The sequence below is a fragment of the Neolamprologus multifasciatus genome, chromosome 5 (assembly GCF_963576455.1).
Source record: "Neolamprologus multifasciatus chromosome 5, fNeoMul1.2, whole genome shotgun sequence".
Taxonomy (NCBI): domain Eukaryota; kingdom Metazoa; phylum Chordata; class Actinopteri; order Cichliformes; family Cichlidae; genus Neolamprologus; species Neolamprologus multifasciatus.
In genome coordinates this window covers 7,773,970-8,062,327 of record NC_140443.1, presented here as the reverse complement: position 1 = coordinate 8,062,327, position 288,358 = coordinate 7,773,970, and the positions used below count along the sequence as shown (strand labels likewise).

Sequence of the window (288,358 nt, the reverse complement as noted above, 5' to 3'; positions counted from 1 at the left end):
GATGAAAAAATATTGCCGTAAAGAGTTTATTTTGCGACACCACAAAACAAACGATAGCGTAAAATGAAACATAGATGTTTTTATATCCAATAAGTCAGGTGGTAAATAAGTCAAGTGAAACAAAATCTGGAGAAATTGGTGCGCTAATGCTCTATAAAGACTCGGGCAATAAGGAGAAAATATGGAGAAAGTAAGGGAAATACACATATCCGAATATCACAGAAATAAAGGTTAAAATGACAAAAATTTAAATTAATAAAAATTGCACGGTAACACAAAATGTGAAAGCCACAGCAGGCAGCACTCTGCAGCCTGACTGGCAGCTGATAGGTTCAGCAAAATTGTTACTCACAACAATGTGAACAGTTCATGTGAAATGCTTAATTGCCTGAATAATATTAGATATCAAGTCAAGTCAAAAAGACTATCTATCCCCATGGGGCAATTAAGATAGATGATACCTTGCCAACCATACATACAATACACAAACATGACAGGTCAGGCTAGGTAGCACTGGCCGGTCGACCACACAAGCAGTGACCACCGAAACCATAGAAAATGCACAACATGAGGAAAGACAAGGAGAAAAAAAATAACTCCTCCCAGGCTGAGCTTCAACATGGAGATCAGTTTGTGAACAGAAAAAAAACCCACCTCAGCACATAGCACATGAATCATCACATCTCACAACATAGAAGACTAAGCTTCAAAGGCGTTTGGAAGGGGTGAGGGGTGAGCGTAGGTCTGTGTCAGTGTACATGCGTATGTGTGTGTGTTCCGTGTTCAGCCAAGAGAAGGTGTCCCATCACCCAGTTAGGCAAAAGTCAACAATCTTCGGTCGACGCGGGTGGCCATGAATGAGGGGGGAGAGAGTCACAACAAACAGTCTTATTATCTAAGGAGAATTTGTGATTCCCGTCAGCTTTTGCCTTGAGCTGGCGCCAGGGGGGCCACATGAGATGAAGATGGTAGTTGTTTTGGTTAGTCCGAACAAACTGCTTCCAGTTTTACAATAGGTCTAATGTCCGTCACTGGTCATCTCAATTCCCGTTGTTCTTCTACAAGATCTTATCCATATAACAGAGCCATGAGCTTCTCCAAGATCGCATCCATATTGCGTTAAAAAAAAACACAGTGTGAGTATTCACAGCCATGCCTATCGTCTATCATGTTGGCCAGCCTTGTGGGGTTTTGAACAGCTGTAGCCGCTCGTTGTTATCCAATAAGCCAGGTCCGAGCCAGCTCCATTCAGCCAGAACTCTGTTGGCTGTTGAATTGGTAGATGTCGTTCAATGTCCTCCATCAAGAGTGTTGCCAGACACATGACGCAACCGACCATTGAGTATCCGGCAGCAAACGTCTCCGCAGGACAATTGGGCTCTCCCAAGCCCAGGAGGATGTCATTTCCGTTAAGGGACCAGTTGATCAAATCCATAATTCTTCTTTAGGTTTTTAGAGAACAAGTCTGGGAGACTCTCTTAGGATTAGAGAATAAGCGAGACTATACAAGACATGAGAAGCCAAGCAGGAAAGATAAGGGAGAGGGAGAAAGTGCGACCGCCTCCTTCAAGAGCCGAGAGAATGATAAAATGTGCAAATCTTATATTGGAGCTGTGTATTAATTTTTTTTCTATGTTGTAGATACACATTCTTTTTTGTTCTGCGCTATCATCCATCTGTAGGCAAAAGACAAATTTATATTATAGGGCAAAACACATGGTTAAAAGCTGACCATTGTAGTTAAATCTGTTAACTGTCATAGGCAGCTCCATATTCAATATTCTCTGTCTATTATATTCACTATCGCTACTCTGTACATGTCCAGTCCATCTCAGTCCTTCTTCAGCTTCCTCTCCAAATTGTTTAACCTGAACTGTCCCTCTGATGTACTAATTTTGAATCCTATCCATTGTGGTCACTTCCAATGGGAATATGAGCTACCTTTCATTCCTCTTCTCTCCAAAGCACGCCTGCATTTCTTCGGGCTCTATTCCACCTGCGCCCACTCTCACTAAAGATCGCAGTGTCATACAATGGCTTCATACTTTCTCAGTATGAAACTGTAGCAACCCCCCCCCCCCCCCCCCCAATGAAGGATGACACTTTACTGATGATGTTTTGAAGGTTAAATGGCAGTAAACCATCAATCTCACCGTAAGAGCTGGGGATGTATACATAGAAACAGCGTGTAAGCAAAAAAAATCCACACTCTTACAATCGTAAACCTTATAACACAAAGTACGTTTCAACTAGGGGTGGGTTTTTATAATCGATTTATCGATTAAAATCGATTCTGGCTTGGATTACGTAAAATCGATTCATTAAAATCCTGAATCGATTTTTTAATACAAATTTATTTTGCCCGAAATGCCAGAATCTCTGGTGAAATCTCACAAAATTTCAACAACCACCAAACAGCTAAAACAGTAAATGAGAGCAGGAACACAGATTCTGCACAAAGACTTAAACACACAGCGCAGCCCGCGGATCAGAATCAGTTAGATGTCGAATTTCTCACAGTCGGGGCTGAAAGCCGACAGCCCGCTGATTCTGATCTGTCGGCGGGTCAGCGCTTTGTGTTCACGCCCTTTATGCGCTGATTGTAAAGCTGTTAGTTTGATGTCTCTCCAAACAATATTGACCGAACCAGCAGCAAAAGAAGATCCAAACTACGCTTCACATAAACATCGTCATGTATTCACTCTTACTTTTACTGTTTTGCTTCTACCATGAGGCACAGCTCTCTCTCTCTCTCTCTCTGTACTGTTTTCTGCATTATTCGCTTGCTTGTTACGCACAAGTCTACCTTTGTTTACAGCGCTATCGGCCGACTTTTTTTTTCTTTCCGTTTTATATACTTCCGAAAAGAAAACCTAATTTCTGCCGTTCAATGCTGAACAAATTTAAACTTTTTAAAATTATGCAAAATGCAAAACGCTAAGCCGTGTCTCTAATAAAACCGCTGTAACTTCAGAGGTAATGTTCATATGTTGATTAATGGTTTTCTTTCGTTTTTGATGTACTGCAGAATATTTTTATAAAATCCCAGGCCAGGAAAAATCACCTTCATGTGTTTCTGTGTTTTATCTTCAGCTACTTTGACACAAATGCATCTGCTGTGATGCTCACACCTTTGATAAAGTCTTGCATGTGTCAGCTTCCTTTTTATAGATACAAAAATATGTAAATGTACTAATCTGAATTATAATATTTCTGACTGTCAAAATTTCCCATATTCAAATCGAAGTGAATCGAATCGAATCGAATTAAATCGAATCGTGGATCGAATCGATTCTGGACCTTGTGAATCGGAATTGAATCGATTCTAGAAATCAGTGACGATACCCAGCCCTAGTTTCAACGTAACATTTAACAAATATAGCCTCTGTCACAAAAACATCTAAACATGTCCATATTTATGTCATAACAACACCTTGTGCCTCTATCAAGGGGGCTGCTAATGACAAAAGAAATCTCCATAGGTTCCGTTAAACCATCACATTTCAAACTCCCGTGACTGCCGCTGAAAACTGAAAAGGCATTTAGGGTTATTTACAGAAGCTGCTTGCTGTCAACTCTTTTCTTAACATAGCTTCAACAACTCTGTGCTTATGTTACAGAGTTCCTTGTAGTATTTCTCACCAGCTTTATCTCTCTGCAGATACTACAGTTCTGCATATCACCCTCTGATCTTGAAAGTCAGTACCAGAACACTACTTCTCCATTCATTGGGCCTTCTCTCACTCAGTTTGTGTTAAACATCCATCCATCCATCCATCCATCCATCCATCCATCCATCCATCCATCCATCCATCCATCCATCCATCTTCATCCACTTTATCCGGGGCTGGGTCGCAGGGGCAGCAGCCTAAGCAGAGAAGCCCAGACCTCCCTCTCCCCAGCCACCTCCTCCAGTTTATCGATGTGGAGGAGCAGCGGCTCTACTCTGAGCCCCTCCCGGATGGCTGAACTTCTCACCCTATCTCTAAGGGAGAGGCCAGCCACACTTCGGAGGAAGCTCATTTCCGCCGCTTGTATCTGCGATCTCGTTCTTTCGGTCACACAGCTCGTGGCCATAGGTGAGGGTAGGGACGTAGATCGACCAGTAAATTGAGAGCTTCGCTTTTACACTCAACTCCCTCTTCACCACGACGAACCGGTCCAGCGTCCGCATCACTGCAGCCACAGCACCCACAGCACCAATCCATCTGTTGATCTCCGGCTCCCTTCTCCCATCACTCGCGAACAGGACCCCGAGATACTTGAACTCCTCCACTTGGGGCAGGAACTCTTCCCCGACCTGGAGTGGGCACTCCACCCTTTCCCGGCTGAGAACCATGGCATCAGATTTGGAGGTGCCGATCCTCATTCCTGCTGCTTCACACTCGGCTGCGAACCATTTTAGTGCGTGTGTTAAACAATCTGGTTAAAAAGTCCACTGCTCTCTCTCATAGACATCTCCTCCTCCACATAGGTCATCTGGACTAACCATCTTTTTGGCTTCAATTCTCTTCATAGCAGCCTTCACTTCCTCCTTACTTACCCTTAGCAATCCCTGATTTCATAACTGTCCACCATCTACCATCATCTCTCATTTTCTTCATTTATTAGTTCCTTAAAGTACTCCTTCCCTCTTTGCAGCAAACTCTTTTCACTCATTAGCACATTTCCATGTCTATCTTCAATTACCTTGACCTACTGCACATCATTTCCAGCTAGATCTCTCTGTTTAACCTGTCATTAGTCCTTTTCTCCTTCCTTAGTATCCAGTCTCACATACAACACACTGTAAGGCTTTTCTTTTGTTCTCCAGCTAGCCTTCAGTACTCCTATTGTCTTCATGTCTGACTATACGGAGAGAGGAGAACCTTCCAGATAGACAACCATTTCTACAGCACTCTACCAATCAGACCTGCATGGTAGAGTGGCCAGACAAAAGCCACACCTCAATAAAAGGCACATAACAGCTGGTCTTTGCCAAAAGGTACCTACCTGAAAGACTCTCAGGCCATGGGAAACAAATGAGACAAAAATTGAACTCTGAATAACAAGCGTCATGCCTGGAGGAAACCAGACACTACTCGTCACCTGGCCAATATCGTCCCTACTAGTTATGTATCAAACAATACCGAAGCGCTGTTGTGTGTATCCAGAACAAAGACCTGAAGCCCTGTAGCCATGTATTGGTATCGGTGCATGTATCACGTAAAATCACCAATACAGCTGCTGTGTCGTACAGCGGTGAGGCACCAAATTATGTTTATTGGAAAGTGAAAATTTTGACTCATCTGCATTCACGTTGAGAAGAGAGAAGATTGTCTTTAGTGCAGTTTGTGTGTTTCTTTTTGCCACATTTATTATCCAGTGAGAAAAGGAACATTTTCTCCAGACTGAGATCATTTTGATCTCCTAGCACCAAATTAGGTAAATGTTTTTCCCTTTCATTTTTCTACTTTTGCTCAATTGTCATCAGAGTTATTTGTGTTCCAGTTTTTTTTCCTGAAGGACTCATTTAAATTTGTTATTAATTATTTTGACCAATTTAACTTTCTCATGCTTAATAGACATATGTAAACCCTGCCTTCACATACAAGTATACAAGCACTCACACTATCACAAGCACTTAGATTTTCTAAACTTCTCTTTCATTTCATGGTTCTCATTTATAATTCCTTGCAAAAAAACCAACAACAGCATTTGATATAGTGTATTAGTCAATCAATCATATTTGTTTGCTATAATCAATCAATAATAATTGAAATATAAATACTTTTTTCACACTTTTTGCACAGCATTTTATCATGAACTGGTTAAACAGGACCATTCATTATTCATGTGATGTCTAAATGTCAGAATCAATTAACGTAGTTCAGTCTTTCTTTACACGCTTCGTCCAGGTGGTCTGCAATGACTATTTAAATCCTGCAGATGTTGCTATTGAGCGAGACACCAACAGTGTCACACGTGTAGACACAATAAGGGCAATATGCAACACACCCCATGAGGTATCATCTACCCATCACTAACCGCTACAGTGAAGCATGGTGGTGGCAGTATCATGCTGTGGTGATGTTTTGGGTGGGAAGAACTGGGAGCTTTGTCAGGCTCGAGGAAAACAGTAATGCAGCAATGTTCAGAAACATCTTTAATGATAACCTACTCCAGAGTGCTCTGGACCTTGGACTGGGGTGAAGGTTCATCTTCCAACAGGACAATGACCCCAAGCACACAGCCAAGATAACAAAGGAGTGGCTTCAGTACTATTCTGTGAATGTCCTTAAGTGGCCTGGCCAGAGCCCAGACTTGAACTCGATTGAGCATCTCTGGAAAGAGAGATGCTCAATCTCTGGAAACGTCCCCATACAACCTGACAGAGCTTGAGAAGTTCTGAAAATTAAAAGGGAGAAAGTGCTCCAAAATAGGTGTAGCTCAAAAAGCCTGAAGGCTGCAATTGTTACTTCAACAAAGTTTTGAACAAAGGCTGTGAATACCCATGTAGATGTTACATTTTTGTATTTTATTTTTAATACATTTGCAAGAATTTCAAGCTAACTTTTGTTAAGGGTATTGTGTGTAAAAGTAAATAATGAATATAATCAATTTTGTAATAAAAATCTAACATGATAAAATGTGGAATAAGTGAAGCATTGAATAGTCTATGGAAGGTTAAAAGACTGCAAAAAGCAACAAATTATAACACACATAACCTTATTGGAAGGCGACAGCGCTAACCACTGCACCCACTGTAAAATGAATCACTATAGACAAAACAAATTTACAAACAGGTTTAATGACTTTTCTGGGGAGGGGGGGGGGGGATGGCCCCAAAGGCACCATGCGTCATGTATTGTTAGATACATTTGTTGATTACATAGTCCAACTTCTACTCAAAGTATAAAATTGCAATGCACATTGGTAACAAAGACAATAGTAAACCATCTTAAACCAAAAAACAAAGAAGAAAACTGCCCACACCATTCAGAATATGATACATTAGATATCTCATTATTAATTATCAATATCAGCACAATCACACATTTTTTTTCAGTGAAGCATATGGCAAACACTGAAAGTCAAGACAACTGAATCAAAACAAAATATTAATCTTTATAATGGCAAAAATGTCTGTATAAAAGATAGACTGAGATACCTACTAGAGGAGGAGTGTTATTGTATCTAGCTTGTGAAATATGACATTCAAAGCCAGGTGCAAGTATGCCACCATACAATATTTTAAATTTGAACTTGTCCAGTGAACCTCACAGAGTAGACACTCATCTAGCAGGACCCATGAGTTGGCAGTAAATTATATCTCTAATATAAGTCCTACAATACTTTTAACATCTCCATCATGGTGGAAAATGATCATCACCAATACCCCACCCTTCCCTCCTGCTATTTCTTGTTCAGCCCTATAAATAACAATCAATGGTCATACTCCACAGCACAGAGACAATAGCTCTCTTTCAAGACAGTTATTCAGATTGATGTAACAATTATTTCATATGTAATGTCATTAAAAAAAAATGTCTTAAATATCAAAAAGTATTTTAATTAATGAATGCAGCTTCTCCACACATTACAGAGAGGAGTGAAGCAAATGTACCAACTTCACAGCATACAGTCTCTTTTTTAAACAAAAGAAACAGTGGTTAACTTCTCTCTGCTTTAACCATGGTCTCTGTGCTGAGTTTAGCTGATCACAAATATGAAGACCCCCCCCACCCCCAAATACTCCGATGTAACACATATTCCTTTAGTATCCACTTACTCACAGTACAGAAACAATTCATTTTATTCAGTAACGCTACATACCTCAAGGCAGAAAATAAGCACTGTGTTGCTGCACTTCTTAATCTTTTAAGTGCAACTGAGCACACGTCTTCAAACAGAGAGAAATAACAGGGCATCTCATAAGTAAGGCAAAGCCCTGGGTTTATGTCAGGAAATCAAAGGTTCAAGACATCCCTAGTGTCAAAATCAGTTATAGATAGATGCTTGTAAGACCTGATTTTTTTTTTTTTAATTGTGTAATAATATATGTATAAAAAAAAAAGAACCTTAATAACATGGCGACACAATTAACCTTCTCCCTGTACACTTGGACTGTAAAACCTGGGATGTTGTTTTTGTTTTTTTTGTAACATAGACCTCATCAGAATTAGTTATCCCACTCCTCTGCGTGCCTGAATACAAGAACTGCCCCAAAAGATGTTGATCGGAGGTTTCTTTCCACATTTTCTTTTCAAAATACCTGTATGAATATTTTCTTTTCATTTAAAAACAAGAGGTAGTAAAAATAAGGCAATCCGAAGTGGCAGGCAATCATAATCTTTGGAGAAAAAGGCACTTGGTTTCCTAAACACCTAAACACAACTTGACTCCACTTCCATGGTAATTTTCTCTCTACTTTTTCAATGCTATTTACACTTCTCTTGTTGCTCAGAGTGTGTTCCCTTGGATACTTTAAGAGTCTTTTCAACCCTAAACACGTTCTCATCCCCTCCATAAAACATTTCAGGCTCCATCAATTTTTGCAAAAGTGACCCACTTCATCTACATCATGTTTAAACACATGGAAAATAACTTGTCTGCAATTCTTCAAAATTTCTTTTCGTGCTGGCATGTTGAGATTCGCTCTTTTTTTTTTTTCTTCCTTGGATACTTTTTTAAAGTATATAATGTGTCCATGTTAGTTCGGTCTAGCATTGCTTTGAATGTTTTCATAATTTCTCCTGGATCGTTGAGCTGGTTAAAGAGAGACTGTTCCACACTTTATTGTGTGGCTTTTCCAAAACCTCCCTGAAGAGCTGTTAGTCTTTAACAAGTCTGTAGACGTGATACTGAGCCCCGTGTTCACTCGTGGAAACCTCAAAAACAAATGCTATACAGAGCAAGGTTTCCTGTGTGTCGCGATTCGTCACCACCTGAGGAGAAGAACAGTCCATTTAGAAATAAGCCCATAATGATCAGCTGATCTGTGAATAATTAGAAAATAGCAAATATCAACTGATAAACTGGTCTTAATGGGTACATTAAGCATAAATGTAAGGTTAAATGTTGAACTAAGCAGCTATAATTTGCTGTATTTTACCTGTAGGATAGTGAAGTTTTCAAGAACACTGTTCATCATGTATTTTTCAGGTAAGTGTTTCAGTTTGTGGATAAAGTTGATCATGTACTCGCACATAGGAGAGCGGTGGATCCTGTAAACACACTTTCCTCCCTCTAGGCGGGCATACTCTGTCTGCAACACACACACAGGCGAGTCAAGAACAGACAACAATGTGCATATAATATTAAACATACTTCTCAGATAAAGCACCGGCGTACCTCTACTTTTTCGACAACTTGCTTGCCAAATGAGCAGACTTTGGTTGAAACAGTGATCGTCATGTTCTCAATGCTACTGTATTGACTGCTGACGCCATAGAATGAACCTGGACCGTCTGGCATCCCGCTGCTGTTCAGATCAGCCTGCAGAGTGCACACATGTCATCATGACAAAAGGCCCTCACATGACATCAACTTTAAATTGCAAAAATAAATAAATAAATAAAGATGTGGATGCAAGTTATTCAAAAGAACATTTATTAACTAAAGACAAACGCAGTGTAAATGAAGCAACATTCTATGAAATGCATTGCCTCTTATCTACAAATCATGTAATTTATCACCACATGTAGCATGGTATTATAAGAAAAAAAGCAGTTTGCATAATTTCCAATTGTAGAAAACAGAGGCATGATAATATTAAGTGACAGATTATAATAACAACATACCCAGAACTTTACAAGGAAGAAAGCATTCTGGGGCCCTTTCTCATAAAGCTCTTTGAGCCCACCCTTCTTCTCAGGGAACTTGTCGTAGATCTGCCGAATGTCCACAGCCTCAAGGAGCGGATCGCTGTAGGAGGGATTGGTTTGTCCGATGTGGACAAACAGGTGTTTGCTGTACTATATTGGACAGAGACAGAGCAGATGATAAACGTTGGCTATAGGACTTGATTTAGTACAGGGAGCACGAACAAAAAAAACAACTAAAACACAGCCCTCAAACATCAGCATTAGAGAGAGAGTGATGTAAACTATCAGGACAATGCAAATGGGCTTAAATGTATTAATGCCACTACACTTTTAAACAAGTTCTTATTACTCAAATGCTGTTTGGTTGGGATATGGTGCAGACCATATTTAACTCACATTGTCTGGGTCCCTCTGGACCTCCATGAAGGCTGAGTACTCCAGCAGCCTCAGCTTAGAGGAGGCAATGGTCCGATCCTGCCAGACTGGCACTGCAGTAGCGGCCGGAGCAGGAGGTGGCGCCAAGGGCTCATAATCTTCATGTATGCAAACACATACGCATAAGCATTAATATATCACACCCATTTTCCTTTTCTGGTTTCCATTTATTGATTTATTTTGTTCAAACTTACTTGGTATGGGTTGGTTTACAGAACCTGGTAGGCTCGAGTATGGGGGCTGTGCAAATGGTTTGATACTGAAAAGTAATGAATGAAAGTGAGAAAAAGACTCCAATACCAGATTTTTGTGACACATGGGTACCTCAGTTATGCAGAATTGTTAGTGTATCAGTGTAAGCATGTGTTGCTGCACCAGCTAGGCGTAAGTCCACCTGCTTCATTGCTTAATAGTGATGCAAAACAGCATCATTTAATTGTGCTTTTGCTGACAAATTCATGAAAATGCATACAAGTTTTTTGTGTGAACACAAATCATCAAACACTACAAGGATTCATTTACCACATTCCTCTTTTCTTAATAAAATCTGAAGCAGTCTGGTGGTGGTGATGGTGATGGTGGTTTACATCAGTGCAGAAAACATACAATGCAGTGTAGAAGAGTTAGTACTGCTTTGTGCTCAATGTTGAACCTTGGCTAGGGGGAACTTACGCATGGCTGGTGCGGCCAAGCCCAGGAGTCCTTCCCGGGTTGAAATCTAGAACCAGCCTGGTGTACAAAAACGTTATTCATTAAACATTCCCTGCAATACCCACCTGATATTAAACCTAACCTCATCAGTGATTCATTTACTTATTCATGCTTTTACTTATCTCTATCACCAACGTCTTACTTCAGAAAGAATACCATGATACCACAAAGTTCCTGTGCGTTCAGTGCAGGGGTTTACTTACTCCTGAGAAGGTCCAGGCTGTCCTGGGATTTGAGCAGGCCAGAACTACAGAGTAAAGACGAAAATAAAAGTCAGTGCCCATTTGAATCACTTCAAACTGCAATGAAAAACATTAATGCCTTTTAATTGCCAAAAATTGAACAGCAGTCTCACTCTGGCTGGTGGATACGGGGCCGGAGGCAGTGGTGGAAGATGTTTATTTATTATACTCGGAGAGACGATCTGTGCAGATGACAGCGCTGCCATGTTCTGCAGGGCTTTGTCTTTAGATGCCTGATCCTGCAGGTTGACAGAGAGAAACAAGAGGAGTCAGCCACAAGGTGGCAGCCTAACCTCGGCATAATCCAATGCAGTATGCTATCCTAATGATAATACAAAACAATGACACTGTTTGTGTATGTTTCATAAATGATTAATTAGTCTATTCTAAATAAAGTTAACATTAGCTTAGCTCAACATCCAATCTATTGTAAAGTATCAATACAACATTGTTTTGAAGATGTTTGTTTGAAAGAGCAGCTGTCAGAAGGAAGCAAAGAGAAGTACAGAAAAAAAATCAAGGTCAGTGTGTTATAAGGCTCACCACAGGAAAACAGAATAAAGAGATTCAAGTTGCAAGAGTACACATGGACAATTTAGATTAAAATTTACTATGAGAAACTTGAAACGTAGCATAAAAATGATCCAAATGCAGCCAATTGGTGTCTAAATTACTTAGAGTATTTTTTTTGGACACATTGTTTCTCAGGTACAAACATGTCAATTCAGATTTTTGAAATGTACTATTTTCCTCTTTTTCTAATGGCAAAAAGCAATTTAGCCACCAAAATGTGACTTTGCAATTTAAAGAAATACGCCTCAGAGGCGAGAACCCGAATCAAAGAACGACACCGTATGCCAAGCAAGCAGAACTCTGACTTTTGGCGGAGGTTGGAGGATATTAAACTATTGTAGCAGGATGTGGAGCAACACTGTGCTCAAAGCGTGGCTGTTTTCGAAGCATTGCTTCATTGCGGGATTGCAATGGGTTGGGGCGCCATGCCAGCAGAGGGCCATAGCAAAGGGACAGTGCAGTGTTGCTGCCAAACAAAGGGGAGGAGGGAAGCATATTGCACAAGTCAAATTCACTTACCAAATTCATCGCCTGAATCAAAAAAGAGAGAAACCATTAGTACTGTTCAATTCTCAAAACTATATTGAGGTTAATCTTTTTTTTTGTGGTGGGCATACGTATAAATCTGAGCGTTCAAATCCAGGTCCATATTTGATTTTGTATGTATTGTGAAAATAATGAATAACTAACAATTTCAAGTTGTTGTAAATATGTGGGGAAACACGAAGCCAATTCATTGTTTCATTGAGGAAAGAATGAATTCGATTTTTTTTAAAGAGGATATAAAATCTGAGTGCAATTCAAAACAGGATTATTTGTTTTATTTCGATAACTCAGCAGGTATAAAATCTCAAGGAAGTTAAATCCTTATAACTTGTTACTTAATACTTATTGCTGTGCAACATATGAGATGTACAGCAGGTAGATATTTGCAACTGTTACACTTCAGATGTACACTTCACTTAAAGAGTGGCTTGGAAAACTTTTTTTTTTCTTTTTTTGTTTCTAGAACTTTGAGTTGGATAAACTCAGAGTCCGTCATGGCTGCCCTCGACCTCTGGGTGTTAACGTTTCAAAACCAAGGCAAAAAGTAAAAATGACCTCATCAATCCTTGCACCTATCAAAAATGCACTCATGATGCATTATAAATCCAAACAACTGAACTAAATATATAATCAGTAGTTGATTTACAAGTTAAGTGAATGTTTAATGGGCTTGGTGTAAAGTGTATTAAATCGATTATGATTTTTTTTTCTTACATGGACACAGAAGGAATGAGGGTATCAAATGCTTTTGTGTCAAAACAGAAGAAAATAATCTTTATGCTTATAAATTCTAATAAATTATTCCATGTTAACGTTTTCAAACAGAAAATGGGTTCCTTGATCCACTATGTCTTGTGCAAACAAGACAGTAATTTTAAAAGTGTATTATTTTTTCATTAAAATATTCATGTGAGATAATTAGAAGGACTAATAAAGTGACCTCTGTGAGACCTGTACGGTTTGTAGACAAACAAGGGAGGAACAGGGTGAAGATTTCACCATGAAAAGTCTATGTAATCAGAATAACACATCTCATTTTAAATGGGGTCTTTGTATTCAACATAACCTAGGAGTTTGTAGACAGCTCAGAAATAAAGTCAAAATTTATGAAAGGTGATGCTTGATGCATCTACTTCTTTTTAATTTAGAATACTAGCCACCGTTGGGTGCACTGCACTGAATATAGGATGTCACCACTGACAAAATGAGACTACACAGTTTTTTCTTCTGTTTTTTTAAACAAAAAAAATCCCTGCTATGAATGCCATTTCCCCCAGATTAGTCTGTGTTAATTCAAGTTTAGGCTTAGGTTAGGATTCAAAAGATCACATTATCTTTAGTATTAAGTAGTGTCTGGATATAGTTTTTTACTCATATTTGAAAATGCAAAAAACAACAAAAAGCATAAAGAGTTGAAAGAGGATTTACGAAGTTTGAGAAAAGTCAAAAGGAGGCACAAGATTACAATGGAGGATTATTTTTCTATGTTGACTTTTACAAAAGGCATTAATAAGAAGCACACTCTAGGAGCTCAGGATGTCAGAGACAGTTTTAGGGAAAGAAAAGGTCTCAGAAGAGTACAGTGTGATGCAGCAGCATGACTGGCACAAAGGAAAGATACATAGCTGGAGCAACATGCAGCTAAATGATCTTTCATTCAAATTTCATCAGCTTGTGCAGCATTCATTTCAAGTAGAGGCTAGAGGATGAGATAGAATAATTCAGAGGATGAGATTGAATGCATTCCTACAGCTCAAAATCATAGTAAAAACTCTCTCTGTCGGTGCATTGTATGCATGGCACAGATGCAATATTATGATGATTTCTAAAGCTTAACTGTTAAACAATAATGTGCATGGCAAGCTTGCATCTACTTATGCAGCCAGAATAAACCTCATCTTAAAGCAAGGACTGATAAATATATTCACAAATTAGCAGGTTAGTGCCAAGCCAAGCATTTACCAGCCCCACAGGCCGCAGTGAAGCGCATACCTTTAGCTTTGACTGGATCTCGCGAGATTTTCTCCGGGCGAGAACCTGCAAGTGGCTAGAAACCTGCACAGAAAAATAGCCAAGAGGAGGAAAGAAGAAAGGAGACAGAGAGAGAAGAGAAGAAAGAGAGAAGCCGTAACCAAAGAGGAAAGAGACGCCCAGTCAGTGTTGCCGGGAGGCAGGCTGGCAGCACCTACCTTTATACCCGCCTGGTATTCACGAACTTTCTTCCGTGCTAACACCTGTATGTGACTAGACACCTAAAGGGGTGTGAAACAGCATTTGAGCATAAAAATAACATGCATGCAGATCCATGCACACAGGCCACTCATACATATACATATATATATATATATATATATATATATATATATATATATATATATATATATATATATATATATATATATATATATATCCCTGCTGACACACACACACACACCTTTTACAGGATCATGACACACACTAAGAAATCTACACATAAAATAAGAAAGTGGATTTAAAGGACAAAGCCGTTATTTTTTCATATTAAAGTCTAGACAGTTAATTGAATGAACTAATTAATAAAATGATAAGTTAAAGGTTTATTTACAAAGACAAAATGCATTTGTTTAATGTTTCAGTTTGATAATTTGTGGTCTATACTATTTTTGTCCAAAATCAAATCAATTGTTAATAATAATGCTAATGCTAATGCTAATAATAATAATAATACAGTAAATTTTAAAACCAGACTTGTCCTCTGAAGTACTCATTATCCACTTTTTTTAAGGAAGCCACCAGACAAAGCTGTTTTGATGATGGATTTTTCCTACGTCACCCAGTCAGTAGCTGGACCAAAACATTAAAGTCGTAAAAAACTCGATTACCTGTTTTCTTGTCCGGGTTTTGCCTGTTCTCAGCTTGATGTACCTCGCTATTAATTCATTGCGACCTGTAAAAGAGAGACAAAAAAATAGTGGGGGCTTATCTTACAGGATGGTAATTGGATTACACTAAGCACAGACAGACAAACAGCAGGTGTCTCCAGAGTCATTTTTAATACGATGACACACAAACTGGCAGACAGATTGAAAATAAAATATCATTCAACATTTGGAGATTACTTGCAATATCACAAATTGGACAGAAGGTGGCACTCTTCTCAAGTCTTGAGCTCATGTCAAAAGAAAAGTAGTGTGGCATTTCTCAAAGCTCAGAACACTTGTCAGGAGCCACAGAAACACCTCTGTTTCCTATAGGGAGATTTATTTTAAGCAAATTAGCAAATAGTACATTTATTTGTTTTATTCCTGGGTTTTCACTAGCTTGTTTCACACCTCCTTAAATTCAGCTGAAGCTTAATTACTAAGAGTACTTAAAAACAGAACCGCGTTTTTTTCCCCCCCGTGCCATAACATCTACACTCGACATTCTGCACAAACAGGTTGTGCAGAGAACAGGATTCTATTTCGGGCTTTCACGGTCCTCTATATCTACAGTGCGGCGCATGTGATTCATCAAGCCATACCTTTTCAACAAACTGCAGCTGTGGTCATGCAAAAATCAACTCTGGAGTATGAGAAGTGCAAAAAGTGTTATTATGTTGTCTCAATGGAAAATCAGTCCATCAGTGCTTTCAGTTATCTTCTCTGCCAAGTCACGCTTATTAGGTTTCTGTGGCTGAAAATCGGGCCAGAGGGAGAGGCTGAACTGCCGTATTATTATGAATAATGGCCTTAACTCTGCTAAAACTTGCTGACATAAATTTACACCAACAAAATTGGTCAAGATGCGCCTTCATGAACACACAAAAGACTATGTGTCTAGATGTTCAACAGCTTTCCAGACACATAATAGCAGCAGAAACAAGTCCTGTTTTTTTCACTTTAGCACTTGGCCTCCAGAAGGCCATGGTTAGTGCAATTACCATAAAAGTACTGCAGGCCATCTCCAGTAGGCTTGCAGTACTCACCGTACAAGCCAACCACTCAGTTCGGCAGTCGGCCAGCAGAGCAGAGCTGAACTGTCTGCCGATACTGAGGTAGCCCCTCCCCTTCTGCCCCGGGCCAAGGATGGACACACCCGCTTCAGCGCCTCCGCATTCCTAGCATTCCTCTAAGCCTGTCACATCTGTGCTAGCCAGTCTGATTGGCCTGGGCCCGTGAACACAGCCAGAACTCGGGTGAACACACATATGTTCATATGCACTCCCAGCCCTGGGAGAAGCAGGGTTTAGAGCTGGAGTGAAGGCCATCAGGATGGGGTAAGGGGCAAAAGGGCAGCTGAGAAGGGCAGTAACTCTTGCAGGAAACACAAAGCCATAACTGTCTCTGCCAGCAACTGCCACCTGGCAGTAAAGTAGCCCATTTCCCAAAACAACAGCACCCTGTGACCCCGCAGTCAGCAGACAGCCGCACCTGCTGCCGACCATCCCAACAGAGTGTGGCAAAGAAAGAACAATGACATCAACCCCCACCCAACTGTCACTCTCAATCGCTTCAGCTGGCGAAAAAGCAATGCAGCAACAACAACCCCACAGTTCTGATATGAATATAACCGATATCTCACTGTACATTACTGTGTACTGAAATTAACTTGGTGCTACAGGCTTGACCAAGAAAGATAAGAACTTGAAAGATGTGGATGAGGTGTAACTCGCACACTTTCCGGACTACAAAGAGGTTGAATAAAACTCAACTTTCTGTTATGGTGATGTCAAGATGTTAAGATTTTTGAAATTTCCCACAGTGATGAGCACAGTAATGGCTCTGAATTGTGTGGTAAATGATAACCTTTCACCTGTTGGACAGTGAAGTTCTTTAGTTGAGGTGCTTCTTCATTTTTTGGACCTTGGAGGTGTAACTTATTTTGTAAAGAGTTTTTCCTTTCTTTTGTTCAGATGCACAGCAGCTGAATCATACTGGTAAAGCTTGCAGGGGAAGTCCTGAACAACTAAATGTAGTACCAGGAATTATGTCAACCATCTGAAATGAAAAGCATGACATCCTTCTGCTCATAAGAAAGTGACTTCGTTTTTTTTTCTTTTTTGTTTGTTTGTTTTTTTCTTTTAATTTTATATTGCCAATCTCCTTAAATGGGTACGAACTGCACAAGCCAACATTATAGCGCAGTTGTAACTAGATTACATCTAGACACAGGTAAGAAAAACTGGAATTAAAATTGTGGATAGTGATTTTAAGCAAAGGTGATCCCGCACCCTTATTTTAAGCAGGAATAAAAAGGTTCCTGACTATAAAATTATATGGAGGCAGTAGGTGTAATATACTCCGAAAATAAATTAACAAAATAATTCATTCATTAATTTCTTAAAAACATCAAAGCAGTAGCAACAGTGTATGCCAGTGGTTGTTTTGTGCTAATTAATACTTCAGCAAGTTCTTCTTTAGAAAGAATACCCAGAAAGACCGGTTAGATCAGTTGATACTTTTTAAGGATACTACTTCCTTAAAACTGTAAGACATTAAAAAAAAAGCAACAGAATTACTGCGTCTTCAATCCGCACCCGTGGTAGCAACATCTGCTCAGATTTGACACGGTCAGGGGGATCAGAGCGGGAGTAGCACGGACTGCAGGGGATCATGACAGGTGCTTACAAAAACACAGACACACTTGTACAGTGGTATGCAAAGTCTCTTTGTCCTGTATTTTCTCTACATTTGGTCGTTCCATCTCTCTTTCCGCCTTTTGAACTGCTTATGACTTTTTTGTTGATTGCTCAACACCCCCTCAGATCGCTGCAGGCTGCCATTCTTAACCTCTTCATTGACAAGACACGCCTATCTTTTTCTTATACTACATTACTGCTGGAATTTTCCACTTACACACCAAGATAGTGAGCAAAAAGGTACTCTCTCTTCACTCCCCATAACCCCCACCACCCAGAACCTTTTATACGCCCTTATTATCTTCTCTCCTCCCTTGTCATAACACTGAGGTAATCCAAAATTGCTAACATACTGCTCAGCCATGACTGAAAACATTCCTTACATCTCAGTGAGTAACTGACAGAGAAGCTACATGGCTGCTCAGTCATCATTACAAATCAAAGCTGCCCGCCCCCTTTTCTTTTTCTTAAATATGTGTTTTGTCACAGTTGTGCACATGCACTGAACCTGCTGGCAACTCAACATCGGTCCACGAAGGTAGGAACAGACATAAACCCCTGTTTAGCACTCAAATCTTTCTCTACTTTTATTACCCAGAGTCCTCTTTAGTAGTGACAGCTGCAGGTCTAAAAGCGAAAAAGGTGTGTGCTCTGGGTTTGACACACCTGTTGAGGCCAGAAAACGTAGGTGAACAACATGTCAGCACAGCCCCAAGGCCAAACAAGACGGGCAACATTTTTTCCATCTTCTAACGACACTTCCTCTAAATTTACTGTGTGCCGTGAGCCAACCATTTCATTTTACCAAGAATAAAGTTCCTGACTCTTGTTTAAATGTTTTATTTTTCGTTAATCTGAAAAGATGCAGACGATAATCTTTACCTGTAACAACTGAGTTCCTTTAATCTGAACAAATGATCTGAAAAAGCAACCAAAAGGTTTGACATTTTGGTAAATATTTACTTACGAATAAGATGAGATGACTGACTCCCCTCACCTGTCTGTTATAAGATTATTAATATAAGCTTATAAGCTTGCATTGTGGCATTATATGCATTATAGCTTGCATTGAATTTTGTAAACAGGTTGCTTGGTCCTATCCCCAAGTTAAAAAAAAAAAATCCACAAACAAGCAGCTCTAAAACTTGTTGAAGACATTAAGTATATTTAAAAAGTTGGAGCATAAAACATTTAAAGTCAAGTATGGGGGTCATAAAACCCATTAAAGTTTGCTTTTATAGGGGCATGAATTAGCTACTTGACTTTGAGACAGTGACCTCTGAGTCTAAAACATAACCAACCTCATTGGTGTTCAATTTTACTGTATTTTAGTGTATTGCATTTTACTTCCTGCATTGAATGCAAGCAGAATCAAGCCAATTAATTAAATAATAGCAACTTAGGGTAATAAAACTTTACTTTACTTTTTAACATTATGAATCTGATTGTCAGCACATGATTTAATAAAACTTATTGTTGGGCTTATTTGAACTTTTTGTCACCCCTGAGCTATGTAAGTGACTGGAAATGGCACTGGGAAGTCTAGACAGGCTTGTGGAGCAGTGAACACATGAGTATAAAGTGGTCTTTTCTTGCTAATGGAAAATTGCAAAGGTTTCCCAGCAAATAAAAATCCTGGAAGAAAAAATGGAATTCCCAATGGGAGGGATGACTTGCCTGCTTTTGGAGGCCATTGGAGTCTGAGACTGCTAGGTAGACAGTCTTACATACAGTGCAATCGTTAACATTCCCCTAACCTCACGTCAGGGCAGCTTTTAGATGTCTGAGGTAATCACCTTGTGAGAAGGCTTCTTCTGGGGGCATTCCTTGGCTCTCCCAGCAGAGCCTCGGATGACTTATTGTAAAAGGAGAGGGTGTTTAATGCACTAGAAAAAAAAGAGCTTCTAAAAGGGGTCTTGACAGTTTGTTGCTGAAGGGGCAGGTTTGAGCCTGCTTCTTTGTTGGTGTTCTCATGACAAATGTTTGGAAGGGAAGACACAGCACTGCACAGCTAAAGTGGAATAAAACATTACTTGGGTAAATTTGAAAATGCTTCAAAAGTTTATGTGTGTGCAAAAGTCAAAGCATGTTCTAAACTAGCTCTGGCACCTAGTAGACATATGTCACAATATTTTTCCCATTATATCATATGTATATGTTTATGCATGATATTCAAATCTGCCAAAATAAAAAATTGATAGATGTTATTTGATTTACCTCATATAAAATTAAATCGCATTGGATAAAACCCAACCAATATTGTTGTCAGCCAGTACTAACCTGTCATAAATGTATCAGCATAGGTGTATCCTGTGCGCTAGACACCTACATAAAAATTTAGATCTTTGGGATAACTTGTGCCATCACATAGTGAGAGCAAACTGAACTACATTATTTACAGTATATGTATATGTCATTTGTTTGTTAAATCCATGCTAAAATGTTCCTTTTTTGGGGCGGATTAATCTGTGACCGTATTTAATGCCATAAAATGCTAAATTAATCAGCAAAACCATAAAATATTCAATTTCAAATTATCCAAAAAAAAAAGCATGTCAGAAATATTTGATAAACAAACTAATTATTAGAAATTCATCTACGCAAACAAAACTTTAAGTAAGTTTTGAGTAATCGTTTAATCCACCACACGTTTCATGACTACTTTGTTCCTTAAGGCAGGTTGAGAGTAACAACAGAAGCTGCAGCAGTGGCTGAGTAATCTCAGGTATGTGCTTGTCCTTGAATATCCAAATCTGCTGAACAAATGAGGATAAGATTCCATCTTGGTTGAATCATGCCAAAAGAATCCCATCTGACGTCAAGCAAATAAAAGCCACACGAGAAACAAACACCGATGCTTCTAAGATACACAGTCCCTCTGACATTTTGATGGCCATGATTGATGGTTTTTATGGTTGCACTGAAGCTACAATAAGTTTAAACTTTTAGAGCCTTGATGGACATTAATTAAAGGGCAGGGAATTCTTACTAAGCACAAGGGGGCTGAGTTACAATGTTGAAAAAAAAATATCACTGCAACTTAGCAAAATCAAAAAGAGGGCACAGCAAGTACAAACGTAAAAAAAACAAACAACCCAGCTTGATTTCTCGCATTCAACATTTATGGCTTTTCAGCTACATTTCCAAGATAAAATAATAAAATCTCATTAAGAAAACAGTCTCGACATTAGGAATGGGAGAGTACGATCAAAATAATCAAAGACAAGTGTGTTAAATTTCCCACACCTGCATGCGAGTGATTCTACGAAAGGCCTTGCCAACATATCCATCTGGAGCGTTTCAGGACATTAGGGGCTCAACACCTGCAATTTAATGGACACGCTGCAGGAAACAGCGCAACTATTCCGAAACCATATGGATGTTTAAACTCTTCGGCAGAACAGCAGGCCGATGTGATGTTTTTGTTCTGAGTCTCGATTCATGCTGGGCTAATTATTGCTAATTTAACTGAGCCATCCTGCATCAAACGCAACAGTTCTCCTGAAAACCGGCTTTAACCGGTTACCTAAAGGCAAAATTCTCCCAGTGATACCAGTGTGTTTAAGAAAAAAAAAAGTATATAAGATGTTGTTCAGAGATAAAAAGAAGATAAAGAGGTTGTGTGTCTAACACAAGGACAGGTTGTGAAATAGTAGGAGGGGGAAAAAAAAACAAAGCAATAAAAACACTCTGAAGAAAAAGACAGGTGTAAATCAATGGGAGAGCAGCCGATTTGCTCTCAGGACAGCAATAACCAGCTCTGAGAGTGCTGGTACGACTGGAAGAACCTGCCCCTGGGTCACAGCGCAACAGGTACAGACTTGTTAAAGAGAGCTCTGAGTGGAAAGAAAACATTCTGTAGCAAAGTTTTGAGCGCAAAAAGAAAAAAAGTATTTTTCTCATTTCTTTTCAGGAAAGTATTGCCAGTGTTTGTTTTCTTTTAGCCACAAGTCTCTGTGGAATGAATGTTTCTCTCATTTTCGTGCATTCATTATGGAGTGGATTTCCATGTAATTGTTGTTCTTTTGTTACTCTGGCAGTTATCCAGTGAACTCACCATACATCTTTCCCTCATCTGACAAGATGATTTTCCTCCTTCCACAGGGAGGGTAGATTGCGAGGGCCTCCTGGAAGCTCTGCTCAATGTCTGGGGACCACACACCCTCGGCATCCCCGTCCATGGTCTTGTCTTCATTGTCCCCGTCCAGCCCATCTTCTGGGCTACCGTTGGCGCTCCACTCGTTGGACGCAATTGTGGCGGCTCCACCTGGGCCCAACCCTGAGCCCCGGTATCAAAGGATCTGTAGGTGATCTGTTGAATACAGTTGCATAAACATTTTTAAAAGTCCCATACTGATCACAATTTTTATGATCATCACCAGAGCACAACCCAACAAACAGTGTTTTTCCACCCAAACAGCAAGTTAAAGGGTCTGAGGAAATGTAGAAACAGTTTATCGTCAGTCCAGCATTATTTGGAAACGCTCATTGAAAAAGTATTGTCTGTTTTGCCAAAGCCATAATTTAACCCTTATTTGTTGCCAAAAAAGAATATAAAACAAATCAATGAAGCACAATGTTTCACTTTAGTTCCTATTACTATTATAATTATTATTATATATTTTTCTCCAGTAAAACCTCACCTAGTAGAATTTACAGATGTTGCCATAGTAGAAGTTTGATCTTTTATCAAGATCAAAGGCATTGTTTACACAATGGCATCCATGCTGGTCCCAGCTTTACACTTAAATGTCCAAATTAAGCCAAGGTACAGGACATGTGACATTATCTGGCAACACACATAACATGTCCAATATAATTCTAATGTCTTATTTTTGTGCGGAGGTCGGCTTGTGGAAGTACTGCTTTAACTGGATGGGGGAGTTTGGGGGGAGCGTGTCCATCATGAATTTGATGGACACGCTGTGATATGTGCTAAGCAGCAGGCAAATGGGTCAGGAGTGAACAAGTGTCTTACATTGTTCTTAGAGTTTATGAAGCAACACTGCTGAGCTTCAAAAAAATTAATTTTGACTTGATGCCTTCTATGAACAGACACCAGATAACCTTGAGGAGATATCTAGTAAAACTCAATCAATTCAGTTAAATCTAAGACAACTCAAATTTGACTCAAATCTCAAATTTGTCTTTTTTCCTTAGAAATCCTCACAACGGGAAACATTTGACTTGAGCAAAGAAGATCTCCTTGAAAAAGGAATGTTGTTCATCTATACAGCCACTACCTTCTTTGACGTTTTTTTTTATTGCAGTCATTAAATTTGCAAGAATAAACAATGCAACCCGTAATCATTATGATAATTTCCTTGATTTTATGTCTCTGAAATGGCCAAATGAATTCAAGATATTCCATAAAACAAAGTTTAAAGACCTCACTAATCAGCGCTGGCCTCAAAGAATTTTTGTGGTCTGGGAACTGTGTTCCAGTGTGGTTGGCTTATGGCTGACTGCAGGCATGGCTCTTAAGTATTTTTCAAGCTGCCTTTTCAGCATTGTATTGTTTCTAAAATGGAAGTCTATGAGGTAACCATTATCCTCCCAGGATGCTTATGTTTCTGCTTCAGCATTTCTGCAGATACTGACAAAAATAAAGTATAATGGATAAATACAGACCCAGCCAGTTCTTTTTTTCCATTACTGACCATTATTTTACGAGGTTTAGAAATGCAGGATATGATAATAGCATAAAAAGCAACCCATAACATTTCTATTCTCAGGTGAAAATATAAATTAGTAACAATAGTGAATAAAACCTCTGTTTGTAATGGCAGTTTTACAGCCAAGACATTTATAACATCCTCTCTATAGTGCAAGGTAAAGAATCTACAACTTCACAAACGGAAACAACGGTACAACACACTACGAGGAACTTGATGAGACAAGAGAGAATAAATTCCCTTTTAACAAGAAGAAACTTAAATATAAATGTAAAAAAAAAAATACTATACATACACTATAATGTATGAAATTCATCATTCATGAGCACAGGAATCTCTCCTAGGCTTTCTTTTTCCATGCTTTTCATCAGTACGTAGAACAACACACACACTTTACAATTACTGTAGCTATAACAAAATGTCTGATGGTGAAAAGCAGAGGCGAAGGATTAGTGATGCTTTCATTCCCTTCTCATCATCATTTAAAAGGAATTACAAAAGATCAAAGGTGAATAGAGTATGGCAATACTGTTCCTACAGTGAAATACTACCACAAGCAACATGCAACATTCATTTTATGGATGACACTGAACCAAAGCGAGAGTTTGAGAAATATCCACAAGTCAAGCTGCTAATTTTAGCTGAGAGGGTCCTGGTTACGGTGGACCCTTTGAGACAGGGTCACGGTGTTAAAACTCAACACTGAAACTGAGCACTCATCAACAGCTCAAATGATCTCAGTCCTCACGAATCACTGGACTGGACTGCTCCCAGTGACTGCTAGAGTTGGGGTTAGTTTAATTATAATCTATCTAGCCAATTTGTGGGGGGGAAAAATTGTGATACTTTACTGATAAATAAGAATCAAAAATGTGTGCAAGTAAACAATTAGAAAGCCCTGCACTGACTTGTGTAAAACCATTTCATACACTATGAATTGCCATTTAATTACTTATGTAGAAAAGAAAAAAATCTGGTTTTAACTTCTTACATTTTGCACTGCTAAAGAAACAAAACAAGAAGTGGAAAACAAACCAACAATAAAACAAAGTTTGGGCCTACAATGTCATGTGGGCAGATAAATTAAGACATTGGGAAATGCTCGTTATGGTTTCCAACAGCAAAATGTGATGATTTCAAGTGCAATGTTTTATTTCACCAACATCTCAAAACCCTAAAATAATCAATCTACTATAATACATGGCATATTCTAGCATCACATCTTTACATTTTAGAAGCTAAAACCATAAAATGTGTGAGCAGACTGAAACAACCACAAGAGTTTCGCCAGTGTGATTTTTACTTTGTTGTCATGCTGTCCGCATTGGAACAAATTAAAAACTAAACCAGCACAAAACGTCTACTTTTATAAACAATAATGTAATCTTCAATGCACGTCTATCTTAATCTCAAGTATAACATATGGTGGTCATATAGCTTGGTGTGAAGATGTCTTTCAAAGTATGTCATTAATGTGTGCGCAGGTGCTGCGGGGTAACGGCCTCAGTAAAGCCGAGACCGTAATCATAGGCTGATGGCACAGTTAGGGAGGCGTGGAGGGAGAGGTGGCTGCTCTGTTGTTTATCTCCAATTATAGCAGAGAAAACACTGCGAACCTCCTCTGCACTGTGAGCAGCGAAGAGCCGCAAACAGCGCTCAATGTAACATCAGATCCGACAACCTCAATGGAGCTCCAAGTGCTCACAAGAGCGTGTTCGAGTGAGGTGCTGCAAAAGAGAGGCTCTTCACTAAGAGAGGGGCCTGAATTCCAGACATGTCCTTATTAAGAAAGGGCTGCGAGTGCTCACTGTTTCTCCTCCTGCCTCCCTTGTGTCAACCCAGCGCCCTCCCCTCCCTCCCCTCCAACGAGCACTCAGAACGTCTTTACCCAAATAAGGACAGGAGACCAGGGGATGCATGTATGGGAGGAGGAGTGGGTGGGTGGTTTGGATGGTAGGTTTGAGAGCAGAGGGGGAAAAGGGGTGTGTATGGGGGGGGGGGGGGGGGGCTAGGGGGGGGGCTTTGGAGGGGGGAAGGGGGGTCCAATTTAGGCGTCCACTTTGGAGTCTGGAAAACAGTGGGATTGTTCCAGCTGGAATGCAACATCAGCAGTGAACACGCTCCCACTTTGTGACGCTCAGAGCTCAGACTAGAGGGAGGGCATTGTCAGTGGAGCAATTTTTCAATACATCTCCGAGTGGAGTCACAGGATTTAAGTCAGGACAATGGCCCCGACATCATGATAAATGTTGGACGGACAGTCTTATGGACTCAAACGCAACAGCTAGTTTCATACTTGTAGAGAGCGCCAATTAAATGAGTCAGGATGAGGAGGTTTGGGATTTAGTTGTCCAACATGATTTGCTCCCAAAATACCAGTAAAGCAGTTGTAATTAACATACTGATTAAATTAGAAGATCTCTCACCAATGCACTGTAATGTCCCTTCGAGCCAGTTTGGGTGAGAAACTCCACAGCATAGTAACAACTTGCAATGATTAAAATACAAACAGTCCTCAGTGTTGATAGAAAAAATAAATCAGTTGACTGATGTTGAGTGGCATTAACTGAATGAGCAATAAGTACTTGTGAAGCAAAGGTGACAGAAAATCCTCAGTTTCTCATTCTCTACTCGAATTTTCCTGTTACATGAGATTTAAAAAGGAATATCCTTAATGTTTTGGGCTTGAAATTAAATACAAATTAAAGTTAATGACATCATTCTGGTTTTGCACACCAAACACAGCCTTAAAGCTTAACTTTGCACTTGTAAGCTATTGGACACATACTGTGCCCTTGTGGTACTTACACTGCTGTCCTAGCTCAGTGGGCTCACATGGCTCTCACGGTGGGATGTTTAGTCTCTGCTAAAATGTATTACTATGATCCATCCTGTCTGGCCTTAAACGTCTTCGAGGTTCGACAGATGTTCTTTTCCCACCGCTGGACTCGAGAGGAGATGTTGCCGTCAGGCCATAAAAATCAGACATGACAGAGAAAGTTTGACTCAAGGTCTTGCCTCACTGTAGTCTTGGAATTCCGCTGCGTAAGTAGAAACCCATCTGGTTGGTCCATTTGAGAGACCCAAGATGATATCATGTTCAGTGGAAGATAAATTTGAGGAATAACAGACAACATATAAAATGTGTCAGCTCTGCCTTTTCTGTTTGACTAAATGTTATCCTACCAACTGCTGAATGCCAAGACACCTATTTCATTTTTACTGAAAGAAACAGAATCTGTTTTCCGGCCTGTAGGTGTTTGTAAGTGATTTCCTCCATTCTGTGTGACTTATGGATTCCCTTTCCTGATTAAGGCTATGTTGACAACTTTCCTCAAGCAAGCCAGCTGAGAGTGACTCAGTAGAATTTCTGGAATTCATTGGTACATTTTACCACACACAGCCCTGTCTCAGAAGAAGGTAAACTCAAAGCAGTGCCAACAAACTCCGGTCAGTTCGTAGATGGAGCCGGAGCAAAGATAAGCCGATTGCTGAAAACAGAATGTAATGTGATCGCTGTGTACAGGACTGGGAAAATGGGTAGAAGGGATTCTGGTGCATGAATGGTGCTGTTTCAGTGACTGTGCGAGCCACATAGCTTTGCAGTGTTATTTACATTCCTGCTGCACATTGGAATTCTGTAGCATGTTGGTCTCAGAGTCCCATGGCCTGACTCCCAGACAGAGGAAGGGGAGGTGTGTCCCTGATTTTTATGTAAAATGTGAGAGCAGTGTGTCATCCAACCAGGACACATTAAAAATAAGTGTTTCCATCTGGCAAAAGATCTAAAAGTCTTACACACAGTTTTGTACATGGGAGCTGCTGGTTATTATCAGTATCAGTTCCATAACAGTTTCTCAATTGTGCTATAAAATGTCAGCAAATGTGTGTCACAATTGTCTAAGCTGAATGGAAAAGAAACAGAAATCACCCTTATAAGATTTATATTTCATACTATGGTTTACTCATGAAAGTGACCACTGTCTCATTTTTGTCTAACACAACACAATTGATTCATTCTTAAGTAAAATGTTAATTAGGCCATGATGTTAAAATGGCAAGCTTGCCACCTAAATAGCTCTGACCTATTATCGATGTAGGACCTTTTGATGATAGTCCTGCAGTTACTGGTACTAGGACAAAAGTAGGTGCAAGTGGTACCTCCATGGATCGGGTTTGTGCAACATGCAGATGCTTGCTGGATTGGGATCTGGGAATTTAGAGGCCTGGTAAAAGGCACTTTATTGCTTTCCTTGAGCTGCTCCTGCCACACTGCAAGGTGCTTTCTCCTGCTAGAGGAGGCTGCTGCTGTTAGGGGGTGCCATTTCAGTTAAGCTTCTGCTGTATAGCAATAAGGGAAACTATTATTTCAACGCCCAGGTTACATGTGTCACAGAAAGGCCTCCCAAAAAACAAAACCACATCTTTTAAGTTGTGGTTTTGTCAGCTTCAGTTCTTCTAACGGCCACTTGAGGCTGGCTCCTAAAGATCATCAGATTCCATAGACCCCTATGCTAACATTCAGTCATGGAAATTACTTGTTTATAGCCATATACAAAAAAATATTTCGGTCTGACTAGCCAACCCTTCTTCACAGCAGTACAGGAGCCAAATCTTTTTTTTTTCTTTGTTTTCTGCTAAAGTTAGGCATGTGACAGAGGGCTATATGCATCATTTCTAAACAGTCTACAGCATTGTGGGTCAGCCTAAGAGTCCTGGGCCCACCGACTTCAACAATGGACCCATCCTGACAGCCCATGATAAGTATTTTACTAGGTTTTATTTTCTATTTTCAAAATAATTATTTCAATAAAAATGAAACTAAATGCCCCCCCGACCAATTACAAGTGCCCATTTCACAATGACAGTACTTGTTAAATCCGAGGGAGCATGTCATGGTTTAGCAGAGCAGGAAGAAATTTTCCCTCAACCTCCTGCTGTCGATGTGACGAGCATAATGTTCGACTCCATTTGAATCCTGCACGGCTTCTCTGTTTATGAGTTATTTGCACACTCCATGAAAAAATTTTTTTTTCATGAGAACTGTTGACAAATTCATCACTATTAAATAATACATTTGTTTTTCTTGCAGTTTCTGGCTGTGTAGAACGCCAGTAACAAGGCTTAGATGGAGGATGAAGTCAATGCAGCAAATACATTTTCTGTTGACAATTGAAAAAAAAAAAAAACGTTATAAAAATTTATTCTTAATTTATTTACTGCTTTTTTTTTAAAGCAGTAAAGACCAGACAGGATGGATCATAGTAATACACTAGAAGCTTTAATAATAAAACCATCAACTACTCTGGTTACTCCTTCTCTGAATTTAAGGTAGAAAACACAACCTTGTAAATGTAACTCACTTAAAATTTTAAAAACACCTGAAGTAAATATAAGATGAATTCTGTGATCTCTAATACGTTGGTACAGAAATCATCCTTTTTTGCCATTGTGGTATTTAAGCCTTTAACAGCAACTATTAAAAAGTTGAACCTGGTCCACAGGACTGAAACAGTAGAAGACACATTGGAGCCAAGGTTATAAACAAGATATCTGACACAGCCATTAGATATATTTGCAATATATCTTTACAGGTGTTTTCCTTTTATTTTTTTAAACAAAAAATTCTACATGCCTTATCAAAATGAAGGTGTATGTAATGCGACACGCACATTTGCTTTAAGATTTTGTTTCAGTGTGTCAGCCATAATTTTTTATAGAATCAAGTTATTTATAAAGCTCACTAGCTGAATACCAGGATGCAAAAACCTATTTTGGCTGTAATGTTAGTACATCTGATTCATTTGGCCACTTTGGGTAGTGCATATCGTTTGTATTATTATTGTTGTTGTTTTTTCAGATAAAGCACAAACAAAGCACCATGAAAGGATCAGCTTCCTTCATCTGTTCACATCTCTGTACACCCCATGAGTCAGTTCTACTGACTCATGTCCCAAAGCAGATTGTTAACAGATTTCCTTCAAATCTGTCTCTTCCACTGTTGATCCATCAAGCCTGTTGTGTTTGCATGTCTCTCTGTCATTGCTCACAGTTGGATTGTATATTCTTCCATCTGTACACTACAAGATTCGTTCCTGTCGTTATAAATGAAGTCTTTGTTTAGTTGCTGTAAGAGTTGGGACACTTGTTGGCAAAGAACAGGCCCCTACTGGCAGACATAAGCCCCCCCGCTTAGCTGGGAGTAAAACACACCTCCACTGAACTTAAAGCCTCGTGTATACACAGTTACAAATCACAGACCCAAACTCCTCCACATTAGAGAAGCACACATCTTGTTAAGGTTGAAGGGTGCTCACAGCTGTAGGGTCAGTGCTCTCGTTCAAAGTGAGACCCCCACCACACACACCAACAGTCTCCCAAACACACACACACATTTAACAGGGGAAACAACAGGTCTTGGCGGCAGAAGGAGCAGCTGCTCTCTAAGGTCAGATTACAGATAAAGAAAACATTTTAGGTTCCGGGCCAGGAAAGCTGCTCTCTGACAAGAGCTAGAAACATGGCCTTATTCCTCCTGACACAGAACACACATATGCACATGTTTAACTGCAGCACTGCGCCTTCATTTAGGAGATAAATCTAAGGTGATGAGCTGGCACAAGTGTCAGGCTGTGTGCTCTCTGCGTTTGCTGAAGGCACCGCTGCCTTTTTAAGACTCATGAAAGCACGAGCCCCAGCTTCCAAAAAAAAAGAAAAAAAAATCAGAGTCACCACCTTCCCCTCTCCCTTCTGCGTCTGTGTTTGGCCCTAATAAATTCTCTCCAGCTCCTCCAATAACTTCCTCCTACTTCCTATCTGGCAAGGCACTCAGGAAACAATCAGAGCTGAGAGTGAGAGGAGGGCTGGACGGCCAACAGCTCACACGGCAAGAGACAGAAAGAAAGGCAGGGGGAAAAGCTAAGACAAACACATGAACACACATGTACCACATGCACACTCTGTCAAGTCAGACATTTGCAGTTTGATACCAGCTGCCTGCCCGAGGAAAAAAAATAAGGCTCAGAATAACATCTTGCACGAAGAAAAGAAAGCGATCTGAGCTGGAAGAGTCTGGCACACATTCCTCGATTATTTACACCATGAAAAAGAAGAGAAATGACTATTTTTTATTGCTTTCTTTTAATCATTTCACATAGCATGGAAACCGACTAACATGCTGCATGGAGGCAAAAAGAGGTGGCTGGTTTCCTATGAGTCACAGAGTCTAAGGCGGATAAATGAGTATCACACGTCAAGGCACAGCATGAACATAAGGCCCGATTCATTCATTTGTTGTTCTATTTTAACACTGGATGCTGCTGGCTATTTGGTCTACCTTGAACTGTGACATGTTCAGAGATTTAAGCCTAATCCAGCTGAAAAGGGAAAGACTGACACAAAGCAGGGCCAGAAAGCTTTTTTTTTTTTTTTTTCTTTACAGCCTGAATCAGCATTTTAATCGGAAATTTTCTGGGGAATGTTGCAGAGAAGCCATTCTAGCCTGAATTGGTCATTTTGTGGTGAGAGGAGCGGTTTAAAGCCATAATCTGTGAAACCTTTAAGACATGCATAACTTTGCAGCAGAATGCACCAGCCAATAATTCATGCAACCGTATAAATCTTGGCGCAAGGCATTTAAAAGCAGCCACGGCTGTGATCAGAGCTGTATACGAGCTGTATCACGAGGAAAAAAAGAACTCCAATCTTACATAAAAAGCACACCCAAAGTTTAAACTTGTTCTTCTGTTGAAGACAAAAGTCTAATCAGCCTAAAAACGACTACACCTGTGATGTTTTATATTAGGAGCAACTAAAATGAACTGTGCTGCAGAGGGAGATCATCCCCCAACCCAAAACACTGAGCAGAGGGATTAAAGGAGTTTCACATGAGTGCCCTTGGGTCACTGGAGCTCCAGTGCGACACAGGCCACACACACACACACACACACACACACACACACACACACAGACAGACACTTTATGAAGCAGTGCAGGAGTAAGCCTCCTGTTATTTATAATGGAGGCTGGAGAGGAGACAGACATTGTCACAAATAACATTTCTTTCTGAGTTCTTCTTCTTTCGAGTAAAGAAATGTGGAACATTGCTAACACTTGGTTGCCAAAGGAAGAACAACTAAAACCTTTAGCAACTTGGGGACAACTGACACAAAGAGTATTCTGTTCTCAGCCACTCCCCAGCTCCTCCCCTCAGTGGTCTGAAGAGGAGGCCAGAAAGCTTATCTGTTCAAACCTCATGGTTTGGAGGATATGTAAACATGTGCAGTGAATTAATGTGAATAAAATGTTGATAAATTGCATTACTGCGGACTTTCAAAGTGAATTCTATTCTGAAAGATTTTTTACACTTTCTTTTTTGGCTCTATGACTCCAACAAATAGCTCAGTCCAGCCGTTACTAGCTGACAGTGTCAAACTGCATATTGTAATCCAGATCATCATTAATGCCTTTCTGCTGAGAGCTGCAGGCTTTTCTCTTTGTGTCCTCACCGCACAGACATAAGTGGTATTTGTTCAGGTCTGGGTTGACAGAGGCAAAAGTGTCCACCATTTGGACGAGAACTTCTGAAACTGGTGCTAAAAAGCGACCAATGTCTGCACAAATGGGCAAAAGCTCATTAGCTGGTCTTCTGTGGGTTTGACACAAACGGGTGAAGCTGCTACTGACAAACGGTCAACAGACCTGCATCCAAAGTAAACTCTCTGCAGCGCAAACACAGGATGCACTTCACCACTGGAATTAGCCCAACACCACAAATAATGTGAAATACCTATAGTAGCTGCAGTTTCTGATTAAGCATATTTAAAAAGAAAAATCAAAAACATAAGGGGATTGATTTGCTACCCTAATGAAGAGAACACATGCTCATTAACTCTTCCCTCTAATAAACAGCCCGAAGGAACACAGCTGGGGATGAAAAAAGGAGAGAAAACAGCCACTTTTAGGGGATACTACCACAAGTAATCTAATTGACCTCCGTGACATGGTGAAGCTATAAAACTTTCCCCTAATTTAACTCCTACACAAGTACAAAGTGTAAATGCTGAATCCGCAAAGGCTAAGAAATATAAAGTATGTTCAAGGAAAAAAAAAAAGACCACATTGTACAGTGGGAGGCCTGATGTATTCAGGCTGCATGAAAACAATGAAAGAGAATCTGACGGAACAGCAGAATGCTTAATCCTCTCCAGATTTACCCATCAGCATCAAAATCTATTATTAGGCATCTTGGCGTGTCTCATTTACCAAGGGCACATTGTTTGGTTGTTCATGTTGGTGTTTCATTTCAGAACATTTCCACATGTAGGTCTTAAGCAGGCCCCAAACTGGAGATCTGGCTTCTCAACCATGACCTAACGTGGCAGCAAGAAAAGAGCCACCCTATTTGATAGCCGATTATCCTTCTGCTTTAAAAGGCTTTAGAGTGGGCTTAAAGGGCTACACCAAATCAATGTCATACTTTAATTTACAACTGTGTTTATGAAAGACAATGATGTGAAAGAAGAAAAAAAAGAGAAAGGCTTTCCTTCTGCCTTGAATTTTAGGAAATGTTGCTGGGGAAACAGTAACAGACGTTAACAGGTTATTCTGCTAATAGCGACCAACCTGACAGACCGCATTCTGCTGTTGACTCAAACGTGTTGACTGTCAGTGATTTAACTGTGCAGTTCATATGACCGCGCAAACTTAGGATAAAGGAGGTGCCAACGTTTGGCTCTGTCAAAACGGACACAAATTATTTTCGCCTAGGTCTCTACTAACCACACACAGTTGTATAGCAGGTGTAGCCTGAGGTGGCACTCATATAATTATACAATTAGCTCGCTACGTATCCATGCATCTCAAATCCTCACCTATGAATTATGTACTTAGAAGGACTTTGCAGTGTATCATCACATGCCATGAAAAAGTCAAGAACAAAGAACTACATAGATAGACAGATAGTTACTTTCTATAACAACTTTTATTCTGTGGTTTACACTGCATACTCTTGTACATCTCAATGTGCATGTACATAAATGAATTTAGATTTTTCTTTAAAGTGTAATTTCAGATGTGAGTGAAAAAAAGCTTTGGTTTTCTAATCTAAAACTTTGATTCAATGCAAACCATTTAAAAATCGTTCATATTAATTTGTGAGTGTTTTGATGAAGAAAATGCTTGATTTAAATTTAGTCTTAAAAATGTATTAATATACTGCAATGTTGTTCACAGTCTGCCCGGCAAGAGCTAAAGCGAAAGCAGACGTAGCTGAGCTGACACACACACACACACACACACACACACTTTTATATGAGATAATCTTGGTTTGTTTAGGCGTTATCAAGAAAACTACTCTGTATTTGTAATTCCATGTAGGAAGCATCAACAAGACCTCCAGAATTTATTTAACCTCGCTTCCTAATCAAGAAGCTGTCTTACCTTAGTGATGCAGAGGTCCAAATCACGCTGATGTTGTGTATTCCTCTAAAACGTTTTCGTCCAAATCGTCTCTCTCCGTGCTTGTCTGTAAAACTGTTGGATACTTCTTGAGGAGCAACGCTGGAAGACTTGGATCCAGGTATGAACTGTCCGAGACAGAAAACAAACATGTTTTTCCCATTTCCTTCTGTCAAACGAGAAAATCTTTTTCTTTTTTTTTCTCTTTTAGGTAAAAGTATGTGCCAATGAGCGGGCTACCGGTGGAAATATGATTGCACATAGGCTGTCAAAGATATCCATGCACACTGGGAAAGTCAAACACAATAGAGTATCAAACTGCAAATGTTTTCTTCCCTCCCAACGCAGGGAGCTCCGCGGAAAAATGTAAAAAATGACAATGATCTGAAAACTTCACCGAGACAAGCGGCATGAAAAAACTCCCCAGAAAAAAGGCTGTGGACAGAAAGAGGAAACATTTGTGGAAGACTTACCTTTTTATTCTTGCAGTCAGCTTATTCTCCTCAGTGGGGGAAACTGGTCAATTCAGTAACTTTGTTATATTTTGGCGCGCTGTTGTTTTCCTTAATATTTCTCAGAGGTTTGACAGTATAAGTGGAATGTTAAGTATGACTTTGGTATGAAATCAACGCACTACACTGGAAAACGAAGGGGGAGGGAAAAAAAAGACTTTCAAGGAGGAGCCATTGGTGCGCGTCAATCAACAAGCTTTTGGAGGGGGGGTAGTGACTTCACCGCAGGCCCCGCCCACAAAATCCCTGAACGCTGATTGGAACCTCTTGTCCGAAAAACCAGTCTGGCAGTACATACACTCGCAGAAATATGTCAAAGGTAGGAAATATATAAAGGCCATTTACATAAAAGACTCCGTGGGTTTATATAAAAACACTGGAACAGTCTTTAAATGGATATTTCTAAAACGTTGTTATTATTATTATGTTTTATTACTGTAGATGACTTTAAAGAAACATGGAATATTTAATGTTTCAAAACCTTAATGCAACTTTTAAAATTTTCTAAATAATAATATATAGGGTTTAAAATGGAAACTTGTGTAGTTAGTTACATGTGGAAATGTTATCCTATCCAAAATATTAGTGATAAAAAGATAAGATAATTTGGTATAGTATATAAATATAAACAGAACAGAGAAGATCACAACAAATTACATCACTACTAATCACTACTGAATAAATGGGATTTATATGTTGGAGCTATTTTCACCTGCTGCCTCATCCCCAAGGGGCGACCACAAGCGATGGGTATGCATATCTGATTTGGCACAGATTTCACATTGGATGCCACTTCTGGTACATAAATGATTACGTGGGCTCGTGACCCCCTGAGGCTGGGTTTATGTCTTCTCTCATTCTAAAAGCAGGAATCTTTTGCATGTAAGGCGAATATGTTCACTACTAAACGATGGAGTCACCTTCATGTTGCCTTGGAACTTAATTTTAGTCTTAATTTTACAGTAAGACAGAGAAAAAGAAAATGTTTAGGTCCCCTACACACTCAATAGAAAAATGATGCCATCTCAATGTCACACAGAACAAACAGCACACATTCAATGGTTTACTCTGTGGTTTAATTTTCCCCTAACAGATGTTGACATTAATGCAGTCAAACCTGCATAACCCACAGAAAGTCATTTAAAACTCCAATTTAAAGTCTAAATGAGGCAATAAGTCAATTTTGAGTCTGAATTATCCTGTAAAATAAGTAAGTAAAACCATTTCATTAGAAAAATGTTCAACCTTGAGGTAAATTAAAGGGTTAAGTCCAGATGTTAAGGGTGTAGATAGCTTCTAGAGTTTACTTACAAAATAAAAGACAGTTTCAATACAAGTGGGGTATTTCCCATAAATGAGAATGAGAATCAGAAGGAGCATTACTACTGCTTTAATGTTATTGACAGAGAGACACAAAAATGAAAGCTGGACCTTTACTAGTAATGGAATATTTGATATTATATTAATATTATATTATATAGTATTTTCTTGGCATTTATTGTGTAATTACCTCGAGTATATAGCCAATTAGTGAGTGTAATCTGTAACAGTCTTTGTTGTAGTTTTACTTTCACATTTTAGTCTAACTATACAAATAATAATACATTTGTCATGCAATTATACAAATATACACTGTAAATGCTCATATTACACTAAATTCCCATAGAAACTATGAATATTAATCTCCCTCGTATTATCGCTTATTTACTGGAAAGAGGGTTTAACTAGTAACCATGTGTGTATCACTGTAAATCTTATAAGCTTACACTCACACCTTTCCATCCAGCAACAGCTCCTTCTGTTGGTCAATAACATGGTTGCAACATTTTTAGATTATGAACGTTTATACACCACACACATATAAGACAGTAGTGTGCAGTCATTTTCACACATTGTGTCTAAGAGTACAAATGTATCAGCATGACTACAATAATGTTGGCAGTTGTTTAACTATTACTCATATTACAGAAAAAAACAATGGGGGTAGGAAGAACTCACCTTACAGCATCTCTCCAGAGGAGCTGCCAGTTTTAGGCTTCATTTAATTTGCGAGTCTGGACAACTGCCTGAGCAGGTTCAGGCAGAATACACACCTCTCACTTACTCTGGAGGCACTCGGTTCAAACAGGTTTTTCCATGCAGAGTGAAGCTCCTCTCAACGTGCAGGCAACTGAAGAAAATCGTGGGTGTTTGTAAAACTGGAAACTGGAATGTGACTGAATATCTGCCAAGCGCTCTCTCGCATGAGAAGATAGAACTATAAAACATATTTTATAAATATCTGTTCTAACAGATTAAAAAAAAACACCCATTAAAACACCATTTGTAGGGTTGGAAGAAGGATTGGGGTAATCTGCACATCCTGTCATTCTGTGGTGGTACTGAGTGGTACTGACCATCTTCAAACAGTCAGTAGCACTCTAAACTTAATATATTACTGTGAATCAGGGCGACAAGAAAAGATAAAAAATGACAACAACAAAAACATAACAAAAACATACATTTATACAAGATGACTTCAAAGCGATTTAGTTAACAAGGAAATTTAATTCATTTGAATTATTCCCATAAGCCTGCAGCAAAGGCAATGTTTATGAATATAAAGAAATTAAAAAAGACAACATAGAAAAACCTACAGGAGTTCACATTAGAGCCAGTTATCTAGAAACATATATATTTGGAGAAACGTAACATACATGCCTAGAAAAAAGATTTTCACACCTATGTGTATATTAATGTATACAGATACACAAAACGGTTTCACAGTCGCTAAATAAAATTGAATAAACTTAAAATAAAAGTGTGTCTTTTGTGCAAATGATTACTGTCACAAAGTATAATTTTCATTTTGCCCTAAAGAGAAATATTTTTATTGTAATTTGGTGTTCCTGTGGTCACATTTGACACAAAAAATTGGCGCTATACAGCAACACAATACGTCAAAGCACAACAAAGCAAAAAAATAAATTCACGGTTTAACATCCTTTAATGATGTTAGTAGTCTTCAAACACCTTCATAAATGAGGTGTATAATTATCTCCCTGAAACATAACTCTCCAGTCACTGGACTCCCAATCGTGTGTCTTTCTGTAGTTCCCAGAAGTTCAGATGATTGCAGTGAAATACTGAGAATGAAAAACAGAGGATTCTTCTGCACCATGTCATGCAAGATCAGACGATAACATGACAACAATTTTGTTTCTTACACCTGGGGGCACTCACACGGATAACAGCAGCACAACAGCAGGTATTGTCACATTTGAGGAACCGTTGCTGTTATCGACACCTATCACAGGAAGTGTAGGCGACTCCAAAGACGCTGGGTTGATCTGATGTGAATGTGGGTTTGTTGTATGCTGGTTCAAGTGTGAGTCCACAACTGAAGACTTGTGTGTTATTCACAAGCGATTTTGCCATCAAAGCTGGAAAGTGCGATGGCAAAGGCCTGCACAGCGCACAGCGGGTAGTTGTAATCCAGTGTAAAAATGTCATCAGCTATTCGTCCAAACTGCATCACAATGTAGTCCACTGGAAAAAGCAAAAGAATTCATTAATGGAGTAATTATCTTAATAAATAAATAGGTAGGTGGTTTGGTAGGTAGGTACGTAAGTAGGCAGGCAGGGAGTTAATAAGATGGATCATGGCAATGTATGTACTTAGAAGTAATAAAATATATAAAATATATAAAATATTCAAGCTGAATTCCCATATTCATTTATTCTGCATAAACTGCTTGGCCAGTCTAAAGACTGTAAAGCAAGTTCAGCATATAAACTTCAAAATTGACTTGGGATTTTAAAACAAACAAACAAACGAACAAACAAACGAACAAACAAACAAACAAACAAACAAACAAACAAACAAACAAACAAAACATTTGGCATAATAAATAAGAAATTTCAAATATGAAAAACTGCAGTTTTAAATTTCAGAAGAAATCTTTTTTTTTAATTGTATCTAAGGGTTGTACAGGCAGAAGTAAAATAATCACTGACCAATGTCTGTCTCTATGAGACATAATTTAACTGGCCACTTTATTAGGTACAGTTTGCTAGTACCAGGTTAGGCCTGCTGTTGGCTTAAAAACTGCCCAATTCCTTGTGGGGCAGCACAGCAATGCAGTGGTTAACAATATTGCCCCCAGTGCACACCTTAACATGTTCTTGCCATGCGTGCATGGGTTCAATCCAGTTCCTCCAGCACCCTCCCACAGTCAAAACACATGCATGGGGTTAGGTTAACTATGATTTTATTTGAGAGATTTTATTTCATATTGACATAACATAATGCAGCCGGCTGCACATCTATGATGCAAATCTCATGTTCCACCACATCCCGAAGGTGCTCTGGTGGATTGAGATCTGGGGACTGTGCAGGCAATTTCAGTACACTGAACTCACTGTATTCTTCAGGGAATAATTTCTCAGATGATTTGAACTTTATGGCATGGCACATTATTCTGTTGGTTGCAGGATATACTGTGGTTATTGGGAGATGGACATTGTCAGCAGTAATACCCAGATACTCATTTAGGTTGTGTAGATCTTTGTGTTGTTTTATGCATTGCCAGTAAACTGCTTTTCATTTCTTTGCCCAACTATTTAACATATAGTAGTTGTGGACAAGCTAAAGCCACTCACGATCTTTGTTGTGGACGATCTGGAAGTTCTTGATGGAGGCTTGGGTGACCCTGCCGTTGAAGTTGAGCACATGCGATGCCGTCTCTTCGTTCCACACAGGCGTCTTGTTGTGAAGCTCAATCAGATTTTCCATCCTTCTGTTTTGGAATCTTATCAGCAAGCCATCACATTCCTGCAAAGAATTAACAAAACACAAGTGGTAAACATCAACATCAAATAGTTCATTCCCACTGGCCTTGTGTTGCTCTTAACGCTATAGACAAGGCTTAACAAGTCATTTGTGAATATTCAAATTTATTGTTTTTGCTTGAAAGCAGAAAATTAGTAAAGCACATTATTATTCTAATGATTAAGACGACAAATTACAGTTATTTATGTGCATTCTTTAGAAACAAAACTAATCTTAGTTGTTGGGTGTTACGCTTGACTGCACAAGAGTGCAGAGTTAGAACACGTAGTAAGCTCTCTCTGTCTCATTCCTCTTCTCTCTGCAGCACACCTCCACCTCTCCAAACTCTCTTCTATCTGCTCCCTCACTACAAATCACAATGCCCTCTGTAAATATCATAGTCCACAGACACCTTGAATCCATCTGCACTACCCTCACATAATTCTCTACCACTTCTGCCTTCCTCATGCAATGTCACAGTTCTTCTCTTGTAGTGGTGTAACGGATCCAAAATCTCACGGTTCGGATCGGATCACGGTTTTAAGTCACAGATCGGATCAATTTTTGGATCAGCAAAAAAAGAAAAAAAGACAAAATTTTAACATTTACTTATTAACTTATTTAAGTATTTTTTGCCTATTAAAAACATTCAACTCAAGACTCATTCCACGGAATTATATAAAAACAAATTAAGGTGCAGTATAGGGCAGTACAGGACTTTGTATCTACCACTCCGCTGTGATATAATGAGCGGTCACGGTAGCTTTCCGTTGACCTGGAGGTCCACCCATTTGTAGTTGGGCAACAGAAGATGCCTGGGACTGTTCAGCCATAACTTTAAACTTTTCCTGCTCATACATGCCTGGGTACAATCTTGTCACTGAAGTGGACGCGCAACGAAATATCATAGCGTGGCTCAAGCACGTTCATCATAGTTTAAACCCCTTGTTTTGCACAAGGGAATATGGCCTCCCGTCTGCAGCTAAACACCCCAGTAGCTTTTGTAATAGCTTTAGCCCGGTCGGATTGGGGAGCAAAGGGCTGCTTAAATGCCACAAACTCCTCTACTCCTCCACTTGGACCACTAGCGCTGGCCATAACTATCACTTGACAGACTTTTTCCTTCTTTTTTTGAATCTTCGGATCACGTGCGTCCCGAACCGTGGAGTGTGATTGGTTCGGATTACGGATCAACCGTGATCCGTTGCACCACTATTCTCTTGGCACCTTATCATATCTAGATCAACAAAAACGCAGTAAAACTCCTGGCCTTCACTTCTCGATCAACACTCTCAAAGCAAATATTGCATCTGTTGTGCTCTTTCATAATATAAAACCATATTTGCTGCTCAGTTATTATCAACTCCCTACTTAATCTAGCTTGAACAACTCTTTCCCACATCCTCGTGGTATGGTTCATCAGCTTTATTCCTTCTGTAGTTACTGCAGCTTTGCACATCACCATAACTCTTAAAACTCAGTACCAGTACACTTCTCCATTCCTCAGGCCTCCACTTACTCTCCAGGACTGTGTGACTTAAGATTGTGTGACTATAATATCAGATTTCAGCAAGGAGTGAATTTACTTTTCATTTCAAAAACAAAACAAAAACTATGACTAGTCAATTCATATTGAATTTTCGTATAGGCCTTTATCTTTTGCCCTCATTGACCTGGTGTTTTATATGATTGTATTTACAATGAATTTACATTTCTTGGTCGGAGGGGTACTCGCTCGTTGTCTTTGCTCATTCCTGGAATGATGACAGTCATCCTTCTGGGTCCTTTTATTCCCAAGACATTGGTTTCCTGTTGTCAGAAATAACCAAAACAAAATCAAATACAGTTCTTATTATTCATACAATGCACTGTAGTTAAACATTCTGCAGTAAAATGACTTACGTAGATGATGCCTGCTAACTCTTGCCGAGCATTAGACATGTCTGGAAGAGCTTTTTCTGGATTCACAGCATTGTCAAACACAGTGAACTTAGTCCCCATTAAATTTGACCTAGGCAATGTATAAAACACATTCAGTTAAAATGCACCTAATTAATACTTTATATGTGGCAGTTTGTTTACCTGCTTTGCAATTTAAACAAAAATTCTTTTACCTCAGCTTTCCCACAAAATTCTCGCCTCCTCTTGATAAATCTGTGGCATCGATGGAGATGAGGTAATTTGAAGTTGTACTTTTCTTTCTCTTCCGTCCAGCCAGTAGAAACGTCTACAAAGAAAGAAAGAAAGAAAGAAAGAAAGAAAGAAAGAAAGAAAGAAAGAAAGAAAGAAAGAAAGAAAGAAAGGACACAGACAAATGACAACTGTCCATGATAGCAGTAATTAAGATTAATAAATGAAAGGAGAACTACTGAACCCGCTGTTGTACTGTGTTTACAATTTTGGTCTGCATTTTGCAACTTTTTAAAACATGATACTGACCTTTTTTTCATTGTCTAGATGAAGGTAATACAAAGGGTAGAGGCTCTTATCCATCCCTCTCTGATCCCGAGTCACTCTGCATTTCACAGTCACACCCTGCGGAGCTGGCTCCATCACAAACTTCTCCAAGTTGTCAAATTCAATTTCAGGTGAGGGAGAGCGCTCCTGATAAAGAAGAATAGATAAGAACATTTCAAAACATGGTCCACTCTGAATGAAAGTTAATTCAGAGTGACATTAAGTGGCTAAAATGTTGTGGTTGATTTGTTTGAAGTCAGATACTTTTTTCTTCTTCCCTTTGCCCTTCTTCTTCTTTGTTTTTTCTTCTTTTTCTGATTCAGAATCATCGCTTTCGTCTGCCTTTGCTGAAAAAAACAACAGAGCTGTTACACGCTTGTCTGTGAATACAACAGAGGAAAGCTTTAGTAATAAACTTGCCTTTTTTCTTTGTCTTCTTGTCTTTGTCCTTATCTGCTGATGTTTGAAACATCGATGCGGAGCCGGAGTTGGATTTTTTCTTTGATCTGGTTGACTTTGTTTCTTCTTCACTGTCATCACTTTCCGATTTGGCCGCTGTTCAGTAAACAAGTGTAAAGTGTTTCAGTTTTTGTCATTTTAACATCAAGCATCAAGATGGATGCTATGCGGCAAAGCATTTGGTAAAGTAAACAAAGACAGAGTTTTACAGTTCGTCAGTTTAAAAAAATGCTATCACCTTTCTTTTTGCTTTTTGAGTTTTTGTCTTCATTTATCTGGAACATTGAAGCTGGTTCCTTCTTCTTGTCCTTTTCCTTTGACTTGGATTTTTTTTCTTTTCCATCAGAATCTTTGTCATCTAAGGAAAAAAAGTATATAGTTTAATGAAAATGTTGTCTATTCTTAAATGTGATAACCTGAAGAATTGGAAGCACACACTGAGAAATGTAACAAAATGTAAATTCCCTTGGAAAGTGTAGAGAGTAATCTTAGTGAGCACTATGGTGTGAGTTCCAAAAAATGCAAACTGTTATCAGTTAAGTCAAGAAAGATTTATGTGTGAGACAGATGTGTAGCAACAGAACTAACTTGGAGCATGCCATCTTGACTCTGTGTGGATTCAGTTTAAAATCTGCTCTCGCTGCTTCTTCCAGCTGTTTTGCCAGATTCGGACAGCATGCGAATGTGAGAGTGACTAGGGCTCAGCTTGGATCCACCCAAATTTAGATGTTAAGTTTCCATTATAGCAGTACCTTTTATTAATTTTCAGAGTTAAGGAAAAGCTGATGAAGCAAACTGGGACGCAGATGACATATTTTAGCCCTCAGTTTGTTTACCTTCATAGGATCCAAGCTGCTAAAACAAGGAGTGTATAACTGGGAGGACATCAAAGTGAAGTGAAGGATTTGAACAAATTCCTTGCGCAAATCTGTGGAGCAAATTTCTCAGAACCTCGATTACACTCGTAACACTCTCAGTGCTTCCTCTTAAAACGTTTTCCACAATGACGAATTTGTCCCAACATGCCCTCTCGTTTAGACTTACTCCCGTTTAGACTGCTAAAAGTTGTTAGTCCTCCCTGAATGTTTTTGGCAGTGTTGAACTTTGGGGATTAAAAATACATAGTTAAACATCCGCTAAGGTATGCACTGCTACACTGGTAAAAACCTTTCTAACTCCCTGCCAAGTAAATTACAGAGTAACATTAGCATTCACTTAAGAGTTAAGTTTACAGTTACCTAATATTTACTCTCTTTTAACTGTCTACTGTATCTTGAGGACAATATCTGGCTGTTTGTTTGTTTTTTTTCTTTTTAAATCTCCACTATTTTCACTATTCCTGTTGTTTGTGACTGAGCAAGAGTGCACAGTGAGTTTTAGAGCTGTCAAGGAAAGCTGACAACAGAACAACCAGAACAAAACTATTAAAGCTGCAAGCAGAAAAAACACAATGAGGTGAAAGGTGACGAAATGCTTTGGAGAGCATTTTGAGATTGATCACATAAGTAATTGTGTGGCCAATCTTCTATTATAAATACTGTATCTCATGCAGAGATTTGAGCCAATAGTTCATTTCTGCAATCAAAGAATGAGTCCTGCTAAAACCAGCTCACTGCAAAATTCTTGACAAACAGGTGAGTTAGAGCGCTTTGGGAATAATTATAGCAACATCATTTCCAAATATCTTATGCTCAGATTCACTGAGCAAATAAATGAAGGGAACAGAAGCAAAGACTGGTGGGAGAAGGTTATAAGCGCCCTGAGTAAAGTATTCATGATTACACCTTAACATGTTCACAGTGTCAACATGCTCAGGGGTTTCATTCTGTATCATGTTTACCATCTTAGTTTAGCACGTTCACTTTTATTAACAGCAAAAAAGACAAAGTACAGGTAGAGTATATTTAAGTATAGTTAGGAGAAATCATGTCAAAAGTCCAGACATTTTATAAAGCACTACAATGAATAGCTAAAGATTTAGTATTGAAACATATAGAGTATGTCTATGTATATTCTCAGTCAACCAGGACATGGTAATCTTGAATGACTGAAAAGACGGAAACTGGACATCTTTTCAGATTGTATGTTTTTCCTCTCACCTTCTGTAAGAGGCTTCTTCAGTTCTAAAATAACTGAGGAAGTAGGGCTGGGCCATATCATATCGTTCACGGTAATACCGGTATAATGTTCGGCAACGACAAGAAAATGAAATATTGCGATAGAATTTGGGTAAAACGCGCATGCGCGGTGCCTTTGTTTTCATACGCACATGGCGGAAAAAGCGTGCCGGTGTTGTGCCAAAGTAGGTATCCCCGACAGAATTAGTTTCCCCTGCGTCGGGAGCACACGCTGGACTGTCCAAATCACGGACAAACAGTATCCCACATTGTTGATTTTTAGTTTACAAACACTTCTTATAATGACTAACTACTCCTGACATTTTTGAGATGTTAGCTCTTTATACAACGAAGTTATAGTGGGATACAAATAATATCAGGCTGATCCTGCCACAATTTGTCTCCCCTGTGTAAATCACGGACAAACAGTATCCCACATTGCTGATTTTTCGTTCACAAACACTTCTTATTATGACGCATTACTCCTGAAACTTTGGAGGATTTAGCTCTTTATATAGTAAAGTTATAGGAGAATAAAAATATAAAAATAGTTATCAGCCAAAACGTTAATGGTTTGTTAAAAATAATCCCATCTGATACCCGTGAGCAATAAATATATAATTTTCTGTTGTAACCCTCAAACTGAATGGTAATGTAACGATACTAATTTTTCACTTTTTCACAAAATGAAAAATCAGTACTTCTTGGTGCTCCCAGCACAGGGGAAACAAATTTTGTCGGGGATACCTACTTTGGCACAACAACGGCACACTTTAAATCAATCCTTTGATTTTTCTGAAAATGGACAGTGCCCCTTATAATCCCGTGTGCCTTATGTATGAATTCTGGTTGTGTTTACTGACCTCGAAACGATTTTATGTCGTACACGGCGCTCGAAAATCTGTCAAATGTTTTAGTACGACTTTGCTAACATCTTTTTAAGTTTTGTGGATATTATACATGGTTATGCTGAGGTTATGTCGGCCAATTTCCACTGGGAATGCCTTTTGGTTAAACTGTCAGCGAGGAATTTGCATTTGCACTGTTACATTTTTATATAACTTTAATGCACATAAAAAAACAGCTGCTTGTTTAAGTGAAAATACACTAATAATAAAAAATACACTTTTGCACTAATAAAGTTGTGGAGTTGTAAAGTATTTTGTCTAGTGTCAATTATATCGTCAGTTATATCGCAAATTTTCAAATGTATATCAAGATAAATATTTTTGGTCATATCGCCCTGCTCTACCTACAAGAACAAAAACCTCACATTCTACCATACAACACCAACTATCAGCTCCAACGTAATCTTGTGATCCCTTCCCAGATGTGTCAAGCCCCACTTACACCTTGCCTCAAGAAACCACAAAAGCTCTCATGATGATGAGGTGAGACAATGTGGTGCAAGGTTTCACACCTTGACCCAGATGATGGCAATGACCCACGCCTTTTTTCACATCTTGGCTCACATCATGATGACTCACATGATTAACAGTGGGTCAGTCACCATTAGGATCACCTCCAAGAGGACAGCCATCACTGGGGGTTAAATACCTGGGAGTTTTTCGAGAACTGAAGCGTCTTGAAGAGCTAAAACATCGCAATGAACTGAAAACATGTCAAGCTGCCTTCTGTTCATGCACTCAATACTATTGCAACAAGTGAAATTTTATATGGTGATGCCACAACATAAAACCACAAAAATGTCAAACTTAAGGTTCACTTGGACACATTATCTGGGAATCCACAGTAGATTAAGTAGTTTGTTCAATCTGGATAAAAGTTGTGGACAGACCTACTGAATGACTCACGCTGCTAAAGCCATGCTGTTAGCAGGACTAAAAATATCCACATTCTAGCAACACCTGAAAGTGATGATGGGATGGAATAAAGAAAATATCTCTTAGAAAACATGGCTTCACATCAAAAATTCAGTTCTGTTTGGATTATTTCACTGATTCATTTTTCCGATTAATTATTCTGTTTATTTATTCAGAATGTTTTATTCACTTACTTCAAAAACATGCTGGTGTGTAACATCATGCTGCAATAATTAATTACATTTTCCACAGTTAATTACTTAGAGGAAAACCACTTACTTCATTATTATGTGACAACACAGCCAAGTAAGTAAGTGTTTCCACTAAATGGCTCACACGCCATTACACAATAACATCATCTAATCCTCTTAATTACAATCTGGTCATATAACTTGTGTTTGAAGCACACCATTAACGCCCTTTAGACAACAGCTTTCTTCTCCTCATCGTCATACCTTTAGTTTTAGTTTTCTTCTCTCGGGTGGAGCTTGCAGATGGAGAACTATCCTTGGTTGTTTTTTTCTTAGTTTTCTTTTTCGGAGTATCTTCACCGTCCTCTTCATCGTCATCATCTGAGTCTGAATCTATAGTAATGGAAATCAGTGCACTCATGGCGTATTTTTGTGGGAGTTACTTAAAGTGTCATTGTATAGGAAACACACCCCAGCTTTAACACAGCCCAGTGAAAACTCAATATTATAGTCATTGTTGACTTACCTTTTTTCTTTTTTGGAGCACTTTTTGCTTTCTTTTTAGTCTGTTTTTCCTTTTCTGGTTCTTCTTTGTCTTTTTCTAGCTTCTTTTTCTTCACTTTCTTCCCATCTATAATGTTGATAAGGAAAAATATATGTAACTGCTTTCGTTAGACTACAATAGAGATGAGATAGTAAAAGTTGTTTTTATCTCCTCACTCTGAATGGCAGAACTGTCCTCTTTGGCTACATCTTCATTCTTCTTTGTCTTAGCTTTTTTGGGCTTGGTCTCAATTCCATTCAGCTTGGCTTCTGTTGTACCATTGGCCTCTTCTTTTTTCTTTTTTGGTTTCTATAGTTTTTCTTTAAGCACACAAAAAAGATTATTGGCAATACTCATAGAGCCCTTACTACAACTGAGCTAAATTAAAATGGTAAGACATAAAATGCAGTGAAAGATTTAGTCAAACTAGCGAGACTGTTATAAGTAACAACTCACCATCACAAATTCAGATGTGAGGAAAGCAGTGGGAAGAAAGACAATAAAAAGATGAACAGAAGTGGCATCATTATTTTTTTCTATTCTAAATGATTCAAATGAAATGAAAGTTTTATGAAAGTTTATTTTGCACGGGTAGCTCCTGTCAAATCTCCCTGATAAGTTTAGCTTTTGATTTGTAAATCAGCATAAAAACTGTTTAAAGGAAGTTAATGGAGAAACAGGGCATCATGTAATAATGATGTGATGCATGTAAGTCTGTCTCGTCTAGAACTGAACAATCTGTTTCTATTCTTGATGAGACCGTTTCATAAGAAACACAAGAAAAGGAGAAACAAACAGGTTTTGCAACAATTTTAAGTAACCTGCCAAGGCCTTCAAGCCCTGGAGAAAACACCCACTGCACTGCTTTGTGATGAAGTCATGCCTGCTACGATTCCCTGATGAAAACGTGACAGCTAAAATGGGATCGTAAATTATGAGAAAGTATTTTATACTCAACTCTGATTCTGAAATATAAAGTACATTTGTTTTGTGCATCTTAAATGCAGTATACAAGTTTAAGCCAAGTCAAAAAGGGGCTCTTCTCCCTGCAAATAGTCCTTTCTTTTTGTTGTCATCAACAATTTTTATTAATTTCATTTTAAACTTCAATAACAGAACTTAAGGATAACTACATAAATAAATAGTTTAAAAAAACAAATAAACAAAACAAAACAAAACAACAACACACACCCCCCCAAAAAATAAAACAAAACACAACAACAAAAAAACCCAAAACAAAAACCAAAACAAAGGGAAGTTATCCTATTCTTTCTTCGCACACCAATCCCCACACCACCACTCTGTCATTACTCCTCTGTTCTTCAAGTTACAGAAAGCCAGCTTGTAAAGGGGGACCAAATACAATCATATTGATGCAATTTGTCTAATAAACCATAAGTCACTTTTTCGTAAGACGCCAACTTAGCCATTGTCTTTAGCCACTCTTCATAGGGAGGGGGGTTCTCTTTCCGCCAATGTCTTAGCAGGACCCGTTTGGCCGTAGTAAGAGCAAAAATAATACATCTTTTTGTATAACTGGAAAAATCTCCATCAGAAAGTTCTGTGGTTATACCAAGTATGGACAGTTTTGGTGAGATACCAAATCTCCTTTTTAAAACACTGAAAATTACCTCCATTATATTTTCCCACCAATCCCGAAGTGCCGAACAGCTCCATAGGATATGTAAAATTGAAGCATTTTGACCATCACATCTCCAACATTCGTCCGTAGAGGCCAGGTTCCATTTATACAATTGTTGCGGTGTTCAATGCCACCTATGGATTATCTTAAGTTGAATAAATCTATTGCCTGTTTCTTTATACATAGTATTAACATTTTGAAAACATGAATTACATTCAACTGAAGATATGTCCAATGCCATAAATAGTCCTTTCTGAAAAATCTATTTATTTAAAAAAAAAAAAATCATCTAAGCAATGAGATTAGCTTTGATATTTTTTCAGTAAAATACACACAGCCTACATCAGTGATATTAAATTAAAAGGATTTTATTTTACCAAACATCTCATACATTTATTGAGTCTCAGGACTAAACTTTTGTGCTAAGTGACAGAAACAATATGTCAACATCTAAAGTCACAGACAACGAGGTCAGTGTGATCGCTACCACCGGAGATGGGAAAAGTAATCCTATTAAATGCAGGCCTATTTGCGTCCACAGGAAATCCGCATCTCAGAGTTATGGCAGCAGATTTGACATTTGCTGCATTGTGATGAATTGTTGCATTTAAGTTATCAAATGTCACTGGACGCTTTAGCCACATTACCACATTTGTTTATTATATTTGTCTATTGGTATAGCACTTATGATTATTGATGCTCATTTTGTAAGTTTAGACTTCACCAACAACAGTCACAAGTGTAATTAATTTTGGTCAGTTGTACAACTACACAATATGCAACTGTATTGTTCTCAAATATAATGTTACTGAGTCAAATTAAACAAATTTTACTGATGGTGCAAGATTTGCCACAAAATCCAGGACAATACATAAATAAATAAATATAGAAATAAAAGTTAAAGTAAAGTAAGAATTAAGAAAATGCTTTTGCAGTTGCATTTGGTTCAGACATGCACCATAGCAGCATTCCAGTTTGCTTGAATGTCTGGATTACTGACTGATTTTAATCCCTGAAGCATGCTTCCAAATATGTGTCCTCTCCACAACAAACAGAAATATGAGAAATTCACCTGTACAACTTTAAACTTTGCAGTATATCGATAAATAACGTCATGTGAAGTGTTAAGTTACTTTTATAAAAGTAACTTGTGTAGTCCACTTCCCAAATATTGGCACATTTCATCCCCGAGGAGCTTAAAGTCCAGGGAAAAGTAATCTTATTTAAAATATTTTTTTAAAGAAAATCTACAAAAACCTAAGTTCAACCTTTTACCTTCTCTGCAGACATGACGTGGCCTCCAAATTCAGCTCTCCCACCGCTTCTTTTTATGGCTTAGAAAATAAAAAAGCAGACCTCTCAGGGGAGATGATGACAGAGAGAGAAAACCCTGTGCTCACTGCATCTCCATCAGCAGAAAGTTGTTAATAGGATTTATGTGTAAAGCCATCTGCTCTGCAGGAACACGTCAACGGGAGAAACCAAGAAAGGCTCGGGAGGAGGGAGAAGAGTTGTTTGTCACGTGTTTCAACCATTCAGAAAACTACATGAAAATTTTCTTTTCATGGTTTTCATGCCAGTGGCAGCTTCATAACAGCTTCAGGGCAAGGTGCCCCCAATGTACTGTGTGTCACATCTACAGTCAGCAGTATCTTGGCTTGCAATGTTGCAATCTGGATCACAAGCTGGAGCGGTCTTCCAACACGGACACTGCCTACAAAGAGGGTCTGAGCTGGCTTTACTTTCTGCAAAGGCTCAGATCCTTCAATGTATGCAGCAGGCTGCTCTATATGTTTTATCAGTCTGTCGTTGCGAGCACCACCTTCTTTGCTGTGGCGTGCTGGGGTGCAGGCATCAAAACAAACAGACTAAACAAACGCATCAGGGAGGCAGAGTCTGTTGTTGGCATAAAGCTCGTCACCCTGGAGGAGATGATTAGTGACAGTATGCTGGCAAGACTGTTGGCAATCACGGACAATGACTCCCACCCCCTCCACAACACACTGGACAATCTGAAGAGCAGTTTTAGCAACAGGCTTCTTCAACCTCGCTATCTGAGGGAACATTACAGTAGGTCGTTCCTTCCCACTCTTTTATTCATCCACTTGGGTCAGATCCACACATGTGGAACACAATTAATCACACATCAATGCACTCTGTCACTTTTGTACACCACTACATATTTGCACACATACTTACCATTTTATATTTATATGTATATTCATATTTATGCCTATATCTCTATATTTATCTGTCTATCTTAATATTTATCTGCCATAACTCGGTTTCTACTGTTTGTTGTATATTTGCTGCTATGACAACTCAATTACCCTCGGAACCAATTACTTCTAAATATGTGAAATGTCAACAAAGCTGACAGTTAGTGATGTTTTTATTTATTTATTTATTTGATTAGTTAATTGTTAATCCCAATAAAAATCCAAAAGTTCAAGACCCAAAGATATTTTGTTTCATTTCAAGGAAGAATAAGGAAGCTTGAGAAGCATTAAGAAGAATCATTCTGTCCATGAAAGTTTTACAAAAACAATTAATAAAGCAGTAAAGAAACAATTTATAAAGCAGTCAAACTCTTACCCTTGCTATAGCCTGCAAATGCAATGGTGGATATATTAGATTAACAGGTCACTGGGCCTAAGTAGGTCCACCCGATAGCAGCACATAAAGCTTTCCCTTCTTATTGGTTCAGCGCTACTTGGCCTGTATCATTGGAAACTGAGTGTGGTAGCGCAGTAATAACCATTCATCATCCATAAAACTGATGGACGGCATGAGGAGAAAAGGAAAAAAAAGAGGAAAAAAGCTTGCATGGTAAGGACTATGAAAAGCTCTAAAGTGCTACATGGAATGTTTACATACTGTACTTGCCATCCGTCCAGGCCTCTTTCATGATGTGTTTGTGGCGAGGCATAAATTGTAAGATATCCAGCAAAAATCGTGTGATTTTAAACCTACTTGTACATATTTATACGTATTACAACCATACCATTACAAACATACAATTCTTTAGTAGGTGTGTGCTTCTCAGGCAACGGTGTCTCAACTACTCACAAGCCTCCATATACACAGTGAAGCCCACAAAGTAGTCACGTGATGCAAGTTGTAAGAGGATTTTCATCGAGCAACAGGTCCCCCCATGAACTTGCAGACAAACATGATGCCATGACTGTTCAACTGGGATTACTACAATCAGCTATTCACCTTCTGTACACATTTTTTTTTAAATTTTTAGCATCAACTCTGTGGAGAAACATGGAAGATGGAAATTCAGAGAGATTCAGAACAAACAAAAATGTGCAGTCTTAATTCAGGTATGTGTAACCGCACAGTCACACTGCATTACAAAAAGACTACTGAATCCAGAGATCTGGTTATAACCACAAGCCCTGCGGTTTCCTTCCTGCTTTCATTTAAAAATAGAGATTAAAAATTTGTGTCACTATCAAAAACAAAGTGTCATTTCCTCAGCTGACCACCAGATGCTGCTGTACCCCAAGAGACAGAAAACAACGCATGAAGCAGCTGGGAGACACCAGAGGGAACATGGAGAAACTGTAATTTGATTCATCTCGACATATTTTAAAAATGACGGCTTGAATCACAAGCTGTCACATTCACAGTTAAAAAGGAGGTTTTCTTCATCATCGTGTCCCATGTGGCTATAGCCTGAGTGCTCACAGAGGGAATGGGAGGAAATAAATCAAAGCAGAAGTGAACAATAACAAGTCATAGGAAACAAAGACGGGAAAGCACTGTGTTGTAGTTTTATATGGGCCAGACTCTTTGTTTTTCTGCATCACTGTGCAGCTCACACTGTCCAGACTGCTGACTGAAAACGCTCTGGACTAATGGCCTTGCTGGCATTTCTGCAAATGCTTGACAGTAACATGGCAGCTGGCAGGCGGCCTAAGGAGGGCGAGTGACCTTAAGGGAGCAGCAGAGAAGCCATCACAATCTTAAAGAGACAGAAACCACGGTGTGTTTCTCAACATACAGTGTGTCTCTCACCATACAGTGTGTCTCCAGCCCATTTTAGTTTCATTTTTATCACCACGAGGAAGATAGCAAACATCGTCAAAGCAATGAGAAGCAGTGTCACAGACTATACCAGAGCGGCTGTAAAAGCAGCTCTTACTATGCCAACAACTGTAACAACAAGCCTGAATGAAATGAAAACACATTAATCTTTGTTATGGTGAAATGGAGGCCATTCAAAGCAGTTGTGCAAACACTAAGCAAAGAAGATATATGTTGAAATACATATAGCTTGACCTTGGACCTGAGGAGGGGGCATGATCGTGGTATTTTAGTTCACCCATGGGTTTAGTGCTGAAACAGCAAGCTGGTAAGGACGTGAAACCGGAGACACTCTAAAACCGAGTGAATCAACTCAGAGAAGGCCCATATTGCAGGAAGCACAAACAATGAAGACGAAACAGGGAAATCTGGTTTACATGAGTATATCCCCAAAGGGAAGACTGTCTGAGGAAGGTGGAAGGATAGCAAAAAGACAATGGCAGGAGGTCTTTTTCCATTCATTATAAATGGAAATATGTTATTCAGGAACAAAAATAGCAGCTAGGATTGTACAAAGATCAAACCTCTCAAGCACACAAGCACAATTCACATACAGACATAACACAATAACTGCATTAATTTTAAGGTCTTTATGGTGTCATATTTATATTCTGATTTACCGAGCTCTTCTTGCTTAGTTCGTCTTCTACTCCTCGCGTGTGGGAAAGTCCTCATCATTTCATCACCTAAAAGTCAAGGAAAGTCTCAACGAAACATTTACACTGCTTCAGTGAATGTATACTTGCTGACATTTACTGTTATAATAGTACCCTAAGCACTAATTTTAAGAACTGAGGCTGGTGAGTTAAATCATTTCAAAATGTTACTTTTCTGTTTAGATTTTTATTTATAATGTTCAGAAATAATTTTTTTAAATGCATGGATTCCGGACAAATAATGAGACATAGACTCATTGTTTTAGCTGTACACCATGATCACCCCACTGAAGGCCCATTTGATGCCAGGAAAAAACCCTGCAAACAGAGTTGTTAGTGGAAATCTTGACATATTGCTAATGCAAGAGAAAAAGCTAAACAATCCCAAACCTCTTTTAGGATTTGTAGTGAGTGTAGAGGACTTCAGATGGCTGGGCACAAATCCATGGATACCGTACTGTGTTCAGCTATAATACAGGCCACTTGAGTCCAGCATGGACAAACAGACACACCTAAATGAACAAACCTCTTCATTTATGCCACTGATATATTGATTTTAGTAAAGGGTGAAACAATAAATTATCTTTCTATTTTCATAATTGAGCTTTTCCAAGGGTTAAATTGATGGGAAGATTAAAAAACATGCTGAAAACCAAAGTATGCTAAGGCACAAACATAAAAAATTGCCAAATCAACGAAGGAACAAATTAGAAACACTGGCTCTCTCAGAAGCCTCGCTAGTAGCTCGTTCTTGTTTATAAAATCCTCTGAGCTGGATAATAGCAGGTCAACTAAAGGCTGTATAACATAGAGTGTATTAACTGAAACTACCTAGCCATAACACTCTTGAAAAAGGTTAAAGGTTGACTTAGATTGTAGGTGACTAGGTGATGACAAATGTAAACAAGGGTAGAGTCCCAGTGAAGAGAGTCCTTACACATTGGCACCAACTAAACCCGTAAAAATATACAATAAACACAAAGATACACATATATGCATAGGTGAGTGTGCTTCTCATATGTGATACTTGTACATAGCTGTGTGAAGGGTCATAGTGTTTCTTGAGTATAGATAGCAAAAGTAATACAATGTTGCAATGTAGCAGGGAAGGATTCAGAATCTAGAAATTTGACACAAACTCAAGGTGTGGTCAAAAAGCAAAAAACAGTCTATTCTTTATTTAGATTTTATAGCACAGTACTGCCCACTACTCAAAAAAGTATTAGAATAACAACTAAAACCCCTTGAGACCCAGAGCTTACTCTTAGACTATGAGCAAATCACTACTCAGGCTAAATTACTGCATCAGTAAAAACATAAACCTAATTTTTTTTGCACTTCCTGTCACTGAGTTCATTATTCTTTAATGCCATTCTGTGTAAAAGTTGCATAAAAAGCACAGTTGGAGTGCTATAAATTCTTAAGAAGGCAGCAACGTGGAGGGTTAGACGAGAATCCCGGGGCCACTCGGAGCAGAAAAGAAAAAAGAAAAAGGCAGAGCAGCCAGGATCTTGTGCGAACTGTAACACAAGGAGTGCTGAGCCTCGTGAGAGCTTGACACACATCTGAAAAGTAGGACAAAGTATCCAGGAAAGAGTGCTGTAGCTTGCCTTTCCTATTCTCTGGGTGTCTGTGATAGAGACCAGGCTTGCTTGAGCGATTCAAACCATCGTGGATCTCTAACAGATGTACTGCTGCCTTAAGGATTGAGCTGGCATGAGCTGACATTACCCTGAGAGCAGAGTAAAAGTCCTGAGAGCGGTCACTGCCCTGAGCCCCCAAGAGAGTGTGGGTGGTGGGAGAGAGTGCAAAAAGACAGCGCTCTCCTCACAGATTTGTCCTCGCTGTTCTTCTGAAACAGGCAGTGCTCTTTTGAAATGGTGCCAGCAGAGGCTGGCCCAAATCTTTGCAGCTGAAACTTTTACAAGCTCGTGAGCAGAACGGGAAAGACACAGAGTAAGATCTGTGCAAGGAGTTTGCAGCTCCTACCTCTTCCTCGGCCTGTCGAGATATAAAAAAAAGCAAAGAGCCACGCTTTCTTTCTTTGACAATGTATATAGTCTTCAAGATTATCAACAGAAATGTTCTGGATCGAAGACTGCATTGGAAGAGAAAGGCTTCAAAGCATGTGTAAGAAATGAATAAAAGAAAAATGAAGACTCAGTGACGTCACTCAGGAAGCTGTCTTGGATGTTGCCTGAGGAAAGATGCATTGTCTGTGGTATTCTTGGCAGGGACACCCTCGAACATTAAACCTGTACGCTCTATTCAAGACTGGAATATGGGATTATCAAAGTGGTTTTCATTTCTGGGTGAAGCTCCGTGTGCAACATTATTTTGAATCTGTTTATGTTCACAGATTGGCCTGCACTGTTGCCTTTGTTTTTGCTTCATAGCTCGATGACACAGTTTGTTACTTCAGGATGTATTGTGGTAAACACCCGAGACCACTCATTTAGTACGCTATGTTGACAGTAAACAGGGCCTTCCACTCTCAGCTACAACAAAACTAAACCAAAGTCTGAAAGGCGAACTCTGCCTTTGCTGCTTTGCTCAAAATCTGAATAAAGACACAGGCAGGTGCAGAACAACTAAAGACGTCCTGAGAGACGATGAAAATGGGAGGCATGTACTACCTGGGAATGATGCCAACTGCTGACAAAAGCCTTTAATGCTCAGCTCCAAGAGAAGCCTTTAACTCATTTGCTCTGAAATGCTACAGGAATACTGAAGTCTTTCCCAACTGTAGATAAATCTGTCAAACCTTTTGGCTTTGTTACAACACAGCATGTAAGTACTCACTTCTGATTTCTTTGCCCAAGCTTACATCTCTGTCTTTTTCTCTGCATTTCTTATCCCCTCCCAGCTGCAAATCCTACAGTAAAGTGAGATGTCTATTTGATGACACATAATCTTTGCTTCATATGGCTTTTCCCATTTAGTGTGGGGAACGTCAATTCTAAGCCACATGACGTTTGTATATATTGTGGAACCATGTAAGTAAAATTGTGATTTGTTTGCCGAGCTCCCTTTCTCCTACTGTCTCTCTCTCTTGGCAGTAAGGCAAAAGTGGGCAGGGAGAGAGGAGGGCATGGCCCAAAAACTGCTCTCAAGCCCCAACCCCTGTTCGAGTGGGGTTGCTTGCTGGTACACTACTGAGCCTTTCCCTCGTCTTGCAAGCAAAAGAGAGGGATGTGGAAATGTATTCTTGACTCTTTTCTAAGCCGCCTTTATTTTTCGTCTGCACCACCGCCTTATTGTTTGTTGGTGAACGCTATCCTGATCTTGACAAAAAAACAAAAACAAACCCTCAGGTATTTCTCATTTTTGATTATCTTTCTGTTTAGGCCTTGATGTTCCTCTTTGTATTTAAGCCTCCCTTTATTCATGTCTGCACTTTTACACTCCCTTTACTGTCACCTTCCACACTGTACACGTGTCTAATTCGCTTGCACCGAACACAAAGCCTAAATCTTAACCGCTACTGAGAAGGGATTTTGTTTCACATACTATTTGTTCTGCTAAATGCATTGCAAGCAAAGCTTTTATATAAACTTACTGATGTGAGAAGTTTACGTAGCAAACACATGCCACCAAGTAAAAAGAAATTTTAATACTGACATTACTGCCTCTTAAAGCACAAACCTGCAGCAGAAATAAAAATTCTGGCATATTTTACAGCAAGTCGTAGCCGAAAGACATTGTAACTGCAGTAGTTTGAACAAACTTTGCCCTTGGAAAAAAAAAGTGATTATTAGCTCCACGTTTCAAACAGGAAATTCTCTGTAATAAAAAGGCAGTTGGTGCTTTTATCTAAGCACTTTGGTGTTTGTGTTGCAGGACTGCTGCATAGGTGCACGAACTCTGCAACATCAAAAAATCCCCCCGCTGCACTGTATCTGCTGTTAAACATCTATTACTGCGAAAATGAAAAAGCATCCTGTGGTTTCAATCATACAGTGAAACTAGATTATTAATGTCGTTTTCTCGAATACTGCTGTTTGACAGGCCTGTTGGAAAACCAGTATGAACCAGATCCATCTGTTGCAAGCACTGTACAATACATGAAGGGGCTTGTATTAAGGATTACAGCACTATGTTTCACATCAAGCCTCTCTGGTTTATTAGTGTTTGTTTTCGATCATAAAAGCTATTGAAAGCAGCGTTAACAGTATAAGTTAGTAAATCTACAGGAAAATTCATTTTTTAGACAAATTACACTCTTGCATGAATTAGACTTACGCGAACTGACTTTGTAAATGTTTTGGCATATGCTGCGCTGCTTTGTTTGCATACAGTCGAGTCAGCTCTTAAGTTTGTGTTGAGTGTGTGCAACACTATTATTGCATACTGTACAGAAAGGCTGAATGAAGAAAAAAAGAAGTGGGAGGAACGCAGGGAGGATAGGCAGAAAGGGAGAGAGAGAGAACGAGAAAGAAAATGAACTTATTCCCTCCTCCCCCCAAGTTCTCCTCAAATGAACTTGCTTTGCTGCTTGATGACATGTTGTTTGGAAAGCCATATCCTCTGCTATTTGTGTTTCTCTCCTCCCCGTAATTGGAGTTACTTTGTAGTTACCAGGATCAAAGTCTCTCTTTTGGTGTTGCTTTTTTATCAAGTCGTGCCACATACACACTTCAGCTCTTCCTGTTGAAGAAAAAAATAATTTTGGGCTATAAACAGCACGTCTCACTCTTTTGACATCAGCCGTTTTACACAGTCTTGAAATCAACAAAGTTACGAGCAAAAGCCATGAGAGATGGTTCACCACTATATTAGCAATTTTGTTAATATCTGTTGAATATTAAGTCAGAAAGAGGACAGATCATATAACAGTAGTTTCCAACTATTGCTACTAAAAACTCTACTTTAAAAACACAGCCATGTGTACAGCCACTGTACTGATACTAAGCAGCCAATGTTGACAAAAATATGACATTAAAGAGTATTTGCTAAGATTTTTTTTTAACCCAGGTCTCATGAGAATGTCACTGTATGTATATATAAAGATTCACATGTGAAGCTGTTCTTAACTGAGAAGTACGTATAGCATGACAGGAACATGGCCTGCAGTTATAGACCGAGGAAAACTTCCCAGCCTGTAACAAAATATGAACCACAGACAGAAGCCTTCGAGCCTCATCGCAGTAGTAAAATACCATGAAATAAACAAACCCACTCTTGCACTTTACTTCACATTAGATGAAAATGAAAATGAAAAAAGTGCAAGTTGTCAGCATTAGCCTTTTAGCAGTAAAATGTTATTTTAGTTTAGTCCATGGTTAATGCACAATTTTCCTCAGTGGAAGTGTTTAGAATTACTAAAATAAAATTGCAGTGCTTAAAGTTTTCAATAGTATCTTAAAATATCTTTACACTGCTTTTCATTGGAAAACAAAACAAAAAACCCCCAATTCAGATACCATCGAGCTGAATGTATTAAAGAGGAAGCCGATATGTAACCACTGATAACAAACAGCAACAGCTCATATGTTAAATAATTTTAAACACAGAATTTACTGCATTTACCGCAAATCAGCACAGCAACTCTGAACTATAGACCAACTGAAGTCCACACCAAATGTCCTTCAGATCTGGGCATATTTTATTTGTTATAGGGTCAGAGATTCAAAAACTAAAACCAGTCTAATGGTATTCTAGCATGCTGTTGGGAGTTAGCCCTGTTCGAATCAGAAGCAGATATTTAATGGTGGTCCAGTGGGTCTACCTTGTCACCACAAGAACAAACACCAGCGTTTCGGATTAGACCCAGAGACACTTGAACATCTCCACCTGGTGCAAAAACTCATTCTCACTCGATCATAGTGCCCTTTTCTGGCTGAGAACCATGGTTTCAAACTTGGACATGCTAATTTCTCATCCCAAGGCAGTGTAAGCTGAACCCTAAAAAACCCACATGATCTGCAAAATGTAGAGATGGGATCCTGACCCCACCAAACCTAACACCCTCCACCTCTTGGCTGTGCCGTGAAATTCTATTACTAAAAAATAACAGAATGCGAGTAAATAACACTGAATCCTCTTTCTAAAAGACTTGCTAAATCCTTTTAGCAAGTACTTCTTGTAAGAAATTGAAAAAAAGTCAGCTATTTGATTTTCAGTTGACATGAAATATGTTTTAATATAAAGACATACTGCCCACAAGATGTATATTCACTCTTTTTTACTTTAGTTTAAACAGGATCAGGATGGACTCAGACAAAAAATAAATACCTGTTCAACATATGGACAAAGCATGCTTATGGAACAATGGACCTTTCTTTAGTAGTATACACCTAGCTCACATAGCTTGCAATGCACTGAGCATCTGGCAGCAGGCTACACCACCATACCTTACTGTGTGGCATCACAACCCTTGTCTGACATGGCATTCTCTGATTGCTTGGCTGCCAACGCTCTCCTCCCCCCTCAGTTATGGGCTCTGCCATGCTGCATCCACGACATCACCCACTTTTGTCTCACTGAGATTTAGCTTGGAAGGCAGACAATGCCCATTTCTTGGCACAAAACATTGGAAGGAGCAGCATAGGAGAACCCAGATCAGTCCCCGACACTCATGCCCTGTATTCCGCAAATCATCACGGACCAGCGCCAGTTTGAAATGGGTATTTTTTATGCATTATTATTGCCTAAATACTCAGTTGTTTGCTATCTGAGCATTTGACAACACAGATTTTGTTAAGAAGTCGTAAGTTTGCTGCTGTGAAATGAGCTTCTCTGGGCATATATACATACCCGAGGCAAAAGAGAATAACCGTGTCAGTGATATACTGATTGGAATGCTAATTGTTCTGAGTATCAGATAAAAGTTATGGGTGAACAACAGAGCAGCCATTTTCCCTTGATCTGCAGCTTGTGAATAAGACTATTTCAAAGCGTCACTTCCGGTTGTAAAAAGCGAAATTCTTCTAAGAAACATATGAGTCTAAACGGTCACATATCATGTTACATTATGCAGGTGGGGTGCTAGTTTATCATGCTGACTGAATGGAAGAAATGGTGCAAGTTATATTATTACTGTAAACAGGTGTTAAACCTAGCTATAAATTATTAGTGAATCGTATAGTGATAGTTGGTCACAACACAAATTTGATTTGTTCTTGCTTTCTCTCCATCCCCTCTGCATTGGCCAGCCAGTTAGAAGAATCTGGTACCATTAAGCATCTGATTAATTCATCATCTCAGTTGATGCCACTCACTCCCTCAAGCCCCAGTGAGCATGCCCTGTCACCACAGCCACACAGACTGCCAAAACATTTCAATCACTGTTGACATTAATTGGGCCAAAGAGGAATTCAGAATGTTAATGAGCAGCCAAGCGGCTTTTCAGTGACCACCGTTCACATGCAAATTTATGCAAAATGTTCCAGCCTTTTCACGGTCTGGTCATCTACCACAACACTGCCTGGGCTGAGCTGTTTCGACCAAAGCATGGTTCTGTCTGGACTTGGACAGCTCCACCCAGCTTGTGTCCCAGACTCCAGCTGGCACAGTAAACAAACTTCTTTCTCAGTGGTTTTAAATTGGCTGTCACACTGAGCAAAAAGGGCAATTTGAGAAGTCAAACCTTCCGTTTCTCTATTAAAGACCCCCCCACAACAACCACCACCACCAAAAAAAAAAGCCCAAGAACAACCAATTTACATTGCTCTTTGTACATTCCCCAACATTGTTTGGAGAGGTCTATGTTTTCAAGAATTGCAAGGAGGAGACAGTCGCTCCACAGATGTTGAGGATGGGTGCCAAACAGCTCCCTAAAATGGCTGAGGTACAGCCATTTTTCTTCCTTCGCTATGCATTACTTTCTGGTTGTAGAGATGGAAGGAAGCAGACTATAAAAAAAGACATGATTATAAAGAACGTTGTTTTTCTAGTTGTCTTGAATTATGGACAAATTATTAGAAACTTTTGTCTTGCTTTATGTGCTATTTTTTTTAATTAACTTTAATTTTACAGGGTAATGTGTCTGTCACATTTCAGTCTTTAACACTTGTCAAATATATTTCATATGTCAAGAGCCAGTAGTCAGATACAGGATATCCGTTACACAAACACAGCAGCTCTATAATGAACTTGATTTTAGAGCTTAGGTTACAGTGGAATGTGGAAATGAAGCTAGAAAGTAATTCTTGGTAAATCTGATACCATACTACATCATTCTGTGGTATCAGTGTATTTAATCGATGTGGTCTATAGTGGTCAGTCGAAAAATGAAGAAAAGACACTAAAATATTTCAGCAACTGTTTTTCCGAGGTGAATACTGACATCTAAAAACGTGTGTTTTTTCTCTTTGTCTCACAGTTTGACTGACACATTTTCTACTGCTACGTGAAAAACTATCTGTCCTTAAGGTTGAGGTAGTAGATTGAATAGTTGTGGGGTTTACGTCCTCCTTTTGAGATAACTATACAATCTACTGTCTTTCCTAAGGAAACAGGTTAATCTGCGGAGATGCCAAATCCTATATGCACGAGAAGCTCCCTGGATAAAGGAACGCATCACTTATGAAAGTACAAATAATCTACCCACACCTGTTTAAAGACAACTGCAGTCCAAAGAAAGACTGTCATTTAATTATGTAATCGAACAGTAGAACCTGTCTACCCTTTCTAATTGGTGTATACTGACCAAAGCCTTGTTATTAAGGCTTTTCATTTGGGTTTGAAGTTGAGCCTAGCAAGGTGAGGTAGTAGGTTGTATAGTTTGTGGGATGGACTCAATCCTATTCAGGTGATAACTATACAGCCTATTACCTTCCTTGAGAGGTACAATAAGTGCTTGGAATGACATTTCCTCACTGAGCTAAGTGATGAAGGAGCCACTCTGATGCCATCTTGTGGCAAAAAGACTATTATAGCTGCACAAATGATCTTAACTTTGGGACCTGTATTGTATTGTAACCTGCATTGTATATATCTGATATAGTAATAACAGATTTACAGAATAAAAAACAGGCATATTTTCACTTGACAAGTTAATTTTAAATGAGCTGCAATATAATTCAATGACAAAACGTATAGCTTAAAGAATGCATTTCAATGAGCAAATGTTAGCCATCTAATTTCCAGTATGACTTCAGATTTGTAAAACAATTTCTTTGACAGAATATGTAAATCCACAAGTATTTAATATCCAGTGTCACATTAGGGAATTTGTATTGCGTTGAAATTAATACTGTCAGAAAGATCACAGTAAACGTTTTACATGAACAGACTACTAAATGATATATTAGGTTTCAAAATTTTGCATTTTGCAACTTAGTGGCAGAACTATGCAACATTAGGTTAGCAGACGGGTAAACTTAAAACGAAATTCTTGATAATATCGCAACTAACCACAAAGTAACAAAAGATACAAGACCTATACATACAAGAAGAACTCGAAGCTCTGTTTCCCACGTTTGCCTTCTAAGCTACAATTTTTTTCAGGTTCTTTAAAATATGTTTGCAAAGATATAAGGAAAGTTTGTATAGAATAGATCTGTACTATAGACTCAAAGAGAAGAATACTGCCAAGAATATTGATACTGCCAATTGAGTCTGATGAGTTTTAATGTACAGTAATTTACACAGTGATACATATAAAATAATCGTACTGATTGTCTGAAGTTGTTTTCATTACATTTATTATCCAAAATCAGTATCCGGGGTCTGCATCTGAGGGCTAAAGGGAAGGTAGTCTGAGTTATGTATGTATGTACCCCTCTTTTTTTCCCCTGTCTTTACTGGCTTGTAATTTTTATAGAAACATGTAGATGTCAATGTAAATGCCGGCTCAAAGGAAACATTTCTAAATAAACATATCTGAAAACATTATCCAAAATCAGTTACTATAATAAAATTTATAATAAAATTAAAAGGTTATAGGTTGAATTTTTTCCTTAAACCTAGCATAATCATTTCTTTATTTAGTTCTGATGGTTGAACTATATGTCATTCTTCAATTCTGAAGTCAGTGACTTTTTAGTTTAATAAAAGTCAGAACTCAGGCATCAGTTACCCCTACACAATTCCATTTTATTTTACTTTAACTACCACTGTAAAGAACAGTGAACATAATTTCCGAACAGAATACACTGTCTGTTGATATTAATGGAGAGTCTTCATATCAACAGAAACAGAAACAGAGAAAGAGTGATATGAAACTTTATCTAAAAACTTAACTTTAAAAACAAGAGGAAGTTGGCCTTTTTTTCTGCAACAGTTTACACAATATGGACAGAAACACATGCTTTACATCAGTACACACTAGGGCTATCTCTAAAACAACTATTTGCAAGCCATACCCTCAGCAGTAAGCTACAGCAAATATTTAAAGCTATGGCTAGATAGTGAAACTGCTATATTAAAAAAAAAATTAGTTGGCCTTAATGAAGTTTAAATGACATGGACTCCAAGGATGTAAGCTGAGATGGATTAGATTTCCACATTTAAAAGAAACTAATATTTAGTGTGCCCAGTGACAGACTGGCAACCTGTCCAGGGGGTACTCCCACCCCTTTCCCTATAACAGCTGGGATCTTGTGACCCTGAATTGGATAAGAGAATAGATGGATGGATGAAAATTTAAAACTGAATACCTAGCAAACTTATGAGTATCTAAATAATATAATATTTGGTTCTAGGCCTGACACACACCAAGGTAATTATCAAGTCACTGGTTTTAATACATACATTTCAAAAACAAATCAAATTTGATCCCCAATAAAATAGAATTAAACAAGGAAGTCAGCCTTCATTCATTTTTGGCCAGACTATCATCGTTACTGCTGGACTTGTCTGTTGTCTGGCTTATATGTGATTCCTGCTTTTCTGTTCCACATGAAATGCACTCTTTCCAGATCTTTAGATATGCTCTTTTGATTTTTTGTATTTTGAATGCATAGACAACTGGGTTGACAGCTGAATTAGCATGAGAGAGCACAACTCCAACACTAAAAGCTTCTTTTGGTACCTCACTATTTCCAAAGTGCTGAATACAGTTCATTATGTGGAGAGGGAGCCAGCACAGGCCAAACAAGGCCAGTACCAGAAACAGAGATCCCGCCAGCTGTTTCTCTTTCCTTAAGTAGTTGTAAGAATTTCGGGCATGGCTCCCTGGTTTGTCTCGAAGGTTTCTTCTGATTGTGCAAAAGACATAGATGTATAAAGCAGTCATTACCAACAGAGGCGTCAATGTGCAGAGAAAAAAGTTGAAATAAACCAGGTATGGCATTGGGATGACATCTGTAAACTGGCAAGTTGTATAATTTAAAGTTTCATTCTTGTGCCATCCAAACATAGGAGTAAAGCTGAGAGGAATTGCAGCAAGCCAACATGCTGCTACCACACAACAAGAGAGTCTGTGTGTTACAGTCCTTTTGTACCTATAAGTAAAAGAAATTACTATTAGTTTCACACTAATTGTAATTATTTTTAATTATATAAAGTTGTCATAAAGTTATTAGTATGGTGAATGCTTATAAATTAAAGATGTGGTTATGCAGGCCATCTTACCTGATAGGGATCCACACACGAAGGAAACGATCTACAGCAATAGCTACAAGGCACAGAACTGAAACAAAAGTCAGCAGGATGATCACGCAGCTGATGAAGAGACAGGTCGTGAATGAAGTCTTCACTTGTCCATACACCACTACAGCCAATGGTATTGCCACACAACCTACCAGAAAATCAGCCACAGCCAGCGAGACAATAAGGCGGAAGGTTGTCTGCTGAATGTTTCTACTGATCCAAAGGGCCAAAATTACCAGCATGTTACCCAGACAGCAAGTAACGGCAATGAGCACTTCCACCACGGTATAAATAGTGTCTTCCTTCTTCATTGTGCGTCCAGTCTGGTTGGTGTGTGCAGGTTAATGGTGCAGCTGCATTGTGTGCAAAAAGACTATTATCACCACATCTCCTTCCGGTGAAACATTTGAGGAAGTTTTTTTTCTTAACTTTTAATGATGCTTGGTTTTTTCTTGATGTTTGACCACACACTAAGGTTTTGCATGATTTTCATGATGCATGTTTTAACGAATGTCTGGTTGCACTTTAATATTTTTCTGGCCTAACAATAAAGAAAAAGAAACCAAACTGTAGGCATGTTGCATTATGTGGTTTAGAAAAACAGTTTTAAAAAAGAACCCTCATAGTCTTTCTGCTGAAAGGAAATGAGTTATATCCTGATAACAACTTGCAACATAAATATTTTGTCACTCTATTAGGGAGTCCTTGTTTTGAAAATATCATTCTAGAGCCTGAATGGGTAAGGTGACCAACCCTTAATCAGACCATAAATAAGGTTTGCCATATATATGTGATTTTACAACAACTCTGCCCTAAGCTGACAGGACAGTTGCTGACTGGTATTGGCCAATATGCTTAAAAATGGCATAATGTGAAGTATCAGTACTAATTTTTAACAGTGAAACAGATCTGTACTAAAAACAATTTATTTAAATTACAAAAATGCAGTATAAGAAACTATGTATACCGTGAGCATGCATGGTGACAGTTATAAAAAAACAAAAAACAACAGGTCCATTCCCAGCTTGTTTTGGGAAGTGAGTGATTCTCTCTCTGCTGCAAGTAGGTGGTTATAATATAACACATAAAGCCACAGCACTGTAAAGTGCAGAAGGGGTTCTTTAGTTTACTTTAAACCGCCATAACCAGTGTACCAGTCATCTAAATGTACCATGTTCATTTCACCAGTTATTAGGGTCATGCAATATCATACTGTCCATGAAAATACCAATATAAATGTTATGTAACATGCAAGTGCCATGTTGCTATAGCAACACCATGCCTTTGTGCTCCCTAGTAAGTGTGCACGACGAGACAAGCCTCGTCGTCAGGGCTTGTCTGAAAGTAACAGCCACAAGGGAGTCTCCAATAATGATAAAAAGTGACAACAACACTTCAACAACCCTCAGTTTTATTATGTGATGATATCATGCACCTCCTGACAAGTGACCAGTTGAATCTATTTGCAAAACTAAAGCATTAAGCAATAATGTTATACTTCTATTTAAAATGTCCAGGGAAAGCACTAGACCTAGGCTACCTTTGACTCATACCATTTCACCTATACTGACCTCTACTGTTGCACTATAATGCTGCTGCTTGCACATTGTTTCAATAAACACTACAGTAGCTAATTAAGAAATAAGGATGGAAAACGTCCTTCATTTACTTGTCTACAAGCTGCGAGCATTGATAAAACATTTTTTAGTTTAACATGAGCATGCCAGAGAGGCTTAGACTAAATAAAAATGATCATGATTTCACCACATTGGAAAGACTAAATAGTTCCACAGTTTAATAATAAACGTTTAATTTTTTTTTAAAGCAAAGATTTTCAGGAGCTTAAAGATTTAATGAATCCAAAAACTCGAAAGGCCTTAGAATCATATTGAATAGCAATCATCGACTTGTGAAGCACTGCATTAGCAACAAAAAGGATCCTGGAGAAATCAATGCATGTGCTCTGAAACAATTCTGAACACATTTCCATTATTGTTCATTTAACATAAATAATAATGCAAGTATTTAATGGCTGAGCACAAAACTGTCAGGATCTGTGTGCAGCAGGCAGGAAAGTAGGCCCCAAATGCAGACTTGTGGAAGTGAAACTTAAGCTAAAAACCCACAGCTTTATCTCTGGCATAGGTCAAAACAAAACCTGAACTGGGGCAGCTAGAAACTGAGTTAGAAACAGAGCACACAAGCCAGGGTGAGGGTGTGAACAGTCAATGCAACAACAAATAGGAACACACGCATACACTTCAAAATACTACTCTACTTAATTTATTAAAATATTTAGATCCAAATTTAATATTTAATATTACAGTTTGCCTTTTCTTAGAAGCTAAAATACTGCTTGACTGTCAATAACATTGTTTGTAATGCAATGAAGAACCAGCATATCAACCCTGAGTGATCAGTTGATCCAGGTTAAACTATACCTCAACTTTAAAAATATAAAAACAAAGCCCGCCCCAAGAAAACAATATTGTACATTCAAGGTAGGGTATAAAGCAGATTCTAGACCCATAGGCTGTCTCTTGTGTTCTGCATTAATTAGTATTTTTCAGAGTATGAAATAAGTACAACTAGCATCTTGCTAATGCTATTAGCATAACATTAGCTATCTTATTTTCAAAACCAGACTTTTCTTGTATTTTCCAAATATCCAAAATACATAAAGTATAAATTGTCATTCTGGTCTAGATATAAATATATAAAATGCCACAATATTTGCGAACAGTTAAGTAGTGTCGCATCGAAACGTCAGGAGACGGATTAAACAAATGATATTGCTAATAGTTGCATGAAAGATTTAGGAGTCAAAACAAACATAACCTACGGACTATCTAATATTTAACAATAAAATGTAAACTCTTAAACTCTTTAATAAATAAAAACTAACTTACCAGTTTGTGTTAGCGTGGAACAACAATCCAGAAAGCAAGCTGAAATTTTCTTGAAATCAGTAACCAGATCAATCCTCCATTAATACTATTGTCATTGGTCTGTACCATTCCTTCAAGCCTCCTATTCAACCCCCCCCCCCCACCACCCCCCCAAAAAAAGAAAAAAATAGTAAGCGTATAAACAGGTTCTGTAGTGTATTCACCCTTTACAGGTTTCACTCTGGTGCTGATGTGTATCTTTGCCTGAGCACAAAGGGGATGAACAGTGCTCTGAGGAGTGAGGAACAGAAGCGACCTATGGCGACCTATGTTTTTGTTTTTTTGGCAGCCTTTACATAGAGCCTAAGGTGTACAGTCAAACTAAGAGGTGAATAAATTATTGTTCCTCTCTTTGAAACAACAGCGGCCACAGTGATAACTGGTAACATAAGTGACTACAGGACTTTTAACCTCTGACCAATTATTTGGAACATTTGTTCATTTTTGTGGCCATTTTTCTAGTTTAGGGTCATGGGGGATTGAAGTCTATCCCAGCTAGCTATAAGGCAGGGTACATACTGGGCAGGTCACCAGTCTGTCAAAGGGCTTAATGGGAACACAGACTATGAGTTGCAAACAGTGTTAGGGAGTAACAGAAGACATGTACCGGCGTTACGTATTTAAAATACAAAATATGAGCAACTCTATTCCGTTACAGTTACCGTTTAAAAAGGTGGTATTCAGAATACAGTTACTTTGCTGAAATAAAAGGATTACACAGCAGTCTTTTCCTGTTTCATATGTTAGGCTATGCCCTCTCTATTTCTGGTAATTCCACGCTGGTGGAAACCCAAACAAAACACGCATTAAGAGGCTCTAATGCCTGGGTCTTAATCTCGCGGCCCATGTCACCTCTACTTGCGGCCCGCATAATGACGTGAAGAAATATTTTTTTTAATTATTGCTATTGTTCAAAAAATTATTTAATATGAAGACAATAGACAGAGTGTTACAGGCATATCCCCAAAGAATGTAGCCTCATGGGCAGTGTAGTCCAGTTGTAAGTAAGCTATGTATATTGTGTTTGTGTTTTTCTCCAAAACAATAAGTTCCGTTGGAGCAGCCTTTCAACGCCTCTCTCTGTCTAGTTTTCGGCTGCAAGCCCAACACAGAACCCGACGTATTAGCCAGAGGTCCCTTTATATGTTTCGGAGCCGCGGACCTGTTTTATATACGTGCGGAATAGTTTTCTATACCAGATCACTGCAAAAAGTGCAGCCTTACCTAATGTCCACCCTACTGTTACTCATTTTATATTAAGATTTAAAAATCTAGGTATTGGTATGGTGAGTAGCCTTCACTAATAGTAATAAATCACACAGCAATAGTACATTCATGTAGTTGTAAAAAGCATGATAATATATTAAGTAATCCAAAGTATTCAGAATACGTTACTCGCTACTCTCTTACATTTTGGGGCATGTATTCTGTAATCTGTAGTGGAATACATTTGAAAAGTAACCTTCCCAACACTGGTTGCAAACTCATAATCTCTGTACTAGTGTTGTGATGGTCGCGAATGAAACGGCTCTTAGAGGCCGGCTCTTTCAGGGAACGAAGGGAGTGTTTTTCTTTCTTTCTCTTACCCTCTCACTTTTTTTTGCTACATGAGCCTTGTGTTTGCTGAGCAGAGGGGGGAGGGGTGGTAGTTAGACTCAGGGTAGCACAGGAACAGAGCAGGAGTTAAGAGAAAGAGAGCCAGGCGCAACAACAAGAGATAACATTGTCACATTAGAAAGGTATAGTAAAGAAAACGAGTGACACTAAGAAAAGAAGAACCATTTAAATTTTATTGACAATACAAAGGCAGAGTGTAGAGTCTGCAAGAAAAGGATATCATATAGAGCCGGCTCCACAAATAACCTGCACTGGCACCTGAAAACTGTCCACCCATCAGTGCAATGAGAAGATAAAACACAGTCTGTTGAGTGTAATATTAATGAAGGTGCCAGTGCATCTACTGCAACTGTTGCTGCTGCTGCTGCATCTACAGCATCATACGGTATTCCACCACAACCACTTAAATCAACCCAGAGCTCTATTACACAGGTTTTGCAGAAGTCTGTGACCCCAGCATGACAGAACTCAATTGATAAGGACCAGCCAAAAGTGATCGCACTTGATTTCCAACTATTTTCAGTTGTGAATGATAAAGAATTCGGAAAGTTTATTCATGCACTGAATCCTATGTATGTAATTCCAAGCAGGAAAACACTCTCCCAAAAAAAATCCCATCCCATCCCAGGCCTATATGAGAGAGAACGGGCATCTTCTTTTTGTTTTGCATATTTGAAATTCATTGTGTTGTGGTTTGCAGTGTTTTGTGTTGTTTCACTTTAAATTTGTTTGAAAGGAAAAAGATGAAAATTTAAATAGTTAAAAGTTGAATTGTAAATAGTTTTTGTATTTTATAATTTTTTTTTTTTACATTTTATGTGGAGTGAATAAATAAATTTATTTATATAATAAATGTATGTAAATAAAAAACATATCGTTTTACATTAGTAATTTATTTTGTGCATAATTTTAGATTATTGTTGATAATAAATTAATTAAAGCAACAAAACAACCTGAAGAGCCGGTTGAGAGCTGAAAGAGCCGGCTCTTTTTAGTGAGCCGAGCCAGAAGAGCTGGTTCTCTAAAAAGAGCCAGAATTCCAATCACTACTCACTACAAAAAAGGCTGGACTGGTAATCTGGCATATATTGTCTATTTTCATTACTGACACTGGATTGCACAATCAAATCTCTTAAGGCAACCGACCGTTGACGTACCTTGCCTGTGCATTCATGCACCCTGTAGAACAGAGTTTAGTGTGGAACAAGTGGTTGGGAAAGATGGGCAAACAAAATTTTTAAAAAGTGGCACTAAAAAGCTAAAAAAAATAAAAATAAAATAAAAACAGATGCAGCAAACTGTATCAAATTAGTAACAATAGTTATCAGGGCTGCTGTCGTAGTAGTAGTATTAGCCACAACTGGTAATGAGCGCTTGCAGTCACAAGAGGCTGCTGTTGCTGGCTTGCTTTGGAGCAGTGTAGGAGGTGGGACAGCAGCTCTAACAACAGAGTGAAGAGATGGAGAAAGGTTGTAAGAAAATAAATGGAAGAACATAATTAGGAAGGGAGAGATTCAAGGATACAAGTAAAATGATAGTAAAATGGCTACTTTCAACCCCCCCCCCCCCCCCCCCCCCACAGCATCTACCAGCTAAATGATTATGTCAGAGTGAAATAAATTCTACATTGCAACGGGATGCTTGGTGGTATGTGGTTTAGAAAAACAGTTTAAAAAAAGAACCCTCATAGTCTTTCTGCTGAAAGGAAATGAGTTATATCCTGATAACAACTTGCAACATAAATATTTTGTCACTCTATTAGGGAGTCCTTGTTTTGAAAATATCATTCTAGAGCCTGAATGGGTAAGGTGACCAATCCTTAATCAGACCATAAATAAGGTTTGCCATATATATGTGATTTTACAACAACTCTGCCCTAAGCTGACAGGACAGTTGCTGACTGGTATTGGCCAATATGCTTAAAAATGGCATAATGTGAAGTATCAGTACTAATTTTTAACAGTGAAACAGATCTGTACTAAAAACAATTTATTTAAATTACAAAAATGCAGTATAAAAAACTATGTATACCGTGAGCATGCATGGTGACAGTTATAAAAAAACAAAAAACAACAGGTCCATTCCCAGCTAACAACAGAGTGAAGAGATGGAGAAAGGTTGTAAAAAATTAATGGAAGAACATAATTAGGAAGGGAGAGATTCAAGGATACAAGTAAAATGATAGTAAAATGGCTACTTTCAACCCCCCCCCCCCCCCCCCCCCCCCCACACACACACACCATCTACCAGCTAAATGATTATGTCAGAGTGAAATAAATTCTACATTGCAACGGGATGCTTGATGAGGATGTTGAGAATAATTTTGTTGATTGATACCGGTAATAGAAGTGTTACTGTCATGTAATCCCTGTGGCACATGTGGGAGCGGATCCCTGCAAGGCCATAATCAAATTTATTTTTTCTGTTTATAGGTAATGATGGTTTGTGCGTAACGCAGGTTGTGGAGCAATCAGGTGGCTGATTTCATTGTACAGCCTATGACAGATTGGGACAAAAATATTTTGTGTAAAGAAATTTAACAAGTCTTCACTATGTTTGATAAATGTATCGCCACTACAGAGAAATTTGTAGTATGTTCAATATGGGTTCTGCACTGTTATGTGTGTGACAGAATAACTGCCTTACTTACTGTGGTGCAATTCACAGATTAAAGGGGTTCTTTTTTATTTTCATAGTACCTCATGTGAGACAGCATAAATAATAGGGCAACATACTAATCAATCTTTTGGTGTGAGGTAGACTTGTAGTCAAGACCGCCTAAACCAAGCACCAAGACAATACCAAGACCAAGACCAGAGATGGGCAGTAACTAGGGATGGGTACCGGTATCCGGTGCCATGATGGCACTGGTTCTGACATAAACGGTAGTAACCAGACCGAAAAGCAGCGCACATTTCAGTGCTTTATTTCGGTGCTTTTTTTTCCTGAGCTGTGGTACACTTTCTTCTTCCTTACATTTATATTGGCGGTTGGCAAACAACTGAAAGGTGCATTACCGCCACCAACTGGTATGGAATGATACACTTTAGATTCTAGCCAATCATTTTACGTTTCCGGATAGTAGGCGGGTCCATGTACGTACGTTCTTTTAGAGCAGTGCTACAGATTAAAAATGCCCAAGGCGAAGCGGTCAAAAGTCTGGCTGTACTTCACAGCAAAATATGCAAACTCAGCAGCCTGCAACAAGTGCTTTAAGCTGATACTGTGATACTGTCAAAGAAGGTAACACCTCAAATCCGATGAAACACCTGGCGACGGATAGCGTTTTTTTAAAAGCCGAAAAATGCGCCGTATTTGATAGCTTGCTGCAAGACCTCACACCAGCGCATCTACAGCGGGTGGGTTGCCTGTTATCGGACCCGGAGTTAGCAACATCCCCCAAAAACCCGAAGAGGAGAGTCCTGGCCCCTAGCCCTGCCAGTGTAGCAGAAATGATGACGGATGATGATGGCAGCAGCAGCCGTTCTTCTCTGCGTGAGTAGCTTAGTAGGCTAACCACGTTATTAAATTAATGCATGTAAGGTGAACTAGCAAACACCGTCATAGTTACATGCAGCTGTCTTCTTGTTTGATGGCAGATACTCCCTTCACCCTGGCCAAAAAGGCTAAAATGACCAAAGAAAAAGTGGAAAACAGCTAAACATGAGAGGTTTTTGGACAAAGTTTGTGTTTTTTCCATTGATTAAGCACTGCTTCCAGCCAAGAGTGATACCATAAATCCCCTATAGCTGCAGAAAAGGCTAACATTGTTATCTTTTTACAAAAAAACAGCTGAACATAAGATGTTTTTGGACCAATTTTGTGTTCTCCATTCTTTAAGCACCGGTTTAAGCACCGGCACCGTTTCAAAAGTACCGGTTTGGCACCGGTATCGGATAAAACCTAAACGATACCCATCCCTAGCAGTAACGCGTAATCCGATTACTTTTTTAAAGTAACGAGTAAAGTAAGGGATTACTATTGCAAAAACGGTAATTAGATTACCGTTACTTTCCCGTAGGAACGCTGCGTTACTGCGTTACTAAAACTGGGATTTTTTTGCGAGAATGTCTCATGACAGTGACGTAAGCAAGTGCGACGTTCGTGACAACAGCTGTGTGCAGATCAACAATGGATAATATATCGAGTGCGGGAGAGAGTATGACCGTGCAGCGTGACCTTACTTTAAGTTTGATTCCATAAAAAGTGACAAAAACATTAGTGTCCATTGTACGTGGGAAGAAAACTTCTTTTTACAGCGAAAAAAAACCCTAAACTTCCAAGCAAGCACGAGTGCGCTACTACTTAATGGGAAATTCACAGAGAAACTCGCAGATTCTTCCACTGACCGCTGTGGCACACCTGCACCAGGGTAAACCTCCTCCACACACAAAAAAAATATTTTATGTGCTGGAATGTGCAGAAAATAGGTTTAAATATTAAACAAATTTCTTCCAGTCAGAGAATGTTGCATATAATTAAATTTTTGCTTGATGCATAAAGTTAAAAGATTAAAACTAATAAAACAAGTTTTAAAAAGGGACTTTTCCATTTGATTACATTTTGTATGATGGATTATGTAGAAAAAGTAGGAAAGTAATTAGTTACTGATTACTTTTTTCAAGTAACTTGACCAACACTGACCGAGACAGACCGAGTCAAGACTAAGACAAAGGCGAGACGAGACCAAGACCGAGACCGAGACAAAAAAGTATTTAAACTGCAGCCAGATGCTGCTTCGTTTACGGGTGTCAGGCATATTTATGTGTTTTTGTGATGCACTCGCACAGCCCTCCTCACCGCTCTCTACTGTCTCACTCACTTACTGAGAGGACAGACGGACGCTCCACTTGACTGTCGCGTTTCTCACCCTCTCTGTTTTTCACATAATGATAATATCCTATATCAGGGGTGTCAAACTCAAATACACAGTGGGCCAAAATTCAAAACTGGAACAAAGTCGCGGGCTAACATTAATATTTATTGAAAAAAAAAATCTTCCTCCAGATATAAGAATGAATCTTTTCTTATGGACTCAAATAAGTTTTGCTGGAAAACTGAACATGGAACAAGCAAAGCTTAATACTAAACAATATATATATATTAGCTGTATAATACCAGTAGGCCAGCTCTAATAGTAATTTGGTATGGCTTCGCGGGCCAAATGTAATTAGGCTGTGGGCCAAATTTGGCCCGCGGGCCAGAGTTTGACACACTTGTCCTATATCCTCGCATGTGATTGGCCACAATACGGAGGGATTTAAGTATAGCTGAGCCACTGTGTGAGAGCTGAGCAGCAAAAGGAAATTAAGTGGGGTTTTGCACATGACACATTATCGAACATTACGTTGTGTGTCATGGATACTGTTGACTCCAAATCTCCCGACCACTATATTGATCTGAGACAGCAAGACCGAGACAGCGAGACCAAGACAAGACCGAGGGATCCGAGACCAAGACCAAGACCAAAGTCCGTCAAGACCAACACAAGACCAAGACCACGTAAAAGTGGTCTTGAGACCAGTCTTGAGACCACTTTTACATGACTTTACAAGACCGGTCTTGAGACATCCAACTCTAGTGTGAGGCGTGACAACTTGATGGGGATAGATAACCATGACTTTGAATAAATAAATAATGGAACCAAATACATGTTTCTTAGGCATGTTACATTAGCTTTTAATAACCACATTGCCACTAAGGAATATTTTAATTTCACTGGACTGTTTCACGAGAAAAAGAGGGAACAAGCAAACTGCCATAAGGATATGGATAAACAACAACAGGGTTCTATGTTACAGTACTCTGTATTCACGGTTATTTCCTCAGTACTGATAATGTGTATAGATTGATTATGGAGTGACAGAGGCCTGTAACTCTGATTCAGTGTTTTCTCACAAATGTCCTAATGCATACACTCAGGCCTGAGATCTTAGGCAACTGGCCAAAACAACATCCAGAGTCATCGCTTTCTTTAAAGTGAAGTGATCTTACTGAATATACTTATGGACAGATATTCAATCTGCTTGCTTAAGCAACTAAAGACCATCTCAGTGATTGCTCGCTCAGTAATGCTGCCAAAGTCTTTGCATCCTTGGATGGACAATTAAATTAAGCTTTATAAGTAAATGAAGTTTTTTCTACTACCTGTGGGTAATTCATGTTATAGAAAAACTGTTCAAAAGAAAGACCTGGGAAACAGTTTGTGTTTTAAACTTCAAACAGTCAAATGTTTATTCGTTTATTTCCACATAAATGTGCATTTTCACATTTAAGCTGCTCTAAACTTAAGAGGTATCTGCAGTAGACTGATTGGAATTATCTCTGTAAGTGAAGCGAGCAATACAAGAGAACTTGACCTGTCAAATTGTCTTTGTTTATATAAATCTCTCTTTTGAAACAAATGATAAGCATTTCAGGTGTTCTCTTTATTAATTTATGCAGTATAATAAATATACTATTAACTTAGTTTTCCTGTTAGCCAAATTCTGGTTACTATTGTTGGCTAGTAATAATTTCTGCATTAGCAAATATTGTGACTAATGCTAACTGAATGCTCAGACAATGTCATTGGTCAGTTGCAATGTTGATCCTGGACCAATGAGGATGTAGGAACAATACAAACACAGGGATATCAGATCATCCGTATGTATTTGTATGCTAGCAATAATTTCCACCTATACAGTCTATGAATGTCATTTGCTAAGCTGGCTAAAATAAGCTGATAATGTAGCACTCCACACCCTGATCCAAAGTGGGTCAAAGGCATGCCAGGTAGGCTTTATGCCAGTGTGCCAACACATGAAAAGCCAGAACTACAGACAAGACATTTCAGGCATTGCAGCAGTAGTATTTTCTGTGAAACTTTCCTACTCTCTTCTCTTTTCAGTTAAAAGGCAAAGGCATATTTTTTTATAGAATAACGTTTCTTGAATTTTGCATTTGGCATTTTGTTTTTGTTTTGTTATTTTCAAACAGTGCTTTTTAGAGGATTTTTTATTACATTCACTTCAACTTTGGTTGTAGGCTGATATATGTAAATCATTTTACAATACCATTGTACCACTTCATTTATAAAGCACTTTTAGAAAATAACAAGAGGGCTGACCAAAAAGCAGAAAGGGTAAGAGATGCAGAAAAACAAAAGAGCTGTAGAAGTTAAACAATAAAATAGTACATAAAAAGTATCTCAGAATAACTGTTAATATCTCTCACTGGGTCAAAGGTCAGGGAGTAAAACTGTTTTTTTTAAACAAAAAAAAAAGAGAGTGACAGAGTGAGAGTGACTTATGGGTACAGCAGTTCGGACAGATAAAATGGAGCACAACTGTTAAGAGACTTTAAACAACTAAATGGATTTTAAAATGGATTTGTAAACAAACCGGATGCCAGTGAAGGTAAGCTAAAATTGGAGTGACGTGCTCTCGCTTGCACCAATAATTTGAGTGGCAGTTTTTTTGCCCTAGCTCTGGGTGAGCAATACAGGGCTGGCTGATTCAGATAAAAATTGCACTGCAGTAATAGAGATGAGACATTATGAAAGCATGCCTTAATGTTTCAAAGTGAGTTTTGACATAAGACCCTTAATTTTTGACAGGAGCTTCAACTGGAAAAAGCAGGATTTTACCACCATACAAGGTAAGATGAGTTCTAATGCAGAGCCATCTTGAGGTTAAAGCTCACTATTATTAAACCCTTATGACAGTATTTCCTGCCAGTTATTACAGACCGCAGTTCCTCTCAAAAACCACAAACACACACACACACACACAGTCACACAGATACACACTTAATGCAAGCGAAACTCTTGCTGCAGGATGCTGCAGGAATCAAAGTCCCTCCCCTTGATTTTATGACTTGTGAGAGAGTGAGTTGGTGAGAGCGAGAGAGTAGAGGACGTAGAAGAGTGGTGATGCAGGGTATCCAGTCCTGTCCAGAGCTTGAATGACATTCTGAGGTTCAGTTCTTCACCATGCCACCATGAGCATAAGCTCCACTCACTGTGAAAATGGCACAAATAGGAAATTCCTCCACTCAGGTAAGGAACATGAATAATGATAAATGGAAAGAAGTCTGAACTGTATTTCTTTACAATATGATTTAAGATAAGTGGGATCTGTGAAGTGTAATAATGACTTCCTGTCCTGTCCAACCTCACGAGCACATGGATATGGTGTACATCTCCATTGAGACCACTATTGCTCTGGCCTCTGTGGTGGGGAATGTACTGGTGGTGCTGGTGGTGTATGAAAACCGGGCTCTCCGCAACGCAACCTTCTGCTTCATTGTGTCTCTGGCCATGGCTGACATCGCTGTGGGACTTTTGGTCATCCCTCTAGCTATCGTTATCAGTGTGGGATATTACACTCAGTTCTACACATGCCTCTTCCTGTCTTGCCTGATTCTGATGATCACCCAGAGCTCCATCTTTTCCCTACTGGCAATAGCCATCGACAGATATCTGCGAGTCAAAATTCCTACCAGGTGAGGAACTGCTTTAAAAGCAGCTGTTTGTGTGTTTGTTTTTTATTGTTATTTGTTTTATCTGAAAAAGTAAAAATAAATTGATTGGAATAAAGTAGTGAAAGTTGAGAATTACAGTATCAATGTAGTAAATCATGATCTGTTTACATTAAGAAGAACTCAATATTCATAGCAGAACACCATAGGAAACTGATGTCAGCATCCTCCTTGACCGATAAAGACTGCCTGATCCAGTCCATTGCAGCTTTCCTGTCCAAAATGAATCATGCAAATTAGTCATCCACTGATCTTGGTTCTGTACAATATTCATCCTACTTATAAGCATAAATGTATTTCACAAACATTTTAATTGATATCACATTATATAGCATGTGTCTTTTGAACTTGAACTAGCAGAACATATGGTGTTAATCTCTTTTTAATTGTCTTTAGAGTCAGAGAGCCTAATATGTGCTCAATCGAGGGAATTAGGTTCTCCATCTTCATGACTGATATACAGCACCATATATCTTTGCAAGGTTTAATGCAAATAAAAAGCTTTTAAGCAAATTAAAATGTTCCTGTCTATGTAAACAACTGACAGAGGTAACATTTTTATGAAAGCTGGCGGTCTACCACACAACATTTTTATATATCAGTTGGATCCTGATGTCAAGTGTCAGTTGTGAAAACTTCTTTGAAAAATCTCAAAGGCTGACATTGGACCAATGAAACACTATAACTATAGTACTCATATGCGCATTTAGGTGAATCGGAAACCTGTCTTTTCTTTTTCATCATACTGCTCAGGTACAGCATCATAGTGACTAATGGGCGAGCGTTCGTGGCAATTTGTCTCTGTTGGATTCTTTCCTTCCTCACTGGATTGGTTCCGATGATTGGCTGGAATAACCGGGATACCGCAAACCGCAGCAACGCCAGTGAAATATGCTGCCAATTCATCGCTGTTATAAGGATGGACTATATGGTGTACTTTAATTTCTTTGTCTGTGTGGCACCACCACTGCTGATAATGATCACTCTGTATGTGGAGATCTTTAGGGTCATACGGAAGCAACTTAACCGCCGTGCTGAGGCCACCTGTGATGGAGACAAGTACTTCCGGAAGGAGCTGAAACTAGCCAAATCGTTGGCCTTGGTGGTGTTTCTCTTTGCTTTGTGCTGGCTCCCAATACATATCATGAACTGCGTCACTTTATTTTGCCCAAATTGTATCAATCCGATAGCCTCAAAGGTAGGGATTTTCATGTCCCATGTAAACTCGGCTCTTAACCCGCTGGTTTATGCATTCAAGATGAAGCATTTCCGTGCCACACTCATCCAAATCATTCGCCGTTGCATGTTATGTAAACCCATAGAAGCGACCGCATACCCTACAAGCACAGTAGTCCTAAATTAGAGAGTGAATTTAAGTGTATAAAAAGGACTGCGATATTTCTGTTCTTGGCTTCCAGTGATGGTGTATCAGCAATACTAATGGGATGACATGATATATGGAACTGATAAGGAAAATAAACCCATTAGCTGGAATAACACAGCACTTCACTGAGTCTTGGGAAACACCCATATCTTAACCATTTACATTTCTGTTAGTTTCATTATAATAAACCAAGGTTGCAGTGAGAGGAAAGAAAATTATATCTTCATCAGTCTGGCATTTGATTTGTTTTGTTTTTGTTATTAAGTTCTTTCCTTACTGATTCATATTGAATTTTTTAATCATTGTAATGTGCTGTAGATAAACACCATAAATGATACATTCAATATTTCATGCTCAGAGTGCTTCAAAGTGGAAACAAGAGATGTCTTTCCCGTTTTAACACAATACATTCTACACAGTGTGATGTTGCAGGTATGTCTTAGATATTGTCAAAGTTATTATATTTCAAGGACATTATCCTTGTTTGTGTGAAAGCCAGTGGCATTCCATAGTGGGCGAAATATTGCAATATGTGCCAAAGTGGTCGACTGACTTATAAATGAGATTAGATTCATTACAAAGATTGAATTTGGAAAACCACAAACTAGATGCTGGATGAGTCACATGAACACAGTCAGAAGAGTGGAGAGATTTACTGGCATAATATCAATACAGAGTACAGTTTGTTCTCTGGGTTTCACATAAACAGTTCAATATATGCTGAGATGAAAAGGCTCTGCCTTGAATGCAAATTAGTCAATTCAGGCACTACACCAAATGAGACAAAAACTCTGCCAATATCAAAGCCTTTCAGCCATAAGTCTTTATCGCAGGATGCAGGGGCTTCCTCAGCGAATTCACATAGTTGAGGCCATATTTCACAAGCTGTGGCAGAATGGTGAAAAGGCTCTGGCGCATTTAAAGAAATTAACAACAGAGCATTATGCTCAAGTGATTTATTCCAACTCCAAGGCTAAAGCTTCTGCTAAAGCCGCATCGGTTCTGCATCGTCATCAGTTTGACCTCAGGACTACATCCACTCAGTACTTAATACATAAAAGCGGTATAATCCTTTTAGAATATTAAATGATTTTCCATTTGATATGCTCAGAACACCAGGCTTTGTGTTAAAACAATGGGGTTCAAAAAGGTATTTAATTATCGCTCTTTCTCTGCCTCTCAATCACAAACACGTCAATATGTACTATATATTACCATCTCTAACCTTCATCCCTCGCCGAGGGATTTGAAACTGCTGAGTGTGGTCTAATCCCCAGCACTCATCTTAGAGAAGCAGGTACCGCATAACCAAGCTGGCATTTACTGCCTTTGCACCACACAGCCCTGTGAGCACGGGCCTAACAATATCTACAGTAGAGAGGTAAAAGCATGGTGTAAGTAGGAAGTGTCTATCGTGACTTCATCACACAGAAACTGAAATCTTCGCAAGGTAAGACTATTCATATGTATATTTGGAGAAACATTTAAGGCTTCTACAAAACGCTATCACTACATCAGTTTGCAAAATCATTTCTTACGTTTGCTTTTTTAACATTTTCAAGCAGCAACATAATTTTGCATGCACAACCAACTATAAGATGGCTGACACTCACAGAGAAGGAGAGGAACAAGGGGAAGAACAAGATCTAGAGGCTCCAGAAGAAGAGATGGATGACGAATATAATTCCTTGCTACACTTAAGCAAATACCGTGAAGCTCAGTTTGCAAAACCGTGGGAGCAGTGGACCTTCAGAGATAAAGCAAACTATTACATGGACCGCATCTTCCTTGGGCTTTTGGTCACTTTTTTGGTCATTTTTATTGGAGAGTGTGGCTATAAAATCTGGTACATGACAAACGTGAATGCGATTGTGGAGTTTGTTTCAGATTTGGTTGTCTTTTTGTTCGACTGGCTCTTCACGCAGGACAGACAGGAGCAGGTGGCTGAACTATAGGCTGCAATGAAAGGATTACTTGATTTTGTCTTTTTTTGTGTGTATTTTCTGCAATGTTTAAAACCCAAAAGATCACTAGAAAATTTGTCTGCATCTTAGCAAGGATTTTTTGTAATATTACCAGTACTTGAGCACTATTTCTGATCCTTTTTGATGGAAGTAAACATATTGAATGAGCTGTCTCACTGTCATGCACTTCAATGATTTGTACCATGTGGTTTTTTCCCCCAAACCAACTATGTAATTAAAAAAACTATTAACTTCAGCTATGATTTATGAATGACAACTGCTATAACTATGTTAGTTTCTGTTACGGGCTAATTAATATGTTAGTATATTTTAAAGTTGGAACATTGAAACACGCGGTGTAAATGCTTCGAAGAGTGCTGTAAAGCTGATTTAAAGGACTAATTTTTTTAGGTGCCAATTCCTGTTTAATTCTCAATTTCCTTTTCTCCTTAACATTTAGATGCATTTTATTAGATATCATTTTACATTTTTATTTATATATATATATATATAGAATTAATTTATATTTACTCATAAATATTAAATGTAGATATGTGACTTAATTGTTACAAGCCAGTTAATTTACTATCCAGTCTGTACATGGAAAGTGAATAATAATAACAACAATAGAATGTTTTTAGTGTATTTTTATGAAAGGTGTCATTCTGCTACAAAAGGTTTCCACTAAATCATGTTATATAAAAAAGTAACTTATAATGGAGCGAATACAAATGTAACTTAGTTTTAGTTAACATGAATTGTTTGACTTCTTCACCAAAAATCAATAATAACATGGTTTCTTACTTGTAAAGTTACATTTATAGGTGTAAAATTTGGCAAATTATAGTAGTAAAATTAGAATAGCAAGGATCCAGTGCACAAAAACGATTTTCTGTGTGCTGTTTTCCTGGAGATAAGCCACCTGAGTTGTTTGCACAATGGAAAAATAATTTCACCAATATTTTCAACAATAAACACAAAAAAGTTTTCCCAGAAATTATTCTCAGTTGGGCACTTCCAGAATAAATGTACAGTGGTCTTTAGATCCGAAACTGCAGTTTAGACCAGCGTGTATTTAATATTGAAATTATAATAATTGTTACCGATTTATTTGGTCAGTGAGACGCTTGACTTCATTCTGTACCACATTACCCACAATCCAAGTCCAACAATTATTCTGACGTATACATCTGTCATCAAGCAGACCAATGAAATCGACGCACTCCATCTCATACAACCTCCGGTACCGCCTCTCTTCCTCTTCCGGATTTTCTAGCGTGACCGACGTTTCGTGTCTATTTAGACTTAAAAGTAAGTCCAAATATCCGTCACATTATAGATGTTAGTTTGTATCTCATTATGAATTTTTAAGGTGACCAGTGTTTGATGGTTGATTTTATTCGGCTACAAATGTGTCGTTGTTGCCTAAATTACTGTCAGTAATGGAGGACTGCTACAGACAAACACTGGGCGCCATGCTGCCTCTGTCAGTCCCAACTGATGTATCCCAGCTTACATGGTTTACACCAGCATAGAGGCTGTTACACCATGTGTTCTTGGAACTGAATACAAAGTCGAACAGCGACCTGCATATTTAGTATGGTGATTTTTGTCCGTGTGTAATGTTTAGTATTTTTATTTGTAAAACATCAGCTACACTATAGCTAAACTGCTAAACCTGGCCAGGTTTAGCAGTTTAGCAGAACCCGGGTTCTCCGAACATATTTAAAGACTCAAAGTATAATCTTAAAAACACTAAAGAATCCAAATATTCTTATAGAACTACTAGTAGTTGAACACTTCAGTTTTTTGCTTTATGAAAGTACTCATCGTTGTCCTTAAATAAAGTTATAAATAAATTCACCGAGGGTGCGTGCCGGCCCCCTAGTGGCAAACCTGGAGTATTTCTGAGTGTCAGACTACTCGATAAAAATACAATTTAGAAATCACCTTTTCCTGCTTTAAAAAAAAGAAAAGTGCTAATCTAACGTATTTTGGCCTTCCATTCAAAGGAATATTGCCAAGACTATGATTTAACATATTTTTAACCAGCTAGTACTGCATAAAATACACGTTTGTCGATCATACGTGCAGCAAAAAACCCGACATTTCTGTTGAGACATGTAGCAAAGACTAGCACTGCTTTAACTATATATGGACTATTCATGTTTTCATGCGTGGTCACCCACTACAGGCCTATTTTGAGAGAAAAGACATACAGCTAAGCTTACCCTTTCTGAAATTGTTATTTTTACCTGTTTATCTTCTATTAAACCATTCTTTAGTAATATAATTAGCAGCACCAATGCTCATTATACTCAAGTTATCTAATCTCATGATTTTCCCCTGTTAATTACTTAATGTAAAAAAATCATCAGGCCATCAAGACTAACTGTAACACAAACTGGAATATTGAGATGCTTTTCGAAATGAAATTTTCCAATTTACATTCGTAACTTGGCACACAGATTCTTCACTTCTGTTTCGTTATCACTACAGAATGCGTTACGTGGCCGCTTACCTCCTGGCTGTTCTCGGTGGAAACGCCAATCCTTCTGCCAAGGACATCAAGTCCATCTTGGACAGCGTGGGAATTGAGGCCGATGATGAACGCTTAAATAAGGTTTGTTGCTAAAACATTGAGCCTTTTTTTTCCTCTGAAAATGTGCCGTGGCTAAGTTGTCTCTTCTCTGCAGGTCATTAGTGAGCTCAATGGTAAAGACATCAATGAAGTTGTGAACTCAGGTAAAGGCCCTTCTTTGAAAATAACTGCAGAGGTCAAGATGATATATACACTGGAGCTGGCTAACAGTTGTATCACTTTTTTCTTCCACAGGCCTCTCTAAGTTAGCCTCCGTACCAGCAGGCGGTGCCGTGGCGGCACCTGCTGCAGCTGCTGCTGGTGGAGGTGCTGGGGCTGCGCCTGCTGCTGGTACGTATATATTTATATATCTGTCATTAAAGAATAAAATTGAAGCTTCTGCAAGTTTGGATGATAAATTTGTACTAGCGTTGAAAAAGTTTAGCTGTCTGGGATCTTAGTGCTGGTAACTGCTCTCTGTACTTATCTTTTCATTAAACAACATCTTCTTGTTTGCAGTGGAAGAGAAAAAGGAAGAGAAGAAGGAAGAATCAGAAGAGTCCGACGAAGATATGGGTTTTGGTCTCTTTGATTAATCTGCCTTCTCTGTGTTTAAAAAGCAATAAAAATGTAAAAGGTTTACACAAAATCACCTTTTCTTACTGTCCTTTAATTGATATTTATTTTAAATAACCCTTACCTAATTGTGACTGGGCAAAAGTAATCATTCACAAAGATATTACAGTTGAAGTGTCTGGGGCTTGACGCTAAAGCTTTTGTTTCATGTTAAAAATAGACAAGACTGGGAAGCCAGTCATCATTAGGCAAACCAGACCTTCCGTGTGGTCTGTCTGTTGTATTGTTGGTAAGATGAGGGACAGTCCATGAACCAGACCAGACAAAGTTGGCCACACAAAATAATAAAAAACAAGACTAAAACTGGTGTGTTTAAGGTTTAGGAAACACACAAATGACCTGTAACAACAATTCAGTCACAAGGAGAAAAAAAGTATAGAAATTTGTAAAACTGGTCTTTTGGAACATGGAAAAAAATTCCAATAAAGTGTTGATAGTATAAATTGTATAATTATCAATGCAGCCATACAGACACAGTGATTCTTAATTTTTAAAATTACTGCAAGACTCACGAGAACAGGATCAACGGGAAGGGGGGAAGAAGTCAATCTGTAGATTGGTAATGTGCTTCAAACAACAGCTAGCATAATGTTCAGTGCTCTCAATAGTTATTTCTCATGGTAAAGACGTTTGATTGCCCAACAAGTTAAATAGTAATGCAGCTGGCATGGATGGACACCTTAGTGACCTGTCATTGATTACCTGTGTGGTTTCCCTGTCACAAGCCAAAATGCTGCAAGGGCATAAATTAGAAGTGAGTCATTAGTCACATCACAATATATCTTTTGCAACTGATTTTTTTAAATTGCATGACAGCATAAATAGTCACTCAGCTGTGACCTGGATTTTTCCACTACCTGCTATCTTCCACAAACTGCTTTTGCCTTACATAAGATACCCGAATTAAGGTCAACGAAGTAAGCAACTTAATCTCTTAACGCTGCCTTTGAAATGACTAACTACTCAAAGAATTAATGCTGATGTGTGGGCTTACTTTGCTTCAAGTTTCACTAAATCAGATCTCAGTGGTTCATGTCATACACAACACTCATAACTGTGTTGTGTTCATCATGCAGTTCCATTTATCTTTTTCTCGTTTTTTGTAGAGCACAGCACAAAATCACACGTGTTCATTATTTTTAGTAGGATACTGAGACATTCATAGCACTTCATAATGATCATATTGACTGTTGATTTCCATTCAATATTTGCTTGTTCCAAATATATTAAACTTTATCAAATGTATACAGATTCTTTATACACTTTGAATTGTCAATGTAAAGCTTTGTTTATTTATTGCAAAGCTGATGAAAACATACTTTATTTATAATTGCAGTAGTTTTAACAAGTCAGTATTGTCAGGGTTGTACAGCTTTTAAAACATGTTGTTATATGTTAGCTGTAAAACACAAAGGTGTGGCTGACCCAAGGTCTTTTTATTGCTTCAGCTTGCATTCATCTGTTAGAACAGAGTTTCTAAGTTTTTGTTACTTTGACATGAGGTCATGTCTAAAGTCAACCTGCAGCTGCATACATTGTATGGACAAAAGTAACGAGCCACTTGCACATTATACCTACACGAGCAACTCCCGTTACAGTACTATGCTGGAATTTGGTGAGCTCTTATTTCCACAGAAGTTTGGAAAGGTCTACCACATGGCTAGGTGCCTGATTTTATATAGCTGTGGCAATGGGATTGAAAACACCTGAATTCAAAGGTTAAGAGGTGTGGCCCATGTATGCCAGAAGCTGATGGCTTTATTTCTCGAAGCCTGCTTCCTAACAGGTATAAACAGAGATCTCTAGCCTCTCCTAAACAGGTTTGAGCAGGTATGTAATAGCCTCAGGCTGATGTTTGATTTGTTCTATTAGCTTCATTCTTCTGTTTCTCAGGTGGTGGAAGGATAAGGAATTTTTTTGAATACTCTTCACAATAATTATTTTTCCAACAAATTAAGGGAGATGCAAGTCTTAATTTTTGCTGTTTTTATTGTCAAGTTGATCTTAAATTAAGCCAGCCTTTAGATATACATCAATTCTCAATGAAAAAAATATAAACATCTTTTTAGTATTTAATATGAATGCCAGCATTCATGAAAAACAAACATCAGTCACATTTTAGAATACCAAAATATTCAAGAACCTTGCACCAAGTTGTTTAGCTTATACATAAAAAATTGCACTGATCTTTCACATTTTTACAAATTCATATACACAATTCAACCTAGCAAAATGTCACAGTTTTTTCGTTTTGTGAAACCAGCTGTGTTTGTTAGTAGTTTACTTATATCTCAGTTGAACTTTAATGTGAAAGACAACACTCATGCACTCAAACAACATCCAAACAGTTTTCTCAGCAGTCGTTCTGTTGCAAATTTATAGTTTAACAAGCACTCAAAAACAATATTAAGAAAACATAACATAGATTACAGCATGTGTCTCTTTGCGGGCTTAAAGCATTTCTTAGCTAGCCCCTTTGTAAAAAGGAACTCAGGTGTGCAATGCATCCTTAACCACATCTGCAGTGCTAAGAGGGGTTGTCAAAATTTAATGTGCAGCTATATTTCTGCTTGGCTGCTTCTCAGTCATCACTGTCAGACCATGGATGATCTGTGCATGCCTGCAAGAGAACATAAGAGTTTAAATAAAACAAACTTTTTCAATGTCATTATTTAAAAAGAAACAATATCGTACGCTATATTTAGCATCTTTTTTAGGGATATACATTCAAATACTGAAGCAAGGGAACATTTGCATTCCCATTTTAATCAATAATTAACTGATAACATGGTTTCATTATTATGAGAACAACACATAAAAGCTGTTTCTTTCTAATGTTTACTCTCTTTGCTTTATCTCTCTCCATTTCATCTGATCCTTACCTGTCTGTATTCAAATCGGTCCTGTAGATAACGGTTTCCCAGACCAGTAATGTGGCCTACATTCTGTTTGGAGAGTCCGGCTATCCTGGCCGTGAAGTCGAGTGTGAAGGCCAGTTTGACCAGCTCAGGTGCTGTTGGTAAGACAGTTGGAGGTTTTCGGGTCGATGAACCTTCTTTCTCAACATATGCATCAGCAAGCTTTTGGAAGGAAGAGTATGTCATCTGCTGAAAGAAGTAGCTCAGGGTGGGGTTATCTTTCATCTGTAAGACATAAGGAGAAGAGGAGGTCTGTTAATACAATCTGCTTTTGATTTACTAAAATAAACATGAAGTCAACAGCTACTGAACATTTATACAAAATGAGATAAAAAGCCAATTACAATTTAATAGAGTGCAAGGCTATCTTATCAGGAAGCCTAAAAAATCATTAGTTGTAGCTGAGAGAACAGAAAGCTTTTAGTCTGATTCATGATGGGTGCAACTGATGATCATTTACATTATTGATTAGCAACCCATTTATTTTCTCTTTGTACTGATTGTTTGGTCTATAAAATGTCAGAAAATTAAAAATGCTCATAGCTCAAATGTGGATAATATCTCTAAAGGCCATATTTACATTTGCAAATGTTTTTGAAATATACCAAAAACAATTTATGATCCAATAATACAAAGAAAAGCAGCAAATCCTCAGACTTATGAAGCTGTAGTCATGAAATCTTTAGTATTTATGCCTGATCACATTTCTAAATAGTTTGTATTGCCAAATGCAGCCATACTTATTTAATGTGTGAACCTGTTGTATGAAAAAACAAAAAAAACAACGGTAGTTTCGAAACGCGCTGACATGCTGCTAAGTAGAACTTTGCATATTTAACTTTACACCTCTTCCTGTTCTCATGTAGGCCTCGTTTACTACTATTCTTATTGCAAAAACAGAAAACATGCAGGAGTAAATGCCCATGACAAATTCACAACAACCCATTAAGTATTGCAGACAAACACAGGAACTTGAATTTGTGAAGGAGTTTGTACTTTTTCACTGGAGTTGGTAATGGTTATCTTTATAATAATTTGAGATTTATTAGTTAGCTTTTAATTACACAGCATTTGATCTGTGTAATTAAAAACAATTTAAATTCAAGGCATTATATACAGGCCGACTATTTCACATAAAGTATTTCAATATTTGTAATTTTCCAAGACTGACAGTTAATACCAACCTTGACATCTATGGCATCACCCTGTTCCTTCATCAGAGCAATGATCCTGTTAATTACTTCCTCTGAGACCAAACAGAAAGAAGAAGTGTAATTAATGCTCCGAGCAGTTCACAACATTGTTCACGCCACAGTCTGCTACATGTAACAATGTGGGTTTAAGTGTATAGTATAGTTACATTTTTAGCACAAGCCTTCCATTTGGTTTAGGAGTTGTTTTACTTTTCTTTCATCAAATTTGTTGCCAATACTGAAGTATTTTCAGACTGACATGTACATGACTTATATTTAGAGAACTAAACAGTTTCTTACCATCTGAAAGTGGTGCAACCTCTTCTTTTTCTTTGACCTCATGGACAATTTTTTCCAGTTCCTCTGACACCTTCTCATAATAAGAGTATGTTGGTGTTACACTGACAACAGCTGCAAAATGAAGATTTGGTTATTTTTAAATGTGTATTTTTTTGTATTCCAGTGATTTGGCTTACTATAAAAATGTAAAAAATAACATTGATTATTAAATAAGATCAGTTCTCCCACAGGCATACCTTCAACTCCAGTGATGTCAGCAGGTTTGTTTGGTTTTGTCAGAGATTGCTGCCTTTTTGAGAATCTTCTTCTTAGGGACTTTTTTCTTGTTGACTTCTTTGGTAAAGTGACTGGTGTAATGGGCAAGCAGTTAGTTACTGTCTCAGAGGACTTGTACATGTCTGGTGGACTGTCCTGCTCGTCGTCTTTATCCTCATTGTCCTTCCGGGTGAAAAAGCCAATTATATTTTTCCAAAATGAGGTTTTCTTGATCTTCTTAGATTTTTTTGTCGGTTTCTCTGGTTCTTCGGGACATTTCTCGGTTTGGTTTGGTGCATGTTCGACCGCAGAGAACGTATCAATTTCTTTGCCATCCACATTCTCAAGTGAAGGGGCCAAGTGAAGGGAGGGGTCGCTGGAATGATGTCTTTGTCTTTTTGGCACCGTCACCCATTTTTCTTTCCTCCTAGCCACTTTAAGCCCATGAGTGCCATCATTTAGGCTGAGGCTACGTTTTACGTATACCTCCAGGAGACGGACTGTATCCTTGGGAGGCACGGAAATTAACTGGCTGTGAGGAGGCCTTTGTTTTTCTTTCTCCGTTTCCATGTTGGACTCTGAAAGGTGAAACACAACACCACATATATAACACATCCTTAACACTTTTGAAGGATACGATTTCAATCAAAATGACCTGACAATGGATGGTACCATCTTCTCAATTGTAACAAACAAAACAAAATTGAACAAAACTGAGAAAAATGTAAACATTTGTAACAATTTTAGACCCTCAAATTAATAAATGTAGCAAGAAAGTAGTCGGCACAATAATCATTAATTGCAACTAAGATGGCAAATGTTTTTTTTTTAGTCTGTTGTTAAATTGGAATAAATAATAGTAGGTAGCTCCATATAACCCGTATGGAGATATTTAACTTCCCTTATCTGATCAACAGCACAACCGAAAGCTAAACAGAAAAACAAATACGAATCTGGGACTTTCTGAAACCAGGTTGCTATCAAGTGTTTGTTAAATGTTTTACTTTAAACTACAAGCGGTAAAATTGTAGAGGCGGTTTATACCGTTAACAAGTTGGAGGAAGAAGAAAGACTGCAAAACAACAAGAAGAAGCGCATTAGTACCATTGGCAGTAGGCCAAAATGTAGACTCACCTTCACACACCGCAAATATCTTAAATCTCTGCAAGGATCTGTGCAAGTCTGGCTACCACCACTCACGGTTCTTTTTAAAAAGTTATATGGCTCCAAAGTCCGGCTGCCTGCTCAAATAGAGCCTCTTCCTAACTCCTTCGCGGAGTGGGCGGGAAGCTGGGAAAACGCCACCTGTCTTCCTGCTTATTCGTGTCCAAAGCCGACGTCAGACTCAACGTGTGTTTACAGTTTCACCCTCGCTCTCGGTTCTGCTGTAAAACAATATATCCACCGGGTGCTTTGGCCGATTTTTACAGGAAGACATTTTGCTTCCTTTCAGAGGCTGCATTTAGAGGAAGCAGTACAAAACGCGACGTTTTTTTAAAATGACGTAATCGTAGCGATTTTTTGGGTTATATTTAGGTCATTCAACCACTCTTGCGCGTATTTTTCTTGATTTGTGATAATATGTGGCTGTCTCTTTATGTATTCTAATACAGATGTCTTGGAAAAGTAATCACGAAACTACTTGTATTATTATAATAATATGATTAGCAATAGTAGTAGTAGTAGTAGTAGAGGAATAACATTGTTCTCATTTATTTGCCATTGTGTCTTTAGTCTTGTGGTGGGATTCGTTTCCAAGGAAACTACTTAACTAACGATCAATAGTACTGTTTACTTTCCACTCACTTTTTAAAGCATATATTACAAATGTTCCAGAATTTATTTTTTGTTGTTATAGTTTAAAACAGAGCACCTCTAACATTTCACTTGGATTGCACCATTTGCTTTCCTTTCCTTTTATTAAAACCTTTATTCCCATAAATTGACTGGATGCTCTTGTGACAACATATGATAACACAGTTCCCAGGATTTTGTAATCACGACTTTTTCCTTGCAGTTTTCCAAGCATAGAGCACTGTTATGCATTGCGGTGAAATATTTCCAGGAAGTGGTTGTGATCAGAAAAACTCTTTTTGTTTAATTGTAAAACATGCCTATCCCTTATTTATGTGCTTACTTATCAACAGTCTTTCTGTCTGCAGCTGACTCTTATCAGTAGTCTGTTATCTGGCTGATTTACTGGAAGTCCATAGAAGGTGCAACGTTAAGGCATGTTAGTGGCAGATACACAACAGGAGACAGTAGTTTAATAATCTTTCAGTGATTAATTGCCTCATAGATTCCTTCATTTGATCTTATAATAGAAGAAAAGGTTTCAAACCACATCATATATTAATTTAATTTGTGCAAGTTTTTGAGTTTCTCTATACTGAAGCATAGTCCATTCTGTGTCCTACAACAATCACATACCTGTGCTTTACTGGTATGGTGGTCTAGGTTATAGAGCTCAGTTTCTGTTGAAAGTAATTTAGAGAGTTGTTATTTAACTTTATGGTAATTTTGCAGGCTGCTGATAACCTTACTGAATTTTCTCTTTGTATAGGCGATTAAAGATTAACAGAATCCCAAACTGGAGCCTCTCATGCCGCTAAGCTACATCATGTTTTATGAGCCTTTAGTTCATCAGTGTGTTATTACATAATCTGAACAACAGGAAACAAATTCACACAAAAGTTATGGATACCATTGTGGTACATAGACTCACCATGTGCATGAATGTCATGGCAATTTTGCAGGTTGTTCTTTGTCCAGGGTGGAATGATTGATACATTTATACTGTTTGTAGTACCAAAGTGAAGCCACTGGGTGTCCCTCTTAAAACATGTTCTGGAGGCTTTCACTGTCAAACAAGCATTTACATTATTTCCCTGCAGGCCATAAGCCATAGAGTAGCTTACTTTTCTTATAAGTATTTAATCTCAATACACATATGTAAGTATGTATTTTTGTATTCATACATTTCATGCTATTCCATGCTGCAGCACAACTTTAGTCACAAATAGTATGCTTGACTATACTATATTTATTTTGTTTTGTTTTCTTTAACGATAAATTTGACTATATTTTTGCATTCAAAAATATGGTAAGCCTACATAATTTGTTGTTACGCAGTATACAAAATAGTTTCACTTTTGGTATCCACATGTTTGCGTGACATTTTCAGTTCCACAGAACTGTGCCTTTATGATTGCATAATTTCCTGTAATTTTTCACAAACAGGCTCAGATCCCTAACCCGACTTTATGAAAAACCCCGGCTGTTGCAGATGTGCAAAGCACCTTGTGGTCTTCAAGGCAATGCATTACTGTCTGGTCCCACATGATACTTCAGGTCACCTTTTTCATTTTTCATGGGTCTTAAGCTGGACAAATGTGAGGCTCACATTTCGTCCCACAAGATCTGGTCATTGACCTCCAGGGCTGACGCAGTGCAGCGGAGCAGCCACAGCGCGTTTACCTGCTGTAAATCTTTATCTGTTTGAATAATTACTCATCCTCTGTCTAGGGACTCTCCAGTCTTAAAATGATAGATGATTATTACCCAGGTAATGCAGAGCTGTGCTAACAAAACACATATAGACAGATACTAGGGCATACAGTGATTACATTAATGTCTCTAGCCAATAATACTGCTGTACAATACACCCTAGAGGCTTTTTGATTAAATGGTATAATAGAGTATACGATGCATTGAAAGCCAGCCACCAGAAAGTGAAACTGAGTTATGTAGGTTCATCATCATGTCATTTAACAACTTAAGAGGTTTCTGAAACAAAGTCCTTATACTTTGAATGCTGAATCAGGAAGGAAATACAAGCAGGTATCTGTTAATGTGTAACATAGTTTCACATTTGTTGTAGATGTTAAAGAGGCAGGAAATCCAGTTCACTTAAGACATAAATCTAAGCAGTACATCCAATTTTACTGTAAAGCTCAGTGATCTTAACAGTTGGAGACTACAGATTTTAGTAAATAAGAATAAAATAGAAATAAATAGTTTATTTGTTTTTATATATGTTATTCAGTAGGTTCATGAAAATGGCCACTTGAGGCTAACTATCAGCCCAAAACTAGCACATCTACAGGATGGCATAACAACAATTTAGTTGCTATTGCTAATTTTCCTCATCCTTGAAATTGTTTTTAAAAACACATCTATTTAAATTAAAGTGGACCTAATCTGCCCATTTCTGCCTCAATATTTTTTTCATTCTTGGACTCCACTAAAGTAGTTTTGCATAACTTAGAGGTCAAGCTAATTCTTATTAATCTGCTTTTTATACTGTAAGATGCTTGAAACAGCTGTTTAAGCTCCTTTGCCTTTAGGACATTTTTCCTTGAAATCAGCTTTCTTCTGATTGGCTAACCCTCACAGACTGACAGTTTAAACACCAGGTGGTTGGGCTTAAGTCTAGGATTATTTTATTTTAAAAAGTGTAAACCGCATGTATGTGTAAACTTCACTCTATTCCTTTTGGAGAATGTAAAACACTCCTTGGTATATAGAGATATCCACAACACCTCGTTGTGTTTTGCCTTGGTTTTTGTTTATAATTTATTGTAGTTACATAATGTAGTTATATTTACATTTTTGAAATAAACTAGTCAATTAATAAAAATTAATAATCAGCAGAGATCTGTGCCTACACGTTAAATCTATACAGTCTAAAGCTAGTTTTATACTTTCCGTGTCCCAGAGTCCACGGGGGTCCACTTGGGTTCCAGTGACGTAAATTTCATCAACGGACGGTGAGTGGAAGGGTCCGTGGATAATTTACCTTACAATGCACCAACTACTGATGCGCTGAACTATCCGTGACTGTGTCCGCAACTAACTATAATCCAGGCTTAACGTCCAATGGGGTATGTTTTGTTTCTGGGTGACTTAAAATTCTCATTTGCAAACATGTCTGTCTCTGATATTGTCTTGTGTCACAGACTTTAGACTTACATTAGTCACATTACAACGCCCCAGCTGGTGGACTTCGAAGAAGTATTGTAGGGATGACTACTTGGTTGCAGTGTTCCTAATTGCTATTTTTTTTACGTTAACATTAAATTTGCTAATGTTAATGTTAATGTTAGCTCCAACTCATCTAAATATGGTCACTTCATAACATGGTGTCATAAAACCCAGATGGTTTTCGCCAAATGCCAAACTTTGAGGATTCAGAAAGTACCAGAAATAACGTCACTTTTATATAAGAGAGTGTTGCTAAGTCTTGCTAAGAAGGAATTGTTTGGGTTATGTTAAATGATATCTGATCTTTACCTTATGATATTAAGTAACATTTACTATAATCCTTTCATTGATTAAAATTTTTAATTACATTTATTGACAATCAGAAACATAAAATATCATCAGCCTTATCCAAATAAGGAGGACTGAGATATGAGGTTCTTTAATTATTACCTAGAAGTTGATTCGTGTGATGATTACATTTTAGATGTAACATAAATGATCTCCAGCATAGGTGAACAAACAAAACAACAAAACGGTTGAAAGGACTTCCCAACAAAACCCCATCTGTGGAGCATCGTGTTATCACACAGTGGCAGGATGCCTGATCCCCTCTCCACTGAAAAGAGGTGTACGTCCACCTGTCTGTTCATCATCCTCGAGTGCTGAGAGAGCAGATGGAGTACCTTGCAAGATTGGTTTGTCCTGTGCCAAAAATCTACTGCTCATTTGTTATAAAGCAGCTTTTCTTTGGTTTTGTTTTTCTAAGGTCATCATATTAGTTCTTTAGTTAATAAAGAAGCTATAAGAGTAATGCAGAAGCCATGTCTAAAAGTCCTAAGTCAGCAAACTCATGGCACAGAATCAATGATTCAAGTAATACCGTAGGTGAACGTGGCAGAACTTTAATCAATATTAAAGCTGTGAGGATTGCATTGCCACTCATTGCAGCGCTGCCTTCACACTTTTATCAAAACTCTATAACAACAAGGTCATCAAGCATTGTTTTTACTGGGCTTGTTCCAGCATCCAAGTCACTGGAAGAAACTGGAGACTTTTTAGAGTTTTATTACAAACACAAGCTGCAGAGGTCCAAGTGACTTTGCCCTCAGGAGGGTGTGAACTACAGTACACAGGCTGCTGTCTGTGCAGCTTTGAAATTGGCTTAACGTGTCTGCTGACAAAACAGTAACCCAATCTACTGATATGAGACTCATTGTCTGAGCTTTCATGTGAGACCAGTCCATTGTTTTCTTTTAAAGCAACGAGACAGAGCTTGTCACTAACTTGGAGAGTAAAAGGATAAACAGAGTCATGCAACAGTGATATTTTTAGATCCATTAAGGGGTGCAGTACAGTGTGCTGTGTCACAGTGACTGGACCATCTGCTTTGAATGGATTTCTTGGGGTGAATCTTTATGTAAGGCAGGATAGATGTGATCTCTTCATTAAACACCCAATGAATTATAAATGATAGCCTCACATTAGCTTTGACCTTGCCAGAGCCACCTGTCTGTTAAATGCTAAAATGCTACCAGACCTTGTCTTTGGGCTATCACCGTACAATCAGTGATCAGTGGGGCAGAATGGTGGCCCGCTGACCTGAGTGTTAACTAGAGACACGAACAGGGCTCCAAACAGACGGTAATAAATCAATCAGTATGTTTCAGCATGAAAACACTGCAACTACTTTTTTGATGGAGGCAAGACTTAGCACAAAAAATGCATTAGATATACAAAGTCTACACTCATAATACCTTGATATCGTTTACACATACCAACTGAAAATGTTTTCTTCCTGTGACTGTATGGGACAGTAAGACAAGTTAAATAGTCAGTGCCTAGCCTTAGGAGCCAAGATAGATAGTCTTATAAATGATTCATAAGGTCTGCATATTTAATTTGGTGCTTTTGCTTCAGAAACGATCCCAGTCAAAGGCATTGTTAGGCACACAGTATTAGAATTTCTCCATCCAGTGACGAGCTTTGCCAATAGAAAGTAAAAGCTAATCACGTTTCTATTTCACATTTTTGACTCAAAATCCCCCCATTTTTAGATTGCTCTATAATTTGATAATCCCTTTTTGATCTTCACACCTATTTCTGACAGAAATTCTATTCTTTATAGGCTTTTTTTTTTTAGAGAACACACAATGACAAACATCTGCTCCTCCAGTCTTGATATACATCAATATTTAAAACAGCCTGACTTTTTCTGTCTCGTGATGTGACACAGTGTTAGGCATGAGTTTTTATAGAAACCTGAAGATAAGGAGAGGGATGCCATCATGATATCAGCAGAGAACCAACAGCGAGTAGGCGTTAATAACAGCTAACACGAGGCGTTAATGAGTATTCATGCCTAAAGCTATACACCGAGACTTACACCTCCATTCATCACCATTATTATTAAACACAGGGGGGGAAAAGATGTTTTAAACATTTAAATTAAAACACAGGTGCATTTCATCCCAGAAAAGAAATTATCTAAGGAAACTTCACACTTTTAGAATACACGTTTAATGAAAGGCACTCTTTGCTGATTAAATAAAACAGCAAATTATGACTTGAACTGTACAATGTTGACACACACAGTAAGAGTCCTTAGATATTAAGTGCTTCATGACATTGTAAAGTGCTGAGTACCCAGGTGACGCTGATGTCACCTTATTGCATTATAATTACAGGTATTGCTCTTTCCATGGGTGAAAAATACTTTTTTTTTCATCCGCACGTCACGTCATTATTGCATATCGTGAGGTTATTAGAAAGGTACCAACTGTTTTTCAACTATATCCATTTACACTTTAGTACAAGCTGTATTTATATGTTTCATAAACTTACATACAGTACATTTTCAAGGTCAAAATGTGGCATGCATATATAGTACCAATTCAAATAAACTGTGCACATTTATCATTTGTTCTCTTCTTTTCCTCAAATCCACTTAAGGTATTGGCTTTTCCCATCACATGAAATACAATGCTCATTACTATTATGGTTAAAATACTACAATGCATTCAGCCACAGTAAATATTCAAACATTCATTTGCTGATAACAAGAAGTAAATCTCATTCCAGCACACTATGCCATGCAGTTAAAAATGAGAGAAAGAAGGCAAATGGAGATATGTTCAAATAAGAGTGCAAATTCTTTTTTTTTTTTTGCCTTTGTCCTTTCTCCAGCTCCCTCAGATACAAACTGAAGACACATGTTCTTTCACATTTTTTTTACACATTTTTTCCCCTGCCAACAGTGGATGGTGCAAAATTCCAAAAGTGCTTAAGAGATATGTGGAAAAAAGCATTAAGTGCATTGGATTGATGTGTTTTTTAAAGGGTAAATTCACATTACACTTTAGAAGGTGATCCATATATCTAATGTGCATAATTTGGAGCAAAATCCCAAATAATAAAAGAAAAGTTGATTTTAAAAGCTGAAACCTTTTCATGCAACTACTGCATGCACTACATTATACTCTATTATATTAGATGTATATTCTTCAGCCATCTAAAAGATTTATGGCGGACATGCTAATGCGCCAACTGTTTATCACACAGATATTGTTATGCTGTGTCATATGGAGAAGTGCTGCTTCTCCACAAGAATAGATTTGCTGATAAGCCACTGCGTGTGCTGATGTCCTCTTGCCTGGATACATTCATCTGCCCTTGAAAATCATGCCAAGTCCTCTCAAGATTCTGCTGATTATGATGAAGTATAGACTGACATGGGACTGTGATGTAATATGAGTACTGAATATACTTCCAGTTCTACTGCCGCTCAAAATAATTTTTGATTTGTTTTCTTCCGTCACTTAGTCTGCTAATACAGCCCAGAGGGACATTATACAACTGCCTATCCCGTCGTTACAGTATTTACTCTAACAATAACATTTTCCAAGATTAACTATTTGCCTCAAGTACATAATTGCTATGACATTTTTCTTCAAAGTGCACTGAATGAAAGATAATATGTTATACCTTTCAGTCATTCTCATAAAGGTAACTGACAGTAGTTGTAGTAATTGCACTTTGACACATTCACATGCAGGCAGACAACTTCTGTGAAAACTGTATCGCCAAACATACATCCATAGATTTATCCATGACCATTTATCTAAGTCAGAGTTGCAGGGTGGCTGGAGCCTGTCCTGGTTGCCACAGGACCACACGGTTCTTATTAATACTGTAATTATCTGCACAAATGCTGCCATGTTTGTTGTATAAAATAGAGAGAAAGATAAACTGATTAGCCAGTGTATCTTATTAATGGATATGTTTGTTTTGTCCATTTGTTTTTCATGCCCTTTATATAAATAAATACTTGAGTTTCTTTATCAGTGCATGCCATTCTTTTCATTCTGCCAGGTGCTGTTACTTTTGTTTAGTGAAAGTGTGCTTCCACATTTATTTGCAGCTGACATTTTCTGGGCAGCCTCTGCTGCTGCATCCATCACCTGTTTCTCCTCCTGCTCAGTCTCACGGTGGTAAAAATAGTTGAAGTTGGACACGATGACAGGGACGGGCAGGGCAATGGTCAGGACACCAGCAATGGCACAGAGAGTGCCGACCATTTTGCCTCCCATGGTGATGGGGCACATGTCGCCGTAACCCACAGTGGTCATCGTCACCACAGCCCACCAGAAGCCATCAGGGATGCTAACAAATTGTGTCTGGGGCTCATCCACTTCTGCAAAGTAGATGGCACTTGAGAATAGGATGACTCCTATAAATAGGAAGAAGATTAGCAGGCCCAGTTCCCTCATGCTGGCTTTCAGGGTCTGCCCCAAAATCTGAAGTCCCTTTGAGTGTCGGGAGAGCTTAAAAATTCTGAAGACTCTCACTAGTCGGATGATTCTTAAGATTGCTAAAGACATGTTCTGACTAGAGTTCATATCGTCATCCGGTGTTGTAGCCAGCTCTGTTCCCAGGGTTACAAAGTAAGGAATAATAGAGACGATGTCGATGATATTCATGATGTTATTGAAGAAATCACTTTTGCTCGGGCACACTACGAAGCGGACACCGGCTTCAAAGCAAAACCAAATTATGCAAACAGTCTCCACTATGAAAAAGGGATCAGTGAAATATGCTAGCAGGTTTTTAGTGGTCTGATGAAGGTTAGCTTCTTCTCGGGTGCCATTGATAATTTGGGTTACACCCGGAATAAAGTCATTGTCCTCCCTGAACTCTGGCAGAGTCTCTAGGCAGAATATGAAGATAGAGATGACAATAACAAGGACAGAAACCAGAGCAACAGATTTGGCCGCACTGGAGCTCTCTGGGTATTCAAACAGTAGCCAAAACTGTCGCTGGAGTTCATTGGTGGGCAAAAGAACTTCTGGCTCTTTGATAAACCCTTCATCTTCACGGAACTGCTCCATTGCTTCATGACCCAATTCATAGAAAACAATTTCATTTGCAAATATATCTAAAGGTACATTGGCTGGTCTGCGGATTCTCCCTCCTGACTGATAGTAGTAGAGAATCCCATCAAAAGATGGACGGTTTCTGTCAAAAAAGTACTCGTTTCTCATCGGGTCAAAATAGCTTATCCTCTTCATAGGGTCTCCGAGCAGTGTCTCTGGAAACTTATTCAGGGTGCTGAGCTGGGTCTCAAACATCAGTCCTGAAATATTGATGACAACTTTCTCATCTTTTTCTTCCATGTAGTGCTTTTCAAACAAATCTTCACTCTCGTAATAATCCCTCGGCATCTTGCTGAAGACACTGTTGGTGGGAGACTCACTGTTGATCAGGAGCTTTAGATTAGAGATCAAACTGCCACTGCTGGAGTTGGCTTTAGTGGTCAGTGTAAGAGGAGTGGAAGGTGAGAGCCCCTCTGCACCAGACTGATGGCTGCGTCGTCTTCTGTGTGGTGACTGTTGAGGAGAAGTCAAACGCTGGGTTAAAAGGTTCTGATCAGCGGCCTCTGATGTGGGTGAGGTTGGGTACCCAGAATCACTTGGGTCTCCCAGGTTGATGCCAACATCATCCATGTTCTCAAAATTAACAAGTGGCACCTCCATTGCCTGTCTTGTCACTAGCCACAGCTCTGTCTATCAACGATTTTTTGTAGACAGAGGAGACACCACAGCCAGTGCCACACGGAAGATCCTGGCTGGGGCTCCCTCCTCCTGGTTATCATTCAGGCAGCTGTACACTACTTTTTGGATTCAGACCTCTGTGTAATCTGTGAAATAGGGGTGGGAAAAAGGAATGTTGTGAAATTGGACAAATGCTGCAATACACCTCTGTCAGCTCCTGTTTAGATAAGCAGAGTGCCAGCCATCTGATACTTTGCTTGTGCAGTTATCCCCCCCACCCACCCCCCAAATTCTCTCCAATAACCTAAACGAAAACACAAACTCGGCAAATTCGGCCCTGAAAATGCTTACATGGAGTATGGTATTTTTGCTGATATGTATGGCAAAGCTGTTTCATTATAGAAAAACATCTGAACTTTCATTTATGACTGAAAACAGAGATTCGTCAAAACCAAAGCACATTTATTTTGTCTCAGTATCTAAATGTTTGTCTTTAAGTACCTAACTAGTGACTTGTTTAAACCTTCCAGACGCTGTTCAGCCTCAGGATACTCTATCAGCATCACATTTACCTTATCTCTAAAAGGCTGTTTATCATTCCGTTTGTCTGGTTCGGACAGGTAACCAAATCCTGACACACGCTCGAAGGCTGCAACCTCTGTGTCCACTAGACACCAAGGGGCCTGACAGACTTGGGACTCAGTTTCCACTTGCAATGTAGCAGATAATGTAACAGTCTGTTCTTATGTAAGAATATTATATAGAGGTTATGCAAACAACTGAAATGGTATATTGATATATGTTTGGAAAGGAGTTACTGAGCCCAATAACAAAAACAGACAAAAAAGTGCTTTTTGGACAACGTTCTTGAATCTCGGTCATTTGAATCAATTATTTTTATTTTATTTTTTGCTGCAGAAACCTTAAAATTGAGTTAACTTAGCATTATCTCACACCAAGATGATACTGAAAGACACAACAAATGATATTATTACCTTAACAAGGTCTGAACATCAAAGCGCTCCCAAATCACATCCAAATTTTCAATTAAAAAGTTAAAAGTTTAAATCCAGCTGTGTGCAGATGCCTGTACCACTCACCCATGTCCCCGCTCTGCAGAAGTTATTGTGTCCTCTCTAATCCTGCCTGGCAGCTCCGCTCTGCTCCCCTTCACTCCCTTCACTCTCCCTTATCCAGACTCACAATCAAGAGTGTCTCAAGCTCTATTAAAGCTCCCACTGGGTAATTTAACACCGAATACGAAACCAGAGATGCCAGAGGTACCCACACATACTCACAAACATACACAGTCGCGCACACGCAAACACAGACAAACTAAAACACACGTAAAGCGAACTCACTGTACTTTAAATGTGGGGGTCACCTGGCTTTGTTCTCCCTCCTCCCTCCTCCACCACTGGAGATAGGTAAGCTCTGTGATAGGACATTTACTCCGCAGGAGCCAATCGCTGTTTGATGAGGCAAAGGGAGTGTGGGACCCCCTCTTTTCCGCCTTTCCTGCAGAGTAAGCACCCACATACAGGATCATCCAACCCACCCTCACCTTGGGATTTAACCATATTTTTCCCCTGTTACAATACTTGCCGTAGCTTTCATTACCCTAAGCAGAAGAACACATCATCCTAGGGGCTTCACCTCCCTTTTATTTACACATGTACACAGATGTGAACTGTTACTTCACCTGCCATTGACAAAACTGTCACAACTGTTTTCTAAATCTTAACAGAAATCTGCTTTTTACAATGGCTCTGCAAACATGTGATGCAAATCTATAACGTGCTAATTCTAGTGTGTGAAAAATAGGAATTACAACACATATTTTAGTGAATTCTATTGATAAATGGTTCAATTTTTCCCAGGGGTTTAGTATATTCTGATTGTGCTCTCCCCTTGGGGTGTGAAGACTTAAATACCTCTGCACCTTCTGCAACTGAGATTTTGTCAGATTAATAAAGCAGCTAAAGTCCAGTTGAAATTGAAATACTTTAATTACAGAGATGCTATACTAGTTAGTATAGTTTAATTGAACATAACCTTGCACTTTCTCAGAATGTCATCCTATTTGGCAACACAGTTTGATTAATATGTTACTGGATATAAAACCAGTTGATGGAAACCAGAAATCCTTCCTTCATCTCACTTTTGCTCTGCTGCAGCCAGGAATCAGCTGTCTCCTGAGCCCCTGTAATACTGAGCAGGACTACTTCAGGCATATGCACATGGCTTCAAGGTCACAGAAAACTTTACAGTCTGTGCTTTCCCATTCATCATCAACACTCACCTCTTGACATGTCATTATGTGTTCTCACATCAACATCATGCTCATGTACATTCATAAATATTAACTTAGGGGAAATTCGTGCACATAGAGCATGGCCACCCAGAGACTTGCATGTGCAAACATCACCCAGCTAGGTCAACATTCTCAACATGTAGGGATCTTTTTCTTGTGTGATCCTGTTATATCCTGGACATGTCATTGAGAGTGCAGTCAGTCGAAGCATGACCTGTCACTTAAACACTTCATAATAGAATTTGCTACAGACAAAGAAGGACAGGAAGATGGACAGCGAGGGGTGTTCATATACTACACGAGTCAGGCTGAGAGGGTAAATAATCGATGTATTCCTCTGCAAAACGATTTGTCACTGAAATGAGGAAAAGGGCGGTAAATGCCTGAGATATGAGCTCCAGGATGACGTGGACTGCAGCTGCTGCAGTGTTACTTGTCTCACGAGTACCGACAAGGTACCAGAGGGATAACGTCCCTCCCTCTGCCCTTTCATGCAGCCCTCAATCCATCATCCATAGCTCCTCCCTCCCAACATTCAGCCCTCTCCCCGATGACACTGTCACCTTACCGATAAACACGGTGTGTTGACAAAGCATTTTCTCCAACGTGAAGGCTTGTGTGAACCATACTGACGCTGCATGGGTACAAATCACCTCCTGCACACCTTTATGGAGCTTGACTTTGAGCCATGGACACCTGCTAGAAATAGTAACAACAGCTTATGAAAGCTTAAAATTTGCAGTATTTGAAAGAAGTGAAAGAAGTATCAAGTTTCTTTAGTAACCGTAGCAATGTCACACCCTGAAAACACTGACATAGGTAAAAATACAGCATTTACTATTTAATCTAATGAAGAAAAGTAGTATTTACTTTAACTAGCACTAGGAAATACATTATTAAAATGCTTGATTAATCTGCCTTTTGCTCTGCAAAAAGTGTACTTTTGCAGAGCAAATATGTATGTGACTACAGTGACTACATGCCAAAAAGATAGTTATACTTCCATAGAGATTAAGAGGTCGTGTAGTTGATTAATATAGTTGATTAACTGATTATCAGCAAATGTGAGCCCCTCTATAAAAGCAGAAAATTTGGCAGTTTGCTGTCTAGAGCATTCAGCTGTGTGTTAACTCATTGCAGAGAAGAAAAGACATTAACAGTGATCTTAGAGAAGCAACTGTTGCTGCACATCAGTTTGCGAAGCAGTTTAAGGCCATTTTCAAGCATTTGCAGTCCATTATTTTACAGTGAGAAAGTTTATTCACGTGTGGAAAATATTCAAGACACTTTCCAAAATCTTCCTCGGAAATTTGGTCAGACTGTGGAATGCTGAAAGAAGCTGAACAAAACCCTAGTGCTTCATCTCACACTTTATTGGCCTCAGTTAAATGTTTGTTAAGTGCGATTTGGTATCTATCAGCATCAGCTGGGCAACTCCTCCGTATGCCAAAGTATTCTATAGTCGATGTGAGACCATCTGTCCGACAGCTAAAGTTTGGCCCAATCTGGGTCATGCAACATGACAATATCTACAACAGAATGCCTGAATAAGGAGAGTCAAGGTATTGTAGTTGTCCAGGTAAAGTCCAGATTTCGACCTGATGGAAATGTTGTGATGGGACCTTAAGAAAGCTGTGAATAAACAAATGCCCACAAACATTACTGAATTAAATTAATATTATATAGAAGGTGCTGTTGAATCATGGGGTGTTTTGTTTCTAACAGACCTGGGAAAACACTTTTTTCCCCCACATGACTATTTGTGAAATCTCACAGGTAAATTTACCCTCTGACTGATAGAATTTTGTGCCCAAACTATATTATAATTTATTGGGTAGTTTAAAAATATTATAAGTGTCATTTCTCAACTCTTTTGTTCAACAGGGACAGCAGATATTTAAAAGGCGAAATGCCAGAAAGGAAGTATAGCTGAACACTGACAGACTGCATGGTCAGTGTCTTAAATCCTCCGTCCACCAGGATGCCCCAAGGGTTTAAAACAATAATGCAGCAAGCTTATAAAGCTGTCAAATAAACATTATGTTCTGGCAGGTTCAATGTTTTTGAAATGTATACTTGCTTTAATTTGAAACCACTGACTTTTTTCCCCCCCAAATGCTCAACAGCAAACATCTTTACAGCGTTATACATAAAATAGTTTTCATCTCTATAGCAACTTCCCCTACTTATGACAGCTTGCTAGCAAAGCTTTATAGCATTTGCTGATAACATTAATTGCTCTAACACCCATAACCTGCCACCAGAAGAATCTCTCAGTCTTTCTCTTTTGGCAGTTGCTCCACTATCTTCAACGACTACTCCTCAACTGCTTGCTGTTTGGAAATGTTTCTCCTTGCCTGCAGCAGCCTTAAAACAACACCACAAAGTAAAGTTGTGGGGGCAGAAGCTAAACAACGAGCTGAAAATTAATTAATGCTGAGCAGGGCCACAGATTCAGTTGACAATCTGCTGTTCTATGGTGAAAGAAATGTGCTTTACACTGTAATTTGAAACTCTGTAAATAAAAAAAAATATTGATTTTAGCTTATTTAACTACTGTTTTCTAGTGAATGTTCTCAGTTGCATTCAACAGCTACACTATTTAGTCACTGCTAAGAGACTAAATACACCGTTTGAAATGACAATGAACATAAGCTGGGAACTACTCATCTTGTGCACATGATCTAGGTAATACTATCTCAGAAGCCCATATGCTCAGAATGCATTGGCTTGCCCATTAAGGGTGACAGGATTTCAATGTGCATGTCAGGTAGCACGGATTAGACACTCCAGCCTCGTAATCTTATAGTGAGGTAACGGCATCTGGTCTAGTAATCCTATATATTGCAGCAGAGGTGTCTTCATTGCAGAGTACTATATATAAAACCCTTACACAAGTCAAAGTATAATGTTAGGGAAGCTAAAGTGACATGCTCATCCAGGAGGATTTAAGACGCAGATCATATGACTGCTGTATCCCCCTATGTTCTATCTTTGTTTAACCATGGAAAAAAAGATTAAAAATCTAATTTTCAAAGATTCATTTTCTCGTGAATATAGGAAAGGATTATTAATCATCTACAAATAGCATAGATTTCAAAATACTGACAATTTGTGAAGTACTGGCCGCCCACACACATTCAGATCAACAGAGGGCCATTTGATGCAAAGACTCCAAAAAGCTCAAAATTTAATCACAGGCTCTGTAGGTAAGATTGAAACTGTTGCTGTCAAACTGCAATCAGAGAGTCTGCACAAATTCGACCTGCATGGGAGGCACACCAGCAACAAGAAAGCTTGGCAGTCAGCAAAATCCCTCAACACAAGGCCTTTTTGCCAGCAAACACATTCGCAAATTCTAACATAGTTACTCTAGAAAGATGAATGAAGACAAGAATTTCTGGCCACATTAAAATTAGATATGTTTGGTGCAGACCAAGGATACCAGCTGTAAAGCCTTAAACTGGAAATATTGTCATTTGGGGTTTCTTCACAGCCTCAAGAATCAGGTAGCTTCAAGTTTTCAAAGTGTTGCAGATGAAGCAATGTACCTTGCAGTATGGGGCACCAAGTCAGTAAAAGACTGATAAAGAAGATCTTGTAAATATATAAACATCTAAAAGAACAGATTCATGCTGGGGTTATAATAGGCCAAAGGTACTCAGTTTTTCCTATAGAAGAATGATAAATCTCTGTAGTTTTTTTATTGAATGAAATGATTAAATAAGCCACTTTCTTTGTGATGCTTTCTTTGTGATGTCATCTACTACATATTCCCTTGTCTGTATGCACTTTAGTAATCTCTTGTCAGATGACTGTTTAACCTATTTTTTCACATACTGAACATACAGGTCTTGAACTGAGGTTTTAGGTGACGAACATGCTAGTAATTAAGTCTTTATTCCACTCTACACACTTCCCTTCAGTAGACTAAGGATTTGGTCTGGATTGGATGATAGAGAGACTCCAGTGTTCATTCTGTGGACTGAGGACTCCACTAAGGAGATTATGTAATATAGAAGATCAGCCTGGAGAATCACCCTCACAGATAAACTGTGATGACTAAATACTACAGACTTAATTGAAATGTCTGGATTGTTCCCAGCCAGCCTCACTAATCAAACGACAAGTGCTAATCTTAACTGACTCTTTGGACCCATCATAGCAGGAAGAGGTTAACACTGAAAACCAACCAGTCATGGTGCAGCCACAACTATTAACACCACAATCCTCTGTGGTGGCTTAAACTCACTGGTTAAATTATAATTTTCCTTTACCAGCACATCTTTCCTCTATTCCTTTTGTTGTTGTTGTTTTCAAGTACAAAAACCATCTTTTTGAATTTTTTGTATAACTAATGCATACTATCATTTCAAAACAAACAAGAAATTCCTTCAAAGCAACATAACACACTGTGGGAAGAATTATTCTGAAATCATACAGCAATGATGAATGCCACACACCACCCACTGTTTTGATATCAGCATTGCTCACTGTTGGACAGGGAGGTTCCATAGCTGCAGGCGCTGTTTGCTCATCCAAAGCCTCCTGAGTTACACCAAGCCTCCTCCTCATGTTCCCATATGGCCTGTTGATGTGTACAAAACATTAGAATGATGAGATTGATGAGCGAGATTCACGAGAGAGAATCCTAGCTGAGATTTTTTAGCATTTAAATATTTTTGTGATACAAAAACAAGTATTTTTATATTCACTAGTGAAATATTTCACAATAAAGACTCATCTGTGTAACTGTAATACTGTTCAGTATTATTCTTAGTAATAAAAAAGTTCACTGCTAAACTGTAAAAATGCAAGCTAGCAAATATTGTTGCTAGGAAAGTTTTCAAATGTATTTTATTTGACGCAAAAATAAAGATTTGCTATTGGCAACAAGCAAAAACATGTCAGTCCAAATATGTTTCCCTATAGTTGCCCTAATACATTTTTCTAAGCCATAAAACAAGAATTACTGAGTTACCCAGGAAACTAAGCTACAAAATAATCTTAGAATTATGTTTGTTTTGCTACTTCGTTCCAAAAATAGTACAAAGTCTTCATATATTAATAACTGTGTAATAGTAACACACTTTTTCAGTGAAATGTAAAGCCTCTATTTAATTTACCTCTTCATCCAGCCGTGAAAGAAGCTTGTCTGCACTCCGTCACGCACAGAGTTTGATTAAATATCTGACCGGGCATTTGCAGAGTCTTAAGGAGCAGTTGTAAATCTCTCCAAAGCGTGAGGTTTCGACAGAAGGGAGGGCAGTTACAGTTAAATATACAAGACAGATGTTTTGAACAACAACAAAATTCGAGTCATTTAGTCTTGTGCAGCATGCAAAAATAAACACAGTAAACGTTATCTCATGTTGATAACGTTCTTTAAGCTTTTTGCACAGGAAATGCACAGTGTGTAGGGAGCTATCAGTGAATGTAACACTGTAGTAATCAGCAATAGCAACAAAATGATTGCACACAGGGACAGTAGATGTCACTGTAAAACGTCTTTGTGATTTCTTAGTGGAAGCTTCTTCTTTTCAGTCGTTTGTCTTGTCCATCTGTCCTCCCGTCGTCAGTATAACAAGCCTGAAAGGAAAGCACACCTGTGTTTATGCAGCATTGGGATCGTTTTTCTCATTGCTCGTAAAGTCCTGAACCTGTCTGTCTGCCTGCCAGGTGCTCTTGTGTGGCTCACTATCAAATTTCACACCCGTGCGTAGGATTCACTGGTCACATGCCAGTGTTTTTTCTCTGCGCGCTCACCTTTTTGCCCTCACTTTGGTCCATTTAATGGTTTTTTTGAAAGTCAGTTGGGGTTGATAGACTTAAGGGAGAAAAAGAAAATAAAACAAATGAAACTGAAATTTTATTTATTTATTGTTTGTTTTATTTTCATGTCTATCTGTGTGGGTTGAGCCACTACACAGACACAGGTTCATTTCGTATCATTTAATCTTGATTTTATATGACTAAAAATTGCTTTTAACTCTTAGCTGTGCTAACCTTTTTGCTCTAGTAATAGTAATTTTGTTTTATTAGTCATTTGCCCAGCCTAGGAACCCCATAGTGTAGTGGGTTACACATTTGCCTAATGAGCACCCTGGTTCAGTTCCACATGGTGACACAAAAGCCCTTGTGATTTGCGTCAGGAAGGGTATCCTGTGCAAAAAATCTGCCAAATTGAATATACAAAGCTGCTTACTGTGCTTACAACAGCATCTCTCTCTCTCTCTCATTTTGGATCAGGTCTGTGTTAACACAACTTTACAATGTTTCCAGGAGAGGATATCCTTGCAAATTTCCCCCATGGTCAAGCTGTGTAATGCTCAGAGACATTGCAATAAAAACCCAAGTGCTTCATCACAGACTTTACAGGCCTCAATTATCATGTTCAGGGCTAAAGTTCATGACAGTACACTTAGAAAAAGACTGAACATGTATGGGCTGTTTGGATGTATTGCCGGCAAGACTGGAATGTACAACACCTTTTGCCAGCTATCAAGCATGGTGATGGAGGAGTGATGATTTTGTAGCCACATGACAGAACAGAGCATGACTTTCTCTGTATTAAGTCAAATGTGAGGCAATTTGTCTGACAGCTAAAGCCAAAACTGGGTCATGCAACTGAACAATGATCTCAAGCACAGCTGCAAATTAATAAGAGAATGGCTGAAAGAGAAAAGTATCAAAGTGTTGCAATGACCCAGTCAAAGTCCAGGCCTCAATCCAACGGAAATTCTGTTTGGCACACCACTGGGACAAAGTTACAATGATTTCATGGCCTGAGATTACATTAATTCATATTCAATATTCTAATAACTTGGGTTCAGTGATGGGGAGCAGTGAACTAGTAATTTAACTATATTTTGTCATAGCTTAGTAATTCAGACAATTGACACCAATGACTGAATTTCTTTCATTTTTTTTTTCATTTTTATATAGTTAAATGCAGAAAAAACATTTTTGTTGGAAAAGGAATGTTTTTTTAATGTTAATCTGGTAAAAATAAGACACAATATCTAATAATATTATCAAAACTGAAGCTTAATAAAATAATTTCACCTAGTCTCAGATACTGTGTTTGGACACTTTAAAACAGCTTAACTTAATGATACAGACAAAACTGTACCATACGACTTTTTTGCTTAGCGATTTATTCTTTCAGAATGTTTTTTTTAATAAATCCAATCTGATCATGCTCTGTTATCCATCACATTTCAGTGTAAACATTGCAATGCAGTAAACTGTTCTATCCCTAATAAACGTGATTAACATTCAGCACCTGTCTTCCACATAATGCAGGTTCTTGTCTCTAAAGCCAACATAGGCCTTATCTCCACAGTACAGCTCTAAAACTCACACAATATGCACGGTGCAATCCTCTGCTTCTAATACACTCTCCTGGAATACCACTTCTGTTTGGCTTATAAAATATTTCTGTACCAAACTCTTGTCTTTAATCCTCGTGAGGTCTCTGGTTGCTTTGTTCAGCCTCCGTGTATTTGTATGTGTAGGAATTAGATACCTCAGCGTGAGTGACAGAGGTGCTGAAAAGCCCTGCTTGCGGCCATGTTGGTGGGGACAGATGGACAGGTATTCAACTCTAAACACTGGGTATCTTCTTATCCAGTGGAAAGCTGTTGGCCATTGTTGCCATGGTGTGGCTGCACGGGCTGTTGCTTCAGGAGAATAGAGCAGCTAGCCTATAAATCTTTCAGCCTGCAGAAGTCTAAGCGGTGGTTTTCACACACCACTGTGGTTCTAATAATGAAAAACTAGCTAATGGCAGTTTATTGAGAAGTGCTGTGTTTACACTTCTATACTTTCCTTTATAGATGACTGAAAAACATCCCAGTTTAACCTCTACGTATCAATGGTATTGAAGTACCATCCATCATAAAACACAATTTCACCCTACTATTATGACTTTGCATTCCTCAGTGGTACTTGATCACTCTCTTTGATCAAACATGAATAATGAATGAAGGCAACCTTCTTACACCTGACATGAATGCTCCACCCTGGAACTCAGCTCCAATTTCTCAAATGATAATACAGCCATTTAGGGTCAGAATGCATAGAAAATACTTCTCTGCCTTATAGTTCACTGCATTAATTGCTTATTTTTCAGCAATCAGCAATCAAATCAGTTGATTGCTGATTGCTTTGGGGTTTTAACATATTTAGTCACTCTTACCTTTTACTACTAATTATTCTGCTGCCTCAAGTGGCAAATAGCTGGTACTGTCTTAAGGGATAATCCAGTTGTTTTGAGTATTTTCAAGTGTCGAACTGGACACCTTGGCAATATTTGACAGTCTATTGGTTATGTGCTCTGAAAGCATTATGCCTAGAAATCAGCAATGAGGTGAATTCATTTTTTATCCAGATTATCTGCACTATTAGATTTGGCACTATATCTGTGGCCTAATTGCACTGGAAGAGTGTACACATATTTCAACATACAATAAAATGGGTTGAAAGATAGTGAAGAAGTTGGTTTATACATAGATAACACTGTGTGTTTACCACAGATAGTTATGTAACTGTTTTACCTTTAAACTTCATTTTCCCTACAATTTGTTTACAATAAGTGTAAATGTAGGCTTCCTTCTTCATTTGTAAGATAAAATGAACTTGATGATTAACATCTTTTACAAGCAGTGTAAAGCAGTAAAGGTTGTTATTAATCTGAGTTATCTTTTATAGAAAACCTATAAGTATTTTTAACTGCCACTGCTGTTAAAACCCCTCACATTTCATTAAACTCCATAAAAACAAGTAGTGTTGTCGGAGTGTTTCTGGGCAAAGAAGCACCACCAGTGCCATCTGTACAATGAAGATGATGCTTTGTTTCAGGCCCCTTCATCAAGTGATCATTGCATACATAATGAATAAGCTCAGTGGATGCAGTGGGACACACTGAACCACACATGGCGCTGCCTTCATTCTGCTGCTCAGCTCATTTTCTGTTTGCAACTCTAAATTAGATTGCCTATTAAGCACATTTGAATGCCCTCTTTTCATCAAGATTTAATTTCCTTCAAACGATTCCTCTCTGTTTGATTCCATGTGATAAAAATCGTATGTGCCGAGATAAGCCAACCAACATTTTCTATAAGGGAAAGGTTTGCATTTGCAAACCCATTAGCAGGAAAATACATTTTTGTTGAAAAATAGAAAGTGCACAAGCTGTGAGAATGTGAAGGGAAGGCAGTGAGAAAAAGCTGGTAGGTTTAACCTCCTAAGATCCAAACTCTTTCATGGCATGCATTTTTTATTTCTCTTTACTATTTGGGTTGATTGGGACTTGATGAATGTAAAAACAAAGAATTACCAGATTTTTTTTTCCACATATGAGGACATTCGTTTTAAATTTTGATAGAACAGTGGCAGTGTAATGTCCTCGTAAGTGGATATCAGGCCCTTGTAGAGCAAAATTTAGTATATTACATATATATATTACATATTTAGTACATATGTGGACGACAGGGCCTAGGAGTTTAAAACAAAAAGTATAGCGTTCCTGCTTTGTGCACAATCTCAGAGTTGGATGTGGGATGTAAAAGGGGGAAGAGGCCTAGGGACTGAGATGTTGATAAAATATTAACTCACACAGGATATTTAAAGCCTCTGACATTCTTTCATTGCTCAACATGTTAGAAATGGCCTCCACAAGATGTGTACACAGCCAGCAGCAGGGATGGACTTTTCCCCTTAGGTTAAGTAATCAAGAAAGATCAGCGATTGATCAGAGTGGACTGGACTGATTAACATGAGGTGACAGCAAGTTTAATGAACCTACAGTTTAAATGGAAACTGCTAATTTAGATCATTGATATCTGCCATTTTAATCACAATTAAGCAATGCTGAGCATACTGTGTTCACTTATTGCATTCAGTGAGTTTTATTTCTCAACTTTGATTAACATTCACTGAATTGTAGTGACTGCATAAATGTTTTATGGACACATTGCGTGGTGTATTTATAGCATTTATTGGTGCTCCATTCTTGATCATGGCTCACTCCAATGGCAACTGTAGTTCAGATACATCACACATATTTGTACACGAATTACTTTCTGTTTTTGCCATTTATATATTGTTAAATACAGAGAAATAATTTTGGTAACTAAACGGAAAATATATATATAAAAATAATATTAATCTAAACTCAGACTTGGTGAAAGTGATTGGACAGGGATTTGTGGCAGTCTGTTTTATACTGTTAAATATTAAGTAATTGCATGGATAGCTTTAAAAAACAAACAAACAAACAAGTAATTAAATTTTTTGAGAAACAAATCTATCACTAGATGTCACCCATTAGTCAGTGAGCTCCTGTTTTAAAGCCTTTGACATTAAACCCCAATGTGATGAGCAATGGGCAACTCCAAGAAACTGCAGGATCCCCATTCAGGTAATCAGTTATAGTAGATCCTAAAACACAATCTTCTTTATTTTTACTATCAATTTGAACCTTATTTGAAAAATAAACATTATTATGGAATAATCATTCGATTATATCTTAAGATAGACTTTAAACTAGCAAATAACACAATAAACTCAGCAAGACTTCACTTTTCAGACTTTGAAGCTACACCCATCCTGTCTGTATAGTTCATGGGGGTAACAACATTCCTAGCTCTGCCCAAAAGTTAGAAATATCCAAAAGAAAAACTGGAGTTTTAAATTTAACTATATGGAAGAAAGCGATTAACCATCTTCTCTTGAAAAGTGACTGATGGATTCCATTTAAAAAAATTATTAGAGTTGCACAAACTCTTGATAAATGATTTTTTTTTATTTAGATTATGTAACTGAAAAAAATATAGATATAGTTAGTGAAAAAGCACACATTAAAGAGCCATTAGTTACAGTTTATAAGCTGTGACATATCTCTGGCACATTTACCTCCCTCTATCTGTTACATTGTGCCTCTGCTCTTTCAATGATAACTTTGGCCTCTTCAGACCGCCTTCGGACAATCTAACATTATGATATAAACAGCTCAGAGCTCCTAAACATCAACTTCCTTTAGCTGTCACTGCCTCAAATGATAGACTGCAAAACCAACTTGTACAAAGATTAAACATACAGTAGTCTACTGTGTTTAACTGTTCTGGTGTATCTCAAGTTTGTGGATTGTTGTCTATGCCCCCAGCACAATACACAACAAACTGAAATTTATCAAGGCCATTAATCACTGGTTTCTATGTGACCTACACCCCCGTTCTTCATTATGTAAAATCTGTTTTTTTTTTTATTGAACACAGGTTTGTTGAGTTTGTTTAAATCAGTTGACTTCAGAGTATCTGGCCATTTGTAGGATGTTTTTAACCCAGCCCATCTGTTATCCCAGATAAGTGGAGTGTGCGGTCTAGTGTATGAATGTATTGATTCTCCATTGACTATGAAGGAGAACGGTCCTACTCCATCTAAACTCCCAGGGCTACATTATGTATCTCATTAGACTCAATTACTGATTAGACAATCAAGAGTGTTTATGCAGAGAACAGCCTAGTATTTTTATTTCAAGCAGCTGTTTAAGCAAACTCAAGTCTAATCTTGAGGTACTTAGATTTTACACTTTTTATTTTTCTATTTACCTTTTTTGTTATCTTTAGTTTCCAGATGTCAGATGTAGGGAAGTAAAAGATTGCACATAAAACAAAACAATGTTTTATATTTTATTTTAATATAGAGTGTATATAAAAGCTTAATCAGGGCCTTCCAACCTTTATCTCTCTTAAAATTTAGAGAAAAGCATTTCCCACTGCTGCTTCAGTTGTTCAAGGGCAAAACTAAATTTGAAAAGTTTGAAATATTTGGTATATGTGAGAAAACAACAATAAATTTAGATTTTTTTTACTGGCTTTGATCATCTCATGACCCTTCAGAGGGAGCTGTGAACCACTAGTCCAATTTCCTTAACCCTGACACACTGTTTGTGCCCAATTTGACACATTTTGAGAATTGACAACAGTACAAATTACTTAAAATGTTACTTTTCAGTCAGAAATTTGATTACTTTTCCTAAAGTGACCCAAAATGTACAAAAAGAAAAACATATTGAACCTGTTACAGATCAAATAGACCTTATATCTATTCAGATGGACTTTAGAGCCACCATTGTGAGTCAAATGAAGGAAAATGGTAGTTTTAGGGAAATCCTGAAACTGTCAAACTATAAAAGGCATGTCTGTGTGTATTCCTATGGAGCAGTGGTGATAGAGTTAATATGGGACCTTCACATTGTCACAAGAGCTGTCTGTCTTTCCACCACATTTGCTCAGGTTCCTGCAGAAACAAGCACTTGCTGGTCTTTGGAACAGTGAAACAGTGAAGTACAGAAATGATCATATATGGGGCACAGAAGGAAGTCAGATTTAGAAGACACGAGATCTGCACCTTGACCTAAGACCTATGATCTATGATAGACATGTGATATTGTTTGATATTACAAATTTTTCCTTAAATGCAAGTATCCTCCCTGCTCGCTGGAACATTTTTTAAGACTTAATCATCCATTTATAAATGTCAGGCTATTTATGCATTTTGAGTTTAAAAATATAGCATAGAATTTAATGCATTCTTGCATTAAATTCTTCTTTGTATATATTATTCATAGAGTTAACTTTGTACAATGTATACAGTTAGGTCCACGTGTTTTTGAACAAAGACACCATTTTTGCACACCACAGTGAGTTTTATATAAAGAAGGAATAAAATATTAAAATGAAAAAAAAAGTGCTTGTAAGAATGGCTTTTGGCTTTAATTCAAGGAGTTTTACAAAAACATTGCTTTAACTGTTTAGGAATTAGATTAAACAGAGCTGCCATTTTCAGAGGCTTAAAATTTTCTATTATGATACAATCATATTTTACATCACTCATTTACTCACTCACTATTCATCTGCTAAATTAATTTTTAACTTTTAAATCTTTGGAATTCAATCTCAGGCTCAATTAAGAATCTCAATACTTCTTCCACAGGTGTTTTTAACAAATTGATTACAATTGCAGACTTTGTGTAGTTTCAGCAATGCCACCCTAGAGGGCAGTAATCATTTCTTCCATCGCTAAATGGTTTTACAACTAAAACTGAATGCAAAAAACCCTTCTTTTTTTTTTAAAAAATGCTAAAATATAATAAAATGAAATAAAATAAGCCTGTGACTTGTACACTGCTCTAAACAGCTAAATTTAACAATTTCAAAACACTATTTCCAGGACTGGATTTAATTAGAATAAAGCTTAACACCTTGTAATAACAGGGTGTGGTCTGATGCTGGGCAGCCCTGTTGGATTAGCTCCAAGTCCCACAGCACTCGTCTCCTAATTACAAGCTGGTAAGCACAGTGCAAGCCTGTATGACTACTCATCCATGCTCCTGTGGGTATGCTACCATCCCTGACAAACAACACACAGCCTCACTCGTTGCTCCCTCACAACAGTTCTGTAGCAGTGGCAGCAACCTGCAGCAGGGCTTTGTTTCTGCTGCCTGTGTCCTTGCTCAGGCTGCTCTGTCCCATCTGCCTGTCGCTGCTTGCCCCGGTTTCAGCAAAGAGGCTGCAGAGAGCTGCACTGCATCGCTGGATCAAAGCAAGACTAATGACTAAAGCAGAGCTGTAGCTACAGCACCAAGGCCCCAAGTGCTCCTGTTCACAATGCATTGGTGTAGTTAAAGCACAAGTGGACTAAAGATAGAAGAGCACAAGGCAGCAGCTTGCAAAACCACTCAGGTGTAGATGTGTCTGGTGAGAAGATAACACAAGATATCATAAGAACTCAAGAATAAAAGAGTACTTCATAGATATATAGGAAATTTCAACGGCACATTTTATGGATCTAAACGAAGAAAAACTCAAATAAATAAATAAAAAAACCTTTATTTAACTGCATACAAAACAAGCTGTTTTTATTAGTGCATTTTTTTCCTAGTATGGATTTTTACATTTGGATATCAAGACCAGAGATCCACAGAAAGTTCACTGAATGATTGGATTTCTTTAAAAATCTTTCTTTCTCTTCACCTTTCTGTGTCTCTGCTCACATTCTCCTCCTTCTCCTATCTCTTCCACCAACAAAAAGCTATTAATAGAACACCCTGCTCTCTCTTTTAAACTGCAGGGAGCATATTCCATGCACTTAAAGGGAGGCAGAAACTGAAGATACCAGGAGGCGTCTGCAAATGTCCTCTACACTGCCCGTGGCTACAAAGATGCCGGCTGTCCTAAGAATAACAACAAAGAAGCCTTTGATCGATTTACAGCATTTTGTATCAGCACAGATGCTCTTCAGCTAAAATTAGCACCTCAAATCATTTTCAGACTAAATACCCTGTGAACATTGTGACATGTGGGAAAAAGGGTGGATAAACAGTTAAAAAACACCTCTGCTTGTACTGTGTTCATGCCAAAGTCAATAAAACACATGATTTTATGACCAAAAAGGGGAAGAAATGACACACAATAAACACACACAACACAATTTCAAATGAGTTATTATTGGCTTCATTATTGATATTACTTTGTCATGGTTATGATCATTTGGAAGGATTATATGCCTTTTTTTTAATTCTGCATGTTTTTCTTGTCCATAGATTGTCCTTTTTGTTGTAAAGTGCAGATAATACTATGTTTTAAATTCAGACTTCACATACAGTATATAGTACATGGTTTTTACTCCATCATCCATTGGTTACTATTTACATTATTCTGTCATAGTTCATTTCATAGAAAGAAAATCCATTATCCACTGTATCAACATTGATGGATGTTTTCAGGCCTCTATGAAATGGGGAGGACAAGGGAAGGGGGGGGGGGGGGGGTGAACAACTGTACAAATTTCAGTGGATGCCACACTATCAGGCTCTGGGGTCAAAAAAAAAAAAAAGTCTTAAACACACACATGCATTAAGATTGCATATCGACTGTATTGTTTCCTGTATGTATGAGCCTTGTCACACAGAGCTGACATCGCGGTTCAAACAAACCCCAAAGATCAGAGAGCTCATATTCACATTCAGCTAACATGTGAGTGTTTGACATACAGCAGCAGAATATTGCAAAAGTGTTTCATTTTTGCTTTGAGGTTTCTTTCAAATGCTCTGTCAGCTCTTGGGATCGACATGGAATTTATGCCCGATAAAACAGAAAAAAAAATGTACTGAACCTTCTTCCCCCCCCCCCCCCCCCCCCAAACTACCAGCTAATAACCAATCTCTGCATAGATTTCTCAGTGTATTCACTGTTGGGCACCCTTCTCATGGAGTGGATTTGCTGGTGGGTCCCTCAGCAGGTGAGAGATGAAATTCTTAGAGGCTGTGGTGCTCCCCATAAAACAACACAACTTCATGTATAATTGACTTTGTTTAGACTGAAGATTTAAAAAAAAAAAAAAAAACATTGTGCAGATTAAATCTGTAGGTTTACAGATGAGCATGATTCTACTTGTCTTTGTGCTTTAAGCAGAAATAATTGCTGATATACAACTACAACATTGTGAACTCCAGTAAATGAGTTGCTACAGTGAAGTTGGCTGAGGTACAATAGCATGCCTACTGTCAAACAAATAGTTAAATGCTAGCGTGTAACATTTATGTTAAATTTCTGTCCAACAAAATGGTAAAAACCAAAAAAATGACAATAGGATTTGACGCATTGGCATGCATAGACATATTTTTTGGTCAGACTGTGAGTGTTTTCTCTTTTCCCCATATACAAAGATATGCAAATGGCTGTTGCATAAATGCAGCTGTACAACCAGGCTAATACACTGACATTCAGCAGTTCTCCTTCTCTCTCCCTCTCAGACTCACAGAGACACACTCACACACACACATGCACACAACTCAAACACCCAAATCAATACTCAACTATTGATCAATAAGCTCTTGGTTAAATTGTGGAGCTCCAAAGAGGTTAATTCTTTCTTTCTTTGCGCTTTTTTAAGAGATAGCGTGTATGCTTTTCACACCACCACCTCTACCATATGATCTTGAGAATGTTGCTAATCAGCTGTTTTTTTTTTCCGGTCCTACTTTGAGTTATGACCTTTTCAGGATCTCAGTTCACCTTCAAGCTACTCTTAAAAAAGCAACACATGCAGTTTACTTACTAAAATCCCCTAAAAATGTTTTGAAGATACAGAAAAATAGATTTGGACAAAGAGAGGATGTCAGAAGCCTCGGGTCAGGCAGTTGGACGAGCACATATTGGCAGCGATGTTGTTAAATCACTTTGCTCCTGCAGTTTGAAACTGCAGTGAGCAGAATGAAACCCTTAGAATAAAGACGTACATCCTGACATGACAGAATTCATCAAGACAGTTCTTGCTACAGACCTCCTCCTAATCCATCACCTTTCTAATTACAGAAGACATCTGTGAAAAGATGTAGAAAGGCAAGAGACTTGAATATGAAGTCCGAGGACCCTTAGGTTAGACAGTATCTGCTACACTACTGCTAATTATCACTTCCCATATTGATGTTACTGCCTTTGACTGTTACCTTGGCAGTGTTGAGCAAACAGTGGAAAATCTTACCTGGAAACAAGAATCAGAACCTAATTCACATTTGATGGTAACTTTTAAAGACAGATTGTGCTTCTGGCATCAGAGTGTTTTCAGCGGACAGCCAGACTCTATTTAGATTCTGGCCAATTTAATGTCAATAAAGGCTTTCTGAGAAAAGATTCTGGTTAGGGATGACACAGTTCAGTACCACACGGCGCCTTTCAACAACTACTTCACAAAAGGCAGTTTTGTATAAAGTGAAGCAAACGTCTAGTGTCTAAATCCAGGACGTGTATCAGGTTTGCTGAGAACTCACCAGCAAAGAAAATGGCTAGTGGAAATGTGTCTTTGGCACTCCAGACAGGCTCCGACACAGGTGAACAACAGTGTTCATAATTATCATTTAAAAAAAAACAAAACATGGCAATGATCTGCACATTGTGGAAAGACTCTTGCTTTCTCTTAAAAGTTTGATATTTTAGATTTTTTTAAATTCTCATATAGTATATGAGCATTATATATATGTGTGTGTTTTGTCTGTATACATTTACTGTTTTATACATAAGAAATAAATATGTCTATTGTAATAATTATACTCTTTTTGTCTTAGAGGCTTCTTCTTTGAGCTTAAACACATGCTAGGAATGTTTCTGAGGTCATGCAACACTAGGAGAGTAGCGTAAACCCAGATACAAGGCAGTTTGGGGGAAGCATTTTTCTATACACTAGTCCTTAAAAGTTAGTATTTTGATCGTGAGGACGTGATCATGTGACAAACCTGTGAGAAAAAACACCACTGCAAGTCTATCACATCTGCAACTGCGATACACGTCCAAAACTAGGGTGTGAGTTAACGCTCAAAATCACAGCTCGTAGCTCAGTTTACAGCGACCTGGCAAAAGTTAATTGGTAATGACTTCTACGTGGAATGTTAATATTGACAAGGATACCATATCCTGTTACATGTAGGATTTTGGCTTTATGATTATTTCTTAAGAAATCCTCCGACATAGAGTTTTAGGTTCTTGTAACAGCTACCTGCAGGCATCCTTTTAAAAGTGTGGATTTGTACAGAAGGCAGTGTGCAAACAAATATACAGTGGTGTGATGAAGCAAGTGGCAGTCGAGAAACAAGTGGAAATTTCTCAGTCAGATAAAAATGTCATGCAATTATCTACTGACTACGTTTACTAATAACAGCACCTACCTACTGGCTATCAGATAAGTCACAGTTAGTCTACCTATCTATATATGAATAAGTACTTTATGTGTGAAACTGTGGAAAACAAACAAAACAAGAAGAAACATTCAAGTTGTCCTCAAAGCTCTGCAATAAGACCAGTTTGGGTGAATGGAGGGAGAAAGCTTGCATTGCAATACGTACAGTACATGTAAGACCAAAGCAGTGAAAATTCAAGGCCATTCTCAGTCATTCATCAGATACTGATGTCTACTGGGAACAAAGGTGTCAAACCATGAGCTTAGTGCTGATGGCCGTCATTCATCCTTGAAATTATGTGGTGTACTTAACCACCAACCTCGTCACAAGTCACCCACAGGCCGTGCCAGCGCTGGACTGGGCTTGCTTTATGCTCGCACGTCCTTTTTATCTCTAAATAGTGTAGCGTAGTTTTGTTTCACTGGCTCCAGGAAGCAGCATATGTAGCGCACAAGTAGGGCTCTTCAGAAGCGCATGGCAGAGCAGTGTGCCTTGGGAAATGAGGGATCAAGGGACAGGGGACTTAAGCGGGACTTGTGTGACTTTTTTTTTTTTTTTTTCATTTTGAAAGCGATTCTTTTCTCACTGTGTTTTCTCCACTTTCTTTTTGTGCACTACTACTGTGAGTGGGAAATTTGTAGGTCTTATCATTTACTTTTCAAAACAGTCACACAGAAAAAAGCCAACTCCATGCAGAAATGCTAAATTTTCAATTTCCACTCATTAATAAGGAGTTTTAAGGACAAGCTGTGACGAGTGAAGACAGGATGGGCGTAGAAGGAGTGAATGGTATTTGCAATATTTTTCAGTCAATCATCAACAGCATGAATTCTATTGCCTTGATATTTTCAGCACACATAAGATGGGAGGATGTATGCCTGTCCCACCCAGATGCTCAGCTCCACATTTCCCACTGTGACAGGGAGGAAAATATAAGATGACTACACATCTGTAAGCATTTTGGTGATGTTTACATAGTTTGTGTTGGCCAGCGTGCAGTTGGCTGTCTTTAGGTTCTCCTCCTGAAAGTCCTCGTTGCTGTTGTTCACAGCCTCCTGGATCTCCATGTAGTCCGATTTACTGATGGTGGAGCCACTCCGACTCTTTTTCAGCTCCTCCGCTGAATCAGCTTTGGTCACGTTGACCTGCAGATACTGCGCCTGTTCTTCACCTTCAGTCTCACGGTGATAGAAGTAGTTAAAATTTGACACAATGACAGGCACGGGCAAGGCAATGGTCAGCACACCTGCAATGGCACAGAGGGAGCCCACAATCTTGCCACCAATCGTAGTTGGGACCATATCACCGTAGCCGACTGTTGTCATCGAGACCACAGCCCACCAAAATGCATCTGGGATGCTTTCAAACTGTGACTCTGGCTCATCTGCTTCAGCAAAGTAGACAGCGCTTGAGAATAGGATGACTCCTATGAAGAGGAAAAAAATGAGGAGGCCAAGCTCTCTCATGCTGGCTTTCAGGGTCTGACCCAAAATCTGAAGCCCCTTAGAGTGACGAGAGAGCTTAAATATTCTGAAGACTCGCACCAAGCGGATGACCCTGAGAATGGCTAAAGACATGGCTTGCTGACCTGCTTGACCATCCTCTGGTCTGTCTGCTAGCTCTGTGCCAAGAGTGATGAAGTAAGGGATGATGGCAACAATATCAATAATGTTCATTATATTACCAAAAAATCCTGCTTTGCTGGGGCAGGCAAAGAAGCGCACTAGAAACTCAAAGGAGAACCATATAATGCAAAGAGTCTCTAGGATAAAGAAGGGGTCAGTGAAGTAAGTGGCTGTGTAGCTGATGATTGTGGTGTTGGTCTCAGGCGAAAAGACTTGTGCTTGAGACTTATGCATTTCCTCTTCATCATTACGGAAAATGGGCAGCGTCTCCAAGCAGAAGCTGACTATAGATATGAGGATGACCATGACAGAGATTATGGCAATAATCCTTGCAGGACCTGAGCTCTCTGGGTACTCAAACAGTAGCCATACTTGTCTCTGAAACTCGTTGTCAGGAAGAGGCCGCTCCTCCTCCTTGATAAAACCCTCGTCTTCTCTGAACATCTCAATTGCCTCCTCACCCAGCTCATAAAAGCGAATCTCCTCTGAGAAAATATCTACGGTGACATTGACTGGCCTTCTTAGTCGGCCTCCTGATTGGTAATAATACAATATGGCATCAAAGCTGGGTCGATTTCTGTCGAAAAAGTATTCGTTCCTTAGTGGGTCAAAGTACCGCATCCTCTTTTTGGGGTCCCCCAGCAGAGTCTCTGGAAATTGGGAGAGCGTTTTAAGTTGTGTCTCAAAGCGCAGCCCTGAGATGTTGATGACCACCCTCTCACAACACTCATGGTCAGCCTCTGGGTCGTAGTCCTGCGGGTGACCCGGGTGCGCCGCCGCCTCGTCAGAGGGGTCGGCTGTGGCGACAGTCATTCTGCGGGGGGAGGAGGCCTGCACTTTTCAGTGAGTCTGGGTCCTGCAGCCTGAAGAACTGCAGGCAGAGGCCAGGAGAGGGAGGGGGCTCAACACTGTAAAGACCTGACGGCCACAGGATGTCACCTAGGATCTGACTGCATATAGAACAGAGAAAGCAAAGACAGACAGCAAGGTCAGGTAAACCTGAGACATGATTCAGCACTCAATACTTCTTACGTTTAGTGCAGAGATGTAAGGAGTTTGCGTAAGCCTGAAGATCAAACAACTCAAAATAGACGAAAATGAAGCCACCCTCTAAAAACTGTCAGAAGATCTGATATGAAATTATGTAAAGTTAGACTGTCATGAGAAAACTGTCAGAGCTAAAATGAACAAGTGGAAACTTGAGGCTGTCACTCCTGCTCTTGACTTTGGAAAATTAATATGTAAATAAGCAACCCGCCTTGCATATAAATTACTTCAATGCAGGTAAATGCAGGGGCTAAGGGGCAAATAACACTTACAGGAGCTCAGAAATTAGGACACTGATCTGCTGCAATGAACAATATGTGTTGAAATGAATGGGAATACCTTTTCTAGTGAAGCCAAGCATGAATATGGCAATGCAGCAGACACCAAATTCATACAAACAGCTTCCTGTCTAGAATATCATCGAAAACCACTGCAGTCTAAACACCAATGTATGTGACATGCTTAAGATTCACTGTTGTGCCAAACAAATGCAATACACAGCTGCAACATAGGCATGACTTCAGTCTAGTTTTGATGGAGCATTTTAGTCTTGAAATGGTGCCTGTTACTGAAATATTCAAAAACATGTATAAATAATTTATCCATAGAAGGAAAAAGGTTCCAAGAGAAAAACGGTGTCTCTCCTCTGCATCATCTCCACTCACAAAGTAGGAGCACAGTTTTATAAAATAAAATAATAACGCTTATGACACACACAGCAAATACATAACTACAGGTTTACATTCTTCTGCTGCAGCGCAAATCATTCCGCCAACTCCAAAATGCTACGACTCATGTTCACATTGAATGGAAATGGAAATGATAGGTAAAGCTGCTTTAATTTCATACATACGTGCAGACATCTTTTTTCCCATCTGGATGTGATTTGATGCTCCTGCTGGACGCTGGTATTAGGCAAGTGAATAACCAGCTGCGCTCACCGGGCGATCTGATTCCAGTGCAGGTATAAAATGAATTTCCAATTTGGGACAGTCGATGATATTCACCTCATGTTGTCTGCGGCATCCTTGCCGTGTACACTGGGTACAGTATGTGCGGGTGTGTCCTCGCTTTCCCCTCCCCGACTCCTTTCCTCCGGGTACGCTGTCGTGGGATGGCGATTGGCAAAAAAAAAGAAAAAGAAAAAAGAAAGGAAGAGAAAAAAAGGGAGGAGGGAACCGATCAAGGAGGTGCTGGTGCTTCCCTTAATAACCAAAGGTGCTGGGATCAGCAGAAAAAAATCTTCCACCACTGTTCTCCTCCACGCATGTATGACTGTGTGACGAGGTGATGGCTGCAGACAGCCTCAAAGGTAAATAGTCCCCATAAGGTGCTCAGAAAGGCAACATCTGCAAAGAGGGGGGACAAGGCGAGGCGCGGGGGAGGAAGGGAGCTTAAAAATATAATCTTATTACCACGCTTTAATAATTTGAAGGCGTGTGAAAATAATTCGGTTGCTCAGAAGAGTTGATCTATACATGCGTCAGGCAGTCAATTTACATTTTTATTTATAATTTAGGCATAAATTAGCATCTCCACCAGATTCCAGACTGAGATGCAGATATGCTCAGGCAGTGCATCCCAGTATCTAACGCAGAGACAGTTCTGAGAATCTCCTAATAGGCTACATGGTGAGCAGAGCAGCCTCCTCAGACACTGACTTGAAACGACATGCGTGAAAGAACCGCCCTACGTAGTGGGCTAGAAGATTATGCAATTTCACTGAGCAGGAGACCCACGCACACACATAAACACACATGTAAAGTGGCCTGTATGGTCCCTGCATGGTGTCAGCACGGTGGGAGGCGAGAGATTTTTACATGAAGAAAAAAAAAAAACTTTCTGTTGTCAGCTTCGGCCGCAGGACTGGTATATAAAGCTTAGTCAAACCTGCAGTCAGGCATTGCTATGCATACCAAGAGACGGGCTGGTGATGGAGAAAGGCAAGGGCGGAAAAACGCGCTCCCCATCTGCACTATAGCTTAGCGCTCACCTTATCTGCAGTATGGGCAATTTAAAGGGGTACACAGCTCCACCACTATTCAGCAGCACTGCTGATGGTTAAAAGATGCGATCTTCTCAAATTGCAATGCCAAAATTAAGAGTTAAAAAAATATTCATTTCTGCATATTGAATTTATCTTCGAGATGTTTTCAGGCATTTGATAAAATTAAAACATTAAAAAACATTAGTGTGATGATATATCAACCTGTGGCTACGGAAATATGTGAGCATGTTCATGCATGACTGTTATTGCAGAAACAACATAAATGCTTGTGGGAGAAGCTTTATTTGATAATCTTTGCTCTCTTGTGCGTTATTAGTATAGTGGAAGTAATAACAGCTTGACTTCTTTTTTAATGCCTGTTCATGGCAGTTACACTCACAGTCTTTCCTGGCAACACAATTCATGAATAATAGATAGAACAGAGGGACTAAAATAGAGCAAATCCTCCATCATTGCCCCTTGCTATATTCAGAATAAAGAACAAACTCTGTCCTTTCAACACTATTGATACCTGAGCTGGGAATCAATACTGGAGCTGGGAATGAAAGCGCCGTGGCCAGAAGTGACCTCCTCAGAAGCCAAAGGTCAGTGGGATTCCCTTGGACGAGCAAGGGAGGGAGGTGATTCAGGAGAAACAGGCAGTGGGGCAGACAGCAGGATGATTTGTGTGAGACCTGACTCTGCCAAGGCTTGTCCTGCCAGACCCCGAGACCATCATGGCTCCCAACCTCTTCCCTGCTGTCTGTCTGCATGCCTTCCTGCTGCCACACAAGCTGATACCTCTCTGTATCTCATAATGGCTTTCCCAGGTTACTTATGACAGCATGGTCATTATTTATGAGCTGGGGGCCTGTTAGAAAGACTGCAAATGCTGTCTTTGAAACTCAGTTTCTTACTATTAGGTGTTTTTCTTAAATTAAAAAGTGAAGGTTGTCTACACTCTAAATGCTCTGTGTGCCTTAATCATATGGGGATGTTCAAATGGCTGGCTGGCTGTATAAGTTGGCAGGCGAGGGTGTCAAGAATGAATTTGTTACCAAGAGGTATTGATTTCAGCATCTCCATCAGATGTTTTTTTTGGCTCACTGACATGCAGAAGAGAAAATAAACCTGGTGAAGCCTTTGCTGATTTCTAAGTGACTGTAAAGACAATGAGTGGGGTGTGTGTGAGATTTGTGATTTCTGAATTCTAATTAAATTCAGAGCTGTCATTTTCATACTTTATTTTAAAAATAAACCATATATTGCACAAATCCCATTCTTTAAAAAAAAAGTAGCCTTTTAATGTTTTTTTTTAGAAAGGTAGGTAGCTTCAGAAATACTGGAACATCACTGGAGGATTAGGTGTATTTAGTGTTTCCAGGTGACACAAAAGTGAGCTTACAGTGTAGCAATTGGTACTGTCATTTAGCTGGTAAAGTCCCTAGAGTGCAGTGGTCTTTTTATTGATGCTGGAGGTCTGTGATGCCGCCTTACTCCTTCATACTGCATTGCAGCAGCCACAGGTTTCCAGCACACACACAGACACACACAGGAACATAGGGTCCACCATGGATCTCTTCAAAACCCTGCCCTGCCTATTACAAGCTCCATAATAACCAACATAATGTGATAAGATAGAAAACAGGAGGCTGCATATCGCATTCATGTTTGGATTTTCTGCTGCATTAATACAGATTTTCTGCTTCCAGATATGATGATGCAACACTCTCCTGTGTAATTCCTCATTAACAAATTCTGTCATGCAAAATCATCAACAAGACTCCTAGAACAAGAACCTTGCACTAAATCTTGTCCTATATATTTTGTGAATATTCTACTGATTCTTTTCCCTCCTTGGGCTATAGAGCAGTCCAACAATTTTGCTGCTAAAGACATTTTTCCAGTGCATCTTCAGTGAGACTCAATTTATTTGACCCTCTGGGAGATGAGTCATTTCAGCATTGCTGCTCAGGAACTGAGTTGCCCTGCAAAAGAGGCAGGTTACACATACAAATATGGGACCAGGAATGTGGACACAATAAATAAGTGGCTATGGTACATGGCTATAAAGCAATATAGCCCCTTTTGTCCTTAGTGTCCCCTGGAGCTAACAGTACATCTGAGGTAGAAATGGAGAAAGGGAGGATAGGGAGGATGGAGGAATCTGTAAAGAGAGGGAGGAGAAGAAAAAGGGAGGGAAGGAGAGAGTCATGCTCGTCAGATTGAGGCCCAGCAGGAAGAGGGCAGATGCTGGAAAAGAGCCAGACAACAGGAGAGAGACAAGGACACTGGCCCACTGCGGTATACTGCCAAGCTCCACCACTCTTAGCCAGATACCATCTCAGAAATATGCACATACGGCCACTACACAAGCTCATTTCTCAAAACTTACAGGCTTGTAGATTACCTGTAGAAGTTTGTAACGTAACAAAGCATGTATACTGCATGAGTTATGTTTCTGTCATGCAAGACAAAAGTTAGTGCATGCATCATTTTGCATACACAAGAACACCTGCAGAAATGACAGCAGTACGGTCCCGCTGCCGTAGGCCCCGGTCTGGATGGGCCTGGGCTCCCTTGCCTTGGTGGGTGCCGAAGGACGGGGGTGCCTACTGGGGTCAGCGGGGGAGCTGGCCCCAGGGAGGGGCATCTTGCTCCTCCCTTCTTTTCCTCCCCATCCCCGGCTGCCTCCCTCTTCCCGCTCCAACACACCCACCCACACAAGTAGGGCCTTGGGGTGCGGGTGTGTCACCAGGGTGCAGGGGAGAGTTTGTTTGGGGAGTGTGATTGTGTGTAGAGTGTCCATGTAGGTCTATCCCTACATTGGGTGAGTGCTGAGTATTTGTATATGTGTGCATGAGGGTGGGAATGCATGTTTGTGTCTGTGTGTGTTTTTCTCTTCTTTCTCTTTTTAAGTGCCCTTTCTCACTGTCCCTCTTCCCTTCTGCTTTTCTTTTCCTTCATCTTTCTTTCTCCCTTTCCTATCCCTCAGTCATGTCTGTCCCGTCTGTAACAACTGAAAATAAAATAAAATAAATAATAACAACAAACGTCGATCAAATGGACCAATATGGCAAGGTTGTGATGATCCATTTGGCAAAGTAAATCCATTGGGTATCCTTGTTGGTCTTCAGACAACAATTCTGACGGCTAAAGAACCAAATGGGACAGGCAAAAAAGAAGAAGAAGAAAAAAAAGAAATGACAGCAGTAAACTAACCAAAACATTTTGACTCCATTCAGTTCTGTAAGCCACTCTGCTGCTGAAAGGAAGGTCTATGAGTCAGTAAATGAGTGAGTCAGTGTCACTGTTGCAGGATACTCTGATGCTGCATTATACAATGCTTCTGTATGACAAAGTGAAATTTAAGTCAAGGTAAGAGCTTGCAGGAGCACTAGGTTATATTACACCAAGGTCAGAGAAGAAATAAGATACTCTGTGTATCGGGGTAAGAGGGTAAAAATAAAACTTTATGTCAGTAAATGTAAGCTTTCTTTTACATGCACAGGAAGGCTCTGTAAATCAAAGTCATTACTTTGTTATCCACCCTTAAAAGTGGGGTTAAAGTGAGGTTTTGCATCCTTTTTGTAAAAGTTGAAACGGTGCATGAAAGAATTTGCTTTTTTAAAAACTGTGTATTAATGTCTGACTTCCAGTGCTTGACAAAAAGTGCAGCACAGATGACCATTATCAGATGTGTGGGATTTACAGTGACAGCTACTATGTCACTGATGATGCAATGCCCTGGTTTTTGTTTGCAAGTGAACCAAAACATGTGCCCCTGCCTTAAGCAGGAGTCTGGTCTGCAGTCGACAACGCTGCTGAGGGATGCAGCAGCCACTCTGAGTCACAGGACACCTGAGCGGTGAGTCAGGGTTGCACAGTTTCCAGGGTCACAGTGCTTCAAACTTCGAACCTCACTCAGACGTGACTATTCTTTGTTGATCTGATTCATCATAGATATGTTGAGATAAGGACAATCCTAGAAATAGTATCAATACCAGAAGAAATTGTCCCAAGTCAGCATTGTCGCTGTAGCTGGGTGAATCGTTTGCACAGCCTCCTACGGTTGCTACAGAAACCATTTCTAGGGGCAGCAGAGGGAGGATTTGGACTGTGACATCACTACAGCATTTTTGGTGCCAACAAGATATTTCAGGTAAAGTTACAGCATGATGACAAAGCACATTTTATCCGCTTGCAGTCAGGTGCATTAGTTAAATATAAATGTGTTTAGGAAAAGTGTGAAGTCTGTATTTTCCATCTTTCCTGATTCACACTTTCACATCTGGTGCATGTTTTACAGCATATGGTGCAGTACCCTACATTACACTACAGTACTTTGACTCCTAGCTTTCTGTGTGGCCTGTGGGGGGACGGATATACGTATGCTTTCTCTAATATGCTTTCTGGGCTTTTCTTTGTCTCACTGAAAGCTCTGAACACTGAGTCTTGATGCAGAAGAGTGAACTTTATGAATAGCCCCCAGAGTGCCATTATGTGTTCTCAAAAGAGCAGATGGATGAATGGCACCGAGAGAAATAATGGCAATATGTCTCATAGTTTCTATTTTTGGCAACACTGAGTTACAGTTTTAGGGCAAATACCGTACTATAAAAAACATATCATCAGCGCAGGAAGGAAAATATCCAGTGCTGTGAGTACCGGACACCGCCATTTCTCATCTGGGTGCTTCTATAAAGTTCAAGGATGACATGAGGCAGCTCTCCTGGCAGACACTCCCCATGTTGGCATGCTGGGTATCATCAGAGGTAGCATGCTGCTGTGAGGCATGACTCCTCTCATTTGGAGAATGTTGGCATGATGAGGGCAGCAAAGAGATGAGAGAAAAGGGAAAGCTCCAAACAGGTCTCCTCCAAACCCCCCACCCAGAACTGAACACAATCCTGGATTTGCATCTTTGAATCCGCCTGCAGCAGCAGTGTCGGAGAGAACCAGCTGTGGAGCTGTCTGCGATTTTCTGTCTGTGTGTGTTTGTGTACTATGCATGTAAGCTCAAGTGTATGCACCTTCCCCTCCCCATTGCTTTCTTTTTTTTCTAATGACCAAGATCCCACTACTGAGTGCACTGAGGTATATCAGCTCTCACTGTCTTACAGCTGTGGAGTACTCCAGCATGCTCATTCCAACCACATGGACATCCACAGAGGAGAAGTGACACAACTTGGCACATATATCAAAGCCATAAGTGTACATTAAGGCTGAGTAATTATTTGGATTTTAATTCTTGGTCTGCAGTGAATAGAAAAAGAAGATACAACGATACAGAACAAGATTTTGTGTTTGCATCTTTGGCTTTTTTTTTTTTTTTTTTTTTTTTTTTTACATTTCATTTAAGTAAAAAGTACAAATTTAAGTTCAATAACTTCAACCCCAATTTGCAATCACAATTCTAACAATAGAAACAACATACAGCCCAGGCAACTCAACTTGAAGATAACTACAGAGTTAAGTACTAATTATTTACTGCCTTATCTCTATGAGTAACCTCTTTAGCGTTGCCTGTAGTGTTTTGGTTTATCGTTAATAAATATCCTGCGACATGTATTGAAAAAGGTCCTGAATTGTAAATAAATAGGTTGACATGTTAATCTTTAGTATTTGTTGTCATGTTGCTATATTCTTAGCTCTAAATGCAGAAATGAACAATCCAGTGTTTTATCAATTTAGAGCATAACAACACCATCCATCCATCCATTCGCTTCCGTTTATCCTTTTCAGGGTCACGGGGGGCGCTGGAGCCTATCCCAGCTGTCATAGGGAGAGAGGCGGGGTACACCCTGGACAGGTCGCCAGTCTGTCATAACAACACCGATCTCCTAATAAGTTAATATCTAATGTCGTTCTTACCTTTCACAAAACCAAAACATTAACAGAAGATATGTTGTACTGGAGATGTATCTTGCAAGCACAGCTGTCGAGCTTTGTAGATGATTAATGGTAGTGGGTAAATCGCAAGCATCGTTTCATTTTCTCCTGGTTAAAAATACATTAAAGAAGGGGGAGCGAGAAGGTACAAAACCACTCAGCAGTTCTGAGGCAATGCACCTGGAGCTGCAGGACACATGGTATCTTGTCTGCAGAACTGAGAAAACAGAAAACTCAGCAAAGAAGTGTCTAATGGTTAAACCAAGCCACCTTACTTTAAAGTATGTTTAAGGTGACTTTAAGTCATCTGTAGGTTTCTGTACCTTTTCAGATGTTAGGTTCACCTTTGTTACACATTTGTGCTTGTGTTTCTGTGAAATCTCTAACAACAGCTTTGAAGAGAAATGAACTTGTTAACATGGATCAAATTTTATGACCCCCGGTGGTTTCATTCAATTCTGTGATAACACCATTACAAAGAAATACTTTTGTAGATCCCTTTAGAAAACATTACAAGCAGGAATATATCAATGTCATGATATAATCATAGCAACCTTTCTGAAAGGCATTTCACAAGGCTATTGTTACATCCCTTTGCTTTTTCTTGGTTAATGTTTCATCATTTTGTTTATTTGTTTCAATGCTGCACTGGGAACACAAGATATGGCTTTAAAAGCAACAGTCCGGAAACAGGATAGCATACTGCAAAGTCAATTTCAAGTAACCTTGGTGTCCTTTTTAGTGCTTGTGCAAAGTTTTTTCCTTTTTTCCCTATCCCTAGCTTGCTAACTGTAATTCTCTTTGTCTCATGGGAAACATGAGAATTATGGGTCACACTAAACGCCTCTGGATTTTAAAGTAGTTTCCCGACCTGCACGACAAATCCCAGATGGTCACATTCGCTGGTTCTAGGACAAGACACTGTATCTTCCTCAGCGGTGCACTTGTAACAATAGTAAAAATAACAATAATCATTGCTAGATTCACAATTTTGTCTTCAGCAAAAATAATATTTTTATCTTCCACAGATTGAATATAATCCATAGTTGCACATACAAAGTACTTGTAAGTGGTTCTTCCTCACTTTGCCACAAAAAGAGTTTGCAGATAACATGAAGGCAACAAAATTCTTCAATGACAATAAATTATTGTTCTAACCATAAAGTCTAATTTTATAAGGCCTATCATTTTCAATGTCTGTTGACAAGATAATGTGATTATAGCATTGATGTCTTAGTGTTGATTTTATACAAAAGATGATTAAACCTTTAAATTTATTGTGTTATGCTAGTGTATGGAAAAATGGAAATAACAACCCTGTAATCAGTCATAAATATATATAACTGAATATTAATGTTTCTAAAAATGTTAGCAAAAACATTTCATCTTCTTAAAATAGTGGCTCTGCATTTAAATTCCAGATATGTGCTGTCAGCCAGCTAATAAAGTGATTATTTACTGCTTCTTATTTCATTCACAGAGAAAAAGGCACCATAAACTTAAACCTTTAATGAAGTTACTTCTTTTTTGGGATCAGTTCTTCATCTGATAGATCAAAGTCTCTGCCGGCTTCTTATGACAAACTTCCATAAATCTCCAGTAAACATAAACATAAATAGACTCGTTTAAGATTTTGTAAGGGTACTGGGGCTTAAAACCCACAATCAAAACCAGTCACAGATACAAAACGTTCAAAAGGTTTTTTTGATTTTTTAAAAGTTGTTAAAAATGCTGTGAGATACAGTGGCCCCTAGAGACAAAGCACGTGAGAGGAAAATATTACATAAAAGTTGGTCAAAAGAACACACTGACTATTTGACAAATCTTTAAATGTGTATAAAGGCACCATATACCACATATTCACCCCTCAAGACTCTATCTTCCAAGTTCAATGTTTAAGCCCTGCCTGAAAGCAATGATTGTACTGAGCGACTAGAGGGCAGTACTGAGCTATTTACAGGTCTATTTCGTCTATCAAGGTTCCACACCACGCATCAATTTTGAAATCAAGCATGACTCCACAGACTGTTCAGAGGCCTTACAAACAAGTGAAGTACCTAATGATACATGACGCACTTGATGAAAATGGTGATTTTTAGTTTGATGTCCCATATTAAAGATGCCAATTACATGATACTGAGAGAGCTGCAGATCCTCCAAATAAAAATAATTAGATGTTAAATTTTTATGAGAAGATTGTTTAGCCAATGTATATATTTTTCAGACCTTTGCTAAAAAAAAAAAATATCGACCTTTAAATGTTAAGGTGTCACATTTTAGTTATGCTATTCTAAAGATTAAATCATTAATCATTTAATATAGAAAATGATCAACAAGTGAATCTATATGAAAAGAACTACAACTCAGCTCTAAAATAAACTGAAGCAAAGTCATAATTGAACTTTTGTAACTGAACTTTTGTAAACTTCTCATTTATGATGCAAACACTCATGTATTATTAGAGAAAATGCAACTCTGTAACGAATTGTTGGACTGACTGGAGTTTTGCTTTCTGGTTGAGCTACACTGTACCAAAAAGCTCACGTGCACAGTTCTGCAGGTGGGAGATGAAAGGCAGCTGACATCCGTTGGTGTGCCAGCTCAGATAATGGCGCTTTTACATCTGAAAAAGAGAGCAGCATTCAGTAATACAGTGAGACTGTAGGCTTTCATTGTGTTCATGTAATCTGAAGCTGTGGGCTTCATTTTTCCCTAAATAGTTACAGTAATACTGCTGCTTGGTTGATTCTGCCTTAACCATCTTTAAGGGAAGCGATGAATCGCCAAACCCAACCCAAAATAATATGCACCATTTCCCCCTCCACGGACAAGAAAGCAAAACAACAGTTTGTGAAGATGCAACACAATGCCACGGAAGCATGAGAGGGGGTTACCCAGGAAACCACCGTAGCCATGGAGACTGCATCACAAGGCGGTTTAACAAGCGGAAGGCGGCGATGCGCCGCGCGCTCTACCTCCCTTTATCCATTCTGTCATCACTGCGCACATGACCTCAATCACACAATTATTCACAGTTTTCTTGTTTTCATGCTCCTCCTGCTCGCTTTGGACAAAGTTTGCTAAGATGCAGCACATTTATTCTAAAGAATATACGAGTGACAGGTGGGACCTGAGTCAGTTCATTTGAGTTTTATTCAATATAGGCTATAGGCAGTTCTGAATAAAAATACACTGTACGAAAAGCTCAACTCATATTTTATGATAAGCGTTTCCATTAACAGCACTCTGCGTTTTTATTACCTGAATAATAATCCGAACAACATGTGGACAGGTTATGATATTAAATATAACCGAAACAGGCATTGGGCTATATAAATTACCATAGTCTATTGATTTCCACGAAGCACAAGACGTCGTTTTTGGACTGGTGGGTAGATTCAGTAGAAGACTATATGCTACACGTCTATCCCAGTCATGAACACCAACAACGGTCGCATTATAACATCAAGATATGTAGGCATCGTGTGGCTTTATACGCTGAAAAATGTCTGTTTTAACAAGCTTTTTTATTGTTATTATTTCTTCTGATTTGAAGCAAACACTTTTTTTGTGCGTGATTTTTTTTCTTTTTGCTCAGGTTAATACTTGTTGGTCGCGGAGAAACACTGAAAACAGAAAAATCTTCACTGAAGTATTTTTGTATGGTTTCCATTTGCTTTGGTGCAAATAAAATAAAGATTAATACCTTGTTAAAACAGAAATTTGCAGCTTTCATCCACAGATATGGACTGACACGTTACGAGTGGTTATATAAAAATATTATAGGTACTGTCTCATCATGCTTCATAAATGATCCATGGCGGGGTTCATTTACACGTCCGTGAAGATCTTTTTGATGTTCACGCAGTTCTGGTTGTTTTCGGTGGTGAAGTTGGGTTGTTTGAACGCACTGTTGATGCCCTCCTCTATCACCATGTACTCTGACTTGCTGAGAGATGAGGAGCTGCACGACCTCCTCAGCTCCTCTGGGGGGAGGTGCTCACAGCTACCTGTAGTGTGATACTGTGGGTACTCCTCTCCATCAGTCTCTCTGTGGTAAAAGTAGTTGAAGTTGGACACAATCACGGGCACGGGTAAGGCAATGGTCAGCACGCCTGCTATTGCGCACAGAGAGCCCACTATTTTACCACCAATAGTGACCGGATGCATGTCTCCATAACCAACTGTGGTCATGGTGACAACTGCCCACCAAAACGCATCTGGTATGCTGGAGAAACTTGAAGTGGGGTCGTCTGCTTCTGCAAAGTAAACTGCACTGGAGAAGAGAATAACTCCAATAAAAAGAAAAAATATGAGCAAGCCAAGCTCCCTCATGCTGGCCTTGAGGGTCTGTCCCAAAATCTGAAGTCCTTTTGAGTGTCGGGAGAGCTTAAAAATACGAAAGACCCTCACCAATCTTATCACCCTCAGGATGGCGAGGGACATCGCCTGCTGACCGCCGTTGGTTTGCCTCTCGGCCAGCTCTGTCCCCAGAGTGATAAAGTAGGGGATTATGGCGACGATATCAATGATATTCATTATGTTTTTGGAAAAGGTAGTTTTGCTGGGACAGGCAAAAAACCTGACCAGCAACTCGAAAGAAAACCATATAATGCACAACGTTTCGATGACAAAGAAAGGGTCTGTGAATGGACTTGACGTGAAGGAAGCAGTGCCATTAACCGCGGGTGCCACTGTGGCTTGGTCTCTGTCATCCCGGAATTCCGGCAGAGTCTCCATACAGAAAATAACAATTGAAATTAAAATAACAAGCACTGAAACGATGGCTATCCCTCTTGCTGGCCCAGAGCTTTCAGGGTACTCAAACAAAAGCCAAACCTGCTTCTGGAAATCATTTTTGGGGAGGATGCGCTCCTCTTCTTTTATAAACCCTTCATCCTCGCGGAATTTCTCCATGGCCTCCTCACCGAGTTGGTAAAACCTGATCTCCTCTGAGAAAATATCAATGGGAACGTTAACAGGTCTCCGTATGCGCCCTCCTGACTGGTAGTAGTAGAGGATGGCATCAAAGCTTGGTCTGTTCCTGTCGAAAAAGTACTCGTTTCTCAGTGGGTCAAAGTAGCGCATCCTTTTCCTCGGGTCCCCCAGTAGCGTGTCTGGGAACTGGCTGAAAGTTTTCAGTTGCGTCTCGAAACGTAAACCAGAAATGTTGATGACCACCCTCTCGCAGCATCCCTGGCGGCTGCGCTCATATCTGTCCGCCGACAGGTGAGGCGCTGAGAGCACGGCGGACTCCTCCAGCATGTTTTCCACCGTCATGACGCCCTTCTCCTCGGCATAACCCCGGTTGTCAGACTCGTTGAGTCCCCTGTGTCCCGCTGACGCGTGCGGAAGGATCACGCTGGAGGTCTGGTCATCCATACAGGTGGTTTTCAGTCTGGAGGAGCAGGGTGCGCCACGCCACTCCCAGCCAAAGCTTACAGCTTTGGAGAGCTGAGGCCGACGCCAGTTACATCTCCTCCAACCATCACCTATCTCTGCCTATCCACACGCTGAAGCGCTGCACTCCCCTCTGGCTTTTTTTTTCTCAAACACGCCGACACCCACCCACAGCGCGCATATGTCTGACATACGTCCACCACCCGCCCAATCGGAAATTAACTTGACACTTAATGTCGAGCACCCACCCTTGTGTGGCGAGCCGAAAACACTTGATGAAATCAGATCCACACCTGTTAGATCCAAGTTTTATTCTTACGCTGTGAGCTCGTGCGAACCCGTTATTATCTTTATCACGTGGGAATGACAACAAATCAGCACGCCTGCCAGTTCTCTTTTAGCGAAAATAACATAAAGGGCACGAATCCAAAATGTATGCGATTCACCTCCAACACAAATGCAAAAAAAGAAAATCATAGAGGAAAGCAAAGTCCTCGTTCTAATCTTCAATCTTATTTGTCTTCTTTTCCAACAAAAACAAAACAAAACAAGTGATGTTAGATACAGCTTCACTTTTCCAACAGAAATGACATCATAAGGATTTTGATAATCAACTGAAACAGAGGGATGTACCGGGGCAACTAGATACGTGCCGTCTTCAAGCAGCGCAGAAAATGAAATTCTTGCATTTCTGCCATGTGTCTCCTTTGTTGTTGAGGAGGTGTTGCTCTCCATGGTGCTGAAAACAAGCGCGCCCCAGTTGGTAAATCTATGCGCGCGCTCTTTATCAGCACTCAGCTGAGTTTATTACGTGCTCAATTTGTGTGTATTCGTTTATAGATGCTCTCCTGGATATTGCCAACATAGCACATAAGCTCCAGGATCAGTCACCTCATTTCCACTCGAAATCAGTGTATGTGCGCCCTCACACACACACATACACGCACACGCACACACACAGAAAGAGAGAGAGAGAGAGAGAGAGAGAGAGAGAGAGAGAGAGAGAGAGAGAGAGAGAGAGAGACTTGCCATGTGTGCCATGTGTTGATAGAATCGCCTCAAAGAAGAGTCTGAGTGTCAGTCTTTGTTACGGCTGCGATTAATGACGAAAATGCAAAATCAGTGTTGTTTCTAATTCATCCCGACAGGCTTCATCAAAGGAGTCTGTCACCGTCTGTGGTTTAGGATGACAAGCAGGGTTAATGAGGTCAAATGGGATTCACGGCTAAGGCACAATGCACCCCCTTTGTTGTTTATATTGTGCCATTCTAGGTTTTCATTTCAGCATGTGAACACCAAAGGAAAAGCTGAGCCTCTCTTCTCCCCAAATGCGGCAACATCTAGTACTCTACTACGAACATACTTTAGAAAATCCTCTTAAAGCGGATGACACTGATCCAAAAAACCTAGTGACCACCACTGCTTGGGAGGTGGGGGAGTGGGGGGGACATCATAATATAAAAAAGACAAGTGGTATAGTTCTGTAGTAATGAATTTATCAAGTTTTAGAAAAAAAAAAATCAGCTTATTTATCTTCTTAAGTAGATGTCTAAGAACAAACAGTACCATTAATTCTCTTTTGTGAGGACCTGGAATAACACTTTTCCCAAGGAAGGGCTTTTTCTTTTCTCCAAAGAAAATCTTGACTTGCCATGATGAAACTAAAAGTATTCATCTAACTGTTCAAATATCCATTCATCCAAGATCTAACAGTGTCTAACTGTTTTGTTTTTTTTTCAAAGACCCACCTACCCCATAGACCAAGGCTTAATAAGATTTTTTTAAGAACCCAGTTGGCACAACAGTCATGATGCTTTTCTGTTTGCCATGTTTCTGAGTATTAATGGTAGTATGTATAAGCTAAGAAATAAATTACACCAAGGTGCAAAAACATTAATATCACAAAGGTATAATATTTTTGCCCCCAAAGTGTGGAAGCAAACAGAACAGCATTAATGATGGTGCACATACAAATTTTGTTCATTCTTAAAACACACACTGTCATGCCCAAAGTGATCATTAAAAAAGCAGAGTTACTTAACTCATTGACACTTGGCTGGTGTGTTTGTGACCATGTGATCATGCAGGTCACAAACAGCACCACCCTTTCTCCAAGTCAGTATCTCAGTTCTGGACACTCTCCTTTGTTCTTATGACTTTACATCATCCTCAGTCCAATATCAATCTTATCTCCTCTTCTTTGCAGGTCAGAATAAAATGACCCCCCTTTGACCCTTCTTGGTCAAATATCTTGATCCAGTTTTGTACAACTTCCCACACAAACCCTACTTCTTACTAATCTCTCATATTCTACAGCAACAGACTGCAACATTTGAAGAGCATTTCATTTTAAAAATCATAGTTCAATACAGCAATTATGCTGTAGAACACACAGTTATACACAGTTATTTCATTTAAATAGCTCTAACGTTACTAACATTTATTGTGAAAATGAAATAATAAAGTGACTCACTTTACCATTTCATGCTGCTAGTGCTGATTGCAGACATTTAATAAATGTCAATACAAGTCAGCAAACACAGAGTCCTGATGTAGAATTTAGACAGTCAAAGATAACAACAAACAAACAAATAAAAAAAACAATAAAGCTGATTTTCCTTGGCCACTTTACATGGAGCCCAATATTGAACCACTGATTTAATTTAGAGTGAAAACAATGTGTGTATGTGGTTCCCATTACCTAGAAGAATTATCTGACAGGGCCTCAAATAAAAAACGTTTGATAGCATATCAAACATTTTGATATGTGAAAAAACAATGCATAACAGAGAAGATATCAGTCCAACCTGATGTCAATGTAATGACAGGACCCCTAACCTGATCCAGATTTCACATTAGCGTTGATTCCAGCTTCCCAAATCTGAGGATTTATAGCTTTTTATATCTATTTTACTGTCTTTGACTTTTAGACAGGTAGTTGGAGAAAGTCGGAAATCTGAAAACACATACTTGGAGTGTGGGAAAAATTAACAGCCTAAAGAAAATGAAAGAAAAATAATTAATAAATATATCAAGAAAATGTTTAGTAAGTTGATAGGCAGTGGCTATAATCATCTACTTACAACAAAAATGATACTATGCTAATAAGAGGGAACATACTAAGAAGACTTTCCACAACCTGCTATACCACTACTGTATATATACAGTGATGAGGATGATTATTGTGGGAATGCTCATCTAGGGCTTAAAGATAGAGTCATGAATAGACGTTGTTTTGCTTCTCCATTTAACTTAAAAAGAATAAAAGTGGAGTGCTGTGGGGCGGAACTTCACGTGGCTTTATTTTATATAACTGAATTTCTCAAAGTCTGGTCATGTTTAAGTAATTTTAGTGTAATCTCTAGTTACACCAATTCACTCCCACTCCACTGTTAATAACATGCACATAAATTTGATTTAAAAAATTATCCTTTCCAGCAAGAATATCATGCTGCTATTAAAAGTCTCCCAGTGGTTGCAAATCAGTGCGCATGGGAAGTTTTGTCTGGGTCTTTGTCTCCATGGCAACAAAACATCAAGTGTTTTGTAAAAAGACAAGGAGTTAAGTTGAAGAAGTTACATAATTTCCGGTCCGACTCGTGCAGGAGCGGGTGGACCGAGAGGTTTTTTTTGTTTTTTTTTTCACATTCCCACAGAGGGATGAACACATTACATATCAGAACTGAAAGGAGCCGGTCTGTTTGCATGTAACGCAAGTGCATTTTTTAACCGCAAGGCCACTTATTAAATGCAAATGAACCAGTTTAACATGAAAACACAGATGTAAAGTTTCAACCCAGGACAGGAGAATCACTTTAGCTTAAAAATACCCATTAAATCAGCTTTTGGCTATTGACCCTGTGAGAAAAAAACAAAACACGTTAGTAGCAAAGTTGGTTGTTTATATACAGGAAAAGTAATTTCCTGATTGCACTGTTTATGAAAGACAAAGAAAAATTAATAAAATAAACTTTAATTAATAAATTCACCTTCAGATACCATCACTAAAAGAGCCAAGCTGTCAGACAATTTTTAAAACTGTCAACACTGCAGGAGGTTCGTTGTCTTTAACTTAAGCCAAAGATTCTTGGTAGATTTTAGATATGTTCTACACATGCTTATTTCCAATATCACATGCATTTATAAACGTTTAATAGCATTTCTATTCCACAAAGTCACTCGCTTAATTTTCCAAGCCCAATCTATTGGCTGCCTGCTGAGAATAAAACAGACCTATTATGTATCCAAACCTCTGGAGCTGAAATCCGCTAAAGATAGCCTTTTATCAGTCTGGGAAGTTAGAAAATGACTTATTAACTCTGGTGGAAGCTGGAATTTTAAGTGACAATACAAATGATATTTTGTGTCTGGTCTGAAGGAGGATTTAATATAATAATCCCTTCCCAGAGATCATAACTGCATTTTTCATTCTTCAACATTGTCGACGGTGTCAGAGGAAAAGGAGGATGGTTTTCATCAGAAGTGAGAGTGCTTGGACTGCTCTTTGAGTAATGAGGAGCGAGGCTTTTTTCTAACAGTTCAGTCTGGTTCACAGGCACACACTGGTAGATCAATAGAGGCAGGGAGAGAGAGAGACCAGCATCTATCGATCAGCGGTGCATTGGCTGCGATCCCGCACAGAATCATCGAGCATTCACACTGTCCATTGACACAGCTGTCATAAGTCACAGTGAAGGTCGAGGTCATAAATAATGCAACAATGCTTTTCTTACCACAGTTTTGAGCAGCCACACAAGGGGTTAAATGCGGACTGGAACTGCTTGTTCCCCTATCAGTCCATATCAAAAAAGCACTACGACAAATTCAATTTGATCAACTTGAGGCAGTTAATATGTCATAATCATAAGCTATCAAATACTAAAATGGCAAACCTGTTTACTGATAAGCAAAAATATTGTGTCCACCGTCTATGTTTCTGCTTATGCTGCCTTCATAGCTACCAACATCTTCATCTAAACCATTCCTTTGACCTTGCATAGTATGAAATGGACCAAGTCCATGCAACAGGACATGAATGCTGGTGAAGAGTTAACATTGTTGCTCGAAATATCTACCATCTGTTGTTCTTGAGGTGGCCCATTAGCTCTCCTACAGGGGACTCTTTGCCTTATGTGCCGAAGGAAAAAATACAAAACAAAAAACCCTCACTGGCTCTCTGTCATTCAGTGTTTGTCCTCTGCCTCCGTGTGTTTTAAAGGGATTGTAAACAAGGATGAAGTATGTGACGACATCTCTTGGACAGAGCATGTCGGGTGTCTCAGATTAAGAGGTGGTGATGCTCTCCTCAGTCGTCCTCCCACTCTCATTATATCATCTTTGAAGATTAGGTCAAGCTGGTACATTTGGTGGCTACGAGGCAGCTTACCAGATTTCTGGCTGAGTTTGTGCAACTTTTCTTTAAAGGTATCTTGCTGTGAAAGCTTGATGAGAATAAGGGTGCTCCTTTTTTCCTGCTTATTTAAAGGTTCTGTCATCCTAATACACTTCACGAGTTGTTGAATCTGATCAATGACGTTCACAGTTCGTATCGAGAACCATCCACCATCCATTCTGAAAACCTTGGGTGTGAAAAACTATTTACTTTGGAGTCTCAATTCAGTACTTGGATTGCCATATTTACAACTGTTCCTACCAACCGCTAACCTCCTAGGACCTGGCGTTCACATATGTGAAGATCACATTTTGGGTTGTCTAGACCAAAATATTACATTTTGCTCTACAAGGGCCTGATATCCACTTACGAGGACATTATACTGCCACTGTTCTATTGAAATTTTAAACAAATATCCTCATATGAGAATCTCATTTTTCTCAGAAACAAAAATTAGGTTAAAAAAAATCTGGTAATTCTTTGTTTTTACATTCATCAGGTGCCAATCAGCCCAAATATCAAAGAGAACTTTAAAATGCATCTTAGGAAGTTAAGCTGTTTTGCTTTTTAACTGTTTCTCTCTTGCATAGGATCTCAGGTCAACTGAGCCAGTTTTAGTTAATCAGCTCTGCTGCCATGAGGTCAATTATGACCTGATCAGTTTTGACCACGATCTGGTGCCAAGCTCAGGGGTCAAAGGTTTCTCTAATTCTCTACAGTTTGGGATGAAGAGCTAAGTTAATGATGTAGTCTGGTACTATTTGTGAATCTTTCCAAAAATGCTTTCTGTTAATCCGAGGCTTACAATTTCTTTAGTTTATTGCTCACAATAACAGAGCTTGGTGCAGCCACAGTGAACTCACTTACCTATGAATACACAATAAGGTTTTCTAAGTCATTCACATAACTCTCTTGCACTGGGTCCAGAGTGATGGACAATGGTTCATCCCAAACAACACCTTCTGACATATTGTCTGTAGTACTGTCTCTTTAGGTCTGAGGCCACCATCTAGAAAAAAAGACTAGACTCTAATTAAGTTGGATAATAAAAAACTTTTTTTTATTAAAGCAATATTCGTCATGTCAGCCTAGAGATGATTATACCTCACATCAGTGAACGTTTTTAATGTTACTCTTTGTTTTTTTTTCTCCATTTTGTTCTCTGTATTTTACCACCTTGTCACTGCATTTTTATCTTTACTAGCATGGAAGTTATCACAAATCCGATCAAATGCAATCTTATCTGTTTGTCAAAAGTTAGAAACCCATCGTGGGCTGTTGTGTGGTGATCTCAATTCTGTGAGTGCTACTGAAAAAGCTGCAAATACAAAAATTTTGGAATCTGAAATTCGAGTGACCATCATCAATTCCTATATTTATACTAAACATGCTTTTCCTTCCTGAAACTTCGAATAGATAAAGTGAACTAGGATCCTTTAATGTACACAGGACTGCATCTCTCACTCTTTCCTTTTAACTCATCCGTATTATAGAGTCCGCGCTTTGCTTCGATGACCTTGAGGTTTCTTTGGTTTTCAAGCTTTTTCAGTTGCTGATGTGCGTCAGTGGCCGCCTCCGTTTCAATTTCAATTCTCTTTGGAGGTAACTGTGCAGCTGTCTGTGCTCTCTTAGCTCAAACACTTGAGGACACTGAGGGATGGTCTGAGCCATGGCCGAGTGCGGTGGCTTTGGGGCTGTGGATCTTTATATGGATCTAGCATATTCAGTGAAACGCCATGTGTTCATTCGCTTTAGCATCAAATTCCTTTGAGTTCATAGTCAGGATTCTCACAGTCACTTTAGAGAAGCCATGTTTTTATGTCCCAGTAGTCATTACCATTAACTTGTTATGGCTTTCTCTACCGATTTATTGTGATATTTTTTGTCTTTTCCAAGCTTTGATCAAAATTCTGTGTCCTATGATTTGTAGTAATGCTTGCTAATTATTGCGAATATAACAAAGACACTTAAAGAAAGACCAATCTCACAAATCACACCAAAAACTATAGAAATTAAGCAACTTAAAAAAACAACAAAATCAATTTTTAAAAAAAAAGGTCAGATATGGAAAATTGATGTACACTTCTTCTGTTGCCATGGCAACACATATAAGTAAGTCTTACTCTTGTAAATTGGTCTAAAGATGCCAGTCCATGACATGGCAGACAGATGGATAATCACACATTTGCAGAATATGGTGATTCAGAATAAGTGCTTAATAATTCTTAATATTTGCAACACTGGAACACATACTAATAGCCAACTAATCCATGTTGAACATACTGTAGTTTCAAGTAGATAAGGTCGTAATAGTGGAAACAATAGTGGCAATACATGTCAACTGTACTTTGAGAACCTTGATGCTAAGAATTTTGCATTATACATGCTGTATGCTTCTGTAAGTCTGCCTCACTGGCAAGGAGTTGCGAGCATCTACCATTTCAGCAATGCATAAAACAAGTGTGACACAAACGGAGGACAACAAGTGAACTCGGCTTCACATTAATTCATGTGCCTTAATGTCATGGTGTTGCACTTTGAAAACAAACACTGAACGCATAAACATTACCAGTGCATACATATATAGGACTTAATTTTGCTTTGATGTGGATTACACACATGCATGCAAACAAAAGCAGACAGAGACCAGTAAACTCAGCCTTTCCCAAATAAAATTAAATGTTTGTACAGAAACGCAAATCCCATAACTGAACTGATGAATGACAAATACTTGTGATTAGCATCATCTGACCTTTAACACAGACAGCACCAAATATGAATTTCTATCAGGCTCCAAGGCACAGTTGCAAACAGCAGCCATGCTGTCCACAGAGATATGACTTAATGTCATCCAAATATAAAAGATTACAGCGGTAGTCATGGATGTGAAACAATACATGTTCTGTTGCTATTCCAAACGTCATCCCTGCAGTGACGTGTGAACGTCTTGGGTAAGAAAGAAGTCAGATTCTGGAGAAAAATATCCAGCCCGCTTGATTAGAGGTCCCTGCTGAGAAACTCTGCCCGTCTATGACACCCTCCACCGTAATGGATTGATAGGGCTACAGAGAATGACCCCCCTGAGCACTGCCCTATTGCTTTCTGCCTACCTCACACAAGTTAGTTCTCAATAACAAACAGACCACAGGCATGGCTTGGATGCTAATAAAGTCACTTTGATTGATTGCTGACCGAGTTTGGTCGTATATTTTGCGAACAGGTTGTTTAAGGTGGAGCTATGACTAACAGGATTAACAGTGATGGGTCTGGGATTGACTGCCATTCACATGTGTTGTGTTTAATAGCTGTTTTATACATGAAATATCATCATAACTATTATTACTTTCTATGTATGCTTTGTTTGGCTTAAGACTATGATTATGTCTGACTTTAAAGATTCAATCCACTATAATGCAAAGCAGGCAATTCTAATATTTGAGAAGATGAAATTACTGATTATTGCAGCATTAAATGGAGCAATACAGGAGCACCAACAGGTACGATTCAGGATTTGATCAACAAGTCATCCCTATCTTGTAATTTTTTTTTATTTGTATTTGATAATTTCTTAATATTAGGCTGTGTTATTACTGCACATTATCAAACTTGCATCTCCCTGAAAGAAGTCGGCGTGAGAGACATCTTTGAAGTGAGAACCACAGTTTGTAAGGAGCAGATGGGCTGACTAATGTAACTCCTGACTGGTGCTGTGTGTCTCACTGCCAAATCACACTGAGAGATGGCAGAACGGCTCATTTGGGAATGAAGCAGGCTGCAGCAGGAATCACCAGGAAAGAGAGGAGCAAGAGCTCAATTAAAATGGTTATCACAATAAACAACACCCAGCATATGCTTATTTAATCGCTGTCTTTTTGGCTGCAGACTCACTTCTCTTGTTTATGTGACAATTTGATATTGTTTCTGAATGCCAGAAGATGTGGAAATTTCCATGTACCTCTGCACAAGAACACTGAGGCAAAACATCCTTAAGAGGAAGCAATTCATTGAAAGTGTGGGTGGCTTTACACATGAACTGAAATGTAGATAGTCTAACCAATATATTAGCTTCAGGCCTGAAGTAACCCAGAATTCACACTAGGTTTCTACTATCCAGACTTTCAATATGAAATCTGCCTTCATAATTACATTTCAGCTTTTTAAACGTTTTCATTTTCACACTAGAGATGTATACACAGATTTAAGTACCACTAAAACAATTACTGCTGCTGCTACTGTTGCGACATAGCTAAATTCATCCACCATTTACTCTGTGATGTAGAGAGTAAATAAACAGTTAACACTGGCTTACAAAATGTTTCCTCTAGTTTTACAAATAAACAGATATAAAGGTAATCACCAATGTCACTGCTTAAGGGCAATTTAGAAAAAACATGTAAAATTTTATATTCGAAAATTAATGTGCTGTAAAACAATGTTATTTGTGAGTAGGATAAATAGTTATATGAAGAGATAAAGATATGTACTGATGTCAACAGTCTATAGCCATGTTTCAGGCCACTCTTAGATTTTGTTTTTGCCAGACTAGTTGCCAGAGTTAAAATTAGCATGCTTAGACTCAACAAACCACCACTGTGATAGGCTACATTGCGTGACCATAAATTGTCTGCATGCAAATTTCACTATACATCATTAAATATCCAACACTACCATTACCAATTTACAAAATGCCCATAATAGCATAATACTACTGGCAATATTACAGGGAAAACAAAGTATTCACAGGGTTTTAATTAGTCCTGTAAAAATCTAAGCACAAATGTATTGCTTTGAGGTGATCATGTAGTGCCAATCAAATACATTTGATTAACTGATCATTGCCGAGCATAAACATCTCTGTAAAACAACAACAAAAACAAACAAATTTAAAAAAAAAAGAAATAAAACAAACAAAAAAAATCCTAAAGGCTATATGTCAGACTCAAATCACCTCTGTTAGCATGTTAATGTAAAAGTTCATGACATCCAAATAATCTTTTCCCTGAAAGAAACAAAATAGCATGGATTGGAAAGTTGCATTTGAACCAACCACTGCTTCTTAGGGAGCCCTGAAAGGGACATTGGAGGAAAAAAAAGATGAACTTTTGTGAGATCTCCGCTACGTTTTGATAGTTCTGTTTCTGTCCGTACAGAAGGGAACACGGAGTAGATATGGAGGGGGATTTAAAGCGTTTCCTGCGGTCAAGAGAGGTCCCACAAGAGGACATCATGCACATGCAACAAGACAAAGCTACGGAGGCCCGCAAGGGACACTGTAGAAAAAAGAAATGAAGATGAACTTTTGCAAGATCTTGCAAAAGTTCATCTTTATTTTTTTTTTTTCTTCAACTGACAAGCACGGTCTTGGAGGGATGACAATTTAGGCTCGTTCGGTAGCCTTTTGAGTCAAATGTGCCCACAAACCTAAATGAAAGATTGGCTGAAATTCCTGCACAATGATGTGAGAGGCTGACAAAGTCTCACTTCATAGTGAGAGACAAGTAAAAAGATTACTTTACGTAATTGCTGCCATAGGTGGTTTTACAAGCTACTCAATTATGGGGTTTTACTTAATTTCTCTGCATAGAGTCCTTTGGAAACTTTCTCCGTTGCAGGAATGTATATCAGCGACAATTTTATATTCTGACAGTATTTTTGTGGCCAGTTTTAACATAGATTGCTCACTTTTCTGGATAGTTTGGTGCTACATCTAGGGCTGCCATCAGGAGAATTAGACTCCAACCTCAATATGTTAGACATTTTGGACCAAACTGCTGTTTTTTCTTGTCATTTGAGATTTTTCCATTTATTTACAGAAGAAGAAAATAGGAAACGGGCCAAAAATAGAAAATACATGTGCTGGATCTGGCCAAGTCAAGCTAATATCATTGTGCAGGCAGGTGGTGGCATAGCTTTGATGGTATTTAGGTTTTCCCTGTAGTAACCATGGTAACCACTGTAAAAATAAAAAAAGGGGAGGGGGGGGATCCCAGTGCTTCAATGATGCAATGGGATTTTGCCAGCCCAGTATTCCAGGCTGTGAAATTAACACACTGAGATTAAATTTCACAGCCTGCTGCCCACTACACACTGTTCTCCAAGCAGCTGAATCCCCACATGTAGACACACACACACACACACACACACACAATGCTTTTGTTTACACATAGGTAGGAAGATATGTAAAGCAGGATTAGCGATATCCTATATATTTGACTGTGTGATTTACAATCCATATATCCATATCCATATATATATATATATATATATATATATATATGTATATATATATTAGGGGTGCAACGATACTCGTATCGATATTGAACCGTTCGATACAGTGCTTTCGGTTCGGTACGCATATGTATCGAACAATACAACATTTTTAATTTATTTGATCAACTTTCCTTCTGACGATGCTGTCTGTGTTGAGCGCTCAGTGGATCTGTGCTCGACATGCAGCCTAGGCGGAGTAGTCGAACACAGATCCACTGAGCCCAGCGCAAGCTAGCAGACAGAAGCTAAGCTCTCGTTGCAACATGGCAAATTGAACCTCCCCCACCCTCATTCAGATCTGGCGTTTGGAACTATTTTGGTTTTCATGTGACGTATGACCCTGAAGGTAAGCGTGTCATGGACTAAAGTAAAACAGTATGTTGGATGTGCCAGCAATGCTCAATTACATGGGCGGGAACTAGTGTGTTAGCGCAGTTAGCTAGTTAACGTGTTGGCCGTCCAGCCCCACGCACGGGGCGATCCGTGGTAGCTCGTTAACAGAGATTTGCCGTGTTGTGGCGTTAACCTCATTTCAGATTAACGCTGACAGCACTAGTGGGAACACAACGAATATGACTGCACATTTAAGCCGACATCATTCTAGTGCAAAGACAAGTGGAAGAAGACAAAAACAACAAGCAGCATGCTACAAACTTTACCCGAGTCATTTAGACAGCCGTTAGCACATGATTCTCCTTATGGGGACCTGATATGTTTAATATGCTGCTGAGAATATAGCCCAGAAGAAGCGTATAGTATAGCTTTTATTTTGGAAAGAGACATTTCTCTGTAATAAACTCTCTTTTCCAAAGATGAGGGATTCCTCAATCAGATACAGGGCTCGCAAAATTGCTAGCCCAGCTAGCGATTTGCCAAATCTATCTCTGGCCTGCCCGTCGGCCTATCGTAGGAAGGAAAAGTTTATGTCAATGCTTTTGCATTCTTTCGGAAATGTAGCTGGGTAATTATGTCATTGGCATCGGTGAGCCACTGTCAATAAGTGACATATTGAAATCGCGTTTGAATTTGCGCTTGTTTTTTGCTTTCACTTTGCAATCGCGCGAACTGTGTATAGAGAGCGACAGCACTGATTGGTGAGTGATGATAATTTGCGCACCAATTCCTCTGACATCATCTTATCAATCGTTAGCTTACTATGCAAACATGACAAGTGAAATCTCCCGCAGCTTAAACATGTGAGAGGTTGATCGCGCAGAGAATCGCTGAGCGTTATGTTAGTGCGTGTGTAAAAGCAGCAGGATATATATTTTAGTTCTGCTGAGCCAAATAAGACAGGTCAGCGTGAAGAAGTGACAGCCAAAGAAAAGCTTACCACAAAACGGAAAGGTTATGACAAATCAGACTATAAGGAAAAAAGAAAGTGCAGCTTTATGGTTTCATGGACAAAAGAATTTCTGTGGCTGCAACATGACAAGCTAAATAACCAGGGCTGCACATAAGTGGTCCGCAGGTGCGCATTCGCTGTCAAAATAAAAAATGCGCACAAGATAAGAAGTTGCAACGCGTGTTTGCAAACATAGGATTTTCTGGAGGAGGACAGACATTTGTTTAGAACTCTTAAAGATGTCGAAGAAGCTCCTTTAAGCAATTACTTTGGTGTTCCTCCACCTCCAAAGAAATGTCAGGAGTCCGAACCACAAAAGAAGCACGTATTCTCGGAAAAGTAGTTGCAGGAGGTGAGCTGGCTTCAAACAAATGATGAATGCACAGAGATGTGGTGCAGAATGTGCCGTGAAAATTTAATAAATTACAAATTAAACAGCATGAACATTTTTTTTTTGTATCGAAAAAATATCGAACCGTGACACCAAAGTATCGAACCGAACCGAACCGTGAATTTTGTGTATCGTTGCACCCCTAATATATATATATATATACTGTATGGGATGCTTTCATAAATGCAAACAAAGATCACCCACATAGTGTCATGTATGAAAACAGAAACACACATACTGTCACCATGCTGAAGTATCACCGAAATAACAACCCCACGACTGCAGTTAATGATGTGGCTGTCTGCTATAGATGTTTTCCAATCAAATTCTCCTCTGGAGCCCTAGGTGGAGAAGATTCTTATTATGTACCTGCCACTTGTGATTCACTGTCTCAGCATTGGTACATTGACAGGAACATCAGTTATACTCCAGTTATTCCACGCTGACACGTGCCGCCAATTGAGAAAGGGCTGTATAAATTAGAGTTGTCTGAAGAAAAAAAATTCATTTCTTAGTGTAATTCTGTTTAACTAGATACTGGCTTCAGTAAAAAGAAGTCAAAGAACACATGTAGGCAAATAATGACAGGTTTTAAAAACAACCTCAAATTAGCCGAACTAATTTAGAAGAGAAAACCAAACCAACTGTAAAATCATTACCCCAAGCAAGTGTCATCTTTCACAGTTTATACTTCAGTTCTTCTGTACTGGTTTTGCAGTGGCATTCAAAGTGCTCTAAAAGCAGACAGAAGTCCCAAGAATGGGATTTAAAAACAAATGTCGAACAAACAAAAGATAAAACTAAAGCAAAACACAAACAAAAAGCAGAAACACAGACACAGAAGCACACCTGTAGTGCTGTTGTAATATAGTAATAAACTGGAAGTGGTCCCAAAAGTAAAAATATGCAATAAAGACACCAACACATTACGACATTTTTCATTTAGCGAGTACAGTTTGGTTGTCATTGTAACTAAATGGGCCCAAAGGCTTAATAAAAATGAGGGAAGAGGGAAAAGGCTTTCAGACATGTGGGGTATGATGATATGCACAAGTCAGGCTAGGCTAGGGACAAGCATTGCAATTTAGTTTAGGCTATAAATGCTGTGAAACCACGACTAGTTTCGTTTTTGTTCACCTCCAAAGGCTTAGAAGAGTTCTTGCAATGCACTACTGAATAGTAAGCCTCATGCTCTTAAACCTCATCTTTGTGTTTTGAATCCTTGGACTAGCCCCTTAATATATCTGGTCCTATTGTGCCATTGTACACAATATGAGTAAAGATTACTGGCAATTTATGAGATTATTGCACTTACAGGATTACAGGATTTTTGCATTATTGCAGTGAACTAATACACTGTCCTTAATCTGTACATTCCATCAATACATATTTCCAATAGCATTTCCAGAAAATCCATTATGTTATGACCTAGATTTTCCTGCAGCACAATATCAGATATTACCATAAAGAATTAATAATACACTTACTGTACATCAGATTGTATACCCTATAGATTAATACTGGATATACAGTAATGTGGGTGAAGATTTATAAAATCAGATCAGAGATCATGATCCAAGTTGCAAAAGTTGCACATGTACATTTATTTTCACCTTTAAATTAGGTGACAAAAGGAAATTAATATTTAAGAATGTAAAATGAAATATATACTGATTTACATTCCCTGGAAAACTGTCCAAAACATCTGAATTTACTTAAAAAATAATTCAAATTACATTCAAGTCCAATAATCTTTATCTAGACTGGCTGATTCCCTATGTCAGTAACCACTGACTACTTCAACAGCTTCACATAGGTCCAAGGATGTGAGACTGAAGCTACATATCGGTGATGACAGCGACAGCATCCCCGCATGACTCTGGGTTGCAGGACCATTTACCCTCCCTGGCATCAGTTTGCATTGAAATATTTGCTGATAGTGCTGTAAGAGGATGGCTGAGGCAATGATCCAGGTCAGTGGAGATGATGACAGTGCCTGGGCACAGCTGTGGGAAAAGACCCAGTGAACGACCCATCCCATGTTATTTAAAAAGAAATGCACAATATACTTTTTAAAAAACAGAGTGTAATGAAGTACAAATTCAATTAGCATATTTATAAGTATTTATTTCTACCAGTGATGTAAAGGTGCAAAATGTACAAAGTTTACAACACAGTTCAGAGGACAGATCACCTAAGTGTTTGATCTTATTTTGCACACTGAGCGGAAAGGTGTGAACCATCCCTCTGAACCACACTGTAATTTTCAGGGGTTATTACTGTTAACAAACCATAAGAATCAAATCCAATCATCCCACATTCAGAGTAGGCTCCCCTTCATTTCTTTTTAATGGTAATGGATGAGCAATTCATCCTTTCTAAAAATCCAAACAAAAGCAAACAAAGCAGAAAGCTTTATGAGGACAGACTTCAAAGCGTGAGTTCTCATTAGACATGTTATGCCTTTGAAGAGCCAGCAATCCTCAGTGCAAAATCACAGATGGATATCTCTAAAAGCTCTGTTTTTGCCTCCCACTGGGGTTCCTGTAATTATAAACACATGAGCTGAAAGTGTTGTTTTTGCCATTAAAAATGTAGCATATTTAGAACAAAGTGTTGTTCTGTGTGTCGGTATACTGTCAATGACCTGTAGAATCAATTCCTGTACTGACACTTTGCTACTGAAAGCCAAAGTGTAGCTATAAATCCTGTTGAACTCTATTTATTTGCTCCATTGAGGGGTTCTGTACTTGTACTAAATCATGTTGCAATGATTTAATGTGAGAAAAATAGGGCAGTTTGGTGAAACTACTTATAAGAATGGTTTCCAGTTGCCATCAGCATCATAATTCATTGAAAAACATTACACTGTGACTCAATATCAAATTCAACCCTGTAATATCCAGTTTTTAGTTTTATTGTCACGCCTTTCTTGGATTCTCTCTAACTTCTGTTTTTGTCTCCACCAACTCCTGATGTATTTGAAGCATGAGTGCATTCTGTGATCTCTAGTTTGGTGTCTTACTGCCTGTATGTGTATAGTTATCAAGATTAACTGAAATCAGATTAAAACATACAGAGTTTTATATTTTAATATCTTTATTCTAGATTCTATAAAATACTTTAGTTATTATTCTATGTTCTATTTAATGTCTTATGTCCTATGTTTCAACATAGTGTCTCAATTCCATTGTATTTAAGGTGACAATACATTCAGTTCAATTCAGTTCAATTCAGTTCAATTCAGTGTATTTAGTGTAGTTACTTCGTGGCTCTTCCACAGCTATATACTCCATATGTTCACTATGTAGATATTGACTTTTACTGGCTGCTGTGATCATGGCTGAACGTAGATGTGGAATTCAAAAAAAGCTCAGTTAAGCTGAGTGAAGCTCCAGATTTGGAGTTATTGTGCATATCTGTAGGTCCATCATTGCAAGCGATCCCTTTCACGTTATTGTTACAATATTTTTTCACTATGAAATTTTGACTTCAGCTAAATTAAGGTTGGGCAAATTATCCATCACCCTCCCAGTTGTACTGCATCAACAGAGTAATTGGTCATTATATACGCCCAGACACACCAAAATACAGCATTGAAAGACAAAAAAAACCCATCTGTGAAGAAAGAATTGTTTCACATATCAGAGAAAAATTTTTTGACACTTCCTCTTTTCTTAACTTGCTATCAATATGGAGACTTATTACACCTTTAAAAACACACATTTCTTAGAGAAACAGGCTGCATTTAATCTGGACTGTTCATCTAGCTCAGTATCAACACTGATATCATTCTCTAAGGAAATACTCCTTTCATATCCAACTAAAACCTTAAGAAATAACAAAAAAAGGCAAGACTCTCAAATTATCACAGAATTAGCAGTTCCAGATTAGAGAGACATTCCTAAGTCAGTGTGTGCTGTTTTGGTACAGACTAGCCAATCTAATTATTTACATAATGTTGTCTGTATAATTCTGTGAGTTTAATTAGGACCTCCATTAAAGCAAATTGCTTAAGTTTAATTTGTGCAATGCCCCAGGCAGCATGAAATCAAATTAAAATATTATAGATGCTTTTTGAATTAGTTTGTACACATCTGCACAAAGTTAAGCCTGTAGTGTTTGGTACTTTTAGAAATGGAATCTTTATTACAGTTTTAAATATTGGATTTAACAATCAATTAAAAAAAAATACAGTCATACATCATAAAAACAGATTTTTTTAATGAAAATTTTTATGGGACTCTCTACAGGACTCTCATGATTCATCATTCCACAGCTTGTAGAGCCACCTTTAGCAGCAATAACTGAGCTTAACTAAGGTGAACTCTGAACACTGTTTTGTGTAACTGAGTTTTGCTAGCATTTTGTTAGCATCCTACCACAGTATTTCCATGGGTTGCATTCTGGATGTGCAACTGCAACACCTCGACTCTTCTTTTTCAGCCATTCTGTTGCAGATGTATTGGTGTGCTTGGAATATTTTTCCTGTTGCATGGCCCAGTTTGGCCTAAACCTTAGCTGCCACACAGATGATCTAAGAATTGATGCTCAAATACTTTGCTATGCAGAGGATTGTTTTGTGATTGCAAAACAATCCCAAAGTTCTTGCAGTTTCTTGGGGTAAATTTACTACAATGTAAATTCCTGGGAAGGGAGTGTTGTGTTAGCACACACAGACCTCTAATTTTATAGAGGTGGTCACACTTGCTGATGCCCAATTACTTGTAAATGCCTCTGAGTGCTACTTGTCCTAATTCCTATGGAAGCAGTAAGGGTGTACTTGATTTTTCACAGTACCTCACATAATCATGTGAAAATTTTCTTTTTCACACTGGTGTAAGTATTTTCAGGATAATTCCAAGTTGCTGTGGTGTTAAAGATGAGATGTGTATTTTGGGTTTTGGTAAACAAACAGCTAAGATGTAATATTATAATTCCCATAGCCTCCCCTTTGTTATTTTCAATGAAACATACAGTATTTGTCCAGATATGATCAAACATGAGAAGTGTCAGGCTCATTTACTGGAGCGAGCAGAGCTTGCAGTTTTCACACAGATACAGTAATTCATGCACACAATGAAGACAGCAAAAAGTGACATATTTATTCAAAAACATCCGCTCCGACTTTATATGTGTCACATTTGATACCGCTCACATTTGTTCTCTCAGCACATCTCACTAAACAAACAAGTAAGAGATATTGGACACAGTGGCTGCTCATGCCACACCAAAGGGAGGTCTCACTCCTTCCTGCCTGTGCAATTGCCTTAGCTCAATGATTTATGAAAAGGAGAACAATCTGCACACAGATGGGACGTAGATATAAATATTCTGACCAGTCAGAAGAAGGCCAGAGTACACTTGTATTAGCTCAGGTGATCTACAACTCAAAGGGAATTTTAACTATGCTGGATTCAAGTACAAAGAAAAGTCCACCAGTAAATGGTTGAAAAATAAAGGGAAAATGCAAAAAACAAAAAAGTTCTGAACCATCAAGTTAATTAGTCGTACTTAAGATGTAATTTTTAATATATCCTCAAACAAAACTGAGAAATAATAATTATTATTATTATTAAGATTTTATTACGATTTTTCTTATATTTTCTTCAGGCTATTTGATTGTATGTGGTGGAAGTTGGGACAGTTTGTTTGTCATGGCAGTTGTTTACTACTAACACCTGATCCAGTCGGCAGATTGCTGGGCCAAAACGGCAGCAGATTATTTTCCCCCTGATGTTTCCCTGGCGAATTAGAGCCAATTTTATGTGATGAAAAACCCTTCGAAAGCAAGATGCTCATTACACTGTTTTATTGATTTTAACAGTAAAGTCAAGAAAGCTTAAACTGTAAATCAGCTAGCAAGACTTTACTGGACGATGCTATATATATATATATATATATATATATATATATATATATATATATATATACACACATATATTTGTCTTTTAAAAATTCATCATTTGTCATGTGGATTTTTCATTGTGAATCACTGTCCTTTGATTAGTGGAGAGAGACAGTGTGCTATGCCATCCATTGATTTTTACTTCCACCACACTGTGTCCTACATACTACATCCCACATTACATTGCACTCCTCTGAGACTGGGTGCAGCACGAAAAGCATGCAGCTGTCTATTTATAGTCATCATTATTATGCAGCAATACCTGAGTATGAATAAAGCCTTTGTTCAAAGGTAAGTAACCTATAAAGCTGTCAATTTCTGAACATTCAACTGCATCATCTGACGCGCTCCTCTGCATGTCTAGATCTGGTCAGATTATAATAAATTCTAGCCTAGGACTACCACAAAGATGAAGTCACTCATGTCTTCAGGGCTTCATTCTGCATGCCATACTGCTGCAGCTGATTCTGCTGTTGCTGCTGCTGACATTTTCTTTTCTACCAAAATCTCTTGTAATATGATCTTGGCAAAACTCCTTTACAAACAAAAACTTAATTAACAAATTTTGAGTTCTCCAGTAGCGATATAGTGTTACGCTATACATTTACTCTCACGTATATATTGACATGCTTAGAAACAGATGACATAATCAAAAGGAATGTTATCGGCATGAAAATCTAAGTGTCAAAAGGTTTTATTGGCATCTTATATAAATTACTAAAAACTATTTCAAAAGGACTTAAAGAAATCCCTATGATTCAGTAGAGTGTGACATACTCCTCTGCAATTAACAGAAAACCTGTAACATCATAATTCAAATTAAAGACTAAATAAAAGTAGAATAACTGCAGAAAACCATAAAGTTATAACTATACATACTAAACAATGACACCATGAATCCACAGGAGGGCAGCAGATAGGTTTTACTAATTCAACAGTCCCTCACACTCCTGGAAGACGGATGATGTGTTCTAGCCATCTTGTTCTCAGAAGCAGCGCTGCTGGACTGAAACACACATGAGAAAGATCATTTGAAAATGACAACAAAAGCTTGGAAATGCTTTTAATCATAACCCTTTCCCACATATATATATATAAGCGTGTATTAGGAATATTTAAACTGAAAGTCTGCTCACTGCAGCCTTAGAGCTCAGGATCTTTAAAAGCAAGGACACAAATGTAACGTTGAGCATGCCACACAAAGGCGCTTTTGAGATTAAAACATCCTTGAAGGTAACAAATTAACCTAAACTTTGAATTTATGCAATGTGAACTGACTGAGTAATAACACCTGTTTGGATATCTTTTATGTTCCAGAAGGTTACAGTGTACATTCAGGACCACTGAGACACCAACAACTGACCAGAGATAATGAGAACTCATAAATCATCTACGTTACATCTAGTTTTTAAGAACATACATTTCTCCAACTGGTTCTTCAGCCATGTTGACTATCATGTAATACAGAATGGACACATCTGGTGTCCAGATTGCCAAATATTTGGGAGCGATCTTGTGTATTTATTTTTCATGGTACACATGAGCCTAATTAAGTTTAGTTGCATGACATCAAGTACAAAAAGTAAAAATGGATTCAGTGCCATATGTTTAGGAAAGAACCCCAATAATAAAGTTAAATAATGTGCTTAACAGATTTCAGGGTTGTTGTTTTTTTTTTAGCTATTTTTGAGTTTCACAGTATGTGTCATGAGACATAAATACGAATAAATGTATGTATTTTCATAGTGAATCTTATTTGTGTGCATAGTAGTGATTTTTCTGTTTGTAATACAACAGTTTTCACATATACTGACAACTAATAATGTTATTTTCTTTTTACTATGAACTGAAATGGATTTAGCTTGACTAAAGCTTTACCCTTGGGTATGACATTTGTTAGAAGGAGCTGTTCTAGCTGAAAGTTTTCTGGTGATCAACACACATTTTAGCACTCCCTCGGGTATTTTATTGAAGTATATATTTTTATCTAGAATTATAGACCTGGCAGTGTTCAGAAGTACAACCCAGTTTTCCCAAAACGTTGGATGTTTTCAAAAATCTGAATAAAAACAGAATGCAAACATTTGATAGCACAAACACATTGCATCTAAGTTATATTTAATGGCAGCAAGTTGTTTTATGTTTACAACTGAGTTGCATCACTTCTTCTAAGAACACCCCGGAGACTGAGGAGAACAATTGTTGTCATGCTAAAAGTAAAATGTTTGCTATTGTTGCTTGATATAGGGTTTCAGCAGCTAAACAGTCCAAGGCCTTTTTCTGTTGTGTTTTATAATGTGCCAAATGCCAAAAAGGTCAAGATTGCAGGCAGGTCATTTTAACTTCAATGCTCTTTAACGATGAACCAATTGTGTTGTAATACGTGCTGCATGTGTTTTGGCTTTGAGTTAAATGAGCAGCATCTTCCTTTGCTTGAATGAGCTTGCAGTAGTGGTACCAGTTCACAGGTTGCTGCAGTCTGGAGTGGCACTTCAGCTCATAGTCGATCTCTCAAGGAGCAGAGTAAGGACTGCTATCACCTGCTACAACAGTTCACTGGACAGGAAACTGAACAGGACTATGAAACACCACCTCAGTGAACTGGCCAGTCTAGTGGTACGGAGGTGACAGAGGCTGCTGCTCAAGCTATCTTTCAAAACAGCAGCAAGGGGACTGTCCATTACCAAACTCCAAAGAGGATAGCATTGTTCTCTTACAGGGATAAAAAAAATTAAATTAAAAAATGCTTAAATGATTGTGCAAATATACTTTGGCAGCTGTTACTGGGATTGCCTGCCTAAGTAAAGTCTTTGTGTGGGAAACAATGTAAAATGAGCTTGGGCCTCAGTAAGGAAGATCTGCTGGGAAACTGCGTTCAGAAACAAAGGTTTTACTAAACCAGTGTCGTCATTTCTACCACATAAATGTATTTTTTTAATGAGGGAATGTCTGAGATCCCAAAAGTTGAAAGTCTTCTTCAACACGGGCTTTCAGCATTTTGCCTTGGTTAAGATGTTTCTATGGCCATCCTTTTTTTTTAAAAACAAAAAACAAAACATATTGTTGGCATGAAACTGAAATAGGCATTTATTGGCACTTTTCTACCATTCTAGAAATCTAGAAGCCCCATCGGAAATTAAACTGCATACCCCTACTGTTCGTGTACTTTGGTTCCTTTTGGATTTAGAACAAACCATGACATGAGACTCACTGCTTTAAAAACATTAGCACCAGTGAACTCAAACTGACACATTTGCTCTACTATATGGGTAGTCATTTCATGCCAAAAGCAACCCCTACTCTGAAATCACTCTTTTTAAAAATAGTCCCCAATGATTTCCATCTAATGTGTTATAGACTTAAAATTTGTGTTTGTGTGTGTGTGTGTGTGTGGGGGGGGGGGGGGGGGGGGTGAGCCGTACCCATACTTACTACAGTGCTGAGGTACCAGGAAATGCAGGGGTTACTTTGAATCTGTATATACTTAATGCCTTTCTCCTGCCTCCATCAGGATATGGATATGTATGTGAAAGTTTAGGGAAAGAAAGTGTTATATCAAATAAACTACAGTTAACATGTGTTAGGGAATAAAAACTAACACTAGAAAAAAGTGTTGTAGGGCCAATATGACAATAAATTCCTTGGATACTGAGCAGACATGAAAAGCAGACCAAGACCAACTCCTGAAACACAATATCCACAACTGTCACTTGAGAATTGTTCGCCAACATGGAACACGAAGCTTTTCCCAGTAGTCCAAAACACACTACAACATGATTATAGCTAACAGATTGAAAGATAATTACAGAGAGAATCTCCAAATAACCACAAAGACACAGAGCTGGTATGAGGGAAAGTCTAGTTTTACATTTTAAGAAATCATTTCCAAGTTGGCCTCATACATTGTTGCTGCTGACAAAATGTTATCTTCTTTCTTTCTTTCTGTGAGGGGATCTTTAGTGGGGAAAGAGAAAAAAAGGACATTTTGTTGGCCATAAGTGTACAGCACTGCAAGATGATAGTATAGAGAATTTCCAATAAAAAGACACAGGCCTGCATTTTACTCACTTGGGAGAGGCAGAAGGCTTGATCGCATACAACATTTCAAAGACTAGAGTGTCACCTGATCCTCTGTGTGTGATTGTGTGTGCATGTGTGTGTGTGTGTGATGCATGCATGTTCACGTGGTAGTGGGAGGTCCTTAATGCCTTGGGGCAATAGTATAATAGGCACTAACCCACACCAGGGGCTAAAACCTTGCCAGCCCTTGCACAAACTGACCTGCATCAGCCATATTTGATTTCAAGGCTAATCTTTGAATTGATTAGCTGAGGACAGCTATGAAAATAGGCCTGGTGAGAGGGTTGGGCTCTTCTGACATGCTTTAAATTACTTGTCAGGCTTTTATGATGGCTGTAAAGGTTTTCATTGTTCAATTTAAAAGTAATGCAAAAGGCAAACCCAAGGACTTGTTGGATCAAATATAGAGAGCTAAAATAGAGGAAAGGAAAACGGAGTTTGTGAAATATTTTTTGTGATTTTTTTTTTCTGATTAATTTAGTCACAATAAAAGCAATTACATATGCTAATATGTTTTTGTAAAGTTAATTAATGCAATGAAAATGCAATTCCAATATGATTAAGTGAGCAGAGCTTACGGTCTTTGTAGAGCAGAGTGAAGAAGTGCAAAAATTGGAAAAATGTAAATTGCATCTATTGTTATTTACAAAGAAGTCTGTATCTATGACTGAGGAAATTGTGCTGAATTAAACAGTCAATTTACAACAAGTACATTTATTTGTTGGGAAACATTCCAAGTCCATGACAGCAAATATTCGTAGAAAAATCTTGGTCTATGTCACAGCAGACTCCTCTGTCAAACTGTGACTGATTCAGTGTACCATCCTTCAGCACTAAACTGCTGGACAGTGGCCACTGAATCAGTGCCGGAGGGCATCAGTGGTGGGAGTTGAGCCAGCTCAGAGATATAGTGCCTTGTAGAGAGTAGCAGACAATATCACAAACCCCTATTGTAGCTCATTATTACTTTGACTGACGTATATCCTCTGGCACTGAGATCTTTTAGAAATCAATGACTATCTTGACTAAATTCCACTGTGACAGACAATCTATATACTGTGTGCTTATACTTCATTGCATCATTTAGTTCATTTGTCTTTCTGCAGTCATTTCTTTGCTAAACAGACTCATAACTGTGAAGATTTTTTAAAAACATTTGAGTCATGGTCGCAAATTATTAATGCATAGTAATATGTCTAAGATTGTGGGTCAAGAGATTTAAAAAGAGGATAATGAAATGATTAATGAAAGTTTGGTGACAAATATGCCATTTGAAATTGTCCAGATTTTCTTGGTTGTATTTTAAATTAGTCTCATATTTGTACCTTGATGGTGTCAAAAAAGTTTAAAAAAAATCATATAACATGTTAGTTACATCCATCCATCCATGTTTACTCAATTCAAGGTTGTGATATGGCTGGAGGAGCTGAAGTAGAAAAAAGCAGTTGAAACCAGTGGGAAATAAGAAGGATATCAATTAAAAAATGTATTTGTAAGAAAAATATTCAGAAGTAATATTCCCATCATTTGATGCCATTTGTAATTGCAAAAAATGAGTCACATTAACGAAAAAACAGAAGTAAATGTAGTTTTTTGTTTTTTTTTTGGGGGGGGGGGGGTATTTTGTTTTGTTTTGCTTTGTTTCATTTATCGATATACATATATATATATATATATATATATATATATATATATATATATATATATACACATATACATACATATACATATATATATATATACACAATATATATACACATATATATATATATATATACACATATATATATATACACACATACATATATATATATATATATATATATATATATACATATATATATATATATATATATATATATATATATATATATATATATATATATATATATCTATATATATATATATATATACATACACACACACACAGTGGGGCAAAAAAGTATTTAGTCAGCCACCGATTGTGCAAGTTCCCCCACTTAAAATGATGACAGAGGTCAGTAATTTGCACCAGAGGTACACTTCAACTGTGAGAGACAGAATGTGAAAAAAAAAATCCATGAATTCACATGGTAGGATTTGTAAAGAATTTATTCGTAAATCAGGGTGGAAAATAAGTATTTGGTCAATAACAAAATACAACTCAATACTTTGTAACATAACCTTTGTTGGCAATAACAGAGGTCAAACGTTTACTATAGGTCTTTACCAGGTTTGCACACACAGTAGCTGGTATTTTGGCCCATTCCTCCATGCAGATCTTCTCAAGAGCAGTGATGTTTTGGGGCTGTCGCCGAGCAACACGGACTTTCAACTCCCGCCACAGATTTTCTATGGGGTTGAGGTCTGGAGACTGGCTAGGCCACTCCAGGACTTTCAAATGCTTCTTACGGAGCCACTCCTTTGTTGCCCGGGCGGTGTGTTTTGGATCATTGTCATGTTGGAAGACCCAGCCTCGTTTCATCTTCAAAGTTCTCACTGATGGAAGGAGGTTTTGGCTCAAAATCTCACGATACTTGGCCCCATTCATTCTGTCCTTAACACGGATCAGTCGTCCTGTCCCCTTGGCAGAAAAACAGCCCCATAGCATGATGTTTCCACCCCCATGCTTCACAGTAGGTATGGTGTTCTTGGGATGCAACTCAGTATTCTTCTTCCTCCAAACACGACGAGTTGAGTTTATACCAAAAAGTTCTACTTTGGTTTCATCTGACCACATGACATTCTCCCAATCCTCTGCTGTATCATCCATGTGCTCTCTGGCAAACTTCAGATGGGCCTGGACATGCACTGGCTTCAGCAGCGGAACACGTCTGGCACTGCGGGATTTGATTCCCTGCCGTTGTAGTGTGTTATTGATGGTGACCTTTGTTACTTTGGTCCCAGCTCTCTGCAGGTCATTCACCAGGTCCCCCCGTGTGGTTCTGGGATCTTTGCTCACCATTCTCATGATCATTTTGACCCCACGGGATGAGATCTTGCGTGGAGCCCCAGATCGAGGGAGATTATCAGTGGTCTTGTATGTCTTCCATTTTCTGATGATTGCTCCCACAGTTGATTTTTTCACACCAAGCTGCTTGCCTATTGTAGATTCACTCTTCCCAGTCTGGTGCAGGTCTACAATTCTTTTCCTGGTGTCCTTCGAAAGCTCTTTGGTCTTGGCCATGGTGGAGTTTGGAGTCTGACTGGTTGAGGCTGTGGACAGGTGTCTTTTATACAGATGATGAGGTCAAACAGGTGCCATTCATACAGGTAACGAGTGGGGGACAGAAAAGCTATATATATATATATATATATATATATATATATATATATATATATATATATATATATATATATATATATATATATATTAGGGGTGCAACGATACTCGTATTGATATCGAACCGTTCGATACAGTGCTTTCGGTTCGGTACGCATATGTATCGAACGATACAACATTTTTAATTTATTTTATCAACTTTCCTTCTGACGATGCTGTCTGTGTTGAGCGCTCAGTGGATCTGCGCTCGACAGTGCAGCCTAGGCGGAGTAGTCAAACACAGATTCACTGAGCGCAGGGCAAGCTAGCTAGACAGAAGTTAAGCTCTTGCAACATGGCAAATTGAACCTCCCCCACCCTCATTCAGATCTGGCGTTTGGAACTATTTTGGTTTTTATGTGAAGTATGACCCTGAAGGTAAGCGTGTCATGGACAAAAGTAAAACAGTATGTTGGATGTGCCAGCAATGCTCAATTGGTGGGAACTAGTGTGTTAGCGCAGTTAGCTCGTTAATGTGTTGTCTTCCAGCCCCACTCATGAGGCGATCCGCGGTAGCTCGTTAACGGAGATTTGCCGTGTTGTGACCTTAACGTCATTTCAGATTAACGCTGACAGCACTAGTGGGAACACAACCAATATGACTGCACATTTACTCCTACATCATCCTAGTGCAAAGACAAGTGGAAGCAGACAAAAACAAGCACGCATGCTACAAACTTTACCCGAGTCATTTAGACAGCCGTTAGCACATGATTCTCCTTATGGGGACCTGATATGTTTAATATGCTGCTGAGAATATAGCCCAGAAGAAGCGTATAGTATAGCTTTTATTTTGGAAAGAGACATTTCTCCATAATAAACTCTCTTTTCCAAAGATGAGTGATTCCTCAATCAGATACAGGGCTCGCAAAATCGCTAGCCCGACGTCCTGGGGCTTTTTTCCAGTCGGGCTACCAAAATCTATCTCTGCCCTGCCCGTCGGCCTATCGTAGGAAGGAAAAATATATGTCAATGCTTTTGCATTCTTTCGGAAATGTAGCTGGGTAATTATGTCATTGGCATCGGCCACTGTCAATATGTGACATACTGAAATCACGTTTGAATTTGCGCTTGTTTTTTGCTTTCACTTTGCAATCGCGTGAACTGTGTATAGAAAGCGACAGTACTGATTGGTGAGTGATGATAATTTGCGCACCAATTCCTCTGACATCGTCTTATCAATCGTTAGCTTACTATGCAAACATGACAAGTGAAATCTCCTGCAGCTTAAACATGTGAGAGGTTGATCGCGCAGAGAATCGCTGAGCGTTATGTTAGTGCCTGTGTAAAAGCAGCAGGATATATATTTTAGTTCTGCTGAGCCAAATAAGACAGGTCAGGGTGAAGAAGTGACAAAACGAAAAGGTTATGACAAGTCAGACTATAAGGCAAAAAGAAAGTGCAGCTTTATGGTTTCATGGACAAAAGAATTTCTGTGGCTGCAATATGACGAGCTAAATAACCAGGGCTGCACATAAGTGGTCCGCAGGTGCGCATTTGCTGTCAAAATAAAAACCCGCACAAGATAAGAAGTTGCAACGCGTGTTTGCGTACATAAGATTTTCAGGAGGAGGACAGACATTTGTTTAGAACTCTTAAAGATGTCGAAGAAGCTCCTTTAAGCAATTACTGTGATGTTCCTCCACCTCCAAAGAAATGTCAGAAGGAGTCCGAACCACAAAAGAAGCACGTATTCTCGGAAAAGTGGTTGCAGGAGGTGAGCTGGCTTCAAACAAATGATGAACGCACAGAGATGTGGTGCAGAATGTGCCGTGAAAATTTAATAAATGACAAATTAATAAAAAGGCATGAACATTTTTTTTGTATCGAAAAAATATCGAACCGTGACACCAAAGTATCGAACCGAACCGAACCGTGAATTTTGTTGTATCGTTGCACCCCTAATATATATATATATATATATATACATATATATATATATATATATATACATATATATATATATACATATATACATATATATATATATATATATATATATATATATATATATATATATACATATACATATATATATATATATATATATATATATATATATATATATATATATATATATATATATATATGTGTGTGTGTGTGTGTGTGTGTGTGTGTGTGTGTGTGTGTGTGTGTTCCCCTAACACTATTCATATATGATGTACATACATTACTATTATACACTCAAATTTTTTTAAATTTTTTTATTAATTTTCTCCTTTATTTTATTTGAACTCTCTCTTCCTGTTGGTTAAAATGTTGTTGGAAAAGCAATAAATAAATCTTTGACAAAAAAAAAATGTAGTTGAAGCAAAATAAAGAAATAAATAAAACTGTATATTGTTCTAAAGAGATCTAACAAAAAGAGACAGGTAAGAGACAAGCATATCTACAGTGTGACATTACATATTCTTCCCACCTGAAGCGAAGCAACCAGCGAGAAAAATAATGAAACACCATCAGCACATCCGCATGACATCTGTGGCAAATGAGAACTCATCTGTCAGCAGTCAGCTCTCTCTGAGCGACACAACCTCCCACCAACAACACACACCAAACTCTTTCTAAACAAGCACAAACAAGAGAGAATAGATCCCTCGATCATCATCACACAGCTGTAAACACAGATGTGCTCAGAGTCATGTCATTTAACAGAAACAGACATGGCTGAACAGGAAGTACAGCACAGCCCGAACACAACACATGCACACATGTGAGGACCTGGTGTAGCCTATAAAAAGATATAAAGACATTACATTTAAAATGAAGGGAAATTGTGGAGAGACTTTAAATTCCAGATGTTTTGACAGCTGCAAACATGGATTTGAGAACTATTGAGTAGCCAAGACTTTAAAGGCTCCAAAAGCTTGACGTGAAATTACATAGAACAGAGGATACATTTTTTGAATTCTTCTACTCTCAGAGAAATTTAATCCAATGCAGGAATGGTTCTTTCTGTCATAGACAACACAGCCATTGTCCTCTGAGGTTAGAGAGCCTTTCCTGAAAGACTGTCTGCCTGGTGGCCCCAGGCTAATCTGAGCTGGGCTGAGTGGAGGTCACAGGGCACATGCTTAGCCTGGTTTTGGCTGGTGGTCTGAGCACAGATCCTTCAGATCACTACTTAGGTCAGGTGGCTTAATTTGCTTGAGATAATCTGTGAAAAGCACTTAGGTACATTTTAAAAGATTCTTATTTTTTAGCACTTGTGTTTCAGATTAAGTAGGCTACTGTGGGCTGTGATGTAGCCTATCCTTAAATTAACTGCGGCTACGTTAACAATATATTTTAAGTCCTGGAACAGAGTGTATGAGCTGCCAATTGTAAACTGACTGGCCCTCATTTTCTTCACACACCCAGATGAAGATTGAACATGATGCCGCTGCTGGCTTAAACGAGTGCAAGTACACTGTTGACGGAGAAGGCTAATTCTGGCTGAGAAAGATGACTGCTCCTCATCTGACTCTGCTTTGTCTTTGTGGTAATCAAATCTGAATGTTTCATAGAATGAAGATTAAGCCCTCACTTCCTGCTCAGCTCAACAAAGTCAGCTGTCTGTTGAAATGCTGGGCCTGAGCTGATGTCGCTGATGAAGGCCAGATGTGGATTGCCTAAGCACGCACACTTTCTTTCTTTGAAGAAATTGGGAGTTACTGTGATTCTTAACAAACCAACAGACTGACGGACTGTGGTCCACCATCAAATACCACTCTGGTCACTGGTAGTTCACACAGTGTTAGCCAAAACTAATTTAGGTTTGGAAGCGATCCACTATTTTAATGCCGCATGTGTATCAATACTTTTTTCCATTCCTGGGTTTAATTTCTTTACCAAGAACCTGTCTATCCTGGAGGATTATTGTAAGGTCACAAGGATACATCCAAGTTTATACCAGAAAAGGGGATAAAGTGGGGTCCAATTTATTATTCTTTTTTGTTTTCAACACTTCGTGTATTTTATAATTGATTAATTTTTTATGTTTTCAGAACGCATGTTGAAATAAGTGTTGTTTTTTTTAAACCACACAACCCCTTCACATTCCCATTGGAGCTACTGTAAACATGAGCTATAATACTTGTACTTTCATGTCCCATGCACACACTGAATAGCTTATCTCTAATAACACAGCAAATCATTCCATGACTAGCCTGCATCCACTTATATAAGAACAGATCTGGATTCTCAAATTACGTTGATCAAAGGTAACGCAATAAATGTACAGTATATGTACAGTATATCCCATCCTGACCTCCAGAAAAGACCACAGTTACTGGAAGAAAGACTCTTGGATATCATGGACTGGCCATGCGTTACTGCCAATTTAAAATACTAACACAACGAGATGTTACAATATGTAATAATAAATGTCATTTAAATTTCTTTTTTTCTTTCACTCCCACAACCTGTCTGGAGTACAGCACACAAAAATGTGTCCAAACTGCAAGGTCATGTCTAAACACTGGAAAAACTGAGCTGCCTAGTAAAACAGCCATGTTTCCTCTTTGGTTACGTTTATTCCAGTATTACATGAATTCCCAGCCATGTCTGAAGATGTCCAAAAACTATGATGAACAGCAGAAGAGCCTGGTTTGGCATGAGCGACTAAATAGGTTTATGTAAATGAGTTTCACAGGATGTCAGTGGCAGGCCAGGTCCCAAATCCCCAAGGCCCAATAGCTCCAAAGCAGGAAGAAGCCACTCATCTAATAGGTCTCTCGGGGGTGTCTGGTCATGCATATACCCTAAAGTGAAGACGAATTGTATCGTCGATGGATGGCAAATTGGGCCCAAGTCATTATGTAGGACAGAAAAGCTACAAGGAGGCTCCTGTGCAAACATAGGAGAACCAGAAGGTTGCTTTTCAGATGACTGCCATGGCCGCTCCTAAAAATACCAGTGATGCCATGAAAAGTTTAGACCAATAATCAAAGCCAGAGTGTAATCCTAATGTAATATGGTGAGCAGATTTTGCTTCCATGTGTTCTTATTGGATCCAGATGTGTAAGAGTGGTAGTAACATAAATAGGTACATGGTGAAGTGCTTATTTAAATGAAAAAAAGGATTATTATCTAACTTAAAAGAAAAAAATAAAGCGTAGACTATCCAGTGACTTTTTGTCGAATTTGTTGGGGTCAGATGGGAAAGAAAGGTCACACAGATCCAAACACTCACTGCCACATCTGTACTTTTTCCACACCTGGATTAGTTTACACTATCTCACCTTTAAGCACAAATTTATTCTTGAAACATTAGCGCTATTTGCTCACACTCTCTCGGTGTTTGAAACATTCTGTAACTTTATATCATTTCAATCTAAGGGCTGCTGTTAACAATTACATCAGCTTAAAGAAGAAAATATGAACAAATTTAGATTCTGGGAGAAAATAAGCACTGGCAGTGACTTGATGAAGAAACGTAATAGACTAAATTAATACACTAAATAAAATCAAAGTGTTTTGCATCTATTTTGTAAGACAAAATAATTATCTATTCCAGCATTAGAGTTCAAAAGTTCAGTAAAACAGACAGCATTCTTAGACAAATTAGCACATCTGCAATGGAAAACTATTAATTGCAAAGAAAATGATAACATCTGTCTCTAAGTAACATCTGCTATCTCACTTTAAAATAAGAAGAACATTACAAAACTAAACTGGCTGAGACGATACTTGTGGAAAATTTTGAGAAGACAGATTTTTTTTTTATACTAGACCATAATCAGAGGATTACTCCTCTGCAGCTACATAATGAGATACAGACCAACTGTGAAGCTTCCAGAGCAGGATGTTTAATTCTTCTTAATTTGGTTCTAAAACAATTTCAGCTTGGATAGAAAAACAGAAGTGAGCTACTGTAGCTGCCAAAAGAGACTTGTAAATGGCGGTTTGTTGTAACAAATTAGCAAATGGAAAACAGTTGGAAAATATGGAAAAATACTAGTGGCAACATGCTCACAATAACAATTCTAAAATGCTGATGTTTAGCCCATTTTATTTATTAATTGCAAACCTAGAAAAGAGAGAGAGAGAGTGAGATTCAAGTTGAATATTGGTGATATTACAGTTGGAGTAGAAGGATCAACAAACTCTTGCTTAGTTCACCTCCTAAATCAGATGCATTTAGCTTGCTTTTCCCTGGTCACCTGCAGTGGCTGGAGGACAACTGGATTGGCTTGTTTCAGTCACAGCATTGCACAACATTAGTTGCTACAGGAGCTTTGAAAAACCCCATCAAACACATGGGACATGTGTTAACCATGTTTATGGTTGGTCCTTTTATTTTGACCCTGCCACAAAGGCAGTAGTTATTATAGCCACGTCTTGATGCTCAATCTTCCAGCCAAAGAAATCCTAGAAAGCGGATTCTGTTCATCTGGACATTGTGTTTTCAGTGGAAGAGAAGTTTCATCGCCCACCCAAGTGACTTCTTCAAGTTTGCCCAAACTTATAAACAATACATTTGCATAATTACTGAAACTGGCACCGCTGGCTAAAATCTCTTATTGGTGAAATCAGTTTTATGATCAATAGTATGTAAATTGTCAAATGCAGTAGTCTTAAGGGATCATCAAGTTCAAGAAATAAAACAGTAATTTGGATACCCTTAGTTATGGTTGTAGACATATTTCAGTCTGTACTGGACTAGTAACTGACAAACTGACAACTGAATGTGAGCTACTATACTTAAACACACAATACAGAGAATTATGAACCATTAGAGGATGAGAGGAGCAGGCACTAGGACCTGAAGCACTGGCGAGTCACACAGAGCTTGCAGCCTCTGAGAGCTTCTCACTTACTTTCAGAACAATTTTCAAACAAGTGCAAGACTCGGAAAAGACTGTGTGGGATAATTCACAGAAGAATTTGCTCTTCGCCCTCTTGGCTTTTCTCTGGAGTTGGACACAAACTGGAATATATTTCAGTAAGCGTGGGGAGTTGTACGTCAGTGAGAGAAACTAGAGCTTTTTTCAGGTAGAGAACTTTACTTTATCATCATCTACATTGCATGGAACTACTATAGCCTCAAGGTAGATCACATACATACAAGTAGTCTAGTGTGTAATGTATAATTTCTAATCAATTTACAAACAAAGGAATTTTGTAGAATTGTGAAGATCGTTCTTGTTAGTGTGGAGAACAGGTATTGCACAAGATAAACTTTTACATGCAGCCCAAGACGATTTTAATATTTCCTGTTTCTCTATTTTACTGTAAATGCCTGCTAAAGATTGCTAGAAAAGGGGTTTAGTGTTGAAGTTTAACAGGGAGCTGATCATCTGCTTCATCTCCTCAGATACTGTTGAGGCTTAGCCTCATCAGGTTACAACAGCAGCGGTCAGACCTGCACTCGTCTCCTTGGGCTAGGTAATGTTCTCAAAGCATTCCTGCAGACTTTGTGTATTTGCATGGTATGTTGGACTGGAAACAAGAAGCTAGCTGCAGGGTAGTTTTCTCAAATTATGTGTACCACAGAGTTAAGACAAATTATTGCATTCTTGGCATAATAGCAGGTGATTAAACTGGAGACAACTCGCTATGCTTTTTAGATGAAATTTGCTTTTAGAAATCTAACCAAAACTTTAACATATGATTCATTTTGGACCTATTAAAGAACTCATTTCCCTTCCTCTATTGAACCCATTCCTGAGAAATTCACTCAGACTTTGGTGGAGCGTTGAACATCTTCCAAGTTTAGTGAGTTTACTAACAGATCTAAATGAGCTAAATAATACATAGAGGAACAGAGCAGTTGGTCTACTGTTATCAGCTGACATGAAAACCGAAATGCATAGCTGATAAAAAGACGTCTTTTCACTCAAACAGTGGGAGCAGTAGGGAGTTTACATGGGTAAGCAGCTATGAAATTAGAGGCTGTTTTCTTAAGAGGAGTTTGGTCTCACTGATTAACTGATTTGCATTTGATCTGAAAAGGTCAGCAAATAAAAACAGATGAATTTTTCTCAAGCTCTCGCTGCATTGTCAAATGCTCATTTTCTATCACTGGAAGATCATTTTCAATTTTACACTCCATCATCTGGAGCAGATGTGGTCTTTTAGTCTTTTGGGGTATCTTTGAAGAAGCAGCAGGAGTTGATTCAAATAGTGTAGTTGAGTCAATAAAGCTTTTAAAGTTTTTTTAAACTTGTTGCTGTGTTTTCTGACGTAGGACAATGAGCACAAAGTGTGCTTGTGGTTAAAATAGCACTGACTATACCAAAAATAAAATAAAATTACCATGCAGCTCTTTGACTGAGTTTTTCTACTTTTGAAGCAAGTAAAAATAAAAAGTCCAAGCTTTCTTGAGCTTCACTCATGCTAAGGAACAGCATATTGACAACACTGTTAAGTATGCCAATTATGTGCTTTTTTGAATTCATAAAAATTGGATGGATGGAAGGAATGTGTTTCATCACATCTTTAATTTATTTACTATTGTGTCTGAACTTTTAACCTAATGAGCTAATCAAGGTGACAGGACCTGATAAGGTACTTTCCCAGAAAAGAATGTTGCACAGACTCGCTAGATGTTTTCATAACGCTTCCAGATTTAGTCTGCACGTAATGAATACTTTCATCTCTGAATCATCAGTTGAATATTTTTTTCCCCATTAGTCGATCAGTTGTTTGTGTGATAAAATGGAAAACATGTCTATCACAGGCTGCAAGACGGAATGTGACATCTGTGAATTGCTTTTTATCTAACCAACAGTTCAAAACCCACGGATAATTAATAACGTAATTTTGTTGCTGCTGACAATGAAGAATATTTGCTTTTAAAAGGGGAACTAAACAGTTAAGACCTTTGCTAAATAGTACATCCTTATCATTCTTTATATAACGTGATCTAAACAAGCAAATTATTGATGTCTGAGCGTAGCCTTTTATATGAGGCCAAAATGATTTTAGATTTTTTTTAAAGCAACAAAAGAAAATACCAAGTGGAAAGTCTGCACGACAGAGATTTCTCACCCATTGTGGTGGGTGATGTTAAGCATCTCCTTTTTTTTCTATTTAGTGGTATGCAGCGCAAAAGTGTTCATCATTGAAGCACAGCAGCTGTATATCCTCATTGCTGAGCAATCTGTTCCACAGGTGGATAGACAGAATCTGGCAGTCCAGATTTAAATTCTTCAGACAGGTTACAGATGCTTTATGGCCCATTGGAGTAGAACCAGTGTGTGAAGGTTTCAATTCATTTTTGAAAAAGAAAAAACAAAAAAAAAAACCCAGAAAATAAATAAAAATCTCTGCCAAGACCACCTACTTATACCTTAATCTAGAAGAACAGAAAGTGAAACAAATGGCGTCTACAGTAGAGACGTGGTGGTGAAAACATACAGCTGCATTCTGGATTACTGTCATCTTAAATTTTGTTATGATTCAGCTTTTCTTTAGATTGACAGGTACTTGTCTGGTTCTTCTCAGCTCTCTGTATGGTTGCCAATTAAATGAAGTCCAGTCCTAGCTTGTTGATGACAAAAAAGAATTCCTGGAACTTGCATGTATGTCTGAAACGCCAGTTTCATATCAAATACACAAGCGTGAGTAGTTTGTGCCAAATAATTGAAAACATGGTGTACAACAGATGTTGCTACAAAGCAGCTCCCTGGGAAGCTGTGCACTACAGCTGAATGTACACAGTTGCGATGGTAATATCCTTTGATATTTAGCTGCCATGCAAAAATAAATAACACACACAAGTCCAAAAGTACAAGATATATAAAAACAGCTTCTATTCTATCAATACCAAGTTTAACATTGACTCTGAACAATAACCAATTTGGTGCCAAGCTCAATTCAAAGTTCACATTTCAGTTTACTTTGGAAACTCTCAGTACTTTTGGGCATTGTTGCTATCTTCTTTAGTAATACTTCATACTTTATATTTTAGCATATAGTGCTTTTGGAATTCTTTACTTTGTTCGTGACACACTCAGCAACTGAAGCAGGCTTTATAAAGCAGAGGGCTCAAATCAGTAAAGCTTGTCTCTGGATGATGTGCAGTTACATGTATATGGCTACAGCTTTGTCAACTTTGACTTTAATTATAGTGGAATGGAAGTAAACTTTACTGACAGTTTTATACTGAGCAGTTTTTTAGAATATAAGTAGTGATGCTACCTTTATACTATTTTCACCCTTGTTCATTAACATTGTATATGACCTTGTTAAAATACACAAAACACATATTTCCAGAATCCTCCTCTTCTTCTATCCTCAAAAAGAGCATGACAGTAATTGTCTACAGCAACGGAAGCCTCCATTACTCCGCCCCTCACTGGCATCAACCTGATTGGCAACCTTTTATATATAATTGCATCAGCATCCATCCTTCTATGCAGACATGTCTCATCATCTTTTATAGCCTCGGGCAGTGTTCAAGGAGCGTTCAAGGCGGTACCACTTACAAAGCACAGAAAAACATGGGGTACCGTTAAAACCGTCTGCTGTACAACTGCAGACAATTATTTCTCTTAATTACTCAGCAGGACCTCCTCAGTTTGATATCACATTGAGAACATGAAGTTCACTATAGCTAGAGGAAGTGCATCAACATGGCACACAAAAACAAGAGCTGTCTGAGACTGTATGTCTTTGCCAAGTTTGAAAAATTCCAATATGAATGAACTGACTAACTGGATCCAGAAGGTTAACTGGATATCCATTAGTGTGCCATTAGTGTTTTTTGTTTCGGATTCGTAAAGATGCAGATTTGTCCAGTTGTGTTCTCTCTTGCAATTGTAAATAGCTTCTCCAAAAAATTTCCTAAAAGTTCAGAACTTCCAAGTTGGGCAAAGCCCCACCTCTATTCATGTTTTTATGGAAATCCTTACATAACATCCACGTGAACCTACTATCAAATAGCGAATGGAAAACAGATAAACCAAGCCAGTCACACATTGGGTGTTAACAAAGCAAAACTATATATGTGTGGATTTGAGCAGCAGCTAAAACAGGCCTGTGCCTGTGATTAAGCTGTATTGCTTCTCTCCAGTGAAGTGCCCTTGCAAGCAGGAGTGCCTCATCATCTGAGAGCACAAGTTTCAATAAGGCCACACACACACAGTGTGTGAACTGTGATTCACTCTCCTTATCCAGCACAGCAACTACAAGTCAACTCCATAACCCATCGGTAACATCAGCTATTTCATTTAGAGCCTACTCTAAATTGACAGCGATAGAGAAATAATGCTCCTTTGTCTTTCAGTGTCAATTACTTCAGCGTGTTTTCAGAACATTTAGTTATTTATTTAAAAAATCTTTCAAAATCAAAATTGATGCTGATGATTACCATTTTCCACTATCCGCCAAAGTGCCAAACTACTAACACAGATAAATAAGCTTGTCCCGTGTGTATTCACTGACTGGAACCGCTGCTTTTCCATGCTTGTATTTTGCCTGAGTCATCAGGTATGGACTAATTGTGTGAAGGAAAATTCCTTTTGATTCGAGCCAGTAAAAACACACAAAGCAAAAGCCCAGAAGACCACTAAAAGAGACCACATACAAACAGTCAAATTTGCTTGAAAAATAAACCGTTAAATAAAGCAACATGCGTGCATTTTTACATATACACTGCAGCTTTTTTGTTATTTACTCTGCATAAAAGCAGAGGAGAATTTATTTGGAAAAGCTGCAACCATAATATAGGGATTCAGAAAATTGCTGTGACGAAATCAGTGGCTACAGTAAAAAAGGACCACAAAGGTGTAAGAGTGTATGCAAGAAGCAGTTGATTGGCCATAAAGGTGCAGCTATATCACACGCTCACTGAACCAAAACTTTAAACAGTCACTTTGGTAAGAGCTTGCCGCAAAATGGAAACAAAAGCCAGAAAAGGAAATCCAGTCGCTTTTTCCACAAGGTGACAAAGCAACAGCGATAGTTCAGAACCTCCTGATATTTGTTACACCAATGCTTAAAATACTGTACTCTGCAAATGCATAACTTCAAAAGACACAGACATCAAGTCACTGGAACACTATGGACCAAATATAAGTGATGGCTGGATTCCTTTAAGACCAAAAACATATTGTGGGTAACTTTTTTAGAGAAACACGACTGCTAAACATTAAAAATGAAATCCGATGCTCGAATTGGCCCTTTTTGGTAATTGTGCTGACAGACACACACAGCAAAGGCTCAAGAGGGCCTCTTATTTGTGGAGTAAATGTTTTTTCAGTCACCTAAATAAATAAATAAATAAATAAAATCTCAAAATGTGAAACAATAATCTTCCTGCCACTCTAAAGATCTGCATAATTGTTATTATGACAGGGACAGATTCAACGCTGGTCGCAGCAAAAGTCTGTAAATGAACAGAGAAATGAAAGCAGCTATTCAGTCCAGGCGTAGAAGGCTTATCTGATCTGGCAATTGATGTTTTAATGTTCTGCAGTAATTGCACTGGCTGCAATCTTTAACATAAAAACAATAAACAAACATTATCAGCCAAAGAGATGGAAACAGCTCTGGTGTACTGAGGCTAATCTTAAATGGAAACTTGATAGTGATATACAGTTCATCTCAGGCCAACAAGGTCTGCCATAGTTTAAGCACAAGCTAAACGTCAGGGGTCGTTGGGGTCAGCTGTGTTTCCTCAGTGCACTGAGACCAAACACAACCATCAGTGAGTAATGAAACTGTCCTTGTTAAATCCACCATTTACCACTCTCATGTGGTTGTTTCTGTTGTAGTCCCTGATTATATTTCCTGTCTTGGGTTTGGGAAATATAAAGAAAGATGTAGTACGACTTTATGATGCATTCTTTCTGTAGCTGTTTTCACTTATCTTTGATGTCACGAACTTCAACAGATTATGTTGTGCGTCTGTGTGTAGATGTTAGGTCTGCTGTTTAATCCGAGAGGTCAAAAATAAAGTATGGTCCAGGTCAAGACCTCTTTTGCTAACTGCTTAGCTTGTAAATACTAAATCACAAAGCTGCATTATAATTTGAGTAGATTGTGTATCTTATCACACGAACATAAACAATAGGTTGCTATGGTCATCCAGATGTTGCAGTGTGTGTATTCTCAGCGATAACTCTAAAGTTTCAGTCTGTTCCATCACTAAAAGCTTTGGAGCAAAAGACTGAATCCACTCTTTAACTTTTGCTGATAGACCGACCCTCTCTGATCTGCTCTTTGGCACGACACATTTCAGTTTCAGTTTGGACCTGATGTGGTCTTTGAGTTCCAGCGCCAAGGAGACTTCCACACATCTGCCTTAAATCACAGCCGACTGCAAGCCCCGTTTCTCAAAACAAAGGTCATGCTGCGTTTGAAATGGTTTCGCACATAGTTGCCTGATAACAGTGAAACAGAAAATCGCCTCAACTAGATGCAACAGGACAGCAGTCAAGAGAATGTGGAAATCAAAGCCTTCAATTGCATGCCATTATCTTTCTTAACATGATTCCTGTGAGCAGTTGCCAAAAAAAAAAAAAAATCAAGATGTTTCACTTGTGCACAAGCTGAGACAGGTTTGCACTAATGGAAAAACCATTCATTCACAACATCCTTTTGAATATTGTCATCACGTGTATATTTGAATATTGCAATATAGATCGATAGATCAATAGATAGAAGTGTACTTTACATTACACTGCTTTTTAATTATACTGCTGGTAGTCTTAAAAGTCAACATTTGAAATGTTACTGTTTACACCCCCTAGCCCACTCTTTACTCATTTTGATTGAGGAAAATAAACAATGGAAAGTATCCAAACTCATTCTATGCTAATGCAAAGTTAGTTTGAAGCTCTGGTGTAAAGGAGATATTTCTTCATAATTTCAAGGGTGGAAATTTTGTTTACTCCAGATTTCCAAAACAGATCTCAGCTGAGATTTCTTGATGTTACCCAACCAAAACTGCAGTCTGCTGAAAACTTTTCACTCACTAATATCATTCTTTCAGCAGCTACTTTTACTATCTATATTCCCAGTTATCATCTGCAGCTGTTGCTCCTGTGTGGGTGTGCTGCTTCGTTGACAAAAAGACTCCAATTTAAATACACAGCAGGTGGCCTGATGCAAGATCTGTATTCATAGTGAACAAGCATTTCTCCAAAGGGAGTATCAATGAGAATCCAAGAACTGAACTATCATTCATATTTACACTGCAGGAACACAGTCATAGGATATTTTTATTCTTATCAAATCTGAATGTGTGTTTTTAGCCCTTCTTTATTGTATAGTTAGTGAGAATATAGCTACATCGAAACTTTGCCATAAAAAGTAAAATAAAAGTATAACTTTGTAACGGCAGTGAAGATCCTGTGCCTTTTTGGCCTTTAATGTAACTTCTTCAAGTGTACCTACATGCTGTGAATTGTACAAAATAGCCGTAGGAAGGAAAATACTATACAGTAACCATAGAAACAAAATATGCCCCATTTACCTCTGAGTGAAAGCACTGCACAAGTTAAGAGATGTTTAGACATGGTCATTGCTGCATCTTCCTGCCTCTCCTAGCGTATCCATAAAAACACCACAGCAGAGCAACATATGTGGTTAATGAAGGGATTCGTATCCATCAATTAAGTATGAGTGGCTCAGAAAAAATAGAAACAGGTAATACAGGGAATTAAATGTTTTGTCAGCTACAAAAATCTAATGTTGGGCCATATATTGGCATGGTGACAACTGAGCAAAAATATCTTAAATGTTTTAGAATTTATTCATAAATACTTGCTTTTTGCTTCCACAGTCCAGTCTGACCTTTGACAGCACAAAAACCCATGTACAAAGCTGTAAAGTTTTAATCAGAACTGTTCAAAGAGAAAATAAAATCTGACAATGTGAAAACTAGAAGAGTACAGTCCTCCACCAGGGCTAAAAATTTAATGGGTGCTTCCACTGACACTATAGGGGATGATACTCCAAAAATTAGCAGACATCTACATGGAAACTGGATGGCTGTTGTCCTGTCCGTGCTTCCAAAGTGCCAATCAACAGCCGAACTGGAAATTATACAATCTAATCATGTTGTTGCACTGACAGGTGCATAAAATGGAGGTTCAGAGTTTAACTCCTTCCCTAGTGGACAGCTATTAGGGTTAGCTCTTGTTTCTCTTTTTGGAACAAAGAAATTTCCATCTTATTTTAGGCCTGCTTCCAGAACACAATGAGCATCAGTTAGTGAGAGTGATCTATAAAGCTTGCTAGCCATAGAACAACCTGGAACATATTGTAATGGTCATGAAACTACATCTTTATACACTGAGATGTCAAAACTAAGCTACATCTATTTATGGATGCATCCAAACTAAAACTGACTTCTTTTTATCTGTTTTGCTTAGCAGGAAAGTTGGAAATATAATAATCTGGTAATATTCACAATAGAGATGGCACGATACCACTTTTTTATGTCCGATACCGATATCATAAATTTGGATATCTGCCAATACCGATATGAATCCAATATAGTGTGTTTTTTAATCAATAAAACAGTTTTTTAATATCTCAAGTGTATCTCAAGTTCATACTCAAGTTTAAAAAAAACAAAAAACACTAAAGCTATTCTGTTATACCTGTATGCAAAAAATACACTGCACCCAAAATATTTCATAGTTCAGCAATACTGATCAATCTAATAAACTTAAACCTACTCCATCCTCCCTATTCTGGTATTTTAAAGACTAAGCAACCTAACTAATAGGCTTGCAAACTCCCAGCAAAAAAACAAAACAAAATAGGGAACCACCCTCCACCTCATGATGCTTAATTGATGTAATCAACTTTAATTTGATGCAGTGTGAAAAAAATGCCCAGAAATAAATTATTTTTCAAGAATAATTAAATAGATTCAACATCTTTCTTCAACAGAATTGCAGACTGCACAGATGGTAACTTCTCAAAGGAAAAAAGTAGTATAGCTTACTAGGGTATATTAGACTTAATAGTTACTATATTCAGTAATGGACTTCTATACATTTTACATCAGATTAAAACTTTGAGTGTAAGGTTCGGATAATTATTTATTAAAAGCTAGACATTTTAAATGAGAATAAGTAAGAAAAGTATGTCTTTGTGCCCCCCTTTTCCCTGTTAATGCCCTATCGGCCCACATGGCTAAACTTTGCTAGATCCGCCCCGGATCTAGCAAAGTTTAGCTAGCAAACTTGCAACGAGGCCACGTCGCAAGTTTTGTGAGGTGCTTTTTTGATATTTAATTAATATTTAATTATATATTTTTTTATTTCTCTCCGATATCCAATCCAGTAATTTACGTCAGTATCGGACCAATACGTAATATCGGATCGGTCCATCTCTAATTCACAATTTATAGTATTTTTTATTTTTAAGTTACATAGTCAGCTTTTGCCCCACATTTAGCAGATTAGCTAGTTAGCTAGGATCTGTGAGACACTGATGACATAATTTCTGTATGAAGAATAATGCAGCTCTATTTAGAGCAAGACATTTGAGTATGCTGGACAAATCCCTTAAATGAAAGAATAAATTACTAATGGTGACAACCATAATCTATATTCCTTTGGCAATAAAGTATTGGGAAATTACTGTTTTCCTTTACGAGTTAGTTTAGTTTGATTTTAAATGTTGTCCACAGTACCACTACATATTAAGCTTTTTTACAGCCACACCGTGGTTGAGGAAAGGAAACTTAACACATAAAACAAAACAATTGTAAAATCCTGGTAATTAAATGATTAATGCCCTTAGAGCTCCAAATTTTACCATGACTGCAATTTTAGTGAATTTTGAGTCTGAGGGTTAAAAGTCTGCACAAAGGCAGCTTCAACTGGTGAGCAGTTTTGCATGAATGACCACAGCAACATAATCAGCAGCATGTCATTCAAAGCCCATTGGTGGCTTTCAGATAAAGTCGCCTGCACCGCCTTTCCTCGTTGAATGAGCGCGTAAGAGGATCAGGTTACTAGAGAGACTGTGTGACTTTTACCATATGAATGAAGCAAGAGGTAGATTGTCCCTGGTCTGCAGCCTGGGTTGTGTGCCACCACAGGCTGCTTGTCAGTCAACCCAGAAAGGGTCCATTAAACTGACTCCATTAGAGCTAATGAGTTGTAGGTCAGTGGCTATGGGTGGCCTCTCCATTCATGAGTAACAAACCATATAAATGGCAGGCTTGCTGATTTCATTAATTCACACCACCAAGAGGAAGAAATATTGCCAGTGTTGCAGCAGAGCTTGCACAGTGTGTCATCAAGTAAAAGAGGAAGCAGAGTGCTCATTACCTCTGCACATCATTGTAGGTAAGGTAGGGCTGCAAGCATCATTAACTTTTATTATAAATTAATTTGAGATGTTAATCCCAGTTAATTGTTTAGAGGGTTTTTTTGCCTGTTTTGTTAAAGTAATTGTCCCCAAACACAAAGAATAAAAAGGACAAGGAGGAAATCATATGAATTTTCTGAATGAGTATTTTATATAGTTTATGTGAAGTAGCACATTACCTGCGTCCCAGATTAGTGCCAAGAGAAGTATATTCATCTCAGAGATGTAGGGCAAAAGGCAACAAATTCCACTGTACCATCTTGAAACCAGCACCAGGATTGAAACTTCTTGCAAGTAAGGCCAATAGCTTGGTAAACCTAACCACAAAAATGTTGTTTTTCAGAAATAATTGGAATAAATTAATGGAGAAAAAATACAAAGGTGAATTTTATATTAGTTCATGATATTGACTGACAAAATGACTTATCAGCAAATTTTGTACATGTCTGTATATTACTTTGCACATGCTGCTTTTAGTCGTTGCTGTAAATTCTAACATTATAGAACATGAAAAATGAACAGCAACAAGTTGCATTTCAGAAATGATGGTGCACATGCTTGAATGAAGCTTGGATATCCCACAGTATATTCTGATAAAGACTAGAGCTCTTCCCGAATCCCTGTGTAACCCCAACCAGCATACACAAAGCTCAGTATAGTAGAGAGTCAGTAGTGGCTAACCAGCTCCAAAACCTCATTAGACAAATAAGCACAAAGCAGCTATTATGAAAGTCTACAATCGGGAAATAAGAATATGGGGAAAACGAATGGGGTGTGAAGGTATGGTGGCAGCAACTGCATGGCCAAACCACAAATCACATCCAGCTATCCTGAGGGAATACAGTACCAGTAAAGTGAGGCAATTTTGCAGCTACCAAGCTCTGAATATTACACAAGCTGGGCCAGTGGTGTATTTTAGTCATAATTATATCACAGTAAAGTCCAATTTGAATGTGAAACAATAAAATTGAGCTTTTTGTTGGAACAACAGTGTGTACGGTAGATGAGACCAAAGTTGATTGGCTTAACCCATATGGAAAAGATATATATAAATCTTATAAAGTTTGTAGCTGTCTTGTGAGAAACTTTGAAAACAGATACAAGATCCCTAGAAAATTATATTAATGAAACTTGTATGTTTTGGATGCTTACTAAAACAATATATGAAAGTGGCCACTTTCATGAGTAAACCATATAAGCCTTATTTGATTCACTATAGGAAGTAGGCCACATCTGATGCAAGTCTTTTATAAGTTTTTTTCTATTTCTTTTCCATATGGGAAAGCCTGTAATTTTTTTTTCCAAATTAGAAGATTTTTCCAATGTTGTATAATTTTTAACGTGCCAATAAATTATCCTTTCAAGTGTCAAAAGTCTTAGCAAAAGTTCAAAAGTTAGCCTACTCAAAACTCTCTCTTAACAATAGCTGTACATATAAACATGGAAATACCAAAAACAACCAAAGAAAAAAATAATTAAGCTCAGCCACACAAAGAAATTAACTCTTCCAAATACTCATACATGTAGTATATGAGCAAAATACCCAAACATTAACAGCTCATAAGCTGTCAGCAGATCTTAGCAAATGGGCACACTTATTCAAGTTGAGTGAATCACAGCATTGGAAAGCTGATGAAACTTTAATAAGTTGCCAGCTTTGGGTCTTAAAAATATTTTCTAACTCCACGTCCTTTTTAAGGTCAGTGGCTGAAACAGGCATCCATTAAAGAGACATGACAGATGGTAGAACTAGCTTACACCTTGCAACCACTTTTTTATGTTCATCTTGTTGGTACCTGGTAGCTGCTTTGTTTCTTAGTGGCACAGGTTGAAGAAGGTGCTGGAAACAGACAGCATTTGCTGCAGATCCATGATGCAAATCTTTGTGCCACCACATCACAACTGTATTCCATGTGATTAAAATCTGACTGTGGAGGCCATTTGTAAACTCAGTCAGTGAACTCTGTCATAGTAAAGAATTCAGCTTTGTGACATGACATGTTATACTGTTTGAAGCAACCATCACAAGATACAGTGGTACACTGTGGTCACAAAGGGTAGTAGTGGGGTAGAAGTATGCAGTGAATCACAACCAACACCATGAACTGCTGATAAAATGTAGGATGGATCTTTCATGTTGTTTATGCCTAATTTAACCCTAGCTTTGAAAGTAGTAGAAATCAGGACTCAGTTTCCTGCTCTTTTCCTGCTCTCAGCTGCCGGGAGTTACAGCCAGTGTGGTCCTCTGGTGGTGTAGCCCATCTGTTTCAAGGTTCATTGGTGCAAGAGATGTTCCTCTGAATACCTCAGTTGTAACGACTGGTTATTTGAGATACTGCTCTGTTCATATCAGCTTGAAACAGTCTGGTCATGCTCCTTTGACATCTGACATCAACAAGGCATTTTCTGCCAGAGAACAGCCACACACTGGATACTTTCCCTTTTTAGGACCAGTCTCTGTAAACCCTAGAGATGGTTATGTGGGAAACTTTCAGCAGATTAGCAGTTTCTGAGAAACTCAGACCAGCCAGACCAGCATCTGGCACCAGCAACCATGCTATGTTTAAAGTCACTTAAACCATCTTTCTTCCCCATTTTGATGCTCAGTTTGATTGGCTCATTAGATGTTGCGGTAAGAGCAGTTGAACAGATGTACCAATAAAATAATGTAGCGGTGGTTTTAATAACTGAACCCCCCCGCAAGTCTTAATATCAATAGCGCACAGTCATTATTATACTGATCATTAAAGAGAGTAAAATTCTGATCTTAAAGTTTAATTTGATCACTTGGCTGTTCTCAAATATAAAAATTGTGAGATTGTTGGATTACTGAACTATAATGTGGTTTTATAGAAGCAGGGAGCATGAATCACTATGAAGGTTTTCGATGGTCCACGAGACCATCAATAACTCATCCATTTTTATCTTAATTGCTTAGGCATAATTTATAGTCCTATAAAAGTTATAGTACAATCAATGAACTTTTATTGATCCCAACCTTATAGCCTTAGAGCAGCAAAAATACATATGAGACCAGATAGGGTAATACATATGAACACTACTTATAAGAAGCATTAAAAAAAATTTCAATGCATTTAAAATGTAAACTTAGATGAAGTTTAAATTTTAAACTTATTCTACTATTGTCCCAAATTTAAACTTAGATTAAGTTTAAATTTTAATGACTAAATGTACTTAGTCTCCCAAAATCTGGTAAAAAAGAAATCATTACAATTTATAAGTTTTTTTTATTGCCATTTCCTTCAATTTTGCCCTAAACAAAATTGGAAAGGACAGATACTTTTGCTCATTTGTTTTCTCAGTTTTTATATCATGAATTCGTTCTGTGCCTCTTTCGCTCACTTAGTCCCTGCTACTTAAAATATGGAGCGTAAGTAAGATTTATTTAGAGCTTTTTCACAGTTATAAAGTCATAAAATGTTATACAATAAAACAAAGAAGACTAGAGAGGCAAAAATCATCATCTTTAATAACATCAAAAAGTTGTGAAAATGAAAGGAGCACAAACATAAAAGTGGAGTTATCCTCCCTTCATGATTTATATGTTTCAGCTATTTCTCTTTTATATGGCATGGATGGTAAAACTTCCGAAATAAGGACACACCTGTTTAACTTTACTCATAACTCCTCCTGATGCATTTCGGGAATTAAAATATCCTTCAGCCGAGATCCATTTCTAGTTCACCGCCACAGGACAGAGTGAAGAGGAGACGATGAGAAATGAGAAAGGCCATACCATTTTGGGATCATGCTCATGCAGACTCAGTGAGTGTTTTACTGATGATACAAACATCCTGATCATTCCTGTGGTATTTCATCGGATATGGTCTGGGAAGTATTCAGGCTTTTCCAGGAGGCTCCAGTCAAATTAAAGCCAATGTAACAGAGCACATTATCCAATTGAGAGCGTCTAGTTTATTCAACAGTAAAGTGTGCCAAGAAATACCATTTTCTTTACTGTGTTAACATCAAACAGACGGGGCAATTTTATTCCACTCAGTCATCGGGCAGTGATGAGTCAACACAAATCCACATCTTTCCCGTATAGCCATGTGCCGCTGTTACCCATCTGCTTCAAGTCTCAATAAGTAGAGCGATGTGCAATGCCCCAGCGCACACTAATGTGTACAGTTGTGTCAGATGCATATTTATAGCCCACCTAGTAACTTGAACGGATGTCACGTTCACTTTTCACATCTGGCTGCATGTTATTTTTTAACAGGTCAGTAGCTGTAAATGTGTGTGTCACTGACCCAAATTCAGATCCTCAAAATAATTCACATTTGTTTTCTGCTAACATGATCACAATCTTTTTGGATATGCTCAACTACACTGTTAAACAGAATTGACCTTAATAACTCGAATCCATTATTGTTAAGCACAATTACATTTTGCCATTTTCACAAAAATCTGCTGAAACAACGACCTTTATTCACTCATTAAACGCAGCATAAGCCAATCATTTATGTCTTTTAATACATAAATTATAATTTTTAATTCATTCATTCATTATCAGTTAATAATTACTGTATTATTTTTTAATAACCAAAGCATTTGCATGTAATATGCATCTGTAGTTGTGGAATGCAATTGTAAAATTTTTTTAAAAAATAATAATATTTCTAGAATAATATTTTAAACATCTGTGTCTGTGCATTAGACCTGTGAAAGACTGACGACCCATCCAGGGCGTGCTCGCTTTGTCGCTTAAATCACCTGTAATTCTGAACTGGATAAAAGGTTAAAAAAATGAATGGGCATTTCTTTATTAGCTGGCCCCCTGCCTCCTGTCATTTTGCAAAAGGACCTTGGGGCAAAGCAAGTTCATTAAAGATTTACACTTATTTTATTCAAGTCATGGCAGACTTGTAGTCAAGACCACCTAAACCAAGACCAAGACAATACCAAGACCAGAGGGTATCGAGACCAAGACAAGAACAAGATAGACCGAGTCAAGACCAAGACAACGTAGAGACGAGACCAAGACCAAGACAAAAAAGTCTTTAAACTGCAGCCAGATGCTGCTTCATTTACGGGTGTCAGGCATATTAATGTTTTTGCAATGCACTCGCAGAGCCCTCCTCACCGCTGTCTACTGTCACTCACTTACTGAGAGGACAGACGCACACTCCACTTGACTGTCGCGTCTCTCACCCTCTCTGTTTTTTCCATAATGATATTATCCTATATCCTCGCATGTGATTGGCTACAATCTGCGCTAAGGATATAACTGACGATATAATTGACGCGAGACAACATACTTTACATCTCCACAACTGTATTAGTGCAAAAAATAAATAAATCCATCAATGTATTTTCACTTAAACAAGCAGCTGTTTTTTTATGCAAATTCCTTGCTGACAGTTTAACCAAAAGGTATTTCCAGTGGAAATTGGCTGACATATCCTGAGCATAACCATGTATAATATCCACAAAACTTAAAAAGAGGTTATACACACACAATATGGTAATATAATGTAAAATAATGTTGCACAGTACGTATCACTCCGCAAGGCTCCTGACTACAATAGCCATAATGCTCCAACAATCCATCAAGTGGTGCGGGTTTGTAGCTTAGCAAAGTCGTACTAAAACATTTTTTGACAGATTTTCGAGCGCCGTGTACGACATAAAATTGATTCGAGGTCAGTAAGCACAACCAGAATTCATACATAAGGAGCACTGGATTATAAGGGGCACTGTTGATTTTTCAGAAAATCAAAGGATTTTAAGAGCGACTTATTTTCCGAAAAACACGGTAATAACCACGGCCCACTTGCGTGCTCTATCAAAAATAGTGCTTTGTTTTGTATTTGACAGATGAAAGCCAAACCAGTTCCACACCACTGAAGTTGCAGCATTTTTACAAACCAATTCTGATTCGTCTGTTTCATCCTCTTTCGCCCTTCTCATTCTCTGTCACCGGCACGCTTTTTCTGCCATGTATGTATGAAAACAAAGGCACTGCAAATGCGCATTTTACCCATATTCTATCGCGATATTTCATTTTCTTATCATTACCTAACATTATACCGGCATTACCGTGAACGGCATGAACAATGGCCTACTTGAACAAAGGACTGGTTGATTTATAGTTTTCGCTTTTACATGGATATACATTTATATACTACTCTTATATAGTATTGTTAAGTATCTTGAAACTTAAAGTTTATCCAATTCAACACAAGAATAGGCACTATTATTAAAATTCATAGCAGCAGTCTACTGCACACATATAGACCTTTTAGAAACTGACCAATGTATCCTTTGGAAGCCAAAGTCCAAAATGATGTTTTCAGGGAATTACTGACAATAGAAGAAAAATTGTGAATTAAACAGACCTTTTGCATCTGTCTGGATTTTTGTTAGATTGTTCAAAACCTAATTTTAGTTAACTTAATTTGCTGTTTTTAAAACTTCTTTTCTGAAGGAGAAAACCTCAAACTGCAGGAGATTTCATATATCAAAAGTTAATTTCCATGAATAGAAATGTTATTTACTGTTATCTATTGTTGGTATGACAATGAAGTCAATGTTGTCTTCATTGGGAGGGTATTTATGTTTTCATGTTGTTTATGTCAAATTCTGACATTACCAAAACATAATTTTATAACTTTATTGTCTAGTTTTATTGAGCACAGCTTTTTTCTCCACAGCTTTCTTCCAGTACTGGCACCTGGTGCGTAGCACTGTAGTCTTCAATGTAGTCTGCAGAGTGCATGTAGCAGCATTTGAGACCATAACACAAAAATCACAAAAGCAGGCTTCCTGTTTCTAAAAAGACCACATGCTGCTGTTACAGGGTCACAAGTTGAATTGACAGGTGGAGACCAGCTCTTTTGAGATGCTGAACAGTTCCTGTGCTGCTGCAGAATCTGCACAGGAGCACGCCACAGTAATTTTGATTAACAGCCCATTTACTTCTGTTTATATAAGCTGCTTACATTTCTGTCATTTTGCACACGTGCCATATCTTACTGTTTTTAACTTGCTCAACATGATTTAAAAGCATAGCTTAAAATGAAAACACGTTTACAATTAAGTTTCGGGACACAGTGTTTTCTGGAATGAGCTCTTAAATATTTTCTCCTTGGCAGGTTTAATATTAGAACCCACGAGTACAGTAATATGGCAACAGGAACAAATGTTCTGCGTCTGGTTAGTGTGATGGATGATCAAGCTCAAACGCCTTTCATCACTGCACAAAAATGAATTGTGGCTGTCTGTACCAAATCAAATCAATAATAAAATGCAGTGATAAAATAGAGCGAGACGAGACGAGACAGTAAAACTGATGTTTTCATTTATCACAATGGCTTAGAGTGTCTAAATATTCTGTTATGCACTCATATGCTGTACAAAATACCAAATTCCATAGTGATCTGGTTCTGACTTGCTCGTAAATATTCATTCAAGTTTAAATGTTTGAGGATATCTGTCTGAAGGTACACAACTGTTTAAGTCTAGAAAATCTGTCAAAGCTCATGTGTCCAAGAATTCAGACAAATGTTATTGTGTTAACGTTAAACACGCCATTTCCACCCCCTGGAATAATGTACATGATGGAGGTCTGCTTCTTGTTTCAATATGTTTCAGTATGTAACGATGTGGTGAGAGGGGAAAAACACATTAATGTTCTCTTCCCTTATTTGTCTTGCAAAGAATGTGTTTACAGTGGGTTTACGAGCTGGCTAAGACAATTTCTCCACTTGTCTGTCAACAGGATTGAAGAGGCAGAGGTGTGCTGGATGGCAGCCACAGCCAGGCCTCATGGCAGGAGGTGCCCATAACACACAGAACTCTAATCACATCCTCTAGGAGCCACAGAGGTGGTACAGTTCACGTGGATACACTGAAAAGGTATATATATATATATATATATTAGGGGTGCAACGATACACAAAATTCACGGTTCGGTTCGGTTCGATACTTTGGTGTCACGGTTCGATATTTTTTCGATACAAAAAAAATGTTCATGCCTTTTTATTAATTTGTCATTTATTAAATTTTCACGGCACATTCTGCACCACATCTCTGTGCGTTCATCATTTGTTTGAAGCCAGCTCACCTCCTGCAACCACTTTTCAGAGAATACGCGCTTCTTTTGTGGTTCGGACTCCTTCTGACATTTCTTTGGAGGTGGAGGAACATCACAGTAACTGCTTAAAGGAGCTTCTTCGACATCTTTAAGAGTTCTAAACAAATGTCTGTCCTCCTGAAAATCTTATGTACGCAAACACGCGTTGCAACTTCTTATCTTGTGCGGGTTTTTATTTTGACAGCGAATGCGCACCTGCGGACCACTTATGTGCAGCCCTGGTTATTTAGCTCGTCATATTGCAGCCACAGAAATTCTTTTGTCCATGAAACCATAAAGCTGCACTTTCTTTTTTCCTTATAGTCTGATTTGTCATAACCTTTCCGTTTTGTGGTAAGCTTTTCTTTGGCTGTCACTTCTTCACGCTGACCTGTCTTATTTGGCTCAGCAGAACTAAAATATATATCCTGCTGCTTTTACACACGCACTAACATAACGCTCAGCGATTCTCTGCGCGATCAACCTCTCACATGTTTAAGCTGCGGGAGATTTCACTTGTCATGTTTGCATAGTAAGCTAACGATTGATAAGACGATGTCAGAGGAATTGGTGCGCAAATTATCATCACTCACCAATCAGTACTGTCGCTCTCTATACACAGTTCACGCGATTGCAAAGTGAAAGCAAAAAACAAGCGCAAATTCAAACGCGATTTCAGTATGTCACATATTGACAGTGGCCGATGCCAATGACATAATTACCCAGCTACATTTCCAAAAGAATGCAAAAGCATTGACATATATTTTTCCTTCCTAGGATAGGCCGACGGGCAGGGCAGAGATAGATTTTGGTAGCCCGACTGGAAAAAAGCCCCGTCGGGCTAGCGATTTTGCGAGCCCTGTATCTGATTGAGGAATCACTCATCTTTGGAAAAGAGAGTTTATTATGGAGAAATGTCTCTTTCCAAAATAAAAGCTATACTATACGCTTCTTCTGGGCTATATTCTCAGCAGCATATTAAACATATCAGGTCCCCATAAGGAGAATCGTGTGCTAACGGCTGTCTAAATGACTCGGGTAAAGTTTGTAGCATGCTGCTTGTTGTTTTTCTCTGCTTCCACTTGTCTTTGCACTAGGATGATGTCGGAGTAAATGTGCAGTCATATTGGTTGTGTTCCCACTAGTGCTGTCAGCGTAAATCTGAAATGACATTAACGTCACAACACGGCAAATCTCCGTTAACGAGCTACCGCGGATCACCTCATGAGTGGGGCTGGAAGACGTCAACACATTAACGAGCTAACTGCGCTAACACACTAGTTCCCACCAATTGAGCATTGCTGGCACATCCAACATACTGTTTTACTTTTGTCCATGACAGGCTTACCTTCAGGGTCATACATCACATGAAAACCAAAATAGTTCCAAACGCCAGATCTGAATGAGGGTGGGGGAGGTTCAATTTGCCATGTTGCAACTAGCCTAGCTTCTGTCTCGCTAGCTTGCCCTGCGCTCAGTGAATCTGTGTTCGACTACTCCGCCTAGGCTGCACTGTCGAGCGCAGATCCACTGAGCGCTCAACACAGACAGCATCATCAGAAGGAAAGTTGATAAAATAAATTAAAAATGTTGTATCGTTCGATACATATGCGTACCGAACCGAAAGCACTGTATCGAACGGTTCGATATCGATACGAGTATCGTTGCACCCCTAATATATATATATATATATATATATATATATATATGTAAATGCAAACAAGTCTCGAAACAGGTCAGTTTTTTTCATGTGTTTGTCTTGTTTTGTTGTAGATGTCTGTTGTAGATAATACATATGTAAAGCTAGCAACACTGTGCTTATTCAGCATGGCTGTGTTCACACTGCAGTCCTCAGTGTTTGTTTGTTTTTTGTTTGTTTTTTTCACATTATCCATTCAGTGCTGCTAATATCAGATTCCAGTGTAAACTGGTCACTGGCCTGAACTGACCTGCATGCGCCGAAAAACAATAACAAAGGCGTCACTCACATTTGCTCTTGCACAGAAGTAAATATGGAGACCAGTAAAGCCAGTGTTTACATTTTCATTTAAACGTTGATGCGCAGAAAAAGCTGGAAAATATGTAACCAGATGTCAAAGAGAGATTGTGGTTTTTAGATTATTTTAATTATGGCTTGTGTGGTAGCAACAGCTGCTACTTCTAGACCTGTAGGTTTATAGTGCTGTCAAAAGTTTTTGTCCCATTTCTGTTTGTTTTTTTTAATTTCTTTTTTGTGTGCATATGTGCCACACGTACATATTATAATATTAAACACATTTTAATATTAGACAATAACCAAAGTATAAAAAATAGAAAAACATAAATAGAAGATATGAATGGGGTTAAATACTAAATCATCTGGAGGCATTAGATTAGGCATTTTACAATATTGGTGCACCGGTTTCTTTGTTTGTTTCACTCAGCTCTGAAATTTCTTTTTTAAGCTTATCAGCACTTATTTTCCTCCGTTATTCCCCCGGTTCCAAAAATCTGAAACATTACAAAAAATTGACTCTGCTCAATTTCAATGTGCCAATAAGCCATGTCACACATTGGGTACATTTGAGCCATTAATGTGTTGACGAAAAGAGAACATAGACACCGCATTGTTGCTGGTCTTTCACTTTTCTTTTTACTAAAAGCAATGCTGCTCCTGGGAAGATATTGTTCCCATCTTAAGTTTTTTCCTTGTTAATTTAATCTGTGTGATGTTTGCTATGCTGTGCTATAAAGTGATCTTCCTCTGTCCCCTAAAGTAATCTAAATTGGCACTTAAAGGCAGAAAAAAAAGAGGTGTGGCATATCTTCACTGCCTTTGTCTGTTTATTTCCAACAATGATGCAGTAATGATTTTGTCATGTCAAAATGTTGCACCAGGTATTAATAACTTGAACTAGACAGACCTTAAAAAACCTATAATATTTTAGTTCTAGCTCACATTATGTATTGTTGCACAGGCTATGGTTTTTCTTTTGATTTGTTTTGCCAACAATTTTAATCCACAAGTGCTCACCCTGCTACCTGAGGCAAACACAGCGTGTAATAAGCCTGCCCAACAGAGCCTGCTATTGTAGCTATCACAGGTGTTAACATGCCTGTGATTCCTGTTGTATTAAATGAAAGAACACAGCCTGTCAACTAAATTAAGCCATTAAACACAGATGTTCTGTTCTGTGTTTTGTGGTGAGTCATGACACGATGAAAATAAAATGATATCAAACACGTCACAATAATGTCAATTATATATTTCCCTACGTAATGTCACGCCTACTCTGATGGGTAATTTTGTTTTTTTGGGTATGCTATTCTTTCATTTTCCACCATTTAATTCAGCTCTGTTTCTGTCTAGTTTTCCTTTTTTTAATAAACAGTACTGTGTACATTTTTTGGACAATTTAGATCAGGGGTGGGCAATTCCAGGACTCGAGGGTCCTGCAGGTTTTAGATCTCACCTTGGGTCAACACACCTGAATCACATGATTAGTTCGTTACCAGGCCTCTGGAGAACTTCAGGACATGTTGAGGAGCTAATTTAGCCATTTGCCCACCCCTGATTTAGATCAACGGTGTCCAAGTCCAGACCTCAAGGGCCAATGTCCTGCAGGTTTTAAATGTGTCCTTGATGCAACACAGCTGATTTAAATGATTAAATTACCTCTTCAACATGTCCTAAAGTTCTCCAGAGGCCTGGTAACAAACTAATCATGTGATTCAGGTGTGTTGACCCAGGGTGATATGTAAAACCTGCAGGAGGAGACACAAATCCAGCCTCTGGGAGTCACAAGCTAATGCTAGTCCCAAGTCCACACAAATAGAAATGTCAGGAAGAGCATCCGGCACAAAGTCTGTCCCGAATAAACATGTGTATCTATCCACTGTGGTGATCTCTTGGGAATTAAAGAAGCAGACAGTACAAAATATGGGATTTATAATCTCTCCAACTAGTCCTTCAACCCAAGTCAAATAACCCGTATCAACGGATTAGTCTTACTGAATGGGGCAAATAAAGCAAGTACTTTTCACATCAGTTAAGTTTCATTTCAACTTGAAAGAAGAGTATCAGGTTTACAAAAATAAAAACAGGTTTTTGAGTGGTCATACTCTAGAACAGTGTTTCCCACACACATATTTCACATTAGAAAAATCACACGACATATCACCAACAAAAATGATAATTTAGTAAGGATGGTGCAGGAATTTCCTCTTATTTTCTTAGTCTTAATCACAAGTATCCATAAAGGTTTCCTCTTTCCTCATTGATCACTGGACCTGGCAGTAGCTTGTGACTCCCAGAGGCTGGATTTGTGTCTCCTCCCAGTATACCTTTTTTGCTTTATTCTGACCACTACTCACACTAGCACCTTCATCTGGGTTGGAATTTTCTCCAGGACCCAGGTCAGACGGACTACTTTTTCCTTTCAAATATTTACCTTTTGCTACTCCATGCTGAGTTATCTCACTTGCAGCATGACTAAGTAATTTTTTATTAGTCTTCTTCGGTTATAAAGGCAGTTGGTAACCCATTAAATTGGAGCAAGATGTTGTACTGTCCTCTGGTGGAAGAGAATTTAATTGTTCTTCCCGTTACTCACACCGGTCGCTTGGTGTACCAGTCAGGTGAAACCAAATAATCTTCCACACCACACCTGATCATTTCTCATGGCACACCTATGTGCCATAAGAATGGTTGGAAAACACTGCTTTTAGGAGACACTGAATGAGGGTTTGACCAAGGAAATGAACTGCAGTAAACAAACAACAGTCTTCTATATTAAAGTCTGGCATTTTATTGACCCATTCACCCATTCCTCAACCTTAACTGTCATTCATTCAGTTCTGTGCACCCCATCATCTGACTTTCTCACTTCATAACTGCCGCAGCCACTAAAGTGCACTGCTATCACTGGGAAGAAACAAGCAAACAAACAAACAAACAAGGCTTATGGGTTGTATTATACACATTATAAAACATGGATGTAGTCCCCATGACATAGCCCAACATTTTTAGACATAGAAGTTTCTATGTTATGCCAAGGTTTAAGCCACATTGTTTATGTCACCATTTTTGAAAGAACATGTGCAGTGCTAAATCATCAACTATCACAATGAAGGTAGGTTACCAAGTAACATCAATAAGATGAATAGATACATATCTCCTAAATAGTGTTATGTAACAGAAACCATAAAACATTTTAAATGAAGCACAAACTTCTTAAGATTGTCTCTGTAACACAGCAAGCCATAAAACTAGTCGCATACCTACATCTACAGTATATGCCACCAACAGTACAAACACTTCAGACAGGAGCAGCTCAGAAACTCAAATTAGTAGAAACCAGAAAATGAGTGGCTATAACTTCTAAATAAAAGTGGCCACACACCTACTTCCAATATTCAGTTTGATCAATTATGAAAATCATCCACCATACAATTTATAAAGGAGGAAATTCTCCATCCTAACTTTACAAGAAAATGCCAGTGTTGTAGTGGTCTTAAATAGTTTAGAATTAAGATTAAAAACCTCTAAGACCTTTATGGATACTTACTATGAAATTCCTGGGCTATCCTTACTCACCATTGCTTAATATCCACAATTCACATGTTATCAATTTAAAAAATCTATCACATCCTGTGTGAAATAAAAGACAGGGAATACAACAGTGTGCGTGACTCATAGCCTTAGCCTGCTGCAGTGATCACTGGGACGATAAATGGTGTACACATGAAGTAACTCCAGAGAATGTCTTCAGGCAGCCACAGACTGTTAAGAGAGTTCACTGTCATCTTGTGGATGTAATTGAGTCAGTAATTTTTTTATATTATTGCTAAATTAGATATGAAACATTGTACTGCTTTCTGTTTACATGTATAAATCAGCTCAGGGACTCTGCAGCCTCGGCAGCAGCTGCCTAATCAGGATTTGCAGACTCCACCCTTAGCAATGCCAAACACAGACTTTTAATAAATAGTGCATGTAAAAACTGTTAACGGTAAGTCATCACACTTAATGTCAGGAAAGATGTTTGGGGTTTCTTCTGCTTTAAACAAGAGCTCCAGCATGCACGTACATAAAGGGAATCTCACAGTTCAACATGCTGAGGATTGAATAAGTGCATGTGGAGATTAATACTGCATTGTAAAAAAAAAAATAAAAAAATTAAAATTCACTATTATTATCTAGGTAAGCAAAAGAACATTCACATAATTTTAAAACTGCAAAATTATACATGTTAATTGCATACAATATAAAATTCTACAACATTCTGCACCTCCTCACAGCTCTAAAGAACATTATAGCATTTTTCATTGTTTTTGTTTTCAAACCTCCACCTGTCACGGCTTCAGGAAGCCTATAAGCAGTGATATAATACGTATGGTGAGCACAACAATAACGCGTTAACTGCTAAAGAACCACTTATTTCCGTCAGGAGTTACTGGATACCAAAAAGAAAACAAGAGAAAGGGACTATCACTTGGAAACATCCTATACATATTAATGTTGATGTTACTTCATGTCTGCTGAAGAAGTCTATGTTTCATATGTGATGTTTCATATCCGCTGTAACATCTATGCGTTTTTCGTTCTTATTGACACCCTCAGGTCGTGTGCCCATGAGGTCGTCCATGCTGGTCCTGTTCCTCTTCTTAAGTGCCCAGGCTGTGGCCGCAACCAGAGGGGACTTGTACACCACCACCACAGCGGCACAGGAAAACACTCCAAGTGACAACCCAGACTCTATCCCGGTTGTCGATCCCAAACTCTTCACCAAGCGCCACTACCTCTCACCCAGAGTGCTTTTTAGCTCTCAGCCCCCTGATGCAGAGCCATCGGGGTCACAGGGTGCTGGTAGAAGGACCCGAAGGCAAGCAGGGCAGCCTCAACACCGCGGGATGTACTCAGTATGTGAGAGTATTAGTGTCTGGGTGGTCAACAAGACCAAAGCCACGGACACCTTAGGCAGAGAGGTGACAGTCCTCCCAGACGTGAAAATCAACAATGTCAACATGAAGCAGTACTTCTTCGAGACGACATGTCATAGCCCTCGATCAGGCAGCTCAGGCTGTTTAGGAATTGATGCGAGACACTGGAACTCCTACTGTACTAATTCACACACTTTTGTGCGAGCGCTGACTTCATTCCAGAACCTGGTGGCGTGGAGGCACATACGCATTAACGTGGCCTGTGTGTGCGTGCTCAGTCGCAAGTCCTGGCGGCAATGAAGACTTACGACACACGCACACAGATTCACAAACCCAAATGCAGTACATATACAGACAAGCTAACAGGCAGGCCGAAGTGACTTTTTTCACGTAATTTATCACCAAAAACTTCTCAACCTCTGCACAAAGTAAATTATTAGTATATGTCAAAGTATCAAGACTGCATGTATACACACCAGACCTGGGTCAAAGAGTATCTGCAGCTGGTTTTGTGTTTTGGTTGTTTGCTTTGGGGTTTGTTTTTTTTAACTGTTTGAAGTCCCACGCTACAGGGGGTGTAGCTGTGCCGGTATCTATTTTAGCTGTGGTTTATATCAGACTCAGCTTATGGAAATTCAATACGCAGCTACGTGCTCAGTTTGACAAGTGTGCGTGCTCTGGATTTATCATAACTTTTAAGCATCACACTGAAAAATGTTCTAAAATACAGACAGGAAATATTTTTATATACATATACACTAGGGGTGCAACGATACTCGTATCGATATTGAACCGTTTGATACAGTGCTTTCGGTTCGGTATGCATATGTATCAACAATACAAAATTTTTAATTTATTTTATCAACTTTCCTTCTGACGATGCTGTCTGTGTTGAGCTCTCAGTGGATCTGCGCTTGACAGTGTAGCCTAGGCGGAGTAGTCAAACGCAGATTCACTGAGGTCAGGGCAAGCTAGCGAGACAGAAGTTAAGCTCCTTGCAACATGGCAAATTGAACCTCCCCCACCCTTATTCAGATCTGGCGTTTGGAACTATTTTGGTTTTCATGTGAAGTATGACCCTGAAGGTAAGCGTGTTATGGACAAAAGTAAAACAGTATGTTGGATGTGTCACGCGATGCTCAATTACATGGGTGGGAACTAGTGTGTTAGCAGGTTAGCTCGTTAACGTGTTGGCCGTCCAGCCCCACGCACAGGGCGATCTGCGGTAGCTCGTTAACAGAGACTTGCCATGTTGTGGCCTTAATGTCATTTCAGATTAACGCTGACAGCACTAGTGGGAACACAACAAATATGACTGCACATTTACTCCGACATCATCCTAGTGCAAAGACAAGTGGAAGCAGACAAAAACAACAAGCAGCATGCTACAAACTTTACCCGAGTCATTTAGACAGCCGTTAGCACGTGATTCTCCTTATGGGGACCTGATATGTTTAACCACTTAAGCCCCATGCCCCGGTACAGGGGCAAAAAGGAGGAGATCACGTCATATAAACCATTTCTACAACCACCAAACACACCGAAAACAAGCCATGATTAAACGAGCAGTACGTAAATGCACAGAAGTCTGCTAAACAAACAAAACCGAACCAGAAATTCTTCAGACTTCCTGTAACCGGCTAAAGATGGGCTGGTTAGCTTCCAGAGCTATCACTGACTCCACACACCAAGTTTCACCACGATCAGACCAAAATTCACTGAATGAGCCACAAAAGAAGACCACAAAAACACACAGCAGCGCAAATGAGCTAAGACAGAAATTGGCTTACCTTCCTGATTTCCTCTGTTATTTTCGCTGGTAGCCGGTAGCCACGTGATTAACAGTAGTTGCCATGCCTACCTAGCCCGGGTCAGTGCAGTTTTCCATCAACAACCTCCATTTTAGACCCACCTACAGACACGTGACTGAACAGACGCCACATGCAGTAAATTTGGGCCCACGTGGGTTTTGGCATTACAACGTCTGATTGGTTGACGTGACATGAACATGGCATTGTCACTGTGAATCTATTGGCTCAAACATTAAAAAGAGGTGTCAATCACGCAAATTGACCAAAAGAAACCAAAGTTACAGCCCCTCGGAGTTTAAAGGGCCAGAGGCCAATTAAACGCCCTATATGCGCTGCAGAAAAGGGCCGTTGCCATGTAAATGTGTGGTTAATTCTTCAAAAATATATATTTTAAAAAAGCATGTTTAGGCCTGTTAATAAAATTTATTAATTTCTGCTCTTTAATGCCTAAAAAAATCAACTGGCATGGTGTCCAATTGTGTGCCAAAATTGGACATTTTTGTACAACGTCTGGATATTCATGTATTGACAGTGCTGTAATTTTTCACTGTTTCACTTTAGAAACATAAATCTTTGCACAGATGATGTTTATATGTTGGTTAATGGATTTCTGGAACCAAATGTAATCTGAGGCATATTTTTCAAAGGGTTATATGCTAAAAATTTAAAAAAAAAATTAGGGGAGGATAAAAGCTACTTACTTTTTCTGTGTTCCAGTCTCAGTAACTTTGACACAGTAATATCTGATTCACTATTTACACCTCTGATGAAATTTCCCAAGTGTTAGCTTTATTTTGATACCAAGATTGTAAGGACAGAGTTTGTAATTGCAGAGAAATAATCAATTAAATTTGGGCATTACATTTTCGAGCAGGAAGCTCAGAAACCCCCTTGGGGCTTAAGAGGTTAATATGCTGCTGAGAATATACCCCAGAAGAAGTGTATAGTATAGCTTTTATTTTGGAAAGAGCCATTTCTCTGTAATAAACTCTCTTTTCCAAAGATGAGTGATTCCTCAATCAGATATTAATTTTTTTTTATTACTTTGTTGTTTCAGCAACATTAAATTTAAAAACTGTACTTTTGAGCTAAAATATATATTTATAATTTTAATAAATAACAAACTAAAAAGGAATGAACATTTTTTTTGTATCGAAAAAATATCGAACCGTGACACCAAAGTATCGAACCGAACCGAACAGTGAATTTTGTGTATCGTTGCACCCCTAATATACACATATTGCATACATTCATGGGTCATGTTTGCTATACTAAGTGCACAACTGTTTCCTCTGTGGCTCATTCCAACCATTTCCTCTCTGTTTTCAGCATTGCTGTATCTGATGTTTCAAGCACAAACGTGCATCTTTTAAATGCCGAAGGCTTGGAAGGAATTTGTTGGTGTAAAGATTCTCCAAATTATAAAATTATATTCTATTATACACTTATTGTGTTTGATGTATCCAACCAGTAATGTAAAAGTGGCAAAGCCATGCTCCAAATGAGTGAATTTATTGAATTTTTGTAGCATCATTTTCCAGCGTTGCATAGTCCCGAAAAGTCATCTCATAAGCGCATAAATTTTCCAAAGGAGAAAACAGTGAGAAGGGAGGTCTGATGTGCATACTACCTGACTATACACCTAAATAGTCCACAAAAATAAACTAAACATGGAAACAAACTAATTAAAACATTAGGAAAAAGTAGTAGCTTAGTGTAATAAAACATGGCCTCAATAGCATTTCCCCCCTCTTACTCTATGGAAACTTTTTAGCTCCATACATTTACAAAGGTAAATAGGAGGCGTAATAAATATTTATCATCCAGGAGCAACAATCAAATGCCAGGATGCCATAATGACAGGAAATGGAAACAAACCAAACTGCAGACGGGAGGTAAATTTGCTGATTCAGTGCAATTCAAATGGAGAACATTTTATAGTGTATAAAAAAGCATGAAAGATTAATTCTGTTTCATTGCGTTAAGGCAGAGCATACAGGTACAAGCAGATGATCTTTTGCTTTTATACTTTACTTTCAAATGATCACTTATACCACATCTACAAATACAGACCCAAAATGCAGCAGAACCACAACTAAATGGCACCTTTACATGATGAATGATGATTATAAGATCTGCTCCAAACATCCATATGTCATTCAGACTCTGAAAATGGTAATTAAGGAAACTGGTTTCAGCTGTCTGACTTTCCTTGATTACTAACTGCTCAACAAAGAATTTAGAAATACCTCTGAAACAATATGCTGTGTGTGTCTGATCATTGTAGTCTAGTATCGCTTTTGATAAATACAAATATTGCTCATATAATTCTCTTTTATTTTGATGCAGATGAAATTGCTATCTTAGTGCTTAAGGCCTGAACTGAACTTGTGTTGCTGCACTAGTTTATATATAGCTGTTATGAACGGATCTCCCAACCCAAACTCCTCTAATGTAACTGCGCTATGACATTAGTTTGACACTTGAAGATATTAAAGGCAGAAATATGTCCTTTACTTATATATTGATTTTTTCTTATGTTGGACAGCTATTCGGTAAATGCAAAAGGTTTCATTCAACATTTTAAAGCTGCAGCTTTTACAGACACAGACCTTGGGTTTAAAAGACCATGTGATTTGGTTGCAGAAAGCACAGGCTTAAACCTGCCTTAACCTTAAACTGCAGCTCAGCTTATGACAGAGTAGCAGCCTCTAGGACTTTTGGCACAACAACACAGTCAAGCTTCTTTTCTGCCAGTCATTATACTGTCATGCAGCCCACTTACTGAAGAAGACTAAATCAATCCACAACTTTGCAAATACAATTTGACCCAGGCCTGATAAAACCAAAAGTGTTTTTTTAATAAATGTTGTTGTTGATATTGTTATTTATTAAACATTTACAAACATGCACTGTGTGCTTTCTGTAGTGTTCTGGGAAGCTTGCTGCTTCCTTCAGCAAAAAGGAAAGCCCTGACAGAAGTGAAAAAAAGAGAATTCCCATATGGCTTTGTTTTACCGCCATTCTTTTTTTTTTTTTTTTTTTGGCTTTGCTTTGTGTTTTTCTCTTGCTATCATTCTACAGTGCATATGAAACAAAACTGCAAAGACAAACACAGGCCAAAAATGATTGATAATACAATACCTTTCCAGTGATATTTCAGTGTTCTCAGCGAACACAAAATTATTCTCCAGGCAGTATCGATTGGGATTTTTGTAGGCTTGCAGCCTAATTTTGTGTCCCATCTGGTATCTGAGGTGTCTGATATGATTGAGCGAACATGGAACTAATGTAGAAATGCAAACAAAAAACAGACAAGGCTGTATTCCTGGAAACCTTGAGTTTTAAGATAAAGCAACAGGGCTCAGCTGCTAAAAAGAATGCAACACTTCCCCCTAGAGGTCAAGACGGAAACATGAAATATTTCCTAAAAATAATACTTTCACAAATAAAAACGTGACTCCTAACATGTTGGATTTGACAGATATTAGACTCCGCTCAGGCAATAAATTGTAGCTAGTTCCCCACGTTTCATACACTACCTCCACAAACTAAAAGCAGCACTGATGCTCACTTAAATGAACAAAATAGGACAAATATTAATTTGATTTTGTTATAGATCGTTTTTCCGTGGTTTCTAAGAAAATTGGTTTTTTGTTGTTGTTGTATTTTTTAATCGCGTTAGAAAAAGCCATACGTTACCACATGTCAGACGTCAGTCTGCATGTCCATGCGCATGCCTCGTGTTTAGTTCAGGGCCCATGCTAAACCCTCGGAAAAAGTAGCGCTTCTTTGTTTTGAACATGTTTACTTCATTATATTGAGCGACGCGATATTGACGCGAGTCCCCAAGCTGCTGTCCTGTGGCAAGGGGAGAACAGTCAATATGGCTGATATGAAATGGAAAAATACTGTGTATGTGTAACTAAAATGTATGAAATAAAAAAAAAAATCAGTAAAAAATGACACCCACGTCTTCCAGAAGGTGTAATTTAATGACCTATTGTTACTTAATACATTCATAACGTTTTTTTGTCTTAAAATTAGTCCTGAACACAAGAAAATAATGTTGTTATTATTGAGCCTTTTATTTTTGTTGTTGGTTATTTCCGGATATCGTGTTTTAGGATGGATTAAGTTATGAATGTACTAACTAACAAGGTACCTGAGCTTACATAATTTCATAGATATAATTGTGTAGTATGACGCAGTAATCCTACCTTGCTAAGATACTGAAATTTGTTTGAAAGTTCCAGTAAAAGTAAAGGCTGAATAAAATTTAAAATGTATAAATTGTTCATATCAACTAATAGATTTATAATTTAAGATCCATTCAAAGTGAGCATTGTGGCAAGGATAAAGATAACTGCATAAAGACCGAAACAAAGTGGCCTCTTTCATAAGTAGTGTCTGCAAACCACAGCTGAGAGACTTGATATTACGAGCTCTGTCCACTGGATGGAGACAATGAAACGCATTGCGTGGGGGTGTAGTGTTTTCTCTTACTCTAGTGGTGCACATTAGGGGTATGGAAATGTACTTAACTATTTTGGGTGACATTGTTTATATACATTGCAAAGGAACTAAAGATAACTGTATTTTGCTATATTCGTCAGTTATTTGTTTTAACTAAAGTTGTCTTTTGAAAATTTCAGTAACTGGCCATTTTTCTGATTAGAGGTTTAGCACGGCCTGTTCAAAGAAAAAATATAAAGTGAGGTTTGACTGCACTTCACCTCTGGTGTCTCTTGGCTCATAGGATGACTCATACTTGCACCGTATGGAGATCAGGTTACATTTTTGCACCTCATTTGCATATCAAGCACAGTAGAAGAGGGTGAGGAGGTAAGGACAGTGTGTCGGTGGAGGGATAATGGGATTATGGCTCCATTATACCCTGAGGATATCGTTTCAGTTTGGATGCACTTCCGCAGTGATAATTACAGTCCTGAATTCATGACAGGACTGGGTAACCGAACTGATATCGGGTTAACACACATCCAGTCCAATGATCTTATTCTGGGTCACATGGAAACTATTAATCATTTGTAATTCAAGTGTGTACAATGCCATCTCTTTATCTCTATAAAAAAAGGAGAACTGCTGTCATTGTCATACTTTTTTCCTTGTGTTTGTTGAGTCCTGTTTGATTTTTTTTTTTTTTTTTTTTTTTTTTTTGAGAGAGAGAAAGAAAGAAAATAGAGGTGGTAGGCAGTGATGTGATGTGTCTCATGATCCACCCATGCTGATTCTCACTGATACTCTGGCAGACATACAGGGAGGGTCGCTGTTTCCCTCCCACATCACTGCAACAAACAAAGGCACTACAAACAAGACACGCTTGCATGTCACAAAGCGTGTGACCCCGAGATGACCTCCCTCCGTCCTGCAAAGAAGACACAGAAGAGTACTGGCAAATCTCCATACACACTCTTCATTCACAGGAATCAGCTTTCATTATTATTAATATGATATATTATATTATATTATATTAATATGGTCTTCATGTTTTAAGCACTGACCTATGAAAGATGTTCACTCTGACTTTGTTTTTAGGAAATGTTCATTTATTCTCAGACTCATTCTATTTAAGGGTGAAAAAGACAGCATCAACTAAGGTGTCTTAGTATGTGTCATAAGAAGAGCTTCATTGTGCTTTGGTGTTGATTCTCTAAGCCCCACATCTGGCTGGATTATTCCAAATTATATTCCTTCATTTTAGGTGTTTTGAAGATGTTAGTGGAAAACTCTGCCCAGTGTGCTGCTACAAAATCTTTGCTTTTAACAACAACAACAACAACAATAATAATGATGATAATAATAATAATAATAATAATAATTAAACTTTTACTTATAGTAAATGTAACATAACCTTTTAAGTAAAATTACAGCCTGTGGTTAAATTATAGGGGGACATGGGAGTAGATATTTGTATGTAGGATGTACATCCATATGCAACGTTACTAAGAGTAAACAAAATTAAGAGTAAGAGTAAGATTTTACATTTTAGCTGATAAAATATTAAAACTATTTTCTTTCTTAAAATTCTGTCTATAATACACATATAACAATGATGCAGAACTAAAAAAAATGTTTAATTGTGTTTTTTTGTTGCTTTGTTTTGTCAAAGCCACAGGGAGCCACTGGAGATTAGTAAAAGATATGTATGTCACTCCGAAGCTGAAGGTTTTCAATCACTGGTCCAGGCCAAGAGGGCAGTCCTAAAGTCTCACATAATGATCCTGACAGCATAACTAAACCCTCTGTAGGGGTCAAGCATTTTAACCCATCTGTATTTTAGTACATTAACTTTATCTCAGGCCAAAAGAAATTTGTCTTTTGTCACACTAATTCTGAGATCATGTACAGACTATATAACACATTTGATGTTTATTATGTTAGTTTACCATGAGGCTGAATGTCATTACTTTCGCATGTGTTTAGCCAAAGTACAATAAAAACATGTCAATGCTGCTGCTGATGATCATTTTGGTTATTGGTATGTTGTTGTAAATTAACAAAAAAAAACAACAACACTTAGACACATAAGCAAAGATTAAAAATGTATTATTGTTTAAAAGCACTGCAAAATTAAAAAGAATATATTCAAATATTTGAATTTAACAAAGAAAGTAAGTAAGAAAAGAAGAAAGCTTAAAAACATTACATACAAAAATTTTGGTTATTAAGAGAAAAGCAAATGAATGGTTGAATGTAGGACCAGGATGGGTGATACGCACAAAGTGAAAGCATTAGTAGGTTTACAGTAAATAAAGTCCAGACTTGCCTCATAGTTTGTGTTTTTTCTTGTCTTCCTGCATTCTCCATTTTCTCTCCTCTTTCTCCTCACTCACAAACAGTCACAGCAGATGACAGCGTTTGCCCGAGCCATCTGATAGAGGTTCCTTCCTGTTAAAATGGAGTTTCTCCTTCCCATCTTCACCTAATGGTTGTTCCATCTTATATTATAGGTTCTTTTTCTGTAATAAAACTGAATACTACTCAGGGCACAAACGTCCATTTACTGAGATGGATAATGATTATCTTCTTTTTAACATTGTCAGTGGTAGTATTTGGGTATGCAAGTCTAAAGAGGAATCATGAATGGCACACTCAAAATTAAACGTGTTGTTAAGAGTGTTCCATATTTTCAAATGTATTCTCGAGAACTGTCTACTACTTAGTCTTACACCTAACTAGTCATGAAAGATTACATACTGGACATAGCTTTTAAAATTACAAAGCTTAATTTTTCTATTTATAGACTGTGCACCTGCTACATTTGTATCTAATTTAAAGTCGAAACTATTGCCCATTTTCAAACATGTCTTATTCTTTTTTTTACCGCCAAACCTTTTGTAATATGCCGTCCTAGCAAGAAGAACAGGTCTACATAAGAGATCAGATAATAACATCTCCAAAATCCTGCCTATGTCTCTGCTGATCTTATTTTAACTATCAGGTCACTGTGTTGTAGGTGCACACAAGAAGCTATTTTCACACAAACAGGGATATCAGTGACTGGCAGAGGACAATGTTAAAAGTGTCTCCATGATAAATTCTTGTCCAACATCTAATGTAAAGGTCACACACATAAGTAGTGGAATCCAAAGTGTCATACTGTCACACTGATATAATTTTCATGTAATGCAAGACTATGCCAAGATGTGCAGTAGCTCCTCAAGACTTTACTAACCTGAAGTTTAAATCTACCATATTCACTTCAAAGTAGAACTTAAAATAAATACTGCAAACAGATGTTTTTGTTTCACCAGTTATACATGTATTGTTGTGTAAGTCGGTATTCCGTCATGATTACAAAAGAATTCGTTTTACTTGCAAAAAATATGATCAACCATGTTGTAAGAAATATTATCTTCATAACAATGCTGGCTAACCCATACCACCGGCTTTCCCCTCATTTATTTATTTTAAGCCCAAATCATTGGTGCCGAACACACAAATGAACCCCTCTCTCTGCTCTCGCTGGCAGACCTCTTGGTGTCTCTCTCGGGGATCCCAGATCGTCCCTGAACCCCACCTTGGGTACCTCAGCACCCGCGAACGCTTATGGGCGTGTGCAGATGGCGTGCAGCGGCACTTGTGCGCATGTTTCATGTCTGGATGGTGTAACGGCGCAGGTCTTCATTGCATGGGTTGATGTCCAGCTGAAAGACGCTGCAAAATAAGAAGGAATCGCGCAATAGATCGGAGACTCCGACAAATCAGGTGGCATCATGAGCAAAGTGCAGGGTGGGATGAAATGTGTGAAATATCTGCTTTTCGCTTTCAACATCATCTTCTGGGTAAGTCCGCCTCGGCAGCGGTTTGCTAAGAATTAACGTTGTTTCTCTCTGAAAAAGCCGGATCACCGTTTTTGTTGTTTTTTATGGTTATTTATTTGTTTTGTTGTTTTCTCTTTAGGAAGTAAAATTGATTCGGTTTATTTTTAAGCGACTGTGGAGTTTCGTTGCCTTGTGAAAAACCTGTTTGTTCCTAGCCTTGTTTACACGTTCAATGTACTGAAGGCTGAAAGTCCGTCTATTGATATTATTTGGTATGGCTTTTAAATACAGCAGCCTTTGTTATTCCGTACAGAGTTAGGAGTTGTCTGTCTGGCAGACCGCCTCAATGCACCTGCTCCGTTCACACCGTCTCCCTCTGACTCCACACTGTTTCCCAAAATTCTCAAACCAAACCTCAGTTATATAACCCAGAGTCTTCTTTTCATCCGCGTTCATTAGTGGCTGCTGCTTTAGAGTTGGTCATGATTTATTGTTGCACCAAGTACATGCTGCAACAAATACATCAGAGCTACTTTTCCAACACACATCCCAGTTCATGTTTTGACGTTGAGGTGTGACTTTCCTGCTGCAGGCGTGTGAAGGGTGCTTTTTTTTTTTTTTACATGCAGGGTTAATCTATTTGGGGAACATCATGAAAGGTTTTTGTTTTGGTCTGCAGTGCTGCTCAGATAAGATTCCCCGTGACTCAGATTCACTTTCGATTATATGCCAATGACTTCTCATATGACATAAGTTTTTTTTTCTTGGTGTTTAGAAGGCTAAATGTGTCAGAGAAGTACTTTTAAGCTTCTAATATTTTGTCAGTTTGCATGTAGACTGTAGTATGCAACCTGAAACATTGGATCAAGATTCATTCTTTTTGTATTCTTTTATTTTAATTATTCTGTGTGAATCAAAGAATATAAGTATTCCAATAAGGTTTTAGGTTTGCCTTTTTTGTTTTCTGTTCTGTTCACCCCACAAATGTATCTCATAAACTTATCAACCCTGAGTTTGGGAACATCAAGGAAAACTCCTGCCCCTACTTGAGGCTGCAAGAAACCCCCCCCCCTTGTTTAACTATTATCATTTTCAGTCAATGATGTGTTTAGATAAATAGATACATTTATTAGGTCATTAACAAAGAGCCTGTTTGGGTTTACTCTTCTTTGGTTTTCATTATTCTCTCTTGCAAAAGATACTCAATATTTTACTGTTAAATGATACAGTGTGAGTTTAACTGGCTGCATTGACTCATTTGTGCTCTCTAAGACGATCACTTGTGTCATCCAAAGTGACAGCAGCCTCTTTGTTCGGCAGTTTTGGGACTGAAAGCAGAGCTGTTGTGGTTGTAGCCAAAAGGGGCGTACAGTACGCTGTCATTTTGGGGTGCAGAGCCAACAAGCAGCCAATGCCAGTGTGAGTTACATCACCCAGGCACTGTGAGGCTGGCACAGCCTGTGGCTGAAATGCACCATGGGAGATGGACCGCTGATTCTGATGCTAATTTTTGTGTTCAAATGTGGTACTTTGATGGGCCATGAGGATGCATGGGCTGTTGTTGCAGCGTGGCCTTATTCTCAATCATTTTATTGTCAGAGTACCTCACTAACAGAAGACACTTCCACTCTTTAGTTTGGTGGAATCTGAAGAGCAAGTCAGGAAAAGGAGCTCAGAGTGTTACTGAAGATGTGCTGCTTGTTCATAGAACTGTGGGATTTCATGCTTTTACAAAATTTTGAAGCTGAATTTTATTTTTCATCTGCATATTACATGTGACACTTGTCCTGCAAGAACATATAAGGAACATGGTTAGGATTAATATATAACTATGACATAGACAATATCTTTTACCCTTAATCCACATTTGTCCTTTATTCTTTCTGGCTTTGTTTTTGGATGTTTAAGCTAAATAATGTTATGTAGGAGGTCAAAAGGATTCATTTTCTCAGAGTAAAACCTGGTTTCAATCAAATGTGTTATGGTAAGTCAAGCTCTCCTGGAGAGGAAAGATGCTACTCAGCATAGATACTTTTTTTTTGCCCCCCAAAGTTGGTTTTCTTTGAAAAGTCCTCAGTCTCTTGAGAGGTAAAGCATCAACATTCTGAAAGTTGTTAAATAGAAGGAGGGGGGGAAAGCCTGTGAGTATCATTAGCCACTTTAGCATCACCTGCAGAATCGTAACTACCCCATGATAAATAAAGACTAAAAGAAAACATGAAAGTGCTCACTGTTTAACTGTGACATTATTTCTGCACAAACAGAAGAACTGCCACTTACCAGTCATCGAATTCAGCAGAACTATAAAGTCACAAATAATTTTGATTTTATAATTTATCAATCCCCAGGTGTCTGGATTGTTGGTGCTGGCGGTGGGACTGTGGCTTAGGTTTGACCCAAACACAGTGGACCTCCTGACAGGCGATGGCGCCCCCTACACCTTCTTCATAGGTATGTCAGAGATTCTATAGCCTCATACATATGCCTGTCTCATCCTCTGCAGAATAAAACATATATGTGGATGTGGATAAAAAAAACTAAAATCCAAAATGGATCCAATTATTCATATTCATTTCTTCTCAGCAGTTCACCATCTTGATGGATCTTGATTACACCATCTTGATTGCATGGACCCCCTTGAAAATGAGATGAAACATCCCTACATGTTTATCCACATTAAATAAATGTTCAATGTGTAACATTTTAAAGGTGCCCTAAAAAATCACACATACGGAGAAGTAAATACACGTGTGCACATGCGGATGAGACCGAATGTCCGGTACTGTTATCCCTTACAAGTATGAAGAACCCTTCAAGTACTGCTTGACATTTAACAGCCACATTTTATCTTCAGCGCATCGAGATGTTTTACTTCTTTGCACAAACTACAAGGAAAGTTTGTTTAATAAAAGATGTTAGTTAAAACATGTCCACAGTTACTAGGCCTGTTTAAAGGAATTTGTCATTTGAAGCCCTCAATTCTTCACTTTCACTTTGAAAGTGGCTCAAGTATGCGCACAGAGGAAGTGAAATGTGATAAACTGATTGAAACTTTCCATTAGTGGTAGTTCTCCTGTTCGTGGGATACGAAGAAATTCAAATCTTGACATAAATGCTTATTTGGTTTTGATTCGACTGAAATAACATAAAAACGACCAGTCAGAAAAATGTCCAAACGATGCACGAGAGCCTTTAGCTGATTAATGAACAGCTCTGTCTGTTTGCTGAAATATCGTATAAGAGTGTCTTTGCAAAGCTCACACAGTATATTATTAAAACATACAGTAGACAAGACAAACAGCTAGTGTTCAGCACTCCATACAATAGGCCTTCTCTCTGACAGTGTGTGGGAGCTGATGATTAGAATGAAGCCTATTCTTGTTACTCCCGTTTAAGCCATGACCTAAAATGGTGACTTCACTTCATCAGCTCTCTGCTCTGCCTTCGTGGAACTGGCTGCCTCTCTCAGGACATGAGTAGCAGGTTGGGTGGGGCCAGTGATAGAAGACTATATCCTGCTTGCAAACCTAGTAAAAAATGAAATTAGAGCAAAGAAGAGGGGAGGGGGAAACAGCACAGGGCAACCAAAGGCAGTGTTTTCGATCATAATTATGATCATATTGCCAAGATTACAACCTAAAACATTTCAAGATACAGTAGAAAATAAAAAGTACCATGTTACTTAAGTCATCTGTTGATGTAGTGTACTCCAGATGAGGTAACTTTTCTCCAGCTTGGTTTTATTTGATAGGCAAATATCCTGGAATTTCTCTGTTACTGTGTTACATCTTTATGAGTCATTTTAATCAAATTCTCTGTCCCACTGTTCTTTACCGTCCCCTCCTCACTTTCCCATTTGCAGTGATTATATTTCTCACTTTAGGTTTAGCCAATCAAATGCAATGTGAATTAGATTTCCTTGATTAAAGAACATTTGGAGTGCAGTTAAAACCGGAGCATATGTTGGTCTGATCAATATTTTGGAGGTAAAATAGCTGATTAAAAAACTGGCAGAAACCCTGGAAGGCTTCAGAAGGGAAGGAGAGAGCTAGACAGAGAGTTTGTTACTGCCACCTCTAAAACGAGATGCTGTGACTAATTTGTAACTGTGTGGAAAAAAATCTCAGAGGGTGGGTGTGATCTGGAAATCTTGTTTTTCTGGCTACTGTACGAGACAAACGTGCTTCACAAACTGGGTAGAGGAGTATGCTGATGGCAGGTCTAGTTGTCAGCCAGTTATGAGCCAATTGTATGCCTGATATCAGTTGTTACTGTATCATCCGTAGGGATCCTCTAATACTAGTGGGCTCACAAACCCAAAACCCACGTCTTCATCATATAAATCTGCTACTTCTCCTGCCTTCTAATGCAGGTGTTTGTGGCTGTGTTAAGATGGCGCCAAGATAGTTTGTTGGTAGTCCACATAAACCAGCAATGCGGGCTGCACTCTCTAGTGTTTTCCCTTAAGCTTAGTCTCTGTTCTAGAAAAAACTGAGGTTATAGCATACAAGGAATTTATTTGTAGTGAAGTCAAGCAGAAAGCTGACCAAGCCACAGTCTGAATTACTTGTGTGTGGGTTTTGGGGGTTTCTTTTTTTTTAGTGTGTTTTCTTATTTGCGGTGAATTCCACAGTTTCCTTCAGTCGCATCAAACTAACTGTTGTCTTTCGGAAAAATACATGCAAGTGCACCTCCATAGCCTCTGCATGGGCTGAATTCCCACAATTGGTTTTTCTGCAAATGGACAACACAAGCCCATAAATCCGGCATTTAACTGGAAACACTTGGGTTCTGCAGAGGATCACTTTGTGCCTTGCAGCCAAACATTATAAGCTTCCTGGGCAAAACAACTGACTGTTGCTCCCACTTCTAGCAATGAGACTAAACAGAGTGATACCATAATAAGGCAAAGTGGCAGCATTCTCTCTGAGGGTTTCATTTTCCATTCTATCACCTTTGTTACTCTCTAGTGTGTAAACAGCCATTACATGTGTATATAAGATCGAGATGGAGCTAAACTGAGAGATGTTACAGATGTTTATACTCAATAATTTGTATTTCTAAAAGATACGTGAAGCAGGAAGTGCACTTGGCAGGTGTCTGGTAGATGGTAGATACCTCTGGATTTAATGAGTGAAGAGCAAAGAGCAGATATTAAAGTCAGTGTATAAGCGTTGGGGGAAAAAAATGAGCAGCTGAGATCACTTCTGTGTAGACAATTGTATATAAATTGAAAGCTTCCATGGTCCATTATATTTTCCATTGCTTACCCAGACAACTTTCTTTGAAGCTCTGTATCCCTCTAGATCCCTTCAGCTCAGCAGTGTATTCGCCTCGTCTTTACCTTCCCTTTTGTCGCACAGCAAGAAAACAACAGCTTGCATTTGCCCCATGTGGATTAATTAAATTGCTGCAGTGGTTGCTGCCTGTGTCACCGATTAGGCCCTTAGCATGGACCTAAGGGACCTGCTTGGTGTATAGTTACAGTGTGAGAGGGCTCAGTTGCAAGGACTAGGAGCAGGGGAGTAGACCGAGAGGGTGACGTCACTCAGGCTTGAGGAGAGCATAGATGGCGGCAGACGCAGTTGAAATCTGCAGCAATCAAGCCCTCTGAAAATTAGATTTTGGAGGACAGATGGCATCTGTGTGCTTCTTCACCCTGCAGGAGCATGAATGGACAAAGTCTAAGTAACTGGAAACCCTACTAATGCATCAAAAGAGTCAATTAGGAGCATTGTTTCTTAGTGGGCTCTCTAGGCCTATTAGTTTTCTTTCAAATTTGATTATGATTTTGAACAGACTCTGCCTATGCCTTAGACAGCTACTCTATATACGGACAGGACTTCAAGCTATTTCTGTAGCTGCCCAGAGCAGGAAAGAGTCCAGAACTGTGTTTTGTTCAACCCACCTTTTTTCAAGTGATCAGAGATGCTATAATGTAACGTTAAGAACAAAAAAGAGATTCTATGTTTCAGATCATGAAAAACTTCAAATGCATTGTTTAAAGTAGCCTAATAAATAGACTGAATTGTGTGAGTCTATTCAGAGATGTTCTGCTACTGAAGACGCTTCCACCTACAAACACAACACAAACAATCCTTTTATAAATTCTGCTCCAGCAAAGGCAACCATTGCATCACGCTGCCTCCCTCAGTGGAAACTATAAACTGCAGTCATGTGATACTGAGAACACCGTGATCAGATTCTTCTCATATGTCTTTCACAATCTTCTTGTTCATAAAACACAAAACATTAATTTTCCATTTTTTTGTTTCATTTTAAATGCACTGATCTATCGTTTGGTCTCTCTCCTCAGCCGTGTACATCCTTCTTGGTGCCGGTGCGTTGATGATGGTCGTGGGGTTCTTAGGTTGTTTTGGGGCCATTCGTGAGTCTCAGTGTCTTCTTGCATTGGTGGGTTCAAAGCGTCACCTCTCATTGCATTTGTATTATTTTTATATTTGTTTCCATGAGGCTTAAATTGATAGTAGCGTTAAATTGGTACTAACACTGAAATAGCTTGATGAGTGATCGCAAAGATGTATAGAATTAGGCTGTCTAATAACAAATGAATAATAGACAAATATTAACTTTAGTTTAGTGTAATCTTTTTTTTTTTTAACAACAAGGCCCTTGTTTTCTCCATTTGTATAAAAGGGCAGAATTATACATTTCTTTCTAAGGGATTTCAGAAGAAATCACCAGGAACAGCCCCCAAAATTGTTTGGCCAACTGTTGTTCCCCAATAAATGAATCAATCACTGATTAGTTTTTGTGTTGCGCTTGTGTGGATGACTCCCACTAGAGGACGATAATAGTCCTTGTTTCTGTTCTGCAGTTCTTTGCTTGCCTTGTGATAATCTTTGGAGCAGAAGTCACTGCTGGTGTGTTTGGATTCTTAAACAAGGAACAGGTGGAGTTATTTGATGATTAAATACAAAATAACAAAAAATATTCTCCGTCTTTTTTAAAATCCCCTAACTAATCTTTTTTTCTTCTTCTTTTAATAACAGATTTCTGAAGAAGTCCAAAAGTTTTACAGTAGCTCCACCCTCGACTCTAGTCCAAATGGAACTGCAATAGTAACGACTTATTATAAAGCTGTGAGTAAAACTTCGCCGTCATGTTCAGGGTTGCAATCAATACCATTAAAATCATGTTGTGTTTTGTTTTTTTTTTTACTTCTTCTTATATTTGCAGCTGAACTGCTGTGGAGTTTCCACATTGGAGCCGAACGGTGAGGTGTGTGCAGACTTCCCAGAAGACGTCAAGGTAAACCTCTCTGCCTGCAGGGACACTTCATGGTCACATGAGGGCAGTAAAACACCATTTTAAAATGAAGCACTACTACTTTGCTGTGATGAACCTACTTTGCTGTGTGCAGAATGATCAATATGAATGTTTCTTGCTATTTTTGCTTGATATTAGGACTGCCTGACTGCGATAACAGACTTCTTCGATGAAAAGCTGTATATCATTGGATACATAGGGATTGGTATTGCAGGAGTCATGGTGAGAAAAGTTTGAGTTTTGTAATTAATTGTGATCGTTATTCCTCAAGTAACCACAATATGTGTCTGTGATTTCAGATTATAGGAATGATCTTCAGTATGGTCCTGTGTTGTGCCATCAGAAACAGCAGGGAGGTTATATAATTGGTGAGCTGACCCCCCCAACCGTCGCCTGATCATATGGTTACACAGCCCTTCATAATCAACTTGTGTGCATGAGAAGGGAAACACCAAAGTTACATTTCACAGTCACTTCTCTTAGTCCAAACAAGTGCGGTGGGGGAGGGCCTCCGAGTATCACAAAGAGAGAACAACAAATCTCAATGCTCCCACTTATCCACGGACCACATTCAACACGATACGCTGGATCGTTAACGTCACACCTTCTTCTTGAGTCCACCAGCACTGAAATTCACTCTCCTCTTCTTTTCCATAACACATGCTTTGCTTTTAGCTCGACTCTGTGACATTCCTCACTTTTAACATGTCTTTGTTAGACTGCCGGTGCTCCGCAAAGGCCAAAGTGCTGCAGTTGTAGATGCAACACAGCACACAAAGCCTTCTTTGACACAGGAATGTTGTGACTGGGGAGTATTGCTGTAAATATGGATCCTTATTTTCACTTCGTGTGCTTTAGCGTTTTGAGGACTAGCCTACCTTTGCAGAGTAAATTTGCAGAGTAAAATTCCGTCATGTGCCTATTTATTTAGTTACGATCAAGCCTCCTACTACTGGACTGTTTGCCTATATCTTTTGATTTGAATATGTACACTGCACCAGTGCTTGCTTCCTGTCACCACTTTCAAGTATTTCTACCGTAAAGCACAATAGCTGAAGTGTAGACATGATTTGAAGCCAAAGGGTTAGGATGGTCTTATGATAAACTGCGGCGTTGTAAATCTCCAAATTCATCTGACAGCTAAATAATGCTTTGTGCTGACCTCTTCTGGAGCATGTTTGGGATGTAACAGTGAGCTAGTCTGCATTTTGTGTGAATTATTGTGGATGTAAATTTTGTTGGTGTGCCAATAAGATGTGAATTATAGAATAATATAGTTTGTCATACTGTTAACCGTAATAAAAACATTGGGTGCTTTTATTTAGATGTTTTCGGCTTCTGTCCTCTGAGGTGAATCACATGTGCGCTTCTTGTAAAGTGGAACAAGCTGAGCAGAACTTCATTGTAATTTGTGGTTAGTGAAGTTCCTGAACATGTCAGCAATGTTCTGCTTAGGTCCACAGATGACAAATTTCAGTCACATACAAGGCAAGAGTTAAAGGATATTGACTAATAATACTATTTACTGAATATACTAGTGATGTACACTGTAAAAAAAATCCGTAAAAATACAGTACGATCTACTGTATAAACGTGAAGGAATACATAGAAATGTACGTTTAAGGATATTAAGAACTATATTTAATGAGTTACAGTGAAAAGAAGTGCTTGGAAATAATAATGTAAACAGAAATTAAAATTTTTCTATTAATGGAAAATATCAGGTAATGATACAGAAAATATGCTGTGAATAAACGGAATTTTCCGTTTTATAGCTGAAGGGAATATCCGTAAATAGTACAGAGAGTATACTGTAAATCTACAGAATTTTCCATTTTATCATTTACAGAAAAGTCTGTCAAACTTCCGTAAAAAAAACAGAAAATGTATTGGCAGAAAATTACCGGGACATTTTCCGTTTTTCTACGGAATATTTTTTTACAGTGTAGTATATTCTGTAAATCAAGTTTATAGAAAACATCAAGTGTCATATGATTTGGACAAAATGTCTCTACACAAGGCCTGCTTAGTACTTGCTCATACAGAGAAGTGGGGAATTCCACCACACCCAGGCATGTTTTAAAATTTTCAAAGACAATAATGAACCGACAAAGTGAAACATTACACTGACTTCAACTTTGCCAACTGAAACCGTCTTTTGCAAGATCTGCCGTTAGTTAGTGTGGACTAAATTATTCGCCTCAGCATGTGAACTCACTCAACCGTGACTTGATGCCCTCCTGGTAGTAAAGCTTCCTGAATGTGTGGACCAGATTCAGCCAGCCTTTTTAACAAAAATAACTGCAGCTGCATTGCATGAATGTACAAATGTGTAGAGAAGAAAATAGCGCTGTGTGCTGCAATATCTGGCTGTCATTTGACTAAAAACAAGGGACTAGTTCTTCTCATTTTCAGCATCTGGGATTCCAGATATTTGATTTGTATAATACAACGTTTATGGTGAGCCGTGGTACACCCCCTTAGTTCATTCACTCTGAAACAAGTCAACTTTCTTCCGATTGGGTGTGTGCATGAGATAGCCTTACTAAGGAAATCAGTATTCACTGATGTCAGCAGGAGGCCAGAGTCGAACAAACTCTTTGTAACGAACATTTAGAAAAATTGAATGTAGTATGTTTACATTAATGAATATGTCATAAAGCAATAGTTCTTAACTACTGCAGTTATTCAGAATACCTTCATAGCCCTCAGTATTTAGTCAAACAGTACAGACTGGGTACTTCAAGTTTTTTATTAATATACACAAGTACAAAAAGCCATTACAATCATTGGTATGTAACAGTCTTTTTTCCTTTTAAAAATAAGCTCACAGTAACATTATAATAATGCTTATATTGTGTCAATTTTGCCTTGCAGAATCAAAAATACATTTCAAACTGCTTTGTTAAGGCATGAATCACAAAGGACCTTCTGGATAACACTTCAGATGAAATATAACAAGTGTGTGTACGTAGACAAACATAAAATGTGCATGATTGCATCTCAAGTTTATGACAGTTCACATAGCACTAACCAACTACTGCACTAATGTCAAGTGTAGGACACAGCTTATGGTTTGGTAAGCCGTATGGTCCCAATTTCATTAGGAAGGTTCATGATTAGTTAAAGTAAACATGTACACAAAGCAGTTCACAAAAAAAGCCTTTCCAGCAAGTTGTGTAAACTGGGCCCTGTGAACTTTCAGACTTTTGTTTCTAGATTAAGGCTCAGCAACATGAGACAGCAAAGAAGGAAAAAAAAACATAAATAAAGTACTACAAACTCTCATAACAAACTACTTTAAATAATGTCAAATACAAGTTTAAAAAAAAAAAAAAAAAAAAAGAATAGAAAAGTTGTGATCAAGAAAGCTAGCTCCCTTCCCTCACAGAGGGAAACAAAACAACTGTTTAGGGTCAAGAGAGGCCCCAATGCAGTAAAGCTAACAGCTTCAAGCGCAAACACTGGCTTCAGCCTACTGAACAAGTAACAAAAGGGTTTAAGTGCAACACCACGTTTTGACCCTAAAGATAGTGAAATCATAGGTCTTTCTGTCTACTTGTTTTTCTTGCTGTAAACTGAATACATGTAGCAGCTAGGTCTTCTACCAGGTCCCATGCATAGCTAGTCAGCAAGATGATATGGTCTCATGGTCCTAAGAGGCGCAGGGGTGAGTTGTCAAGGATGTATTCACCAGCACCAACAAAGTACATAACCTGTGCAATGCCAAACAGAGGTGCGATGACCAGAGCCCGGCAGCTGGCACCTTTCAGGAATGCTGAAGGCCCCTCCTTCTGCATTATTTTACTGTCAAAACAGAGGAATGATTTTATTCATACACACAAAGGTAGGAAAAAAAAAAAAAGGACATGCAATTTACGCAACTGTAAAAATGATTCACTGTCATACCTTACACAATCCACCACTCCACTGTAAGTCTCCTCACTAGCCCCCTTGTTCAATGACTGCAGTCTGGTCTTCACCACTAGAAGGAGAGAGGGAGAGAGGGGGAGAGAGAGCATGGGGGAATTGTTAAAATTCCAGTGTTGCTAAGAATATTCAACAGGAGACAACTGGGTGATCCAGCTGAGGGCGAAAAAAACCCCAAAAAAACCTCACCATCACAGGGGTTAACAGCCACCGCAGCAGTGGATCCTGCAGCACAGCCTGAAAGGAAGGCCCAATAGAAGGGTGACGACGCCTCAGGACTTGGTTTGCCCAGGCGATTCAGATTAGCAAACAATGGGAAGTAAACAATGGAAAAGGGGACATCTCTGGAAGAAAGTAAACAAAATATTTTCAGACTAAAATCCTGGCGAAGTTCAACTGCCCTGTCAGGTTCACACACAGCTTCTCATCGTGACAGTAGAAGCGATTTACCTCATCAGTGTGGCCCCCAGACCTTTGTAGAGCCCCCGGATGCCCTGCGTCTGGAGGAGTTCTTTTGCAATCTGTGTAGCCGACACAGCTCTTGGTGCAGAAATGACCATGCCAGAATTGTAAGAGCGACTGAGCACTGCATTAGTGGCCACAAGCTTTGTGGGAGTCATCATGACTGGTTTCTGTTGTTGGACCGCTGTACAAAAAAACCCCCCAAAAACCACACACATAAGATATATAATTATAAATGAGGAACACAGCTATAAATGTAAATTACTGACACTGATGCATTTAAAAAGGGCTTTGCATGCTTCTTACCAAGTCTGCCTGCATCCTGTAGTTGTATCTTGAGCATTTCCATGGGGGTAGTAACAATGACCTGGCACATGCCTGCACCACAGCCTGCCAGCATCTCTTTGAACACCGTCAGCCCCTTTCTGTTAAGAGTGAGACATGTTTTAAGTAAACCACCTTTAAAAATAATAAATACATACTGCCCATTTCCAAGAAGATCCTCCCACAGAGTATGCTTACCCGTCTTTGGCAAGGTGGTGCCGGAAGAAGTCATTGGCAGCCAGCTTGATTGCCTTCTCAGGGGTAACCAAGGTCAGATTTACAGCAGCACCTGAGGGGGGAAAAAAAATAAATAGTTAGCACTGAAGACAGAATCCAGTTTTCCATTCAGCACATGTACAAAAACATACCCCGCCACTATCATTACAACATTAGAATGTAAAGAGTTAACTGTACAGTTAATTTACACACAGGCAAGACATATACTCAGCTTAATTGAGCTTAAGTAATAATTGTGAAGGAGGATTATGTCAATTAAAAAAAAAAACAAGAAAGAAGTAAACAAAATATCAGGAGGAAAATGAGAAACAAGCATAACAACACAACATAAGGAACAATAGGGCAATGAAGATCCAGAGGAAGATGCAAACACAAAATCTATGAAACAAACAGAATCAGGGTGTGACAATAAGCAACACTGTGTAGAGAAGACTTCAAGAAAGGAAATAGATCTTAGTGACAGGCTGCATGTCAGTGAGTAGGTTAGTGATGACAGGTAAAATAAAATAAAAAAAACATTAGAGAAAGGACGGACTGAGTCCTTGACTATGCGTGTGAAGACTTTGAGCAAACTTAAATGTTCTGTGGGACTGAAGATGAAAAAATAAATAAATCTTTAGTTCACCACAGATTTGTTTGCAAGCTCAACCAAAGTCTGCAAAGACACAATTCATAGTCCGGAAAACAACAATAATCCAAAAGTTGACAGGACAGCAAGAAGACAGCAAGGTAGTTACCGACAAGTCAAATTACAGAACAAATAGATGGCAAAACAAAAACTTGAGCCTAGAGTTTTAAATAGAGCAATATTGTAAGAACCATTTAATGATTTGCCTCCAGCGTGGCTGCGCCTTATCGGCTAGCCTTCAATATCCCAGGGGGACCCAAGTCTGTAATATGAAAAACACAGATGCAAACAAACATTCCTCACACAGACAGAGACCCAAACTAAAAAGGTCTCCAATTTCTTTACAGACTTAGTTTCCTTTTCTAAGTGATACACTAATAAAGAAAGTATATGCTCTCTGTTTTAACAAGTACAATATTACATACTATACTACAGTGAATGTAATACTTTGCATGAGACCAAATTTGACAACTTCTCCTTTACAACTGGACTAAGATATATATAAAGCATCCAAACACAGCTAAAATGCAGTCTCTCAGTACTTGTTAAAACAACAAGTGTGACCAGTGGTAACCGTAACAATGTTAACCTCACAACAGAGAGCTTACCCTCTCCTATTTTTAATCCTCTTGCAGAACTTCTACCTCTGCTATCCTACTGCTTCTTAATATTTAGATATGTACAAGCCTTACCTCTGTACATTCCAAAGTATCCCTCTGATCGAACTGTCTTGACAAGGCAGTCCATCCTACAGAAGAAAGCAAGGTAAATATTACCGGTGTGACAAAACACACCAGTTCATTGAGGCAACAGGGGGTGGACTAAGGAAATTTAAGTGTTACAAGAGAACGCAGTTCAGTAAATTTCCACTATATATATATATAAAGCCATGCAAAGTGAGTAAAATGACCTCACTGGAGAGGAATTTCTTAAAACCTACAGAGTCATTACAATTCAATGCACAGCTGTCATTGTGAGATCAGTATGAATAGCACTGACTTACACCAGGGCGTGGTAGGTATAATACCTAGGGGCTGTGTGTTGCTTAAGTCAACATTAAGCAGAAATACTCACATGCTTTTGTAGACCTGCTGACCACGTCTCTGATTCTGCAACCTGGTCTTTGCCAAGTCAATGGGGAAGACACAAGTAACCCCAACAATGCCAGCAATGCCACCATTAATGAGTTTGGCTGGGAGGCTAAAGAGAGACAGCAAAATAAAAATAAATAAGTAAATAAATAGTGTCACAACTTTAATGATGCTGTGTTTATTCTTATAATTTTGAAAGACAGACTATGATTATAAACTGTTTAGAAGGCTAAAAGCTATACTCCAAAGATAATCAGTTTACAATTACATGAAACACAAAAGCAGAAACTCATGCTAAAATAAGTCACCAAGATTGTCTAATCATTATGAAATAATAAAAAACATTTGTACCACTACACCACACATACACAGAATAAAATAAAGCATGAAGCTTACCTGATCTGCTGCTGAGACATGACAAAGTGATAAAGCTTTGAAAGAGTGACAAAGGAAGATGTATGAAAAAGTAAAAGCAAAAATCAAGTGATGTAGGTTCAGGTGTTCTTCAGTGATGTGAATGAGCAGAGTCCTAGACAGAGAAAGCAAAGGGAGTTACTAAGTAGGTTTCCAAGTAGTCACAGACCTTACAGAGAAGCTTATTCCACCCACGAGGGACTTTAGGTTATCTATGTGCCGCACAGTCACAAGACCATGATGCAGCGGATGTGCTATACTTGCGCTATGAGTAGTGCAAACCGTGGGCGTGTTTAAGCTCACATACCGCACTCCATATATGGGCGTAACCATCTTTCATAAAGTTAAGATTCAAATCTGGCGGCTACTGCTGAATTTCTAAGTAACTCTTTCTGTAGGCCGAGGCATAAAATATACATACTTTGTATTAATGTGAGTTACGGATAATATCGATGCAAATCAACGAGATGGCGTTTCCATGCAAATATATCCCTCTACCGAGCATTTTAATTGCATTTAAAAAATATAATTAAAAAAATGCACTGGCCAATGGAGCTTATACTATTTATAATACACGATTTGGGTAAAAAATAAATAAATAAATAATATATTGACTACCGCATTGTTTTCAGTTCCACATAAAGAAAGTGGCTTTTGAAGGCTACTGTAATTGAGACGCTCATTCATTCATCAACATTATGAGAAATAACGAATGAACTGGAGACAAAGAGTCAAGCAGTGAATTTAAAACCATTTCTAAACTAATTGAATATAGATTATTACGGCTCAACTTACCAAATAAATGATCTCTATTGTTTCCAGCGAATAGTCAGTACTTCTGCCTCTTCCGCTAGTTGAAGCGCTAATATAGCGGAGGGTCAGAGTAGCTGGAATTTTCCACTGGCTTTTTTTAAGGGGGTGGCGCTTATCTGACTTAACTTGACTTAAAGCCAATCACAAGTTTCTATATTGTTACTTTATTTTGATTGGAAGGTAGATACATCAATCATTAGCTGATTCACCAATTACAGCTTTACACTGCTTAAACCGAAAAAGAAAGAAGCTATTTTTTTGTTAAGTTTAAACCTTCAGTTTTTCAGAAACAAAACCTCACTGTTAGATTAATTTGAAACTGGTCTTTGTTGGGAGAGATTACCCCATTCTTAGTAAAGAAGTCCTTCCCCATGTCTCAGAATAATCTCAAGTTAAAAGTGGATTAATCCTATTAAAATCGCCATGGCTTTGAGATTTGTGAAATGTGCTGTCCGACTGCTAATGGTGTTATTCGATTCGATTCTACTCTATTCTAGCACCCAGGGGCAACTACGGTGCTTCTTTAAATGACTGAACTTGCTTTTATTTAATCACAATTTAGCCACTGTTTTCTGCTGAGCAGATCAAGATGTTGAATACAGAATATATATATATATATATATATATATATATATATATATATATATATATATATATATATATATAAAATGAATTGTTTATAAAAGCTCATGCACTGAAATATTTATAAATTCTGCTTTCTATTTTCTACTATTGCCTCTCACGGTCAGGATTTTCTCTTTACTTTCCTTCAGCAAGATAGCTGTGGGTAGGAAAATGTACCCTGTTCTCTTATCAGTCGTAGAATAGTTTGAACATGCTGTGATGAGCAGGTCTGACTGTGTCCAGCTGGATGAATCAGATAGAGTGATAATTTGCTCACGAAGAAAAGGTATCTTCATCAATAAACCCATATTATAGTCATAAAGGTTTTTCTTTATGGTCAAATAAACGTGGCCTTAAAGTTTAAATGAGAGACACAAGACAGCATATCAAATTACTCAAAGGAATGTTTCCCGGTTTTAGTCACAGCAGTGCATTGTATAAGGCTTCAGGTTTTTACAATGTATTTTTTAACCACATAATTTGGAAAATTCCGGAGTGAAAGATCTAGAGGCTTTAAAGGTGTGGAGACATCCCCAAACCAGGAAGTCGTTTACCTCTAACACCTACAGCCAAAAAAAAAAAATAGTGGGAGGTGCATATACCTTGAATGTCATGTCAATTTTTGCAAGCGATTGTCTCTTTCATAACCACTATATAGTCATTTCTTCTCTGCTCACTGTTCACTGTAATAACTTGTAACAACATGCCCTAGTGATGATCATCTAAATAAAAAATAGTTTTTCTGAGAACCTGTCATATAGAAAACCCACAATCTTTTATACAGGCAACGTGGTGTGAAACTATATTATAAGAAGAAAAGAAAAGCTTAGGGAATCACCAAAGTCAGGGGGATATGTAATATCTATAGCACGAATAAAGATATTTCACAAAATAAGTAAAAAGTCATTTTGGAACTAGAAGTACATTTAGAATAGAGGAGCAAGTCAGTGGAAAAGGTCACTAGGACAAATCATAATACTTTCTTTCATCACGCTCAAAACAGTTGAATGAAAATAAAAAAGACGAGAAAAAGACAACATCACATAAACCTATTTCTGTACAAATGTGTTTTAAGAATTGGTCTGAACAGAGTGACTGATTCTACAAACTTTGCAAACTAATTTTATACTAAACTGAAGTGTTTGACAAGCAGACCAACCACCAATGACTTTTCCTGGACCCACTGGTGATTCCAGTGCTGCAAAAAGTTCTCACATTTTTATCTAGCTGAATAAACACAACACAAGCAAAACTTTATGGTTTGTCTGAATGAACGCGTAATCGGTATGTGCACAACATAGCTGGTTGCTTTGGAATGCTGACAGAGGCAAATTCCATGCTTTTATCCGTTAGGGTATTCAGGTTTTCAAAACTACACAACAAACTACACACCACTACAAACTTTCAGCCAAGCACATCAGACCATTGTGCCATACCAGACTGATTATTCTGGAGTCATGTCTGGTCAAATTTTAATACTAACAAAGATAACTCAATGTGATAAAAACATTTTACCTTCTCAACACATCAAAATTAGGAGGGGTGGGGAAAGCATATGTAGCACAATATTTTATATTTAGTGACAAAGTCAGGACACTGAAATGCCTCATCCCAAAATGGATAACACTGCGCTATTTTGTCAGCTGACTTTTTGCAAGGTTAAACAGAGTAGAACACCTGTGTCATTGTTGTGTAAACTTGTCCCACTTCCTTGTTTTCCCTTCATAGAGATAAGGTTTGAAACACCATAATCATGTCAACCATTAGTGTAGTTAAACTTCTTATAAGGGGTTATGTTGAGGAATAAAAGTGAGAAACAGCCTTTAAAGGTCTTTAAATCAGATGTTTTGTTGGCTTTTAGGTCACAGGACTTCTTTTGTGGTTCATGTTAGACTCACTTATCTTTAAAATGTTGTAAAGTGTTAAAATCCGTGAGGGCTGCAGAGCCAATAAAAAAACTTCCATCAGTGGAAAGACATTTTAAACAGAAGCTATCAGAAAAAAGAGAAAGCCTGTTATATATGTAAAGACTGAATATGATCATGAAAGAGAAATGTCAAAGAGCTCCACATGAAAGACTTATCATGCATTCTCACACTCTGAATTGCTGAGCTATAAATAAGCTGCAGCTGTCCCCCAAAATTCCTGCTGTGCACTGGAAAATACACATATAAACACTGCATCAAACTGATAGTTACAGTGGACAAAGTCACACATTAAATCTGGTTTTGTTGAGTCTTCTAGTTATATTGTTTCCAAAAAATCTAGTAACGTATTTTAACAACCTCAAGGACAAGACATTTAACCCTTGTCTCTATAAAATTTCAATAAAAACCAAATGCAAAAGTTTGCAAATCTTTTAAAGGTGACAATATTTTTGGTTTAATAATTAAAATGGTTTTAGTGGGTCAATGGTCCGGACTGCAGGCTTACCACATTAGCACTTCTTTCATTAAGCCGTTCTTTTTTGGAGACTCTGGTTTAGCTTTTTTGTTTTGTTTCGGCTTACACCGAAAAAGATTTTATGTTAGGACGGTGTTGCAAGACCTGTATGAGTGTTGAGTATTAATGGTGCCTGAACTGGATAAGCAGTTAAGAAAAAGAAAGATATACTGATGACTCACAGAGTAAGAACCCATCACCACTTTTACTTCTAGAATACTCTGAGTATCTGGGATGCATTTTTCATGCCCAATTGTGTCACAAATTAACCTCAACAGTTATTAGAAGTTTCCTAAAGTGATCATCACCATCAGCTTCCTTATTCCTTATGCTCGGGCGATCGTGGCTCAAGAGTTGGCAGTTCGTCTTGTAATCAGTTCGTGCCCTGGCTCCAACAATCTCGGTCGTTGTGTCCTTGGGCAAGACACTTCACCCGTTGCCTACTGGTGGTGGTCAGAGGGCCCGGTGGCGCTACTGTCTGGCAGCCTCGCCTCTGTCAGTGCGCACCAGGGCAGCTGTGGCTACAATGTGGCTTGCCATCACCAGTGTGTGAATGGGTGGATGACTGAATGTAGTGTAAAGTGCTGTGGGATCCATAGGGACTAAGTAAAGCGCTACACAAATACAGGCCATTTACCATTTATGCTTTCTTTTGAATGTTTTCAGTTAAATATGGGCTTTTAAATGATTTGTAAATCATCGCATTGTTTTTATTGACATTTTACACAATGTCATAGCTTTTTTGGAAACAGAGTTTTAGTTGTGTCAACAATTCGTGGCTTTCCAGAATGACTATCAAGGTAAATATAGTCAGTGATGTTGTGGAGTGTCATGGTGACCTTGTAGTAAACAGAAAGCTATAATCTTGCACAGGATGTGATTAAGTCAAGTACTGCTTAGTCAGAGAGCTATTTAGAGACTTTAATTTAGTTGTAATCAGACTGTCCTTTTCTGAGCACAATAAGTCTGAGAGTCACGCTCACAAGAGAGTACAAATGGATATATAATGATGCTGAAAACAGAAAAAATGCACTAGGATCAACCCTCATTGTAAAGTTAAAAGCAAACCTGCAGCACAGACATATTGGCTAACAAAGGCAGAATTTAAAAAGCACAAAAGTACAATTGGGAAAGGTACAGACAGTACAGATCTGACAGTATAAGATGACGCTTGTCTTTTCTCGGAATATTGATGTCATGTACTTCCACAACTAAAACAGAAATTATGGGAACAAGAACATGTGAGTCAAAAAGGGATAACATAGTTGCTGTGGCCAGGATATGGGTAGATACGCCTAACAGGCTTGGTACACTTTGTTCCATCCATGCTGGCTCTGTGTGCGCACTCATCAGTGTCAGTTCTGCATGCACTGCAGTGGCAGCTGAGAGCCACAGGGTAGGTGAAGACAGGGTTGGCTTCAATGGGACAGCCAGGCAGAATAGCAGTGTGGTATTCAACCTTATCATAGGTGCATCCCCTCTGGACAAGGAAACGTGGGCCAAGAATATCCCTCATGTTGCTGTCCTGGTTATCACATATAAGCACAGAGATCAAACTAAATGAATGACGATTACATAGAATGTAGATGACATTGGGGAAAAAGTGCTGGGAATATTTTTTTATGTGACTATCTAGCTTAAAGTCTGATAACATTGGCTAAAAAGAAGTCTGTCTTGATATGTATTTATTTATTTATGTCGAATATTTGCAATAGACAAATTATGAAGTGCCTTTTTTTGATATATATATATATATATTTTTGCCAGCTTTTGTAAAATTTTCTTAGTAATTTACAACATTAAAACCGCAAAGGAAGTTGTAAGCTTTCGTTTCAGTGTAAAGCCCATCCGACATCTGAATAAAGTCTCCAAAGCATATATAAAACTATGTAAAAATATGCTAAAATAAAACTAAATAAAACTATGTAAAAAATATGCTACAATGACATATATACATTTTAGATATCTCTTTCTAATATTTTGTTTCATATTTCTTGTCATATAATTTTGTTTAACATTTTTGATATGGAAAAACGATTATTTACTAAGCACTTCCAGGTTTCAATAAACAAAAACAACATGTAGACTTTTTTTCTTTTTCATTTTTTTTTAACATTAGACATACATACCCTTGAGTAGCAAAATCCCATGCAGATGGTTGTGTTTATTGCAACACAGAACTCACATTCTGGCTTTTCCACATACAGGGTGAAATCAGTGGGCAAACACATGGGAACAGCAGGGCTAAACAGCAGAAAAAAGAGCCAGCAGTTGAACACTGTAGCCTCCATGTTATGTGTCTCAGTCAATCTTAGTCTATTTTTTGTCCTGTTTGGGAAGAAAAGGTAAAGAGACCAGTCAACAACATACAAGCGAGATCAGAGGTTTGGTTTCTTGAATATTATTTTCTTACCCTCTGTATGCATGAGTCACCTGCTTGATAGATGTGGGCACTTGCAGGCCTAATGATGCTCTGAGTCCAAACATCTCTGCTAAGCAGTATTTATACAAACATATCTTAATCTACCTTTACATAAACTGCATGTTATCTATCTGTGCCAAAAAACGATCTGTTGAATTTTCAGTCCATTATGTGGATTACATGAATAATGATTTCCTTGGTAAACAAAGTTCGTGCATTAGCTAATGTGGCTCTGTGCAAAGTAGTCTAAGCTACTGTACACTAGATGTCACAAAACACACAAAAAGTTTATTTTCTGCTTTAAAGAATGCATTTTTTTTATTAGAGGGCCATTCAAATTTTAACCCGAGATGTACTTCCTTTACCAAACAAGCCAATCTGTTACTCATTTATGTAAAAATTAACTTGAAAATTTCTTATAATGCAGAGTTGCACACCGGCAGTGTTAAAGTGACACCAAAGAACATGCAACAATGTGAGTCGCTCAAAACACTCAACAGTCACAGTCCAGAGATGACACTGGTACAACACAATCAAAAAGGGTTATACAACCCGATTTTGTATTACTAAAGCAAAAGTTACTGTAAAGATAGAGAGAATGAATTCCTGACAAAAACATCTTAAAAAACAAAGGAAGAGTGCAATTCTCCACCTTCACTTTGTGTCTCCTTATCTGTAATTTAGTTTAATGATTGTCGAACATAGTCAAAGTCTCAGACACGTTAAGTGATTTTGCAACTGTTTTGAATGCCATTGTTGTGTTTCTGTGTATCTGTAGCCCACTAAGATCAATGCAAATATAAAAATATTAGACAACAAAGAAGTACAAAGCAGGAGCTGGATATACTGATTTCTTTTTCATTTTAGTCAAAGGGTTTTTTTTTTTTTTTAGAGTAAAAGGTTTTGCTCTAATTACAGTTACCATTAAAGTATATGTACATGGTTAACCTGCTGTCATCATTTAGTTTATCAGTGACCAGGAATATTGCTCACAAAATGATTACGATACATTGAACATTTGAACAGTAAAATACAATGTTAGCTTCCACCTTAAACTGATTATTCTTTCTCCCCAGCTATTGTTCAAATACATAAACAGTTCATTTTACATTAACTTTTTAAGAATCTACAGCAACTGATCCTCTCATAAAAGCCGTCTTGAAAGAAACCATTCATGAAACCGCTAATATTTAATGAACTGGCATAAAGGTCGAGGGCAAATGATTACACTTACTTTTTCTCTCTAGTCTGCAGTTTTTTTTGCTGTAGCTATACTTTTCACTGACACTTAGATGTGTGACTTTTGTGCTTTTCTATGCATTACTGGAGAGATAATCAAATACTGAAATGCTAAGTAAGGCATTAGCAATCACATATGACATGTATGGCAAATAAAACACAATGTCAGACTAGGAGTAGTGACAAAACCCAAAATATTTAAACCGCATTCCTCCTCCTGAAATTCCTAACATGACCAATAAATACTGAATAACCATGAGTTGCACACAGACTCCTCATAGGTGTGTCAACATGTCATTTCTTTTTAAGTGACACCATAATAACATAAAAAGAAATATTTTCTGTCCAAAAAGAATACACCACGTGTCTTCTTTTATGATAACGTGTCATAAAAGAAGACACACTAGAGGCTCATTAGTTTTTACAATCAGGAAAAATACAGAAGGCTTTACTACTTAGTGGCCCTGATAGATTATTAACTAAAGTGAACTAATCTTTATAGTCACTAGAAACCACCAGAGTGGACCAGATTTCTGTCAACGACAAGGGAGACAGTTGAACTACCTCAGTGTTCTCATCAGTCGAAGAAACTTTTCTTATAGTTAAAGTGGCTAAGCTGCAAATAATTGAAGACTAAAACCAAGAAAACTCTTGTAAAATCTGAGGAGGTCAAGCTATAACTTTTCCACTACGCAGCGGATTTAAATTTCTGACAATTGATTCTGAAATGCACTGCATGTCAACTGGATTTAAGGACAATTTCAGGATAATTTAAAGGGGAAGGACTATATTTGCAAGATTGAAAGTTATTGAATTCTGACAGAAGCTCAATATTGTGTGTCAAAGGAAGACCGTTTGCTTCTCCTGCTGAATCAACCATGGTGGGTACAGGAGGTCCTGTGGCAACTTTCTCTGTGTGGGATTATGTGGTGTTTGCTGGAATAATTCTGGCGGCAGCTGGCGTTGGCCTATTCCAGGCTTTCCGAGGTCGCAAGGAGACTACCAGCGAGGAGTTCTTACTGGGTGGACGGCAAATGACAGCTGTGCCAGTTGCCATGTCGCTCACTGCCAGCTTTATGTCTGGCATCACAGTCATTGGTACACCTGCTGAGTCCTACCGGTTTGGATCTGCTTACTGGATTTTTGGCTTCGCCTATGCTATCATGTCTGCAATCAGTGCTGAGATCTTTGTTCCTCTTTTCTACCGACTGAGGGTCACCAGTGCCTATGAGGTAGGGAGATGGTAGAAACGCTGGTGAACATATGAATCAGGAAATAACTGAAAATGCCAAAGATCAATAAAGCAAACAACAAAAATAATGTACACAGCTTGGTGCTGGTTAATGAAGGTTACTCATTACAGGTTACTCATTACTTGTTAAAAGTGATTCCAACATAGTATGTAAAGAAATATCTAAAGTATTTTTTGGAAGTTTTATTTTTAAAAAATGCAGTACACATTACAGCAATCTAGCAAATTTGTGGACCAAAAGATCCTTCTATTGATATCCAGGGTTCGTTTTCATTTCTAGTACCTGGAGTTGCGATTCAGCCGCCCCATTCGGATAATTGGGACATCAATGTACATCGTCCAGACGGTAAACAAAGAGTTTTAAATGATTAAATATATGATCAATTACTTTATGTATTTTGACTATTAAAACTGAAATTATTTAGGAATGAAAAGTTGAACACCAATGATTAAAATGTTAAAGATAAAATGAAAACAGCACCTGCTGTTTTTTTTCTTTTTGACTATATGTAAAACTGTTTCTTCCACTTCCAAGAAAGCATTAATATAAAATATATGCTTGTTGTTTTTCCATGTAATCAGCTAATGGTGACATTTCTCCTCAGGTACTGTACACCGGTTTGGTTATCTATGCTCCAGCTCTTGCTCTAAATCAAAGTAAGCCAAAAAGCTCATAAAACACATCTTGATAATTGAAGGACTTTTAGCTTTAAGCCTCACTAAACTGTCACCTGCTCATAAAACTTCTACTTCTTCTTAGTGGTATATTTGTCCTGAGTCAATAAAGTAAAGATTCTTTCATGTTTATCCTATATAAAGGTTTATTCAAAAAAACAAACAAAACCCAAAAAGTGAAAAAGAAAAAAAAAGAAAAAAGGATGCAGACAGAACCATAATGAAGCTTATTTCTTATTACTCAGTCACTGGGCTGGATCTGTGGGGAGTGTTGGTGGCTACGGGAGTGGTGTGCATCATCTACTGCACTTTGGTTGGTACCATCTAATGTAAAAAATTATTATATTTATTTAACTAGTTGTTTTAGAGAAGCATGAACTGAAAACGTTGTTACGCCAGAGCATGCTTTCATTTCTAATGATAAACGTTTTGGTTCATTGAGGTTTTAATAACCACTCTTTCACTTGCACATGAATGAAATTAAAGTTATTGGCTCCTTGATTATTAATAATTGTACACATCTGAACATTATTATGACTCTTACTAAGGAATCAGTTCGACAGATTCTGCAAAAAACCTTTACAATGTGACGCTTACTCTAACATCAATGTTTACTTCAGGGTGGACTGAAAGCAGTAATCTGGACAGATGTGCTTCAGATGGTGGTCATGCTGTCAGGTTTTGTGGCTGTTATAGCTAGAGGAGCTGTACTGCAGGGAGGCCTGACAAAGATTTGGGAAGATGCTGGTGAAGGAGGCCGACTACATGCTTTTGAGTAAGTACACAAGCAGACTTATGTCCAATAGTGAGTGAGTTTATTTTACAATAAAAAACGGGCAGGGATTTTGAATCACATAAACTGTGATTACTAATTCCAAGGAAATTTACTAAAAACATTTTGTATCCAAAAATAAATATCATGGATGGGAAGCCTGCTAATTGGCTTCTATATGCCATTCCACATTAGAGTTTGTGTTGTTGATGTCCTCAAAGTTAACCTTCAGTATATTTTCATATTATTGACATTTCTATCACAGTTTTGATCCAGATCCCCTGAAACGACATACTTTCTGGAGCATAGTAGTTGGCGGTAGCATGATGTGGGTGGCAATCTACGCAATCAACCAGTCCCAGGTGCAGCGTTATATCTCCTGCAAAACCCTGGGACATGCCAAAATGTGAGCGTTCCTGTAATTCAATACAAACAGTACATTGCTGAGTCTGAGCAAAATGTTATGTGCTGACATGTCTTTTTTCATCTTTCAGGTCTCTGTATGTGAATATGGTTGGCTTGTGGATAACTGTGACTCTGGCTGTGCTTTCTGGTCTCACCATGTACTCCATTTACAAGAATTGTGATCCACTATCAAACGGTGATGTTGACACCCCTGACCAAGTAAGTAAACCTGCAGTTTTCTCTTTAGTCCTCACCACCTTTCCTTTTATTGTGCAACAAAGCATTATGTGTAACAAAACATGGGTTATATTTATCAACCAGCTGTTCCCATACCTTGTGATGGATATTCTGGCAGACTTCCCTGGAATTCCAGGCCTGTTTGTGGCTGCAGCATATAGTGGTACCCTGAGGTGAGAGCACTTTAGACATGCAAAAACATGTCATTTTAGAGCTGTGCAGGGATCAAGACCTGATAAATTAACATTCTTAGAAAAGAACTGCCTTTGATGCTGCCAGAGAAAAAGTTACTAAGTAGTGAACAGGATGATATTTTTGCATTTGCATTACTAGACATAGATAATGCCATAAAGTACCATTTGTTGCCTGAAACTAGCTTCTCTGTGTGTAATTATCATTTTAAATGCATCAGCCTGACTATTGTGTTCCGAGTCTAAAAGCTTACCTTTGTATATTTTTCAGCACAGTGTCTTCCAGCATTACTGCTCTAGTTGCTGTCACGGTAGAAGACTTTATCCTACCCGTGTACAAAGACCTCACAGAGAAGCAAGTGAGCTGGATGAACATGAGCCTGAGTAAGTTGCAGAAACAAAAAACGTCCAAAATAGTCCAAAAAAGCCTTGAGGCAACTGTTGCTGCAATTTGGCACTATATATATATAAAATTAAAGTGAATTGAATTGAAAACCCCGACTAAAAGCTTCATTGTGTCTGTAATAACACAGCTTAATAATAAGACTTTACAGCTCTTTGTTTATAAGTAGTCACCAACAACTGTTCAGACTCCTATTATCACAGACCCTTTGAGATTACAAGAGAGCAAGTGATATCGAGATAACCATCTTATCTTGCTATTTTAAGCAAGGGATTCAAAGCATTTCCACCATATAAGTTATGAAATGATTAGAAATATATCATAGATAACCATTTGAGCCTGAGTAATACCTCTGAACAAAGGAAGTCTTGTCAGCAAGTAGACAAGTCATGAAGTTGTAAAAAACAATTGTTAATAATTTATATTAACAGACCTAACAGAACAGTCGGTACTGTTACTGTTATTTTCAGAAGGTGTAATTATGGTGTGGGTCGTTCATTTTCTGTGAAAATATGTTTGCAGCACACAGCTTATCTTTTTCTTCTTTATGTCATACAGACAGTTTTTAGTATGGATCAATATGTTGTTTTTGCACAAGGTCACAATGATCTTGTTCCTTGCAGTCCATTTTTAAGTGCTAAATCATTTATGGTAGGAAAAAAACATGATTTCTACTGGCCTCACATCACGTTTGTGGACTTATTTTTCCATACGTTTTCCATAAGTTATAATGATAAATTGAATTATATGAAAAAAAACCCCAAATAAACATTTGCTTTTAAACAGAGTTAAGTGTGCATAACATAATAACATTTGTTCTAGAAAACCGTGTAAAACATGTTGCCTATCTGAACAACTGAATTTGCACTGCAAACGTTGTAATCTTTCTACTCACAGGTATTTTGTTTGGAGGAGTCTGTATTGGAATGGCTGGAGTAGCTTCCCTTATGGGAAGCGTCCTGCAGGTAATCTGAATCACCATGAACACAAACTACTGCAGTCATTTACTGCTCTTCAGCTTCACCATGAGGTGAAAGTTGCAAACTACAGGGTAAACTACTTTTTTTTTCTTTTCTTGTCTTTTTTCCCCTTTTCTTTTCAGGCCGCTCTTTCTATATTTGGCATGATAAGTGGACCGCTCCTTGGTCTCTATCTATTAGGCATGTTTTTTCGCACGTCAAACTCAATAGTGAGTATTTCCTAGCACTCAGACTTCTACTAGCACAACTGCACAACCTGACAACACATAAAAAAAATATTGCCAAAGTAATAAAAATGTGATGTCCTAAAGAAAGTACTTCACTGTGTTCATATTTACTTTTCAGGGAGGACTTGTGGGAATGACCATTGGTCTAGTGTTGACTCTGTGGGTGGGGATCGGAGGCCAGATTTACCCACCAACAGATGAAAAGACAAATCCTCTTCCACTCACCACTGCAGGCTGCAACAACACAATAGGCCAAAACTATACAACAATAACTCCCTGGTCCAGTCCAGTGACTCTGACCCCAGAGCCTGAGTGAGTCATTTTACATAAAAGACTGATGCAAAACCTTTTTTTGCTACTCAGCAACACAGTAAAAATCACAGTAAACTTTTATTTAACAAAAAAACCCTGTTTAATAGCTGTCTAAAAAGGCATAATTAAACCTCACGAACCAACTACAAAAAGTACAAACTGCCGTGAAAACAGTTGTCAACAGTTGAAAACAGTTGTCTGCTTTAAACATAACATAAATTTTTATATATAGTCTAAGTATATTAAAATTAGTGATTTTTGTTCATTTCAGTTATAGGCCTCCTTTAGCAGACACCTGGTACTCTCTGTCTTACGTCTACTTTTCTCTGTTGGGCGTTCTGACCACAATTGTGTCTGGCCTGCTTGTGAGCGTGATCACAGGTGAGATATTACTTCTGCAGAAATCTAGTCCATAATATTATGGTATTTCAATTATATCAAAACAAGGATAAAATCAAGGGAGTATGTATTTTTTTTTATACATATACAGGTGGATGTAAGCAAGACAAGAAGAACTCAGAGCTGTTTGTGAGGAAGAATGACTTAATCTGCTTCAGCTGGTGCAATAAGTCAAAGGTATGATGCTTACCCCCTAACAAATAAAGGAAGAACATATCAGCAACCCTCTCCAAAATAAACAAAAATTTGGTGTTATAAATATAATATGTTTTTAACCCAATACAGGAATCAGACATTACAGAGAAGACTTCAGCAAACATTTATATGGGAGCTGACAACCCAGCATTCAAAGAAGACGACGTGATGAACAAAGATGTTGAAAAAAACACAAGACTATAATATTAGTCTATCAATGACATATTTTGTCTTGGGGTCATTTTAATTAAATTTAAGAAAATATACGCACACACATAAAGCACAAGCAAAACCCCTTTATTAGCATCTGATGATAATGGTATTTATATTGATACTAATCATGTGTCGAAAATCTAAAATTGAATCACTCAAGAAATCATTGTATTTATGTTACTGACGTATTTCAACAAGACAGAAACAGTGTATTTATTAATACAATGATGGAAAAAGAAATCTTTGTTTATTCAAGTCAGATGCCCACAACTTCTGCTCCCCATGGGTTGAGATGTTCCCGTTTCATGGTCACTTAGACAACCTAGTAATTCCATTTATCACCCTTTATAGTTGCTGATACCAGATTACAGTTTCATAATCTATCTGAACATTGCACTCAATTTTATGCTGACACAGAGATACATATTGGAGTATTGTTCACTTTTACTGTACAGTGTGATTACTGTTTTGAAGGAAGTGTTTTGAAACATGAACAATGGCTGTTTGTTTATTACAGAGTTGCTTTTATATGGAAACTATTGCACTCTTTATGAGCTGCCTGTACAAGCTGGTAACAAATTTGTCAATAAAATATTTTGTAAAAAAGTGAACTCAGTAAAAAAAAAACCTTAAATCACACATACACAAAAAAACTCTAAAAACCTTAGTGCATGAACTGTACACACATCCCTCTTTCTGTCTCTCTCTCTCTCTATATATATAAATGTATTGTCTATTACTTTGGTAACTGTCTCTTTAAGGCTTGTAAAATATGTTTGCCATAAAGAAACAGACGCTGATCTCTGGACCGACTTACAACAATGCCTTTGTCTCCTTAGTAACAAACAGTAGAGGAAGTTTAAGGGTAAAACTGCCCCGCCCACATTCACCTGCCATAGTATCAGCCACTTTCAATCGAGGAAGTGAACAGTCAGTTGAGACATGGAGGCACACTTTCAACCAGAGAATTAAACTAAACTAGGCTGCTGTTTTCACTCTTATTAACTAAACAAGGTGAGCTGGTTTTTCTTTCATTTTTTTTTTCTCGAATTAGTTTTTTAAACGGTTTGAATTTACTTAAAATTTCACAAGACGGATTTACATGTTTGTGTAATTTAACTAAAAAGATCATATCTAGTTTTGTTCAGTCTTGATTTCAGCTAATGTTTTTCTTTCTAGTTCCAGATTAAAAGGCCATGGATGTAAAGTTTACTGTTCTGGCTTACTGCCATCTGGCCCTTTTGTTCAGTGTGGCCCAAACAGAAAATGGGACTAGCACTCCTCAACCAACCTTTAGCTTAACAAACCTTATGAAACTAACTCATTCTGACTCTACTTCACCAATCTCAAATTTGACTGAGGAGACAACACAATATACCAGCACACAGTTGGATAACAAAACTGTCGTTAGCACCACTGCGGCAACAACCGAGAGGACAAGTCACCACCAGACTTCTCAGTCAGCAACCACCTTGACTCCTCTAACAAACAGTACAACTCTGAGGACTACAAGCTCTAGCACTCAAATGTCAACATTTACTGCACAAACAACGGCAGCAATCCAGACCACAGTAGATAAGTCAAGTACACCAAGTACTCCAGTAATTACAACTGAAAATGCAACTCATACTACCATGAACAGAACCAGACAAGGTAAGCATAAGGCTCCATTCTTATCTGCAGTTTTATCAACAACTATTCATTTTTTACATAATTTGCTGATTATGGTAATTCTTGCTGTTTTACTTTGTCGCTAGATGTGGGCCTCAATGTCTCTGAAAGGAATATGACTATTGTCTTCAGCACTGTACTTGGAGCATTTGCTGTGTTGTTGGTTTTTCTTATGTTTCACAAATGCAAACAGAAAATACAGTACTTGCACCAACCTCTCAATAATGCACAATACACAGGTAAGGAACTTTCCTTCATCAAACAATTAGTTCAAACCCTTTTATTTACTATTGGCAATTAAAAATACTAATCTAATTTTAAACAGATACATTTGTGGCAGATGATGACACACTCGTTATTTCTGGAGGACTTTATGATGGCCATCCAATCTACGACAATGTACCAACAGCTCCTGCAGACCAGTCTCAATTCCACCTTGAGTTTCTCCATTAAAGACACAGAATTTCTATAGTCTGAAATCTACAGTTTAGGAGTGGATAGAACCAATGTACTAAACTAATGTAACCAATATACTTTCAAGACTGAAATATAACTCCTATAATGGTCTTTATAAGAGAAAAGTGGTCCTTAGTAAAGGAAAATGAGAATAGGTAGGACATGCAAACAAGTACAAAACTGATTTTTGAGAACATTGCTTTTACTTGTACAACACCAGAATACATAAATATATTAACAGAGTAACTTGTAACAACTAGAAATTGTCAAAGATCAGCAACATAACCTTGTGATAGAACATATTAGATTTCACGTTAACATTAAAGATGAGTTATTCCAAAGATTAGCACAACAGCAAAGTAATAAATAACACATTGACTCTGTAGTAGGTAAATTTAATCCTAAACACCCATAAATAAACTTACTAAAAGCTGGCATCTTAACACCAAAACCTTCTTCTCATTGACACTATGTTTTAGTTGAACCATAGAAACATATTCCATTCATGTTTTTGTGTTATTTTTAGTCTATTTGTTATTCAGTCAATCATGTATTATTTATTCATTCTCAATAGAACTGTATTTCAAGTCACCCACCTCTACCAATATTGTTATTACTGCTAATCTGACCTAACAGCCATACTTAGGCAAAAATCTTCTCATTGGTCTTTTTCTTTTTTTTGTCACAGCCAGTAACAGCTGTCCAACCAGCATCTCTCATTCTTTTCATTGCGGCCAGCTTTAAGGAGTTTCCTGGTGATTTATGAATGAGTGGGCTCTGATTCTGTAAAAATAACACACACATACACACACATAGGGATTTTTAAAAATCAAAGTAAGTATATTATATGCCACTTTGTTGGATCATAAAGGCACATTACCTTTTTGAGAATGTGGAGTTTACATTGTGAATCTGAACTTTTACGTGCAGGTACATTTGTAAAGGTCTATTCAAGACAAGAAACAAAAGAATACACATTAATCTGTCCTAGCGAATTTGCAGAAATGGTAAAATCACATTCACATAACCTGCAAGGTTTATGGCATTATTTTTTAAAATATTAACAAGCCCCCACCCCCCCAACCCGAAAAAACAAAAACAAAAAAACATTGCTTACCAAGAGATCATTTTGATCTGAGCTGTCAGACTTGGGGTCGAGTTCAATGGCGCTCTTTCCCCACTGTGCTGACTTTTCAGAAGGGGGAGTCCTTATTCTGTAGGACTATAGGGGAATAAATGTCAGTGAATATATTCATATTTTTTCAATTTTGGAAAATGTCAGAATATATTACTTTGATCTTTGTTGTTCTGGCAGTATGGTTTGTAAGACTTCTTGGGGTTTTCATGTCTTCACTGTTGATGCACTAAAATTCAAAGTCAGTGCAAGTCTTATAATCATTTATCATAAAACTTAAAGTAAATAAAAGCATATCAATACATGAATTATGTTATAATTTACTATAGACATTTTTATATATCTACTTTATGAATAGGTTAAATTGCAGTCTACCTTGGATTTTGGTGTTCCACATGATGATCTGATAAATTCAGTGGCAGATTCCTTAACAACAATTCAAACAAAGTTGCTTTAGAAAAAGGCTGTGGTAATAAGGTTACATTGTACTGCTTTACATTCACACACAAAGTTTTGCGGTCGTTTCCTACAGCTATAGGCAATTATTAGCAGAGTCTTCCATGTGAACTGACTAAGAGTATCTGGTGCCAGTATTCTCAGGCCCTATAAAAGCTGCTATCTTACTAATCTCTGAGAGATGCTCTCCATGAATTTAAATGTTTTCTCCAATGAGTAACACCCATGCTCATATTCACACTGCTATTCTTGTTAATTAATGGTTTCTAAATAAATCAACTCTGGTGCATTTTTAGTTCCCATGGCACATTTGAGACTCTCATTCAAACATATGAATATATACCTTTTTTTACTCATACACAACAAATACATTTAAAATCCCTTTTCTTTCTCTAAATAAAATCCAGGTGAATAATAAACATTATGAATAGCTATAGGGCTACAAACTGAAAGGCTAAAACACCATGTCCACCAAAAAAACCAAACCAAAAAATGGCAATTAAAATCTTCGCAAATATTATGGAAAAATAATAAATGAATCTATTTGTCCGATTTGATCCACCAATCACTTAAGACCAAATGTTGTCTGATTCTGACTCAGCTGGATGTTGTTCTGTTTTTGTCTTTACCTATAGCCTGGTACCATGGATTATTTTTCTAATAAATACCAGTTCAGCAAATTCAATTGGGGTTGTATTTATTTTTCATAATACCCAAAACCAAGGATGTACTATATCTGAAGTAGAAAAGGCTATTTTGAGAAATCTGTAGTTATAAAAACCTTAATCATCTGATTTTCTAAGCTTATCTTAAACAAAAATGTCTGAAACATTAATCTGTTGAAAACATTTTGGTCGATAAAACTCACATCTGTTGTACGAGTGGCCAAACTCTGACCATCTTTGCTGTAGGAGGAAGTTTTCTTGGCCTTGAAGAAGTCAAATGTGTGACTCTTTGAAGAGTTCTCTTTTGGAACCTCTGAACGTTTCCTTTGTTTATAGTTTGAGGCAGCTACCTGTAGTAGTACACATACAATTTTGGGTCAACTAAAAGTAATGACAAAGAATGCCATCTAGTGGCAGCCTATGAGCTGCATGCACTGTACCTGTTTGTCGCTCCCTTGTGACAGCAGAGTGCTTTTCACAACAGACATTTCCTGCTTCAGATCACTTGTTTTGTTTCTGACGTTTTCCTAAATTCAAAGTGTTTGTTACATTGTGAGTTGTCTCTCTCAGAAGTATGACAAACAAACAGCTGTATAAATAAATCCAACATAAACTGATTTAAAGTAGCATATACCTTCTCTCTTGTTTCTGCCTTCAGCTCTTTCTTCAGCCTCTCATTTTCAGACTTATGCTTTGAGAGGTCCAATTCCTGATTTAGAGAAATTTGTGATGCAAATATTAGGATATGACATATTTTCTGGTCAATCATTATTAGTGCTACTTAGCATGTTTCTTGGTACCAGTGATTTTTCACGAGCAGTCGCCTCCATCTCATTCTTCTTCTTCTCTTCAAGCTCTGCGTCCTTTTCTTGGACCATCCGGTCATACTGGCTCTGGTAGTGACAAGTTGGGTTCATTCCAGCACAATATACATGAGACATATTTATCAGACAGCAAGAAGGCCATTATAATAACTTTACCTTGTGTTTTTCCATCAGAGTGACCATATCTCCAATCTTATGCTGGCATTTAAGTTCTGTGGCCTCCTTGTTCTTAATGGCTTCTGCTGCTGTAATTCTAAGTTTCTGGACCTACAACACAAATTGGTTCTATTTTTGTAAATTCAATTTGAAGGAGGTAAATGTTAATTAAATTGAAATTACAAATTGAAAAGTAAAAAAGTAACCTCCTTCTCAAGTTCTGCAGCAAAAGTCGATTTTGACTCAAGAGTCTTGAGCAGTTTCTCATGTTCTTCTCCTTTGAGTTGTTTAAGGTTCTGGGACTCATTTTGAAGGCTGTTGATCTAAAGATTAAAGCAGCATCTTAATTTTCCAGTCTAATACTGATTAGCTTAAATAGTTCACATACATATTAACAACTGGAAAATAAAAACACAAAGCAAACCATCCCCATACCGTTGTTTCAAGGTCACTGGATTTTGCAATCTCCTGTGCCATTTGTTTCTTAAGCATTTTATTCTGAAAATATACAAGTGAGGACAATAAATACCATTCCACTCCTTTTATAGCTAGTTTCATGGTCATTACAAACCTCTTTCTTGTATTCCTCCTGGGCTTTAAATTTAATTTCATATTGTTTTCTGAGTTTGCACAGCTAAAAAGCAAAGATTTTTTGTTTAGTTCCAGAAAATGATCAATAACAACAGTATTTGCAATTTCACATTTTCACTCACCTTTGTTTCCACAGCTTTGATCTGTTTTTCTTTTTCTGTGATTTTCACCTGAAGTTGCTCATACTGTTCACACAGAGCATAAGGAAGCCATAATGAACATGTTTAGAATAAGCATCTTTATAAAGCCCTGTTTCTACTAATAATTTAGTTAAGATGCTTACCTTTTCTTCAGTTTGCTTCTGCAGAGTTTCTGTTTGTACACATTTCCCCAGGATTTTGGTTTTGACTGCAGTTAACTCATGTCTATTGCATGGAAAATGAATATTTAAATCTCAAAAACTGTGCATTCCAATCAGGAAAAAGTATCTTTAAGCCTCTGAAGTGCATATTCACCGTAAAGTCTTGTTTTCTTCCTCCAGCGTTTGAATTTCTCCATCGAGTTTTAATGCCTTCTCCTCACTCACCTGAGTCGAAGGTTTTCAGAATTTGTGATTCATATAATAAATGATTTAATAATAATACAAATAATAATAAAAATGACAATAATACTATAAAATTCAGACCTTCATGTTTGCCTCAATAGCTTGCACGTTAGAGAATCCATTTTCAAACTGCTCTTGAATGGCTGTCTTCTCAGACTGCAGCTCATTAAAGTTTGATAATAACTCTTCATACTTTACTCTTAAAAATGACATAAATAAAAAATGAAACATATTACAACAGCGTAATAAAATATTAAAATGCTAATATGCTAATATGATGAAATGGCTGTCTATTAACAACTCACTCATTTTGCAAAATGTCTTTCCTCAGCTGCTCCATCTGAACGTTGCATTCCTTATTTTTCTTCCTTTCAGTACACAGCTGTTCCTCCAGCTCCTGCACTTTGATCTGCAGGTATATTGCAGAGAAGCAATGCATTGTATATTTCAACCCAATGAATATATTTTACTACCAAACACATAAACAGCTTTCTCTAGTGGATAAGAGGTGAGGGGATGAGAAACAAAATTAAAAACATGTAAATGCCTGAGTCAAAGTGGACTTCTCCTTTAAATGTTCTTTTTCCTTTTCAGCAGCTTCACAAGCCTTTTTCAGTGAATCATTTTCAGCAAAAGCATTCTCTGCTTCTTTCTGTATTAGGGGAAATGGACAAACAATTCTAAGTATATTTATTAGGCTATCTGATACAGATCGTCTTTTCTTTTTGCATTATGTATCTATTTATCTACTTATATCACCTTAATGAAGTGGATTTCTTCAGTTTTCTTTGAAAGCTCAGCCATGAGTTCCTCCATTTTAGCTTGAATGAACTGAATTTTAGCCTTCACTGACTCAATGGATTTAGATTTTGTGTCCTAATAACAAGAACACATATTGTTTTCAAGGTATGTAACAGACTTGGGCATGCAAGGACTGGTTTTAGAGAGAAATCGTACACTTTCCCTTCAAATAAACCGTACCAGTTCATCTTTGAGAATTTGGATTAGGCCATCTTTCTTTGTAGCTTGGTCGAAGGTTTCCCCTGTTGAGTAAAATATTTCTTTCGGCTTGAAACCACATCACCTAAAAATATCAACACATGTTATCCGGTGGGACTTACCTAAAACTGTGTTTCTCCTTTCAAGTTCAGTGTTGTTTTCTATAAGTTTATCCTCAAGCTCTTTGGCCCTTCAGAAAAGTAAAAACAAGAATATAACGACATGAGGAAACATTGTACTTTATCTAGAAAACACTGTGAATGAAGGAGTTTAATATACCTCTCTTTCTCTAGTGCTAGTGAAGTCTTTAGCTCTTGAATGGTTGACTGAATGCACTCTAGCTCCTCTGCTTGCTGATTTTTGACTCTGTTGAGCTCCTGTAAACTGAGATCTTTGCTTTGGATGACCTCAGCATACTCTTTTTTACTTTGTTCCAAGGCTGCAGCAGTAGTTTCCTGATTTTTCTTTGTTGGGTTGTTAATATTTCAGTTAAAGCATATTGCATGCAACACAAGAGCCCAATTTCAGTACAAAGAAAAGAATCTCAAGATACTCACTTCAGAGTCTCTGCAGCGCTGCTCGGCAATATTCAGTTGTTGAAGAAGAGATTCCTGTCCAGCTTTTGCACTTTTGAGAACTTCAAATTGATGATCTATAAAACCACATATATAATATTAGTATCCCCAAAACAAAGTGTACTAACCTGACCTGAAGTCTGGAAAAGAAATAAAACATTTTCACCTTAAACTAAGCACCTTTTCTCATGTTAATGAGCATCTATCCAAATATACTGTCATCACTCTAATACTTCTGCATATTTAATACTGAGTAATATTTAAAAACTGTCTTGTTATGAACACACTGTTTTATTACCAGTGTAGCAAAGTTTAAAAAATCAACATGCACAGCTTATCTTCAGATCTAATTATGATGTTACTTGTTGACTGTTGAAGTTCATTGCAGTGCTTCTGAGTTTCATCGAGGTCCAGCAGGAGTTTCTGTAGTTCGGTTTCCTTATCCTTAAGTTTTATTTGAAGCATGGTGATCTGCAAAGAACATGTCAGTCAAAATTTGTAAAATATGTGGAAATATATTTCATGCCAAAAGTTCCTCAAATAAACTGATGGAAGGGCTTTTTGCCCCCACTAACCTCTTCCTGTTTTATCTTAAATTCCTGCTGATATTTCTTTTGTAGCTGGTCAAATTGCAGTAAGTCTTCTTTGACTGAAAAACAATAAAACATGCTGTGTTGATGGTCAAAGTGTCACTAATTCATCTAGTTCCACTTGAAGTCTAAATACATTTAAGGCATTTTATTGAGTAAAAGACATAACATTTTGGCGTAATAAAGGCAAGAAGAAATGTATATATATACCTTTCTGCATCTCTTGCTGATCAGTTTCTACTCGGACACGTAGGCTTTCAAATGCGGCAATCAGTTTCTAAATGAAAAAGTAATAAACTGGCAATCAAACCTCATCATTTTACAATGTTTTGATCAACAAAATATAATAAATTAAAAGCTACTACTAGCAAACATTTTGTGGTGTTTTACCTTAACACTTTCGTTGTTTTCAGTAAGGAGGTCGTGGGTTTCCTCTCTTTCAGCTTCAACTGCAAAACATTCACAGCAATGTACCATTTATTTCTGCACTTACTAAAGCTGATAAAGAAAAGTATTCTCCAGATCAGCAGAATTTAAGAGACACTTTTTACTTACATAAATGTATTTTCTCAACTGACGAGTCAAAGGTTTCCTTGAGTATATTGCACAAGTTCCATGTTGAATTGTTTCTGCATTTTAAAAATTGAGTTTTTAGCATTTCACAATTAAAGGAACAAAACAAAACTAAATGTAATCAGATCATCATATTTATCTTAGTTTAACAAATCACACATACTTGTTCCTCAGTTCTTCATTTTCACTAATCTGTTCCTCCAGCTTTATGCTGAGACTTTCATTTCCAAACTGCAGACAGAAAATACATTAAAGAATTCAAAGTTATCTCTTCCTGTTGTAAATGTTGTACGTAGGTAGACAGACAGAGATAAGCAAATAAGATCAGTCTGTGGGGTACACACCTGCAGCTCCTGAATTGCCTTGCGCTGTGTTTCAATTGTTCTTTTGTTATCTTGGAGCCTTCTTTCCTTTTCCACAGTGTCAGAATAAACTTTAACCTTCCAACACTTAATTTTCTCAACTTCATCAAACAGCTTTGAATAAAGCTGACCAGGATTGCAATTATTCTGGAAAACATCCACAGTTTAGGAATTAAAATGACACACACAGTCATATTCATACTGCATATTTCTGTGCAATAGAAATATTTACCTCGTCTTTCTCCATTGGTTGCATGAGTTTCATCTTCAGAAAGTCTTTAGTAGGACACAATAATTAGGTTAATATTTATAGTGCAGTTCTTCTGTTGGAAGTGATAGAGCTGGTGTTGTTAAATAACACAAAGACACACAAATACCTTGTTTGGGCGGTTTAGTTGGTGCAACCACGTTTGTATTGGGGAACAGGATGTTTTTCTCTTTGTCAAAGCATTCACTGTAACTCTGGTGGAAAAGAGCAGTAATATTTAATGTCATGTGTGTTAATAATTACTGCCTCATAGACTGCTGCTGACAACACACATACAATGGTCATTGCGCTTGTAAGGTTAAATAGTTACTGCTGAGCTAGCATAGTGGTGAGTTGAGTTTTTTCATCAATGTTTAGCTTCTAATTATTAACTAATTATAACTAACTATTTATTGACTTACAGGTTGCAATGCGTTCATGAAATCGCCTCTGTCTTCAACTATTTCTTGAGGTTGAACCGCAGATATTGGTCCGTTATTCACCCTGGGAGGCACCAACAGCTTGAAGCTAAAACGTCGATCTCTCTCCATTCTGGAATAGCCATACAGCAATAACCTAGTTATTTAATAAGCGGTGTTTTAAACCAAGACATCTTTAATAAACACCACAGAAATGCCAGAAGACTACAAATAACTATTATTGTCCCTTTTTACCTAATATTCATAAGTCAAATAACCCTAAACATTAGCTAGCTAGCTAACTAACGGTAATTAGCTTTTTATTTGTGAGTCAACTAGGCTCGCAGACAACAGCTAACAGTTACCTCCGGTATATTAGAACAGCGTTATTTCCCACAAAATACAAGATAAAAAAAACAATAATAATAGTCAGTAGTTTAGAATGTTACTTAATAAACATCAATGTGGTAATTTACTAGGTACTACGTGTAAACTATGACATTTTTTTTAAACGTTACCTGTTAAACTTGGTTAACGGTTATAACACGACCACCCTGCACGAGGCGAGGAAGGACTCTAGCCCACCTGTTTAAGTGAAGACTATTCTTGTGTCGTTCAGGTTTATTTAAATATCATACTTTATTTTTTATTATATTATTTTTCTTCTTCTTCTTGATAATAATAATAATAATAATAATAATAATAATATAATAATGTTTGTGGTAGCAGTGGTATATACACAAAATTAAGTTGTTTTTTGGTGGGCGGATGCTGTGTCCCTTTAATTAATATTTAATGTGTAAAATTGGCAAAATAAAGCAAAATTTTATATTATAAAATGAAAAATGAAGGTAATACGTGATAGTCAAAGGTCTAATTTAGCACAGATATGCAGTTGGAGGTGATATATGTCATATAAGAACAGCACTTTGCATCTTTGAAACCATCAATCAGTTTAGTACATAGTGGAGAATATTAATTATTCTCTAAACTCTTGTATCAAAACTAATATGCAAAAAATATTACAAACAAAATAATAATATAGAAATATTCTTTTTTTCCCTGAAGACTATAGCTGACGTTAAGATTTAATTTTTAAATAAATTATGTCAGCACATAACAAAAACATTACCATATTTCTATCTTAGATTCAAGAAAAAACAAGACAAAAGACACAGTGGAATATTACATCCTTGTTAAACAGCCTTTTATTTGACTTTTCCCACAAAATTCCTTTTTTTGCAGTCAGTGGCATGTTTTCCATCATAAGGCAAACCGCTAAACATCAGAATTATTTTATAACAGGCATAATGCATTATCAACAATGAACCAGAAAAAAATAACATTTAAAAGAATTTAGAATGAGAATGAATGTGCTTATGGAATAAACAAAGTGGCATAGGTGATACTTCTAAAAGTTAAAAAAAATTGCACTTTGCTGTGATGTGCTTGGGAAGCTTATGATGTCTTTATAAATGTCGTGAGAGAGAAGTGAGAAAAGAGAAAGTGTCTCTTAAAAATAAAGCTTTCTACTAGTAACAACAAACAAACAAGAGCAAAACACTTTCATTATGTGATTGTACATTTCAGAAGGTTAACATGCTAAAGGAAATAAAGTTATAAAAAATGTTATAATGATATTACCAATAAGACAGAAGTAATTTAAATTGCTTATTTAATATATTTATGAGGTTTACGTATAAATATAAGAGGTATATATTTAATGAGGATTGTGTATTTGTGTTTAAAGGACTTTAATAATTGTGGCTATGAGTTCTATGGTGAGCTTCAAAAACAATGCATAATCAAACTGATGAGGAATTAATGCTATTGTTGCCTGTTGAAAAAGCATGTTTCTTTTGATGAAAAATTACCTCACTAAGGACAATAAATTGACCCATGTTGTAAATTGACTTGATGCAGGACTTTATACAGTGTCCTCTGTATTCCTAGCTTCTGCCACCTCTTTGGCAGCATTGTCCCTGTTGGACTTTTGTACTCCAACTCCCACCACTCCTCTCCTCTCCTCCTTTTTTTTCTCTTTGTCCAGCAGCCGATAGTTCAGCCCCATTCCTGCAAACAGGAAGACACTAGCAACTATGAGGATGATCCCACAGCCCTGGTAGGTGTACTTGTAATCATGGTAGACGTCTTTGAACTTCCCTGTGAAGACAAAACGACATCATACAGGATAATTTGTTTCTGTGCATAAACTGTATATTAAAAATGGAAGTCTTCACCATGACATTACCCTTTGGTTTGTGCACTCACATTCAGAATCGTTCAGATGGATATTTTAGCTGTTACTCTCTGTGTGTTTTGATAGTAGCGCAAGGGCTGGTACTGACTGAAAAACTACAGACCCTACATGCTCATGGCTTTTCACTTACAAGGTACTACACTCAATGACATAATGTGCGATAGTCTATTCTAGTGGAACAGTGTAAGGGTCTATGTGTTGCCCCTGTGATGGGGGAGACCACACCTCACGCCCAGTGACAGCTGGAATGGATGGATGGATAATCTAGAAGTCTAAATCAAAATGACAAAATGAAGACAATACTGTGTTGTGTAACAGCTGAAACTAGAGATTAAGGCCATAAACCTATAAGCGAAGTCTTTACTGAAGTAAAAGATCGAGTGACCAACAAGGCCATTTTCTTATACAGTTGCACTTCTTATTGCGACTCAAGGAGTGCCCTCTGCTAGTCAGTTAAAAAATAAAATTAAGCACTTATGTAGTGGCTTAACTATCTTTTATATATACAAGTGTATTAGTATAGTAAGTAGTTATTATCATTAGTGGGGTACTCACCAAGTAACGGCGGACCTAATAATACAGGACCGCACTCAACAATAGTGACAAGCCCAACAGCACTGGAGAAACGCTGCGCTCCGACTAGGTCCATTAACGTCTCGAACAGCACTGCACTCAGCCAGCCGAAAGCAAACCCAAAGAAGATGGCATAAATGGTAAAGCCTGTATAATCTTCTGATATTGGAGCTAGGACATGACACACGCCGTTGTACAGTACTGAAGCAGCAAAGAAGTACTGTATCCTGGAACGGACCCACTTGGTATTGGCCACCATGCCCATTGAGGGTCGGGCAAACATGTCAACAAAAGCGAGGATAGACAGTAAAAAAGCTGCCTTCTCTTTGGCAATGTCTTTACTCTTGGCATAATTAGAGAGGAACACCAGCGGTGCAAAGAGGCCAAAAAACATGACAATATTTCCCACTATATAGAGCAAAAAGCCACGGTGCTTGAACAAAGTGAGGTCGATAAAGCTGTTAATGGTCTGCAACACAGTCTTCCTCTCTGTGGTCTTCTCTGCAGGCTTGGGTTTTGGTCCTATAGGTCGCATGAGGGAACCTGCAACACAGCAGTTGAAAAGCAGGCCACCCAGGATCAGAAAACTTCCTCTCCAGCCAAACTGATCAAAGAGCCAAGTATTAATAGGAGCTAGGGTAGAAAGAAAGACAGGACTTCCAGCCATGGCAAGCCCATTAGCAATAGGTCGCTTGTTGTAGAAGTATTTTCCAATCATTGTGAGAGCAGGGTTAAGGTTGAAGGACAATCCCAGACCTGAAAGATTCAGTAAAAATATGTATAAAAATGAGCATGAAACAGTGTTTGAAAAAACAACAGTGTACAAAAAAAATAAGTTAGTAACAAACAAACTTGAAAATATTAAAAACTAGGTACCTCCAAGAACACCTATGCAAAAGTAGAGTGCTTGAACCGATTCACAGAAAGAAGCAGCAATGAGGCCCAATCCTGACAGGCATCCTCCAGCCATCATAACGGGACGACTCCCATATTTGTTAACCAGGATGCTGCTGATTGGACCTGAATCAAAAGAAACAAAGAACAAATATAGTAAATATATAAATATAGCATATATATCATGTCGCTACATGTTTTTCATCTATTCAAAGGCACAATTCTAATTTTAACCACCAGAGGGCTCTAGTGCCACAGCTGTGTCTCAGCAAATTCAAACAACTTCAGCAATCAGTTTTGTCAGTGCTGCACTGCAGTAGATGTGCTCCCAAGCCATTAATAATGCGATCTGTCAGAAAAACCACAAAAGCTGCAATGAAATAATCATTTATTTGATCCAGATATTCATAAAAATTGACAGAAGAATAATTTGTTTTGGAGCTTTTTTTAATGTACTCCAAACACAATTGAAATGATCATTAGAAATATCTCAGCTCAGACAAGCGGGTGGGGGTATTTGTGTGAGTGTACTGGGGTGATTTTCTCACTGGTGTGTACATTGGGGTTAAAACAACACAGAATCTTCTGTTATATATATAACATATATATATAACATATATAAATATTAGATTTTGATACTGGCTATGGAGAAAGAAAGACTGACTGTGCAAACAGTAACCAGCTTATTAAGATTCATGCATACTGGATTCAAAATCAGCTCAGGAAAATTGCTATGACTAGTAGACAAATGACTAAAATGCACTGAGGGCTCGGGTCGCAAAACACCATCTCCATCTAAGACATGTAACAACCAGCCTAAATGAGTATGAGGATCCACATGGAAGACACTTCTGCCTTCCTGCCAAATCTCTGCACTAGCCAATGAACCCAAATGGAAACTGACAGTTTTTGTTTAGAGGTTGTCCAGACTCATTTGCCAGCACGGTGCAAGACAAAGGGTTTTTAAATTGTAATGCAGGCAGTCTCCTCACAAACAATGAGTTCTTTCCTTCTGCGTTGCAGGGTGGGTTGCTTATGATAAAAAGGTTGGAGACAAACCAATGTAGAATATTATGAATATAATGAATCAAAAATTGAAGGAGTACAGAGGTACGCAACAGTGGGCTGTTAATGAACTTCTCCTGCTGATGTGTTCTGAATGTTTAACATAGAGATGGCAAGAGGCTCAGCTGTCATCTGCTCACGGCGCTGACAAACATTGCCTTGCTTATTCTCTGTTCTCAATTACTATGCGTAGCTTGCCTTCATCTGTGTATATTTACATCAAACATTTGCATTAATTGAGGGAGTCACACATATCCACGTATACTAAGACACTGCAGCTCATAACTTGTTAGGGCATGTGAGGCTCTAAGAGCCAAGTGAAACAAAAAGAAGTGATTAACAGACATCCACTTTGCTCCATTATGTGTTACAAATAAAAAGCAACACCATGGTAAAGATAGGCAAGTTGAGAACAATCAGTTACTGTTACAGTGTAACTCAATAACCTTAAACCATCGTTCCTGCATGCCTGAGTGTCACTCTCCAAAAGCAGCTGCTTGTTAAGTGTTGCTGAACAATAAACAGCATTGATTTCTTCCATGGGGAACACGATACTTCTGTTGTACAGTAATGAGGACTTAACTTGAATGTGAAGTTTTGTTCGCCTTAGGAACTTAATACTCAGAGTAAATAACAGACATGTGGCACCTTGGTTTCTTGGGATGTTTTCACCTGGGATGTTTTGATGCAATATGTTCACCATTATGCACACATGCTAGCTGAGTGAGGCCATATTTCCAATTTTATTTTACTGCTAGCAGATCTTAGCCCCATGTATAAAATTTGACTGACAGTGTATTTTATATGGAGATACACTTCCCACTTCACACATTAGTTTGGAACACTAAAGCAGCTTTCCCGAAGCTTCCTTGAGACTAGATGCCTAAGTCATCATTTTTCCAGTTCATCACACACTAGAGCAAAGAGAACAGCAGTGTTTTGATTTCAGAGGAGATGGCCTTTTGGGACAAGAAGGACTTCTTTGAACTCTGATTTCTCTCTGTTTATTTATCGTGAGCTTGAAAAGGGCTTTATCGTCATCTGATTGACCAGCCCTGAGTGACATCATGAAGTGTCTCATTCATCTCATCAGTGCAAGAACACAAACAAAACCCCTGGTGGTCTTCCAGTCTCAAAGCACAAGAGAAAAGAATAGGTAGGTGTGCAAGGCTTAAACTCATTCATATGCTCCAGAGACAGATAATGTTGCAACAGCATTTCAATGGAACACTTGAAATTTTTTTTCGCCAGTTTAAATTTTTCCGCACAGTGATTATGCTTATGTGTGATCTCTCTGTGACTGAAAAGCTACACAGTAAGCCTGTATTTCATCAAAAATAAATGATTTTTTTTTCTTATTTGGAACAGAACACTAAAGGAATAAATGTAGTATGGTCATGCTAAGAGCTGGGTATTGATTTCAGCTGCTTGTCTTGGATGGTACTGTAGCTCACCTCCGCCGTACGTGACGGCTAACATGATGGAGGAGATCCAGGACACCTGGCTACTTGTCACATTGAAGATCACCTCAATCTCTTTGAAGAAGACAGTGATGGACTTGGGAAATGCATAGGAGAAGCCAATAGAGATGAAGGCTCCAATCACCACCATCCATCCCCAGCCACCCTCAGGTGGTGTGTAACCTTGAGGACCACCGACGGCTGGTGGCATTGTTCTTAAAACTCAAGGAGTTTTACAGATACGATGACTGTTTAGGAGAGAACAAAGTGACAGAGAAAGTCCTTTGATTAGTTGCTTGTAATTCTTAAAACACTTTAACAAAATTATATTTGTGTTTATGAATTAGAATACAGAAGACCTTTGGCAAACATCAATAAACATAGAAAATTACAAAACATTTTTCCGTTTCATACTGCTGCACAGTCATTTGTGATACTTTGTTCAATTTATTGTCCTCTTTTACTTGAACTTGATATTTTGTCCTCAGCTTTGAAACATTTGACATCAATAAAACATTCTTATATCAGTTTTGTGACTAGAAAGTGTCAGCAATAGATCAACTTTGTATTCAAGTTGATCTTAACCAGTATGACCTTGCAAACAGAACTCAGATTTCCAAACACCAGCAGTGGTTTTGTTTCCGGCTCACCTCTCTTGTTTAGTAATATTGTTAGTACATTTTACTTTGGCATTGCCTATCATGGCAGCTTCTGAAGAAGGAAAATCAAACTAACAAATTTTCTACCAGAGGTGTAATTTTCACATTTTCACACTGTGTTTATAAAATAAACATTTGCTTTTATTTTTTTTAACCTTCAGTAAGTTGATGTTACTTTTTTTTTTTTTTTAGTTTTTAGAAAACTAGAAAAAATACACATCAGGTACTGTCTCACAGTCTTGATTTGATTTTCCTTTTTCCAAAATGTTTTCATGCATTTCATGCTCCTTGGTCTCAGCGTTAACTACGCTTTTCTATTCTTTGGAAGCCCTTTTGGCCATTTCAGCCCTTTTGGCCACTTCACCATATAGCTTTGTCATGCATTATACAGTACGAACCTTCTATACCGACCTATAACCTCTGAGTAACCCTGCTTTGACGATACCACGTGTATATGAAAAGATTCATTATGTTGCAAAAGCATTCCCCCAACTTTAATAACTATCTTCAAGATTAAACATGGCATTTCTGGCCTTGCTTTGCTTTGAATTGATCTCTGCATGCATTTACTAAACTCCCACCTGCTGATCTCACACAGTTTCACTTTAGAAATGATGAATACGAGTCCATCTGCAGAGTCAAACAACTTACTGTATTGTTTACACAGGGGAGACTATCCAGAGAGAACATCGATCAGACCACGAACACAGGTTGAATTCACACTGCTCAATAGCTCAGGGCTACGCTCTGGAATGGCTGATGATGTAGCGTTTTTCAGCCAAGGAGGACTTGATTTGGTTGATGAATTGGGTTAGGACTCTGAAAACTTATTGGATAAACCAGTTGTGTGCAGCACGTAGTGAATATTTAATGTTTTAAAGAACTTTTGTTATTGAGCTGGGATTTTAGCATCTGCTGTGCAGCTGTAAATGTGCCTCCTTCTTTATCCTGCAGCAGCAATACACTGAGAGAAATAAGAACTTACACTGCCACTAAATCAAATCAGTTTTGCATATCAAAGAAATAAGTTGTGTGTGTGACATTATTGGTTATCACTAACAAGGAGTATTTGTTTTTTTTATGCAAGTAAAATGCTAAATGACTGTTGTTTTTGAGGAACATTAAATTCACAACCAACTGCACTGTGTCTGTACTTTTCATACTTCAATGTTCTGGCCGACTTGTCAACCAGTGAGCATTCATTTATGTTTAGAAACATGCAATTGGGATTTTGGGAGGGCTGTATGGAAAAACCTTTGCGCTGAAAAGCTTATCCATAGACTCTCCACTGACAAATACATACGCAAACTGACACAAACATGGAAACAAAAAGGTGTCCTAACTGCAGCTCTGTACTCTGATGATGTTCTCTGCAACCAGCATTAGAAAACGTAACTGTATTAGTTTTCTACTCAAAATATATATATTTTGTCATATTTTCTTTTCTTTTTTAATGTGTTGCTTCCAGTTTAATCTTGTGTTTTCATATCCACAGAAAGTTCAATGTTGTTTGATCTTACCTGTCCATTGGTTAGCTTCATATCAAAGTTAATCATGTTTTACCAATAACATCATGACAGCCCAAAGATTTTTCCATGAAGTGACCACAATACAGCAAAATTATTTTACAAAGCCTAAATGTCTAAGTTTGCACCACGTTTTTTATTGCCCTTTCTTAATAAATACTACTTTAAAAATCAATGTTGTTCAACACACTGTAGGTAACAATAAAATTTGAGTTAGTTTAGGTTAAGTGTAAACGTTTTTAAAAAAAGATTTTAACCTTTAATTGATCAAGGATCCTTGTCCTTTTGGAAACTATGAAATTACGAGAAAAGGGAATGAAAAGATTGAATGAAGTCTAGACTCTTCAACAGGATAATATGCCGGGAAATGTTATTACAACAGAGACAGTGCTATCTGTACTTTTAAAGAACAAAAATTCAGCAGTTGACATTAAATGATAAATGGAGGAACAAGTTAAGACAGACAGGACCCCCGGATAGAATAGTAAATCTGCAGAAATAATGAATAAAACAGACTGCCTGTCTCTAAAATAAAGAGCAAAATATCAATTCAGTAAAAACTGCAGAGAGTCAATTCATTCAAGCCAGGATAAGGAGTAGACAAACATGCAGAGGTATAAAAACAAACTCCCCTCACGCTGTAAAGGTCTAAATAAAGTAGCCAAAGTGGGCGGCCTGAAAGTGCCACTTGACAACACACATACCAGCACAGAAGCAGGGTGGGCTCAGCAGAGGACATCAGCAGATATACAAAAGGATTTGGTCCCTGTGCTTAAAGATGTGAGGCTCAACTGATTTAATTTGAATTCATAAGATTAAGTTGGGTAAATGTGTCTCCTTTTCTTAGTAATTAATTTTAGTCTCAACTCTGTGTACCCATATGTTGCCTGAATTAAATTGTCAAACTAAGAATAATGAAAATAAAAAAGAAATTACCTTTAATATGGTTGAGAAACCACGCAATTTTAAATTTGTGCCAAATTGGGCTCTTTTGCGGAAGACTTTTCATTCATTCTGCCCGCTTCAGGCCTTTTCTGACCCCAGCTTTCTAGTACCAATTTTAGACAGAAATGAATTTGTCTGTTTAATTATAGATGAGAATAATGTGTTAAATATTTGCTCAGGGAAATTGCATTCTCACATAATAAGTATTGTTATAACACTAACAAAGCAATCCATTTTTTATGAATATCCAACTGGAAACAGACAAGTTCTTGAAGTAATTATTTTAAAAATGATGTCTGGCAAATATTACATGTATATCAAGGATCTTACCTTAGCAGGAGCTCTTGAACAGGGACAGATGAGCTCTGCAGATAAAGTCTCTGAGGGACGTTAACACAGTGCAGACATCACAGAATCGGACTGAGTGGCTTTGAATATATATATATTAAAAAAATACAAAAAAGAAACACTACATTTGTTTCACAGACTGTCCACAAAAAATCAGTGGGTCGGTGCCAGGCTACAAGTTTCAACAGTGTCACTGTTTTCTCTGACTAAAGTAGAGTTCATTCAGTGCCCAGATCAAACAGCTGGACAATCTGGACACAACGGTGCTAAATGGTGAGGCCAGTCAAGATCTTATTGGCTATGCAACACGTAGAGCCATGCCCCTACGGTGCTTTCTCCACCCCTCTGTCATGTGCTGAGCTGACACATAAGGTCAGACTAAGGCCCTGCATACTGCACAACTCTATAGTATCCATGACTGTATGTGGTCCAAGAGGATATAATAATGTCTGCACTCCAGAAGATTAGATGCTGTTATCAGTGCCATTCACTTGAATTTTATAGGAAATCAATTTTACAAATATGACGGACATTGTTTATTCAGCCACCTGAAAGAAAGACTTTTGTGTCATTCCTTATTGAGCCTTTCTCCCAGATTCCCTGAGGAACTATTTATAAGTCTGTATCAGGCCTTGGGACAGGAAAGGCCTGAGTACACTGGGTTACTGAAACAGCATGTGCTTCCAAAGTGCCTTCAAATTCTTGACACCCTTGAAACATTATTTCTTATTGTTAACTTGTTTTGTGTAGTTCACCTCATTTTTCATCCTCCAATGCTTTTTATTGCTTTTCAAACAGAGGATGCAATAGAGCAACACCTACAATTCAGTGTTTTCTCCTGGGCTGGTATTTATTCACAGGAGCAGAGTGTGAGGAATAGAAATGGATTTGGGGACAAAGGCATTCAAATTTGTATCTGCTAGTTTCCTTCAAAGGCTGAATACATAGTTCTTAACAGAGGAACTTTTTTTAACATTTAAGTGCATCCTTTCACTTTGAGCCATGCACATGGCATTATTTGAACAATGTACAATTAAGTTTTTGTTCCCACATGAAGTTTAATAGAGGAGTTTTTACTTTTTCAGAGAAACATCTCACAATAAACTGACACATAGCATATCGTCATTGCCATAATATGAGAAATAAAAATAAAAAATCAAACAAACGTTTAGTTTCTCTACAAGACTGATATATTGTTTTTTCTTGCCTCAAATATACCTCATCAGCTTCTTAACCCTTGTATGGTGTTTGGGTCTGTGAGATCCATTTTCAGTTTTTTTCAAAAGAAAAATTAAACAATTAATTATTTTTTTTAACCTGAAATTCATTGGCTTTGGCTTATTTTCTGTGAAGAACATAAATCCAGACTAATTTTCAATGACCTCATACTGTACCTCCCCCCACGCATTCACATTACATACAAAGTGTTCGGGTCCACTGGACCCAGGTCTAATAAAAGTGTTGAAAGTGTAGGTCCTGTGTTCCCACACTCTGTCTTCCTCCTTTTCGGTGCTGCTGATAGTGTTTTCTTCCCCTCCTGCTCCCGCACAAAGTTGCAACATTGTTGAAAATTCAACTATCAACACCGTCTGCTCTTACATTCCCACACATTTTACCCTCTTTCCTGAGGGATATCATATCCTGTCCCACCTGCAAATTAGGGGCATAATACTATAAATAAGACTTTGCCAGTGTGGTTCTTTATCACAACTGATCAAGATGGCAAAAGATTATCTGCTGCGAGGGCCATCCAATTGATTTTGGAAGAGAGAGGGGCTTCGGATGATGATGTTGACAAAGAGGTTTCAGAATATATATATATATCTGTTATTAACCTCTGTCTCTCTTCCACAGCATGTCTTTTATCTTGTCTTCCTTCTCTCACCCCAACTGGTCGCAGCAGATGGCCGCCCCTCCCTGAGCCTGGTTCTGCCGGAGGTTTCTTCCTGTTAAAAGGGAGTTTTTCCTTCCCACTGTCGCCAAAGTGCTTGCTCATAGGGGGTCATATGATTGTTGGTTTTTTCTCTGTATCTATGAAGCGCCTTGAGGCGACTTTTGTTGTGATTTGGCGCTATATAAATAAAATTGAATTGAATTGAATTGAATAGAATATTTCACATTTCTGAAAATTCAGAGTCTGACAGTGACTTTGAAGAAGAGGATGAGGTTGAGCACCATTTAGTAACAAAACGAAGACGAGTACCCCATCAGCAGCCAGCTCCAGGACCAGAACAAGCCCACCAGACAGCAAGTGAAGAAATATGGATGTCAATAACTGGTGAAATTGAATGGTCTTCTTGCCCAAGAAATGAGCCACCCTGCAGAGCTGTTACTGTGATAAGCCAGGGCCAACGCGGCTGACAGGTACTCATGTGCAGGACATCAAGTCTTCATTTGAGCTTTTCATCCCAGATTCCATCCAGAAAATTATTCAGGATTGCAGTAATCTAGAAGGAAGGTGTGTTTTTGGAGAGCGGTGGAAGGAGATGGACCAAATTCATCTAAGAACCCCAAAGGCCTACTTTGGGGTTCTTAGATGAATTTGGTCCATCTCCTTGCAGGAGTTTTCAGGTCCAAAGGGGAATCCACAGAATCCCTGTGGGATGCAGAAACCGGCAAGAACCTTTCTGTGCATCAATGTCTCTGGAAAACTTCCACAAAATTTCCAGGATTATCCGTTTTGATAGCCGAGATGACAGACCAGCTTGACGGCAGAGAGACAAGCTAGCTGCCATCAGGACAGTGTGGGATAAGTGGGTGAACCACCTTCCCCTGTTTTACAACCCTGGGCCTAATGTCACCATTGATGAGCAGCTGATCCCATTTAGTTGTGAAACATATTGCTTCACGTGTAAATGTGTTGTGTCTTTCCACTCACTCCACTTGATCATAACTGATTAATTTTTTTAAAACATTTTATAAAAAAAAAAACAAAAAACAAAAAAACAACCGAGAAGCACATTAATTCATAAATGTGATCTAACAAAGGTAAAGGGAAAAAATTAACCGTTTGCTGTTCATATGGCTTGTAATTGGGATGAAGTGAACATCTGCTGAGTAATTTAACATAAAATTGTTTGATAGTGTTAATTTGGAAAGCCAAAACTCTAGCGGGTCCACCAGACCCATGAACACTGGCTGAGTAACAAAAATATGAACACCACACAAGGGTTAATGAATGATGAATGATTTTGTTATACTTTCATGGTCATCATGGAATTAAATAATAAGGACTGAATAACACTGGCATCAATTCAAAATGTGTTATGACCACATCTCTACAACACTCATGACATTTCCAGCTTTAATTGTTCTTTTTGAACAATGCCATTTAGCACCACATAGTAGGATAAAGGAGGAAATGTTGAAAATCACCATATATGACTTGAATTAGCCCCCTCAGGGGTGTTAGCATGCATATTTTACTTGCTTTTTCTGCCTTCAGTCCAAAAAGGACTCAAGTGATTCTGTCAGATTAAACCACAACATGCTCTTCTCTTGTTGCTTTGACTGTATCTTTTATGTGACCTGCAATAGCCTGTACAATCTCTATGTCTCCTTATGGAGTCCCTCCAAAGAAATAATAGGATTCTCTGTCAAGTACAGAACCTGCCGCCTTTATCAGCATAATCACTCTGAGAGAGCCAACTCTCAACTCAAAGGCTCAGCAACAATGACGTCACACTGTCTTCTATTTCATCCTAGAATATCTGGTTATCTGTGTCTACGTGTCAGACCTGACGTTGCCTTGGGAGTTAATTGTTCCAATCCTATTGTATAAACAGGCAGAAGCAGAGAGGTTTCTGAGCATGACGAGGGGTTTATGTTTACTAAGCAGGCTGCAGGTTATACAGAATGGAAAGCGCAGTCGTGTAAATCAAACAAGCTTTTCAGTTTCAACAGTAAAGTACAGTGTGTTTGCACTCTTAGGTAGTAATAATAGCAATTTCTGCTATCAGCCACGTACAGTAAAACTGACTAGCATGCTGATATTGTTGAGTGTGGTGAACAATGAATTTAAACTCTGCTTAATTTATATAATTTTTTTTCACATGCTTGAGTAACTGACGCATGAAGTGAAGCATGATCCCCTGAGTTAAAAAAATTATTTACCTTGTGTTAACGGAATGATTGATAGATTTAAAATAATAATAATATATAAACCTTGTATAATGTATAATTCTTTTATGAGCTGTTTTGTTGTAAGTCATAATTCTTCCACACTGTTTAGCAGAAAAAAATGTCTGAGGCCACTCTTGGGTTTAGAGAGCACTACAGTAAAATACCTTATTCATTGTCAAAGGGATTAGAATTGATTAGCTCAGCTATGTGAGACACAGCCTATATAGAGTTTTTATAAGCTGTAGTAAGAGCACTATATGTTCTCATTTGAACAAGGGCACTCTCAGACGACATACACTGGCATTGTGCTTTGTTCATTGCTGTGACTGATTCCCAAGAACCTGCCTGGTCTGCAGTGTTTTCTGTAACCCTTACCTTAAGAAGTGTAACATGTAACTCAAATGGTAAACCTAAAGGCCTGTTGCACTTACGCCTGTAGTGATGAAGTGCTTTGAGAGACTGGTCTGTCAGCACATCAGGGCCGGTCTGCCTTCCACTCTGGACCCCCACCAATTTGCCTATAAGACAAATCAATCCACCGAGGACGCCATCACCATAGCGCTCCACACTGCGCTGAGTCACCTGGAGCACCGAGGAAACTATGTGAGAATGCTCTTCCTGGACTTCAGCTCAGCATTCAATCACATCATCCCGGAGATCCTGGTCGAGAAACTGTCTAACCTGGGACTCTCCACCTCCATCTGTCTCTGGATCAAGGGCTTCCTGACAAATAGACCACAGTCTGTCAGACTCGGCCCCCACCTGTCCAGCACCATCACACTCAGTACCGGGTCTCCACAAGGATGTGTTCTGAGTCCCCTCTTGTTTACGCTCTACACATCCGACTGCTCCCCTACCCATCTCTCAAACACCATCATAAAGTTCGCGGATGACACCACAGTGGTTGGACTCATCTCAAGGGGGGATGAGTCGGACTACAGAGATGAGGTTAACAGACTGACTGAGTGGTGTTCAGTTAATAACCTCCAACTGAACACCACGAAAACTAAAGAACTTATTTTGGACTTCAGGAAGGGCAGAGCAGACCCGGCCCCACTCTACATTCACGGGAACTGTGTGGAGAGGGTACACTCCATGAGGTTTCTGGGCGTGCAGATCTCTGTTGATCTCTCCTGGACTGCAAATACCACGGCGTTGGTAAAAAAGGCCCAGCAGCGTCTCCATTTTTTGAGAGTGCTCAGGAGGAACAACCTGGAGGAGAGGCTGCTGGTGACATTCTATAGAGCCACCATAGAGAGCATCCTAACGTACGGCATAACAACGTGGTATGCAGGGTGCTCAGTTGCAGACAGGAATGGACTGCAGAGGGTCATCAACACAGCCCAGAAGATCACTGGCTGCCCTCTGCCCAGCCTGGAGGCCATTGCGAACTCCCGATACCTCAGCAGAGCTGGCAATATCATTAAGGACTACTCTCACCCCAGTAATCAACTGTTTGAACTATTACCGTCAGGCCGACGGTACAGGTCACATAAAACCAGGACAAACAGATTCAGGGATAGCTTCTTTCCCAGAGCTATCGCCGTAGTAAATAAGCACAAAACAATTAAACCTGCTTAACCATACTTGCCATTGTCACTATACTATGCTGCTATTCATACTATCATTATATTATGCTGCTATCCTGTATATATTGTACTTATTTATTGTCTGAGCACTACAGTTGTTTTATTGTACTTTTTATATTTTACATTTATATTTATTTTGCTTTTTGCACCAAGGGAGTGGCACTCCAATTTCGTTGTACTTTGTACAATGACAATAAAGGCTATTCTATTCTAAAAAAAACCAAATCTTTTTCTACATAATAAAATAACCACTTGTACTATACAGTTGGTGCCTTTGGGAAAAAAATATAAAAGATACAAAAGATCTGTAGGTAAAACAAACTTTTTTATTGATTTGTCTCCATCAGTTCCTAGTACAAATATTAGTGTGCTCCATTTCTGATTCAGTATACTGGCTTGTACTGCTCAGACCAGTATATAGTGGAATGTTACCATGGCCCACAACAGCTACATAACTAGGATGGAAAAATAACTGCTAGTACTTGCAACAATATTATGAAATTTTCTCTTAATTTGTATATACTTCTTTTCAAAGTTTAAAGACAAAAATTTAAAAAGCTTTACTAGTCAACTACATTTTGTATGTCTACAGTGCATTTCTTGGTTCATATCCTGGATAATGATTACAATAGCTACCACACTCGCAGTCACACACAGTTGTTTCTAGATACACCTGACTGCATTAATGTCATAACATTATTTAATCTTTCTCATTTGTACTAAATTGTGCGGCTAAGCACAAGCCTGACTGTGCATCCTAATGTGAACAAATAGACCAATAACCATGCCTGTGCCAGAGCTCCTGCATCCTGCAGATATTATATTAAATTACAAAAAAGGTCTTTGGTTTGTATTTGAATACTTTGTTACATGCTTCTGAGATGCACAGTGTACATAGCAAAACACACCAAAGTCTGGTAAAATGATTAGAAGCTACAAGTCTGAAGTAGATTCTGATAGACTAGGAAAACAAAAAATCACATGGACTTTGTTTTGATCTTGGTTGGTTTACAAGATTCCTTTCTTCTCATCAAACACAAACACTTGCACACACTCACACTCATACAGTATATTGTCTCCTATGGCGTACTTCAAGTACTCCTTTGTGGAGACATATATCCGGCTATACAATACTTCCTGACATTAAGACTTTGGACCATGTATGTACAGAATGGTGTGTACATGTCTGCTGCATGTCTAAATTAAGATCTGACAAGCAATTTTTTCCATACTCTAGATACACATTTCACTTCAAATTAAAGTATTTCTTTGGGACAAAGTGCTTGGGACAAAGTGCTAAATGTCGAGGTCTATCAGTTGTGTTACCTGGATTTTCTCCCTCTGTAATTAAAATCATTAAAAAAGCCCATTGATCACACCCATACTTGCTTGTTCACTATCATGCTTTTGACAGGCTTTTTAAAATATCACTGACAACAGCTGTTAATCTGTGGAATACTGTGAAATCATATGTAAAAATGTGCAGTCCCATACAATTTGAAGAAAAACCCAGTTATGTAAACATTTCTCTATAGTGCTATTAGAAGTTTTTTGTAAGCTTCAGAGTATAGTCTCAGTCTATTGATCATATGTATATAAAAAATTGACTCCATATTTTCACATGTATATGCAAAAGTCTGATGTGATTTATATGGTGTATTGTTTGCACCGGGATTGATAATGATCAATGAATAATAAGAGTGTTTGATACAGTTTAGGATAACGTGAGAACACATCCATACAGCTATGTGCATTTGGTGTGTATGTATATACAAAATTTATTCCCAAAGAAATCACAGCCTAGTAGACATGTGGGTGAATGTCGTCTTGGCTTGATAGAGTGCACAGATAGTTAGAAAGATCAAATACATTAAAGACTAAAAATGTGTATTTCTAATCTAAATCCTACTAGAGTTATTAAAAATGGTTGCTCCATATCACTGTTTTATCTTAAAGTTTCCTCTTGTACTTGCTCTAATGTTTTTGATCCATAACTGATTTCCTTCAGCCATAATAACCTAATTTTCTTGTGGGAAAAATGGTTTATTAGAGCACAAAGAGAAAAAAAAACAAGTTTCTATGAGTTATATCAAGTTTCTTTGGAATGTCTTTCTTCTGATGGTGGTGATTTCACACAGATCAAACATTCAGCACTGTAGGTTTCTGTGTAAACAGATAAAGTACCTATGGTGTGGCATGTTCCTTCATTGCAGGGGTCCCATTGTTTGATGAAGCAGTATTTTAGGAAGTGATGTGAGAACCCCTGGGATAGACAAGGAGGGACAGCAACAAAGTCCCTTTTGATTCTTGTTTCCTGGTGCTTGTTTTGCTTACAGCTAAATTATTGGGATTTGTCTTTGAACAATAACATGTCCTAGGTCTGTCTTCGTATATCAATTTAAAGGAAAAACTTGAGAAAAAAGCCATGTTTCCCTTTTACAAGCAACAAGCTGTGCTGAGAAGTAAACGTTCCTTTGTTGCATTTGAATTGACATATTTATCATCATGTTCTAACTGTCACTTATGGTCGCAGAATAGCATGATACATCATTTTTGCTTTAATGTATGAACAAATGCTACATTAGGTATTTTCTGAGAAAAACACTGCTTCTCTCGCAAACACTTATAATGGACCATGCACAACTGAAGCTTTAAAATGATATCACTATTATGTCTGTAGAATATTAAAAACAAAAAACAAAACAACTCTGTACTACTTTTGATTGGAAAATGGACAATAGGTGCAGGGATTTACTGAAACATGTACAAACATGCATGGCAATACAGTATATGAGGCAACAATAGTTTCTGCAATTAAGCTTGAAAGTTGATATTGTGTGTGACCTTTTTCTTTAAATAGCACGTTGTTAAAGCAGGCCATACAAAATGCGTCATACGTTTTGTATGGCGTAGCGTAAAAGCGCTATACAAATACAGGCCATTTACCATTTACCATTTAGTCTTCAAGAATAGTTCTTGTAGGACATTCAAAGCTAATCTTGGGATGCTCTTCCCTTCTCTGCGGAGATGATCCCACACTGCTACAATAATGTTGAGGTCTGAGCGCTGGGGAGAACAGTCCATATCTAATAGCTCCAAAAGTTGATTCTGTTCATCTGGACATAGCGTTTTGTGGGAGAAACGTTTCGTCACTCATCCAAGTGACTTCTTCAGTCTCAGCTGACTGCAGGTTTCCCCAATCTTATAAACAGTACATTTACATAATGACTGAAACCAGCCCACTGAAGGAACAATGGGCTGGGAGGTCAGTTCCTTAATCTTAATTATGCAATTTCTCATGACCATAAGAATTTGCATCCAGATGAACAGTATCAACTTTTGGAGATTTACTTACCTGGATGATTGAGCATGCATCAAGACATAACTAATAGCATTCCAGGTATTCTTTTCTTGTACTGGCAAAAATGCATACCTGGGTCATTGTCATGTCATGTTGAGATAGTATTGCATCGTGGATCAAAATCTGATAGTGCTTTTCTAAGTTCATAATTCCATCAATTTTGCCAAGATCCCCAACACCGCTGGTTGAAATGCTGCCCATGACAGACGCTTCATTTGATTTACAGATGGTTGTAGACAATCACTGCTACATGATTTGAACAGAAATCATTGTCACTCCATCATCACCCCATAAACCCTGTTGCTGCTGATTTTCAGTACAGTTCTTGTGTAATTTTATATACCTCAAACTTTTCTCCCCCTTTTCCTTAAAATGGGTTCTTGACAGCCACCCTTCCAGTGAGACAATTTCTTTTGTTTCCTATTTTTTTTTAAAAAGACATAACTGTCAGATAAAGTTCACCAGCGGTTACGTTTAAGGTCTACCAATTCTTCTTTTGTTCTCCACTTGTCCAGTTTTCCCCAATTTTTTAAGGACACCATGCCAAGAAATGTCAAGCGTTCAGCTTCGCGAATCACCTTGTTTGCGCAAAATACTTTTTTATGATCATCAAACGTGTTATATTTAGTGTTTTTTGTACATTCAAACAAAGAAATGGGGGGAATGATGTTTTTTGTTACAGGCTGCTACTGCCAAAGTAGCTAAAGATAAAAATTAATATCACTTCTTTGCTTGTGTTACATTTCACATGTTACCAAAAAATCAAAAAAACAAAAATCAGCCAGTGCCCAAAGTAAAAACTTTAAAAGATCTTCAGGAGGGCTAGAGAATTGCTCAAGACTACGTCAAAACATTTTTTCAAGAAGATCTGATTTCTTGGGAGCAGAAATACAAGGTGTCTCCATACTTTTACTCTATATCGAAGTGCTCTACGTCAAATAAAAAGGTCAAAAGGTGAATAATGAACAAAAATAGATATACTATGCTACAAAGATATGATCTAAGTTGTTAAATATCCGAGCTTTAGAATTGCTATTAGATGGTTATTGCCAAAAAATAAAGAGCCTCCTTCTCCAAAAGAACACATTTTTACAGTAGTGGCTATCATAAGGGAACATTTTTATATCACTTAACAGCAGTTTGCTATTTTAAACTGTCTTATATTTTATTTTTGTAGTTATACGCAGTGAGTTTCTGCCAATTATCCTCAAGCAGGGCATAATACTTGGTTACATAAGCACACAGATGTCACCAGTACTGTTAATATTTACTTCTTTGTTTGTAGTCTTGTCACTTTTAAAAAAAAAATTCTTTCTCATGTTTCTTTCGTCATCGTTGACTCTTTGATCTTTAGATCAGGACAGAAGTCTCTATAAGGCTGGGTTTGGTATAAATTTTCTGATACATTTTCTTTGATGGTTTTCAAGGTTTGCAGGAGAATAGTTCAAAGGAAGAAAATGACAGAGAAATCTCTAATTGTTATAACAAAAACATCTCAGTGTCAACTCTGCCCTCAAAATGACATAACCAATGGAATGACACTTCATGACAGGAACGAAAACATTCACGAGGGATTTCTCATGCTGGTGTCACGTCAGTCTTGTGTCCACCATTTGAAATGTTACCTGAATTTTTTCCATGGCGTAAGATAACACTTTTGTCCTCGTAAAGACAGCAGTCAAACAGCTTGTGGTTTCAAAAGTGTAAACTATTGTTAATGGATGAAAGGACAAAGTGTCAGTCAGCAACTTTCAAATTCATTTCACTTGAATGTCTTTAGGGTTTAATAGTATTTCTAAACCTTGTATTTCCTTGATTTGGTGCCATTTTATGTTGTCAACATGTTCTTTCCCCTCTAACCCCTGTGGTGCTGCAGTAAGGTGGTTGTAGTCATTAGTGTATCTGAAATGTGATTGGAGCACAGGGGCAGAGGGGTGGAGGATGGAGATCTGGGGAGCTGGATGTGAAGCAGGCGAGCAGTAACAGGAGCGCTGTTCTCCTACTTTGTCCAACATCACGCAGAGCTGACCTTGAGGGGAATGGGGAAAATTGACAGGGGGGAGAGCGGTAACAAGGGCTAGCAATATATCAGGGAAGCAATTTGGAGCAGTTTATCCGATGAGGGTCAATTCCTGCTGCAGCACCATAGATCAGAGTTTTCAGGCCTGAGCGTGCCTTCGTGTGGATGGGGTTAGGATAGATTCATTTTTGAATGACTGAGCTGCTGATCAAGCCCCGGCAAATCTTTCGCACAAAACATACAAGAGATGCAGCAAAAATGTGCATCAGCAGATTTATCTCCTGCTATTTGCAGTCTTGCTCTGGCTCTAGTCCAAATCAAATCTTTTTTAAGAGGCATTTTCTCAATGCTCCCTTCAATTATTTTACGCATCAAGGGCATAGAACATGTGATTATGTAGGGGCAACATGCATTAATGTTATTATTATTACTAACAGTAAAAAGAAAATACCCTCATTTGTGACCGAGCATATTCCTCCAGTATAGAACAGACATTAAAGACCTGTACTAAATCTGTCATTGTGAAACGGAACAATGCCAAGAGTAATTTTGCAGATGCCTTTACTCAGCATCTGACCTTTTCTAATACTGCTTCTATTTTGGATCACTGTCTCTCTGAACCTCTGAGACTGGACAGATGGCAGGTCTACTGAGCGCTAAAATTTGAGAGACAAGAGCACCATTACACTATGAGACACTTTGGCTCAGGCCCCAGCTTCAATGGAGGCTGGAAAAAGCGCATAGCTCCAGCAGAACATTTGAATTCCCTTCATTATTTTCACCTCCTGCACGGTCAGTAGACTGAGCCTAGTTCAGATGTTCTGCTGTTTTCACAGAGCGGCAAGTCAGTACAATGGAGATTGTGAGTTATATTCATGTCCACCCACGAACTGTTTCAACTGTTGTTTAGGGATCGAGATATTCCAATAATTTTTTTTTTCCCATTTACTTCCATTCACAGGCCATTTATTACCAAGACAGGTAAACCATCTATTTCCAGAACATCAAATGCTGCTGTTTTGTTAAAACTATTCGTATCTCACAGTTACACATAGTGCAGGTTGTCACAGTACTGTGATATGATGGGTTTATGGTAATAAACGGCTCTGTCATTAGAAACTCATCACATGTGGAGGAATGTAGAGTCTGACGACACATCAAATTTAAAACCCCTGGATAAATATTGTTTTTTCAATATGCAGGGCTAATTTTGTGATGGGATATACAGTGCTTGCAAGATTTATTAGACCACCACCCAATGAAATTATACCACAGCCCTCCTAAATTAACAGTACTGGTAATTAGCGAAATCTTTTAGGTTTCTGTAATGGTTGATCCACTATTATGAGCAAGCTCTTTGACCAAAGTGATCATTTTAATGCTAAAATAGAATTATTGCTGTTATCTCTGAATTTTCAAATGCACCAGTTTACAAAAAGAGCTGAAAAAACTGTAAAGCACATAATTATTGTTATGTGATGAAGGAGTGAGTGATCACCCAAACACAAAGGTGGGCGGAGTTAAACACAAAACAAGCTGTTTAATTAGGCCTGCTATGGAAACCTAGACTGGAGGTAAACACTAGGTAGCAGGAGCACAGGAGCTAAAAACCACGAGGTTTCTGACAAAGGACTAAGGGAGACTGATAAAAACTGACAATAAATATAACGGCAAGTGATTAAGGGAAGTGGAAACACATGGGAACACAGGTGAACTGAACAACAACTAATGAGACAAGGGAGCAAAACTCAAACACACAAGGGACAAGAGCTCACCAAAATAAAACAGGAAGCAGCAGAAGACAAAGACCAAGATGAAAACATACAAACTTGATGGAGGAGATACAACAGGATGACAGACAGGGAAGATAAAGAGGAAACAGGAAGGAAAATGCCTAAATGGAAGGATAATATATACACAAATAGACCAAATATAAAGGAGTCGACACAGGAGGATGGGGGCACAGAGACTGACAGAACACAAAATGAGGGACTGGCAACCTAAGACAGGGAGTACAGAACACAGTCACTAGACACAGACAAAAAGGTTGACAGAGACAGAACTGACTACATACAGGGGACACAAAGGACACAGAGACAAGACCGAGATGAACAGAACACAAGAGGGACCTAACTAAGACAAGAGACTAAGAACTAAAAATAACAATAATTAAACTGTTAAAAAAATGCAAATACCAAATTCAACCTATGAAAGTGGTTCTAGGAATAATACATGAAATAAGTCTAAACATTAAATAAAGCAAAATCATCGTGAAACATCTAAACAGGCACTGCACTGGGACAAATGAGCCAAATGACAATTATTTTTTTAATTAAGATGCTAAATTACAGGTATTTGCTTTTCTGAATTGGAACATTTGTTTTAGGGGTTAAGCTTGATTCATTTCTGACTTCTCAGAGATGTGCTGCCGAAAATTTTGGGTATAAAATGTGAATTCAGTGTGTTACTTGCCTAACAAATAACCTAATATTTAAGGTGACAGAAACAAAAATACTATTCACATGGTCATGATTTTATTTAACAGTGCAAACAAAATGAAAGTCAACTTTTGTTTGCGTTTTTTCTTTTCCATGGAGCTACTGTCATTGGGCAATAGTATCGATACAGTATTATATAAATATTATAATGTTTGTGATGGTACAATTATTCATTTTAACATAATATGAATATGTCTTGTCATAATATTAATGATATAGCCACGTATACACTATTATGAGGGCTCATAAAGAGTTACAAGGTTAACTAGCTTTAGTTATATTACTGTACTTTAGGTATAAAGCAGTTATATTGTTGGTTACTGTTACTTAAATTTTCTTGGAAAAGTACTATAGCCTAGTTTGAGTTATCCCGTTTCTATTTTAAGAGAGGCATCTTGAACCTTGAACCTTGTCCCACTGCAGTGGTTCCCAAACTTTTTTTGTTTGGCCCCCCTTGTTTTACAAGAAAAATGTTCGCGCCCCCCCTCGCGCGCGCGCATGAACACATCCTCCAACCACACACGCCCATATTTTGCTCCATTGCGGTTTATTTCACACCTCAAACATTTAGTAAACAATTAAGCAAATACAAGTAATCTGCAATAAATGACAGGTAGTAAGGAAATAAACTACTAAGTCTTTTACGCTACATCCACACCTACACGGGTATTTTTGAAAACGCAGCTGTTTCGTCCACACGTAAACGGCGTTTCGAATCACCGAGAACAGAGATTTTTTAAAACTCCTTTTTTGCGTTTACGTGTGGACGAGGAATACAGAGTTCGTCACGCAATGTCAAAGGTATGTGCCTTTTTTCACCTCACGCTGTGTGCACGTTATTGTTTACATGAGATGAATTGCAGAATAGCAGACAGAGACGAAATACTGTTAATCTGACTATCTGCAGGTTTTACACGCTTACATATACACGCAGTTACTGTCCCTCCATTTAGAAAGGCAGAGGTGTCACGGTGTAATTATTTTACGTGTAGTTGTTTTTTTCCTGTGTAATAATATTCAACATTGCTATCAATACATTTTTCAAAAAATCCCTCTGCAAAATGGGTTCAAAAACATAAACAACTGTTGGATGCTGTTTGCCCGTGATTTGAACCGAGGAACAAATTGTGGCAGGATGAGCCTGATGTTATTTGTATCCCACTGTAACTTTACTGTATAAAGAGCTAACATCTCCAAAATGTCAGGAGTAGTTAGTCATTACAACAAGTGTTTGTGAACTACAAATCAAGAATGTGGGATACTGTTTGTCCGTGATTTAAACAGCCCAGCGCTGCTCCCAACGAAGGGAAAACCAATCCTGCAGGGAGACCTACCTCGGCACTTGTGCAGGTGAAACCAAAGGGAAGATATGCTTCACCATAGAATGAAGTTGGTTTGGAAACATATTCAGCTATGCTTCATCTCCTGCTTTGCGTTCGTGTGGGCGCCCGTGCTAGCAGTGTCCAAGCGTTGTTTTTTTGTTTTTTTCCCTTTTCATGCCGCGCCCCCCCTGCAATGGCTCTGCGCCCCCCCTAGGGGGCGGGCCCCACACTTTGGGAACGTCTGTCCTACTGGACAAGCAGGCTAATAATATGTCAATGCTAGCATTTAGCTTCACAGGGTATTCAAACCAGGGGCATACCACTTTATGCATTGTATAGAATCTTTAATGATGCAAACTTTTTCATAATTTTCCTCCTGGAACTAGAAACTATCAGGGGTTTGTGTCTCTCTAGATTAACTAAATTTCAAACTCAGTTATTTTTCTAGAGTTATTCTAGAAAAGAAAAACCACAAACAAAAAAATGTAAACAAAAGGAAACAAAGAACCATGTTTTCCACCTCAGTTTTAATACAAATCTGTTTGACATCGTTACTTCTGTTATTTGTTTAGTTGTGCTGTAGTTCACCTTTCTTGAAATCCATTACACAAATTTTTTACGCAACAGCGTTAACAGTGGAAATGATTATGTATTAGATGGATTAATTGGTGTAATCTCTACTGTAGCAGACAAAAAGGAGGTATTCCTCTGACCCCCTTTGTTGTATATCGCACAAAAAAGACTTCCAAGCTACAGCAATAAATCCCTGTGAGGCTATAATTAGGCCCAGCAAAGCTCTGAGCTAAATGCTAAAATGCTCACAATGACAGTACTCACATGCTGATCTCTGGGTGATAACCATGTTCACCAACTTAGTTAAATGCATTCCGCTAAATAAAACTGAGGTTGATCCTGGAGGTATTTGGTCTTGAACCAAGTCTTAAAAATATTGATGAAAATACATGATTTTATACAATGTCTGTGCTTAAGATTTGTTTTTATTTTGTGTAATTACCTTTTTTTTTAATTGTTGTTTTTCTTATCTCTGTTTAGTTTTAATTTGAATCTATAAATTCCCCGCATGCCCTGTGGATGGTCTTTATCCTTCAAGCTTGTGTCCCGTACCATAGGCCTGTTACCTTGCGTGTCCTGCCCAGTATCTTCACTGTTCCTAGGAATGTGCTCTTCTTGATCTCTGATGTCTTTCCTGGGATCTGCTGGAGCCACTTGCCCAGTTTGGGGGTCACTGCCCAAGTGCTCCAGTTTCCCTTTGACCTCTTCATGATTCCCATTTGCCTGTGGGATTCCAAGGTAATTTTAACTGTCCAGCATTGCCTTATGGTAATGCAGTCCCTTAGTTCTCTTTGTTACAATCCAACTGCACTTCAGCCCGTATCGGTGGCAGTTTAACCTTCAATGTGTATTAGCAGAAAAAGAAAAGCCTAATAGCAGAGGGGTTTTGCTGGCTGTCCATATCCCCAGAAAAGTTATCATTATTATTATTTTTTCGCACAGAGGATCCATCTTCACTATCTGCTTGAAGATGAATCCTCTAGCTTAAAGCATTTACAGAATGTAAACTTTCCTGTTTATGTTTTTCTAACCACCTGTGACCTTACATTATGGCTTGGAATTACTGAGATATAACATATGGGTTTTTCCTTGTTAATTTCTGTGAACCTCTGTGATGTGTTTGAATCAGTATTTCAAACACAATACCACCCACTCACACATGAAGGAGCGAAAAGCCCAACCCAAACCCATACAGTTTGTAAACTTTTTAAGAAAAGTACAGTTTTGTATATTGGCAATTTCTGAATAGCTCAAATGACAACAACTTTTATTTCGTAATACTTTCTGTGTTTCATAATGACTAATGAAGTCCGGCCTTGAAAATCAATGCATTGTAATACTGGGTTGTTTTCACACAATGGTAGTTTTAGGTATACAGTGACCCCTGGTGGTTCAAGTGTTAAAATCAGAGAATATAATTTTTTTAATTAATTTTTTAAATTACTGGTCCTGGCAGCAATCCAGGTGTTGTCAAGTTCAAACCTTTCCTATCTCATTATAATTCAAATGTCATCATTGTTTGACTAATTGGGTTAAAGACCAATTTATTTTAGTCATCTGCTGGTATTCAATGCACTCAAGACTCTCTTTACAATGCTATGACAGCAACACAAGAATTTATCCTGGCTTTACTAAATCCATTTGTCCATCAATGTCTAACATTGTAGCTCAATGAGGGCTATGCATAGTGGGGTAATAGCCAATAAAAGGATGACAAAACTGAATCAAAACCAGAAATGGTCTGATGACCCAGGTACATTGCCAAGGACATCATGGAAGAATAATTATGCTATGTGACTCAAACTACAGTGAGTCCCCCGCTCATAGCCTACAGGATTTTCACTGTGTGCCATCATAAAGCAGATATACTACACAGTTGGAAATGCATTTTTGCATCTTATCTGTTCTCGGCTCATTTTCCGCTTGAGGAAGTTGGGAAAATTGACTTAGAATTGCTCCATGCAAAGTAGCTGCACTTTTCACTCACATGGTTAGATACAGGGCATTAGAGTGCGGCACAGGTACATCTGCCTTCCCACAATGGACCTCAAGTGTCCATGCTGAAAATAAAAATAACATCAACATCTAAGCTCTCATTAATGTTCTGAAGAGTGTAGCAAAAGTAGAATGCAGTTTAGAGCGAAAATAAATAATGCTTTATATGCCAGAAGTGTTACCATGGAAACTTTTCTTCAACATGTTTTTGTAGTTAATTAAAGCTTGATGCAGATTTATAAACAGATTTCTACATTGCATTTTATTTCAACAGCCCACTCTATACTGTAGTGTCAGCATAGTTATTAAATTAAAATCCTGAATGCATCACTGCACATAAATATGTACCAGTTTTGTGTGAAATGTGTATGTGCTTGTCCTTTTTACATTAAAAGTGGTAGCGTGCAACGCAGCTACATCCATCATAATAATTTCACATTTTTCAGAAAATAAAAATGTTAATTAGAAGCCAAACACGAAGTAAACAACGTTTTGAGGAACTGAAGAACCCTGTAATGCAATTCTATTTGCATTTCATACATCTGTTTCCATGACAGGTACATACAATCTTTTATTTTTGCCTCCGAGAACTTCCTTTGAATGCTAATTCTACCTTACCGTCAAAAGCTTTGTCAGTAATGGTATGAAGCTGGACAGTCTGAAAAAAAAAAACCCTCCTAATAAATAATTAATTGGTGCCCCTGCACTTAGGGTGTAATTTACCTCACCATTTCACAGTTATTTTATTAAGGCCTGGTGCTCGCTGGCCAGTGAAGTTAGAATTCATGAAATATTCATCAGCGAAAAGAGGCATGAGACAACAGCTCATAGCCTGAGGATTTATTTGGAAAAAACAACAATGACATCAACAAATCTCTTGTAAAATCCTGGCTTGCTTCACAGCTTCTCCAGCCTGTGCATGGCGGATTTGTGGCAACCTCTCTGCAAGAGGCCAAATGGCTCCAGAAGAGCTGTTCTCATACCTCATAATGCCAAGGTGGCCTCCAGGGAATGAGGCAGCTGACTGGTGGTGCAGAGGAGGAAACCAGTGAACGGACATCATGCTCATATGTATCTGTAGTTCTTTATGAGCCAAGAAGGACAGGGCATTTTTACACATTCAGAAATAGATTGCTGGTACTAATAGCAAGGAGTAGTCAAGCAAAGAATCATTTTGGGTTGAGACTTATATGCTTCACCTTTTTATGAGCTATGTTTTCGAAGAGCCACATCTCTTACCCAATTTGACCTAATCTCAGGTTATCTGGCTCATAAAATATTTCACAGAACTAAAGTTTGAGTGATTAATAAATTTGATCATATATTGTAAAAGAAAAAAAAAGCTTTTCCACATTCAGCTGCTTTGATCAAATCAAAGGCTGGTCTCTCAGTTTGTTCAGTAACTTGAAAATAAGATTTTGCTTTGTGCAGCCAACTGTGGCTTTATCACTGACTTGCACACATGAACATACCAAACCCTCTATACCAGAAACACCGCGGGCCACGACAGTGTTTTAATGCAGTGAACATCTGTATGCATGCAGGAAAGGTTTGGTAGGCAGGAGGGATGAAATATTCATCAGATGCTGTCTTTTGACAATGACATTACATGACAATGGACTCACTTTCAAATGTCTAAGGTCCACAAATCCGAAAGGGAACTTACCTTACATAATTTGTGCTTGTTTCATTCAGCGCTGAAGTGCCAAGTAGACACTTGAAATTCAACAGGACATTTAAATTTAGAGGTTAGTGAATTGGCATGATAACAAAAAAAACAAAAAAACAAAACAAAACTGCCCTTGAAAAAGAGTAACCTACAGAGATAAAACACATTGTATGTAAATATGGGGAAAGAAGCCCATAAATATTTAATTTTCTGGCAATGTAGCACAGGAGATAAAAATAATGCTTCCTTCAAGTGAGAATCTCGTTATGAAATCGAGGAAAAAGCCATTCGGTGTTATCAGATTTTCTATGAAGTCCAGCATTTCTTTTGAGAAGCACCATCTTTTATTTAAATGTCAGGATCTGGCTTTCTGGTGCGGGTGTTAGATGATGACTCCAGCTTTCCTGAGCTTGCTGAGATCAGGGGGATGAGGTGGACCTGAGAATTGGATTTGACTGAAAAGGTCACTGTAAAAAATAGAAAAAAAAACGATGCTACGTATTTGTTATAATAAGGATTTTTTCCCCCCCTGTGTAACATACCCCCTGTCAAGGATTGTTTCTTTGCAGTGATAACAATTATACAGTAAATTTAAATTCATTACACATCTGATGCCATCAAACAATAAGATGAATCTCACTCAATCTCATCAATTTTCTTAAAGTCAAAACTTCACCTTAATTTATAATGAACCATTTAGATTTAGTCAGCCCTAAAAAAGCTTTGTTAGCCCAATAACTTAGCACAGAGGTTTCTGAAGGCTGGTGTTAGATGTGTTAGTGCTACAGAGGAAATGTATTTATGATGAGTAAAAATCACTAAAAAAGATTCTCAAATGCAGAAAAACACCTGGGAAAAACATTATCTCTGAAACAACCAAGTATTACCAGTGGCACTGCCTGTGAGCTGCTGAAATAGAGAATCTAAGAAAAAAACCCACTAACTGCTAAAAATCAAATTTCTCCTCTTCCAAGAGCCTGACTAGGCTTTTAAAACTAAAATGAGCTATGCAGTATGTAAGATATGTCCATTAAACATTAGCCTGTAAATTGTATGGACAAAAAACAGCTGCTGTTTATTCAACTCCAGAAATACAGATTTGGGTGTATATTTATTCTGTCTTTGAAAATGATTTGAGACAGGAAAGCTAAATACTCCTTAATATTTGCAGCTATAAATTTGAAATGTTTAAACCCCGTAAAAAAAATATGGACTGAAGACAAATACTTATTAATGGCAGCTTGATTTTCAGGGAAGGGACTCATCTGGATAATGGAAAGGGGCATCAGTAGTCGGGTCCTCTTGCAGATCTTGCAAATGCAAATGTTGCAGCTGACTTATCAGACTAGCCAATATTTTTCACATCTTCTGTTTTCTATTTTTAATGAACCTACACAAACTGTAGCCCTGTTTCCATTTTAGCTGACAACAATGGTAACTGGCATCCCCTTCAGCTTGTGTAACCCAGATGCACTTCTGAAAAACCCTGGCTGTAAAACCTTAATGAGTTACTGTTGGTGTACCAGCTTCAAGCAGTCTGGTCATTCTCTTATAAGACCTCTGAACAGCCACTCAATGGAATTTTGAAGTTTTGAGGTGTGGACCATTCTCTTTAAACTGTAGGGATGAATGTGCGGGAAAATTTCAGTACATCACTGGTTTCTGAAATATTCAGACCAGCCTACCTGGTACCAATACCGATGTGACTTTTAAAGTCTTTTCAATCACCTTTCTTCCACATTTTGATGCTAATTTGTACTTCAGCAGGTCATCTTGACCAGATCTTCCTGTCCAAATGCACTGAGATACTGCCATGTGGTTGGCTGACTGTACACAGTGTTTGTGTTAATGAGTGGTAGAACAGCTATGCCTAACAAAATCAACATAGTCCAGTCAAGTCAATTTTATTTATGTAACACTTAAAGCAACAGGTAACCTAAAGTACTTTCCAGGCACACCAGATTTGCTACCCAGGTCTCCAAGATCCCAATTACAAAACATGGAACTCCCATAAATAGTCGACATTATAAAATAATGACTGAAAAAGAAGTCAGAAAATAAGAAAAGAAAAAAAAACCCACACAATTGAGTCCTAACAATGTCATTTAAAAGAGAAATAGAAAATAGTTACAGAGAGCTTAACCAAACCATGAGCAAACTCAGATGTGACTAAAAGTATTTGATAATAGGTAGTTGTTTAGAGTTGATTTAAAATTGTCAGTTGCTGAACAGGTTCTTATATAGGAAGGCAGAATATTCTAGAGTGTAGGGACAACAGCAGTATAACCTGGTTGCATTCATTTTTAGGTGAGAAGGGGGCACAGAGAGAAATTGTTGGAATGAGGACCTCAAAAGCAAAATACAGAGTTAAAATATCTGTAAAATACTATAGAGCTAAACCACAAAGGGCTAAACCCCCCCACAAATAATTAAAGTTTCAAATCTATTAAAAACTTCATAAGTAGCCAGTATAGCTGAGTTAAGACAGGAGTGATGTGCTGTTTTTTTTGAACAATTCCAGTCCAGCAACTGCATTTTGAGTCATCTGCAATTGAGAAAGTGGAACTGGGCCATCCTATGAAAAGGGAGCAATACAAGCATGGATAACGTCTAAATCCTTTAGTGACAAATCTGGCTTTAATAGCAATGGCTTTGCAACATTCTTGATTTGATTGTTAAGAGTTAACCCCTAATGCCTCATGTATTATATTTGATGTGAGTTTTTTTATCGTCAGTGTGTTGCACAAAACATTTTTAAGCAATAAATTGCAAAGAAATGCTGGCTTTGAAAAATATGATAGAAAATAAAACTCATATGTAAAATCCTATTTTATTTATGTATTTTGTTCAAAGGCTCTATAACAACTCCATTTACAAAAAATAATAATAAAATAATATTTCTGCCAATTATTTCATTCATTCAGCTCAGGCTTTAATGGGTTATAAGGAATTATACATAAAGACCTCAAGAGTTTTAACTGCAGTTTGAGAGTATCCTAATAAAGGAAGTACCCCAGTGAGGATGTTTGTAGAGGCTAGGGGCGCAAATAAAACAAGTTCAGTTTTGCTTTAGTCATTGGTTTAATCATTTAGTAGAAGGGATTTTTTTTGCTTTTTTTTCATCTAGAATTTCAGCTTATTCAAACAGTCAAAGAGGATCCCTGTTAAGCTTTTGAATCAGTAACAGACTTAAGGTGACTTGGTTATGGCCTGTTTTCTTACATGTCAAAACGAGTCTAACCCATTAGCTTAACCCATTAGGCAATCGAGAGGAGTTTTATAGAAAAATGTTTCTGCAGTGACTGCAGATCCTTGCCCAATATGTTGTCTGTTATCTGAGGAAACTGAAGATCACTGAAGAATATTTAAACATTTTCTAACAACTTGAAACTTGTTCTCAGTACACAGAAAAAAAACTGCATGTAGGCAATCTCCTGTTCCATGACTTAGTTTTAGCACCAAAGGCACTTCAATTAAAAGGTCATGCCCTGCTGGGTGGAGATGTCAGTGCTGATGCAAAGCTTGCATTCTGTCGTGCAATTGCAGTTCCAGTGAGCCCAGTGCCATCAGTACAAGTGGCTACTTGCCTTGTCATTGCTATAAGGAAAGTGTATCTCTGACTTATAACAGCTAAGGTTTTATTAAAGGATAACTGAAAGAGCATAATAATGGTAATGTTCTGCAGTAGCACACATAAATATGTGTTTTAGAGTAGAACGAGCAGCACAGTATGTGTAATAATTTTTTATAGCATTAACAGTTACAGTCTTTGTGACTACATTGCAGCATTAAATGGATGGAATAGTTGTGGTAATATATCATTATAGTATATAGTAATATTTGTTCAACTACGTTAAACTGTGATGTTAACCTGAGTAAAAACTTTCTCCTGACTGTAAGTGAATGTACGTATACGGCTAACATGTAACGATCTGTCTCCCTCCTGTGGTCACTGATGCCTCGTCTGTGCTGCATTGCACCAGGTCAAAATACTTGGTCATACAAGGATTTGTCACCTGTCCCATTGCTGTGTCTGCTGCTGGAAAACTGACTTAAGAAACGAATATTTACATCCCCATGCTGCTGACCTTTGGCTTTTCTTTTCATATTTTTCAAACGATGGGCTCAGGAACAGATTAACCTTTGAGTATAGTGTTTTAACAAACCTTTTCTGCAGTCATTCAAGAACCAACTACATTAAATGACATGTAAAACTAATACAGTTAGAAGAAAAACTGACTCATACAAGTAGACACTGTCACATTAGTATTATCTGCAGGCAGAAAGCCAAGCTCATAACAACCCTCCATGTTATGAGTGTTGGCTCCCTGCAAGATGTCAAAATAAAGAATAGTTGCTGGAAGTTATTATGCTCACTGAACTCCTTTTATACTAAAAAAGTAATAAGCAGCATTCAAAGTGTTGGATAAGCTTAAGAAAATGAATCAATAAATGGATGGATGAGTATTTTAGTTTTTTTTTTTTTTAAAGAAAACGTTTTATCCTTGCACTCTCTTCTATGGTCTTATTTAAACATTCTTGGCTTGCTTGTCAACCAGATCTCACCTGATTTCATTTAAAATTTAACGTCTGTAAACTCTGCTCTTGAGAATTTGACTTCTGTGTTGAAGTTGTGTTGTGTGTAGTTGGCTAGCTGCTGCTGGAAGGCTGTGCTGCTAGGCAAAACGAGTCCAATGGCCAATCAAAAAAGCATAATATGCAAATATGTAGATTCATATTGTAGAGTCAGTAAGTTGGTGTAATGTTTGAGGCACATGATGGATGTGTATTACATCACCTCAGCTGCTGAGTAATTTAAGAAAGTCTTTTAAGCTATGGGTGCTTATTGCAACTTTAAATTTTATAGCGCACACAGTTGTTAGCTTGGCTATCAGCAATCTGACATTTACAAAAAAAAACAATTCTAACTAAACAATCAGCTGTAATAAAAGTACCTACACAACAGGAAGCTGGTTGATATTTTATGTATCACCTGTGCCAATCATTAAAATACCAAAAGTATTCCACCCCTTCTTCTGCATATAGCATGTAATGGATTTGCAGGCAGCTGTGAGCAAAAAAGAAAGAAAAAAAACACAAGAGGTTTAGTGCTAATAACAAAGGTAATAATTATTAACTTACATTAACCTACCTCAGCTTATTAGTAGGTTGATCAGTTTAATGTTACTGGGTAAGGGGCTGAACATGAAGTTGCTCTTCCTGGCAGACAGGTGCCCTAAATGACAGCTTGTGTGTAAATATGTAGATGCTAAAGACATTAAAACAGAGCTTTTACCATTTATATTTCTATAGCTCAGATAGTCAATTAGCATCATTTCATAGCGCCATTATCATTTAACCACATACAGTGTGACATTTTCACTTTGTTCTATAATTTAAAAATTGTGTTAAAAAGTGCTCAAATAATTCTTCATCATAGCCCTAAATTGGCTCTCATCTGCAGTGCAATTTGCTACAGTTTGACAAGTCATTTAATTTTGACCAAAATTGGTTCCTATGGATGAATATACAGAATATTGAGTTGTTTGTTTTCCCTTTATGAATTCATCTGTATCATCCCTGCCTAGAGCAAAAAAAATAATCATAAGATGAGCTACACAAATGCAGATATATTTTACCTTTCCTTAGTCACAACATGTATTCATCTAATTTCTAACCGTTTTATATATTAATACTTGAAAGAAAAGCACAATTTTCATCATGGATGCATACGATGAAGCATTATTGCTGCATCTGACTAATGCAGACACTGTGACGATGGTGAAAGGATGGTGAAAGTGGCGATGTTGGCACGTGTGGGCGTTGTCATAGAGACATCTCATTAAGCCAGACAGACGCAGACAAAGCCAGTGGAGGTGCGACAGATTTTTTAGGACAAGTGATTTAGTCTGTAAGGTGGTTATTGCAAAAGCAAGTGTAGCCTGAATTGGATATTGATCCTTTCAGGGTAACAACGTGGAGCAGGTAGTAACTGCTGAACTGAGCCTCATTTCACCGAAAGTGAACGTGTGGACAACCTTGGTGAAATTCTCACAGTTGTTTGAGTGCTCAGACTTGCAGCAAGCTGGCAGATGTTGAACAGATGCATACTGAGTGAAACTTAAAGAAAGTCTGCACGTTAATACTTGAAAAATCAATACTAAATGATCTATTGAAGAGAACAGAAATACCCAAAGGTGCAGTTTGTCAAAAAAGAGGTACTACTCTGTGAAAAATACTCATAGAGAAATTAGTAATCTAAGAAAAGTAATGTCCATATGACAAGTGCAAGCATATTTATGTTTCTGTTTTGTAAATGAAAAAAATAAAGTAATTATAAAGTTATATCTCATAATACTGCAGTTTTCCAAATAAACTGATCCATTGTACAGTGTATAGTAAATCTTGAAGTATTGCTATAATTAGTGTATAAAAAATACCTACTTTTTGAGGCAACTGTGATTTTTTTCCTTTGACCATCAAGTTCTATTCAGTCCATTCTTTTCTTCAATTGAGGAATTGCGGATATATAAACTGACCATTGAGAGGAGATGAGAAGGTATTAAAATACTTATTTTACATAGCAAAAAATGTAGTGTCTCCAGCCACAGCTGTTGCTCAGCCTCCTAGGACTTAAGGTCTCAAAGTTACAAAAACTGCCTTTTATTTCAAGACCAAAATAAAAGTGACACAAAATGCTCAAAAACTAGAATTAATGAATTGTTGGGATTTTTTCTTGTCAAATGACATGATTATGATGAATGCTCTTAATTAAAACTTGTCTACTTAGTGAATGATTGATGAATTCATTATATCAGGTATTTATTTTATTAACAATTTAGAATCAAACCTTTGTGAACACCTGACTTGTGAGAAGCAAAAATGAAAATACATTGACCAAAACCACAGAGAAAGAAAGACCTCTCAGTGATTTATGTATGAACGCTGGGCCCATGGTGTCAGTTCATTTTTTGTCAAGCAAAATGGAGCAATCAGCTGTATCAAAGGATGTGCTAAGATCAAGAGGGATTAAAATAGAACAATCCTCAACACTGGCAGCCAGTAGATCATTAGTGAGCTTATGGGTAGCTGTTTTTGTGCTGTGAAGAGCTTTTAAGTCAGATTGATTAAAAGGAATTCTGCTGTTATTCTTTAAAGCAGAGAACTTAATGGAAAAAAGTATTTTTCCATAAGTGATGATACAAGATGAAGGATTTGAATTGTTATGACGTAGACGGGAGGTTAAATGATAATGCACGCTATTCAAAATAACATCTCTTTGCATATGATAGAAAAAAGTAAGATGTTAACAGAATGCATTTTATGTGTTGCAGAAATGCAAAAGATTAAAGTGACAGGGCTTTGTGTATATTGGCAGTGTTTTTTTTATAACATTTAAATGGGCATTCACCACTTCTTTTTTGATTTAAATTTGACAAATGTGAGACAAAGGATATGAAAAAGCTAGATTATATAGGAAATAAATCAGAGAAAAGAGAAGAAATAAACATATTATGTAAAAAGTTGATGTGACGTGATCGATTTGAATGAATGAAATAGCTGCTGCATATGAACAGATGATAAGAAACGCATTTCTTATAACAAATATTTTGGCTGAATACCACAAAACCTAAATAAACATGCACACCTATACAGTATATACTTCTTTTCACAAGCACTGTAAGTAATTTATTATGAATGAGTGTAGGAAGAAAGAAGTAACAGTGTAAGATATTTATGAACCCAAGCTATCACAAACGTAAGGAGCAGTCAGCCTGAGTGAAATGAAATGATGGACAGTACAAAAAAATAGAGATAAGACATCTATATTCTAACATTCAAATGGATATCACCACATAAAAAAAAGACTAACAGGATTGTTGACATTTGCCCAGAATAAGGTTTGAAAAGCTTTTTGCTTGTGATCTATGCTTCAACAGTACTTCAGGTTAAACAGCATTATTAACTTATCCAACCAAGCCCTTGAAACAAACGCCATGCTCATTTCTACAGTACAGTACAGCTAACAACATCTGTACTATTATATCAAGAAGATTCGGCCACGTAGTTCATCATGACCTTTATCATTCATGTCATATCATCAATTTATCATTTATGTATTTGCATATGAATCAGTGCAACAACACGACTGGTTTACATATTTCATGATCTGACTGCTGATTGTTTTTTTGGGGGGAAACTGTTAGGTTTTGTATTGTTGATTGTCATTTATGCTTAGAAATAGCTACTTATATATGCTTAGAGTTTTATAATTAGTTGTAGATTGGTAGAGGTTTGATCCTTAATAGTCTGCAAACTTTGTGTGCATTCCAGAGCACTCTGGGAGCATGGGAGAGGTCGTACCTTCTCTTATTGTTTTATGGTAGGATAAACGTATCTATATCTGTTTTAGTCTAAGTGCCTTTTGTTTAGATGAACTGCTGGACTTCCAGACCCCCCCACACACACAAAGGCAAGGTACTCTTTGTTTGTATGTAGACGTCGTATGTTAATGAACCTATGCATATTCATGTAACCTCAATAAAAGAGCAGTGTTACGGGGGAGCGGACAAGAGCAACTGGGGTCAAGCGAAGGAACGGCGTTTGTCCGGTTCTCTCCCATACACGAGAAACATGAAGAACTTTGCCTACTTCGTGTCTTGCTTGCTGTGTAATTATATTGTCTTCAACGTTCCAGCGAATAGGTTCAAGCTACAAACCTATCATTAATAACCATCATCTTTGTAATTATGGAATTCTACGGACTTCTTTGAGGAGAGATTGATTGCGATGTCTCCATATGACTACTCACTTAATGCCTTGTAGTCTGGTGAATGCTGTAAGAATGAATAGTATATTAAGTGGAATGTGAACTGAAAATGATAACAAGAATACTGGAATTTATTGCATTGTGATCATTTATGTTATTTATGTTAAGTTTATGATAAGCAATCAGGAAATAAGAAATCACTGCCTACTGACCAATCAGCTCTTTGGAAGATCATGTCATCAATCCAGATAGATTCCTCACATCTTTGTCCAGAAATACAAATAGCCTTATTCCACCCCCCCCCCCCACCCCCAAACCCCCTGTTTTACAAGCCTTAATACATGATTGTCAAACAGGCCACCTGTTTATGTTTCTTATATCATTTGGAAGTATAGTCTGTGTTTGGAATTACATTTTTATCATTATTCTTTCTCTCACACCGTTAATACAACTGAGGCTGAGAAAACAAAACAAAAGCAAAACAAGACTTGTAAAGTCTTATGCACACATAAACATTAATTTATCTTTCATATCTGTCTTAATATTAGATCTGTATCCAGCTAGCATTTCCTTAGTGGCTTTGAATATGGTAGGGCTTTTCCAGGCTTACTTAAGAATATGTGTGTGTGAGTGCTTTTATTACTATACTGCTGTACAGCACATCTCCCCTCACATGCAATCACGTTCTAATGCTGGTGTTGCTTTCTGCCTGCATTATTTATTTATCTCATATTCATATTTTTCTCATAATATAATTTTATCTTCCTTTGTAAAATCAGCTGTTCTGCTCAATAGACCTTGGTTGGTTGATTGGTCAGACAACAACCCTTTCATGTCAGATTGTGGAACCCTGGGTTAACTTATTGAGTTGATAACCAGTTTTGTGCAGCTTGTGTGACCGCTTAGCCTGACTGATGTTGCTAGTGAAAGTAGTGAGTAAGTGAAGTTGGATAGCAGAAGGATATCCTGGGTTTGTTGGGCTCAGATGGCATTGCCTGCAGTAAGAAGTCATCGCCAAAACAAAGACATGATAAATTGGACACAGGTAGCACCACACAGGTGAGTCACAGGTGGACATCGAATCATAACGAAGGAAAAACTAACAAGAAGGAAGCAAAACAGACAACAGTGTAAGCAGGCCAAGAATTCCAAAATAAAACAAACACGAAATTATAAGGTAACCAATGTACGGACACCAACCATTGTCTTATAAAACAAGCTGTGGCTTTGGAGAATCGCTTTCAGATTAGACCCTTGTGCCATTCTGCTTTTCATGTAATGCAGTATTATCTGTATTAAGGCACACCATGCTGCACAAGTGCTGGAAAACTCTCCCCACTGTTTTCTGAGCTAATGGTCAGTTATTGTACACCCCATGCCATCACAGTTTAAAAATACTGACACTGCCAGTGTGAAAGACTGACTACAACCACAAAATTTGTGTTCCAAAATGCCTGAAATAAAAGTAACAGTCAGCCTATTACTTATTGAAACAAATTCCTAAATATGAGTATAATAAAAAACTAATACAACGTCCCCCCACCCCTCCCCAACTAACTAACAACTATCACAATTTCACAGCATTTAGTTGTTTCTTTGTTGTTCTTTTTAATTCTAAATTGAGAATCCTAGAAGCACAGAAGGTCTGTCAATGAGAGCTTTCATGGCCCGTCACGCAAGACTTTCTGAGGAGACCTGTGTGACTGAGATACAACACAATCCAGCCAACTACAGCTCCTTGGCTCTAGTAAGTTTATAAGACATGTTGCCAACAGACAGTGATTGATGATAGCATCTGATGCAATTTACTCCTTGTCCAGGGTTGTTGGTTCACATTCTGTGGTTGATGGTGAAAGCACAGGTTCCAAAGAAAATCTCCCATGAATCTGTCAGCTAGAATATAACTCTGGGCTTAAAAAGCAAAGACTGTGGATGGGATTTCTGTTTATCTGCAAATACAGATGGAAATATGTTTTAGGATGTGTGCTGTGTAAATGACAAATGGAAACTTTAAATAATTATACTGTCTGATTGGAAAAGAAAACTAAGCTTAATATTTGGTTTTAAAAAAAATGCAAGAATAATATTGCTTTAGAGAAAGTCTATTAATGAACTGTTTTTCAGACAGAAGGCACTCACAGAAGGGGAAGAATTTGGATTTCAATGCAATCACTGTTGCTGGTTCTCCATTGAAAAGACTGGGTGTTATTTAGGAAATTGATGAAATCTGAAAAATTACCATGTTGTCTAGATTTATTTATTCTTAATTGGTCCTTGCAATTAGGCATTGCTACAGAAAATACATAGTAAATGTTTAGATTGGTTTCAGGTTGTTTTCCAGTTCTTGGCAGTGTGCGCACCTCTTTATTCATCTCAAATGAACCATGATGACTTATTTTTTAAATCTAGTAACCACATAGACACTTTCATTACCATGATTGCCATTCTGCAGTTACCAGGCAAGCAGCAGATGTGCAAATGAAGTACTTCACCTTCATGATCCCACATCTGGCCTTTTTTTTTTTTGGACTTTTCTCTGCAGAACTCCTGCTCTGACAATTGCATCTGACCAGCACTTACATAAAATGCCAAACTGTTGCACTCCTTTTTGATGTTCTTGTAAATGAAATGCCAAAACTAAGCAACCCAGCTACCTTCGAAGCAAATGTGTTTAATTTTATGGGTCACATTTAATACTCCATATTTTAAGTTGATTAAAATGTGATTAACAAACAAAATATAATTAATATAAATAAAGAAAATTTTATTCTGGCAAAGGATCAGGAAAATGTAAATGATATTTGTCAACTGTAAGACCCAGTTGTCAATTTAAAGTTAAATTATGTTAACCTTTGTACTTGGATTTTAGCAACAGACGCATGGAAATTTAGAAGCTGGATATAGATGGTGACACTGAGAAGAAATGACTTATCAGCCATCCATGACTATTGTATAAAATATGATTTTGACAGGACTCAGACAACTTGTTTAAATGATGTGAGTAAGCATCTGGATAGAAACCATGCAGGCACAGGGAGAGCATGTAAACTTACCATAGACAGGCTGAAGCTTGGTTATGTAGCAGTGAGGCAAGAGTGCTAACCACATCCATGCTGCCTTGTATTATATATTACAGAACTGTGATGGTTATTATTGACATAAAATAAGTATTTAAGTATAAAAACACTTTTGTTTTGTTTTTTATTTTATTCCGTATTGTTCGGCTTCAAAAGTCATCCATGCATTGGAAGACATGCTCCCCCATCCATATAAGGTGGCTCTATTGACACATATTTTAGTGAACAGCAGTATTTAACTATAGGGTGGCTTCATATTTAGAATGAGGGCGGTGCCAATTTTATCATCTAGCTTTTGGTAATAAAGCAAATAAGTAATTAAATAACTAATTCCTCTAAAACAGAGGTGGGCAATTAATTTTCCCAAGGGGCCAAATGAGAAACTAGGAGCGTTATAGATGGGGGGGAAATTAATTGGCCACCTCTGCTCTAAAACAAACAAATTGCTTCTGATGAAAAATCAATTAATAATCAGAAGACATATATTGTTAATCCTATATGGGCAACACTTTGGATGAGGTGTTAGCAATCTTATTTACGATAACTCGCAATATTAATTTGCCCCTTATTGAAGATTGCCGTTGATATAAATGCAAGAGGTGGTAATTGGCTGAAAAAGAAAGAAGTGGTATATCAAGTAAGTGCTTCTTATTATACTGTTCACATGCTGATATAAATATAGCTAAAGGTAGAAGTTTTTTTTAAACAATAGAACCTGGGAGAGTCTAAAAATGTGTGAGTAATTCTTGAATTAAATACTAAAATGGCACAGAGGTAACTGTGTGTGCGTGGAATTCTCTTCTTCTTAAATGCCACTTACTTTGGGTGCATTAATTTAATGTCGGTCCTAGTTTCTGAAAATGAGAATGAATTACACTGACCTCCTCCTAAGTGAATTAACATGGGTGATTGTGGATGTAATTGCTAATTAGCATGACTCACTGATTTTACAGTCTCGCAGGTGGATCATTTTCAGTCTCAGGGGGTTTTAAAAGTGAGGAAACCTCATGAACAAAGACATTAGATTAATACCAAATTTTCCTAAATGTGAGCAGCCAGCCCTCCTCTCTTTTGGGAGCTGAAATGAAAAGTACCTCATGATGTAGCACTGTGCGCATACCTATAAGTATTCCTACACCAGACAGACACAAAGAATCCATCCTTATCACAAAAGGTTAACGGAATAATTTTTCTTTCAAAATTACAGCCTGCAGACATATTTCTCATAATATGTAGTAGCACACATCACCTCGATGACAGTCAAATACTTCATGGACAATATCATGGGAGACACAAACAATTGCCTTGCCCCTTGACCTTGTGATCTCATAAAAAAGCCAAAAGCCAAAAGCTTCACTGCTCTCACTGTCACTACACATGAAGGGTTGAAATAGGTGAGCACTTCTGTTTACTTAAATCAAAATCCAATACAATGCCCTGGCAGTTTCCCTCCTGTTTTCTTTTTTTCTTCCCCAGCACTCAGCCATGGCATGTCTCAAACAGATGCCCTTGACTTTCATTAGGTTATTAGCCTTTCAGGAGGTGAGCTATGATTCAGAACTGGGTATGGAGTCCCTGGAGGCTGCACCGCAACGCTGCCAGATGACTCAAAAAAGAGAATACAGGATATGTAACAAGAAAAAGAAGGAAGAGTGGATGAGAGGAGAGCAGGTAGGGCAGGTGTTTCTGACAAATGGAAAACAACAGATATTTAAAAAGTCTCAGTATCACTGCCTGAATGCATAAAGCCAACAACTATTGTTCGCAGAGAAAAGGAAAAAAGTGTTATTTTGTCTGGATAGATATTACTATTACACATCACCAACTGAAAATCATTCTTCTACCTGAGCTGCAGTCTGATTTCTAACGCAGCAAAGAGCTTGTTGATTTAACCATGAGGTTTAGCTCGCCTTTGCCAAGTCTACATCTCAGCTTATCCTTCTTTGATAGGCACACAACTCTCACAAGGGTCAGATGCCATTATAATAAGCTGTGCTCTCCAACAGATACAACAAAATCAAAATATGTCTAATTAATCCACCCAACTTATTAAATACAGGGTTGTGCTGTAACTAGAACCTAACATTAGCCATCAGAAGGCAAGATGTGGGGTACTCCCTTGAAATGTCTGTCGTAGGGCTCACACACAGAGGCAAAACCATTGAGTCATTCACACCAATTTAATTTTATAAGAAAACCTAATGAACTTGTCTTTGGACAGTAAGAGGAAACCTTTGGAGGCTCCATGCAAGTGCAGGACAGTACACCACAGTCGCCTGTTTTTTGTTAACAGGAGTGGTACCTAGGGCTGGGCGATATGACCCAAAATTCATATCTCGATATTTTTTACCTGGACGGCGATATAAGATATATATCTCGATTTTTTTTTTAAGCCATAAAGTAAGAACAAAAAGAGAGTTCTTAGTCAAAGCTGTGTCCCAGATGTGACACGGGCACTTTTATTAACATAGAGCATAGATGTACATAAAATTTACTCAAAAATAAATTATGAGCATTTATTAAATAATCATGCTCCATAAATAAAAGAAAACAATGTTGTTTTTGTGCATAACAAAAAGCTCACAATTGTGCAGTCAAAATGTAAACTAAAAGATGCTGAGCATAGTAACAAAGACAGATTTCACAGCTGCTCTGTTCCCAACTTCTACTGTGTGACTGACAGCATTGAGTTTGAAATCCTCTTCGTAACCACGTCTCTTAACAGGTGCCATTTATGGTCCTTATACACAGTAGGGTAATATTACGTTGAAGCACAGTACGTATCACTCCGCGAGGCTCCTCGGTAGCCGTAATGCTCCGACAATCCATCAACAGCACCGTAGCTTACCAAAGTTGTACTAAAACATTTTTTGACAGATTGCTGAGCGCCGTGTACCACATAAAATTGCTTCGCGGCCATCAAGCACAACCAGAATTCATACATAAGGCTCGCTGTCAACTTTTGAGAAAATGAAAGGATTTTAGGCTGTGCAGCGCCTCTGGGCTGCATGGCGTTAGCCTGGTTAGCTCGTTAGCGTGGTTAGCTAGCTAACACGTTGACGGCGTACAGCCCCACGCACGGGGCGATGCGCAGTAACTCGTTAACGGAGATTTGCCGTGTCCATCTTGTCGCTTCCTGCGGGTGAAGCGATGGGGGAGGAGGGGGAGTTGTGTTCAGTGAAGGAGGGGCGAGGCCCAGTAATGTTGCGTAAAGACAAAAGTGGACGAAAGAGAGGCAAACTTGCGGCTCCACAAGTATAGTTATAATGTAACATAGACTATATCGATATAAAGGATATTGTCACATCTTATATCTCGTATAAAAATATATCGATATTTTTTAAAAACTCGATATATCGCCCAGCTCTACCTAGTGTGGTCTACTGGAGTTGTGCTTCCTCCCTATCAGTCGAACCATTGTCCTCTGACCTTCATCATCAGCACAGAACCGACAATCATGCTATAATTTAAAAGTCACTGAAATTATTTTTCTTTCCCATTCTGAAAAAGCTAGATTGACAGGTATACACATAGTCTTACAAAAAGTGCCAACAGATGCCACAATGCTACATGCACATGAAAAACAACTTTGCCAGTTCTCATACAACATAGACGAGAAGTGGAGATGAGAGGGACACGATGATGCAAGAGGATGACAACAAATCATTTGTCCAGACACTTTTTTTTCATTTGTTTAGCTCAACATACTGTAGTTTTATAGGCATTATAGCACCTGTAAAAACATGCAAACATATTATTTTGGGTTTGTGCCCTGGAACTATTGTAAATGACTGTAATACTGAAAAAAAGCTGCTTTCTAAAAGAGGCTTTTGCTGCTTTGGGTTTTTTGTTTTGTTTTGTTTTGTAAAATATCCTAAAATGTCAGCAGTG

General features: G+C 38.2%; 17 protein-coding genes across 32 annotated transcripts; 6 read left to right on the top strand and 11 right to left on the bottom strand.

Annotated features, from left to right (window-relative positions):
* Positions 1-6,803: 6,803 nt before the first annotated feature.
* On the bottom strand, positions 6,804-34,714 carry tead3b (TEA domain family member 3 b). Of its 11 annotated transcripts, XM_085160053.1 has the most exons (16): positions 34,519-34,714; positions 34,028-34,173; positions 21,970-22,224; positions 15,175-15,239; positions 14,503-14,565; positions 14,306-14,368; positions 12,287-12,298; positions 11,308-11,433; positions 11,156-11,199; positions 10,914-10,970; positions 10,436-10,500; positions 10,203-10,339; positions 9,783-9,956; positions 9,334-9,477; positions 9,095-9,247; positions 6,804-8,927 (listed from the first exon to the last, which is right to left on the bottom strand). In XM_085160053.1, the coding sequence occupies exons 3-16, from the start codon at positions 22,091-22,093 to the stop codon at positions 8,814-8,816; spliced, it is 1,341 nt and encodes a 446-aa protein (XP_085016179.1). In that variant the 5' UTR covers positions 22,094-22,224; positions 34,028-34,173; positions 34,519-34,714; the 3' UTR covers positions 6,804-8,813. The 11 variants fall into 11 exon arrangements, with proteins under 11 accessions (XP_085016179.1, XP_085016181.1, XP_085016180.1 ...); XM_085160055.1 differs by lacking the exon at positions 10,914-10,970; XM_085160054.1 differs by lacking the exon at positions 12,287-12,298 and having other exon boundaries at positions 34,519-34,713.
* Positions 34,715-37,084: 2,370 nt separating this feature from the next.
* Positions 37,085-50,064, bottom strand: LOC146517991 (tubby-related protein 3-like). The gene is made up of 13 exons (XM_085159158.1): positions 49,876-50,064; positions 47,135-47,267; positions 46,941-47,045; positions 46,679-46,807; positions 42,522-42,641; positions 42,245-42,379; positions 42,089-42,171; positions 41,807-41,971; positions 41,482-41,594; positions 41,270-41,378; positions 41,078-41,176; positions 39,199-39,370; positions 37,085-38,085 (listed from the first exon to the last, which is right to left on the bottom strand). The coding sequence occupies exons 1-13, from the start codon at positions 49,888-49,890 to the stop codon at positions 37,952-37,954; spliced, it is 1,512 nt and encodes a 503-aa protein (XP_085015284.1). The 5' UTR covers positions 49,891-50,064; the 3' UTR covers positions 37,085-37,951.
* An 891-nt stretch (positions 50,065-50,955) lies between these two features.
* On the top strand, positions 50,956-81,575 carry LOC146517989 (adenosine receptor A1-like). Its single transcript, XM_085159162.1, has 6 exons — positions 50,956-51,429; positions 51,851-56,141; positions 77,049-77,489; positions 77,613-77,935; positions 78,725-80,805; positions 80,921-81,575. Exons 3-5 carry the CDS (start codon positions 77,460-77,462, stop codon positions 79,332-79,334), a joined length of 963 nt encoding a protein of 320 aa, XP_085015288.1. The 5' UTR covers positions 50,956-51,429; positions 51,851-56,141; positions 77,049-77,459; the 3' UTR covers positions 79,335-80,805; positions 80,921-81,575.
* On the bottom strand, positions 63,020-70,183 carry LOC146517990 (adenosine receptor A3-like). Its single transcript, XM_085159164.1, has 2 exons — positions 64,869-70,183; positions 63,020-64,738 (listed from the first exon to the last, which is right to left on the bottom strand). The coding sequence occupies exons 1-2, from the start codon at positions 65,195-65,197 to the stop codon at positions 64,108-64,110; spliced, it is 960 nt and encodes a 319-aa protein (XP_085015290.1). The 5' UTR covers positions 65,198-70,183; the 3' UTR covers positions 63,020-64,107.
* A 924-nt stretch (positions 81,576-82,499) lies between the features above and the next one.
* Positions 82,500-84,549, top strand: rplp2a (ribosomal protein, large P2a). The gene is made up of 5 exons (XM_085159165.1): positions 82,500-82,630; positions 83,819-83,942; positions 84,016-84,064; positions 84,156-84,251; positions 84,420-84,549. The coding sequence occupies exons 2-5, from the start codon at positions 83,820-83,822 to the stop codon at positions 84,494-84,496; spliced, it is 345 nt and encodes a 114-aa protein (XP_085015291.1). The 5' UTR covers positions 82,500-82,630; position 83,819; the 3' UTR covers positions 84,497-84,549.
* Positions 84,550-86,507: 1,958 nt separating this feature from the next.
* LOC146517987 (uncharacterized) lies at positions 86,508-90,754 on the bottom strand. Of its 2 annotated transcripts, XM_085159161.1 has the most exons (6): positions 90,337-90,749; positions 89,184-89,780; positions 88,948-89,058; positions 88,639-88,700; positions 87,419-87,679; positions 86,508-87,156 (listed from the first exon to the last, which is right to left on the bottom strand). In XM_085159161.1, the coding sequence occupies exons 2-6, from the start codon at positions 89,770-89,772 to the stop codon at positions 87,118-87,120; spliced, it is 1,062 nt and encodes a 353-aa protein (XP_085015287.1). In that variant the 5' UTR covers positions 89,773-89,780; positions 90,337-90,749; the 3' UTR covers positions 86,508-87,117. The 2 variants fall into 2 exon arrangements, with proteins under 2 accessions (XP_085015287.1, XP_085015286.1); XM_085159160.1 differs by having other exon boundaries at positions 89,184-90,754.
* Positions 90,755-96,961: 6,207 nt separating this feature from the next.
* Positions 96,962-117,621, bottom strand: LOC146517986 (potassium voltage-gated channel subfamily A member 10). The gene is made up of 2 exons (XM_085159156.1): positions 107,673-117,621; positions 96,962-107,134 (listed from the first exon to the last, which is right to left on the bottom strand). Exon 2 carries the CDS (start codon positions 100,212-100,214, stop codon positions 98,523-98,525), a length of 1,692 nt encoding a protein of 563 aa, XP_085015282.1. The 5' UTR covers positions 100,215-107,134; positions 107,673-117,621; the 3' UTR covers positions 96,962-98,522.
* A 124-nt stretch (positions 117,622-117,745) lies between these two features.
* Positions 117,746-124,993, bottom strand: LOC146517985 (potassium voltage-gated channel subfamily A member 2). Its single transcript, XM_085159159.1, has 2 exons — positions 123,812-124,993; positions 117,746-122,861 (listed from the first exon to the last, which is right to left on the bottom strand). The coding sequence occupies exon 2, from the start codon at positions 122,722-122,724 to the stop codon at positions 121,228-121,230; it is 1,497 nt and encodes a 498-aa protein (XP_085015285.1). The 5' UTR covers positions 122,725-122,861; positions 123,812-124,993; the 3' UTR covers positions 117,746-121,227.
* A 2,604-nt stretch (positions 124,994-127,597) lies between these two features.
* On the bottom strand, positions 127,598-147,855 carry kcna3a (potassium voltage-gated channel, shaker-related subfamily, member 3a). Its single transcript, XM_085159157.1, has one exon. It carries the CDS (start codon positions 136,217-136,219, stop codon positions 134,669-134,671), a length of 1,551 nt encoding a protein of 516 aa, XP_085015283.1. The 5' UTR covers positions 136,220-147,855; the 3' UTR covers positions 127,598-134,668.
* A 17,231-nt stretch (positions 147,856-165,086) lies between these two features.
* On the top strand, positions 165,087-287,835 carry ngfb (nerve growth factor b (beta polypeptide)). Of its 2 annotated transcripts, XM_085159177.1 has the most exons (4): positions 165,087-169,899; positions 170,222-170,292; positions 187,931-188,067; positions 194,886-204,976. In XM_085159177.1, the coding sequence occupies exon 4, from the start codon at positions 194,897-194,899 to the stop codon at positions 195,503-195,505; it is 609 nt and encodes a 202-aa protein (XP_085015303.1). In that variant the 5' UTR covers positions 165,087-169,899; positions 170,222-170,292; positions 187,931-188,067; positions 194,886-194,896; the 3' UTR covers positions 195,506-204,976. The 2 variants fall into 2 exon arrangements, 1 of the variants encoding a protein (XP_085015303.1); XR_014874043.1 differs by lacking the exons at positions 165,087-169,899; positions 170,222-170,292; positions 187,931-188,067 and adding an exon at positions 286,764-287,835 and having other exon boundaries at positions 188,078-197,664.
* On the top strand, positions 205,132-215,946 carry tspan2a (tetraspanin 2a). Its single transcript, XM_085159176.1, has 9 exons — positions 205,132-205,322; positions 207,650-207,752; positions 211,618-211,715; positions 212,140-212,214; positions 212,315-212,404; positions 212,502-212,573; positions 212,730-212,813; positions 212,891-214,133; positions 214,536-215,946. Exons 1-8 carry the CDS (start codon positions 205,254-205,256, stop codon positions 212,954-212,956), a joined length of 657 nt encoding a protein of 218 aa, XP_085015302.1. The 5' UTR covers positions 205,132-205,253; the 3' UTR covers positions 212,957-214,133; positions 214,536-215,946.
* Positions 215,926-219,790, bottom strand: slc25a55a (solute carrier family 25 member 55a). Its single transcript, XM_085159173.1, has 9 exons — positions 219,660-219,790; positions 219,247-219,372; positions 218,865-218,920; positions 217,506-217,596; positions 217,290-217,408; positions 216,972-217,167; positions 216,711-216,865; positions 216,501-216,576; positions 215,926-216,398 (listed from the first exon to the last, which is right to left on the bottom strand). Exons 1-9 carry the CDS (start codon positions 219,677-219,679, stop codon positions 216,239-216,241), a joined length of 999 nt encoding a protein of 332 aa, XP_085015299.1. The 5' UTR covers positions 219,680-219,790; the 3' UTR covers positions 215,926-216,238.
* tshba (thyroid stimulating hormone subunit beta a) lies at positions 224,464-226,265 on the bottom strand. The gene is made up of 2 exons (XM_085159178.1): positions 225,686-226,265; positions 224,464-225,081 (listed from the first exon to the last, which is right to left on the bottom strand). The coding sequence occupies exons 1-2, from the start codon at positions 225,845-225,847 to the stop codon at positions 224,803-224,805; spliced, it is 441 nt and encodes a 146-aa protein (XP_085015304.1). The 5' UTR covers positions 225,848-226,265; the 3' UTR covers positions 224,464-224,802.
* slc5a8l (solute carrier family 5 member 8, like) lies at positions 226,916-234,173 on the top strand. Its single transcript, XM_085159169.1, has 15 exons — positions 226,916-228,449; positions 228,750-228,815; positions 229,075-229,126; positions 229,390-229,457; positions 229,765-229,919; positions 230,182-230,322; positions 230,411-230,540; positions 230,643-230,731; positions 231,021-231,133; positions 232,050-232,117; positions 232,255-232,341; positions 232,478-232,671; positions 232,943-233,052; positions 233,162-233,247; positions 233,356-234,173. Exons 1-15 carry the CDS (start codon positions 228,096-228,098, stop codon positions 233,467-233,469), a joined length of 1,827 nt encoding a protein of 608 aa, XP_085015295.1. The 5' UTR covers positions 226,916-228,095; the 3' UTR covers positions 233,470-234,173.
* Positions 234,372-235,967, top strand: LOC146517979 (uncharacterized). 2 transcript variants are annotated; one of them, XM_085159174.1, is made up of 4 exons: positions 234,372-234,492; positions 234,658-235,131; positions 235,236-235,388; positions 235,475-235,967. In XM_085159174.1, the coding sequence occupies exons 2-4, from the start codon at positions 234,675-234,677 to the stop codon at positions 235,600-235,602; spliced, it is 738 nt and encodes a 245-aa protein (XP_085015300.1). In that variant the 5' UTR covers positions 234,372-234,492; positions 234,658-234,674; the 3' UTR covers positions 235,603-235,967. The 2 variants fall into 2 exon arrangements, with proteins under 2 accessions (XP_085015300.1, XP_085015301.1); XM_085159175.1 differs by having other exon boundaries at positions 234,378-234,492; positions 234,664-235,131.
* sycp1 (synaptonemal complex protein 1) lies at positions 235,787-244,385 on the bottom strand. Of its 3 annotated transcripts, none has more exons than XM_085159166.1 (35): positions 244,260-244,385; positions 243,745-243,874; positions 243,453-243,537; positions 243,308-243,351; positions 243,058-243,222; positions 242,877-242,944; positions 242,696-242,769; positions 242,531-242,589; positions 242,351-242,417; positions 242,126-242,199; positions 241,913-242,021; positions 241,533-241,627; positions 241,255-241,439; positions 241,098-241,165; positions 240,958-241,019; positions 240,736-240,852; positions 240,524-240,628; positions 240,282-240,385; positions 240,058-240,175; positions 239,888-239,958; positions 239,716-239,797; positions 239,555-239,617; positions 239,413-239,475; positions 239,277-239,339; positions 239,048-239,164; positions 238,842-238,952; positions 238,662-238,754; positions 238,496-238,570; positions 238,302-238,388; positions 238,065-238,211; positions 237,116-237,166; positions 236,898-236,969; positions 236,723-236,827; positions 236,486-236,551; positions 235,787-236,388 (listed from the first exon to the last, which is right to left on the bottom strand). In XM_085159166.1, the coding sequence occupies exons 2-35, from the start codon at positions 243,871-243,873 to the stop codon at positions 236,248-236,250; spliced, it is 3,135 nt and encodes a 1,044-aa protein (XP_085015292.1). In that variant the 5' UTR covers position 243,874; positions 244,260-244,385; the 3' UTR covers positions 235,787-236,247. The 3 variants fall into 3 exon arrangements, with proteins under 3 accessions (XP_085015292.1, XP_085015293.1, XP_085015294.1); XM_085159167.1 differs by lacking the exon at positions 244,260-244,385 and adding an exon at positions 244,107-244,240; XM_085159168.1 differs by lacking the exon at positions 238,302-238,388.
* On the bottom strand, positions 244,932-253,862 carry LOC146517977 (monocarboxylate transporter 1-like). The gene is made up of 5 exons (XM_085159170.1): positions 253,454-253,862; positions 249,988-250,241; positions 247,451-247,594; positions 246,557-247,330; positions 244,932-245,904 (listed from the first exon to the last, which is right to left on the bottom strand). Exons 2-5 carry the CDS (start codon positions 250,202-250,204, stop codon positions 245,669-245,671), a joined length of 1,371 nt encoding a protein of 456 aa, XP_085015296.1. The 5' UTR covers positions 250,205-250,241; positions 253,454-253,862; the 3' UTR covers positions 244,932-245,668.
* Positions 287,836-288,358: the final 523 nt, after the last annotated feature.

Bases quoted from the DNA above. Each gene is read 5' to 3' on its own strand.
- tead3b (XM_085160053.1), bottom strand. From the start codon at position 22,093: ATGGACGGGGATGCCGAGGGTGTGTGGTCCCCAGACATTGAGCAGAGC. The intron at 14,369-14,502 runs GTAGGTGCTGCC...TTTTCTGTGCAG, and splicing joins AATACCAGGCGGGTATAAAG to GTTTCTAGCCACTTGCAGGT. The intron at 10,501-10,913 runs GTAAGTTCCCCC...ATTACTTTTCAG, and splicing joins CTTGGCCGCACCAGCCATGC to TATCAAACCATTTGCACAGC.
- LOC146517991 (XM_085159158.1), bottom strand. The intron at 42,642-46,678 runs GTATGACGATGA...TTTTTTCCTTAG, and splicing joins GAAGAAAACTAAAACTAAAG to ATGACAAAGATTCTGATGGA. The intron at 38,086-39,198 runs GTGAGTGGCTTT...TGCTTTTTCCAG, and splicing joins GATCGTCCACAACAAAGATC to TGGACTACATTGTGATGCAG.
- LOC146517990 (XM_085159164.1), bottom strand. From the start codon at position 65,197: ATGAAGAAGGAAGACACTATTTATACCGTGGTGGAAGTGCTCATTGCC. The intron at 64,739-64,868 runs GTAAGATGGCCT...TTTTACTTATAG, and splicing joins CGTGTGTGGATCCCTATCAG to GTACAAAAGGACTGTAACAC.
- LOC146517989 (XM_085159162.1), top strand. From the start codon at position 77,460: ATGGCACAAATAGGAAATTCCTCCACTCAG. The intron at 77,490-77,612 runs GTAAGGAACATG...CAACCTCACGAG, and splicing joins TAGGAAATTCCTCCACTCAG to CACATGGATATGGTGTACAT. The intron at 77,936-78,724 runs GTGAGGAACTGC...CATACTGCTCAG, and splicing joins CGAGTCAAAATTCCTACCAG to GTACAGCATCATAGTGACTA.
- rplp2a (XM_085159165.1), top strand. From the start codon at position 83,820: ATGCGTTACGTGGCCGCTTACCTCCTGGCTGTTCTCGGTGGAAACGCC. The intron at 83,943-84,015 runs GTTTGTTGCTAA...TCTTCTCTGCAG, and splicing joins ATGATGAACGCTTAAATAAG to GTCATTAGTGAGCTCAATGG. The intron at 84,252-84,419 runs GTACGTATATAT...TCTTGTTTGCAG, and splicing joins TGGGGCTGCGCCTGCTGCTG to TGGAAGAGAAAAAGGAAGAG.
- LOC146517987 (XM_085159160.1), bottom strand. From the start codon at position 89,817: ATGTGTTATATATGTGGTGTTGTGTTTCACCTTTCAGAGTCCAACATG. The intron at 89,059-89,183 runs GTATGCCTGTGG...TTCATTTTGCAG, and splicing joins TGACATCACTGGAGTTGAAG to CTGTTGTCAGTGTAACACCA. The intron at 87,157-87,418 runs GTAAGGATCAGA...GTTCTCTTGCAG, and splicing joins ACCGATTTGAATACAGACAG to GCATGCACAGATCATCCATG.
- LOC146517986 (XM_085159156.1), bottom strand. From the start codon at position 100,214: ATGGAGGTGCCACTTGTTAATTTTGAGAACATGGATGATGTTGGCATC.
- LOC146517985 (XM_085159159.1), bottom strand. From the start codon at position 122,724: ATGACTGTCGCCACAGCCGACCCCTCTGACGAGGCGGCGGCGCACCCG.
- kcna3a (XM_085159157.1), bottom strand. From the start codon at position 136,219: ATGGATGACCAGACCTCCAGCGTGATCCTTCCGCACGCGTCAGCGGGA.
- ngfb (XM_085159177.1), top strand. From the start codon at position 194,897: ATGAGGTCGTCCATGCTGGTCCTGTTCCTCTTCTTAAGTGCCCAGGCT.
- tspan2a (XM_085159176.1), top strand. From the start codon at position 205,254: ATGAGCAAAGTGCAGGGTGGGATGAAATGTGTGAAATATCTGCTTTTC. The intron at 205,323-207,649 runs GTAAGTCCGCCT...ATCAATCCCCAG, and splicing joins CTTTCAACATCATCTTCTGG to GTGTCTGGATTGTTGGTGCT. The intron at 211,716-212,139 runs GTGGGTTCAAAG...TCTGTTCTGCAG, and splicing joins CTCAGTGTCTTCTTGCATTG to TTCTTTGCTTGCCTTGTGAT.
- slc25a55a (XM_085159173.1), bottom strand. From the start codon at position 219,679: ATGTCTCAGCAGCAGATCAG. The intron at 218,921-219,246 runs GTGAGTATTTCT...TTTCTTCTGTAG, and splicing joins CAGCAGGTCTACAAAAGCAT to GATGGACTGCCTTGTCAAGA. The intron at 216,866-216,971 runs GTAAATCGCTTC...ACTTTCTTCCAG, and splicing joins CTGGGGGCCACACTGATGAG to AGATGTCCCCTTTTCCATTG.
- tshba (XM_085159178.1), bottom strand. From the start codon at position 225,847: ATGGAGGCTACAGTGTTCAACTGCTGGCTCTTTTTTCTGCTGTTTAGC. The intron at 225,082-225,685 runs GTATGTATGTCT...TGTGATAACCAG, and splicing joins TGGGATTTTGCTACTCAAGG to GACAGCAACATGAGGGATAT.
- slc5a8l (XM_085159169.1), top strand. From the start codon at position 228,096: ATGGTGGGTACAGGAGGTCCTGTGGCAACTTTCTCTGTGTGGGATTAT. The intron at 228,450-228,749 runs GTAGGGAGATGG...TTTCATTTCTAG, and splicing joins GGGTCACCAGTGCCTATGAG to TACCTGGAGTTGCGATTCAG. The intron at 233,248-233,355 runs GTATGATGCTTA...AACCCAATACAG, and splicing joins GCTGGTGCAATAAGTCAAAG to GAATCAGACATTACAGAGAA.
- LOC146517979 (XM_085159174.1), top strand. From the start codon at position 234,675: ATGGATGTAAAGTTTACTGTTCTGGCTTACTGCCATCTGGCCCTTTTG. The intron at 235,132-235,235 runs GTAAGCATAAGG...CTTTGTCGCTAG, and splicing joins CATGAACAGAACCAGACAAG to ATGTGGGCCTCAATGTCTCT. The intron at 235,389-235,474 runs GTAAGGAACTTT...AATTTTAAACAG, and splicing joins CAATAATGCACAATACACAG to ATACATTTGTGGCAGATGAT.
- sycp1 (XM_085159166.1), bottom strand. From the start codon at position 243,873: ATGGAGAGAGATCGACGTTTTAGCTTCAAGCTGTTGGTGCCTCCCAGG. The intron at 240,629-240,735 runs GTGATATAAGTA...CCCCTAATACAG, and splicing joins AAGAAATCCACTTCATTAAG to AAAGAAGCAGAGAATGCTTT. The intron at 238,212-238,301 runs GTACAGTGCATG...GTACTACTACAG, and splicing joins CACAAGGGAGCGACAAACAG to GTAGCTGCCTCAAACTATAA.
- LOC146517977 (XM_085159170.1), bottom strand. From the start codon at position 250,204: ATGCCACCAGCCGTCGGTGGTCCTCAAGGTTACACACCACCTGAGGGT. The intron at 247,331-247,450 runs GTACCTAGTTTT...TGAATCTTTCAG, and splicing joins TTGCATAGGTGTTCTTGGAG to GTCTGGGATTGTCCTTCAAC. The intron at 245,905-246,556 runs GTGAGTACCCCA...TTGTCTTCACAG, and splicing joins ATTAGGTCCGCCGTTACTTG to GGAAGTTCAAAGACGTCTAC.